The sequence below is a fragment of the Mercenaria mercenaria genome, chromosome 7 (genome assembly GCF_021730395.1).
Source record: "Mercenaria mercenaria strain notata chromosome 7, MADL_Memer_1, whole genome shotgun sequence".
Taxonomy (NCBI): Eukaryota; Metazoa; Mollusca; class Bivalvia; order Venerida; family Veneridae; genus Mercenaria; species Mercenaria mercenaria.
This window is the reverse complement of record NC_069367.1, coordinates 64,696,366-64,984,723: the sequence shown is the minus strand read 5'-3', so window position 1 is coordinate 64,984,723 and position 288,358 is coordinate 64,696,366. Positions and strand designations below refer to the sequence as shown.

General features: G+C 34.8%; 5 protein-coding genes and 1 long non-coding RNA gene across 8 annotated transcripts; 1 reads left to right on the top strand and 5 right to left on the bottom strand.

The window, feature by feature from the left end:
* Positions 1 to 40,473: 40,473 nt before the first annotated feature.
* Positions 40,474 to 77,248, bottom strand: LOC123555773 (glutamate carboxypeptidase 2-like). The gene is made up of 12 exons (XM_053548557.1): positions 76,888 to 77,248; positions 68,776 to 69,088; positions 67,603 to 67,725; positions 64,142 to 64,259; positions 54,049 to 54,192; positions 49,989 to 50,087; positions 48,983 to 49,191; positions 48,534 to 48,665; positions 47,591 to 47,770; positions 46,431 to 46,620; positions 44,786 to 44,918; positions 40,474 to 43,329 (listed from the first exon to the last, which is right to left on the bottom strand). Exons 1-12 carry the CDS (start codon positions 77,229 to 77,231, stop codon positions 43,152 to 43,154), a joined length of 2,163 nt encoding a protein of 720 aa, XP_053404532.1. The 5' UTR covers positions 77,232 to 77,248; the 3' UTR covers positions 40,474 to 43,151.
* Positions 77,249 to 109,971: 32,723 nt separating this feature from the next.
* On the bottom strand, positions 109,972 to 143,980 carry LOC123554038 (uncharacterized). Of its 3 annotated transcripts, XR_008371776.1 has the most exons (11): positions 143,372 to 143,980; positions 134,476 to 134,597; positions 134,027 to 134,184; positions 127,406 to 127,477; positions 120,964 to 122,397; positions 118,418 to 118,765; positions 114,715 to 114,859; positions 113,973 to 114,051; positions 112,302 to 112,455; positions 110,489 to 111,096; positions 109,972 to 110,415 (listed from the first exon to the last, which is right to left on the bottom strand). XR_008371776.1 is itself a non-coding variant. In XM_045343890.2 (10 exons), exons 1-10 carry the CDS (start codon positions 143,489 to 143,491, stop codon positions 110,945 to 110,947), a joined length of 2,784 nt encoding a protein of 927 aa, XP_045199825.2. In that variant the 5' UTR covers positions 143,492 to 143,980; the 3' UTR covers positions 109,972 to 110,944. The 3 variants fall into 3 exon arrangements, 2 of the variants coding, with proteins under 2 accessions (XP_045199825.2, XP_045199826.2); XM_045343890.2 differs by having other exon boundaries at positions 109,972 to 111,096; XM_045343891.2 differs by lacking the exon at positions 134,476 to 134,597 and having other exon boundaries at positions 109,972 to 111,096; positions 143,372 to 143,458.
* A 6,928-nt stretch (positions 143,981 to 150,908) lies between these two features.
* LOC123554039 (mucin-5AC-like) lies at positions 150,909 to 182,115 on the top strand. The gene is made up of 12 exons (XM_053548554.1): positions 150,909 to 151,525; positions 160,959 to 161,080; positions 164,469 to 164,626; positions 165,478 to 165,549; positions 165,957 to 166,193; positions 166,882 to 167,592; positions 172,145 to 173,182; positions 174,963 to 175,310; positions 175,555 to 175,699; positions 176,092 to 176,170; positions 181,074 to 181,227; positions 181,590 to 182,115. Exons 1-12 carry the CDS (start codon positions 151,403 to 151,405, stop codon positions 181,739 to 181,741), a joined length of 3,339 nt encoding a protein of 1,112 aa, XP_053404529.1. The 5' UTR covers positions 150,909 to 151,402; the 3' UTR covers positions 181,742 to 182,115.
* A 138-nt stretch (positions 182,116 to 182,253) lies between these two features.
* On the bottom strand, positions 182,254 to 185,525 carry LOC123554040 (uncharacterized). Its single transcript, XM_045343894.2, has 3 exons — positions 184,912 to 185,525; positions 183,884 to 184,057; positions 182,254 to 183,521 (listed from the first exon to the last, which is right to left on the bottom strand). The coding sequence occupies exons 1-3, from the start codon at positions 185,275 to 185,277 to the stop codon at positions 183,201 to 183,203; spliced, it is 861 nt and encodes a 286-aa protein (XP_045199829.2). The 5' UTR covers positions 185,278 to 185,525; the 3' UTR covers positions 182,254 to 183,200.
* A 7,668-nt stretch (positions 185,526 to 193,193) lies between these two features.
* Positions 193,194 to 244,107, bottom strand: LOC123554041 (extracellular matrix-binding protein ebh-like). Its single transcript, XM_053548553.1, has 13 exons — positions 243,310 to 244,107; positions 229,013 to 229,322; positions 223,978 to 224,090; positions 223,165 to 223,232; positions 222,089 to 222,345; positions 221,501 to 221,524; positions 202,479 to 216,974; positions 201,937 to 202,095; positions 201,233 to 201,406; positions 199,033 to 199,195; positions 198,384 to 198,535; positions 196,389 to 196,547; positions 193,194 to 195,489 (listed from the first exon to the last, which is right to left on the bottom strand). Exons 1-13 carry the CDS (start codon positions 243,466 to 243,468, stop codon positions 195,290 to 195,292), a joined length of 16,434 nt encoding a protein of 5,477 aa, XP_053404528.1. The 5' UTR covers positions 243,469 to 244,107; the 3' UTR covers positions 193,194 to 195,289.
* An 11,869-nt stretch (positions 244,108 to 255,976) lies between these two features.
* On the bottom strand, positions 255,977 to 256,563 carry LOC128558822 (uncharacterized). Its single transcript, XR_008371947.1, has 2 exons — positions 256,291 to 256,563; positions 255,977 to 256,017 (listed from the first exon to the last, which is right to left on the bottom strand). It is a non-coding gene; the product is annotated as an uncharacterized LOC128558822 (long non-coding RNA).
* Between the last annotated feature and the right edge of the window lie 31,795 nt (positions 256,564 to 288,358).

Below are 288,358 nucleotides of genomic sequence, written 5' to 3'. Positions count from 1 at the left end.
CCCAAACAAAATGTGAAGATTTATTCCACCATGATAATAAACGTTTTTGAACAAAATGAAACTACACTGTACACATGAAAATACATTTTTCTATCTTTTAGTACTAGTTTCTTTTTTACATACCTATGTTACAATATCTACCAAGGACAGTTAACCATATTCTGTCTGCTATTTATATTGACATAAAGAAGCAATCCATCGTATATGACATAAGCACTTACTGGTAACGTGTTGAAGCTTTTATTTCATTTAAAAACGTTGAAAAAAAATTATTGACTAAATCGGGGCGAGATATTTGTGCTATTTGAGCGCATCAAATACCCAGATTGTAAAGAGGTAAATATATAATACAGCGTTATATTAAAGTGTATAAGTAAGTATATCGGTAAAGGGCTGATAATTTGTTTATATTTTTCATTTAGATTAATTGCTTTTTTGAGTCGGCTAAAGGCTGAAAGCCTTTTGACGAGTCCTTGCTGTTCAGCGATTCTCTAAATGGACCGAATAACACGTGAAGGGATGTAGTTCCATTAGATTTCTCAAACTTCAAACAGTTCACTGCATGAATGAAGTTAAGTTGTGTCAATTCCCTTTGCTATGACCAATATACGATGTAATCTGTCATATTTATGACTTGTAATTGTGCAATACTCGAATGTAACTCATTAAGCATAAATGTGCATTTTAAGAATTGCGCAGGCTTACAAAGCTTGGGTAACATCCAGCGAAAGACAAAAAATAGTTCCACAGGGCTCCAGATAAGATGCGTATTAGCGTAAATTACGTATAGAAATAATGCAAATACGCATGTCTAATAATTTCTAAGCGTATAAAAACGTATATAAAATTAAAGAAACGCACACAATGCTTTTTTAAAAACAAAATCTGAATCGTCTGGATGCGTTAGGTAACATAGCCGATCAGCCTTAATTCTCCCACATTGAACGTAAACACGCATCGTATGATTTCTATAAACTTTACGTGGGTTGAATTTTGCAGTTAGTAAACGGATAAATTATCGGAAGAAGAAGCTCTTACTGGTTTGTTTAGTTACTACTGATATTAAAAATGATTTTAATTCCTATTTTTCGAGAAATAAACAAATCGGCGAAACATTAAATTGTATTTTCATGTAGTTTTTGAAATCGAAAGTAGATCGTCTATGTTTGGCTGCTTTCACGAAACGTAACAACTTTTTTATGAAAAGATTTAAATAAGAGGTAATTTAACCGTAAACTTCAATGTCAGATACTGCCAATTGCTGCTAAATGTCTTCGTATCATCACAATTTGTGAAATATATTGTTGAAACTGGAGAAAAGTGTAATCGTATCCGGATATAATATTTTGGGTAAATATCGAGCTGTGTTATGAAATTTTAAGAAAAAAACTAAAAATAAACTGAAACTGGTAGACTATACTGTCAGTACATCAATCATTAGCCGACTCGGGCCCTTCAGGCCTTTGATTACTCTTCTTCGCTTTTATATTGTAATTAAGAGTGATGTTCAAACCGAAATTAAGCTGCATACTAACTAGACGTATACATCCAATAAGTGATACCCAAGTATTTTTTATCGATGACCGCTTTTGCCAAAATTTAAGACTATCGGCAGCTAGAGTAGTTAATGGTATTTCACATTTTTTCCGTACGAAATAACATCGCAACTATAAAGTGTTGCTATAATAATTCAATTACGACCACCATTCCCAATGGTAGATCAGCTTTCTCTGCAGTACATTTTGACGTTATGTTTTATTCCTTGGTTAATTTCCTTTTATCAGGCTGAGCTGATGTAATTTCAGCTTGGGATTCCATTTATGAGGTAAAATCAGAGTAGGTCAGAATAATGTACTTTATTAAAAAATGTTGGATCTACAAAACGCCAGCTAAATGGCTTCCTCACATGAAATAACTCTATATCCCAGAGAGGCAGGTGACACAGCGACCTTAACCACTTGGCCGCGGCATCTTTAAAACCACAACTGTTATATAAACTGTCTGGTTGTTTAATGAATAATTGGTTACAACAGACAGCAAAAGGAGTTGCATTCCTAAGCACTAATGATAAGTTTCAGTACTTACCCTTCCTGTATAAAGGAGGGAACTCTTGTTCAAATTTTCCCTCGGACGAGGTGCTACTGCGAACGACGCAATCAATGATACATGCTGCATGAAAAGGTCAGAAAATGAAATCATTGAAGCTGTAGGTTTAGATAATAAAATATTTGCCATATTTAACCTTGTCTTTGTGCAAGCCAGTCCATTTTACAGAAATGTTTAATTAAACGATTTCAAATCATATTCTTTCTGCCACTCATTTTGACAATCTAATTGCAAACATAGTCGACAATTTTGAAATAGGGACAGACGGAACTAGATTTTTACAAGACAGATACGCTACACCCTCGAAAAGAATGATATAATTTAGCTGAAAAGGCAGATAATTTTATAATATTCAAATATTAGAATTTTAAAGATATGCAGGTGACTTTTCACAGATCAAATGAATATTTAAATGTCAGGGTGGAAAATTTGGACAATTTTGATCTGACATACATATATTAAATAGTGATAGCATTTTAGTAATGAGAATTGCGTCCTAGGTGTATGAACAAAGTTGCCAGATTGCTGTTATATTGAAACAGCGGAAAAGTCCGTAAACTTTTCATATTCATTTACTGGCATTCAAATTTTGTTTCAATCAGTAGATTGCTTATAGTAAAAAAATCCTTTTCTTCAGAAATATTAGAGTAATGGAATTTATAGAAAATTGATACCAGTGCAAATGACATATTATAGAATGACCGCTACATAATATAATTTTCTATTCGCAAGGATATATATTTCGATACATATCGCCTACATTACTTCATGCATTTCCAACTGTATATTTTGATCTAAGGTAGAACGTATACCCTTGTCAATATCCTTTATAATTAATATGTCTTGGTGGAAATACAGGTAAATATTATATTTTTAAGCGGGTAGGTACGCTTTAAGCCGGAATTAGACAAATTTTCATCAGACATCTGTATCTATGACTAGAATTAATGTATTTGAAATCACAAATTTATGTCAGTTTTATGGGATGCCACGTGCCTATCTTGAATAGTTTTTTGTTTCTTTTTATGTGTTTTCTGATGCACCGATTAATAAGGTGACAAAAAGGCCAAACTGTTAGGCAGTAACGGGGCGCAGATCCAAAGCGGGTTAAAAGAACAGAGCCTTTGCAATGTTTTGCAGTTGCTCGACAATATCGGGTGAATCAGCTTGTAAAGTAATTTCAGCCTGCTCGAATTGGTTTGTCTATTTATAACTACATAAAAAGAAATGTATCATAAATGTATCTTTGTTTTGGTTTAAGGTACACTACGTTGTACAAATAGAATCTTTGCAAGAAAATAATAGAAAGGTCAGTGAACAACGATTAGAATGACAGACTACGATTTTGTTTGTAATGTTAATTCAACGTTTTTTGTTTCTAATATTAATTCAACATTAAATTTTGTACAATGACTAATTAAATTCTACATGCGTTTTTCGTGCGCTGTCGTAGCAGATGAACCTCGCTAAAAGGAATTAGATACCAGGATAGGTTTGCACTAGTTATTATAAAATTGTACTGATGAGGGAATGTTACTTTCTATTATGATTTTGTTGTAGTACTGCAAGTAATGAAAATAGTTCCAGTAAACCAGTTAAGATTGTTAACGAGTAACGTTAAATGAAAATTTGTGTTAAATGTTTGGCCAAAAAGTGTAACATTTAGTGTAGACTTTTATAATTCGTCGTTACTTTAATAAGTTGCAACCACATGTTAATAATCTGCAGCAGTAATATTGTAACAGTATTCTTTATATAGCTACCCTTTTCTTTTGCGAATATTGTGTAATATTAGTATCTTGTTAGCTCACCTGTCACAAAGTGACAAGGTGAGCTTTTGTGATCGCGCGGTGTCCGTCGTCCGTCTGTCAGTCCGTGCGTGCGTGAGTGCGTCCGTCCGTCCGTAAACTTTTCCTTGTGACCACTCTAGAGGTCACATTTTTCATGAGATCTTTATGAAAGTTAATCAGAATGTTCATTTTCGTGATATCTAGGTTAAGTTTGAAACTGAATCAAATGCCGTCAAAAACTAGGTCAGTAGGTCTAAAAATAGATAAACCTTGTGACCTCTCTAGAGGCCATATATTTCACAAGATCTTCATGAAAATTGGTCAGAATGTTCATCTTGATGATATTTAGGTCAAGTTTGAAACTGGGTCACGTGCCTCAAAAACTAGGTCAGTAGGTCTAAAAATAGAAAAACTTTGTGACCTCTCTAGAGGCCAAGTATTTCACAAGATCTTCATGAAAATTGGTCAGAACGTTCAACTTGATGATATCTAGGTCAAATTCGAAACTGGGACACATGCCATCAAAAACTAGGTCAGTAGGTCAAATAATAGAAAAACCTTTTGACCTCTCTCAAGGCCATATTTTTCATAGGATCTATATGAAAGTTGGTCTAAATGTTCATCTTGATGATATCTAGGTGAAGTTCGAAACTGGGCCACGGGCGATCAAAAACTAGGTCAGTAGGTCTAAAAATAGAAAAACCTTGTGACCTCTCTAGAGGCTATATATTTCATGAGATTTTCATGAAAATTGGTCAGAATGTTCATCTTGATGATATCTAGGTCAAGTTTGAAAGTGGGTCATGTGCCTTCAAAAACTAGGTCATTAGGTCAAATAATAGAAAAACCTTGTGACCTCTCTAGAGGCCATAATTTTCATGGGATCTGTATGAAAATTGGTCTGAATGTTCATCTTGATAATATCTAGGTCAAGTTTGAAACAGGGTCATGTGCAATCAAAAACTAGGTCAGTAGGTCTAAAAATAGAAAACACTTGTGACCTCTCTAGAGGCCAAACTTGTGAATGGATCTCCATACAAATTGGTCAGAATGTTCACCTTGATGATATCTAGGTCAAGTTTGAAACTGGGTCTCGTGCCTTCAAAAGCTAGGTCAGTAGGTCAAATAATAGAAAATCCTTGTGACCTCTCTAGAGGCCACAATTTTCATGGGATCTGTATGAAAATTGGTCTGAATGTTCATCTTGATAATATCTAGGTCAAGATTGAAACAGGTTCATGTGCGATCGAAAACTAGGTCAGTAGGTCTAAAAATAGAAAAAACTTTTGACCTCTCTAGAGGCCAAACTTGAGAATGGATCTCCATAAAAATTGGTCAGAATGTTCATCTTGATGATATCTAGATCAAGTTTGAAACTGGTTCTCGTGCCTTCAAAAACTAGGTCAGTAGGTCAAATAATAGAAAAACCTTTTGACCTCTCTAAAGGCCATATTTTTCATGGGATCTGTATGAAAGTTGGACTGAATGTTCATCATGATGATATCTAGGTCAAGTTCGAAACTGGGTTACGTGCAGTCAAAAACTAGGTCAGTAGGTCTAAAAGTAGAAAAACCTTGTGACCTCTCTAGAGGCCAAATATTTTATGAGATCTTCATGAAAATTAGTCAGAATGTTCACCTTGATGATACCTAGTGCATCTTCGAAATGGGTTATGTGCCATCCAAAATAGGTCAGTAGGTCAAATAATAAAAAACCTTGTGACCTCTCTAGAGGCCATAATTTCGTGGATCTGATAAAGTTGGTGAATGTTCATCTTGATGATATCTAGGTCAAGTTTGAAAGTGGATTATGTGCCATCAAAAACTAGGTCATAGGTCAAGTAATAGAAAAACCTTGTGACCTCTCTAAAGGCCATAATTTTCAATCGATCTTCATGAAAGTTGGTCGAATGTTCATCTTGATAATATCTAGGTCAAGTTGAAACAGGGTCATGTGCATAAAAACTAGGTCAGTAGGTCTAAAAATAGAAAAACCTTGTGATCTCTAGAGGCCAAACTTGTGAATGGATCTCCATACAAATTGGTCAGAATGGTTCACCTTGATGATATCTAGGTCAAGTTTGAAACTGGGTCTCGTGCTTCAAAAGCTAGGTCAGTAGGTCAAATAATAGAAAAACCTTGTGACCTCTCTAGAGGCCACAATTTTCATGGGATCTGTATGAAAATTGGTCTGAATGTTCATCTTGATAATATCTAGGTCAAGTTGAAACAGGTTCATGTGCGATCGAAAACTAGGTCAGTAGGTCTAAAAATAGAAAAAACTTTTGACCTCTCTAGAGGCCAAACTTGGAATGGATCTCCATAAAAATTGGTCAGAATGTTCACTTGATGATATCTAGATCAAGTTTGAAACTGGTCTCGTGCCTTCAAAACTAGGTCAGTAGGTCAAATAATAGAAAAACCTTTTGACCTCTCTAAAGGCCATATTTTTCATGGGATCTGTATGAAAGTTGGACTGAATGTTCATCATGATGATATCTAGGTCAAGTTCGAAACTGGGTTACGTGCAGTCAAAAACTAGGTCAGTAGGTCTAAAAGTAGAAAAACCTTGTGACCTCTCTAGAGGCCAAATATTTTATGAGATCTTCATGAAAATTAGTCAGAATGTTCACCTTGATGATACCTAGGTCATCTTCGAAAGTGGGTTATGTGCCATCCAAAAGTAGGTCAGTAGGTCAAATAATTAAAAAACCTTGTGACCTCTCTAGAGGCCATAATTTTCGTGGGATCTGTATGAAAGTTGGTGTGAATGTTCATCTTGATGATATCTAGGTCAAGTTTGAAAGTGGATTATGTGCCATCAAAAACTAGGTCAGCAGGTCAAGTAACAGAAAAACCTTGTGACCTCTCTAAAGGCCATATTTTTCAATCGATCTTCATGAAAGTTGGTCAGAATGTTCATCTTGATGATATCTAGGTCAAGTTCGAAACAGGGTCATGTGCGGTAAAAAACTAGGTCAGTAGGTCTAAAAATAGAAAAACCTTGTGATCTCTAGAGGCCATACTTGTGAATGGATCTCCATAAAAATTGGTCAGAAGGTTCACCTTGATGATATCTAGGTCAAGTTTGAAACTGGGTCTCGTGACTTCAAAAGCTAGGTCAGTAGGTCAAATAATAGAAAAACCTTGTGACCTCTCTAGAGGCCACAATTTTCATGGGATCTGTATGAAAGTTGGTCTGAATGTTCATCTTGATAATATCTAGGTCAAGTTAGAAACAGGTTCATGTGCGATCGAAAACTAGGTCAGTAGGTCTAAAAATAGAAAAAAACTTTTGACCTCTCTAGAGGCCAAACTTGTGAATGGATCTCCATAAAAATAGGTCAGAATGTTCACCTTGATGATATCTAGACCAGATTTGAAACTGGGTCTCGTGCCTTCAAAAACTAGGTCAGTAGGTCAAATAATAGAAAAACCTTTTGACCTCTCTAAAGGCCATATTTTTCATGGGATCTGTATGAAAGTTGGACTGAATGTTCATCTTGATGATATCTAGGTCAAGTTCGAAACTGGGTTACGTGCAACCAAAAACTAGGTCAGTAGGTCTAAAAGTAGAAAAACCTTGTGACCTCTCTAGAGGCCAAATATTTCATGAGATCTTCATGAAAATTGGTCAGAATGTTCACCTTGATGATTCCTAGGTCATCTTCGAAAGTGGGTTATGTGCCATCCAAAACTAGGTCAGTAGGTCAAATAATAGAAAAACCTTGTGACCTCTCTAGAGGCCATAATTTTCGTGGGATCTGTATGAAAGTTGGTGTGAATGTTCATCTTGATGATATCTAGGTCAAGTTTGAAAGTGGATTATGTGCCATCAAAAACTAGGTCAGTAGGTCAAGTAATAGAAAAACCTTGTGACCTCTCTAAAGGCCATATTTTTTAATCGATCTTCATGAAAGTTGGTCAGAATGTTCATCTTGATAATATCTAGGTCAAGTTCGAAACAGGGTCATGTGCGGTCAAAAACTAGGTCAGTAGGTCTAAAAATAGAAAAACCTTGTGACCTCTAGAGGCCATACTTGTGAATGGATCTCCATAAAAATTGGTCAGAAGGTTCACCTTGATGATATCTAGGTCAAGTTTGAAACTGGGTCACGTGCCACAAAAAACAAGGTCAGTAGGTCAAATAATATAAAAACCTTGTGACATCTTTAGAGGCCATACTTTTCATTCGATCTGTATGAAAGTTGGTCTGAATGTTCTTCTTGATGATATCTAGGTGAAGTTCGAAACTGGGTCAACTGCGGTCAAAAACTAGGTCAGTAGGTCTAAAATTATTAAAATCTTTTGACCTCTCCAGAGGCCATACTTTTCAATGGATCTTCATGAAAATTGATCTGAATTTTCACCTTGATGATATCTAGGTGAAGTTCAAAATAGAGTCACGTACCTTCGAAAACTAGGTCAATAGGTCAAATAATAGAAAAACCTTGTGACCTCTTTAGACACCATATTTTCAATGGATCTTCATGAAAATTGGTTAGAATTTTTATCTTGATAATATCTAATTCAAGTTCAAAACTGGGTCACATGAGCTCAAAAACTAGGTCACTATGTCAAATAATAGAAAAAACGACGTCATACTCAAAACTGGGTCATGTGGGGAGAGGTGAGCGATTCAGGACCATCATGGTCCTCTTGTTGATTTACAGAGAGGTTACATATATGTCAGAGTATGAAAATTTCCAGTGATGGCATTATGCTCGTCTTCTTTCATTTATCATAGTTCAACACAAATATCTGACCTTAAAGAAATATTTAATAATGTCAATGTTGTGACCAAATATATTTCTAAAAAGAGATGTATTTAGAGAGGCCGTCTCATTTTTGGCAAACATTAAGACATTAAAATCCTTAAATGGGATTAAAGGAAAAAAGAGTGCTGTATATTTTGTTATTTTACCTCATTACAATGCCCAATGCAAATTTCCCAATAGTTTAACTTGAATAATATATCATATTCCTGAGTGATTTCATATCTAATGCGCAAAATCATTATTTTCTTTTTTGTGCATGTGATATTATCCGTAATTTAATATCTCATGCGCAACAGCGCTATTTTGGTTTTCTGCGCATGTGATATTATTTTTCATATTTCCCGTTGGGTGAAATGATAGTTTCGTATTGATTAAAAGGCTACAACGATCAGTTTTGACAAGGCGCTTAAATATATTTAAGAAATGCTATATATCTCATTTAGTGATTTGTCGCTGAATAAAATCATTGTTTAGAGTTCAGATGCAAGGAATTGTATCACGAGGGCGCATCTTAACGACAAACAATGAATTTATTCAAGATCAAATTACTAAATGAGATATATTATTTCGATTCTAACATGTTACCAAGGATTTTAGAGTACATCCTTGACACCCATTTAATATTCGCCTGTTTACGCTATGACGAAATAATTGTGACGTCAGAAAAATGAATTGTTGTTTAATAACACACCGTTTTCAGCCTTCTTTGTTTAATAGGAAAATGAAACGGATCGTGTTAGAATACAGAATAAAGTTATTTGTTCTTGTGTTCATGCATGCGTGAACCCTGTCGATGTTTCCTTTATTGTTTTGTGATTTACTCTACGTGCCAAGGATTTCAAAACTAACGTTTCATCAAAATTTTTATCGAAACTATGATCATCGGATAGGAAGTGATTTAACTAAAATGTTACTGCTGTCGGTTTTCGCGTTGACGCAACGCCGAAAAACGCGCACAAAGATACCAGACGTATCGGCTAAACTAGTAAAATTGTTTAAAATGTCTAACAGAAAGTTCGCCACAATTTCGGAGTGCGCTACATTAAAGACTTTTAGGAATGTAATATCTATATAATACCGCCGTTTCACCTTGATCTTAAACCGGCATAACTGAAATCATCGATATGCACATCGTCTAGTTATGAAAAACGCTCTTCCCAAACTATTTCAAAATCCTTCAGTCGATAACCAGATCGATTGAATACAATTTTGTGACAGACGGACAGACAAACGAACAGACAAAATTCCGTACATGCCCTCCCCGGCGAAACATAAGAAAGCTGTCGATCATTAAAAAAGGAGGAATTTGCTCAAATCAATGCTTGGCAGATCATCAACTATATAAAGATGTAATCCAGCAATGTCATAAATGACTGACTATTCCTCTAGATGGAAGTCGATACATGTTTCCTTGATTAATTTCCGTTTATCACGAATATGCAGACAATGGCAAATGGATGTTTTTTTTGCTATAATGACAGATAGAGTAATTCAATACAGGCAGATCAGAAGTAGGTCACGTCAGGAATATATTAATAAAACCAAAGTCCAACATTTCTTTAGAAAGCATCTTTCTTATAGACCATATATGCTGAATGGTGAGATAAACTATAAAACAGTGCTCTTACAATCCGGAACGTCATAAAAAAACATTAATATATATATATATATATATATATATATATATATATATATATATATATATATATATATATAGTCCTCCATTATTCTAACAGCGTTATTAAAAGCAAAATTGTAGAAGTGTTCACACTTATAGGTTTGTGTTCTAAATAGTAAGGCTTTGAGGACGTAATATGCAGTAACACCGGCACATGTTAGTTCATATTGCAACATTATAGCTTTTAACTGTGGCAGAAGTACCCAAGTGACTCACCGGGAAATATTTCAGGCACAGCGGACACTTGAATAGAACCATTTAGCTTCCATGTAGTAAGCCAGCTACGTAGCTTGCATACAGGAAATATTCTGTATCTTTTGCGTGGTTTCGAGTCCACAACATGCGGGTGCGGGGCGCAAGTAACACGACCTTAAACACTCGGTCTTGGAGGCTTGTCAGTTTTATATGATATGATATATGATATAGACCTTGAAACAAAGCCGTATACATTCTTACAACAGAACTTCAAATAGCTTCCTCCAACTAGATAAACAGCTCGTGAGATTCCGGGTCATGACATTTTTCCAATCATATTTGGTGAAAATTTAAACGGTTATGGCCGCGCAACTAGTATTTTGACACACACCGCATGTTTGATGTAAATCTTTTTACAGATTAACGTTATGTATTCCTCTTTGATTTCGTCTGACAGAACCGGTGGAAGACTTCATGACTGGCAATTCTAAATGCCCATTATAAGCTGCTTTGATATTTGTCTTCTGGTCTGTTACATTGGGCTTGTTGTTCAGCTTTCTGCAAAGGAATTGAGTTTATGCGTTTCTTGCATACCAGACCGGGGTCTGATTTCACCGGTGCTAGAAAACTCCATCTTACACCTCGGGGTGACTCTCATGCTTTAAATCTTTAAATGACGTATTAAGAGCTACATTATTATAGAAGATTTATACGACTATTTATATTTTATTACATAAAACGTGATGAAAAACAATACCTTGATAGTTCCTCTTTATTCCGTATAGTATATTTCTCGATTCAAAATACGCTATTTTATAAATATACATAACGTTACGCTGCAAGTGATAAAACAAAACGGGAACTAAACGTCGGTATTTGTCTTTGAAACGTCATGACGTCTTTCCTGTTTAAAGATGTTGATTTCCCGCGCTTAGTTTAACATACTAGCCTACTGTAAGAAAATAAAAGTGATATAAAGAAAGTCATCCGTTTGATTTTTGTTGAATATTGCATGTAAGAAAAAGATTCTATCACTGACCGTAGTTGCGGATGGGAATGTCTGGCTCTCGGGTTACTATTTACGCGCTGACACGGCAGAGTCTCGTTACCGCCTAAACAGTTTCTTTTATTAACTCTTTATAATAAAAAAAAATGTGTGGTTTTTACGTAATGCTTTTAGGTACCTTTGCACGAGTAACGATTTCAATCGGCGGAGATTACTATTACCTACACTGTCGTGCTCTTTGGAGCATAGTGTGATACAATTTATCCACAATAAGCCGTTTTACCTCCCCAATGTTTACCCCAGTGATTGTTACAAGTCTGTGATCAACTGTGCGCGTTCTTTTTTCGTTTTAATAAACGGGATTCATTTTTAATTATATGTATTTTATATATGTATTTATCACATACACAGCAATACATACACTGTATAAGGGGTTAAGATTTGAGGGGCTGCGTTCCTGCTTTGATGCGTTTTTACCGTCCGTCCTGAAACTTTGCTTTTCCTAAAATATATTAAATTTATTCTAGTTGAATTATTAGATACCATCAACCATAAAGTTAATTTTTATAAGGTTCAAAGATTTTGAAGCGGCTATTATAGACATTGGGACAACTATTTGTTAGCCTGAATAATGCTTTGATAAATACGAGCTGATAATGACGATCTCTTTTACGCATGGGACTGTCAAGATGAACTGAAATAGACAAATGGCAGTAATCATCATTAGCTATTAATGCAAATGGATTATAATGGTCATGCTAGCTGAGTAAGAACGGCTCAGTTTACTACATGAAATAAGGCTCTTGATCACAACATGTTCGGCTATTTTTTACAACTTCAACGCCCAACGAGCTCATTTCTGCGAGAAAACATGTGTGACGGCCTATCCGTGCATTAATAATTAAACTACTAGTATGATGCATTTTGAATGGTCAGTATTCATCTACACCCTGTGTCAAAATCACTTTACCTTGAAATGCGTTTTAGTTGTAGTTTTTCATTGAAACTGCAAAATATGTCCCTAACAAATCTTGTCACCAGATCATTCTCTTTAGCATTTTTGTTGAAAGTAATGCAATATTTTTAGGATTTTCACGAAACTTGATACATTAATAGATGCATACTTTTTTGATCATATGATTATATTACTAATAAAATATTTTTTTCATAAAACTTAGTTAATAAAGAGGAGAAAATGTGGATAATTTGCATGTTGATTTGTTGCCTCTGTTTGTCTATCCTTATGTCCAACTGTCTGCCCGTCCATTAGTCACTAATCGGGAAATTGTGCCAAAACTTAAAAATACATTTTTTTCATGAAACCGTGAACAATGATAGGAGACAAGTGGTAGAATATGCAAGCTTTTGTCTTTCATACTTTAAGCCACATAAGAACGATCCTGCATTAAGTACAAGAAATACTTTTATGAAACCTGGTTTATACAAATGTAGATGGTTGGTTACATGGAGCATATACAGGTCCTTCCATTTATTTTCAATGTGTAAGTGTGGTACCTATGACAGTAAATATGACAATTATGTTCCTTTTGGTAGGGGACATGTATTGCAGGCCAGTGTTCATGTTTAAAACGTATCTTTCTATCCAAAAAGCGGCAAATGTTACCAATATGCCAAACTTCAAATCTGGACTGATATTCTTCATTCATTATGTCTCCCACCACATAGTGGCGTGGGAGATATCTTGATTTACTGCTGTCTGTGTGTGTCTGTCACAAATCTTGTCCGCGCTCTAAGTTGAACAGTTCTCATCTGATCTTCACCAAACTTGAACAAAATGTGTTTACCAGTACGTCCTCGGCCAAGTTCGATAACCAGCCAAATCGTCCCAGGCACTTCAGAATTATGGCCCTTGAATTACCGAAAATTGACCTTTTTACTCTTGTCTGCGCTCTAAGTTGAACAGTTCTCATCCGATCTTCACCAAAGTTTAACAAAATGTGTTTATAAATAAGTCCTCGACCAAGTTTGATAACGAGCCAAAGTTCTCCAGGCACTTCAGAATTATGTCCCTTGAATTACCAAACATCGCCCTGTACACACTTGTCCGCACTCTAAATCGAACATTTCTCATCCGATCTTCCCCAAACTTTAATAAAATGTGTTTGCCAATTAGTCCTCGGCCAAGTTCGATAACTAGCCAAATCGGCACTGGTACTTCAGAATTATGGCCCTTGAATTACCGGAAATCGCTTCGTATACACTTGTCCGCACTCTAAGTCAAACATTTCTCATCCGATCTTCACCAAACTTGAAAAAAATGTGTTTGCCAATAAGTCCTCGGCCAAGTTCGATATCTATCCAAATCGACCCAGGACTTGAGAATTATGGCCCTTGAATTACCGAAAATCGCTCTGTACACACTTGTTCGGACTCTAAGTCGAACATTTCTCATCCGATCTTCACCAAACTTAAACAAAATGTGTCTGCCAATAAGTCCTCGGCCAAGTTCGATAACTAGGCAAATCGACCCAGGCACTTCAGAATTATGGCCCTTGAATTACCGAAAATCACTCTGTATACAGATGCCAGTAATACATGTAAAAAATGTATTGGTGCATGGTTGACTCAGATACATAACTATTCAGAATAGGAGACATGCGCTTTTATCAAAAGCAGCTCTAGTTTTTATTTAGTTTTATTATGAATTTATCAAGCCAAGTCGATGCGGGAGGTGTTGAATACATTTCATTATCTCCCATCAACAGAGCCAATCACAGCATATTTAAGTGCCGTGGAGCGCCCGTAAGAAACTTACACCGTCTATTGGAAGTTTCTACATACTATAGTTCCGCCTTTGGCCGATGCTCAAGGACGACAGGCATGCTTGGCATTTCAGATTTTCCCGTGAATAGACTCAATGGATCACACATGTATTAAAAGGTGTGCTAACAGCGTATGGTAACATTACCTGACCATAAAACCAGGGGACGTGAGTTCGAGACCCTGCTCCTCCTCCAACTGAAGTTACAAATATTGGAGTAAGAGTCCTACGTAAAGATGATTTACAGTAACTTGCTATGCTAAAGAACCAGGGAAACTTCTGGAAATATTAAAATATTCTGATATTGTTAACACGCTTATACTCTCCTGCTCAAACTCCACTTGAAAAGTTTGATGCTAGAATGCATAACCTGATACTGCAGGTAGCTGAAAGAGTCTGGTTAATATTTTCATATCTTTTTTTCAATACACGAGAAACTGATAATTTTCAGAATTTTCCACTCATTAAACTAGGCGGGAGAGGTCTTATTCAATTTTGCCATGAACGCAAATACTCTAGCTGATGACTCAACCTATAATCGGCGAAATACATATTATAAAAAGACAAAAAAAATAATTTGATTGAATGAGGATTTGTAGATTCAATAATAAATTGTACGCTACATTAAATCGGGTCGTATGCAAATGGATGTGAATCAATTTTACATAATAAATGCAATGTCGTGTAAAAAATATTCTGAGTGCGGCTTATATAACGTCAGAAGAGTGAGATAATTAAACGTATGATAGACAATGCCCTCGAGTTAGAACATTGAATATAAACTGACATTATGTAAGACTAGTTTACATAATCGCGGAAGACACGTGTCATCGACAAGAAAAATGCAAAGGTAAAGTTGTTGGTTTATTATTATTGATCTGTTACACATGCTAAAGGCTGAAGGACGAAAACAGATCCATATTCAAGATTAGGTTATAACTGAGAAGCAATCCATCGTATATGACACAAGCACTTACTGGTAACTGTTGAAGAATCTGCAAATATTGACTAAATCAAGACGAGTTTTCTGTGATATTTTAGTGCATCCAAATCGAAAGCGGAAACATTCAGAGTGGGCCAGGTAAATATACAACATAACGTTATATTATCAGTAAGTATATCGGTATAGGACTGAATATATTTTTCATTTAGTTTGGCTGCTTTTTACTTTTCTTCGCCTTTATATTGTAATTAAGAGCGATCTTCAAACCGAAAGTAATCTGCATATTAACTAGACGTATACTTCCGATAAGTGATCCCGTTGATTAACAATGTTTTTTCCCTTTATATACAATGTATCGACCCCTTTCGTCAAACTGAAATGTACGGTATTTCACATTATTTCTATACGAAATACCACCGCAACTTTGAGTTTGTAGCTTTAACAATTCAATGACTACCACCATTCCCTATGGTAGATCAGCTTTCTCTGCAGAACATTCTGACTTTTTCTTTGTTAATCCGCTTGAATAATCCTCTTTAGATTAAAGCCTTTTTTCCTTTATTAATTTCCTTTTATCAGGCTGAGCTGATGTATTTTCAATTAAAGATAAAGATATTTAGAGTACATAGAACATAATACATGAGGTAAGTCCATATTGGTCAGATCAAGTGCACTTCATTCAAAAAATAATGGTGCTTCTTTCATATGGACTTATAAAACTATAACTGTATGAGCTATAAAATAGTTTCCAGTAATCGTGGAAGCTATTTGACAATATCAAATCAGCTGTTAGGCTACAGCGTAATAAATCAACAAATAATTCAAATGACAGTTTACATTTTTTTCTTTTTATAATAAATTTATTTTAAGATGTTGTTCTACCGAAATATCTGGACAATTCATATAGCAACATAAAACATCATCACGTTATCAAAATGGAACTAGATATAAAACACATAAGACAGCATAGGAAGTCAACAGATAGTCCATATGGTCGTTTATTCATTTCTTGGTTTTATATAAAATTGATTTCATATGTTGTCCGGCCAAAATATCTTGTACAACTACTTTTCTCTACACCAAAATGCACCATCACCACAATATCAAAAAGGTGGAGCTAGAAAAAAACATCAACCCGTATAATTATGACTGGCAGTGAGCGCATTGCTGTAAATATTTCTAGCGGTGTTGACAGTGGGAAAAAAAAACAATGCTTGCTCTTTTTCACACCAGGTAAATATTTAAGTCTATGACTAATATTTTGAAATTATTGTATATTACTGTAGAGCTTTATCAATGCCATGAATATACAAGAAAAGCAATGACGTAAACATCAAAGGGCGCCACATAATTAAAGGAGAAACAAGTTAAGTTTAATATTTTAACAACAGTAAAAAATTCACAAAATATGTATTGAATCAACGCAATCAATACAGAAAAACAGAGAAAAACATTGTAAAGAAATGTAATATTATGCAGTTTTAAAGAATTGTGAAAAATTCAAAACTTGTTTTTTAAGTTTACTGTGACTAAGAAAAATGTTGCTATGAAAGAGAATTGAAGGTGAAAGTGAAAAAAAGTTTGACCTTCAACGTAACAACTAAAAATATATACACTTACATATAATAAATGAAGTATTTATTTGAAAGACTTAATAAATCAATAAAATAAACAGTATCTTCCTTAAAACATAATCATGTATCAATTCAGCATGAAATAGAGAGACTGTCCCAAAACATGCATTAAAATGAAAAACACAGCAATACGTACGCTGCCCGATAAATACCACGCGCTAAAAATAGATCAATGAAGTGTACGCTGTTATTTTTAGCGATAGATTAGTCCATTTTACGAAAACAACGCAATAGTTTTAACTTACATTTTGCGAAGTAATGACAAAATATTATCTGATGGTACATTATAATCGTTCAATATGGTGGAAATGAATATATTTATGCTGACAGTCTAGTTTAAACACTCATCCAAGTTACTACCTTCTGCTGAGAAATAGACCATTCCTTTTGAAGGACGAGTCGTTTATTGTTTCTAAATATTGCATAACATCATCAGAACTGCGACACCGAAACTATATTTTAGCATCTATATATTATCATTTCTTAAAGAGCCTTTCGAAGGAGCTATTAATACGTACTAACGAAATAGTTTCGACAACCAGCATATGTAAAATGACCGCTCACTCCCTTTAGCAAAACAATTCCCAACTCCATTAGAGACGCCGGTCTCGAGGCCGGCGCCAATAATTAAACTTAAACGCACAATAATAGCAGACTCGACTGGCGAAAGGTGATAAAAAGTGCAATACCACTCACGCCTCATAGCACCGGCGTAAGCAGAATTTGGCTATCAATCATCCAGAAGAACTAGAACATATAAACACACTGAATCTTAGTACGGGGACATTTTTACAGCCGCTATACGACATTTCAAGACACTTAATAATCTAATGGTAATTAACATATGAAAAGTTCTACAAATTGCCCGATACCACAGAAGTACTGCATTAAGCCATTCGAAATAACAATGATCATTTAGTTTCAAATGCAGAGAAGGGACAAGGCTTATATATTGCTACCAGCGTTCCTTGTGTTTGTAAAGTTAGTGCTGTGTTGGAAAATTTTAACAGACATAAAGACCAACGCTCTACAACTACACAAATAATACAAATAATTTCAAATATGAATCATCTAAGAGCTAGTATTTTTCTATATGATGTGATAAAAGTAATTTGCCTACTAGATATTGTCACTTAGCTATATTATCAAAATGTTCATTAAATGTTTACGTGAAGCATGCAGATTTTATGTCATGCAAGAATGTAAAATCTTTTTAAATTATGGTTCTCAATGGTAGCAAATGAAATATTTAACTTATCATCTGTACTGCGTCATTCATTTGAAACAGTGTTCAAAATAAGTTGTGGCACAAATAAGCTTAAAGTTATCATCATAATCGAGTTTAAAATAAATCACTAATACTTAAACTTAGCAGTATAATTATTTGAAGTTGTGTTTGGAATATTTAGTCTAGATTATATTTATCAGCACAGGACAATATGAGATGTGTGTTGGGATGTCGCAAAGACACAATCACAGGTCATATGACAACGTGCATGAAGACCCCAGGTGCTTCTCCAAGATCTTAAAAACGCCAGATGGATGGCTTCCGCACGAAGAACTCTACAACCCAACAGAGGTTTGGGTGAGGAGAAAGTAAGTCGATGTCAGTGACATTTACCACTCGGCCATGGAATATTTTAAACCACACTTGTTACATAAACTGACTAGTTGTTTAACCCTTATCATGCTGAACACGATTTATTCTGCCTTTGCGACCAGTGTAGATCATGATCAGCCTGATCTGCACTGTTCGCCATTCAATCACTATATTTTTGGTATGCACCCCTTTTAACAGTTAATGGTACTGTCCAAACTGAAAGATGGACAAGTTCATTATAGAAAATTAGCAGGGTAAGGGTTAATGTATAATTAGTTACAACAAGCTAAAATAGTTACATTAGAACTTTCCTTTTTCTAATAAAGGTGGGAAACTAGCGAACTCTGGTTCATATTTTCCACCAAACGAATTTCACTTGCAAACGACGCAGTCAATGACGGTTGAAATTACATTGCATGAAATGCCAGAAAATGAAATGATTGAATGAGTAGCAGAGAAGTCTTCGGTTTGATAAAAAGATACTTGCCACATTAAATTTTGTCTTTGCACAAGCAATAACACTTCACAGACGGTTTTATTTCAGCGATTTTAAATCTTATTCTGTTTGTCATTTAATTGCAAAAAGTCGACATCTTTGAATAATAGACTAACAAAGCTAGATTATTATAAGACAGATAAGCTACGCCCTCGAAAAGAATAACATAAATTGGATGTGGAGGCAGATAATTTCAAAATATTCAAATATTAGATTTTTACATACACGCAGGCGACTTGACATAGACGAAATGGAATACCTAAATGTCAGGGTGGATAATTTTGACATTTGTGGTCTGACATATAAATATTAAATAGTGAGAGCATTTAAGATAATGCTAATTGCGTCCTAGACAAACGGTATTAATATATTGAAACAGCGGGAAAGTCTTACGTTTAGCATGTTAATTACTTATAGTCACTGTAAACAAATAGCATAAAGCATACCAACGTTGTATCAATCAGTAGATGGCTTATGATATCTAAGCCTTTTCTCCAGAATTGTGTTTATAGAATACTGATACTAGTGTGCATGGTATATAATAGAATGACCGCTCCATATAATACTAAAATGTGCTACATCATTTTAAAATGAAAGTTCCTAACTTCGAAAAATTTAGATTCGCAAGGATATATATGAGCCGTGCCATGAGAAAACCAACATAGTGGGTTTGCGACCAGCATGGATCCAGACCAGCCTGCGCATCCGCGCAGTCTGGTCAGGATCCATGCTGTTCGCTAACAGTTTCTCCAATTCCAATAGGCTTTAAAAGCGAACAGCATGGAGCCTGACCAGACTGCGCGGATGCGCAGGCTGGTCTGGATCCATGCTGGTCGCACACCCACTATGTTGGTTTTCCCATGGCACGGCTCATATATATTTCTATATACCCCTATCAATGTCCTTCAGTGTATAAATCCGTGTTGTATTTCAAGCACCAATAAATGAGGTGGAGACAGGGCCAAACTGGAAATACCTTAAATCTTTAAGAGCTTGTGGTGTAACAGTTACTAAGGTTCGCTCTACTAAATATTAGCAACAACAACTACTGTTCACTATAATAACTATTATCTAATATTGTACTAAGTTCTGAGTTAATAATACATGAATGTCATTCTTCACAATTTTCTAACATAATCTCTATTATTTCAAATATGTCTAACTTTAACAATAATATTTCATCATTAATTGCCTCGGTCCTAAACTAACTTATATCGTATGGAGTATCAGCATACGTAACAACATTCGGACGAGCAAGTTTGATACTGAAGTTCTACCAAGAAATTAGCGGTATTTAAGGAAAACTTCATAGGAATGACTAAATTGTTTTTCTCAAAAAAGGCACGCATTTTGACCATAATAATAAAAACATGTCATTATTTCATTTAGTCATCTGTCAAAGCAATTAGTTAGAAACAAAACAACAATCATAACGCGGCCAATAACGTGGCCAGAGGGTAATTAACCTGGGCGAGATATCTTGACCCGTCACTTTTCAGATATGACCAAGCGCTGAAGTTATTTTAAATAGCATTCCGAAATTCTTTTTTGTGTGATTTATGACTGACCGAAAAACAAGATGAATAATGCTTATCTAATAAGTATAATGAATTCTTAAAGTCATTATACGACAAGCCGCAGGTTCCAAGTGGTGTAAACAGACAGAGCCCGAACAAAGCTTTTGATAGTTTCTTACTGTTTACTTTTCCCAGTTTCTCATATATCAGTCTGAATCAGCAATATCTGCTCACATTGCTTTGTTTAACTTGCAAAACGAACTATTTCTGAAAATATATGTTTGATTTGGCTTAAAAGACACTATATTATATAAATAAAATCTTTGCAAAAGCAACAAGATAAAAATGGTCAAATAACAGTTGTCGGGAAGAAGGACTAAAATTCTGTTTGTAATGGTTATTCAACATCATTATTTAAAATATTATTTCAACCTAACCATTTATAAACGAAATGTGTTTTCCGTATACTACCGCAGCAGATGAAACAAGCTAAAGAGAAATAAATATTGAACAATGAGATATTCGAGAATGTGCCGATGTGGGAAGGTATTCCTTCTATTAGGATGGCTTTGATTGTAGTATAGTAAGGGAGCGATGCAAATAATGGAAGTTATCCTAATAACTCAGCTCAGATAGCTACTGTTTCTTTCATGACACAAAGGAGGTACATTTAGAGATATGGAAATTTGTGTTTACTTAATAGCCGACCGAGTTATATTTAGTGTAGACTTTTATGACCTGGCATTATTTATATTACTTGCAACATAAACAGTATAATTCACATGTTAATCATTTGCAACCGTTAATTGTTACTGTATTCTTTAGAAAGTTGCGCTTTTACTTTTTTGCGAATCACACGCAATATAAGTACATGTTGCATAAATGACGGAGTATGTAGGATTCCAGTGTAAACATTATGCTAGTCTTTGAACATAAATCAACGTTCAAGCTCTATTTATTATCGAAGGCTACTTCGAAACAAAACCTGTTGTTTTAAGACATGCAGGAAGTCAAAGTTTGTTATCTGAATCTATCAGCAAATGAACAGCAGAGATTGAAATATACATGTCAACTATTTATTTGCATTAACGGTATCAGTTTAGATTGAATAATACCATTTGAATATCAGTACAGTTTTCTTTACATCACAAAGTTTGGAAAACAAAGATGGTATCCATGTTGATTTGACAAACAAGGTTTTACAAAATGCTATGGCGAGCATGTGGACATGACAATTGCATAAAACGAGCAGCAAGAAATGTTTAATAACTGCTTGATCCACCAAATTGTAGAATTTCGACTTTGTTCTGCCAGATCCAAACACACTGAATGTCTCTAGATGTGCAAGTAGGAACTTTCTGAGTTTTTAATAAATATCTAATGATGTCAATATCATGGCCAAAATTTGTTTCTACAAAGAGATGTGTTTAGAGGGTCCGTCTCAGTTTGGCAAACATTAAAAAATTTCAAGAGTACATTTGTATTAAAGAAAATAGAGTGGACACAAAGAGCTTTCTATTTTATATCACTTTTTGAACTTGATCTTGAACCCACATTACCAAATCTGCAATCTGCACGCCGTCTAGACAAACGTTTGTCCTATGCTATTTAAAATAACTTTCAATGGATAAACTGATTGATGGGATACGATGTTATGACGGATAGACAGACATACGAACGGACAAAAACCCGTTTGTGTCCTCCCTGGCGAGACATAATAAGAAGATGTGATTCATTAAAAACGAACCCATTTCCTGAAATAATAGAAATAATTGATACAGCTCCAAAGGGCATATCATCAACTTACTGTCCAAAGATGTTATCGAGCAATGTCATAAACGACTGAATAGTCCTTTAGATGGACATTACTACATCCTTGATTTATCAATGTCCTTTTGTCACGAACATGCAGATACTGGCAAATTGTTACTTTTATTCATATAATTATTCATATAATGACATTTAGGGTAATTCAATACAGGCAAATTAAGAGTAGGTCACATCAAAAATATATTATTAAAATAAAATTGACACGTTTTCCTTTAGGAAGCATCTTTCACATGGATGATTAGATAAACTATTAAACAGAGTTCGCCTATAATCCGGTACATCAAAAAGCCATTTAAAGATAAACATATTCCTTTACAGCTCTGTTTAATTGTGTTTTTGTGATTCTCTTGTTGTTCAGCTTTCTGCAAAGAGATTGAGTTTATGCATATGTTGGTTTCTATGGTGTTCGGCTTTCTGCAAGAGATTGAGTTTGTGCGTATGTTGGTTTCTCTTGGTGTTCAGCTTTCTGTAAAGGAATTGAGTTTATGCAAATATTGGTCGTTATGGTTTTAACACAAACAGTTTTGTGTTTAATACGTCGTGCATTTAATAAACATTGAACTAGTAACCACAATGTTGACAATTATAAAGTGTTAAGCTTTCGAAGCGGCAATAATTAACATTCGGACAATTGTTAAAGTAAATTGGATGTTAGCCTGTATAATGCTTTGATAAATACAGGCTGTATAATGACGATCTCTTTTACACATGGGACTGTCATAATGAATTATAACAGACAAATGGCAATAAATATATATCATTAGTTATTAATGATGGATTTATAATGGTCATGCTAGCTGATTAAAAACGAGTCAATTTACATTTTAAGGCTCAATAATGGAATTTAGTTAAAGTTGAAGTATTTTTGTTTTATATGTTTGCAGCGGACTTGTTTTGTTAAAACTTCTTGGTAGCATCCGTACCATAAAGCAACTTTCGAGGCCAAAATGATCAACGCTCTTGCATGGAAGGGGTTCGAGTAAACATGTATAATGGCCTACGCCAGCTTCTTATTTATTAGATAAGAGTGTGGTGCATTCTAACCGGTCGGTATTCATCTACATCCTATGTCAAAATCATTTTACTTTGAAAAGTATTTTAGTTGTAATCTTTCAAACTATCAGTGAAACTACAAAATATGTGTCAGCAAATTACTGTTCCAGATCATTCTGTTTGATGTAATGCAGTATATTCTAGGACCCATTAATGTAAATCGATACATTAAATAAATCAATGCGATGTGCATGAATTTGTTTCAAATTAATTTTACAACGGTATAATCAATATCCTATGTATCTTTTAAAACAAGTATAGAAATAGCGCGTTATGTGTCTGATGTTGAATAAAGACTAACACCTAAAGGCGCTGACCTCAAAATTTTGGCTGAAAATGATCTTTCTTTAAAACTGAAGTTTGGTCATATAACGAGCATTAGAATATGAGTTTTTATTTCTAAAAAAAGATGCCCGAGTCGAGAATCGAACACGGGCAGCGCGACAATAAAAACTTTCCGGCAGTGTTCACCAATACACCGCGGAGGAATATGTATTTACCTACCGTAATATATAGATATTTATAACTAAGGTAGTTTACCTCGAGTTACAAACGCTTTTCAATTTTAAATGTAAAAATGAGTAAAACCAACCAATTCTCATGTGTTTCCATAAAATATAGTAACTAATTTTCAAAGCTGTCTAAATTTCCTGATACCTTAAAATTATCTCTCTTTTTTTGTTGTCGTACGATCTGGAGGTCAGTGTCTTTAACAATAATCTATTTATTTCGTCGGATGGTACTTTGGTTCCCCGCCGCTACTGTCTGTCCGTTCGTTACTCAAATTGCTTCTTACTTTTATACCGCTTTCAGATTATGTAATTAATAGTGATAATTTGACAACGACAAGACATATTTTCATGACACTTCATACGTTAACAGATGCCTGCGATTACATTAACAACACAAGATATTTTCAAGAAACTTGGTACATAGGAGAAAATGTGGAGAATATACACGTTATTTCATTGCCTCCGTTTGTCTATCTGTATGCCCAACTGTCCGCCCGTCCATTGGTCAAAACTCTGGAGATTCTGCCAAAATCTCATGAAATCTTGGACACAGATAGAAGGCAATACGTAGAATATGTAAGCTTTTGCATTTCATAAGTCACAAAACAAAGATTAAGTACAAGAAATATATTCATGTCACCTAGTTCGCAAATGGTTGGTTATTTGGAGAAAGTCCTGGTCGCATTTATTTTCAAAAGCTTGGTTCTTTTGGCAGCAAATATGACAGTACTGTCCCTTTCGGTAGAGGACATATATCGCAGGGCGGTGCTTATGTTTAAAACGTTTCAAAAAGTGGCAAATGTTACACATATATGCCAAACTTCAAATCTGGACTGACACTCTCCTTCATTCGATTGTGAATGTATCAGTCCTAGTCGGATTGTAAACTTTGGAGCAATGGTGCGGGAGGGGTTGAATGCATTTTATTACCTCTCATTAACAGACTGCATTCCAACAGCATATTTAAGTGCCATGTGGTGCCTGTAAGAAACATATCCTGTTTCATTCGCAGTGTTGTAATATTTTTTTCTTTAAGGTTATGATATGCATTCATAATGCTGTATAACAGAGTTCCACCTGAGCTGGGGTTATGGTTTGGTTAAGGTGTAAATAAATTGCATTATCTTCATGAACACTCTTAAATTCAAATCATATCTGCTATTATTTGCTTTGCTTTTTTTCCCTTCCAAATGGTCTTCTTATAGATCAGCATTTGTCAGCGCTGTCTTTGGAATATACTGATATGTCCCAGTTCATTGGGGTCATATGGTCCATTTTAAGTTTATGTATACTACATAGTTCCCCGTAGGTCGATGCGCCTTTGGCATCTCACTGCTTCCCATGTATAGACTCAGCTATAGTCTTCCTCTGATAAAATCTGCCGTCCTGTGAAATCATGCAGAATGGTGCATGATGACTCTAAAACACGGTAGCAGAAAAGATGCATTAAAAGCCATTGGACTTGCGTTATTTAAAATTGATGATACTTACTGGCGATAAGAGACCAGGGGTCTGTTTCATAAAACTTTTTCGTACGAAGTTCGCAATATTTTTCGTATACAAAACGTAAGTTTCACATAACTGTCGTACGAAGTCAGTGCGAATATTGGTAAAATTATTTCCAACAAACATTTTACAGTGATATATATAATTTCCTGAGTACATGATGAAATTTGTTATCAAGTCCAAAGTAAACGTAGGACACAAGATATACTTTGCAGCAGATGTGGAATAAATGGAAGAAACTGAAATTCATGAGCTCTTAGTTAAATGATTGTAATGTGGTCAAAGTTCTTATTTCATTGAAGACAAAAGTATAACAAGCGCATCCGTGGCGATTTATGAATGTAAAAAGATTTCTAAAAAGACACGTCTCGAGATGAGTCCTATTTTAGAAAGTAAAAATAGATTGATGTATAATACGCTTAAGTCACGTAGGAAAACTCTCAAAAACGTTTATCACACAGTAGCGATATTCAATAAATTAATACAGAAATTTATTGCGTATTATTGAAATATCAACGATACCGTTGTAAAAATGTTGTTGTTTTTTCTTACATCTCGAAACTTGTATAATTTATGAAATCTTAAATTTGACATTGTGGCACCGTTAAATGTAGCAACACCGCTAAATGTCGCAACCACCGTTAAATGTCGCAAGGTTGACGCTAAATTTCGCAAAATCATATGCCGCTAAATGTCGCACCTTTAACGTTAAATGTCGCAAAAAGGTTTCATGTGGAGAAGTTGGCAATTACTTGTGGAGAACAGGTTTGTACTGGTACAGAATCCAGGAACACTGCCTGCCGTTACATGACTGAAATACTGTTTAAAAACGGCGTTAAACCCGAAACAAACAAAAAATTACTGCATTAAAGTACTTACTAAATTTCGGGGGAAAAACACAACAAATAATGAAGATTTAAAGACCGATTCACAAACCTGATGCTTGCTGAATTTTGACCATAGCTGCGAGGGATATGTGCATTAGGGATTCCTCACAGTCTATAATACTGATAGTCTGATAACGAATAAATATGATGTTTTCTATAATTCAAAGAATTTTGCAAAACGTAAAAACAATACAAACAATGTAAACGGACTCATTGTGAATTATACAATTATACACAGCAGACAACTAACAGTCATAGTCCTAAATCTTTAATTTGTACAGGCGTCTCTTACAATTTTAGCTAATCTCCTAAACATACAAATAATACACTGCAAAAATCTAAAGTAGATTTGGTAATTACATGTCTGCTACATTGTTTACATTAATGGCAGACAACTGCACTGAATAAATGTTTTGGCTGAGCCAGTTTAGAATGCAGAAGCTTCTGTGGCCGAGTTGTTAATGTCACCTGCTTCCAATCACTTGCCCCTGACCGCTGTGGGTTTGAAACCTCGTGGCGCAAAGTTCATTCATGGCGAGAAGCTATTCAGCTTGCTTTCGGAAGGTCTTTGGTTCTACCAAAGTACCTGCTATCAAAGTACAATGTACCTGCCTGTGCATGAAATAATGCACTAGGAGGCACCTAGGGTCTTCGTCACAATCCTCCAACAAAAGCTTAAAAATGCAAAAACCTATAATTGTGTAGGTATGAAGTTTACCCACTAAAAGAAAGAATACTAGATGTGTGTCCATAGGACAAGGGTGTCCCTCCTCACACTTTTGTCATTGTAAATGGTTTCACGACTTTATGTGAAATATTTCTAAGGACCGTTACTCTGACCTAGCTGAGTGAAATCCCAAAGAGAACACATGGTACACAACTTTACATGCTATATTACTATCCTCCAATGTTTAATTATATCATTATTAATATACCACACTTATATTGCACTCTTTTCATGCACATGTACATGTTCAAAAGTGCTTTACACAATAAATTGCAAACGATGCAAATAATTACAAATTGAACTCAAACAAAAAATGCATTTTCACATTAACAAAATTCATGAATGTAAGACATATAGATAAAACAAGACAAACATATATACATATTTAAAAGTATTTAAGTGACCTTTGGATAAAATACTGTTCTACTATGTGATATGAAAAGAAAAAAATGTACTGGTCAGTTTATGAAATGCTGTACAAAGAAATGGGTTTTTAGCAGACTTTTGAAAGCAGCCAGAATATCAGCTTCCCTGATCTTGCGGGGACGGGAGTTCCAAAGCTTAGGAGCAGTGAACGAAAAGCTCCTATTGCCATACATCACGGTTTTAGTCTTTGGCATAACCAGTGACAGCGTGTCTTATGCTCTTAGGTTTCTGACCGGTTTATACACTTCTATCATATCCCTTATAAAGGCATGGGACTAGTCGTTTAGAGCTTTAAAGATGTGGAACAGGACCTTACACTGCACTCTGTATTTCACTGGAGCTCCTACAGAACCAGTGTTATATGACTGCGACGGGGCGTCCTAGTAGTAACGCGATCAACATCAACGCACACAGTTTGATAGCGGTCACTTAGATATGATAACATCAATACATGTCTTTTGTATGTGACTACAAAATGAGGTTCGAGTTGGTGTAACAGTGTTTGGTGGCCAATCGTGACGAAAGCTGCAGACAGGTAGAATAGCACCAGAGCTGTTACAGAATTGTAGTCGAGAGATGTGGGGATGCCATTTTGTACCTTTATCAAAGCCGACTCAGTTGAGTGAAACTTTCTGTATGCACACTGCAGCCTACATGTAGCTAATGTTCACTCATTGCCGCTCAAGACGTGCATCTACAACCTTTTCTAAGACTTTTTCAATGAAAGGGAGATTAAACACAGGCTTGTAGCATTCGAAAATATTTGGTTCAATACCTGGTTTCTTAAGCGACGGTCTTATTCTCGCAGTCATTTGGTACATAACCTAATTCCGTTGATGTATTTATGATGCTTATTATCAACGGCAAGAGCTCATCAAGACCTTTTTCAAAAGCCATGTTGGTAAAGTGTCAACTTCACAGGATTTATTTGGAAATTTTGTATGATTTGCTTTATTTCTTCTGCTTTTGCAGGAGCAAAATCAACAAGGCAGTCTGCTTCTTCCTGATGCTCTGAACAATTCAGGTCTGCTGAATCACAATCAGTTTAGCTATGTGAAATAATGTTAATGTTTTTAATTTTATCGATGAAAAAGTCACTGAACTTCTGTGCAAATTTCTTTGAGGATAAGTTGGACGGGCAGCAGCTTGACTGTCTCCTAGCAGATTATATGTCATATTATTACTTTGGTGACAGGAAACTCCAAGTGCTTCACTCAAGACTTCACACTAAATATAGTTCACTTAATTATCACCTCTTTCTAAAGAAAAACATTTCTCCTACTCCATTATGCCGATGTGGAAGACTCGAATCTAATTTTGACTACTTCTTTGAGTGTCCACTTCTTTCTGCCTGTCGATCTATTAAATAGTCTACAGGAATTTGACACTGACTTGAACACGATTTTGTTTGGTAACCATAACCTTAACACAACCATATTTTCACATGTACTAACCTACATATCCGATAGCAAGAGATTCCTTAAGTTTTATAAGACAGCTCCATTGAGACATTTTCTTAGTCCTTCTTTCTCGCCTTTCTTCTATTTTTGTCTTATTGTCAAATCTCGTGAATCAGATTCGTCTTTACAATTATATTCAATTAAATTGTTTCTTAAGACTACATTCATTATCCCTGCTCAAGTATTTGCACAAATTATTTTGTCTGCAAAGGAGAAGAATTCTATAAGGCTATGTGTCGTTCATTCTTATCCTTTCCTACTTATCTTGTTCACACTATGATGTATGTATTTAATTTGTACATATATTACTGGGGATAAAATAAGTTTAAACTAAATTTAGTTAGTGCAAGGGACGCTGAGATGTCTTGTTTGAAAGCGAAATTTCCGAAAAAAAAAACCGTCTTCCGCACCGGAGCTATTTTTGTGGCACTGGCGTTAGAGTGAATTGCATAATGGTCTTATGACATACTACCAGTATTGTCACAAAGACCTGGATCGATGACCTCGACACCTGATACTAGTACATGTATTATTCTGCTGTCGTCCCTGGTTATAACAACATCTAATATATGACTGCGGGCATGGGTAGCTCCATTCACATATATGTTGATACATACTAGTACCACATGACTGAAGTACACTGGTAAACCTTACAGCATCTCGATCTGATGGAATATCGAGACGGAAATTCATGTCCCCCACAATGATTATGTCTTTATCAGCTGTAGCATATCTGCCTAGTAAAGCAGGCCATTCTTCCTCTAGAAACATATTAGTCCTTAAACCGTTTTCTTTTGTTGCTGGTGGTCTATATATCACTGTCACTCGTGCAGAAAATCCATTGATACTGAAATTACAATCCATGTATTCATATTGTTTAAATTTTTTGTCATGACTAGATGCAATAATATGCAGAGTAAATGCAGATTTATGTATGAGAGTCACACCTTTTCCACGGCTGCCGCTGAACCATGCAACATTTGGTACGAGTTCGCCAATACACGTTTAATCTTGGCTAGTTCCGATCCAAGTCTCAGTGAGCGCTACTAAATCAAAATCGTTTGACACTATATAATCACACAGAGAAATTGTCTTATTTTTGACAGATCTTGGATTGAAACTACATATATGAATTGTCTTCTCAACTCTTCCTATTGTAATGGATTCATATTTAATTTTGGTAACATTTTTTTGGTGAATTTCAAGCTTTTGTAAAAATTCCATTTCATGATCGAACTTCAATGATGATAGTGATTGCTTCACGCAGTACTTGTAAAGCATTCCAATGGACCCCTTCATTGACATCCCATATTGACATAACTCTATATTTCCCCCCTCTTGCACCTCTGTATTTTAAAAGGTTTCAAATGTATAGGCATATCGACAATATAATTGCCTTTGGCCATTTACACCCATACAAAAATATGGCAAAGACACACTGTAATATAGTCATACAACAGACTATAAAACAGACACAGAATACAATAAAATTACAAGATTATACAACACAAATAACACAAGTGCATGATATTAAGATACAAACTTTCAATGTAGTATTTCCTTAAACACAGACTCTTTGACAAATTTTGCTATTTTCAGCATTTTCTTTTTACTTCTCGTTGACATAAAATTATATTAGATTTCTGTATACTAGGCCAGGTAATAGTTCCCAAATATTTCTTTCTTAATCTGTATGCCCTTTATACATATTTTTGACAATCAAGGGTCATAACTCTGATCTGACTACAGAAATCCCACGCGCACAACTTTATACGCTGAATAATATTCTTGTAATGTTTCATAATCCTGAGATACATGCGACAAAAACTAAGAAATATTTTTGACTAATTCAAGAGCCGTAACTCTAGTCTGGCTGTGTCAGATCCAAATTAAACCCCCTGGAGGACAACTTCCCGTGCTAAAAAAACTTGACTCTGGGTCAAATAGTTTTTGAGACATGCACGACACAAACTCGGACGGACGCACGGATTGACAGACAAGGGTAACTCTAAGAGCCCCCCGCCCCCACCACCAAAATATGGGGAGAGCACAGAAACATTGGATGGTAATTAGTTGGCATCCCTGAATTACAAACAGACGATAATTACGTAATGAAAGAAAGGATAAACTACGACCTTGAGTTATAGATAAACAGACTTCAAAGGTAGAAAATTCACAGCTATCAAATTATGACATTTCGCATGATAGGCGATGTATTTCATCAGCACGGAACAAGATGTGCGCCTAATGAGGCATACAAAATGTGTCGCTCGCATGAATAATGAGACTCAAAGCAGAAAATAGGCATTACTTTTCGTGTTTGTGTGTGTGTGTGGGGGGGGGGGGGGGGTGGAGGTTTCTAGAAATTTAAAGAAACACGAGAAAATGCATGTTAAAGAGCAGAGGGTAGGGTAGAGGCGGAGGGAAGAGTATACTTAGGAACAAGTAACTGAATTATTGAGTAAACTAAAACATGAGCTAAGATAACTGCTCGACTATTCGACCATTTAAAAGCTGAACAAGGGTCACAACTTGAGAAAATTGATGTACATTTCACTACAAATTGATTTTTTGTCATTGCAATGATAACAGCTTGCTTTAACCAAATTTCGTAAGTCAGGTAAGGTCCAAAATTTGAATTAATTTCAACTAAGAATTATGTAAATTATGAAAGTGAAGTTACAATCGTTACCGAGATACAGTTTGATACTTAGCTGTATGCAAAACTTTAACCAAATTTTCGAAGTTAATTGCTCCAAATAAAAGCAAGATTGTCCTGAAAGAACACCTCATGATGCTGAAAACGTGTGAAGGCGTAGTATTTTCTGGGAAACCTGCTTACATGCAGAACATTAACCAGAAATTCTAAGTTGATTAAAATTTGTTCTTATGAGCTTCAGCACCGTGTTTTAACAATATTCAGTTATATAACGGCTAGAACTAACCTGTTCTCAACAAGTAACTGCCAACGTCACCACATGAATCAGAGGTAGAATATGAAATGACTTCAGACACAATGTCTTTTATCAAATTGTAATGGAGAACATAAGCGTCTCGCGGGACTCGATCTCGCAACCCCGTTATCTATAGATTTACGCTGTTCCTACTGAACTAGGCAGATGGGCATTCTAAGCTGACGATGACATAATTTTGGCAAAAGTCCAAAAGGGTGCATAATCGGGCCAACATACATGTCAGAGTTATGGAACTTGACCCAGTGAGGTTGGTAGTTGACCTAGAAAAAGAGAAAAAAAGTTTCAAAGCTATATGCCTTTAAATGATAGCTATATGTACTTGAATGCAAACCTTTAACCAAGGTGACGCCGACGTCATGGTGTGTAGAATAGCTAGACTATTCTTTGAATAGTCCAGCTATATATGTCCACAAAAAAGGTATCTACCAAACAAAAATTAGAGTGATCATGCAAATCAAAGTTAAAGCCCAAGATCTTATATGACCTTTGACCCCTAACCTGACGTGTGACGCTCTGTCTCATTAAGGTAAACATTTAGGCCAAATAAAATTAAGATTGTTCAATGCATGTCAACGTTATAGCACGGACAAGCTCTAAAATGACCTTTGAGCCCTAAGTGTGACATTGACCTTTAAGACAGGTACCTAGGGTTTACGCGCTACACTCCGTCTCATGGAGGGCAACATTCATGCAAAATAGAAATAAAATTCCTTGATGCATGACAAAGGCATGGCCCGGACAAGATCTGACTTGACCTTTGACCTCCAAGTGTAACATTGACCTTTGAGAGAGGAACCTGGGGTTTACGCAAGACACCCCGTTTTATTGAGTTAAACATTCATGCTAAATATAAACGAGATTGTTCCATGCATGTCAAAGTTATTGTCCGAACAAAAAAATCCGGACAGACGCACGCAAGCACCAACTCACTAAATGCGCCTACATCGAAGCCATTTGGATGACTATGACTTCGCCTTCTGCCAGCAGGCTCGACAATAAACACTAGTTAAGTAATTTGTCCTGTAAGCTCAACTCGCAATGCTGAGGCTTTATTTGAAATCTGAAAGCTTTTGGCTTAGTAGTTTCTGGGAAACATGCTTACACGCAAAACTGCCATGATGTGGATGTGGACACGAAGAATATAGAGATTACAAAAGCTTTAATTACAATTTGAAAAAAAAAAATACAGTCAAGCTAAAAATTATTTTGAAGGAGGTGGGTGTGGGTGCAGAACTGAAGAAGTTCAGAAACTTGCCATAAAACGTTAACTTGAACGCATTGCTGAAGCCAGCACAAGAGTGAGTACAATAGTTCTTCAAATACTTGATTGCAAATCTTGGTACTTTGGCATCTGTACAATATTATAACATGCCGAAGATTAAAATTGAACATGATGACCTTTATTTTTTCAATAAGAAAAATTTCTTCAATAATATGCCTTCTAGGAAAAGTGTAGGATGTATACTGGTAACAAGATTTTGAGAGCCCTAGACGTACACTTCTAGCCAGTTTGCATAAATCCTAGATATATACTTCTAACCAGACTGTGTCAGTCTTAACCAAGTGTGCGATAACAAAGGTTCACAAATTGTTCGCATATAGAAACAGGGGAAAGCTGTTTCTTCTAATTTTCTGTGCACTATACACAACATACAAATAGCTGAATAGCATGACAATATTGTATCAGACAGTGAATGGCTAATAATTAAAAAGCATTTTCTGCTAGAATTTCTAGGATAATTGAATATGAGGGAAATCAATTATAATCAAAATGACATAATGTAATTAACGTTTGAAGAAAAATCTCTAATGTATTGCATCATGTGAAAATGAATATTTTTAACATATTAAACTAAAGAACAAAAGTTTCCCATCATTAGGATGAATATTTATATATGTTGCAAATATTGTTGACAGTTGACCATGTATACAGGGGCATGTATCCCATGTATAGCCTATTTTATTACCCTGTGTGTTAACCTGGGTATGTATTAAACTACCGCAAACTAAAACTCCAAGTAAGCATCTATATTTAGTCCAAAAAGGGTCATTATTCAGTCAAAATAGTTGACAGAGTAATGTATACTTGCCTACAGATGGAAATCATGTTGATATACTAGTGTTAACAGTTTCAAAGCCACAGTTCAAATATTTTGACAAAAATTTCAAAGTCCAAAAAGGGCCATAATTCAGCCAAAATAGTTGTCAAGAGTTATGTACTCTTGCCTACAGATGGAAATCATAATGATAAACAAGTGTTTAAAGTTTAAAAGCCATATGTCAAATAGTCTTGACAAAACATGGACATATACGAAAACAGAACCAATTTCCAAGTTCAAAAAGGGCCATAATTCAGCCAAAAAAGATGACAGAGTTATGTACTCTTGCCTATTGATAGACACTATAATACTGAAAAAGATATAAAAGTTTCAAAGCCATATGTCAAACACTTTACACAAAATATAACTGGTACGAAAAACTTAAACAAGATTTCTAAGTCAGAAGGGGCCATAATTCAGCCAAAATGCTTGATGGAGTTATGTACTCTTGCCTACAACTGGACATGGTGATGGTAAACAAGTTTTGAAAGTTTCAAAGCTTTATCTCAAAAGACTTTGCCAAAATATGAACTGGTACGAAAAACATAACCAAGATTTCTAAGTCAAAAGAGGCCATAATTCAGTCAAAATGCTTGACAGAGTTATGTACTCTTGCCCATAACTGGACATGGTGATGGTAAACAAGTATTGAAAGTTTCAAAGCTTTATCTCAAAAGACTTTGTCAAAATGTGGACTGGTACGAAAAACTTAACCAGGGTGTGACGCCGACGCCGACGCCGTGGTGAGTACGATAGCTCTGCTTATTCTTCGAACAGTCGAGCTAAAAATCCATGATGTATTTATCACTGACTGCTCATTATCTATCAGTCTCAACTGTCTATTTCTGTTCGAACACTCTATGGCCTCAACTCCGCTAATCAAAAGCAACAAATGAAATTTTAATTGCTATCATAGAGCGTCAACTGTTCTGTTTTATGCAATTTTAGAAAGTACTTGACTTTGCATTATTCAGATTAGAAAAACAATACAGTAGTAGCAGTCATGTATACTTGACAAATGTTTTAAACATGATGTTATTGCTAACATGTTCACATGGTTGAAACATAAAGTTAGTGATCAGTAATATTCAAATAAATATTATCTTTCCATCTGAAGGTAACATAGCTCCAGTGTTAGGGTAAGATCATCGACTAGCAGCTTGCTATAAGAACTCTACATGGTTCATACAAATTATCCCCCTCCTCCTCTCCCCCACCCCCCACCAAAAAAAAAATCAAGCAATTTTCAAGCTCTGTTTAAGTTTCAAAAACTTAAATTAAAGATTTTTTTTCATGCAATGTAAGTATAATATTTTATCAAAAATTGGTATAAGCCGATCAGATGACATGCCCCTGAATATTCTTCATAGGCAGTTTCATACTCAAAGAGAATCGTTCTCAGGTGAAAATGGGATAACTTTACTTGGAAACAGGACTGAGTGATATTTTCTGTTTTCTGTTGGGTTTTTTTTTTGCAAGTTCTTTAGACTTATATGATGAATGAAATAAACACTTCTGTGTACACAAGAGGGTCATACTGGCCCTAAGTCACTTACCTGACCTTGATTACTTGACCTTGAATAAGCAGATGGCACACTGAATAATGAATGGTAATAACTTATTCAGCATATAAAAACAAAACAGATCAAGTGCACTCATTTGAACAAATCAGAGGGAAGACCTTACTATGATTCTTCATACCAAGTTTGATGAAAATCCATCTATTGTTTCATGAGCAGAAGTTGTTGAAACGTTATTCTATTTGTAGCTCTAGCGGCCCTTAAAAGGGGCAAATTGCCCCCCATTAATACAAAACTGATAGAGACCTTACACTGACACTACAGACCAAGTTTGAGGAAGACCCCTCATCTGATATAGTTCTTATTTCAACAAACTTTAGAGATAACCTTACATTGATGTCACAGACCAGGTTTGATGAAGGTCCATCAAGCGGTTCATGAGAAGAAGTTGTTTGAAGGTATTTATATTTTACAATACAAGAGGCAAAGCGCTCCTATTTGAACAAATTTTAGAGTGAACCTGACCATGATGCTACAGACCGAGTTAGTGTGTTTAATTCTGACTAGTAGTTTTACAGGAGAAGATGTTTTAAGTACAAGAGGGGCTTGAAGGCCCTGTATCGCTCATCTGACCTGTTCTTACCTCAGATATCCTTGTATGTAACTTCGCCTTGATTTCATAGAGACATACATTTTGACTATGTTTTACATAATTCAGCTAGATCATTATCCTTTCAATGATTTGACCTAGTGACATAGTTTTTTACCTCTAGTACCCCGCTTTTGAACATGTCCTATATTTCATACAGGCAAACATCCTGACAAAGATATTTGATGATGAAGTTGAAAAAGTGGCCCATAAAGTGTTAACAAAGTTTTTCTATGATTTGACCTAATTACCTAATTTTTGCCCAAGTGACCCAGTTACAAACTTATTCTAGAATTTAAACAGATAAACATTCTGACGAAGTCACATGAAGATCCGGTAAAAATTGGGCTTTTTGACTGTTAACATTGACGTTCTATGACTTGAGCTAATGACCTAGCTTTTTACCAGTAGATTTCATAGACATGAAAGTTTTATGAAGTTTAAGTAGAAAATGTGGCCTCCAACCTTTTAACAACTTTTTTGACCAAGTGACCTATTTCAAGAGACCGAGCCCAGTTTTGAACTTGACTTATATTTCATAAAGACAAACATTCTGACAACAAAGTTTTATGAAGATCCAATCAACAATGTTGTCTCTATAGAGTGAAAACAATGTTTTTCTATGATTTTACCTAGTGACCTAGTTTAAGATGTCAGATAACCCTATTCCAAACTTAGCTTAAGTGTCACAGAGACAAACATTCTGACAAAGTTTTATGAAGATCAAGTAGAAAACGTGACCTCTAGAGTGTTAACAAGATTTTTGTATGATTTGATCTAATGACCTTCTTTAAAACCTCAGGCAACCCAGATTTATTCTTGACCTATATTTCATGGAGAAAAACATTCTATTTGTTATGAAGATCAAACATAAAATGTGGCCTCTACAGTATTAAGGTTTTTCTATTATTTAACCTAGTTTTTGACCTCGTGTAAACCAGTTTTGGAATTAACCTAAAATTCATAGAGACAAACATTCTAACACAGATCCATGATAATCAAGTAGAAAATGTGGGCTCTAGTTTAAGACCTCAGGTATCCCAGATTTAATCTTGACATGAATTTCATCAAGACAAACATTCAGACAAAGTTTGATGAAGATGGGGTAGAAAATGTGGCCTCTAGACTGTAAACAAGGTTTTCCTATTAATTGACCTAGTGATCTAGTTTTTTACCCAAGATGACCCAGTAACAAAGTCATCCGAGATTTTATTGACCAAGTTTCATTAAGAACTGGCAAAATTGTGACCTCTAGTGATTACAGTTAAATTGTTGACGATACATGGCACAGAGCGGTGATGACAAACACCAGACAAGGGCGATCACAAAGTGTTCAAGGTGAGCTTAAAAATTTTGACAATAAATGCAGGACTGCAGACACTGGACTATCCACCTATGCTAACAACTCACATTGAATCTTCGCTTCCGGTGGGGTAAAAATGAAGCACTTTCAAGACCTTTTCAAGGTTACAAACACAAATAAGCACTTTTTCAAGGACTCAGACATATCTTTAAGGTCTTTTCAAGGATCTGTCTGAAATTCATGCCCTTTTAAAGGTACGTGTGTATGTGCAAACCTGGCTTCACTTAGTTGTTTTTCCAAATGATTTAAAAATGCCCCATCCTTTAATCCATAACTGAAAATTGAAGGCTTGCTACATTTTATCTTCAGTGTATTTGCCGTAAAAACAAACATCAAATTGGCAAGATTTATTTTGCAATGACTACCATGAATTCATGTGTTTAAGAACAAATTTGAAACTACATATACAGACGTTATTGTCATCTTTCAGCACCAGTTTCTTAATTTACATAGTTACATATCTTACTATTGGATAGATCACATTTGAAAACTATTTACAAAAACAGCCATCACAGCCTCTGTAGAAACAAGTAAACTGGAAAATGAAAATCAAACATAGAGATACTGAGTACAAGTATACATTTCAAACTATAACTGGTCTGCAAGTTACATAGAGATTATGTATATCTGAGTAAAGCTATTAATTTTGAACATCTGTCTGAGTAAAGCTATTTGAACATCTGTTTGAGTAAAGCTATTTGAATGTTTGTCTGAGTAAAGCTATTTGAACATCTGTTTGAGTAAAGCTATTTGAACAGCTGTTTGAGTAAAGCTATCTGAACATCTTTTTGAGTAAAGCTATTTGGACATCTTTTGAGTAAAGCTATTTGAACATCTTTCATGGGCACTGAATGATATGGAGGCAGACAAAAAACAAGAGGACCATGATGGTCCTGAATCGCTCACCTGTCCCCACATGACCCACTTTTAAACCGAGTATGACATCGTTTTTTCTATTATTTGACATTGTGACCTAGTTTTTGAGCTCATGTGACCCAGTGTTGAATCTGACCTAGATATCATCAAGATAAAAATTCTAACCAATTTTCATGAAGATCCATTGAAAAATATGGCCTCTAGAGAGGTCACAATTTTTTTTATTATTTGAGCTACTGACCTAGTTATTGAAGGCACGGGACCCAGTTTCGAACTTGACCTAGATATCATCAAAATGAACATTCTGACCAATTTTCATGAAGATCCATTCAAAAGTATGGCCTCTAGAGAGGTCACAAGGTTTTCCTATTTTTAGACCTACTGACCTAGTTTTTGACCGCAGTTGACCCAGATTCGATCTTGACCTAGATATCATCAAGATGAACATTCAGACTAACTTTCATCTAGATCCCATGAAAAATATGGCCTCTAGAGGTCACAAGGTTTTTTTATTATTTGACCTACTGACCTAGTTTTTAAAGGCACGTAACCCAGTTTCGAACTTGACCTAGATATCATCAAGATGAACATTCTGACCAATTTTCATGAAGATCTATTGAAAAGTATGGCCTCTAGAGAGGTCACAAGGTTTTCCTATTTTTAGACCTACTGACCTAGTTTTTGACTGCAGTTGAACCAGTTTCAAACTTGACCTAGATATCATCAAGACGAACATTCTGACCAACATTCATAAAGATCCCACGAAAAATGTGACCTCTAGAGTGGTCACAAGCAAAAGTTTACGCACGTACGACGGACGCTGCGCGATCACAAAAGCTCACCTTGTCACTATGTGACAGGTCAGCTACAAAAACAGAATTAAAAGTCCCTGAAATGCCATAACTGATATAAATCACACAGGCAGGTCAACATTTTCTACATCAGATGTAATCCTATCTATGTTTTAGTCAATCCAACAGAATAATCTTATTTGGATGAAAGCTTTTATTCCTTGATAAAGTTCCTTTGATCAACGAAGTAAATAGAAGCTTAAACATCTTGTTTTTATTCTGAGTAATTGAAAGTACAAAAAAATCTTTGGCAAATAATGTGTACGTCTGGTTAATAGTGTTTTGATCAAAAGTTTATTTAGAAGCATTTCTAGCAGAAAGCTTTTTCATACGGATTAATTATACTTATGATGGCAAACCTAATGCACTATTATTCTGTGATCTGATTAGGAACATTAAGAAGTCATTTAAAGATAATGGTACTCCTACATTATTGTAATGGTTTTATCACTAGAAAATATTGTAATACCTTAACACTTACAGCTTTGCATTCTTTACCTCCAGATAAACAACTGAGGCCAAGTAGGACATTTTGAAATTTTGCATAAAAAATGGCTCTTTAGAAATTGCATTACATCACGGTCACCCACACAATTTGCATCATGTCCACACACATTTCTGCATATCCACACATTTTATGTCTTGTTCCAACATTTAAGGTCATGCTCGTACTCTCTGCATCACACCCAAATTGTGTCATGTCTACATCCACACATTACATCATATCCACATGTTACATCATGCCTGCATACTTATGTCGCGCAAGCACACACTGTTATGCAAACAGACATTATATCATACCCAAACACCTTATGCCATACCTTTACACTTCAAATCATGCCAGCATACTTCATGTCATGTCCACACACTTCACATTGCAACTCTCCAACACTTAATGGCTAAGGGGCTTCTCAGGGCAGTATTTCAAGCACAGGGAAGTACTGGGCCTGATAGCTTCCTCGCATGTAAGAACTCTACCTCACTTGTGGAGTTTCCATTCCACAGCAGTGAAGGGCATGTGATTCAGTGTCAGAGACCTAACCACTCAGCTACACATGCCACTGTCAGGCATTCTCCTCATACAATATACAAAACTCCTCATATCGTATCTGCCAGTTTCACTGAATTTAGTATTGTACTGGAAAATATTAAGTGACAGTAATATTTCCCACTTTCTCAATCAACTTAACTGCCAAAACAAGAAAAACAAGAACATTATCTGACATGCCATTTAATATTCAACTGTATAAATAATTACAAAAGTACAAACAATGTATAAGGAAAGATAATTTATGACCGATCCAATGTCACAGATGAAAATTCTTTACACAACCTCATGAAACATAGCAAGTTATTTACTTCACAATACTCAAATGTGTTCCAACAACAATAATATGTCAGTTAACAAATATTAAATGATTCAAGTACACAAGTCATGTAAGTTATAATAATAATTCATATGGCTGGTTAGGCTTACAAATTTGCTAATGGTAAAATCTCCCAAAATATTTTGGTAGGTAGGTAGGTTTTTCTTTTTTTTAAAACTGCTTCTTGGTAGGACATCAGAAATACCAATGTAACATAGGTCAGAAATTCAGACTTCATAATTTGAAAACATAACACCTGAAATTTCCATTTGTATAATTATATTCTCCTTTAAAATATTGATTTTACTAATTTTTGAAAATTTGCTACAGAACTCAGAAAAAAGCTCTATGATGACAGTTTTAAGCTAGCCAGGATGTTCTTAACCTAAACAAACAATTGTATGCCTCACATATCTGTAAAAATCTAAAATGGTATAGGTAAAGCATTTAGAACTTACAAGACTTAGTATAGTTGAACTGGAAATTAGAGCATCTCATCTAAATACCACAGTTCTTAGTAACAAGTTCAAGATGAAAGACATAGAAACCAAAACTAAGCACACCACATTTTAACTTCAAGTGAATTCACATACAAAGTCTGGTACATGTATAGATAGTCAATAACCACCACTGTATGACAAAAAAGAAAGTGACAATAATATTAAACTGTGTTAAAATTAATTTACTTTACACAATCATTATTTCTAACATGACATAAAGGGGAATATTCAACATTTGACAATGTATATATTTAGAAGAATTTAATGAATACTATAAACTGGTGAAAAATTATGAAAATCAGACTACAAACAAAGAAGATATGGCAATTTAAATATTATCATTTAATTAAACAGCAGCCATTTTAGGCACAGTGACATCATTGTCCTTTCCTTATATGGGCATTACCAAATATTATATTTATGGCAAAATTATGTTAAATACAATTAAACATGGAGCTCATATTGTATTATGGCCCACAAAATATGTTTCTCTTAGTTGTTATTCACTAAACTTCCATATATGGTAATGCCCATATAAGGAAAGAATGATGATGTCACTGTGCCCAAAATGGCTGCCATTTGAGTACATAGATGGTATTCAAATGGCTACATCTTTTTTGTATGTAGTCCAATTTTGATACTTTTTTCGTTAGTGTTAATGGTTTACCTAGTTCTTTCAGTAAGAAATGTTGCCAAATGTTGCATATTTCCTCTAATGCATGCACCTTGCTAAAATTCAGTTTTAAAGAAATATTGTGAAAATTTATTTACAAAGGTACCCAATGTAATGTATATGTACACAAATGACTAGAAAGTTACAGCAACCTCATACATCATCCTAGAGGCACCATAGGCTGTCAACCTAAGGAATCTGTTAAAAATCATACATGTTTTATGCTGTATCAAATAAAGGAAAACATCAATGAACAATCTTTATTCTTAACCCTTATCATGCTAAATTTCTATAATGGACTGGTCCATCTTCCAATATGGGCAGTACCATTTATCATTTGAAGGGGTGTTTACTAAAAATTTACTGACTGAATAGCGAACAGTGCAGACCATGATCAGACTGCACTGGTCGCAAAGGCAGAATCACTTGCCGCCAGCAGGCTGAGGGTTAAGTACAAAATGTATTTTTTCAATGAAACAGCTCAAAACCTTAAATATAAAAATGTAGTTTCTGCCTTTATGAAGGTCCTTGAGACTGGTTATCAAGTTATTAGATTTTCAGAAAAAGTCTAAACTGTTAAAAAGATGACACAGACATCTTATACTTCATTCCATGTATATCCTTCTGTTACAATAATGTCAAAAAAATGTCCAGTCTTCTCAAAAATACAAAAGTAACTTTATGGTCTCAATTTGATAAAACATTTTCTTGAAATCAATTTGGTATCAAAGTTAAGTTTTTTTCCTGGTCCTAGCACATAGTGCCAAATCCAATCATGTGTTTTGCGTGATTCAAATCTGAAGCAAAATATAATTGGAATTATCAAAAAATGCTGTAATTGCTTCCTTATATTATGCAGATACAAAGTCTACTGCGCAAATCTCTACATAATAATCTACATAATAATAAAGAACACTTCTATCTTCCAGAAAACGGTTTTCTGTCCAAGTAGACAACTGCACATCCTTCATTTTGCTGGTTGGCAGGAGATAACCTAAGCACTGACCTTTTCAGAGAAAATTATTTACACAGAATTTTAAAAACATGCAATTTCTGTGCCTCAGTAAGCAACAGCATTTAACTTGACCTTTGTTCAAAATGTCTTTAGCATTTAATGCATATTCAATGTCTAATGGCATGGCTGGATCTAACATATCTAATAACATTACTGGTGTAAAACAACACTGTTGATGTTTTCAATGGCTGTTTCTGAATGTTAAACACTCCTAATGTTAAGAAAATATTAAACATCATTGTCATCTATCTACTAAATAGTAATACTGTATAAATTGCACCAACATTTATTTGCACTTTCAGACATGAAGTACCTCTCGTGTCCTACTTAAATATCAGCTATCTCTCCTTCAAAGCTTCAATTTCTTTTATGACATCCTGAAGGACTTTGACAATTTTCTTGGAAAATTTGTTGATTGTGTCTCTATTTTTTGTAATTAAATATCTATCCATGACATCATTAAACACGATCAGAGTACCAGTCTGTCTATCTAGAGATAATAAATTTTCACTGAAACTGAAACAAGATACAGTCATATTATCAAAGGAAGCCATAATAATTCTTTTCTTATAGGAGTGCTAAGAGATCATGGCATAAGCAATTTCAAAAATGGAACTGGGAGTTATGTACGAAACAGAACATGTAATATATTAAGCATTAATGTAGGATATTGGACAAAGTGAAAACCTCTTTCCCAAAGAGTAATTTTCTGCACTTGTCTGGCTGTGTGAAATCCCAGTTGGAACACTGGATACACAACTTAACATGCTGAATGACAACCCTATGAGGTCTGATGACTCTTCTGGGTTAAATACTTTTTGAGATATGCACAAAACAAATTCAGACAAACAGACATGGGTTAATCAAAGTGCCCCCCTCCCCCCGCCACAAACCCTCCAAAACATGGGGGGAGGGGGGGGGGGGATAAAAATAATAAAATAATAGTACCTGAATGTTTCATTTCATTGTTTATTAAAAGATTGTTATTAATCAGTTCTAATTAAACTGAAAACCTAATGCAACATTTTCAATAACATGTTTCTGAGTAGGCCAGCTGTGTATTATTTCTTACTTGAATAACCTTGCTTGAATTAATATGATATAACAATGCAAGCTAAATATTCATGATAAATGCTTTAAAAGCATTTTATGGATGAATAATTACATTAGGATCATAGTTATTCATTACTTCCTGAATATCAAACAAATGTTGTTAAGTTTATTACCAGTATTATTATGTAACTGAAAGAATATATTTTGTGGTATCATGGAGAAAATGGCTGTTTTGGACAAAATTCCAATGACCAAATGGTAGAAAACAGAAATATGCTCCAGAGACAATGGGCTTTCAGAAATTATAATGTACAAAATTCTCTACAGAGGAAGGAGTTATTGGTGGCACATGTTCCTTGACACTACAAGAATGTCAATGTAACATCATTGCCACATACTATTAAAAAGATGCATGGTTTGTCATAATGGTTAACAATGGTTGTAACATTTCAAAACCACAATGCTATTTAAAAAAAACTTGACTTTTATCTGTGTAGTAAAGTTAAAATTTCCTACTTTTTAATGCTTAAAAATCTCCGGTAAGTGTAATTTCACTACAAAAGTAAAATTTGGAAGAAAAATGTTGATTTTCTATTTTATTTTAAGAGTAACATTACACAACAATGAAAATTTTACTTTCTTTGCAATACAAAATACAACTAGATTACTCCTTCCTGAAAATGAAAAGCAATTTACCTTTGAAAAGTTCTATAATCTACAAATCATTAAATAAAGTTTCACTTAAACAAGACTGTCCTTATTTTCAAACATCCCTAATTAGGACTGAAGTCTAACCCTTGCTTATCTTTTTTATTCCCTTCCCTCAAGAATTAAATCATTAATATATAAAAACTCTCTTTAATGACACTTATATTCTAAACCGTAATGCATTAGAGAAATAACCAAATAACTGAATTACCTTTCATCCATGAATACACTTTCAAACCTCATGAGAATGTCATTCAGCCGTCCGGAATTTAAGCAACTGTGAAGATCTAGTACATTATTTAGTGCAAGATGAGATAGCTCATTGGATACTCGTAACATACTTTCTGAAAAACAAATAATTCAGAAATTCATAAAAGTTATTAATTTACAAAACAAGAGGGCCATGATGGCTCTAGATCGCTCACCTGAGTTACGCTGCTTGCATGAACAGTTTTGGTAGATGGTTATGCAAGGAAAATGTCTGTGAAATTATACTGGAATAGTACCAGTGTTTTCCGACAAGAATATTTTAAAAGTTTCTACAAAATAAATATGGGCAGGTACTGTGTATTTGTGTGTTGGGGGTGGGGGTAAGAAGTTTGGGGAATGATGTGATATGAATGACAATATCAAACAAGATTTTTCCACTACATATCAAACAAGAATTTCCCCTACATACATACAGGGAAAAGTGACAAAACATCCCAGAGGCCAATTTTTGACGAAACAAAATAATTTGTACAATCTTCATACAAGGTCACCCATTTGTGTAAAACTGCTTTAGAACTGGGTCTGCTGTTTCTGACAAGAACATTTTTAAAGTTTCCAATACATACATACAGGGAAAAAGTGACAACTCCCTCTGGCAGTCATGTTTTATGACAAATCAAAATATTTTGAACAATATTGGTAGGTCACACAAGGACCATTTATAAGAATTTTTTTAAAAAATAGGATCAGCAGTTTCATACAAGAATTTTTTTTAAGTTTCAACTATATATATTACAGGGAAAAGTGACCACGCCCTCTGGCGGCCATGTTTTTTTACCAATCAGAATAATTTGTACAATCTTTGTGGAAGGTCTCGCAAGGACAAATTGTGTTAAATTTTTTCAAGATCAGGCCAGCAGTTTCATACAAGTAGAATTTTTAAGTTTCTACTATATACATATAGGGAAAAGTGAAAAGGCCCTCTGGCAGCCATGTTTTTAAATAAATTGGAATAATATGAACAATCTTGATAGAAGGTTACAATAGGACCATTTGCATGAAATTATTTCAAAATCGGACCTGCGGTTTAGGAAAAGATGTTGTTTAAAGATTTTTCTATTTTAGCTCTGGCGGCCCCTATGTGCAATCAAGCTGAACTGTTTGAACACTTCTTATAGAGGACAAACCAAGAAACATCCATGCCAAGTTTCACTAAAATCCATTCTGTGGTTCTGCAGGAGATGTCGTAAAAAGAAATGGTTGACGGACGGACATGATGGAAGGTGGACACAGTGTGATCACAATGGCTCACCATTAGCACTTTGTGCTCTGGTTAGCTAAAAACAAGTATAATTACAACAGCCTGCTGGTGGCAAGTGATTCTTTGTGACCAGTGCAGGCCAAGATCAGCCTGCACATCTGTGCAGTCTGATCATGGTCTGCACTGGTCGCTATTCGGTCAGTAAATTTTCAGTGAACATCCCTTCAGATAATAAATGGTACTGTCCAAATTGTAAGATGGACAAGTTCATTTTAGAAATTCAGCAGTGTACGGGTTAAACAAAATATTCAACAAAAGTAAATTAAAAGCAGTTTCATAATGGTGGGGTTTAGCTAGTTTCAAAAACTTGCAAGAAAGAAGTTACCTGTATCATCACCAGAAATATGCTGTCTGAGAACTTCAACTGAGTGATTGATTGAACTGTTCATGAACTGCAGTAAAAAACTTAAGTTGAATGGAATTATAAAATCATCCAGCAGCTTCAATGTAGTAAGGGAAACAACTCTTGCTGATGCTAGATGATAATTCAATTGCTGAGTGATGTCCCCTAGAGCCTGAAATGTAAATCATCGAAAACATTAGAGCAGTAAATATTCTTTACAAACATTAAAAGTTTCCTCCGTTTATGTCTTTGTACTAGATCATTATTTCATTTCATTGGTAACCTGTTTATGGTAATACCATAAAATGGAAAAAATAATTTATTTTGTTTACAGATTTCTGACTGAGACTGTTCCTTAGTAATATTGCTTGTTTATTTCAAACAGTGAATATTATATCAAGCTGACATTATTTCAGCAATTATATGTATGTGGTATGTTTTTTTACAATCATTAATAATAAAGTTTGTTATAATAACTTTATTATGGACCTCCTACTATATAATTTTTGTATCCAACAGCACAAAATATGCAATTTTATCAAGGTTGAAAGTGGCAGATACAACCTTTTCCTTCAAACGATATTTCTAAGACTGACCAAGACAGGGTCATGACTAGTAGATACAAACTTTTATCTTCAACAAAATGTCATTTGTGCTTTCATAAACTGGGTCATACTCCTACAAGTTTATGTTAAGATTATCATCATTTGAATGCAGTTTGTGAAAAGTTTATGTTGAGGTCAAAAGACCAGTATAATTTGACTTCTACTGAAAGCAATTGACAACAAATGTCAATCTGAAAAGAAATCTTTGCTCAACGTGACATTCAAAATTACCCTTCATCAGGATTTAACACAGCAAAGTCCCTAATAATGATTAATGATTTCATAGCAACTTGTTTCAATGAACATTAAAACATGGCCACAGTGGATTTAACCACCAAACTGAGTCTGCTATTATTCTTTTTTGGTTGCATTCTATGCTTCCAAGGGATCTTTTTACAGATTTTATTAACTTTCATGCATATTTATATTCTCATTTCAAAGAGTAATTACAGCCATTATAGATCTCCACAATTGGCGAAACTTAAAACTTGGACACAAAAGCAAATAAAATATGCTTCATTTTAATACAAGACTTACCTTTGTATCCCTTGCCAGCAGGGAATGTAAGGAAATAGATGGAATCCCAAATTGATGTGGTAATGGGAACTCCCCAGAGCTGTACATATAAACTGCACTCTCATTGGACAAATACCAGTCATGTGGCACTTTAGGCCAACTCTCAACCAACGAGAGTTCTTGATTTAAAGGATCTGGAATCTGACAAAAAAAAATAAAATATATTTAACTTTTTTATTATGGCATTTTTTTCAAAAACAAGTATAAAATCTCAAAACGTTACAGTAAGAAAAGACAACAATAAAATATAATGGTAAAACCAATGGATGTTCCCTTAGGTACGATTATTGCAGATAAAGGGCACAAAAGGGGAATTCACTGAGTGGGCATAGACCACGTCATAGCAGTGAAGCCTTTGAATTTCATCAAGTAGTTGTTGGAAAAAAGCATGCACAAGTTATACGCTTCTCCTCTTGAGAGTGAAGCTTCCTATTGAACTCCAGCTAGAGGTTGCTGAGAAATACTCCGGACCAGGATGGCACTATAGTTCACTAATGTTGAATAATCAAAAGACAATAACTCAGTGAAAAATAACGCTACCAAAACACGAAGATAATAAGTGCATCTCCTGTTGGAGGTGAAGCTTCCCAAGAAGTTTCACTGAAATCCAGCCAGTGATTGCTGAGGAATACCCTAGTCTAAGACAAGAAATGGTACAATTATACTATATAAAGCTGTTCAATAATCAAAGGGAAATAACTCTGAGAAAAATCATCCGACATAAAAAACATCTTTTCAAGTGTTGATGGATTTTTAACTATGGATCAAACACTTTATGTGTGAATTATCCCCATTGACCTGTTGCTCCAAAGCAATGACAGCTCACAATTATGAAGCAGACCTCTGTAATGTAACTGCATTTCAATTATATGTATAAAAGACCTGTCTTACAAGAAATACATACCATATCTGCAGTCTTCCACAAGAGACTTGCTACAGATGGACTTGACTTGAACTCCATGACCTTTGACCCTCGACTTCTAGCATCAAGGTCAATGAAAGTTACTGCTTCTTGTGTAAGTATATGTCTGTGATACTGAAACAGTGTCAAAGCTTCACACGAATTCAAACCTTCTAGCCTTTGAATGTTCAAATGCAAAACAATTTACTCAACAGTTTAACAGACTAACAGTTTCCACTTAAAACAATCATTATTACTTTTAAAAGCGGCAAACTAAGGCAGTATAAACATTAAGGGCTTGAAACAGTATCATTATTTGATATAAAAAACAGGATAAAGTCTGTTAGAAACTAAAGAAGTCTTTGACCCAAACCTAAAATAATCAAACATAAATTTATCATTGAGGTAGACTTTGTACAATACAACTTAGATGACAGAACACCAGGTATTACCTTTAAGTAATAATACATTCCAATATCTTTTCTAAGCCCTCCAAATGACACAAACTTTACTGTTCTCCTTGGTTTCCATAGTTCCCTGTTTCTAATATATGACATACTTCTTCCCAGTTCAAGCAAGGTACCAGTGTTGGTTGCAGAGTCAAGGTCATTTTCAACCAGTTGTTCTCTATACCGTCTGGCACCAAGCAATACTTCACGATCTAGTAAAAATATCACAAAAAACACACAAAATGCTATAATAAGAAATATTACAAGGCACAACTAATAACTGGTTACAATGGAATTCAATCTGACTAAAGTACATCTCCTATTACGCTACGCATAGGATCTGAAAACGACCTATTCATTGCCTCGTTCTGACGGCCCTTTCACTAGCCAATCAGAGCCTAGCTTACAACATCTTGCAAATCTACCTCTAGCATTGACTTTTGATATTTACAATTCTTATGTCGTAATGTATCAGATAGCCGGTTAGCTCAGTCGGTAGGCTACTTGCTTTGTAAGTGAGGGGTCCCGGGTTCGAGTCCTGGAATAACTGAATATTTTTCTTACTCTTTGACAATCGAACAAGTCGCCTGATTGGATAACATAAAAATAGCAATAATGGAAATCCAAAATATACAGAAGACGAATGTGAATGGGTCGTTCTCAGATCTTCGTTTAGAAGATCAAGTACTTTAGTCAGATTGCAATGGAATTAAAATGACAAAGAAAGGACAGTTTTAGATAGAACTAAAGCTGTTAGCCTTCTTGCAAAATAATATAATACACCATTCAGTGTGAAATAAAGACCTGTTTTACTGCTGTAAAATGTCTGTAAAGCACCAAATTTTCAGAAATTTATGACTGTGTAAAAAGTTTACAGGGTACACTAAATTAAATTCATTCATTTGTTAAAGAGTTATCGATTCTATTTAACTTATTCCAGTTTAGACTCACTAAATACCGAGTATTTATCTTTCAAATACAGAGATCAAAGTTGGGAAAAGAACATTACCAGATTCCATGCTTCCATATACTGTAGCAATAACATTGTAAATTGTTTGAGAACTTTTCTTGTTGTTCACTTGAAGGTACACCCTGGCTGAAGCTTCAGCTGTTTGAACAAAATATGTAACAACAGTTAGATCTAAAAGTTTTTACACAAAATATAATCAAGCAATATACACAATGCTTTGATTATGTGTTTTTAAATCTCAATGTGAAGAGTCAGACTCGAAATGCATCCAATATGTTACAACCCTAGTGAAAAAATCAATGGAATTCCAGTGGAATGCTACATAAATTCCACTGGAATCTGCTATGTTACTGGAATACCAGTGGAATAACCAAATATACCACTGGAACTGGAATTTGAAATACCAGTAGAGGTGAAACTCCACTGGAATTTGAATTTGAAATACCAGTACAGGTGGAATTCCACTGGAATTTGAATTTGGAATACCAGTACAAGTGGAATTCCACTTAACTGAATTTCATGATTTGTGAATAAAATATAGCACCAGTTTTGGCGGAAAAATGATGGTTTTTATACAGTTTGAAATTCTGGACCAGATTTATGTGAATAGCATGGTATCAGCTACAGTAAGTGCCTTATATATGTTGAAAACAAAAGAAGTTTAAATCAATTATAAAATGTGATGTTTTTTCTGTTTCTTTTATTCATATAATTCTAGTCAGATGCAGTCATATTTTTGTCATTGGTTTTCATGACTTTTATTCTTATACATGTAAATATTTTGATCAGTTCTTGATTTCCATGCTTCTTACTTTGTCAAGATATGTGTTTTTGTGCCCCCACTATGAGTGGTGGGGGCATATAATTTTAGTCTAGTGTCGTCCATGCATCTGTACGTCCATCCGTTTGTGTGTATGTGTGTAGGGAAAAAAAGATGTGACGCGCCTAGCTCAAAAAGTATTTAATAAAAATTGATGAAATATTGCATAAGTCTTTAACATGATATGAACGTGTGCACCTCCTATTTTTCGTCTGTCTCTGCTCCCTATTTCTAGAGTTATGGCCCCTGAAATAGTCAAAAAAGCACATTTTCACCTTGTGACGCACCAAGCTCAAAAAGTATTTGATATAAATTGATGTCTAAATTATTATGATATGACCTTGTGCACCTCCTATTTCTATTTTCCAGCTGGCAATGCGCCACACTCCCAAATTCCAGAGTTATGGCCCCTGAAATAGTGAAAAATGCAAATTTTCATCTTGTGATGATGCACCTACCTCAAAAAGAATTTCATATAGATTAATGAAACCTTGCATGAGTCTATAACATGATATGAACTTCCGGGCACCTCCTACGTTTCGTGGCCATCGCCTATTTCTAGAGCTATGGCCCCTAAAATAGTGACAAAATGTACATTTTCACCTAGTGACTCACCTGGCTCATAATGTATTTGATATAAATTGATAAAAACTAGCATGAGTCTTTATCATGATGTAAACTTGCACATCTACTTTTTTACACATGATGATGACACCAACATCCAATTAAAAGCAACATTCCAAGATATATATTTACCTAACGCAAGGATTTAAGTCACATGATAAATGAATATCCACTGACAGACAGGGCCATCTGTCAGAATCGTCATCTGTCCAGTGTCCCTTGAATGCCCGCCAGCTGCAGTGGGAAAAATGCTGTCCATGCAGTGCATTTTTTACCATTGAATTTCATTAGATATCATAAGTATTATTTATATTCATTGATTTACCATTGACTTTCATTAGATATCATTAAAGTACCATTTTTTTCATTGACTTACCATTGAAATACCATTTATTTTCCATTAGAATTCTTCCAGGTGAGAGTTATGGATGTATTTTAACTAGAACAAAAAGGATTTCCACTGCCTTTAGGGGTGGGAGTCATCAACATTTCACTGGTATTGAGATGATATTCTTCTTGTATTCAGATGGAATTCCACTGGAAACTTGATGGAATTCTACTGGAGTCTTGATGGTATACCACTGGTATTTTAAGTGGAATTCGACTGGAAACCTGATGGAATTCTACTGGAATCTTGATGGTATACCACTAGTATTTCAAATGGAATTCCACTGGAAACTTGATGGAATTCCACTGGAATCTTAATGGTATACCCCTGGTATTTTAAGTGGAATTCCACTGGAATCTTGATGGTATACCCCTGGTATTTTAAGTGGAATTCCACTGGAATCTTGATGGTATACCACTGGTATTCTAAGTGGAATTCCACTGGTATTCTGGTGGAATTCCACTGGTATGCTGGTGGAATTCCACTGGTATTTTTCAACGGTATTTTGTTGGGATTCCACTGGTATTCCAATTGAATTCCACTGGAAAATAATCGCTATTCCAGTGGAATACCAACACTATTCCGTTGAAAAATACCAGTGGAACTGAGATGGAATTCCAGTTGATGTTCCAGTGGTATTCCAGATGTCCATTTTCACTAGGGAAATAATGAATAAAATGATGTACAGACACAGAGAAGTGCGTCTTGTGAATAACGGCACTTTGAGAATAGGACATTTAGCACTTTGATCCAGACAATGAACTTTGATGTCTTGGGCAGGACAAGAACAACTTTTTCTTCCAACCTAGCCTGAAAAGACAAGGTTACCCTTGTAGAATACATTTCCAATGTGTTATCAAGGATTATTATCTACATCTTTGAAGATATTCACCAAATATTTGCCGGTTCTGTGTGGTTTTCTTTTACAGCATGCTGCTGACGTTTGATACTATGACATAATAATTGTGAGGCACAAACTGTGTGTTGCATAATAACACACAGTTTCAGACTTCTTTGTTTAATAGTGAAATATGATTAGAACGAACCACTGGCTACAATTTGGATTTTACGTCACAGAGATAACATGGCAACTTTCCAGATAACAGCCCAGGTCTCCCTCTAAACAGGCCAGGTCTTACTTCAAACAGGCCAGGTCTCCCTCCAATAAGCCCAGGTGTCCCTTCATATAGGCCAGGTCTCCCTTCATACAGGCCAGGCCTCTCTACAAACAGCCCAGGTCTCCCTTCAAACAGTTCTGGTCTCCCTCTGAACAGGCCAAGTCTCCCTACAAACAGACCTGTTCTCCCTCCAAACAGGCCAGGACTCTCTCGGTCAACCTCCAACAACCCAGGTCTCCCTTCAAACAGCCCAGGTCTCCCTCCAAACAGCCCAGGTCCCCTTTCATACAGGCCAGATTTCCCTCCAAACACCCTAGGTCTCCCTCAAAACAGCCCAGATCTCCCTCCAAACAGGAAAGCCCCCCACCCCCCTCCAAGAAATATTTCAGACATATGTGCAACCAACAACCTTCCATTTAACAAACTGAATGGCCTCTTCACAGAAAAGAATCAGACACTACCTAGAATTCAACCCTTCACATGAAAGAATTAGACTCTACCTAGAATCCAACCCTTTACATGAAAGAATTAGACCCTATGTAGAATCCAACCCTTTACATGAATGAATTAGACCCTATGTAGAATCCAACCCTTTACATGAAAGAATTAGACCCTATGTAGAATCCAACCCTCTACATGAAAGAATTAGACCCTACCTAGAATCCAACCCTTTACATGAAAGAATTAGTCCCTACCTAGATTCCTTTTCTTTACATGAAAGAATTAGACCCTGCCTAGAATTCAACCCTTCACATGAAAGAATTAGACTCTACCTAGAATCCAACCCTTTACATGAAAGAATTAGACCCTACCTAGAATCCAACCCTTTACATGAATGAATTAGACCCTACCTAGAATCCAACCATTTACATGAAAAAATTAGACCCTACCTAGAATCCAACCCTTTACATGAAAGAATTAGACCCTACCTAGAATCCAACCTTGACCACAGGCTAAGGAAAAGAGCAACCTAAAGATACCTGGCCACAAAAGTCCTATGTTAATGTCACTGCTTATAGATGAATGTATAATCTTGTAAGGAAGGGTTTTCAACAACTGTAGTAAGAAGGAAGTTTTTCTATGTAAAACTTACAAAACTATTCATGTAAGCAATATTTGCCTTAAATTTATTTGTTTCAGTTAATATACCTCGACTTCCATTCTGTTTTTGTGGTACATGTTGTTGCCATGGCAATGGTAGACTAGTACCAGAAATACTCTCGATGATATCCTTAGCAACATTGTGAGACACAGTCTGTACTGGAATTGTAGGTAAATCATCACTGTCCCAATCTATAATGCAAAGTAGATATAATTTACAAAATAAAATTTACATAAGCTCTTCATTAATACACAGTCATGTTTTCTAAATATTTTTTCTTTGTCAATATACACAGGCTGATTACAGTGGATTTTTATTAGATGACATTGTCCTAACTCTGAACAAGAGCAATTCTTAGAAATATAATGTCAAAATCAATGAAATATAACATATTATCATAATTTTTATTAAAATCCACTTTTTTGTGTGTGTGTACGTGCTATTACAGTTATATCAATTCCTAACAAGAGCACCGCCTGCAGGTGCCATCGCTCATCTGGAAGTGCTGGACAATATTGAGAAAAGAGTTATAGTTCTGATTTTCTAAGTACAAAAAGGGCCATAATTCTGACAAAATGCAAGTTAGAGTTATGGTTCTTGGCATACACAGTCCCCTAATGATGATAAATAAGTGTGCAAATTTTCAAAGCTGTAGCTTTTATAGTTGCTGAGAAAAGGCGGACCTAAACAAAAATTTTAACCAACACCAACGATCAAGTGATGAGTCAATACCTCGTTGATTTTTTTCAAAAATCAGACGGGGTAAAAAATAAAACAAATCAACTACAGGAAAAAGAGAAAAGCTTCAATAATGGTATATAAAGAAATTATATTAAAGTCAAGAAATTTTGGACAGAACCTTTAATGAAAACAATCACAGGTTATTAAAGCTTCCACTCTGCCCTCACTTTATCAACTGTTACAATTGTTTGATTTTCAAATACCATTAAAGTAATATAATTGTCTATGACTTGTTCTACAATTCCCTTGATCTCAGTCTGTTATCTGTGATTTAATAGCCAGGATTAGTCAATTAAGATTTCAGCACAAGATTGCATTTTTCTGTTGTCAGGTCATCAGGTCACCGAGCTTAGGTTTGTGTATGATTAAATGTCACCTAATAATACATAGATTTATGTTTAAGACAGATAAATATTTCTCAATAAAGTAGCCTAGTTTTCTATGTGTTTCTTATTTTAATTAATAACAGCAATTCTTCCTCATTACATTTTTATTTTTAAAAAAAAAACAGCATTCTTTTATCTACAAACACCTGGAAATTTATTTTATTGCCCTTTATTAGTGAAAAGCAAAACAAAATTCTGAAGAAACAGCGACATTTTTAGAAATCATGTAACTGGTAATATTGTTGCAAAACTTAATAGTATAGCAATGTTGTTTTCTGCAACAGCACCTGCATAAACCCCTCTGGTAACAGCATTCACAGAATCCCGAGTTCTGCAGAATCTGATGTTATAACGTGAAACAAGAGGCTTGAAAATTCCACAAAAACAAAGTTTTTCAAACATTTTCTATTTTTAACAATTTTCCTAGCCAAAGACCCTATCGATCACCATCACCCGTCCCTAGATTTGCCGCCTAATGCCACTCTTTGCCACTTATTTCCATGGTAAAAGGGTGGCAACTGGTGGAAATAGCTGGCATTAGCTGGCGTTTGGTGTAATTCAACTCTTTTTTCCAATAAGTGGTAAATTTGCCACCAAAAGCCACTTTATTTTGGTGGCATTTAGGTGGCATTAGGTGTAAATTTTAACATAGTTTTTCTTTATGGTGGCAGAAAGGTGGATACTGGTGGAAAGTAGAACTTAGTTTTTTTTCATGGTGTAAACTGAGCGTCGTTTAGTGGAAAATAGGGACTTAGAAAATTTTCTTGGTGGCGAATAGGTGGAAAAAAAACTTAGAAATTTTTGTGATGTTTGATTCAGAAGCAAACTGTAAGACACTGGATTACCCTTGACAAAAATCTTCACTTGGACTCGGGTTGGAATCAAGGTGTAATGGACACTAAATGTCAAACTTCAGGCCTAACTGACACGGACCCTGACTTTGCTAAAACTCCACATTGACAACAGCTCATAGAACACAAGAATGCCCCCCTTGATTCAGTAACTGTACCAGAAACAAAAATCATTTGGTCACTGTGCACTGGACGTCTGATGTACTGACCTCAAATCAATAATTATGGGTCATTTACCAGTCATAAGTGACTTCTGTATCCAGTGTGATCTTAGACCAAAGCATTCTCTAGTTATTGGGCAAACAAAGTTCTAGTGTTCTGGGTCAATGTGACCTAGACCTTTGATCAACTGACCTCAAAATCAATAGGGGTCGTCTGCTGGTCATGATCAACGTCCCTATTTAGTTTCATGATCATAGGTCTAAGAGTTCTCAAATTAACATCCGGAAACAGCTTAACTGTTTCAGCTCACTGTGACCTTGAGCTTTGACCTACCGAACTCATAATCTATAGAGGTTATCTGCTAGTTATGATCAACCTTCCCATTCACTTTCATGATCCTAAGCCCAAGAGCACTAGAGTTATCATCTGGAGTTGGGTTTAACGGCGAATCGACACAAAATGGTCATATATCATCTGGAAACTGTTTAACTGTTCCAGGTCACTGTGATCTTGACCTTTGACCTACTGGCCTCCAAGTCAATAGGGGTCAATGCTGGTCATGACCAACTTCCATATAAAGTTTAGTTTCATGATCTTACCATCCGGAAAACCGATTGCTCTACATACCGAACGACCAACAGACTGACAGACGGATTGACCGACATCAGCAAAACAGTATCACGTACCCAGGCTCCTTCAAAGAGTTTTGTTAAAATGAGATTAAGTCTATGCTGACTCCAGCTGAACGAAAAATAATATTCAGAGTGGTGTATTATACAGAAAATTTGAATTTTGGTTATTTTGTGAGACAGAATATTTATTAATTATTATATCTTTGTATTATATTCAATGTAAATATTAATAAGTCACTTTTTCAATCAACAATTTTGAAATACAGAAAATGGTGGAATATAGGTGGCAACTAGTGGAAACTGGCTGTACTGGCTGACTCTGAAAAGATCATTTTTGAATGTGTCTGCAGTGTATTATTTCTGCATGAGTGAAAGTTGGTTAAAGATAAGATTAATGATAGATCAAGTTACAAACTCCCACACTAATGTATAGAAACAACCCCAGGTGGAATTTGGGTCAGTTAAGATTTATATATGCAGGCAAACATCAGGTCAGATGCAAAGAAATAGTTCTTGCCTTTTCTCTTCATTGATTGAAAAAAAAAGAAGTGTATACAAAAAGGATGTTTTTACAACAGTTTTCAACTTAAGTATTTGACACGTTCTTTAGCTGACCAAAAAAAGTGTATGTGTGGAATCAATTTATCTGTGTAGTAATACCAAAATTTGAAATCTGGCATTTGATGAGTCAATCAGGGAGAAAATGGAAACACATTGTGAGAGGCAACAATATTATACCGTTTTTTTTTTTTTTTAATTATTACTGTCTTTAACATTGTCTTATTTACTTACTCTTAACAAATACTTGAATTTGAAACAACATTTACAAAACTGCTTGAAATTAAAATCAACTAATCTCCTTTTAGGAAGTTTGGCAGATGGATTATTAATCCAAAATATATTTTCTGGAATATAGCTCAATTATGTTTATAACACTGCTGGTAAAATTGTATCATTGTAATTATTTACACTGTTGATTAGCACTTAGGATACAATATGCATTTTAAACTTTTCATACCAGGAACCTTCTGTGAAAAAATGCAACTTTGTGACATGATCTGCCTGCCTGGCTGTATATACCTGAGCAGAATACAGCTTATTACTGCATAAAAGAAACATATCAAGATACTTCTGAATCAGGTAAATATTTTGTTTTTACAAAAGCTAATGTTTAAATAACCCTTAATTTTTAAAGAAATACACAAATTAATAGAATTTCCTGGCATATTTTATGATAAATATTAATTATAAATGTGATGAAAAACCCAAGTGCCATTATTATCTTTTGCCAAAGGTAGAGGGATATTATTTTTGGCGTTGTCCTTTCTGTTTCATCTGTCCATCTGATTAATTGAAAATGCTTGTAATTGGAAAAATATAGCAGCTTTGTCTATAGAATCACTAAACCTCATGTAATTATTATAAGCGTTATTAACACTGCTCAGTTATTTACCTTAATTGATTTGGTAAAAAATAGGGATTTTTCCTGTATTAATTGAATAGAAATTTTTCTACAATGTAGATTTTGATGAAACTTCTCACAGTTTTAATAAAGATTTGGCATATCATTTGACATAGATTAAGTTTGTAGAGTTGTTGTTATGTCAGTAAGTTAGTTCAGTCTTTTGATTTCATATTTCCTAGAGGAAATTTACAATTTTCTGCAAAATTATTCAGAATGTTAGAAAAATATATCTATTAATAGATATATGGTTTGCTGTTACAGATTGTGTGCTGGAAAAAATGGCCTTACATCCAAAGGAGTGAAATTTGGAGAGTCATTCGCCATCTACTTTTAAAAGCCATCCTGGAATATGAAAAAATAAGACTGCATTGACAGCATCCTGATCCTCCTGTTCAGATCTTTTGTGATTTCTTGTGAAGGGTCTTTGATTTTTGCATAAAAATAAAAAATATATTAATATAATTTGATTTTTGCTTACTACTGATTTTTTTTCAGATTCAGCAGGTGCAGCCGATTTCCACTAGTTGCCACCTATTGCCAGCTATTTGGTGGCATTTAGTGGAAAACTAAGCAGTGAACACAATGCTGCCTCACTGGAATATCACGCCGTAGACACGTGACATGATACCCCACCCAGTCACATTATACTGACACCGGGCTGACCAGTCCTAGCACTACCCTCTTAATGCTGAGCGCCAAGCGAGGAAGCTACTAGTACCATTTTTTACGTCTTTGGTATGACACGGCCGAGGATCGAACCCACGACCTCCCGCACTCGAAGCGGACGCTCTACCACTAAGCTACCGAGGCGGTGCTGATGTTTTAAATCAAACAGTTGAAGTAAATTCCGGTATGTAAAGGGATCGAGTATTCATCACTGCAATATTTTTTTTAAAAGTGACTGTTCCGTGGTTGAAGCTTATTTTATAATTGGAACTCTTTACAAGCTAGGTGCGTATGATAAAATCCAGACATCGCGAAAGTTGCCAAAAATGGCCGGACATTCGGTCCTGCATTACCGAACATTAAATATGAAACAAACAGGAAAACTTGTGACCCCCTGGGGAAGGGCCTCTTTTCACCCAAGGGGCACAATTTGTATAATCTTCGTAAAGGACCATCAGATGATGTCACACGCTAAATATCAAGGCTCTACGCCTTGCAGTTTTGGACAAGAAGATTTATAAAGTTTTTACTTTTGGTTGCCATAGCAACCAAAGTTCTGCAAGGAATTCAATTCTTTGAACAATTTTGAAAGGGGACCATCCAAGCTATTCATTCCTGTGAAGTTTGGTGTAATTCTACCCAGTGGTTTTCAAGAAGAAGATTGTTTTAGAAAATGTTGACGGATGCACGACGGATGACACAACACACTACAGACATTGAGTGGTCACAAAAGCTAGTTCTTCATATATTACTTAATTGCTATAAACCAATTAAGTGAGAGTATGTCCACCCTAACTACTTATAAACTAGAAAGCACCAGCAAAAAAGTGTGTCTTTGTCACTGCAATCTTAACCAGGCTCTTCTTCATTACAAAAAAAACAAAAAACAAGATGGTCATTATGACCCCATACTGCTCACATGACCCAAATGGGTACAGGATTTCTTGGCAGCCAACCTCTACAAAATGCTATATGACAAATATAGGTAACGTACAAGTGACCCCCATTCTGACATTGGGTAAGACCTGCATAAGTAATTAAGTGGACATTGCCAAATTTCGCAATGATAAGCAATTCAAGGCTCATAACTTAACAGGCTTGTTATCAAGGTAATTATCAAACTCGGCCGTACATAGTGTAACAAAGTTTGGTGAACACTGGATAAAAACTGCCTCAGTATACCACAAAGTTTGTGGATGCCATGAGCCGCCACAGATGGTCCCATATTCAAACATCCTGTTACACCAGCATGCATATAAAACCTAGGTCAGCATTAATTTTCGCGCATTGAGTGTACACAAACATTGAATGTACAGCAATAAACCTATGTAAAAGCTACCCCTAACCTAGTGGCGATTTAATGTTGGCGATAAAAATTTCATGTTCAGGGGTTTTTTTTACCAGGAGGGGAAGGGGCCCAGGCCTCTGATTTGGGGGAAAAAAACAACTCGGTATTTGGGCAAAGGGGAATAAAAAACCTGATGTAAAGTCATATTTTGGGGAAAACTGCAGGAATTTAAAGAAATTTTCTGAGGGGAAGGGGCCTATAAACAGCCCCTATTATAAAGGAAAAAAAAACCCTGATGTTGAACAACTTCAAATATTTTGAGATGGCCCCTAAGTGCGTGTTTTAATGGAACACCTAAGGTACTGCAATAAAAGCTGTATGTGACCTAATGAGCCATAAAACATTTGAACAAACAGAATAATGCATTCTGTAATCTCAAAACATGCATGCATGAACATATTTTATATGGATCTCCTTAAATCATTTCCATTTCTAAAGTTTTATATTCAGACTTAAATAATTTTGCATATTAACAATTCAACTAGCTTTAGATCTTTTGTATATCTATTCAACACATAAATTGTACATTATAAATACGGTACATATATTATAGTTTGTCTTGTGATTTAAACAAACAACGCATAAATCAATTCTAAGAATGCACTAATTTAAACTTCTCAAAATTAAGGTACTGGATAGTAATCAGTCAGGTAGAAAACTTAAGACAGTTATATATGAGCCGTGCCATGAGAAAACCAACATAGTGGGTATGCGACCAGCATGGATCCAGACCAGCCTGCGCATCCGCGCAGTCTGGTCAGGATCCATGCTGTTCGCTAACAGTTTCTCCAATTCCAATAGGCTTTAAAAGCGAACAACATGGAGCCTGACCAGACTGCGCGGATGCGCAGGCTGGTCTGGATCCATGCTGGTCGCAAACCCACTATGTTGGTTTTCTCATGGCACGGCTCATTATAATTATATCTAAAAAAACTAAAAAAGAATAATCTTCAGCAAGTTCATTTTGCTAATAAATAATTTATCTTGTCAACATGATGAAAGGAACATACATGAGTAGTCATACCTCTTTCAAGCTAGAAACATTCACTTCATAAATTCATCATATCCATTTTTTATGGACAATAAACGCTTTTATTACAACTTTATGCAAACAAGTCACAATAACTTAAGTGTTCATAAATTTCTTTATGTGTCCTGGTTAAACCTACTTTTATGGTGTTTAAATCCCCAGGCCTGCCAAATCACAGATGTCCATGCTTGTGTGAAATTATTTTGGCAGTGTTGCCGTTAAAGGGCCTTTTAAATCTTTATTCAACTGTTTATCTCATGCTCATTAGGTCAAAGGTTTGAGTTTAACCCTTATCATGCTGGACACGATTGATTCTGCCTTTGCGACCAGTGTAGACCAAGATCAGCCTGCACATCCGTGCAGTCTGATCATGGTCTACACTGTTCGCTATTCAGTCAGTAAATTTCCAGTAAACACCCCTTCAAATGATAAATGGTACTTGAAAAATTGGAAGATGGACCAGTCCATTACAGAAATTTAGCATGGTAAGGGTTAACATAGGTCAGGAACTTTTATGTGCATATTTATGACAGTATTAAACTGCTCCAGAACCAACCGACTCCATATAGCAGTCTTTGACCATTAACTAAGTCATGTGTCATAATAACAGCACTCTCTCATGTTCTATAAACAGGGCATGCCACAGATATACCATAATGCAATGCGTAAATTAACTTGAGCCTTTCACTAGACCAGGATCATTCAAAACAGGGCAGACAAATAGAAACATGAGCTGTCCGAAAATATAGCCAATGCTTGACTATTTGAATTGTTGTCCAAGAAGCAGGAATATTACCCTAAATGTTAAAATACCTAAAATGTTTCATTCCAATATCTGCATTAGCTCTGGAGATGGTAACTTGAATGCAAAACTTTAACCAGAAGTTTTTAAGTCCAAAAGGGGGCATAATTTGGCCAAAATAAATGACGTCGGCACCAGGGTGAGTAGAATAGCTCGGACTATCAAGCTTAAAAGTGCTAAAAAGTACGGTGTATGTAAATTACGTAATTTTCTGCATAAAATATTTAAGAAATCTAGCATTAGTAGAAATGTTTTAAAGTCTTGATAAAAAAGTAAAATATAATAAGTTTTAGATTTGAAACGCCAATGAAAAGCACTTGTGGTCAAAACATTTAGTACAAAATAATTTTGAAAGCATGTATCAGCAAAATCATTACTACATGTATTTCATTTTATAAAACTGACTCACATGTGCAGTCCGAAATTTAAAGAATTTTGCAAAATGCATTGCTTTGCAATTGAAAAGAGCCGTGCCATGGGAAAACCAACATAGTGGGTTTGCGACCAGCATGGATCCAGACCAGCCTGCGCATCCGCGCAGTCTGGTCAGGCTCCATGCTGTTCGCTTTTAAAGCCTATTGGAATTGGAGAAACTGTTAGCGAACAGCATGGATCCTGACCAGACTGCGCGGATGCGCAGGCTGGTCTGGATCCATGCTGGTCGCAAAGCCACTATGTTGGTTTTCCCATGGCACGGCTCGAAAGTTGTTCAGTTTATATAAAAAGTTTCTCGGTCTAGTATAATTACCAGTATATAGAAATTAAAAACTAATTAAGGAAAACGTTCATTTGTGATGTGCAGCGACTTGAACTAAATAGGAAATAGATGCCAAATCTGAGAGTTACTTATGCTTTAGTACAATTAAAGCACAGATTGTCTGTCCGTACATTCATCCTTATGCTAATTTTAGATAGCAGACCTTGTTGATGACGTCGCAGATCCTTACATATGGGAGAGTGCTATTTCAGCAACTTCTACATATATTATATCTTTTCAAGCAATTTCAAATGTTAATATTACATGTATATTTAGAGCATAACTTTCTAAAATTTCTCTTTTCATTATATGTCATGTTAAATTATCTCAAAACTGCATTAATTCATAGGTTTGAATTATTCACCATTCAGTTAAAAGATTATAGAGATGAAATTACACACTTTTTGTCCTATCTGAGTTTATCCTATTCCCTTTATGAACATACAAATACTGTACAATTGGAGACATTTTTATTGCAAAGTAATTATGCCTTTTTCCACAGCAGTTCAGAAATTTATTATTGCCAGTGAAATAATTTATGAGGGTCATAAAATCCTCTGTGTGTCAGGTGGTGGGCAACAAAAAACATAAGATAAAGGATTTCAGTAGCTTCCTTAAAACTGAGGGTTGTCCACCAAATTCCCTTCACATAAAGCATAAACAGGGCTGTTGTTAACTGAACTTTTTATAGATAATCTTACAAATTCTAATTATGCATTAATGTTTTGAAAAAAATCTTAATATGTGGAAGAAAGCCATGGGGAAACAAATGATCAAAATAAATCCAAGATTAGATCTTTACAAAAGCAAGCACAGTGTAATTTTAAATAAAAGAATGTTAAGTTTATAGTTATATTTATTCTCTTTTCATTTTTTACGAAGTATTTAATTATTGTATCTATTTTTCCTAAATTCTGTTTCAAATATCAGTGTGTGTATATATATATATATCACTGATTTCACTGATTTAACCATCTAACACAAGGGTATTGCAATAAATAAGGACAGTGTTAAGTGTAAATGCTGTATAAAACCACCCAACACCCATTATACATCCTTTCAGAGCAGATTTATATTAAGTTTCAAATTCCAATAAATCAACTTCTCCGGAGCAACCACCCCTGTATTACGAATATATTTCCGTCTTCCTAGTGATGTTGGTAACTAGAGTTCTTGTACTGTATACATATTATCTATCAATGGTCCTATCCAGGGATCTTTAACAGTTTTTCATTATCATGTCTTTTGTAATATTCCCAAGGAAACCAAGAATTTGTTTGTGACATACATGTTTTGTTACCTGTAAAATCTCTAGCACTTGTCACAGTGTGTTCGCTACTGTTGCTATGGTAACAAGGATCACCATGGTGACAGAACAACAACACACCAACACAACCATACCTCACTGCCAACTTCACCTTCAATAAAAAAAAACATATACATGTACCGGTATTATTTATAAATAAAGTTCAAAAAGAACAAATTCATCTCATATTCTCAAGTTTGATACAAAACCAAACACCTGCTTTTCCATTTATCACAACGTCATAATGAAATTACTGAAAAGAGGAAAATGAAATCAAAATCAGCAACAAATACTTCACAAAACCATGGACGGCTATGAAGTAACAGCTTCTGCGAAATAGCGAAATCTAACAGGAATTTCTGGAGGATAATTGTTGTTTTACAAATAGGACTAAACCCTTAACCTGCCCTCCACTGACTCTGTCTACGAACATGCATTCTGACAACTATCATGATTTTTTTTTAATTTATCAAGTCATATACACAATACATGAGAGAACTTATCAAGTACATTGTACTAAATATCAAAGGATGTACCTTGTTATCTGTCAAAATAAATTGCAACTGTATTTTACTACCACCCCCCAGGCTTGTTGAACGTGTTAAAATCAGTAACATTAATCGGCTAGAAAAAAAATGATCAAGTTAGATATAAAACATTTTGTATCTATTTTAGTCCGAAGAAAAATCTAAATCTTGGTTGACCAAAAAATGACATTGTACAGAAACTTTACTATAAATTTTTACATCCAGCCAACAGTTTTGATTTATACTCATTTTTACACTATGTTATATTATGAAGAAATCTTTACAGTCGGTACCTTCTTAATTTGACCTGTAAAATTCATACTTATAACAATTTCATTTGTGACATTATTCCAGTAATGTGTTGGTTGTCCAGGACATAAGGGCGCTATACAAATCTGGTATTATAATAATAATAATAATTTATTATGTTGATACTTCTCTGACTAAGCAACCAATTCAAATCTTCGAAAGTGTAAATCCCAATGCAGAGGGTATGCATATTTCTAGATACAAAACTAGTAGCGGATAATATATAGTCACTAAAGATATTTCTTGAATAATTTTTACTTTATTATAGAAAAATTTTCAATACAAAACTAAGCTAACAGTATTGTGTTTTTGAATAATATGATAAGTTTAGCTCATATAATTAGATTTTTTTGCAGTTGATCATTTCTCCTGTTCAAATTCTAGTCTCATTGCCTTTTTCCCATTTTAAGACATGCAGACCAGAGAGAACATAGTTCCTAAGAAAATGTCAAAGAACTGACAACTAAAATTCTTCTTTTCAAATAGTTAATTAAAGGCACCGACAGGAAATGAAGGTAAACTGCCTTAATTATAAAGATTTAAGTTTAGCGACTGTTAAATACGTATTCCATTGTGTTGTTTTGGTCACGACCGCAGGAAAATATTTATTGCCATGGCGATCCGTTTAATTCCCAACTTAGGCATGTTTTTCTTTTTCTTGATTTGGCATTTTAAGATAGTGTTATATAATATAGACATAAAGCTCATGTTCTAATGATAATATATGACCAAACTTCAATTTTAAAGAAAGATAAATTTTTAAGCCAAAATCTGGAGGTCAGCTCCTTCAATTAATTGTGTAGATGTGAATTTCTGAAGTCATTCTTGCGGATCATCAATAACATTGCCAGCTATAAATATTTTATGTCCAGCCCACCAACTTACAACCAAATGAAATATGAAGTAGCAATAAATTCAATGATAAATATGGGAATATTTCCTGCTATAAATAAAGCAATTCCTGGGTTGATATGATATTTATTTAATTCATCCAGTCAACTTTATGACAATGTAACATTATAATGATTGTATACAGTCACTTCTTCACAAAGACATAAAATCGGTGAACTTATGATTATGCAGAAAAAGTCATTTGAACTTCTGAAAGCTTTTTTGATACTTTTCAAAAACAACCTGTGTCAGTTTGGTTCACTGTACAATCAAATCTTAAATCCGAATCTTAATACCCATTGAAAATCAGCTGAGTAAAAACTTTCTGTTAAATTTGAAATCAAAATCGAAATCATCTTCTATATCATTTCTATTGAAGAGTTAAGTTGTACTTCTTTGTTGATATTCTAAAAGCTTATCACTCATCATGACAAGATTATAAGTGTCAAAATTGATATTGGAAATTTATAAATTTATCATTACAGTCTATTCTCCACACTTCTGATTCAATGTTTTCTTAAATGAAAACTGAACACTCAAATAATTTTCTATTCATTTTAAACAAGAGTAATTTTTGATGCCAATTTAAGTTTTGCAAACTTCTAATGTTTTTGTGTGTGGTGATGGAAACTGTATAATCGTGAGGGTTATGTCTTTATAAAATAAATCTTGAAAAAAAAAGTTATTGTTGAAATCCATGAGAATTACATTTCCATTGTTCACATAGGCTACTCTCTCTCGTAGACTATAATTATGGTAACTTAATACAATAATAAATTGTTCCACTTATTTACTAACAGCACACTTCCTGACTAAGCTCAAAAAACATTAATCATGTTAATTTATTCCATAATTTCAGTTCAATTTTTTAAACATTCCTTGGTGTGGACAAAGGCCTAAGATATTTTTCCCCTAAAGATAAAAGTACACCTGGTACATCTTGTGCAAACCTATAATTTTTCATTATTGTTAAAAATCATATTAAATTTTGTCAAATTGCTTGTGATTTATTTTTGCATACTTTGACTATCATTTTAAATGTATTTATTTCATGAAAATTAGAAGACATTTTAATTGTAAGATTAGAAGCCATTTGATACCAATTATCTGATTATGCTGTCATCAGATACTTTCTTGCTCACAAAATAGATAATACCTTGTCAAGTAGGAAATTGGCGTCTTTGAACATATAAATTTGTATGATTTAAATGTAATAACCAATGTCTTTCAATAGAAAAAAGAATTTATATTGGTTAAAGAAAAGCGGTGTCCACAGAATTATCTTAAACATTTGAAATATATAAATAAAACTTGTAGACAATAATGTAGACAATAAAAAATGAATGATAATTAAATTATATAAAATTTTCTTATTTTGTACTGTACTTATATTTTTGTTAAATTATAATAAATCTTGAGAAAGATAGTAATTCTGCCTGTTCTTCAACTTCACATTGCTATATACTTCTGTGTGATGATGATCCAGGTGGCCAAACTACTGTGACGCCTTTGTGAAATATCCAAAATATAAACTTTAAAGTTTTTTTCATTAATGGTGCCATTCATCATTAGTGATGATCATGAGGTTTTCTTGTAAAATGTTGAGAAATTTGCCTGCTCATAAACAAAGACGTAGACCTCCAAAAACAAATTTTCCTGTACATTTTTTTCTATTTGACTAATTGTCTATTGAAGAATAATCTGCAAATATAATATATATGTTGTTACCTTCTCAGCTACGGAGCTCAGACCTATCTTGAGAAGTAAAACAGAACCTTGCACAATCACATGACTGGTCTCAAGCTGTATAAAGTCTACATATCTTCCATAGTTTCCATACATCAAGGGACCCTAAACATACAAAGAAAATAAATCATTCAAAAACAGATCAGGTTTTGCTTTGAAGTTGGCCAGAAAAAAATGACAAAAAATTAAACCTTATTAAAGATTCATAAAAATGCAGTATAGTTTGTTAATCTAGTTACCCTATCTACCTACACATATGACGTCAACAACTAAATGGTGATTGATGACTTCATTTTAGTACTGTGGACCTTCAGGATCAGATTATTATATAGATTCCATCAGATTGTTATAGAGATTATGAAAAAATGATTTATGTTCTCATCAGAAACAGCTGCTACTGAGAAAACTACTAAATGGTGTTCAAAATATATGGCAGCCTCATAAACTCTGATATCATACCCTGTGCATATTAAAACAAAGCCCTAAAAACAATGGTGAAAGTAATATTTTCAATGACAAGGATAAAAATGCCTCTTAAAATCTGGGATGTGCGTATACAAAACTACTCTGCATTATTAAGTATTGTTTCTAAGACAATTTTCAGTTATCTCGAAGTAAAATGCTCGGTCCCTTGGTCGAAGTACCATTGTTTCAACTGTATCTACAAAACTACACTGCTTGCCATCAATACAAATAATATATATGCCAGTAAGCTTCCATTTCATTTAAAGAATCTAAATATTACGTCATGATTTCTTGATAAAGCCACAAATATATGCAGCTTTAAAGGGATTTTTACAAGTTGTGTTATCCATAGTCATTTTAGTTTATACTAATTTTATTTTAGGTTGATTGTGAAACAAGTTCTACAACTTATATTAATCACTCTTGACACCTCATTCCTGATGGAATCCATCGCCACAAGGGTAGGAGAAAAGAGGCCAGTTTCCCTTTCAATGCTGAGCGCCAAGCAAGGGAGCTACTGATACCATTCTTCACGTCTTTGGTATGATGTGGCCGGTTATCCAGCCCACCACCTCCAACACTCGAAGCAGACATTCTACCACTAGGCTATCGAGTCATTTTAACCATTGGTAATGATAAACTTGTTTTTTCTACACATTATATTTGTAATTTATATTCAACTTGAATTACCTCTGCATTCCCTGATGGTGAAAAATCCATGAATGTTGCTGGAATATCAGCTATGCCAGGATCTGAATTAACTCCCTTGGTATCAGAAACTTCATGGAAAGTATAATTTCTTCTTGTGCTGCCATCTGTAGACAGAATTTCAAGTCTGTTTGGATGAAGTGGATCAGGGGAGGTAACTACAATATTGTGTTCCTCAATTTCAACTTTGTCAAAGCCAAACTGCTTGAATTTTTTCTCCACATATTGTGCTGTAACTTTGTCGATTCTCTCTGATGATGTGGAAACATCAACTGATGCCAGTAAAGATAACTCTCTGAAAAATATCAATACATCAATAGACATCAGGGAAGATAACTCTCTGAGAAATTATATGAATACATCAATGGACATAAGGGAAGATAACTCTCTGAGAAAATATATGAATAAACAATAGATGTCAGGGAAGATAACTTTTTGAAAAATATATATACATCAATAGACATCAAGGAAGATAACTCTCTGAGAAATTATATGAATACATCAATGGACATCAGGGAAGATAACTCTCTGAGAAAATATATGAATACATCAATGGACATCAGGGAAGATAACTCTCTGAGAAATTATATGAATATATCAATGGTCATCTTGGAAGATAACTCCCTGAAAATTATAAGTACATCAATGGACCTCAGGGAAGAAAGTTCTCTTGGAAATACATCAATAGATGCCAATATCAATAGATGTCAGAAAGATAACTCTCTGAAAAAACAGAAATACATCAAGACACAATAATAAATGTCAGAAAGATAACTCTATCCAAAAAAAAAAATAAGTATATAAATGGATGTCAGGGAAGACAGAAAACTGTAAATACATCAGTGGATGTCCGTGAAGACAGAACAACAGCTGTCACTAATGGTGACAAATGCCCCCACAGCGCCTTGACCTCTGACCTGGTGACCTTTGACCTGGTGACCCCAGAGTCAATAGGGGTCGTGTACTCAGTAAATACTATCAGCATGTGAAGTTTGAAGGTCCTGGGTGCAGTGGTTCGCGAGTAAAGTGCCTTCATGCAAAAAGTTAACATTGGCCCCTGTGACCTTGACCTTTGACCTGATGACCTCAAAGCCAGTAGGGGTCGTGTACTCAATAAGTACTATCAGCAAGTGAAGTTTGAAGGTCCTGGGTGCAGTGGTTCGCGAGTCAAGTGCCTTCATGCAAAAAGTTAACATTGGCCCCTGTGACCTTGACCTTTGATCTTGTGACCCCAATGTAAGTAGGGGTCTTGTACTCAATAAGTACTATCAGCATGTGAAGTTTGAAAGTCCTGGGTGCAGTGGTTTGCGAGTAAAGTGCCTTCATGCAAAAAGTTAACGTTGAGACGAATGAACATTGTGACGCACGAACTATTGAGTTAACATTGGCCCCCGTGCCCTTGACCTTTGACCGGGTGACCCCAAAGTCAGTAGGGATCGTGTACTTAATAAGTACTATCAGCATGTGAAGTTTGAAGGTCCTGGGTGCAGTGGTTCGCGAGTAAAGTGCCTTCATGCAAAAAGTTAACATTGGCCCCTGTGACCTTGACCTTTGATCTTGTGACCCCAATTTAAGTAGGGGTCGTGTACTCAATAAGTACTATCAGCATGTGAAGTTTGAAGGTTCTGGGTGCAGTGGTGTGCGAGTAAAGTGCCTTCATGCAAAAAGTTAACATTTTGACGAATGAACATTGTGACGAACAAACTAATGAGTTAACATTGGCCCCCTGTGACCTTGACCTTTGACCCCAAAGTCATTAGGGGTCATGTTCTCAATAAGTACTAATAGCATGTGAAGTTTGAAGGTCCTGGGTGCAGTGGTTCGCGAGTAAAGTGCCTTCATGCAAAAAGTTAACGTTGTGACGAACGAACATTGTGACGAACTAAGTAACGATTTAACATTGGCCCCTGTGACCTTGACCTTTGACCTGGTGACCCCAAAGTCAGCAGGGGTCATGTACTCAATAAGTACTATCAGCATGTGAAGTTTGAAGGTCCTGGGTGCAGTGGTTCGTGAGTAAAGTGCCTTCATGTAAAAAGTTAACGTTGTGACGAACAAATGAACGGATGGACAGTTGAAAAGTAACTAAAAATATAAAATCAGCAATACAGATATCAGGAGAGAAAACTCTCTGAAAAAATACACATCTGTTTTTACATGGTTCAATCAGTACATTTAAACAAACGATTATCAAACGTTTTATATACCCTGAGATAAACAAAGACTGACTGGACGCAGACCATTGAGAGAACATTATGACGTCAATAATGCACCATGACATACAGTTTATTGCTACTCTGATGAGTAAAGTTCAGCTTAATTTTTATCATGTTTCAGTGAGAATGTAAGAATGAAATGAAAAAAGACTTCTTGCTTTTTATCACAGGAAGTAGAAAGAAGTAACACTGTCACCATAACATTCACACTTTTATACAAAGAAAAAGTCTATTTAGTTTCTTAATACCGTCTTGTATTATATATAGTACAAAACTAGGGAAGTTGGAGGGGTGTACCTAACTACAGTGTATGATTTAAATGCTTTACTGAAATACCAGGATAAAGTCAATATGTTAATCATCTTTTCATGCAATAATTATAGGGTACCACTTTCTCTGGGTTATAAAGAGATTATTACTGCACTGTGATTGCCAATGAAAGAAGTGCATTATGGGGAGCGAAACACAATAACCTTCTCTATATAGCATGTAAATGGGGAAATAATTGGTGTGAACTAACACATAATTATCACTTTGTTGTGTGGTTTTCAAGCAATTACACAGCTGTAAACAAACTATAAAAGGAGTTAATTATAGGTACTAGAAGCTAATGAATATGTAATAGATTGTAATGTCCCGCCTTCTGAATAGATAAAGTACTAAGATAAAATTAGAGTGAAATAAGACCTGGTAACTGGGGACCTGGTAACAATACTATGGTATGCATTGCAAAAAGCTAACTGAAAGTATGAGATCTACATTTATAAGAAAGGCAGAAAATATGAGGTTTTCAGTATTATCCTAGTTTCAACCAAGAAAAAAAATTGCCCCGAAAAATTGTAAATCCCAGATAAATAAATAACTAAAATTACTTAGTCAAACAAGGTCCATAACTTGAATTTCATCAACACAGTGTTCTCTAACTTGGTTACGAACAGACACTAGATAAGAAGGATGTCTTGTTTGAAGTTTCAGCATTATGTATGTAGTTGTTACTGCATAACAGCTGGATAGTTGGTAACTGTCTCATTAGTCAAAATAGGCCATAAAAATTTACATTGTAAACTAGATGCCCACAGGCAACATGTCGAGCCTGCCTTTTGACCCCTAACTGTGTCCTTGACCTTTGAGAAAGGAACCTGGGGTTTGCACATGACACTCCGTGTCACTAAGTTATGGGCCGGACAAGATCTGACATGACTTTTGACCTCAAACTGTGACCTTGACCTTTGAGATAGGAACCTGAGGTTTGCGAATGACACTCCGTCGGTCTCACTAAGGTTAACATTCCTGCCAAATATAAACAAGATTTCTCCATGCATGTCAAAGTTATGGTTCGGACAAACAAATCCAGACAGACGCACGAATATACATTTGGACGACTGGATGCCTTCACTTCCGCAAGCGGGCTCGACAAAAAAATCAACCAAAAGTTATCTTACTTGGTAATTCAGTAGGTTTGATAAATCTGAAGTTTTAATCCAATATCTGCAATGGTTATTGAAATACATGTATGATCTTGCAAAATAACAATTAGCAATGTGCTGGTGAGTAGAATAATGCTCACTATTCTTAAATTATAAAACAGTCAAGCTAAAAATATGACTATTCAATTACCACTAAAGCTTAATTTGTTAAAAAATTAATAAATATAAGAAAACATAAGGGTAACTTGGGCAAGTTGGGGTTATAGCCTATAAATGTCTTCATTGATTCTGCCCTTTAAAGATATCAACCACCTGTAATTTGAACATCTTCAGTTGATAATGGTTAGAAGATGGGAATCTTGTATTGTAGACTGTGCCCTTTAAAGCTTTAACACTTCAATCATCACTGACCAAATGAAAATCTCCAATTTCAAAAGGAAGTTTTTATCCCAGTGTTAGATGTTCAATTTGTTTATATCAACAAAGACAAAATCAAACAAACCAGTGTGCCAGCAATTTGTAACCATGAAAATGGAGAAGTCAGATTATATCTGATCATCTTTAAGCAGAACAGTGAAGATGATCAGATATAAAAAAGGTCACACCAATTGAGTGGTTTAAAAACATTCTTTAAATAATGGATAGAAAGATGAAGTACAGTACAACCTCTCTAGGCCAGCCCTCTAAGCAAAAACCTAACAACACCATCAAAATTTCCCAAAGCTGAAATATACTATCAAATTTACCTTCTCCAAAACAACAACCACTACATAACAGTCTATATTTGTATCTCCCAAAGGATGTTGCTCTACAGACGTTGCACTGTATGTATTAAAGTTTATTATATACCTATATAAATTCTGTAAAAAATCGGCTTGCATTTCACAATTAAATATGAACAGAGAGACAAAAATTCCGTATTGTACCTTTTAAATTCCGTATTGTACCTTCCATATTGTATGCTGCCGGACTATTTTCATTAATATGCATGATCCAACACATTACTATAAATAGCGCACATAAAAACTTCACTAAGTTCCATTTAATATCGATAAACATTGAAGATTTCGTTCAAGAACAAAACAAGAATTAAAATGTTAAAGGTATATAATAAAAGGGTCATTATAACAGTAGCTAGATCTGGGACTTTGTATTCGGCTCTCGTGGATTTTGCAAGGTCGGATCACACTCGGCGCTTGCGCGCCTCGTGAGATCCGATCTGGCAAAATCCACTCGAGCCAAATACTGCATCCCAGATCAAGCTACTGTTACAATAACCCTATTGTATTAACCCTTATCATGCTGGACATGACTGATTCTGCCTTTGCAGCTAGTATAGATCATGATCAGCTTTCACATCTGTGCAATCTGATCAAAATCTGCACTGTCCCCCATTCACTGATTTGAAGTCAGTATCTTTTTGGTAAACATCCTTTTAACAGATAATGGCACTATCCAGATTGAAAGATGGACAAGCTCATAATATAAATTTAGCAGGGTAAGGGTTAAACATAATGTAATTACACACTGTATCTGTTTCTCCACCAGCATTCTGACATTCATGATAATGTAACGGATCTTTTCTTCAGACTCTGATGTGACACTTACTAAGAATTCTGGCATTCTAATATGCTAACAATGCTGATATTCACTTGATATTGTGACACTAACATTCTGACATTCCCTATAAATGTGTCATTAGAAATTTGTTGGAAATACTTAAGATTCTGACATTCACTCTAAGAAATAGGACACCATTTATGCTGCTTTAATGGGTTATCCCAGGTCGCAAGAGTCAAACCATATTTTTTTCTTTAAATTATTGTAACTATGTTTCTAAGTGTTATTCTTATGATCTGTGGATGTGTTTTTGATAAATTACAAGAAATCTTTATACACTAAAAAAATTTGAATCGAGTTGAAATAAACTGAATGTGACACCAGCATTCAAAAATTGAGAATTTTGTTTTATCAATCCTGCATGGTTGTCTTGAAAAAACAGACAAGGTTGTAAAGTATTTTAAAAACTGCAGGGACAGTTTTAATATCACATGTCTCTAGTTCATAAAATCTGGACATTTAAAAATTGCAACAATAGATCCCAGATCTGAAAATGAATACCATTTTGTTATGAAAATGAAATATATACATATTTATTATCCACTTAAAAAATGTGTATGCTTATATAAACTTTTAACTGCCTATGGCCATCAAATTCAATTATGTTAGTAAAGACATTAAATTTAACTTTACAATTTCAAGGCACCATTGACTAGTGTCCCTTTAGTGTTTATTATCACAGTATGAAAGGTCAAACTTGACATCCAAATTATATGGGGAAGCTCCTTTTTCCCACCAAGTCTTGACCCCTATAAAAACCAAACTGGTATTTAAAGGATAAAGAAACTCTCAAATCACAATGTGTGATGAAAGGACATTTTTCATTTAAGGAACAGGTGGTCCCTTTTTCATTCATTAGTACTGAAATTACATTTTAATGCTTCAATGACAAAACATCTGTACCTTAAGTCATGTTGCTTAGGAATAATAAAATATAGTAAAACACCAATATTTCAAAGTCAGAGGGGTGCTCAGAATTCTCGGAAAGATATCCAGGGTTTGTAGAGATGTAACTTCAAGGAAAAATCAGGGACCACAACATGAACTGCCCGAGCTATCAATGATCCAGTCAGCAGTGTTTTACTGCTTTGGTATAAAACTAGCAAAACTTGTAGTCCCATGCATTACTAAACTCAGACATCAAAAATGGCAAAATATTATACCCACAAGCATGTAGTTATGCAGGGAAGATTTATTAGAGGCTTTAAACATGATACCTTTACTGAAAGTGTTGAACATTTAAGTTAATTTTGTATTTTATCAGGAGCATTAAATAGAATATGAATGGTTTGTCTCAACAAATACCATAACCTAACACTGTCAAAAATCAATTTTAAATTCCTGACAGGTAAAACATTAAATTAAATCCTTATTTTTGTTGAAAGATTACTTAAAAAGATAAGATCTTAAGTGTAAAATAATCCTTTCTTCTGTCAGTCATATGCAAGTCAAATATTTAATGCATTGTTTTTGACATTTAATCAATATTTCTATCTATCTAGACTTAACTTCTAAAAAGAATACTTTTTATTTATCATGTTCTGGTTGATCAAATGGTGAAAAACATAATTTGCTGAAAAATAATTGACTTTAACCAAGCTTTCACAATCATTATAATAGGAGTCAGTTTGAAAATCACAAGTTTGATGACATTTCCTTTTGTAGATATGAAATAATTTCTCACATACTTCCTGTCTATATCATGGATGTAATGTCCAAACTGTAATGTAGACTGTAAGAAGTGTTGCCTTTAAGGCAATTTTATGACAAAAGATACAATTTTAATACAAATAATTTGTAATGCATTTTCATACATGCATTTTTGTGTGAAGTTGTGAAAATTTTAATCACAGTACTTGAGTGACATGATTGCTAACACTGATTTAATGGCAAAAAGAGAAATGTTTCAGAATAACAAATTTGCTTTTGTGCCCGTTTTTTTTTTTTTGTAACAAACAATATGCCATGTCATGAGCACTTGCTAAAGATTATTTTTGTTCATGAGATAAATTTGTAACCTACATGTACAGCAAATTTAGATATCTATTAATTTCTTATACAATCATCATGTTATACCCATAAAATTTATGTTATAATGTGAATCAGTAATGTTTACCCTCGTTTTAAGGTAGGACCAAGTTTAGACTAGCTCCTATACTATGGTATATATTTCTTTATTTTTAAAACTGTGAATATAGCCAGTCTATATCCTATGTCCAATATCAGAACATCTCTAAAACAGACTTGCATTTGTCACTATCAGATAAACTAAAAAAATTACAAAAGCTGAATGTTGTTACAAATTCTTTATTATCAGTCTAGTGGCTAGTCTAGACCAAGTTTATCAGACTGAAATGAAATGGAAAGTTCATACTAGATCTACCCCAAAGCCTCTTAATGCAACATTTCAACTTTGTCATCATTCTGACATCTATGAAACTTCTGTCTCAGCAAAAACAGTACAACAACAACAATGATTCTACACAATATAAAAACACCCAAAAATAAATCCTATGCCCATTATTCACTAGGACTGTCTATGGATGTTTATTTATCATATAATATTATATTTAATTTATATAAAACCATTTTTGACCAAACGAATGTGCCTAATGCCTAGATGGGTTAGTGTACTGTTTTAAATTATAATACTATATGCTCATTAAAACATACTTAACAATTAGAATCTACAAAGAGGTCAGGATTAGACAATCAGTTACTTGATGGCTAGACACTTCCCAATTTTGAAAGTCAGGTTCAAGGCAGATGATCAGTGTACATATTATTATTATATTGTGGCTGACAATTATAATTCATATTTTGATACCCACCGAGCATATGTGGCAATGTTTTCTCCAGACATTAAATAAACAATGTTATTGTGCACTGCTTGTAGTTTTTCTCTGTCAAACCCATCAGCCCTTTTCTCCCCGACAGGGCAACTATTGTCTACTTTTGAATCAACCCTCAATAAAAATCCAATCAGAATTCCGAGCAAAAATAAAGCGAAAAATCCAACCAGTGTACAATAAATCGTCCAGTACTTCCAACAATTCACAGATTTTGTTGTTTTAACTTGTTCCGGGTCAAATAATCTAACAACATCACTCTGTTCGAAAGAATCTTCATCTTTCCACGAGCGAAACTGTTTTGATGTTTTCAAAGTAGCCGCCATGTTTCAAGTGATCTAACAGAGACCGAAAGTAGGGAGCGTCTCAAAAGGAAGAGTTTTAAAGGTTCATACCCAGATGACATCTATTTTAATTTGTAAGAAGTAATGAACAGCTAATTTTCAATTGTTTATTAAATAATTGAACACTCCTTTGCACCAGACTAGTAGGACCACTGCGTAATATGGTTTAAATAATAGACACTTGAGGTTCTGATAATCGGAGTTACTTCCCTTTGTTTTTAAAACGCCTTTTGCCTGTTCGTGTAAACATGCTGCAAACATGCATTAAACAAAGTTACTAGCATTTAGGAGTGACCTGTCGCTTTTATTAATAGATTTGAAAGGTTACTGGAATAAGCCACTTCAGTAAAGGGGTACCCTACCTTTATATAACTTATTTTTATAATAAATATTTAAATGACTGCCTCTTCGCCAATTAGACGCCGTGGTGCAGTGGTAAGCGCGACACCTGTAGAATCTAACTTTTGTGAGTTCGAATTCCAGCGGAGATCAATATATATATATATATTTTACATTTAATTTTTTTTTGTTTCATTTTATATTTTGGTAACATACATTTAAAATGATAATGATAATTAAAGATGTATTTGAATTGCATTACTTGTATCATTTTGCTATTTTCGCATATAACATAGGTTTTTCAAATATCTTTATGATTGTGAATTATTCAACATGGTTGACATAGCTCTTGACGATTTAGTCATTCAACTAGCTGATGACACTTATAAGGAGGAAACCGACGCCGCCAGCGAGTGTGAGGATGCTCCATTGGGCGCGTGTGTTTGAAATGAATGTATTTAAATTGTATGAATGAAATTAAAAATGAAATTGAAATGATGAAATAAAATGAAATAAAAAAAAATTGAAAAATAAAATAAAACAAATTCAGTCATAAAAAAGTCGCCTTGTGTGGGTTTCGAACCCACAGCCTCTTAATCGCAAAAGTTAAATCACTATCAAGATTCCTCAATTCTACCAACTAAACTATCAGTGCAATGTCAATCTGCTCGGTATTTGAAATATATTTATAGTTTTAAATAAGTCAAATATCTTTCAAACCCTTTTTTAATAAATGGAACAGTCTGGAAAATCCAAATCTAAAAATAAAAGCGACAGGTCACTCCTAATTGCTAATACTCTTAACTCTAAATAAAATTTGATGAAACAGTAGATCTACCTAAGACCTTTAATTTTAGTTCAAAACAGATTATTTGCCGATAGAAATTATGAATATTACTAAATTTAGTATTTTTACATTTTTCACCCCAAAACACCCAAAGACATCCCAAGACACATAAAACAATAATTATCCTGTTGTTTAGTATAAGATGTCAAAATAATAACATATTTTGAAGTTATTGGTGATAATTTTCTTTTTTTAATCGTAGAAAACGAAACTATATTATAGTCTATAAAACATAATAATTCAAGGGGAACAATCCAAAAAGCTTAACTGTAATAAAGCCTAAAGGAGTTCCAGTTCAGAAGTTCCTGTGTTTGTAAAATTATTTCATTAAAGAATGTATGTCAAATTTTATTTCGACAATACCAGTGTCCAATATTAGTTTTCTGCATTTACTAAATTTACTATTTTCAGAGTTGTACAAATCTTATTTTACATTTCCTGTGTAAGAAACAATAACCGAGGGTCCAATATTGGAAATGAGGTCCCTGAACAGATCAGCACCATCTTACTATCAAGGTCTTGCAGAAGCTTGCCGCCAGTGTAGAAGTCAACTTCAGTCTCTATACCAGGTACACGGGTACCCCTGTAGTAATGTAATTATTATTGCTGATTTTGAAGCACTTGTATATATTGGCTTGAACTGTGTCATGATTTATTTCTTACAGATGAGAAGGACACCCAACAGTTCCTGATTCTACCTTTGTAAGTGAGCATTCATATGTCCATCCACCAGAAATTGTTTGTATTGGGTTTAACGCTGTTTTTCAACAGTATTTTAGTTATGTAACGGCGAGCAGTTAACCTAACTGGTGTTCTTGGATTCTGTACCAGTACAAACCTGTGCTCGCAAGTAACTGTCAACTTCCCTACATGAATCAGAGGTGGAAGACGAATGATGTCAGACACAATGTCTTTTATCAAATTGTCACGGAGAACATACACCCAGCCCAGAGATCGAACTTGCGACCCCGTGGTTCAAAGATATGCACTCTCCCTGTTGGGCCAAGTGGGCAGGTTACCATCCACCAGAAAAACTGAAAAAATAGTATTGCCATCATTTAAGTGGTATAGCATGTAAACATGTCATGTGTTTTTACTAACAATTGATTCAAACCTTTTTATTTCTTTTTCAATTTCATCAGTAGTCACTCAGAAAAATAAGCAATTACACAATTCTGTGACTTCCTGTGTCTGTAGGAAGCAATATGTCATCCACTGGAGATTTGGGTTGACACGTGTCAGAGGTCACACGCTGTACAGAAACAAGTGGAGACAGTCTTAACAGTACTGGACATGAAAAATCTTAAGGTAATTAAAGGTACGATGAGTCTAGCTGGTGTAGGTATCTCATTCTAGGGTCGGTTTTAATATATGGTTGCTAGTGAAATGTGACATCATCCTCTTACAGGGAACAAAAATGTGTGTTTGATATATTTATGTTAAACAGCAAATAAGAGTACATTTTGTAATTGTATCCATATTAAATTTTCTGAAATTATCAATTTATAGTAACATTTAATATTAGCTGTAGTCACCTTACTAATGCTAATAGTATGCGTATAGATGTATTAACTGTTAACGAATTCTCTTAGCAAGAAAAAAAGGGGATGTAGCATTAAAGTTATCAATATCAAAAATTCAGTATGAAGCAACATTGATTGACAATTTATCTGTTTTCTGCAGTACATGTGTATCTAAAATGTTCTTTCAGAGAACCCAGATACTGTGTATATGACATAATTGTTAAAAAATAACTCGGACTAAATTTGCTGTCAAATGAGCCTTGTTGTATGTCATCCAATGTAAAATATATCATTGTTGTTTGCAATGTTCGTGTAATATGGTGAAATAATGTGCTTTTCATTAATGTCAGTAGTGCAAACACAGTTTTACTGACCATGGTTAAGCATACCTGGCACAGGCCTATTATGTGCATTGAACTGGTAATATAATTACTGTCAGTGACTCAGTGACACAACATTGTCGATCTTGGATAGACAACTCATGTTTTGTATCTTGTGTAAGTGATGTTTGGAATTGGTATTGCATGGGACAGCTTACAGTATATTCACTAAACAACTGATGGTATCTGTAGCGTAAAGTTAAAATGAAATATTATGTCTCAATTACTTCAAAATAATAACAGGATGTGAGATCTTTTCTCAAAATAGTGATCATATCATTGATAAGATCAGATTCTGATCTTGTTTTTAATTTGTTTGTATATACAACTAAATTTAAAAATAAATGAATTAAAAAAAAGGGAAATTACTATATCATTGTAATCTTTAACACTCGTCTTCTTAATACACCATTACAGTTTGCTTTACTCTAGACATTCAGAACACAGCTTCCGAAATACATATCTCTGCAAGCAACAACATATTGTTTCACACCTATAAATTTGACCAGTTGATAGCTTTTTGTTTCCATCACGTTGATACATTAGAAACCAGTATTGTTCTGTGTGATTTTAAATTCATCTACGTTTCTTATGTATATATATATAACATCATCCCAATCTTACAGTCCGCAGTATCCATATTCTTTTTGTATATTGGAAAGATGTGATAACTCTTCAGATTCCTGACCAAAAGTAATTTGGAATTACTTCCCTTATATATAGATAGCAGTAAAATTAAAGAAAATCAGTGATGAATTTCTTATTTATGGATGAAACATGTAAGTGTGAGCTCTCAGTTGCTTACTTCGAACATTTCCTAATAGGTTAATATGGTTTTGGTTGTTTTTCGTGGGAGTAAATTTTGAAAAATCATGGCGGAAATAGATTATTTTGGTAAGAATTACATTTAAATTTTTTCAGGTGTTCATGTGTGAATTTTTGTTATTTCTGTCATTTCATTTTATTATTTTATGGCATGAATTAAATAGATCATTTAACAATGTGGAATACAATACTGAATTCAACTGGGCTAGTACACAGCAGCAATAACCCATATTTGGACTCGGCATGTGCTGCTTATACTTGTCCAATAGAGCTCAGTATTGTGCTCAACGCTGTGAAATAACCTCATATCATTATGACCAACAATGATACCACATTCTTTACTTTAAATTATACAGATGTAATAAATATGGCCTATGTTGTTTTTGAACATTCCTCCTGTATCTTTCAGAGATTCCAGATATTGTGTATACAATATTTCTTGTTTCAGAGAATTCAGAGATTTAAAACTTCTTGCATCACTTCTATTTGGCAATGTGACATTAGACATATTCAGTCATTTTTAGCTTGACTATTCGAAGAATAAGTAGAGCTATCCTACTCACCATGGCGTCAGCATCACACTTTGGTTAAGTTTTTCGTACCAGTCCACATTTTGACAAAACCTTTTAAGATAAAGCTTTAAAACTTTAAACACTTGTGTACCATAACCATGTTCAGTTTTAGGCAATAGTACATAACTACATCAAGGATTTTGGCTGAATTATGGCCGCTTTTAACTTAAAAATCTTGGTTAAGTTTTTCCAACCAGTTCATATTTTGTGTAAACTGTTTGACATATGGCTTTGGAACTTTTAGAACTTGTTTATTATAACAGTCCCTATCTGTAGGCAAGAGTACATAACTCTGTCAACTATTTTGGCTGAATTATGGCCCTTTTTGGACTTGGAAATTGGTACAATTTTTGTACAAGTCCATATTTTGTCAAAACTATTTGACATGTGGCTTTGAAACTTTGAATACTTGTTTATCAACATGATTTCCATCTGTAGGCAAGAGTACATAACTATATCAACTATTTTGGCTGAATTATGGCCCTTTTTGGACTTGGAAATTGGTTCAGTTTTCGTACAAGTCCATGTTTGTCAAAACTATTTGACGTGTGGCTTTGAAACTTTGAACACTTGCTTATCATCATGATTTCCATCTGTAGGCAAGAGTACATAACTCTGTCAACTATTTTGGCTGAATTATGGCCCTTTTTGGACTTTGAAATTGGTTAATTTTTCATACCAGTCCATATTTTGCCTAACCTGTTTGTCATATGGCTTTGAAACTTTGACCACTTGTTAACCATCATAGTCTACATATGTAGGCAAGACTACATAACTAGGACAAGGACTTTAGCTCAGTCATGGCCCTTTTTTGACATAGTAAGTTTCGCATACCATTCCATATTTTGTCAAAACTGTTTGATATATGGCTTTGAATCTTTGAACACTTGCTTACCATCATGGTCACACATTACCATATAGTGCAAGACTTATCCAAATCCACAAATACAGGTACATTGTTTGTCTTATCTACTTTCCTTCCTTTGTTTGAAAATTTCTGGTAATATTTTGACCCCATACTTCCATCAGTTCTTTGAATAGTCGAGCACGCTGTCAACAGACAGCTCTTGTTTATTATAACCATTCTACAGTACACATTATATCTTCTTTCAGAGAATCCAGATACTGTATATATCAGCTATGAGAATTCTGAACCTAGAAGATGATAACAACAGCTCAGTCCAGACCCTCATCTGAAAACTTCAGTAACAACAGTTTAACCACCACTGACCTTGTGGATGTTACAAACCTGGAGCCAGTTTTACCATGATCACTGAGATAGGTGAACCAGGTAAAATTAGTTCTACCACGATCATTGAGATAGGTGATCCAGGCTATCATCTGTTCTGCCATGATCACTGAGATAGGTGAACCAGGTTAACATTAGTTCTATCACGATCATTGAGATAGGTGAACCAGGCTATCATCAGTTCTACCATGATCACTGAGATAGGTGAACCAGGTAAACATTAGTTCTACCACGATCAATGAGATAGGTGAACCAGGCTATCATCAGTTCTACCATGATCACTGAGATGGGTGAACCTGGTAAACATTAGTTATACCACGATCATTGAGATAGGTGATCCAGGCTATCATCTGTTCTACCATGATCACTGAGATAGGTGAACCAAGTAAACATTAGTTCTACCACGATCATTGAGAAAGGTGATCCAGGCTATCATCTGTTCTACCATGATCACTGAGATAGGTGAACCAAGTAAACATTAGTTCTACCACGATCATTGAGATAGGTGAACCAGGCTATCATCAGTTCTACCATGATCACTGAGATAGGTGAACCAGGTAAACATTAGTTCTACCACGATCATTGAGATGGGTGATCCAGGCTATCATCTGTTCTACCATGATCACTGAGATAGGTGAACCTGGTAAACATTAGTTCTACCATGATCACTGAGATAGGTGAACCAAGTAAACATTAGTTCTACCACGATCATTGAGAAAGGTGATCCAGGCTATCATCTGTTCTACCATGATCACTGAGATAGGTGAACCAGGTAAACATTAGTTCTACCACGATCATTGAGATAGGTGAACCAGGCTATCATCAGTTCTACCATGATCACTGAGATAGGTGAACCAGGTAAACATTAGTTCTATCACGATCACTGAGATAGGTGAACCAGACTAACAATCAGTTCTACTATGATCACTGATTAAGTGAACCAGGTAAACATTAGTTCTACCACAACCACTGATATAGTGAACGCAGAAAGCAATAGTTCTACCATGATCATTGAGATAGGTGAACCAGGTAAACAATATGTCTACCATGATCACTGATATAGAGAACCAGGTTAACAATACTTCTACTATGATCATTGAGATAGTGAACCAGGTAAACAATAGGTCTACTATGATCATTGGTATACTATGATCACTGATAAAGTGAACCAGGTAAACAATAGTTCTACCATGATCATTGAGCTAGGTGAACCAGGCTAACATTAGTTCTACTATGACCACTGATTAAGTGAACCAGGTAAGCAATAGTTCTACCATGACCACTGATATAGTGAATGCAGTAAGCAATAGTTCTACCATAATCATTGATAAAGTTAACCAGGTAAACAGTAGGTTGACAATGATCATTGATATAGTGAACTAGGTAAACAATAGTTCTACCATGATCATTGATATAGTGAAACAGGTAAACAATAGTTCTACCATGTTCATTGAGATAGTGATCCAGGTAAACAGTAGTTCTACCATGATCATTGATATAGTGAACCAGGTAAACAATAGTTCTACCATGATCATTGATATAGTGAACCAGGTAAACAGTAGTTCTAATATGATCATTGATATAGTGAACCAGGTGAACAATAGTTCTACCATGACCATTGATGTAGTGAACCAGGTATACAATACCTCTTTCATGATCATTGATATAGTGAACCAGGTAAACTATAGGTCTATCACTATCACTGAGAGAGAAAAGGAGGTACACACTAATTCTACCATGAACATTGAGTCAGTGAACTAAGTAAACATTTCTGCCATGATCACAAAGATAGTTGAACCAGGTTAATGTCAGTTCTAGCATTATCACTAAGATAGTGAACCAGGTTAATATCAATTCTACCATGATCAATGAGAATGTGAACCAGGTAAATATTAGTTCTACCATGACCACTGAAATAGTGAAACCAGAAAAACGTTAGATCTACCACAATTACTGACATAGTGAACCAGGTTAACATTAGTTCTACCACGTCCACTGAGATTGTGTAACCAGGAAAATATTAGTTCTGCCATGACCACAGATAATGAGTAAGGTAAACATTAGTTCTACCATGACCATTGAGATTGTATAACCAGAAAAATATTAGTTCTGCCATGATCACAGATAGTGAGTAAGGTAATCATTAGTTCTGCCATGATTGCCAAGATGGGCCTCAGGGGTGCCCTTCATTGATAAAGGTTTGAAAGCTCACTTTGGATGTAGAACTCTTCATGTGAGGAAGTCACCTAGCTGGCTTATGGAAGGTCAGTTGCTTTTCTCAGGGCAAGCCCATCCCAAAAACATTGCCCACTGGGGCCCCTGTGATCTTCCTCCATCATAAAAAGCTTGAAAGTTTGCCATATGACCTCAGTTGTGTTGGTGTACCTCCAACCACAGTGAAAACACAAAAGAATGAAACATGATTACTGAGAGAATGGAACCAGGTAAGCCTAAGTTCTACCAGGATGACTAAGATACTGAAATCTGGTAAACATAAGTTCCTCTATTGATCAATTTTCATTGGAACTGTAGAAAGCTAGAAGCCCAGTACTGTAAATAAATTAATTTTCATATTTTTACAGTTATTTCGAAAATATGTCACTTTATATATGAAGAATAATTATGCTCTATTTAACTTGATATTTTTGACTCTAACCAGTATATTTATTTTGGTCCTGTTATATTTCAGATGTTCTATAGAACATTTTGTCACTTTGACTATGTTAAGTAAATGAATTTGTGAGATAGTGTATTTAAATGTCACTGGTTTAGTTGGTTACTTCAGATATCCTGGCCTAATTCCATTCACCTGAGAATTGATGGTTGACAGTTGTAGCAATAGATGTGCTTGTGCTTGACACTGCCCAAAGTGTGACTAGCTTTTGCTTGTTCCTAGTGTAAATGTGTGCAAAAAGCAGAACAAGATTCACTAGTTTATGTTGATGGATTTCATCAATGAGTAGTAAGACAAGGAGGACTGCCAGTTCTTCAGCAGCAACCACAGTAGCGGTGGTCAGACAGTTACTCAAAGATGGCTGCAATATTTACAGCATATTTTACATTGTTTTTTATTTCAGATAGTTTCAGACTATTTTCCATGTTTTTAGCTCACCTGAGCACAAAGTGCTCTATGGTGAGCTTTTGTGATCGCCCTGTGTCCGTCGTCCATCGTCTGTCGTCCGTCGTCCGTTGCCAACAATTTGACTGTTAACACTCTAGAGGTCACAATTTTGGCCCAATCTTAATGAAACTTGGTCAGAATGTTACCCTCAATAAAATCTTGAACGAGTTCGATATTGGGTCATCAGGGGTCAAAACTAGGTCACCAGGTCAGATCAAAGGAAAAGCTTGTTAACACACTAGAGGTCACATTTTTGGCCCAACTTAATGAAACTTGGTCAGAATGTTACCCTCAATAAAGTCTTGGACGAGTTCAATATTGGGACATCTGGGCAAAACTAGGTCCCAGTCAATCAAAGAAAGCTGTACACTCTAGAGGACATTTGCCATCTAGAACTGGTCAGAAGTTACTCATAAAATCTGACGAGTCAATATGGGTCTCTGGTCAAAAACAGGCACAGTCATCGAGAAAAGCTTGTACACTCTAATCACAGTTTGGGCCCAATCTTAATGAAACTTGGTCAGAATGTTACTCTGAATAAAGTCTTAGATGAGTTTGATATTGGATCATTTGGGGTCAAAAACTAGGTCACGAAGTCAAATCAAAGAAAAAGCTTGTTAGCACTGTAGAGGTCACATTTTTGACTGTATCTTCATGAAACTTGGTCGGAATGTTAGTCTTTATGACCTCCAGGTCCAGTTTGAATCTGGGTCATGTAAGATTAAAAACTAGGTCACCAGGTCAAATCAAAGGAAAAGCTAGTTTACACTGTAGAGGCCACATTTATGACCATATCTTAATGAAACTTAGTCAGAATGTTAATCTTAATGATCTACAGGTCAGTTCAAAGGAAAAGCTTGTTAACCCTCTAGAGGCCACATTTATGACTATCTTCATGAAACTTAGTCAGAATGTTAATCTGGATGATCTTTAGGTCAAGTTTGAATCTGGTTCATGTCGGGTCAAAAACTAGGTCACCGGGTCAAATCAAAAGAAAACCTATTCAACACTTTTGAGGCCACATTTATGACCATATCTTAATGAAACTTGGTCAGAATGTTAATCTTGATAATCTTTAGGTCAATAGGTCAGGTGGGCGATACAGGGCCTTCATGACCCTCTTGTTTCATTAGCTCTGACACCTGAACCAAGGGTTTAGGTTGACCTTTTAGTATAGGTGGATTGTCCCGCATCAGTCGTTTGTCGTCTTGCTTCCATTGATAACATTTTTACTTAAAAATCTTTTCCTCTGAAACTACTGGTCAGAAGCACACCAGACTTGGTCTGTAGCATCCTGGTAAGGTCCCCTTTCAGTTTTATTCAAAATGGGGCACTTAGCCCATTTTTGATGCCACTGGAGCTAAAAATAGAAAAAAACCTTTAAACAGCATCTATTTGTGAACTGTATGTTGACCCCTTATCAAACGTGGTCAGTTGCATCATTGTATTGTCCTCTGTCAATTTTGTTCAAACAGAGGCACTTTTCCTTTTAGGGGCTGCTAGATGTTTACCAAAAAACCTTTAAACAGATTCTTCTCATGAACTCTTGATTGATCCTCATACAACTTGGTCTGTTGCATCATTCTTAGGTTCCCTCTCTGTCAGTTTTGTTTAAATTGGGGCACTTGACCCCTTTTTGGAACTGCTAGAGTTAAATATGAAAAACAGAAAAAGCCCTAAATAACTTCTTCTCATGAACCACTTGATAGATCTTCATCAAGCTTGGTCTGTAGCATCCTTGTAATGCATTCTCCTATTTTTTTTAGCTCACCTGTAACAAAGTGACAAGATCAGCTTTTGTGATCGCGTGGCGTCCGTCGTCCGTGCGTAAACTTTTGCTTGTGACCACTCTAGAGGTCACATTTTTCATGGGATCTTTATGAAAGTTGGTCAGAATATTCATCTTGATGATATCTAGGTCAAGTTTAAAACTGGGTCACGTGCGGTCAAAAACTAGGTCAGTAGATCTAAAAATAGAAAAACCTTGTGACCTCTCTAGAGGCCATATTTTTCATGAGATCTTCATGAAAATTGGTCAGAATGTTCATCTTGATGATATCTAGATCAAGTTCGAAACTGGGTCACGTGGGGTCAAAAACTAGGTCAGTAGGTCTAAAAATAGAAAAACTTTGTGACCTCTCTAGAGGCCATATTTCTCAATAGATCTTCATGAAAATTGGTCAGAATGTTCATCTTGATGATATCTAAGTCAAGTTCGAAACTGGGTTATGTGGGGTCAAAAACTAGGTCAGTAGATCTAAAAATAGAAAAACATTGTGACCTCTCTAGAGGCCATATTTATCATGAGATCTTCATGAAAATTGGTGAGAATGTTCACCTTGATGATATCTAGGTCGAGTTTGATACTGGGTCACATGGGGTCAAAAACTAGGTCAGTAGGTCTAAAAATAGAAAAACCTTGTGACCTCTCTAGAGGTCATATTTTTCAATGGATCTTCATGAAAATTGGTCAGAATGTTCACCTTGATGATATCTAGTTCAAGTTCGAAACTGGGTCACGTGCGGTCAAAAACTAGGTCAGTAGGTCAAAAAATAGAAAAAATTTGTGACCTCTCTAGAGGCCATATTTTTCATGGGATCTTTATGAAAATTGGTCAGCATGTTCACCTTGATGATATCTAGGTCAAGTTTGAAACTGGGTCACGTGCAGTCAGTAACTAGGTCAGTAGGTCTAAAAATAGAAAAACATTGTGACCTCTCTAGAGGCCATATTTTTCAAGAGATCTTCATGAAAATTGGTCAGAATGTTTGTCTTGATGATATCTAGCTCAGGTTCGAAACTTGGTCACGTGCGGTCAAAAACTAGGTCAGTAGGTCTAGAAATAGTAAAACCTTGTGATGTCTCTAGAGGCCATATTTCTCAATGGATCTTCATGAAAATTTGGTGAGAATGTTCAGCTTGATGATATCTAGGTCAAGTGCATAACTGGGTCATGTGAGATCAAAAACTAGGTCAGTAGGTCGAAAAATAGAAAAATCTTGTGACCTCTCTAGAGGCCATATTTTTCACGAGATCTTCATGAAAATTGGTGAGAATGTTCATCTTGATGATATCTAGGTCAAGTTTAAATGTGGGTCACGTGCTTTCTAAAACTAGGTCATTAGGTCAAATAATAGAAAAACCTTGTGACCTCTCTAGAGGTCATATTTTTCAATGGATCTTCATGAAAATTGGTTAGAATTTTTTATCTTGATGATATCTAGGTCACATGTGCGCAAAAACTAGGTCACTATATCAAATAATAGAAATAACGACGTCATACTCAGTTCAACACTGGGTCATGTGGGGATAGGTGAGCGATTCAGGACCATCATGGTCCTCTTGTTTCAATTGTGGGTACTTGGCCCCTTTATTGGGGGCCATTACAGATATTAGAGCTAAATACAGATATTACCACTCATGATTCAATGTGTCCTATGTATATTCAAGTTCAAATAGCAAAGGTCAGGTGAATGACTTTGGGCCACTTTGGCCCTCTTGTTTCAGATATGCTGTATTTGCAAAATATTTTCCCTTATTTTTTATTTTGGATGTTATATGTTTACAAGATCTATTGGTCAATGTTGTAAGTCTGAAATTTAGGCTCGGACAATTTTTGCTCACCTGAGTATGAAGTGCTCAGGGTGAGCTTTTAGGATCTTTGGATCTCCTCTTGATCCTCCAAGCCAGTCCAACCAAACTTCACAGGAATGTTCTTTGGGTGGTCCCCTTTCAGACTCCTTCAGATGGTCATCCGTGCAGAAGTCTGGTAGGAAAATCTTTAGAAAAAAACTAAAAAACCATTGGCCCAAGTTTAAAATAATTTCACAGAAATGTTTCTTAGGTGACTATATAACATATTTCTTCAAATCATTCTGATTCATTAAATACATGCCTGCCAGGTGGCTAGTTCTCCTTGTATGACTCTTTCCAAAACTTTTAAAATCATCATCGCACCACTGGCCTGATTTTACAATTTATGCAAGCATTTGACAAAAAGTAATTTTGGTATTTCTAAATATGAGTTTCGGACTTAATATATTAGTTTAAACATATTTTATTTCAGTAATACATGAAACATTTACAGAACAATTAATTAAGGAATTGGACAGAAAGCTATATCAGCTTACAGTTGTCCTCTCCTTAATATATTGATGGATATGCATCCAGAATATTTTCCATGGTTGCTTGTTAATATGTCCTGTGTTTACAGAAAAATGTCCTTTTTATACGCCCGTTTGAAAAACGGGACGTATTATGGGAACGCCCCTGGCGGGCGGATGGCCTGGCAGGTGGGCAGCATCCACAGACTTTGTCCGGAGCATATCTTCTACATGCATGGAGGGATTTTGATGAAACTTGGCACAGTTGTTCACCATCATAAGACAGAGTGTCTTGCGCAAGAACCAGTCCCTAGGTCTAAGGTCAAGGACACACTTAGAGGTCAAAGGTCAAATTCAAGAATGACTTTGTCCGGAGCATATCTTCTTTATGCATGGAGGGATTTTGATGAAAGTTGGCACAATTGTTCATCATCATGAGACGGAGTGTCATGCGCAAGAACCAGGTCCCTAGGTCTAAGGTCAAGGTCACACTTAGAGGTCAAAGGATACAAGAATGAAAACTTTGTCCGGAGCATTTCTTCTTCATGTATAGAGGGATTTTGATATAACTTGGCACAAATGTTCACCCCCACGAGGCGGAGTGTCATGCACAAGAACCAGGTCCCTAGATCTAAGGTCAAGGTCACACTTAGAGGTCAAAGGATACAAGAATGAAAACCTTGTCCAGCGCTTTTCTTCTTCATGCATAGAGGGATTTTGATATAATTTGGCACAAATGTTCAACACCATGAGACGGAGTGTCATGCGCAAGAACCAGGTCCCTAGGTCTAAGGTCAAGGTCACACTTAGAGGCCAAAGGTCACATACAAGAATGACTTTGTCCGAAGCATTTCTTCTTCATGCATAGAGGGATTTTGATGTAATTTGACACAATTATACACTATCATGAGACGAAGTGTCATGCGCAGTTCCCTTCTTTAGAATTACTTCCCTTTGTTGTTACTATAAATAGCTTATATTGTAACTTTTTCATTACTAGTCATAGGGAAAAATCGAGACCACTTTTCTGTAGTACAACATGCATGCTACATCCAATTTTGAGGTGTATTTTGACCAATCTCTACCTGGTAAAGATTTTTGTGTGGACTTACAATTTTTTGGGGGATTTATTTATGTATTTTTTTTTTTTTTTAAGATTAACTTCCCTTAGTTGTTACTTTAAATAACTTGTATTGTAACTTTTTTATAATTGACTGTAGGGAAAAAGCAAGACCACTTTTCTGTGGTACAACATAGATGTTACTTTCCAATTTTAGGTGTATTTTAAGGTATCTCTACCTGGTAAGGAGCTTAGAAAAACAAAAGACTTACAATGATTACTAAACAACCACAAAATTAAAATTCCATTTGCAAATACAGGTGCTAGAGTAAAGAAATTTGCTGTGACGGGCGTATATTGTGACATTCTGGCACTCTTGTTCATGATGCCCAATACCAATAGTAACATATCATTTTGTCAAACTTCATAGGGTGGCAGGGCTTATGGAGTAGACGATCCCTATTGTTTTTGGGATCACCTCATCAAAGGTCAAGGTCTCAGGGGCCTAAACATGGAAAACCATTTCCGATCAATAATTTGAGAACCAGTGGACCCAGAATGTTGAAACTTAATAGGATGATTGGTCATACAGATTAGATGACCCCTATTGATTTTAGGGTCACTCCACCAAAGGTCAAGGTCACAGGGGCCTGAACATGGAAAACCATTTCAGATCAATAACTTGAGAACCGCTTGACCCAGAATGTTGAAACTTCATAGAATGATTGGACATGCAGAGTAGATGACCTCTATTGATTTTGGGGTCACTCTAACTGTTAAAAGTCAAGGTCACAGGGGCCTAAACAAGGAAAACCATTTTCGATCAATAACTTGAGAACCACTTGACCCAGAATGTTGAAACTTCATAGGGTGATTAGACATGCCAAGTAGATGACCCCTATTGACTTAGGTATCACTCTATTAAAGGTCAAGGTCACAGCGGTCAGAACATGGAAATCCATTTCCGGCCAGTAACTTGAGAACCATTTGACCTAGAACCTTCAAACTTGATAAGATGATAGGACTTACAGAGTAGATGACCCCTCTTGTTTTTGGGGTCACTCCATCAAAGGTCAAGGTCACAGGGGCCATCCGTCCGTCACACTTCATTTTCGATCAATAACTGGGGAACCATTTGGCCTAGAACCTTCAAACTTCATAGGATGATAGGGCTTACAGAGTAGATGTCCCCTATAATATTTGGGGTTACTAGATTTAAGGTCAAGGTCACAGGGGCCTGAACATGGAAAACCATTTTTGATCAATAACTTGAGAACCACTGGACCCAGAATGTTGAAACTTCATAGGATGATTGGACATATAGAGTAGATGACCCTATTGATTTTTGGGTCACTTGATCAAAGGTCAATGTCACAGGGACCAGAACATGGAAAACGGTTTCTGATCAATAACTTGAGAACCATTTGACCCAGAACCTTCAAACTTCATAGGATGATAGGACTTACAGAGTAGATGACTCTTATCGCTTTTAGGGTCACTTCAGCTAAGGTCAAGGTCACAGGGGCCTGAACATGGAAAACCATTTACGATCAATAATTTGAGAACCACTTGACCCAGAATGTTGAAACTTCATAGGATGATTTGACATGCAGAGTAGATGACCCCTATAGATTTTTGTGTCACTTGATTAAAGGTCAAGGTCACAGGGGCCTGAACATAGAAAACTGTTTTCAGTCATAGTCTACATATGTAGGCAAGACTACATAACTAGGAGTTTAGCTCTGTTATGGCCCTTTTTGGCATAGAAATCAGTTAAGTTTCGCATACCATTCCATATTTTGTCTAAACTGTTTGACATATGGCTTTGAAACTTTGAACACTTGCTTACCATCATGGTCACACATTGCCATATAGTGCAAGACTTATCTAAATCTACAAATACAGGTACATTGTTTGTCTTATCTATTTTTCTTCTTTTGGCTGAAAATCTCTGGTAATATTTTGACGCCATACTTTCATCAGTTCTTCAAATAGTCGAGCGTGCTGTCAACAGACAGCTCTTGTTAAAACTTGTCCTAGTTTTCAGATAATTAGGTTTAAAAAGAGATAATTACATATATTACCTTAAAAAGGGTTAGTTCTTAATTTGTTAAGTTTTTATGTTAACAGGGGCCTGAACATGGAAAACCATTTCCAATCAATAACTTGAGAACCACTTGACCCAGAATGTTGAAACTTCATAGGATGATTGGTCATGCAGATTAGATGACCCCTATTGATTTTAGGGTCACTCTTTTAAAGGTCAAGGTCACAGGGTCCTGAACATGGAAAACCATTTTCGATCAATAACTTGAGAACCGCTTGACCCAGAATGTTGAAACTTTATCTATTAGGATGATTGGAAATGCAGAGTAGATGACCCCTATTGATTTTTGGGTGACTCTGTTTAAGGACAAGGTCACAGGGACCTGAACATGGAAAACCATTTCTGGTCAGTAACTTGAGAACCACTTGACCCAGAATGTTGTAACTTCATAGGATGATTTGACATGCAGAGCAGATGACCCCTATTGATTTTGGGATAACTCTATTAAAGGTCAAGGTCGCAGTGGACAGAACATGGAAATCCATTTCCGGTCAATAACTTGAGAACCATTTGACCTAGAACCTTCAAACTTCAGGGTGGTAGGACGTACAGAGTAGATGACCCCTATTGTTTTTTGGGTCACTTCAGCTAAGGTCAAGGTCACAGGGGGCTGAACATAGAAAACTCTTTCCAATCAATAACTTGAGAACCACTTGACCCAGAATGTTGAAACTTATGCATGTAGGATGATTGGACATGCAGAGTAGATGACCCCAACTGATTTTGGGGTCACTCGATCAAAGGTCAAGGTCACAGGGGCCTGAACATGGAAAACAGTTTCCAATTCATAACTTGAGAACCTCTAGGCCCAGAATGTTGAAACTTAGTGGGATGATTGGACATGCCAAGTAGATGATCCCTATTGCAGCCAACCATCAGTGTCTCTTTGACTTTTGCTCCTGTCCCATATTGACTTCTTGCCTATACGACTATGCATTGGGGGAGACGTGCTTTTCTACAAAAGCATCTAGTTAATTCTTGAGTTTATTACACTTAAATCAAGGTGGATATTTTGTCTCTCTCTCTCTCTCTCTCTCTTGGTCAAATTTAGCAGGAGAGATTTTGTCTTGAAGGGGTGGGAAAGGTTCTGTAACAGTTTCGTTCTTTCTCTTTTTTTCAGAAGAAAACATTGTGATTCATCAGCAAAGAAAATTATATTTCCAAGTTAAGGGATGGAAATATCTGTACCACCATACAATCTACAAGTTACTGAATTTGTACCACTAGTGACCATATTTGACTGACTTGTTTTTAGAATGGTAAGTTTGTAGTTTGACAGTACAAATCTATCTGTACCAGTTCACAAGCCACAAGTTACTGGTTTTGTACCACATGACAGTATATGACTCACTTGTCTTTGGAATGGTATGGCTGTAGTTTGTATGTCTATATAAAATGTCTGCACCAGTCTACAAGTTTCCACTCAAAGCAGTATGCTTGTTGTTTACACAAAGTCAGTCCATCGCACAAAGTGGAATGGATGATAATTTGAGAAATACAAAGTTTTTTCATGAGACTTGATAGAGGGTCAGTGGACAATGCATAAAAGATCTTTCAACATAGGTATTGAGGCAATATGAAGAATATGCACACTATTTTATTTTGTCCATTTGTCACACATCTGTACCAACCTGCAATCTACAAGTTACAAGATGTGGATTGTGCCATAACCAATTCTTTTTATGAAACCTGGTTCATAGATACATAGGCAACACAGAGAATATGCACATTCTTAATGTTTCTTCTGCCTTGAAATTACTTTGAATTTGCTTTACAGAATTTTAACCTGTATACAGATGAAGACAAAGGACATGAATATGCTTTGCTATAATTCTGTCACATTAACTAAAGGCGGGACAAACTCAATACTTTCTCAAGTTTGATCTGCTTTGATTAGTGTTTTAGCTGATCTAAGTCTGCACTGGTTGCAAAGGCAAAATCACATGCCACCAGCAGTCTAAAGGTTAACACAATTGAAATCTGACTTTGATTATGGGCTGACAAGCTCATCTCATAAGAGAGGTCAACACAAAAAATAGATCACTGAAAATTCATTGGAGAGCTCTTTTCATGTCAAGACTTTGTAAGTAAGGTGACTGGTGCTTTTTGTATGCAGTAACTCTGTAATCAGTTACACTAGCTTAAATTAGCAACTTAGTTATGGCCTGAAGTGTAAGCAGGGTGTGAATTGTGGAAATAAGATTTCATGACAGGCACTCGGAAGGAAACTAACGGTAGGTATTGTTATTAGTAGATTTTGTTTATTTTTCAGGCTGTGGGAAGACACCATTGGGGATGTATATACAGCATCCCACAACAAATTTCTTCTAGATGATACTGTGGCAGCAGAACAAAGTGTAAATGTACAAAGATTACGAACTGGGAGAACCATGAAAAACAAAACACCAGCAGTCTTTTCCTACATCTTTGTAATCGTTTTAAGTAGCAGCAAAGTGAATCACATAAATACATGTTTGCCACAATTTTCGGTTCGTTGAAAGAGAACTTTCTAATCTGAAGAAATGAAATATCAGAGGTTGAGATTTCATGGTTTTGCTGTATATATGTTGGATTTTTCTAAAATTAATATTCAACAAGTGTCTCAGGTGTCAAACTCTAGCACTATAATTGTCTCTTAGCTCTGTCATATATGCAACATGTTACCTTTTCCACATGTATTCCTCTCAATATTAAGCAGAAAATTACAGTTAACGAAAGCCATAATTTAAGTGTATTATTATACCAATGTGTGTGTGTACATATGTTCTGTATATTTTTCTTCGTTCATTGATGGTGTAGGTTTTGCTGCATATAATGGTACTCGGTATTAGAAATCATGTTTATCACAAAAGGCTTCAAAGATGTAAAATGTGCGATGACAGTTTTTTTATTTTTATTTATTTGTTGAATTTGACGTCGCACTGACACATGATAGGTTATATGGCCAGCTTTAATGGCGGAGGAAGACCCCAGGTGCCCCTCCGTGCATTATTTCATCACGAGCGGGCACCTGGGTAGAACCACCGACCTTCCGTAAGCCAGCTGGATGGCTTCCTCACATGAAGAATTCAATGCCCCGAGTGAGGCTCGAACCCACATCGATGAGGGGCAAGTAATTTGAAGTCAACGACCTTAACCACTCGGCCACGGTCGATGTCAGATGCTAGATTTAATTCTTCTCATAAATTTTAACACGGCTTCTTTTTCAGCAACAAATGTATACAGTAGTATTGCAAACTTGTTTATCCTGTCAAAATTCCTTCTGAATAAATGTATTTTCACTCCCTTTAAGTCAAGTTCAACATCTGTGTTTTGGTTGTGTCAGAGTGAATTTGAAAAACTGCTGCCAACACATACTAAATACTTGGTCGCTGGGATTTCCGGCTACCAAGTTTCAGCTGTAGCCTGTTGCTGAACAGATGGGGAATGACGTCCAGGATTTGCTATTTGTTAGACTTGACTGTTATGAATTATTTACTTACGATGCCGGTTTGCATATCAAATGAACAACTTGTTATATATGAGGCTTGTTAAAAACAAGTTATTGTTTCGGCTGAAAAATAAATGTAAAAAGAACTTTCAACACATTCTAACTCTTGTCCCTGTTAAATGCTGATTTGATTATTTATTTGCTCAGAGGGGCCATTGCTATCACTGCATGTCATTTGTTAACTGTCGAACGACCTCGTCTGAAATCACCTGAATTGATGGAAGTTGATGAAACTTATCCTGGACGGTCACCCTATAAAGTTGCTCAAACATGTCCATGTGGTTACACATAGGGGACGCCAGAGATAAAGATAGAAAATCTTCAAACATCATCTCCAAATCCGCTCTATCAAGGCAACCAAAATCATTACAATTTGTCGTAAAACATGGCTGCCATCTGTAGGGTAAGGTGATTTCCCAGTATATGTATAGAGTTGAAACTTCCAGAAATTCTGTCCCAATTTTAACATGTTTTCACAAGAATGATTCTTGGGTGACTCTACCAAGATTACTAAGATTACTTCAATTTGTCAAGAAAACATGGCCGTCATAGGGTGAGGTACTGTAACTTTTTGTTTAAAGCAGAAACTTGTAAAATCATGCCAGAAACTGCTTGTTTAACTTGGAAACAGTTTCACAGAAACTGCTCGTCCAAGTAACTGCTCGTCCATTATATCTCAGAAGCTCTCGCCCATTATATCGTCAGAAGCTGCTCGGCCATTATATCGTCAGAAGCTGCTCGTCCAGTTCTACCAAAGTTATTCAAACTTAAAATAGTCCAAAGAAATATAAAATACATTATATTTATTTAGCTCTTTGATTCGTCTTAAAAAATTGCAACCAGTTTCCGGATATGTATGCAATGGGAATTTTTAAAAAAAAACATCTAGTAAAACACTGCTGGTACAATTTCATACAAATGTTTCTTGGGTGGTACTTTACTAAGAAGATTTCATGAAAACACATGGTTGTCAGAGTGTATGGTCACTTTCCCTGTATGTATATAGTGGAAATTTTAAAACGCTTCTTGTCTCATTTTAAAATAATTTGCGAAAACTTTTTGAGGTTGCTCAATTATTCTCATTCGTCATGATATATGGCAACCAGAGCTAAAAGTAGAAAAAATCTCTAAACAACGTCGTCTCCACAGCCGTTGAGTTGACCTTAAAATAGTTGCATGCAAAAGTTCCTTTATATAAACAATTTACTAAGAATCTTCTCAATATTCTGATTTATTGAAACGCATCCCCACCTGAAAACTCTTCAAATGCCATTGTCTGATTTTGAAAACAAAAACAATACAGAAATGTTCCTAAGGCGATCCTCTGCTAAAATCTTTAATAGTTGATTTGTTAAAAAACACTACCAGGGTCGAGTCTAAGTTTTAGCTCTCCTGTCACGTAGTAATAAGGGGAGCTTTTGTGATCGCCCTTCGTCCGTCGTCCATCCACAATTTCTTGTGAACACGATAAGAGACCACATTTTGCAATTGATTTTGATCAAACTTGTACACAACTTTTATTGGCATAATATCTCTGTTCAGATCCCATCATGGGTTCCAGAGTTATGGCCCCTTAAAGGGCCAAAATTTGCTATTTTGGCTTTTGCAGTCATATAGAGACTTCATTTATGGTTTGATTCGATACAAACCTGCAAAATATCTTAAACAACAATAGATCTTGGATTCCATGATGAATCCGTCAGATTCAATCATAGGTTCCGGAGTTACGGCCCCTGAATGACACCTGAAAGAGCCAACATGTTAATTTTTACCTTGTGAACACGATAGAAGTGACATTTTACATTCGATTTTAACCAAATTTACACACATCTTATGTCACAATAAGATGTTGGTTCCTTTCGAAAACCGGTTAGATTCCATCATGGGTTCTAGAGTTACTGCTCCTGAATGGGGCAAACTTTTCTATATTGGCCCTTTCAGCCATAAAGAGGTTTCATTTATGCTTTAATTTGATACAGACTTGCACAGAATGTTTATCTTGATGATCTCTAGGCCAAGCTCCAAACCAGGTCAAATCAAAGGAAAAGCTTGTTAACACCCTAGAGGCCACACTTATGACCCTGTCTTCATGAAACTTTGTCAGAATGTTTATCTTGATAATTCTATGCCAAGTTCAAAACTAGGTCATATGGGGTCAAAAACTAGGTCGCCCGATCAAATCAAAGGAAAAGCTTGTTAACACCCTTGATGCCACAATTATGACCCTATATTCATGAAACTTGGTCAGAATGTTTATCTTGATGATTCCAAGGCCAAGTTTAACAGGTGAGCAACATAGGTCATCATGACCCTCTTGTTTCTTTATGGCTCCATGGTAAGTTTTGAAAATCTTCTGCTCTGAACCTGCGGAGCAGTTTTCAAATGGATGGTAAATACGAGGGCTGTTTCGTAAGTTCGCGGAATTGCTTTATTACTTCAAACTGAAACAAAATATTAAAAAAAACAAAATACATCATGAGAAACGTTTACTTAAGGCTGACTTACAGACCAAAAATCGTAGTGATACATGGAATAGTTAATTTTACATGGAACATTGAACAATAGTATCGAGTAGTACTTGAAGCACGCGGACGGCAACTTTAACGTCACCTAAACGTCAAATTGTAGTGTGCGATTGACTTTCTAGACGTGCCCACACACTTTCTATGTCTATGTACCCACAGATCAAATATAATCTTGAACCAATTCTGATTGAATGACGATATTATTATGCCCCCCTTCGAAGAAGGAGGGGTATATTGTATGGCAGATGTCGGTCGGTCTGTATGTAGACCAATCCGTTTCCGGATGATAACTCAAAAACGCTTGGGCCTAGAATCATGAAAGTTGATAAGAAGATTGGTCATCACCAGCAGATGACCCCTATTGATTTTGAGAGCAGTATGTCAAAGGTCAAGGTCACAGTGACCCGGAACAGTTAAACGGTTTCCGGATGATAACTCAAGAACGCTTGGGCCTAGGATCATGAAAGTTGATAGGGAGGTTGGTCATGACCAGCAGATGACCCCTATTGATTTTGAGATCAGTAGGTCAAAGATCAAGGTCACTGATCCGGAACAGGAAAACGGTTTCCGGATGATAACTCAAGAATGCTTAGGCATATGATCGTGAAAGTTAAAAGGGAGGTTGGTCATGACCAGCAGGTGACCCCTATTGATTTTGAGATCAGTATGACAAAGGTCAAGGTCACAGGGACCAGGAACAGTAGTTTCTGGACGATATTTCAAGAACGCTTGGGCCTAGGATCCGGAAAATTCATAGGGAGGTTGGTCAGGATGAGCAGATGACCCCTATTGATTTTGAGGTCATTAGGTCAAAGTTCAAGGTCACATTGGCCAGGAACAGTTGAACGGTTTCCGGACAACTCAAGAACCCTAGGGCCAAGGATCATGAAAGTTGATAGAGAGGTTAATCATGACCAGCAGATGAGCCCTATTGATTTTGAGGTCAGTAGGTCAAAGGTCAAGGGTACAGTGACCCGGAACAGTTAAACCGTTTCCAGACGATTACTTGAGAATGCTTGGGCCTAGGATCACGAAACTTGATAGGGAGATTAGTCATGACCAGTAGATGACCCTTTAGATTTTGAGGTCAGTAGGCCAAAGGGCAAGATCACATTGACTCGGAACAGTTAAACACTTTCTGGACAATAACTTTAGAACGCTTGGACCTAGGATCATGAAATTTAATAGGGAGGTTGATCATGACCAGCAGATGACCCCAGTTGATTTTGAGGTCAATAGGTCAAAGGTCACATTGAACCAGAACAGTAGAACTTTTGTTTACAGTGAGCAAATAATGTTTGTTTCTTGTGCAATTACTGAATGCTTCAAGGGTGGCATTTCGTGTTCTACGAGCTCTTGTTTCTCTTGCTTTGTTACGTAATTCTAACGATGTTTCAAACCTCTTTTATCATCAAACACTGAAGTTCTTCCGTCTCTACTGTTCCATGTAGATCTACTCGTCAATCTGAAAGAAAAAACAATTTCAGTCATTACTTCATGACTAGGTCACTGTTACTTGTACTAAGTCTCTCGTGCCACTTGTATACAAATGTCTTTCCCCACAGAGTTTTTAATTGTTTTAGTTTTTAATTTGTTTAAGTGTTTCCGTCTGAGATAGTTTGAGTCCCACACAGAATTTCACTACGGAACTCAATTTCATCCGTTTTGTGAAGTCATGGCGATAAAACGCTGCTGGGAAGTAACCGTTTAATTAACTCAACGTCTTCAAATTTTCAGGAAATGACGTCGAGACGTAACGCTAACGTCAGTTGCTTTCATGCCAAAATTGCTTAAAGTTTGACTACTCTACGGCACTTTGGGTAAGTTTGAAATAACTTTCAGTAAATATATTTTCTACCTCTATTTGATTTTGTAGTCTGTTCTCCATTCAAAGGTACTTGTAAAAAGGCTAGCACTTGTAGGATGGGCGACCCTTTGAAACTCGGGAATCGGAGAAAGTGTTAAAAAGAACCGCATAGCAGAAGAAAAGCTAAAATCTGTTTGTCTACATATGATGCTCAAATTTTATTGCTTATATCCAAAACATTTACTTTCAAGATTGAAGTATTTACAAATGACGTTTAAGAACACATCTGTATATTAAACATTGGTAATATATTTTGAAATGTGGTCGACGCCATGAAATATTATGACTAAACAAAATGAGATAGCACAACCTTGTATAAGATACTGTATAAACACTGATGAAAATAAATAAAGCTTTTATATACAAAGTAGTGCCTTTTATAACCTTTCTCAAGGGTCTTAAAACTTATTTTTGAGAACATTCTCAGATTGCATGGCCGTAGCGACTGTTTAGTCAACCGAGGCACTTCCCTTGGTCAGCCTTTCTGTCCCGTTTGCCACGGTCAATTTTTCTGCCTCAGATCACTTGTTTTTTCTTTCTCAAAAACATTTTAGTAGTACTTTTATGCAAATTCTAGCATAAAACTGCTGTTATTGTCACTTTTCGGGGGTGTTTGCACAGGAGAGAAAACGTGTGTTAACAGAGAGATTCTCGTGCTGTTATGACGCCTTTTTGTATATGCGCGTTCCGTGGCAAAGCGTAAACGGATAATTCAAAAGGAAATGACGTCAACGTGAAAAAACAACGTAGATTTTACCGCGCATTTCATGGAAATTTAATGACGTTGAGGGACAATATATTCATTTACTTGGTTTTTACGCGTTTTATGCAAGAATAGCGTTAGCGCATGTTCTTTTCGTGTTATAACATCTCCAGAATCTCTCGGGAATTGTTGGTACCCTCGCACTACTGGGCTCGGGTACCAACGAATCCCTGGGGATTCTGCAGATGTTGTAACACGAAAAAACATGCGTTATCCCTACATTCTAACATAAAACTGCTGTTCTTGTCACTTTTCTGGGGTGTTTTAACAGGAGAGAAAACGTGTGTTAACAGAGAGATTCTCGCGCGCGCGTGCTGTTATAACACCTTTTTATGTATGCGCGTTCCGTGGCAACGCGTAAACGTCATTCGGCCCCAAAACAGATAATTCAAAACGAAATGACGTCAACGTAAAAAAAACGACTCAGACATTCCCGCGCATTTCATGGAAATTTTTGACGTTGAGTGACATTGTATTCTTTTATCAGTTTTTACGCGTTTTATGCTAGAATAGCGTTAGCGCATGTTCATTTCGTGTTAAAACATTTGCAGAATCCCTCGGGATACGTTTGTACCCTCGCCTATGTTATAACACGAAAAAAACATGCGTTATCCCTACATATAACACATCAGAACGCGTTATTTCATGTCGTATTCTAATTTTTTTTTTCAGAAAGTCCCCGAAACCACACTAGCGGGACCCCATTCCATGCTTACCTTCTGCTAGCACAAAGCGCCGAAATAGATACCCTCGGTATACAAAATAACTCTATAACCATAAAAGAATACCATTTCTCATTTGCCTTGGTCAAATTAAGCCTCTCACTAGGACCCAGCTGATTTTGTGACATAACTTGAAATTGACCAGTGTCAATGCAATGTTCTTAGATTAGTCTCCTAGCTAAAATTTTATTACATGCCATGAACATACTCTATCAAACCCAGTCTGCTGTCATTGCTTGTTCGATGCTTCAAAATGATTTTCTTACAGATTTTACCGTGTGGCGACTGTAAAAAGACTCCCCGTACTTTGATATAGTGCTGTTATATTTTCTGGTCCTTTGTGATCGTGAATTACGTTTAATATCTATAATGTAGTGGATAAAAAACCAAACACGCAGTCAATTTACAATTTACTTATATTCCAACGTTTCGATTACATGCCTTCTTAGGGAATAATAATGATAAACCACGGATATAACGTCATAGTACGTTACGTGAAAATTGCGGGAAACAGACAGCAGTATAGTAGACGCAACGTTAAGTTGATATATAGAAGTATCTATGCAATATTAACATGATATATAAACGAGGGCAGATGTTACCAGTGCGAATCACAATGTACATTCTTTTTCACAGTTGCTCGGAATTACATGCCTTCTTAGGGAATAATAATGATAAACCACGGATATAACGTCAAGTACGTTACGTGAAAATTGCGGGAAACAGACAGCAGTATAGTAGACGCAACGTTAAAGTTGATATATAGAAGATATTACATGAGTGTCTAATTTATTAAACGAGTTGAATAAAATAAGAAAATGCGAGGCTCTGTCGAGCATTTTATAAGTTTAATAAATTCAATGTGGAAAGTCACAAATTTAATATTCTTTTTATCACAAGTTAGCTTTTCTTGCCGAAACATCTAAAATTCTACTAAATCAGCAATAACGTGACGTATAATGTAAAGAACCATTGGATCAAAATGATACAAAAGTTCCTTTTAAAATTAAGAAAAAGACGAATAGGAACAAAAGATCCTAATAAAATGAATGATTTGAGAATTACATGTCATATAATAATTTTGAATTTTACAGACGACCCTTTAAATGGTGAGTGCAAAGCAACGGAGCTACCAGTACCATTTTTTTTTAAGTCTTTGGACGCGGTCAGAGATCGAACCCCAGACCTCCTGCACTCAAAGTGGACACTACCACTAGGCTATTGAGGCGGTAATTATATTCTGAGTCGTAGTAAGGTGTTCATTATATACCAAATAGTAAGTTGTCTATGGTGGATGCACAAGGTAAGTCATTTGTATACAGTTGGCGCTTGAGATACCCTCTATAAGATTTAGGGGTCTTCGGAAAGAGATTTTGGAATAGGACTTATAATTCTCTTTGACCATATATTTTGCACTTGTACGGATTAAAAACAGGCATTAAAATATGTAAAACTAATAAAGAAGAACCAATTTTAAAACTTCTGATGAAATAAAGTTTGTGGCCTTGGAAACAGATATCAGTATATATCCCAGAAAATATCTATATTAGTATCTAGATCAGTAACATGTGTAACATCACTAGATACGCTACTGTCATCAATAAATATACAATGTATTTATAAAAAATACATTTATAAAGATGCGAACCAATAATATTTTTATCAATAGTTGTGTGTCATTATCCTTTAAATCAGAAGAAATTATCATTTCAGACTTTAGAAACATGAGCACGCTTACATTACCATTTGTGTCAATTAAAAGATGTACGTATTAAGTATATTCATTGTAGCTCTGATGTTACATCTCAACCACCTGCGCTCTGCTGCATGCAGGCTTTTTCAGGTATCTGTTAACACTGGTTTCACAATATACATCTTTTATAAGATCAATTATAGATCGCTAGGATATGTAGAATTAAAACTTTGTTAACCGTACAGTTCAGTTACATATGTTGTTCCTATGGCTTCCTGATCTGTCGTGGTATTTGGACGGTGCTGAAAAAAATACATGTAAGAACTACTGTCACCATATGAAAAAGACGATTTTCTTTCACATATATAATTTTTGAGAACAATTATTAAGCGAGAATTGCGTCTGATAATGAGCATCTTGGCTAACATCGAATTTCCACTCTAGTAACCTTGGGCAGATCTATGGCTCTCCTCAACAACTATTGGACTTTCTACACCAAATATGAATGGTCAGAAAAAAAATAATAGAATAATAGTGACATGGAAATAGTTTAACTGGATAAAAGTAAAGCTAGAGGGTAAACAAAATAAGTAAACAAGTTATTGAGACAACAATATATGACAAAGTTTAAGAAATGTGTTTTTCTTCGAAAGATAAACATGGGGAAACGAAACATAAAGCATCACAGAAACCACTGGTTTGTGAAACGTATATAAAGTACACGGTAGAAGTCGATAAGAGGCATGCTTAAAGGTCAATCACATTTAAGCAACAGTTTACGACATTTTTCGCTTTTCGTGTATATACTATTAAAGATTTATTTAAGGAACAAAAAGACCCATCACATAGTGTTAGATCCCTATTACAAATGTATATTTTATTGGCTTTTATAAAATTATGTTACTATCCTCCTTTAATAAGAAATTATTAAAAAATCTGATTATTTCCTTTTATTTCGAAGTAATTTCTAGTTTTGCATTTGCATGTGATAGATGTTGGAATATTTCAATTATCTGAACCAACCCACAAATTTTGATACTGTGTCTGGCTTCTGAAATCATTTGTATTCAACCTAATTTGGTTGCACAACCAAGATAGGAAAAGGGAGGTAATTATAATTTTTCAAACTTTCATTTTTAATGAATTTCAACTTAAACATGTATATGGCTGTTAATGCAAATAATCATAATGAACAAGTATACTGCAATAGGTCTTATGTTTATCAAATTTATACTGATGCTTAAGTAATTATATCTTGGTTGGGGAACCAGGATAGGAAAACACCATCAGTGAACTTCTATCATGCATAAAGTGTCCAGTGAGCAACAATAAGTGTTAAAGATTATGGTCCAAACGTACCCAAACTAAAATGTACCCACATGGTAAAGTCAAAATGTACTCCCAAAAAGACCAAAATTTACACACTAGGTTAGGTCAAAATGTACCTAAAAAGTCAAAATGTCCCGTCTTTTAAAATATTAAATGTACCCATAAAGTCTACGTAATATGTGTAAGGTTTTAAATATCTTAGGTTTTAATTCAATGATAGTGAGTTGAACTTTAGTTTCACCACAGTCAATGATTAATTTTCACACCTTCAGCAGCTGAGCAGAGTACTTTCACACCTGAACTCAATTTGTGTTTAGCAATTAGTCACCACTAAAACTTACTTGTCCCTCTACTGTACAGGACATGTTTGACTCAGATCAAATGTCACTACCTGAGAAAAGACAAATCTTTCCTAGAATGCCTAACATTACCATCAGTTCAAAAGGCATAGAAAACACGGTCAAACTCAAACTCCATAAGGCAGGTGGCCCAGATAAGATAAAGCCAATAATATCAAAAAAAAAAAAAAAAAAAAAAAAATAGCACACACACTCTCGCCTATATTAGAAATCTTCTTTCAGAAGCCCATTGATGAGAGAGTCATACTTCAACAACGAAACTCTGCAAATATAACGCCAATTTACTAAAGGGCGACAGGTCATATCCAGCAAATCATAGACATGTGTTCTGTGCAAAACCCTTGAGAACATTGTCTCCTCATCAATCATGAAGCACATTACCAAACAATGCATTCTGTTTACGTGAGAAAAGATCCTGTATGACCCAACTTCTAATGTTAGTTAATGATCTCCTCTTAAGTTTCTACAACAAGACACAAAGAGACCTTATTCTTTTAGACTTCAGTAAAGCCATTGATAAGGCTTTGAGCTTTGATAAAATTCTTAACTCTGCCATACGTGGTCAAACATGTTTAAAATGGGTAAAAAACTTCCCAGATAATATGCTCCAGTCAGTAGTGTTAGATTGCTATAAGTCCGATCCAATACTGGTTTCCTCTGGAGTCCCGCAGGGGTCTGTGCTTGGTCCACTGATCTTCCTAGCCTACATATAAATGACCTGCCACAAGATGTCCAATCAAAAGTTTGTCTTTTTGCAGATGACGCTGCCATCTATATGACCCTTACATCCATAAATCAATCAAATATAAAAATGGAATATCGCCCAGCAGGTCGCCCAACGCGACATAAACGAAAATGTTGCAGGCTCGGTTTGATTGAGGTAGTGGAAATGCAAGCTACCGTCCATGCCCTATAGCCCCGGGTTGAGCAGAACTAAACATTTAGCGTAATATTGATTGTAAACGCAGTCTTTCTTAAGATACAAACACTATCAAAATTAATCTGATGAATAAGCATTTTATCGGAAATGGAATAATGAGTGAGGATTTTATTGAATACGAAATAATACATTAACTTGCATATTAATCCTCATTTATTCCTTCGGTTCCAGGGTTGGTTTTATGAAATCTTTTCATTTTAAGATATCTTAAATAATGCAATGTTTTTCTCTCGTTTAAAATCCCATGCAATTTTTCAAATAGAATCTAAAAATATGTGACAATTTTAAATAGTAATGGTCATGTAGCTTCACTTTCTTCAGCTTTAGTCTATCTGATTTAAAAGTTATGATTCCACATTGACATTTTCACATATGTATGAATAGTCAAGCAAAAAGTGGTAAAAAACTTGAAAAAACAATGTCATATTACAAAGAATAAAAAAAAAATGACACCAGAAGCAAAAAGAAATGGCACTGACATGTGCCCAAATGATTAAGTTAGAAACTGTCACTGAAAGATGAAAGATTAGTTTGACCTACTTATTTCTTCTTTTAAAAGTGATAATAATATCTAACCGTAATTTTGGTGCAACTTGATAAATATTTTGCAAGTGTTCACGGTAAAGCAGTAAAGAGATAAATCTGCTATTAGAAAGGAATGTGCAAATAAAACCAATGTTTGTTATAAGGTAAAAGTCTTGTGTAATAAAACCTGTAAAAAGATCCTTTGGAAGCATAGAATGCAATCAAGCAAAAAAAAAAAAAAAAAAATAGCAGACTCGGTTTGATTAAGTCTATTCATAAGAGGTAGTGAAATGTGCAACACCTCTCCCGCCTCCTAGCATCGGCTTAAGCGGAACTTTATTACACAGGTATTGAATGGACTCGATGATCCCAAAGGACCAGAAAATATCACAACACTGAATCCAAGTACGGGGAGACTTTAAAAAGTAGAAAAGAGCGTTTTAAACAGCTTCTTCTAAGAGCACCTTGTTGGGTCTCCTCCAAAGCGTCCCTTATGAACCTTTCTCACATTTGTTCAAATTGGTGCGCCTGGCCTCTTCTAGAAGTCACCATTTTAGCCACGTTGGCTAAGGTTTTCAATAGGAGAGTTCCCACTAGGAATATTGTATTAAATTATTTTTAAAATCACGCCACCAGTTCCTGACCTGCACTGCCCCCTGGAGTTTAACGAATCGTAATCTTGATCTGAAGGGTTTGGCAGAGTGTTATCCAAAGAAAATTATTTCTATGAAGTTATTGTGAAAATGGGCAAGCAGTTTCTGAGGTGAAGATATTTAAAAAAAAATCCTTTTGGTTGCCATGGCATCCAGAATTCTAAATAGATGTGTCGTGTGTTTTCTTTCTCTGTGGTTGGGGCGTTTTGGCTTGTAAAGGCACAAAAAACAAAACCTTGATAAATGAAATTATCAGAGTGAAAAACTTCAGGCGTAAGCCATCAAGAATACGAAGACAAAATACTGATATTCAGTTGTTTTGGACCTCGTGACAGATGGAATCTGAAAGGGGGGACAAACCAAAGAATATTCCGGTGAAATTTGGTTGTAATTGACTTGTAGTTTAATGAGATATTCTGTAAAGAAATTGTGGACGGACGTCGGGCATCCAGCGATCCTAAAAACTCATCTTGAGCAATTCGTGTTCAGTTTATCTAAAACCTTTAAACAACTTCTCATGAGCCGCCTGATGAATCTTCACCCAACGGGTTATGTAGCATCCTTGTGTGGATCTCTGTCAGGTTTGTACTTGTAAATGGTTTTACGTGGACGCATAGAAAAATCTTAAAATGACTTCATGAAGTGCTTGATGGATTGTCATCAAACTTTGCCTGAAGCATCCTTAAACTGACCTGTCTCCGGTCCTTTCAAATTGTTCCACTTGTTCCCTCTTAGGAGCTGCCAGAGCCACAAAAGAAAAATATTTTAACAGTGTGGCGATATTGACATACAACCTGTTTATTTGTGGTTGTTGGATGAAACACACTGATATTTTTTAATACGAGGAGCATTTGTCTTTATCACACATTGTATATTACTTAAAAACGAAAGAATAAAGCGTCATCGTGAATGCATACAATGACACAAGTTTAAATAATTATATAATCATTTTGAAGTCAACGGAAAATAGTAATTACATTCAGATAAAATTCATATCTATCTTGATGAAACACTGTACATTTGTTTTCTAGAAACGCCAATTAATAAACACTCCAGGTTCATTAGCTAAATACATAGCGTGTTGTCTTTAAGGTAAATATTCTATGTTATTCTTTATCATATTGACATTACAGGTGCTAAGTAGAGCTATTGCTGTAACTCTTACATTGGTGTCTGCGTACGCGTAACAACAGTTTGCGTGTAAGCAGGTTTCTCTAGAGCTACAATGCCTAATACTTTCTTACGTCACACATATATTCGACATCATGAGATGACCTCAAGGGACACATTAGATAAGTGTTGCTTTTATGCAGTCATTTTGGGATTTATGTTTAGAATTACAGGTTAAAGTTTTGCATATAGGCAGGTTTCTAAAAAGCTACTAATTTAAATGCTTTACAACTTCACATGTCTTTGGCACCATACTCACCGGACAAGTAGCTTAACTAAGGCTATGGGGGCCTCCGTGGCCGAGTGGTTAAGGTCGCTGACGTTCAGTTACTTGCCTCTCACCGATGTGGGTTCGAGCCTCACTCGGGGTGTTGAAGTCTTCATGTGAGGAAGCCATCCAACCGGCTTGCGGAAGGTCGGTGGTTCTACCCAGGTGCCCGCTCGTGATGTAGTTCACGGACGGGCATCTGGGGTCTTCCTCCGACCTTAAAGCTGGAAAGTCGCCACCATATGACCTATACTTGTGTAGGCGCGACGTTAAACCCAACAAAACAAAACAAACAATAACTAAGGATTTTATTTTGTAATACATTATGTCCTTTTTAATGTAGAAAATATGTCAGTTTTGCATGTATGCATGTTTTTCGCGAATGTCCTGACTAAATGTTCTTAGATTTTCCACTTCTCTTTAGCCTCATTAGATGACCTCAAGACTTTAGCTTACATTTTAGCAAAATTATACCCCATATTCACTTTCAACAAAATTTTACTAAAAAGTTCAAATTAGAGAAGAACACTTGTAACTTTCAAAGACAATGTGTGAGGCTTTCCAGCTATAATAGGTAAGGTCAAGTTCAAGTGTGTGACATAGAACAATATATGTGGACATGCGAGCAATCTGTGACCAAAATATGTCGTGATTTACTTTCATCAACCGCATTGAAAGCATCTTATCTCTACATGATACCGCTCCAAAGAGTGAATATAGCGGTCCTGTAAGTACCTCTTTCTGCTTTAACTTTGAAGTATATTTGACATGTACGCAAGAATTACAGAGATATCCGTCCTGAAAGTACCCCTTTCTGCTTTAACTTTGAAGTATTTTTGACATGTACACAAGAATTACAGAGATAGCCATCCTGAAAGTACCCCTTTCTGCTTTAATTTTGAAGTATATTTGACATCTACACAAGAATTACAGAGACAGCCGTCCTGAAAGTAAGTACCCCTTTCTGCCTTAAATTTGAAGTATATTTGACATGTACACGAGAATTACAGAGATAACATTTAGCTAATGCTTCTGAGTATGCCATAATTGCCTGGGTGATATCAGCTTGTTACGTAGAATTCATCACTGATTAGCATAATTATATTGAATATCATAATTGTCCTGGAGCAATGTCAGTAGGATTGCACGACCAGAAGCACAAAAGATTACTACGTTACTACGTGGGACACTTGTGCTTGTGTCGTCACACGTGTGACGCTGAGATGTAAAACATACTTTCAAACACTGGCCAAGCAGCATTTCTTTATGCGCACTGCTGTTTCTCCTTATTGAAACACGTTCCGATAGGACATTCCTGGACGATTATATCTCCTGACAGACAGCGCAGAAACTTTGTACAGGGTGTGTAAGGATGTGGAACGCTCATGTCTTTTTTCCCGTTCTTACAATAGTTCACTGAAAAACAAGCAGGAAGCATATCTGATAATAATTTTTGTTTTACTGTGGTGGAACTAGCCTACACTTTACGCTTACTGCTTTTGCATACATGTACTTACTAGTCCTGGCACAACATTCCAAAACTATTTTGATAGCAGAGTAGTCTATAAGTCCTAGCAGTGAATAAGTGTGCTCATTCTCCTTATCTCTAAAGTCAGTCTCTGCTTTTTCATTTATGCAAAATGCTCAAAAACTCTTGTAACCTGCATATAGAAATGCTTTAGAACTTCAGAAAAAAGATACAGTGTGAATTTGTGACATACACTGTAAGTCATAGGAACTAATAATTCAAGCTTAGATATCCACAACCCCCTTTGATGTGTATTAAAAATATAAACATTGCGTTCCTTAGTAAATTCGCAATATAAGGTAGCTTTGTTCAACTCTCCCCATTGCCTTACGTTTTTACAACAATGATGACGAAAACATATAGCAACAAGAGTGCCAGACTGTCACAAAATACGCCCGTCATCGAACTTGACATAATTCAAGGGGCATAATCCAAGAGTGCCTGAATTCGGGTGGTTATCGTACTTGGCCGAGATATTATGCCCACAAACATTTTCAGCAAGTTTGGTGAAGATCGGATGAAAACTGTTTGACTTCAGAGTGCAGACAAGGCTAAATTTGCAGTTTTTTGAGTAATTCAAGGGCCATAATCCAAGAGTGACTGGGGCGATTTGGCTGGTTATCGAATCTGGCCGAGATATTAAGTCCACAGACATTGGCAGCAAGTTTGGTGAAGATCGGATGAAAAATGTTCGACTTAGAAAGCGGACAAGGCTAAATTCGCGGTTTTTCGAGTAATTCAATGGCCATAATCCAAGAGTGCCTGGGACGATTTGGCTGGTTATCGAACTTGGCCAAGATATTATGCCCACAAACATTGTCAGCAAGTTTGGTGAAGACCGGATGAAAACTGTTTGACTTAGAGAGCGGACATGCTTTGGACGCCGACCGCCCGCCCGCCGCTATGGGTGTTCACAAAAACGCCCCGCTCTTTCAGAGACGGGCGTATAAAAAAATAACACTATCGTAATTATTATCAAATCTGCTTATTAAAAAGAATCAGAATTATTTGATCATACTGAAATCACCATACATAGACACGATAACTAGACGCTACATTTCGTTTACGAGTTGAAAAAAGCACAGATGCTTACGTGGTATGACCAGAATCTTCTCTACACCTGGTTTAACCTGTCTTAAATATGTTTCCATTGATTTGTCTACAAAGTATTTCTTTCTTTCAAGATTCGGTCTTACTATCACCGTTGTGTCATTGAGATGTATCCTAGGAAACACGACTATGGAATGCTGAAATAGTAAATAGAATTATATCATCTATGTGGGTCAAGACACCTTGTGTATACTGGTTGGGACCTAGTTTCCGGACAGGCCCAGTTTCCGGACACACATAATATCCGCTTTATTCCGTTGTTATTCATGTTATTGTTTCATCTAGATCATTAAAGTGTTTTTTCTTCATGTTTACAACAAACCAATACATTACAAAGCTGCTTTATGTTAGTTTTATGATGATAACTCACCTGTGTTTTCAAAACAACTTTCTGTCTTAACGGGGCATGAAGATAGCATTGCGCATGCGCAGTAGTTCACATTTGCCGGGGTATCAAGTGGGAAAGAAATAATTAAACTACATATTGATTGTCTGCTGATGACATGTGCTACTTATAATTTCACGGTAATAGTTACATAAAATGCAGGGCTGTCGATTTTTGCACTAATTTAATTCTATATCCATTGGAATAATTAAAAATTCGCGTTAGACGAAATTCGAGATTTTTATTGTCAACTTTGGTTTGCTTTCGTAGCATCTGTTGAACGTCAGGTTATGTTTCATGTGCGTTTTTGAACAGATGAATGATGAAGAAATGTGTAAAAATAGTTTAATTACTTATTTCGATATCAGATTAACAGCAAAAAACCGTCAAAATATTTGTCCGGATACTGGTTTACCTTACAGGGAAAATAACTTCTTTTTGTGACCCCATTTGAGGCCCCATGAGAACAAATGTTTTACGTCACAACGCGATGCTAATAACAACATCGGATGCGGAAGGAGCTGAAGTTTGTGCAGTGTGGGCTTCATTTATGTCAAATATTTTTTAAGGAAATAATGGAGCCAAAATATGAAAATGTGTCCGGAAAATGGTTCCCAACCAGTATACGTCAAACCTCGTATGGTTCATGATACCTGGGGTATATACGTTGAGATTCATATATGTATTATTCATAATTCCTGAGGAATATATGTCAAATATAATATGTATTGTTCATAATTCCTGAGGAATATATGTCAAATATAATATGTATGGGTCATAATTCCTGAGGTATTTATGTTAAACCTGTTATGTATGTGTCATAATTCCTGAGGTATATATGTCAGTCCTAATATATAAGGTTCATAGTTCCTGAGGTATATATGTCAAACCTAATATATAAGGGTCATAATTCCTGAGGTATATATGTCAAATCTAATATGTATGGATCATAATTCCTGAGGTATATACGTCAAATCTAATATGTAAGGATCGCAATTCCTGAGGTATATACGTCAAATCTAATATGTAAGGATCATAATTCCTGAGGTATATACGTCAAATCTAATATGTAAGGATCATAATTCCTGAGGTTTATACGTCAAACCTAATATGTATGGATCATATGTATGGATCATAATTCCTAAGGTATATACGTCAAATCTAATATGTATGGATCATAATAACTGAGGTATATACGTCAAAACTAATATGTATGGATCATTATTCCTGAGGTATATACGTCAACCTGATATGTATGGATCATGCTACCTGTAGCGTAGTTTGACAGAACTGGTGATCCTCATGTAGCGCATAGTCTCTGTATTCACCATAGTTTGCCAAGTTGTAACTGTAAAATTGAAATAGAGTTTTGTCTAAATGAACATAATGCTGCTGTTACACTATTTTCAGCCGATTGAATTCTGTAAAGTTTTTGTTTTGTTTCGAGCTTATTATTTGCCTTGCCTGAGAGTCGGAATTGTGAAAAAGCACTTTGTACACGCAATAAGTGACTTTGCATTAATGAATTACTGTCTGGAGGATACATCGGTATTCTATTATTATTAATTGTTGTACGAATACATATCAAACAATGTTAACATGAGTAACGTTTTGATCATTATTATAATAAATGCAGAACAAGGGACACAGGCCTAAAAAAGTTGTTTGACCCTATCTAGTTAAAACCCTCTACCCTGGAGATTTTTTATGGTTTTGTAGAAAAATTTCAAGTGCGTGTTAGTTAAAACTACATTAAAGGGGAATAAATGCAAATAGACATTTAATTTGACATAGTATAAAGTCAGTATCTATTAAATATAATGCTAACAATTTTAGTTTCTGACTTTTTCAAAAGTGTCATTTCTGATGCTTTATCAAACAAAACAACACGTTAAATAAGTAAAAAAAATCTATACCTACCAAAGTGCTAATTTTGGGGGCGGTCCCCTAAACAAACAAATTTTAGATATTTGTAACCCTTCAAACATTGTTTATATAATAATCATCCCACCTTTTATTATTACTGTCAAAAGCCGTCCAGGACATATTTGCCCAGGGGATGGGATATCCTCCCTGCCAAGTTGCAGTTAACCGGAATGCTTTGTCTTCTATAATTGAAGGTCCGGGTGTGAGCGTAATTTTCTGGCTAGGTTTTGCTGTTGTGAGAAGATGTAGAATAAGTAATGAGACATTAATATTTAACAATTAATCTGTTATTGTAATAGATGAATAGTTTACTTCATGCAGAGTACCAATTTCAAATGTCAGAATGGAAAAAATAACGGTAGTGTAGTTGGGTGGCCTATAAGGGTGCATTTGCCTTTTAGCTAGCTTTTGTAGTGACTAGGGAGTGCCCGCCTAAGGTGTGAGCGGGTCCGGGTTCGAATCCCAGTCAGAGCTTATGTATTTTCTATCTGTTGCATTCATTGGTTCCTATCGTGGAGCCCTAGCATGCAGCAAAAAGCACACGTCGCATATTGCACAAATTTAGGCGTTTATGCGTATACATATAGCACAAACAAAATGGAGTTTTATGCGGCATATCGCTTACAGTATAAATGGACCGCATCTTCCCACCTCATCAGGGTGTTTGAAATTATCCTATAATAACTTTATATTATAATCATGACACGCCCCACTGTGATATATTTGGCTTGACCCTCTACGGAAATATGTGAGTTTACTATTTATTATACTGATCCCAAACATATCTCTACAGGGTTACTTACAAACCCAATAACTGATTTGTTTTATCGACCACTTATTTGTAGCCTTAAACAACAAGCAAATTTACTGACACTTCGGCCTTTAAACTAATGGAAATGCTAGAATCTTGATTCTCGAGAAAGGTAATACAAAATAGAATGTACCCTTTCAGTCCTCTATGATCAGCATGGGTCATACCAGTCACACTATGTCCGCTGCTTAAAATAATCAGGTTTAAGTTACAGACCGTCGTAATAAGATGCCTGGAAGAGTGTCGAATGGCATCTTTGTTGTAGTAACATTCTTATATATTAATTCAGATTACAAAATCGAATACAAGACTTTCTTCACCCAAAACATTGTTTTTAAAATTCTGTAGTAATCTTCCAATGGCTGTCAAAGAAATAAAATTGTACACTGTTCTGTTTTGGTACCCAGCACTATTGACATTATCCATAGTTGACAGGAACCAAGACCTGCCTTCCAGTGTCGTATATATTTATCTCATAATTGTCCTGTCTTCAGCAGTTCGTACACGCTCTTAACATTCCGGAATACTATTGACTTTCGCTCCATGGACATGAAGTGTGTGCAGAATGTTCGGAGTGGTCACAGGAATGTGTCGCAACTTCCTTGAACTTCTTCAATTCTATATGCAAAGTTTATTGTATATCTTAATTACATACCTTTCAAACAAAAGCATGGGTACGCAGTGATTTGGCATAGCGCTTTTCATGTGACAAGTCAACTTTCTATTAACTAAATATATCTGGTAACCACGCCATGATAGGTCAAATGAAACACACCACGAGCACGACGGCCCCCATCTGGCATGCATTTTGCCTCTACCGATGTTGGTCACAGAGGACTAAAAACATGTATCTCAACCCGGTTATTTAATTAGTCTAAAATTGTTCCTGTTCAAAAGACTATCCTCAAGAGTCATTCTGTCATTTCCTTCCCGAGTTATATTCCATGACCAAATGAAAGTAAGCGCAAAATTCTTGGAATTCTATGCCCAGAATGAATATACTAGTATTGAGGTGTTGGCTAATGTCACGGAACTTTATAAACGTGCATGAATGTTGATAAGAATGTTGAACATGATTTTTTGATAATGAAACCTGAAAGATAAAAGTTGTACTAAGGTTTACACAATACAGATAGGTCACAGTTTGATATCCTGGTTCAAATTCCTCATGCCCAAAGAAAGTACAATTGTCCACCATGATCAGATGGCATGTTGCATGCAAGATTAAGTCCGTAGCTCCAAGGTTAATGTCACACAAAGAGGTCAGATGTAAAAATTACTGGCGGTAATTATTTTATCTACTGAAGGATTAAGTTGTTTGTACATGTTTTTTATGTTCTGTCTGACTAAGATCTAACATTATATATATTGCATGATGCTGTCATTCAGGTATGTCAGGTATGTCATTGATTCCTTTAGTTCGCGGGCTCGACATGCTGCCCTGGGCTATAAAGTCAATGTTCCATTTTTGTTGCCATGGTGCGCTTCATTTTAGCTAATTTAATATCGGATTGTCGATTTATCATTCCTTTAGTTTCTTTATCAAAATCGGCCGAGCGGTGAAGGATGAGCTGTCATTTGAAACAGTTGTGTCACGACGACACATGATTGACACTGACTGGCAGCAAAAGCCCACAACGATTCCTTCAAGCTCAGACTGAATGCATTCTTTTCGCTTACGTTCTCAAAATGGTAGGTATGAAAAATTTGTTGAAACAAGTTTCCGTGGTTAGAGTCAAACCGTAAACAAAACTGTTTTAAAAGTTCAATAAATCTGTTTGTATATAGTTATGAACCAATGATATCTAAATGAAAACATACCCGTAGCTATAGGGATACGATGGGTTCGTACGCAACCCCATTTGTCTGGCAAGCAGCAAATGTTTATAACCGGACCTCGATTTAGGGGCGGAAAATTAGGCAATAGACCAAAGATTCGCCGAGAACTCCTCGGTTGCTTGGTCTGAAGCCTAACTTTCGAACTGTTAATGGCGAAGATTTTCATCGGCATGAGGGTAGTACCACTGTACTCACCCCGTCCATGCTTACTTCCGTCTCCATTAGGTTAAAGAAACAACTCCCTTCGTCATTTTATTACGCATCCTCTTATCACAATCGCGTCTACGGTCCTGGAAGATGTCATTTGTCAAATGAATCATGATACGTTATTTAATGAAAACACGTTTCATCATCCATTTTCTGAAAATATGTAGTGTATGGGTAACAACTTTGGGTATAATAGTAGTAGTGACAGTGGCACCAGTAACATCAGCTGTAACAGGAGGGGAGCAGCAGCAGCAATATCAGCTGTGAAAAATTAAAAAAAAAAACAAAAAAAAAAAACGTCTCCAATGTTCATCCATTCTTTTAGCTCTACGTATGTATTCTATTTCGGGTTATCAGACATCAGTTTACTTCTGTCGTTTCATCTCTATCAATACATGTTTATGTATTTCAAACAAACTGTCAAGGCACATGTCTGTATGCCCCATACAGCTCATCGTGTGCTTTGTGGTTGAACATCGCTGCATAACGCAAAATGTGTGCTATATGAGGCGTGTGCTTTTTACGGTGTTAACGAACCCTACTGAATTAGGTTGGAACAATATAACAATAAAACTATTGGCAATAAATGACAAGGTCACAACTCGTTAAAATTCAGTTTTTAGAATATGCAAATTGATCGTCTTTTTATTTTGCCCGATTAATGTCGTCCCCAGTGGGTGTCTTTTCTATGTATGGACCGTTCGAAACCCTTGAACTACGAGCGATCTGTGTTTTAATATTTTTGTTAGGGAAATGTATAAAGCATACACTTGGACTACGTCCCCAGCTCCTTATAAAAGAACAAAGCTGGTTTTCCCAATTGACGGGTTCGAAAAACTTAAGCTTTTTAGTAAGCTTTTTCCATTAAAAAAATAAAATGATCGCTTCTTGTATCTAGATGTATGAGATTTAGTCAAAATATATAACTTACCAACCACAGTGAGCTGACTTTTTGCAACACCGTCCTCTGTGTCAGACTTAAGTGTGCAAATATATGTGTTTTTGTCTCGACATTGGACGTCATTTATTATCAAACTAATTGTCATGTTACTTCCGGTTCCATCTGTGCTGTTAGTGATGTCATATGTGACGTCATGTCTCTTTGTCTTCCTTCTAGACCATTTAATCTCCCCGGAAGGGAATAAGGTCACCTCTAGCGGCCGCCATTTCTGGTTGATTTTCACCGAAAGAGATTTCCATTTTATGGCGTGTTTTACGATGCAGTTTATTTTGGCATTTTCAAAGGTATATGATGTAACGTCTGTCATTTGAACTATATCTAAAATAGTTGGAACAGGATGCTATTTTTGTACGAATTGTAGCTTTACTAGTCTAGATCTAGATCTATAAATTGATCAGACATGATGCTGCTTTAATTTTAACAAACAGCTGCCATTAGAGATTTAGCTGTTATAGGGTTTCTGCTCGTTAAAATTCTAATTGCACTGTACAAAAAGGTTAAAATCACGATGTCATTAAATCTATTTGCCCATAGCCAGTGTTAATTTTTTCAGTAGATCTCTATTACTTTCCACCAATTAATACTACCACAATTTATCCGTTCTGCATAATATTATCTGTTATTTATCAAGCTATACTAAAAAAATCATATCTTAATGGGTCTCTACCACTGGTAAAAACTCATATGTTAATGAGTTTCTACCACTGGTCGCTTTCAAAACAGAAAAGAAATTCACCTAAATGTTTGAATGAGTCGCTTTAATATACTGCAAAATATTGCATGTTCTTTACATTTTAATACTGAAGTATGCCTTACTGGTGTATGATAAAGAACGAGTTAAACTGTTCAACTGGGATCCATAAATCCCATTCACAATACAATAATAAACGTAATTGCTTATAATAACAAGTAGAAAAAAACGCATCACTTTATATAAAAGTTATACAAATTGGATTAGCATAAACCCATAAACCAGGTGAGCTGTCTTCTATTCAAAAAACAATTTTACACGCAAATTTTAAAGTAGCAAAAAATAATCTCAAAGCGGTATAGTTTTGGTTGAGAAATATTAAAGGACGATGCATAGGAAAAGTCTCGAGTTACTAGGATGCAAACATTGTATATGCTGGACATGAAGATACTGAGCGGATCATTTCAAAGCATGAGTAAATACGAAGCTAAGCACAATTTTCGTGTTTAAATGCTTTGTTAATTTTCTTGTATTTAAAATGACACTGACACACATAATATCACATGATGACTTTCCACATTGCTTGTATATGTTACGAAATCCATGTGTGCCCCTCGGGTCACTATTTTAAGTATGGGGATGGGACACCTCGGTGGAGCCACTGACCTTTCATAGAAGCTTTTGCTGTGTATTATAGTAAAGTATATATTGTCATTTTTGTAATATATTACGAAATGAGTTGGACTCCCATATTTGTCTAACTGTACAATACTAGTAATATAAACACTTTAAACTTTTTGAAGGTTTGTACATGAAACAATTACATTAACATATATCGACTCTTGAATGAGTTAAATTCAGCATCACATGATTCTCCAGTAACAGTGTTCTCGTGAACTCAGATTTTGTTATTGTAAGGAGAAATGATTACAGCTTGCTATAAAATTTCCATATCAATATGTACGAAAGAGGAGAGTTATATTTACGTTTTAACTTGAAATGCAAGCGCCCTGTTACACATGTAAGGTCTTCAGTTAAATCAAATATCTCTTCCAATGATGTGAACGTTCAAATAATCACGGAGCCTAAGCAAAAAGACAGGTAGCTTTTAGTAAAACGGTAAATTAAGTACATGTGCGTATATTTTTGTACATGATGTCAAGTGATATACATTTATTGTTGATGTGCAGTATATTATTGTACATGTTGTCAAATAAATAACATACATGTGCGGTTTATTGTTGCACATGGTGTCAAATTATGAAGTGCACGTGCAGTATAGTGCAATACCTGGTGCCAAATTGTGCGGTACTAGTAAAATATATTATTGTTGAAGGTTTAAAACCGATTACATGTATATGTGGTATATTACAATACATGATGTCAACTAACGAAATGCATGTGCAGTTTATTATTATACACGGTGTAAATTAATGTACAGTAAAGCGTTTTACGCGATGTCAAATTAACTAACTGCATGTTCAGTTAATATATTTGCAATACATTGCTTTACATGATGTTATGTATGAATTGTTATACATGGTGTAAAATAATGAAGTGCATGTTTAGTACAGCGTTATACACGATCTCCATTCACAAGGAAGCTGGGTTAAGAAAGGTAATGAACTGCACGGAAAAACTTGCGAAAACTTTCAGAAAATACAAATTTAGAAAAGATTACTGGCAAACGAATGCTACGATGTAACAAATAGGATTCACGTGCAAATCTTCCATATTAGTTGTCCGTTGTGCACCATGAAAAAGCTGATTTATGTGATTATGTACCTCCGTCTTACAACTCCCTTTACCCATCAACATCACTTACTGTAGTTTTCAGGAAGCATTGTTGTTTCTTGCAACGTCGTGGTTGTTTCCAGTAAAGTTGTTGTTGTTTTCGGCAGCGTTGTAGTTGTTTCCTGTAAAGTTGTTGTTGTTTCAGGCAGCGTCGTAGTTGTTTCCTGTAAAGTTGTTGTTGTTTCCGGCAGTGTCGTAGTTGTTTCCTGTAAAGTTGTTGTTGTTTCAGGCAGCGTCGTAGTTGTTTCCTGTAAAGTTGTTGTTGTTTTCGGCAGTGTCGTAGTTGTTTCATGTACAGTTGTTGTTGTTTCAGGCGTCGTCGTAGTTGTTTCCTGTAAAGTTGTTGTTGTTTTCGGCAATGTCAAAGTTGTTTCATGTAAAATTGTTGTTGTTTCCGACAGTGTTGTAGTTGTTCCCTGTATAGATGTTGTTGTTTTCGGCAGCGTTGAAGTTGTTTCCTGTAAAGTTGTTGTTGTTATCGGCAGCGGCGTAGTTGTTTCCTGTAAAGTTGTTGTTGTTTCAGGCAGCGTCGTAGTTGTTTCATGTAAAGTTGTTGTTGTTTCAGGCGTCGTCGTAGTTGTTTCCTGTAAAGTTGTTGTTGTTTTTGGCAACTTCGAAGTTGTTTCCTGTAAAGTTGTTGTTGTTTTCGGCAGCGTTGTAGTTGTTTCCTGTAAAGTTGTTGTTGTTTTTGGCAACTTCGAAGTTGTTCCCTGTAAAGTTGTTGTTGTTTTCGGCAGCGTTGTAGTTGTTTCATGTAAAGTTGTTGTTGTTTCAGGCGTCGTCGTAGTTGTTTCCTGTAAAGTTGTTGTTGTTTTCGGCAACATCGAAGTTGTTTCCTGTAAAGATGTTGTTGTTTTCGGCAACGTCGTAGTTGTTTTCTGTAAAATTGTTGTTGTTTTCGGCAACGTCGAAGTTGTTTCCTGTAAAGGTGTTGTTGTTTTCGGCAACGTCGTAGTGGTTTCCTGCAAACGTGTTGTTGTTTTCTGCGGCGTTGTAGTTGTTTCCTGTAATGTTATTGTTGTTTCAGGCATCATCGTAGTTGTTTCCAGTAAAGTTGTTGTTGTTTTCGGCAGCGTTGTAGTTGTTTCATGTAAAGTTGTTGTTGTTTTCGGCAGCGTCGAAGTTGTTTCCTGTAAAGTTGTTGTTGTTTTCGGCAGCGTCGTAGTTGTTTCCTGTAAAGTTGTTGTTGTTTTCGGCAACGTCGAAGTTATTTCCTGTGACGTTGTTGTTGTTTTCGGCGGCGTTGTAGTTGTTTCCTGTAAAGTTATTGTTGTTTCAGGCATCGTCGAAGTTGTTTCCTGTAAAGTTGTTGTTGTTTTCGGCAACGTCGAAGTTGTTTCGTGTAAAGCTGTTGTTGTGTTCGGCACTGTTGTTGTAGATTCTGGCAGTACTGCAGTTGTTTTCGAAAATACCGGTATTGTAGTTGTTTCCGTTGACGCAGATGATGACGTTCCTTGAAAGATCCCTGTAAAAGATGTTGTTAGCTCTGTTTTCATAGCATAACCACTTTTAGACATTAGTCATTGCTATTTATAGGGCTCGGAATCAATTAGACATGAAACTTCAAGTAATATCTCTGTATACATGGACTGTCCCAATAAACTGTAGGGTCTTGAAATAAATCATTTTGGTATGCTTTGCCTACTTCAAAGAAACCAGAAAGGTCTATTATCAAAACATAACTTCAAACAAATGTTTTTGAGTTTTAATTGAGGTATAACACATGTGTGCGGTGCATTCCACACAGTGCAACAAGATACAATTAGTGATCTTTCTTCAAACAGCTGTAACAAAGCAAAGGTCAGTATTTCAGCTGAATTGCATTATACGTCAGCGTTAATCATGCTACTGTCACTGTGTCCAATTTCAAGTCAGTGACATCATAATATATTGAAAAATAATTGCTCTATGTACATCAGTGATCAAACGCATCTTGTAAAGTGACAATGCCGAAAGATGCCGCGGCGCACTGGCACCAGACAAGAAGGAAAATTCCACTTTACATATAATTATATCCCTACTCCTAGGTATTCTAGTGGTAGGGTATAATATGTACAATGTTTCTTTTTTTCTTTTTTCTTTCTGGTCTGGTTCTAGCGCTGCGGCGCACTGGAAAGTCATCAGATTCTGTGTAGAATACTGAGTAACTCCTAAGTGTATTCTAAGAGGCTGCAACAAGTTTAAATGGTCCAGAATACCTCGCAGGCAGCATCACCGATTTTCTATGGGAAATTTAGTAATCGCGCCCCTAGGTCGGCCAAAAACCTGCCCTGACAGCAATATGTTTAAGATACAAAACGACGTAAACATCGCCAGGAGGCACGTAAAAGGTATGGTATTCTGAACTTACAGGAAGTTGCTACTATACAACTATAAAGCAACTACATAAAACGAATAATCAATATCAAGTATATCTATGCGGTGAGTTCGCCAACCATCGAAATTGAGGGAGTAGAACAGTTGACGGCAAAGGCGTTACAACGAGGGCTGGTTCACGCTACGTGTTCCACTTAAACTTGGTGTAGGAACATAATTCCAATAAATGTTTTAAAGAGTGGAATTTACTGACTAGGCACATATAGTTTACTGATGCTGAACGATCAAAGGGCAAAATCTCATTGAAAAATCATTCCAACGGATAATGAAGAAAATATGCGCACCTCCTCTCGAGAGTGAAGCGTCCTATGGATTTTTTTCTGAATTCCAGGCAGTGTTTGCTGAGAAATATTCCTGACTATGATGGTGCTATAGTTTACTAATGTTGAATAATCAAAGGGCAATAAGTCAGTGAAAAATCATCCAACCGAAACATGAAGATAATATGTGCATCTCCTCTTAAGGGTGAACCTTCTTATGAAGTATGGCTGAATTCCAACCAGTGGTTACGGACAAGAATTGTACTATAGTATACTATTGTTGAATTATCAAAGGGCAATAACTTAGTGAAAAATAATCCGACCAAAACATGAAGATAATATGCGCATCTCCTCTTAAGGGCGAAGCTTTCTATGAAGATTCATTAAATTCCAACCAGTGGTTGCTGAGAAATACTCCGGACCAGAATTGTACTATAGTATACTATTGTTGAATAATCAAAGTGCAGTTACTCTGTGAAATATAATCCGACTCAAACGTGAAGAGAATATGCGCATCTCCTCTTGATAGTAAAGCCTCCTATGAAGTTTTTCTTAATTCCAACCAGACCCACCGGAACACGAAGACAATTTGTACATTTCCTCTTCGTAGTAAAGCTTCCTATGAAGTATGGCTAAATTCCAACCAGTGGTTGCTGAGAAATACTCTGGACAAGAAATGCGAGACAGACGGACTAACGGACGGACGGATGAAGCGGCGACTATATGCTTTCCCTTCGGGGAGCATAACAAAACGGAGAATACCAAAATCGCAAACAGAAAATAAGAAATTTGCAGAGCCTCATTACAGATCCACCTTCTTAAATACTACTTGTATAATAAGCCATAGCAAAGCTATTAATATTTATCAAGAGCTGTCGGAGGACAGTAACGCTCGACTATTCAACAGCCTTGTCAATTCAATGAAAACAAAAGATGGAAATTGGTCATAATTTTGTAAAAATACAAAACAGAGTTATGGAACCTCTACAATGGATGTCAGCTTATCACGTTGAACAAGTGTGTAACGTTTCGATCCATTCCTATTACGTGGGTACGGAGATACAAAACTTTGATTAGTCGAAACAGAGGCGTCATTTTGTAAAATAAAAAGAACATGAAAACCTGTGCAATGTAAGTCAGTTCATCACAGTGAATAAGTGTGTGAATTTTCAACCCATTCCCATTACGTTGGTACTTACATATCCGCTTACATAAAAAACATTTGCCAAAAGTTGCCAAGTCGAAATACCTTCAATCCCAAATCGGGACGCCGATGCCGTCGCTTACGCCAACGCCAAGTGGGTGAGTCCAAAAGCTGTACCTATTCTTCGAATAACAGCATGTTGCTCCTTCTGAGCGACATACATTTAATATTACTTTGACTTGATAATGGAATATTTCTTACAAATTTAAAAAAAAGTAAATCTTACTAATGCGGAAACGAATGCAATAATGTTTTCAAAATAGTCAACTGCATACAGGACACAAATTATTATCATTATTGATCAACATGACCCGTCGTTATTGTTGCCAGTCACACAAATGATTAATTCATTTGGATGTAACAAAAAAGTGTAAATATATTGTGCAGTAAAGCTATATATTTTTACACATTTTTCTTTGCAATGTTCGAATAATTGCCGGCAGATCAGTAATGCACAGATCTCTTACCGGCAGGAGAACCATGTATCGAGACAAACATTAGAAAATACAAATTAAAGGCATAACATTTAAGAGGATTCCTGTTTAATATCTACTTCTTTAAACTTGCAAACATCAATAAATTCTACAATAAAGCATACAATATGTACACAAAGAAGAACAAAAAGTATACAATAGTGTTCAAATTAAGGCTAAACTATAGGTATTATATATAATTCTAATATGAAAAATGACATGCACATTTCCGTTAAAACACAGAATCTCACGTCACATCGACATATTATTTGGCGCCGTACAGGCGCCAAGAAAGTGCTACTACATTGATCTACTATTGCATACAAAAGATGTTTCAGAATTGAAATCATATAACAAAAATGGTATTACACTGAATTAACACACACTGTATAGATTATAAGGCGCGAGACGTCTACGCACTCCTAAGTTATTTCGCAGGACGTGTTGCTTCCCGTTAAAACACAGTTACGCATTGACGTCTGATGTATTGACTGCCGAAACTAAGTAAAGTTCAAGACCATCTCCTAGATTCCATACAATTAATTTACTTTCACTTATATTTACAATCATATTTGATATTTCAGATACCGTGCGAGATTCAAGAACTGTTGCTCCAGCGGACCCTGTAGCAGTTTCATACCAGAAACAGTTGCAAGTAGTTATTTCGTTGTTGGTATTTCTTCCGTGGTACCTTTCTTTATGATTGCGGCCTCTGGTTTCGTCTTCGGGCAATGTCGAAAAAGCTTAACCAGAAGTGTTTACGTTTTCGTCAGAGTTGCAGTTGGATCTGAATCTGCTTTTTGTCGACTGGTTATATCGTCCATAGCAAAGAAATCATTGTCGGGAAGAGTTGACGTCAAATAATTGGCGGTGGTGTGAGACTCGTCAATACCAAAAAAGTCCATATGATTAAGATCAATAGTAGAGGTGTGTTGTTTTGACTTTATGTGGGCTTTAGATTCTGGTGTTGTTGCAGAAACTTTGCGTAATTTTGTACCTTGTAATTCTTCCTGTTGTATTTTGGGTCTGAGATTTAATATAAACATTGCTGTTTTGGTGGTTGTTGGTGAAGGTGTTGAAGTTGTTAGGGTTGTTGTTTCTGTATCACCTATGGGGTTAAACGATAAAATATTACGGACAACACAATGGTAATTAATCATTCTAGTATACATGACTTCAGCAAAACTTTTCCAATTCATGTTCATATCTCTTGCATATCTTTACACATTTTCCCTCTGTCGATTTTATTAAACTATGTCAATGGAACATTAACAACTTTTTCTATGAGACAAGCATGAAAAGATAATTTCATTCCAAAGTTTGACGTCTTTGCAACTGACATAAACAGTTATCTCGCTTGCGAAATTATGAACTTAAATTACATAAACTACATGCAAACTCGTTATTGAAAAACGAATTTCTTAAATGCATCCGCACGAAAATAGCATTAGGTCAAATTATTAGTAACTACTTATTACAAGTATAGCAGCCTTTGAGAATACCTAATGTAACGACGAATGTAATACAGCGGAATTGACGATAGAAGTAAGTGATAACATTTTAACAATTTCTTTTATCTCGCATGAGAGTTGTTCTTTTAAAAGCAACGAGAACTAACTAATTTGCAAAACAAAAAACAGCGGATGCAAGAACTGAAGCAATTACTTGCCTGCAGTGGCTTCCAGTGAAGTGGTTTCTTGTGTAGTTGTTTCCTGTGTAGTTGTTATAAAGTGGTCATCGAATATTTTGCCATCTGGGTTTAGAATATGCTCATGATCGTGGTCATGTGAATGATGATGGGCACCCTTCAAAAGTTCATTCAGCATTCTGGACATCTCGGCCTCGTGTTCATCTACCGGGGTTGTGTGGGTAATTTCTGCATCACATTTGTTTGTGAATACATGTACTATATTTGATTTCATGTCTCATTTCTTGACTTTGTTACATCTAAGGACATTATTGCATGGACAGTAATGATAAAACAGTACAATGTATGGAGCATAGTTCCTATCAGTACGTATTCATTTATTTTTCTAAGCATGATATGATATGCAGCTATGTGTTGTCTCTGTTTATATTATTGCATTAGATTCATTTATTTCTTTTTAACATGTATTATAATACCAGTTCCATGATGTAAGCAGAATGACAGAGTCTTACCTGGTGTAACAGGGGCAGTGGTGTTCGCAGAGAAAGATACGTTGACAAAGTTTTTGGGATTTCTCTCCTCCACTGAAGTAAAAATGTAACTGGTCAGACAAGAAGACAAAAGTAGAAGTCTGATGCTATGCATCAACATCACCGTAAACAGCTTAATATAGAATATAGAGTCACAGAATTTTTCTCTTTGAAAATTTAATCATATTTCAGATTGAAGGAGCAAACATGACATTCGTAAGGAGGTAAAACAAGTCTAAATCAAATTCAATCATTAAACAAACGCGTTCTTATTCGCCATATACACTTTAATAGCTAAATAGGCATTACACCTCAGTCAATAGTTTTAAATATGTTTTGGTAAGTAGACATATTATATTAACTGGCTGTATATGGTTTTCTTATCACTGAAACGTTCCTAAGTACTGAACATGATGTCCCCGTATGTAATCATTTAATATGTGGAATAAAGAAGGATATGAATTGGTATCATGCAACCTATGTGAAGTTGTTGTTTCTTTTTTCAAATAGTATTAAAGCTAAAGAGCTACAGCATCGCCTACACTCAATCGAATTAACTTTTGTTGTAGTGCGAAGAAAACTAGATTGATGTGAACTCCCGAAAATACTACATGTACTTTTAAATATATCAATAGTTGTTCACTCGTTAAAGCTGATGCTCTAGTGTAAGTGTGCTTGATAGATGCCGAGCACTTATCACATAAAATAGTTAAAGTGCTTAGAGCTCAAAATTGGACGAATCGTTCAGATAATTCTACAAGCAAACCGCTTTGCATGATTATAGTTTGACATATTGCCTTTAATATTTGATCGAGACCCCAACCTCAAAATCAATATGGCGGACAAAATTCAAGATGGCCGCCGCATGGCTACCAAGCTTTATGACAATTGCATAAATTTTGTTAAAAGTGTGTTAAAATATGGTAAGTAAGGTTATTTCTTATTTCTTTATCGATTTGTATTGCAGACATGTTCGACTATTTACCCAAATAAGGTTTTTGCCGGAAATATCAATTTTTGCTTAAAATATGTGCATTTATAATTGTAAAATGGGCGGAAAATTGTCTTTGTTTTTTTTATCAACACATTGAATCTATTTTTTCCAGAAGATTAAGCATCCAAGTATTACCAAAATGGTTTTATAGTCTAATTTGAATTATATTTTAATGGTTTTACCTGTAATACAAACATTTTTGGCATTATTATCGAATAAAGGCGAGGCTAGGCGGGTGGGGTAAATTGACCCTCTGTAAATTCATTCAACCTGTACATTACTTGTATATCATTTTAAACATAATACGAATGAATTTGTGATTATGTGAACTGCATTATATGACAGTATTTCTTAAACACATTATTTAAGAAAAACTCAATATGTAGCATACTTTACTCAAGTTACGTTACCTTTTCAATAAACTTGTTTTATTATTTCAAATTATTTGAAAGATTTTAAATTCAAGTAGGCAGATTTTAAATATGAATCACTATGAATTTTGCTGCAAAACATGAAAAAAACACTTTTTAATAGCATAATCATATTTTGGTTAGTTTGAGGAAAGACTATATGCAACTTATTTTACATATTTTACGTTACCATTTCACTAAACTTATTCTACTGTAGCATTATATTTATTATAATAAGATATTTCAAAAATAAGTTACTGTGCATTTAGTTAAAATTAATGCTGTAGGTATGAAATATACAAACGTACTTGTCAAGTATTGCTGTTTTTTCTTATCTAACAACACTTTTAAATACGTTACCTTTATATCTGGTTTTATTTTGGAAACATATTTGGGGAAAATACTGATTTACTGATATCAAAATATTGAGGAATGACAAAATAGTGAGACGAAATGTATAATTCGACAGCCTGAATGCAAACGTTTCTTATAGTCATATAATTATGTACAAAGGGTGATCCAAAATTGCATGGCCTTTTTCATAAAATTTTATTTAGAAATATACCACACTGAAAATTGTTAAGAATATACTTTTACTTTTTATCTATTGTCTGCATGAGAATAGAATTTAAAAGTTCCGTCAGATTAAATTTTCTTGCAAGAGTAACAAGTAAAATATTAGGTGGGGCAACCATAAACGGTGTAGTTCCAATGGAATTCAAATACACAAATATATTAAGTATCTGCTGGGGCACATTTGTGTAAGTAAGTCCGCTGACTGGTTATGTCAATATGTTATACATACAGAATTTCTACATTATATCGTTGTCTTCACAGAAATTGTATAACGATACATACTTTTGTACAAAACCTTTCAAAACTTTAAAAAATAAGATGTGAAAAACACATAACATGGCAGAAACTAAAATGGCACTAAGACACTTTTTCCCTGTGTTTCCAAGCCTTACCTATTTCTGATGTAAATATTAGGTACACACGATTTAAATTTTGTAAATAAATGAAATAAATTTTAAAGGAGAGATTTTCATATATTTTTTCGTTTTGGAGTTATGACGAAAGTTAACATAATTCTTTGTCAAAATATTTGTCAAGCACACATCACTATCATTAATCATGTCGTGATATCAGAAATTATGTAGTCATTCATGCATTAAATTTAAATAAAACATATAATGTAAAGAATCATATAATTATATCATGGTCCAAATTGGAAGAGTAGAAATATCTGTATGTCAATTATTTATTCTAATCGTCCAGAATACAAAGACTATTGACAATTTCAAGGGATTCCAAGAAATCTTACCAAAGCCTTAAGCATAATGATAGATTAGATCATTTATTATAGTCTCATCCATTTACATTTTATACAAACATACAAATATAAAATACACATATCATACAGGTAAATGGCCATTCTATATAGAATTACAAGAGACTACATATGTCTCATACCATACAATGTTACACACGTTCTATGTTTGGATAAAAGTATTGATAAATCACAGTAAAACTACTATAAAAAACCTTTGGCAAATAATATATTTTTATGATGTAAGACTGAGAGTGTTTCATGTCCGTGCACGTGTGTTTGTGTGTACATGTATGTTGTATGGGTGTGGTATGGTGTGATGTATTGTGGTGTGGTGTGGTGTGGTGTGTGTATGTTGTGAATGTAGTGTGGTATGATGTGATGTATTGTGGTGTGGTGGTGGTGGTGTGTGTGTGTGGTATGGTGTGTGAGTTGTGGATGTAGTATAGTATAGTGTTATGTATTGTGGTGTGTTGTGGATGTAATGTGTTGTGGTGTGATGTATTGTGGAGTAGTGTGGTGTGTGTGCGGTATGGTGTGTGTGTTGTGGATTTAGTGTAGCATGGTATGATGTATTGTGGTGGTGTTGTGATATAGTGTGTGTGTATGCATAGTATGTACGTACAATAAAGTATTACCTCTGAAATGAATGACACAGTTTGTACTTATACAGTATAAATCAATATCACTATAGGTAAAGTAACATTTAAAAAGCTAAAATACATTTTCGTCACTAACCCTTATCTTATTAACAGCATTAACCATATACTTCTGTTAATCCAAGATTAAAACCTCTGACTACAACACATTTAAACTTGGAATCAATAAAAGAGCACATAAGTGCCATATAAAACCAAAGTTAGAAACAATAAGATATTTAACTCCCCCTAAACTAATGAAAAAAAGGTTAACATTTGTCTTTTTTTGGTGTAGTTATGACAGGGTAACTAAAAAGAGGTATATATACACTACTTAAAAATAAAAAAGTTTCTGCGTTGCAGTATATTAAAACAGGTTTTGGCAGAATACCTAACCATATTAACATTAGATAAAATAACAATCATTTTGTCTTCAGCCGAAAGAGTATCAAAGGTGCTAACAACCTCCCTAGCTTTATTAAATAGCTCAAAATGCAAGTCCTCATATAGTTTACAACTTGTTAATACATGAACCTCATTCTCAACCTCATTGCAAAATGGGCACAAACGGTCATTCACTGGGATATTTTCATATCGGCCTGTTTCAATCCGCAAAGGTGCCAGACCACATCTAAATTTACTGAACGCAGCTCTATGTTGTAAAGGGAGAATTAATTTACAGTACCTTTCTGTTTGAAATTCTCTTTTAAACGAACAGTAGGTTCGAAGCTTATTCCTGCCATTACGGGAAGGACCAATATTGCTGTTCAGTTTAGTTCTCCATTCTACCTTATAACTATTAAATAAACTCGTCTGTATGTCTGACACAAACTGATACGTACTGTGCTTCAAGATCAATGCCATAGGTGAGAACACTATACCTTAATAACCCTAATACATTGGCAAAAGTACTTTTCAAAACTTACTACTGAATATCTTTTTGGTTTAAACTGTCATCGAATTCCATTAATCTTTCAAGAAGTAAAAGAAATCATGGTGCCAGAAATATATATTTGCTTGATCAAATAAAATACCGAAGATAAATGCATTATTTTGAAACATCTAATAAAGTCTATAAGAGTAACCGAGGCCCGGATACAGGGCCAGGCCGAGGGGGCCCGTGCCGCACGCTACCTCCGAGTTTCTAACAAGTTACCTATAATACTCATCAAAGTTGCACCTGACTGTTTTGGCAAAGAAATATTTCTCACAATTAAGACCCAATTTAGACCCAAAATATGATTCAGAGGCCATCATTTAATACCAATATTTTAACATTTTCCAGGGGAAGAGCCTCTTTACTCCCTTAAAGTGATGGAACACCCCCAACAGTACCGCAAAATTTAGACAAAAAATGCATCAGAGGCTGTCATTTCATACCTGTATTTCAAATATTTCCATGGGGAGTCCCCTGAACCGGTTAAAATGAGGAGGCTACTCTATCCTAGGGGAGATCCCTCTGACCCAACTCTCTCTACAAGGAAGGTGGGTCCAAATTCGACGCCTAAACCATCTCGGCGCTAAGCATATCGCCGATGACGACTTTATACTTAACTGGTGCCCCCCCCCCCCCCCCCCCCCCCCCCCACGCGCACACACACACCGCATAGTGTATACCGCAATATTTTTGCATCCGTGACACGGCACTTTAAGACTATTGTTTTGACAGTTTATAAAACCTAGCTTAAAGAGAAAGCGTAGATCAAAGGACCAGAAAATATAACAACACTGCATGAGAATGCATTCAATACTGACACAACATGATAATGGTTTAAGAAATTTGGTCCACATATCAACATGCCTTTTCTCTGTAAATCAGCTTTGATATTCAGTCTTAGTGAATATTATGTTTACATTGTGTTTAATATTGTCATTATATAAAGAAATAGAAAACAGTGGAACAATATTATATTTACATGTAAAATTGGGAGAATATATAAATGGTCATTTTCAATGCATTTCTTGAACTTAAAGGGCTATTGCCAATATCTTGTTGATTTGCATTGTGATACACATTTCGTAATGTAGGAGTTCATAATGTCACATTAACTAAAAAGCCAAAATGCAACCAGCTTGGTTCTATGTGTGAACGGGAAATTTTTTTCCGTCTCTTTTTCTTCATTTGAGGACTCTTTTCATTTTTGACGACAGTGGATTATGAAAATATACCAACTGAATAACCATTTCTTATTGGTCACTTTTCAATAAGCAAATTTCCTATTAATTATGTGTTTCGTTGCCAGCTGCAAATTTGTAGTTAAAGGAGAAGCTGGAAGTCAATCACTTTGAATTGTTTAGAGTTGGAGATAGTTTTAACTGTAAAATTTAATAATTATACCATCTCACCAATTCAAATGGGCATAAAATATCAACGAAATCAATGGATGTTCAGTTAGTAAAACATCTGACGGAGAATCTTGGCAGCCATTTTGAATTTGGAAAACTGTCAGTCAAGTTATATCTAGTGTTCAAGTGAAATAAGGGAACTATATCTCATGTTTATGAACTTTATTCAATAAGATTTTCAATGAAATATGAAATGTGGGCAAACTATTTTAGATATTTTGAAAATCTAAATTTTTGGCCATATTATGTCGGCCATCTTGAATTATGTCGGCCATTTTGAATATAGGCTTTCAAAATCTTAAATTTTCAAAATGTAGATATAAATATTTCATTATCAAAACCCATTCTGCTTACTGCCAACATAAAATATTACTTAATAATCATTTTAATGAAGTCTAAGAAAATTGGCGGCCATCTTGGCGGCCATTTTGAATTTCAGACGCCATGTTGATTTTGACGCTGGGGTCTCGATCAATAATTCAGCGTATGGTTTCAAACAATCAACATGCAAAGTGATTTGCTTGTAAAATAATCTGAACGATTTTTTGTATTATCACCCTAACTAAAAGCTTTTTCTTTGTGATGAAACTAAATATACTTAGCGGTATAATCTTGTGAAGTGTTTAGTAAAATCTCTTCCTTAAATATCTACAACATTCTTGTTTGGGATTATTCTATCATGTGCAAAATATAGACTTTATCAAAGACTTGCTGTGACTTATAATGAAGAGATTTGCAACCTAACGTCAAAGTACCTTGAACTGTAAGTACAGATTAGAATTTTGTAAACTTATAAATTGCTCCTTGTATAAAGCTCAAGAACTGAAACTCAAATACCGCATTATTCATTTCTTTGTTCTTATGGACCACATAAAGACAGCTTACATGGTGGAATGAAGAGATAGTGGATAACCAACGCTGTGCCAAAAGCAAGAGCAGCCATGATGACGAAGCCGATAATAATGAATGCACGTGTCCTTCGTGTACGGCGTTTCTCATCTTCTTTAATTCTTTGAAAATAGTCTTCCGACACATACTGATATCTGCAAGTGCATAAGACGAATGGGGTTTGTCATATTAATTGTAATGAATCTGCATATTGTTTATATTTCCGTTCATAAGGTCAACATAGGCATAAATCGTTTCTCTTCAAATGTGCACTTGTATGTCAGTCAATTCATAAACAATAGGTTTATATTTATTTGACAGGAATGTCAAGTAAACATAGGTTAGCTGAAACAGACATGTATCTTGGAAATCATTATTCAGTTTGTAAATCTTTTCCTATATAGAGTGTAATTTGCTGTTCAGACAAAATTTAAGTACAAACTCACGTGTTTCCGGTTGGATCTACTTCCTGTTCTTTATCCCAACTGTCTACCTCTACACTATGTGCTGGACTGACAACTTCCGAACCGTGAAAGTTTGCCAGTCTCAGTTTTGTGTTTAACAAAATCTGAAAATCGAAGATTTTGAGCATAAACAATAGCTCTGTGTTTATACACATTTCGATTATCTGTCTGGGCAGCATCTTGAATGTAGTTTTACCTAATCACATTAGTTTAATTTTGAGTCAGGGTTGTCCTTAGAATATTTATAATGGAATAAGAAGAACCAGACGTATTAAAGGCTATCAAATATATTCCTTTAAGACTAGAAGGTTTGAGGAACGTGAATAAGTTTCCTTTTTGATACACTGGATGCGTCATGTTTATCAAAAGATTTCAATTGGATGGTACGAGAACGTCCCGAACTTTTAAGAATTATTTGTTTACCATTCATTTTATATTCTTTTTTGAGTCTATTTTAGACGGTATGTGAGAGTAAAACATTTATCATTTCGTTTCAGAAACTTTTAAAACTTAATTGCATTTCACTAAAATTTTATATTAGTATTCTACATTTATCACCCGATGTTATCTCGACTTTTCATTTAACAAACAATATATAAAAGAAACTTTTCTATAAGATGCGATGTGATGATTATTTATTTAGGTACAAAAGAAACAGATAAATTTTGACTGTCTGCATTACATTCATAAATCGGTTAGAAATACAGCTGTCTTTAAACTTTATTGTGATGTTTGCGTGAAAAACTGAATGACTGGTGACGTTAACTGCTTTTCAATGTCTAAAATTAATCATAAAATATTGTTATGATTATTATTTCCAAATCAAACAAGGAGCAGAGAAGAAAGTTCTTTTGGGACAAACTTTAATGTCATGAACCTGACATTGCAAAGATAAGAAGAGTCTATGACTGTTTAAGGTTTAGTATTTTACCGTGTCTCTTCTAGAAAACAAGCAAAGACGACAACTGAGACATAAGAAATCAATATATAAAATAGCGTTGGCAGAGAGTTCAACAACTGAGAGAGTTTCGAAAAAAGCTTATAGCTTCCTACTCAGTCATCTATCTTTGTACATTTAACAATTTATTATAACAATTGTAATTATATCAATAGAATACTGTTTAAACCAACTGCTTTAGCCCTACAAATATTTAAAACAATCCCTGCTAAATAAATGTATCGCCAAAATATGATAACAGTGTTAAACATCTCTCTCTATAATTATATGCAAAATTTTCTAACAACGAAAATAACTGGACATGTCTTCATGCCGTCATATATAGGACTTTTTCAAGACTTTAAGCCATATAAAAATAAATACATGGTAATGAAATTACGCAATACAATTTATCAGCCTGACAAAAATGACAGTGTTAAGACGAAATTTAAACATTTAACATAATTTTCACATTTAAATTTTATTTTGATAAACAAAAACCGTAAGAACAAATATATCTTCTGGACTGTGTTGTTAAAACGCCCTGTCATTATCTGAATATGTTTAAAAGTATCTAGCCTTCTTTTTATTGTACTGTCTCTCTTTCCAGAAACAGCGTGTATATGTTGGTGAACCGGTTGATAGATCATCACCAAACATAGTCTGTACCATCATTGTTATGTTCCCTCTCAGATTTATGTAAATGGTTCAGTTTGAATGATTTAAGGGGCCGCAAGAGCGTAAAATAGAAAAAAACTTCTTAAACAACCTCTTCTCATGCTCCACCTGATTGATCACAAGACTTGGTCTGTAATATCCTTGTAAGGTCCTCTCTCAGATTTGTTCAAATGGTTCCTTTTGATTGATTTTAGGGCCAAAAGAAGTAAAATAGAAAACCCTTCAAACACGTTTCCCCATTGAATCACTGGAAGGATCACCACACCAAACTTGGTCTGTAGCATCCTAGTTAGGTCCTCTCAATTTTGTTTTAATTTGAAAATAATGTATGTAACTGTATAATTATGATTGATAATATAACAATCTGGTTAATAAAGAAATAGCTATAAATTGATATCTGATAAAAATAGCCTCCACAATTTAATTCGTTTTTTTTTCATATGATTCTACTTTTGCCTAATTTTATGTTTGTTTTCATTTTTTCCCTATTCAAATGTTTTGATTTCTCTTTAGATGCAGGAATGTTACATGTATTACTCTGTATGTAGACAATCTTTATAGTGCATTGTATTGAAAACTGATTGAGGGCAGGGGCTAGTTGAATGCTGATGACAATAAAACAATTAACCTGACCTGACTTAAATTACCCTTCCACTAAAAAATATATGCAAGTTTCCTGGTTAAGTGAAAGTTCTGAATTAAAAGGTAATTTGCTCAATGATTAATGACAATCTAATAAAGGTTATTGGCGACAGCCATTTATTTGTTCATAGTGATGTTGATAGATCATTTTGCCAGAAATTAACTACGAAATAATAATCATGCATCATAGTAAGGATGAATTTTGCAATGTGAAATTCGGACTAGTTATTGTACATTTTATACAATATGTGTACAAGATAAAACGATTATTATTTGAAGTGTGGAATTGTAACTTTTGGATATTTTGGGAACTGATATTTTGAGAACTTTATTATCAAAACATCAAAACATAACATTTTTTCATGTAATGTTTTTTTTTTAAATTTTCAGATAGTTTTAATTATCAAGATTAAATAACATGTTTGATTCTAGAGTCAAGCCTGTTTTAAAAAGTTTTTTCCCCAGAAAACTGTTCATAAAATAAACTGCTTTTATTAACAGTGAACGTGCAGGCAAAATCATGTTAATTGATATGAGGATGCCTACAGATTATCAAGGATGAGATGTGTAGAGTATAAGGTCAAAATTAATTAGATAAGAAATCCATTTTCTGTAGAGTATAAGATCAAAGTCGAACAGTTTTCATCCGATCTTCACCAAACTTGCTGACAATGTTTGTTGGCATAATATCTCGGCCAGTTCGATAACCGGTCAAATCGCTCCAGACACTCTTGGATTATGGCCCTTGAATTAGTCGAAAAACTGCGAATTTAGCCTTGTCCGCTCTCTAAGTCGAACAGTTTTCATCCGATCTTCACTAAACTAGCTAACAGTGTTTGTGGGCATAACATCTCGGCCAACAAGCCAAATCGCTCCAGGCACTCTTGGATTATGGCCCTTGAATTACTAAAAATTCTGCGAATTTAGCCTTGTCCGCTCTCTAAGTCGAACAGTTTCATCCGATCTTCACTAAACTTGCTGACAATGTTTGTGGGCATAATATCTCGGCCAAGTTTGATAACAAGCCAAATCGCTCCAGGCACTCTTGGATTATGGCCCTTGAATTACTAAAAACTCTGGGAATTTAGCCTTGTCCGCTCTCTAAGTCGAACAGTTTTCATCCGATCTTCACCAAACTTGCTGACAATGTTTGTGGGCATAATATCTCAGCCAAGTTCGATAACCACCCAAATCGCCCCAGACACTCTTGGATTATGGTCCTTGAATTAGGCCAAGTTCGATGACGGGCGTATTTTGTGACAGTCTGGCACTCTTGTTTTCTTTAATATGTTCTAATGTCCCTTTAGTGAAGATCTACCAATAATATCGATAATTAAAAATATGTTGCACCAAAAGTTGTCAATCAAAAGCGATCGACTGCATTTAGAAATATGCATGCCCTGATACAAACACGAAAAAGATCGCATCTATCACATTGTTAATTCAAGGTGATATGGAAGCTGTTCCAAGTTATGCATTCAGGCACTTGTTTGATATTTTGCAACATAAGTTATATTAATCAGCATCATAACGATGAGCCTTGAAAAGGCATTTTACTTAGCATTTACTGTAGCATTACTTAGCATTATTTCATTATTTTATAAGAGCTTTGTACGACACGAGTATACCTGTTCATTGTAATATGTGTAGGGGTTTGCATTTAGAGCGCAATATTGTTCCGCATAAGAACGAGTGCATAAATTCTTGATACAAAGTTAATATTATTTTTATTACATACGCGTACTCTCGTAATTATAATTTAAAATATACCAATTTGTTCTTTAGCCTGAGTAAATGATCTTTTAACGCGCGGCAGTCATGAAAATGACCTCACAACTGCACGTCAGTATGGAAAAATATTGAAATCTGAAGTTCTATTGTAACCACAGGTGCCCGTCCATTCTTGGTGCCCATATGGGTGCTGCCCCCTAAAAATATATATAAAAATATAAAAACACTGTTTTAAGCCTAAAGCGAAAAAAAGAAGAAAACAAAATTCACTATATAGTACTCTTACATGGAAAAGATGCTTGTGTTGCCGTAACGCTATGGAGGTTTACTAGGACACGCTGTGGAACAACCAAACTGTCCAGTTCAGTACCAGTGCAAGGTACCCTGCTGCCATTTACACATTGGACATTTAGAAAACAGTAAACAATCCTATTCTACATAGTATACAACCTTAAATAACTTACATTTAAATTCTAAGACGCCAACAACGGAATAGGTTTTCTACTTTCGTTTTGAAGCAAAATGGCCGATCGCCACTGTTATTTTGCAAGTGTCTAGACAATTTGGCTTGTTTGAATTTAAATGAAAGTTATTTCAGGCTGTTTACTAGGCAGAACAAGATTGTTTACTATTCTATAAATGCGTGAGGTGTAAATTGCAGCAAGGTAGCCTCAACTGTTACTGAACTGGACATTTTGTTTGTTCCACAGTGTGTCCTAGTAAACCTCTATAGCGTTAAGGCAATACAAGCACCTTTTCCATGTAAGAGTATATAGGGAAAAAATCAATTTTTTTTTCGTTTTAGGATTAAAACAGTGGTTTTTAACTCTTTTTTGAAAGGGTGGGGGAAGGGGGGCGGCACCCATATGGGCACCAAGACTGGACGGGCACCTGTGATTGTAACATGAGGATTTAATTAAACTGCATAACACTAAAGGACCATGTTTGATGTGTGAAACTTAGGGGAACGATCTAGGGCCATCATGGACCTCTTGTTCAAAGTCAGAAACTATGATGTTACAGACGATACCAGACGGTGCAGGACTAGAATAAGTAAAGCGATGATATAGATATGTAGCCTTTCTACTACCTACAAACATTTTATAATTAAATATTTAAAAAGAGACCACTTGTCAGTATAATAGCGCAATCAGACATGAAGGCAACTGACTAGAACAGTATGTTGAAGACTTCAGAAATGATATGAAATTACATAGTATACTACATCCGCTTCAAAAATGACATCTCCCTGACAAATCACATTTTGACGCTGTAATTTTGTCTCCCTGGGATCTTGCAGAGACCAGTAAGTGGCAAAAACAAACTTGCTAAACCACAATGATGAAATAAAATGACATTAAAATAACGGGCGTTAAGAATTATAATTTCTTAATTGTTTTTCTCAAAATAAGTTAAATTTTATTTCAGGCGATATTAAGATACACGTATGATACATACGAATCTTTCTTGCTTCTTGAAAATACAACTCACAAAGATATAAGACCTGCTACTCATTTTCCTGTTTTGACTGACTGACAAGGTATACTCACTAGACCCATATTTGTCTGTGAATGATAAAAAGTAAAATGAGAACCGTAAAGCCAAATGCCGAGGAAATTTTACCTCCAGACCGAAAACTTAGATATGCTTAACATGACCAATACCAGGGTAACCATAGCTCTACACCGAAAACTTGGATGCACTTTACAGGAACAAAGCCGACGAAACCATACCTCAACACCGAAGACAATGATATACTTAACATGATGAAAGCTGCGGAAACATTTCATCCACACCGAGACCTTGACATACTTAATATGGACAAAGCTACGGAAACCATACTTCCATACCAAGACCTTGATACACTTAACGCAGACAAAGCCGAGGAAACTATATGTTCATTTTCAGACACATGATCAAAGTTGTTGTTTGTGTATTAGCTCATTATTTGATTCAGGTCCGGTTCCAGATATTTTTATTGGGATATTGGGCATCAATTTAGAGAGACATCCTCACCGGCGAGGCCCGCACAGCCGCGTGTCTGTGTGTGTGTGTGTGTGTGTGTGTGGTGGATGAGAGGGTGAGGTTCAAGTGGGGTGTCTTCCCCTGGAAATTGTAGGAATATAGATATGAAATGGTGGCCTCTTTTGTGTCTTAATTTTGAGTAACCGAATACCATTAATCTGAAGGCAGTAAGAGACGAGGCGTATATCAACCACACTGCAAACATCATTTTGGTAGAACTCTAATGCTGTTTAACCTCTGTAGGTAGATATTAAATAGGGTACAGCCCTATATAAAGATCTGGGTAGAGAAATGTTTTGAATATAAGACTTGGTGGCCTGTGGTGCATTTTTGGGTTTTTTTCATGTTCAATAGGGGTATAATCTTTCGGTAACAGGAAATTCTCCATAGCTGCCGGTCTCCGTACCTAAATGGTGTGACAACCACACCTAATTTTAGCCAAAGCGGACGGGATAATATAGTTTTACAGTAATGTTCTGGTTCATATTCTTCTTAAAACAATGTATAGGTACGTAATTTATTGCCACTTTGCTTACTTATTCCAGTTGAGAAATCTTCAGTACATTTCCAGTTGTGTAATTCTATCACGACGCTGAAATGAATGTGACGTTTGATTTTAATTCAGCATGATGGTAAAAGTCACCAGTCCTACATTAAGGTACATTGTAATTACTTAGTAAATGATAGAATGTTTTACCAGTTATCTGTCTAGATCTTAACATAAACTCTTTTGTTATTTACATTTATACAACGTTTGTCCGTATGTCCAGAAACCTTGTATGCCCAACATCTCCCTGATTAGCCTGATTTGCTTTAAACTCTCAGATGAACAAACTTGATGAGTAGATGACTGTAAAGGAAGGAACTTTTGTTGTGACTATTTTTACCGCAGTTACGGCCCTTTCATAGTTTTGCTTAGCCTGGGAAGCCGTTGATAATATTTGTGCTTTGTCAGAAGAAATAATACATAATATCTATGCATTAAAGATCCGAATTAATCTGCTCTAATTAGTGTTAATTGGCATTCATCGAGTTTCTGATATTATCATTTTCAATTTGCAGGTAGAAAAAAAGTTAGAAATTGTCAGACTGGATTCCCAGGCTAAGTTTCGCTATATAAAATATAGCGAAACATCTTGTGTGTCCTACACTATTGAAAGGATATGCTCGCAAGTTTCACAGATAAAGGACCTTGATGTGAAGACGACTATAAATAATGGACTTTTTTTTCTATTCCTGTTCAACTCCTCATACACTTTTTGAAGGAATGGATTCAAAAGTGTTTGGATGCACAAAGTTATCTGAATACAATTTGCTTCAAACTTTTAGTCGAACATCCTTCATATGAAGATGGTCCGTACTAAAGACTTTGCTGTTTAGAAGATGGTGCAGTATGTGAGAGCATCCATGTCCTATGGACACAAATCTAGTTTTATTAAATACTCATGTTACAATATAACTTCAAATTTCAATATTTTCCATAACGGGTCATTTTTATGAGTGTCGCGCATTAAAAGTTCATTTACTCAGGCTAAATAACAATTGATTATCTTTTATGTTAATTACGAATGTATACGCGTATTTGATAAAAATAGTGTTAGCTTTGCATCAAGAATTTACGCACTCGTTCTTATGCGGAACAATACTGCTCTCTAAGTGTAATACCCCTACAAATGTTATTAATACACCCATGCCGTACAAAGCTCTTATAAAAAGATGAAAAGAGCTGCAATACATGCTAATTAAATGTATTTTCATTCAAGGCTGTTAAATCTAGTGTTCCGTTATTCATAACAAAAATGCAAAAACCAGGAACAGATTTTATTTCCTTGAATACTGTTAGTGTTATCTGCGATCTTTGTCCTTTTTTGTATTAAAGTATGCATACTTCTAAATGAAATCGCTCGCTTTTGATTGGCAGCTTTTGGTGCAACATATTTTTAATTACCAAAATTTTGATAGGCATGTAAATGTGAACGTTGTTCGTTAATGAATAAGATATAACGTTTCCATTTTCTTTCTTTAGCTGATGAAAGAGATTATGACTACAAAACAATAGATATTATAGGTCACTAAAGATAATTAAATATTTTTACCAGTCATCAATGTTTAACGAAGGCTAACAGTTTTACTGCATTTTATACACTTTTCCCTGCATGATGATCTTTAATACTTGTCTTCAAATTCATTTTACGTCTTTATATGCACAGTGACAGGCGGTAATATCCTATTAACATTACAAAAAGGTCATACAATCTGTTACACGGTTACCTTACCATTGTAACTATTTGATGAGCATTATACTAATTTGACGTAAAGTATTCGTTTCTTTTTTCAAAGTAGCAATGCTTAATAAATCTTCACCAGCTCATTTTATAGGTCGTACGAACAAATGACTTTTATTGTTTAATGATATTTCCGACGTCTGCCGTGAAATAAACTGAACAGACTGAATGTTTTATGCTGATAGTGTGACATTAACTATACTTTGATAAGATAATGGTTACAAAAACAGCAACTCAGTTCTGTAGTAACATCTTGTATTGCACCAATAGCAATTATCATGACACTGAGTATAGCTACAGGAACTATCCCTCGTGTTTAACATATAAGTGCCATAATTACTTTTCAAAAATAGCTTTTTCGTTCGTTTGGTAACGCTTACAATTTTTATTAATGATACATGTACAAATATTATTGGTCAACCTCAACGCTTTTTTTATTTTGTGGCAGATATACTCTGAAAAAAAAAACGAGGACTAAATCAAAATTATTTTATACAATAATATTCTGTTATGTTGTACAAATAATACTAATGATAGATCACACAAACTGATAGCGTACTATAGATATTCTTATGTTTACCTTTGAAAAGTCTTTAGTTTTCATGAACTCGTCGTATTTCTGATACAATGGACCGTCGAAAAACATTGTCCATGGTGGGTTCTCCGGAAATTCCTCTATTTTTCCTGCGACTTCCTTCATTTTCCGACTTAGGTTTCTGACATGGAAAGTTTGTTGTGTCTTAAACTTAAATATCCATGAAACAAATCAGTCAGTATCATTGACGCTTTGGTTTCTTTTAATTTGTCAATTTACCACAGGTTAGAAAGAAGACCAGTTATTTCCATCTTCTTAACACTCTCAACATTAATAACAGTGACAGTTTTAAATATCAGTTGCTATTGATATTCTAGAAAAGGTTTGCCATTGATTTATTATTGTTGTCATTAATTGAATCTGCTACACATAACACTTGCACAAAAAAAAACAAGATATTATTGACACGCATAAAACGTAGTGTCTAATTCTGCATTATTCAAAACCAACAACTCACACTGTAACAATGTACTGAATACTTTAAACAGTCGAAAACTGTCTCATTACTATACCTCTACTACACTTAATTACGGTCATCATAAATTTCATTTGGAGCTAAATTATATACTAACTCTTGTCAACTGATGTCACGTAAATGACGAGATCTTGACGGTATTTCGTCACGCGCGGTTGACGTTTCCTTTTCCAGCATTACAAGTAAATTAAACATATCCCAAAGCGCATATCCCAAAGCGGGGGTATGTCTTTAATCTGAGTTTGAATGCTTCAATACTTTAATTTCCACATGTATTAAAAAGTAAACAATCTTGTAACTCGTAATTACGCGTCGATTTGACTTCTCAGTCAGTCCTTTGTTGTTGAGCCATTTAACCTAGCTAAATTTGCAATCACAAATCAACAAAAACAATACCGCTGTTATGTGAGCCCTTATGCCGTTGTACAGCTAGAGCTGCTTTCATATTATAAATGAAAGGTTTGGTATGATATTTTGAATGAATTTTATATGATATATTGCTTTGATATTTTAACATTTTGCCGATTTGCATTTTCACGGTTTCAGTGATACAAATGCTACTCGTGATAAAGTCCAGGATTCAGATAATATATTGTGACAATGATAATAATTTGGCGCAGTTTGATGAGAACAGGTTGGCCTTTCATTAATTTCGTAAAATAAGCAGCAGTGAACTTTGAAGTTGTATTTTTTCCGTGAATATGCACATGTCCTTAACAATATAGCAATATATTTTAGCTAATACATTTGTTAATATATAATATGCTAAGGCAATCTCTAATACAGGTATAAAGTGAACAGGGACTTGAATTTTGTGTGAAATATATATGTATGAAAGAAGAACTACACAGCTAATTTGCTAATAACATCTCAAACTGTTTATAATTTTTGTAATCAACAGTTCTAGGAACAATCGCAAAGCGACAAGCAATATAAGCAAATAGGGATGTAGACACTTCTATATTTCTTTGCAAGTGGGCTGACAGGAAAACAACAGGTATATTAATTCTACGATAAATTGTACTTAACCCTTCTTCTACTAATTTCCATTATATGCCGTTTTATACGTCATTGTGCTTAGCGGTAGCAATACGACATGTAAAATCGTAGTCACATATTTAATGATATCTAACGTCGTATCTGGTAAAGGATTTAGCCGTAAACAACGTTTTGACATGTGCGAAAATCTTAAATAGCGAACTTGCTCGGTTACTATTTAACAGTGACGCCCTAACAATAGGACATCAAAACAATATGATAACATACACAAGTTAAGATCATGAGGCCGGTTATGTTTTGACAAGCTGTTCTTGAAGAGAAAATATACTGCACCAGATTCCTAAGAGTATACATGAAAATGTACGTGAAACTGAATTTTACACCACCTTCCACCGACTGACAAGAGCCGACAATGGTGCATTGTTGAACGCAGCTAGTAAGTTTCAGCCTTTGACAATTATAAGCCGCGCTGATATCATTCATATAAGCCAGTTTTTGAGAAGTTAAATATATTTCTTAATTACCATAATTTACGTGATGTTACTTGATGTTCTTGTTGTTTATGCGGGATCACGAATGCACCTACTGTAATCAAATAATAGTGCAGTTGACATGAAGACGTCTAAGGAGTCAAATTGCAAAAACCTATAACCTGTGCGTTTTCTTGAACAAGTAACTTGAAAGTTGCTATATTTAGTTTATAAATACACAATATAATTCTGTTATGAAATGATGTCCAGTCGAATGGCTTATGGATGGAATAGGAGGTTTTGTATGTCGTTATAGACCATACTGAAATAAAAGACAATTTTGACCTATATATGCCATTTATCTGAATCTTTACGGCCGCCTTGCAGTTAATGCAGAACTGCCGATAGCACCTATGTAAGACTACGTTTGCTATACAAATAATTTGTATACCCAGGGATGCAGGTCCTTAGCTCTTTTTGACATTTTAAGGAAACAAGTGGCTACCCAACTATTATGGGTGATCAAGCCTTAATTAGATAGTCAGTATTTTGCCGTTCTTGAAATATTGCTAAAATAATTGCACATCTTCGTCAATTTTATTTTTATGCACAATTGTTATCAGTTGATGTTTACTGTCTGTGTTAGACCTAAGCGTTTCTAACGTGCTTTCTGTACAGATAGTTGTGTTACATTTCTGTCATGGTTGTACACGTGTTTGAGACCCAGTCAAAAAGATGCCGTATTACTTCCATTCATCTCGAGATCGGCCTCTAATCAAGTCAACGTAATCAACACAATTCAACGAAAAAGGTTTAATTTATAACTTAACATCACTGTCAAAAGACATATTGATTATATAACTCATCTTGACTTCCATGGGCTTCTCTGCCTTTGATATCCAATACATTGAACTATTGTTTCAGATACACCAAATGCAGTATATTTCTCAGAATGCCAACAACTTTATCAAGTAAAACTTCAAAGCTTTAAGAATGAGACATTTTACAAGTGCCGATATATTGAGCATCCAGTTTATGAATAATCATTTTACGCGTAGTGATTAATTAAAAAAAATGTGTATGTATCATTGAATATACATTTTTACACGTAATATAAAAACAATCTGTCAGCTGATTGCACATGTATTTAATTGCAACTGACATAGATATCGCTTGTTTTCGATGGCATATTGTTTTTGAAATAAAGTTCTCGTATAACTTTACTTTTAAAGGAAAGCGCTTTTAAACAGCAATGTACTTTTCGTTTCGTTACCTGTATAATACAATGTATGCATACTGTTTAGATTAGTTTCGTTGCAATGATGAAGATATTGTATTCATGATATTTACATATTAAATTTCTCTTCTTATTGATAAACAATTTTAACGTTTGCAATGATGTTTCTGCCTATGTCAAATATGTTCATAAGGATTTGCGACACAACCGCGTAGACTGTTGACATATTGCATTCAGTTTCAATTTACGGTCGGTATAAAGAACGTTTAAAACATTTACAGTACTCCCTGAAACAAATCAAAGACCTTTAAATAACATAAAACGTTCGAAAATAAAAAGATAATAATCTACCTTTTTATACTTAAGACCCAACGTTAATGTCACAATTACCATGAACATCGTATGAACACGTTTGTGGATGTCTCTAAATTGTTTTTGTACTTGTAGCATTTGTAATGTTGAGTTTTGCACAACCCGGGGCTAGAAGGTGTGGACGGTAGCGTGCATTTCCACTACCGTCCATGAACAGGCTCAGTCAAACCGAGCATGTAACATTTTCATTTTTGTTGTGTTGAGCGAGAGTTTCCACTTCAAATTTTCTATTTTAACAATCAAATCGAGCTTGATACATCTACAATGAAAAAGAACGTTCTCATAAATCATACAAGCATGTATGAAGTACGTTTACAGAAGGCTACGCAATAAGAGGCACACTATTACGGGCCTGGTGAAACAGAACAGAAGACAAAAAATACAAAACTTCTCAGGCCGAGTGGTTAAGAATCGTTTATTATTGAGTCAGACACATCAAAATGGAAAGTGTAGCGTTCAACTGCAAATATGGATGCACACCAAACATACGAATTCAAAATAGTCGGGTCGTAACCCTTTTAACGAACCTTCACCTGAGTGAATTACACGATCTATTTGAGGTCAGATCTGATGACTAGACATTCAAGTTCATCTTCTTGAAAAACTGGATTTCCAATATCGTTATTTTCATTTTAACAAGTCAGAGTACTCCTTTTTTAAAGTCAAGGCTCAGTAGCTTCCTTACAAGACCAGTACTGATCTTTTTAGATACTGAAATTAATAATTAAAGTATCTGGATCACTTCATTAACTGTAATACCCTTTTAAGCTTTGACTGTATTCAAAAAACTTTGATTTTTGAAACTTACTTCTTCATGACTTTGTGTCTGTTTGTATCTGTGAATATTGGGTTTTATGTTGCATTTTGTGCATAATAAACCTGTTTATTTTTCATGGACCCCTGTTCCAGTTAGGAGGCCGCGACGGTATTTAGTTAATTTGGTCGAGGATTGAGTACCAAGTCAGTCGGTGCATTAACTTTTAACTTGGTAAGAATCTTCTTTTAACAAAGTTAAGAATGTCAATTGTGTAGAATACTGTTTAAATATGGCATTTCATCATAGTCGTTTGTGCTATCTAAGTCACTATTCTGTGTCTTTACCTGACGTCGAAGGTTGACCTCAATTTATGTCATTAGATGACTCATAGGTTGAAGGTATTGCCAAGTTGTATGATTCTGTAGTGTGGCGGCTCGACTTGATATCAGTTTTCAATGGAGGGTCTGCTATAGACGTCCGGATCGCATGTTTTGCTCGCCCCCATGATACGTGAAGTTCTTATTTGACTGCACATGCCTTCGTTTCACAGTGCAGACATATCTTCGGGACCTTAGTTACATAAATGGCCAGTGACAGGAGTAAAGTGTACGAATAATAACTGTATGTCTCTGTCCCCTGCACTATGCATTTGATTATGATGAGAGCGTTATTTCAAATTAATTCATAAACACTGTTATATAAAATGTATATAAAATGCATTTACATGTATTTTGGTGTTCTTCTGCTCCCACATTTTGCAGTTAGGCATGGCAATCATACGAAATAGTTACAGAAAAATGATACATGTAGTCATAGAATATTGATATATTTTAGCATGCTTGAATTTCTTCCGTTTTTAAGTGCTTCGAGGAATAGTCCGAGCTTTTCAATGTGTTATACATTGGCTACGGAAACACGTTTCCTCCTGTCCTAGTTAAAAGCGGGGAGTTTTTTATTTTGTGGGCGGCTCGTACTTTGTTTGAGAAATATACGATCGAATTTGTTCTACGTAACAAAACGTAGCGGCTTTAACTGTATTATTTAATATACAGATTCGATTGTGACATGCATCTTAATTGATATGACGGCATCTCGTATAACATTTGTACATATTTGAACAAGATTTACATTTCGATGCCGTATGCTTGTTTTTCTATTATCAGAATGTTAATTTGTTAATTACTGTTTTATGTTATAAGAAAGGTACTTTTGTACTCTCTAATAACTTATGTGTATATTTAGTAATTTCCCCCCTTTGCAGCCATCGCTGGGGATAATTGTTCTTTCGCTGGATTCAAATTTTATCATATCTATTTAATGTATTTTGTTTGTACCTTTGCAGGTTTCGCTGGGGCAAATGAAATTAGGTTATTTTCAATATACATGTTTAGCTGTTTGTATAGTATGTGCATTTTAAACCTCATCTCACCTTGCCAATTGCCATGTGAAATCTTTAAATAAAGTCGCGGCCTTTTCCCACTACTGTGTTGTAGTTTTCATTTATACTGATGAATTAGTTGTAATGGGTATGACAGACGTATATGGTCGGACGTTAACTCATCTGCCAACGAAATGATGATATTATCAGTCATTAATAACTTTAACTATTGTTTTCTTTAAGTAATGGCTGATGATTTTGCGTCCGGCTTATGGCTTCTGTCATTCCTTGTTATATACGGTCCATTGATAAAATAAGGTAGTTATTCTATTCTATTGCTTTTGTTCCCAGGTTAATATAGAAATTTTAGCTTAAATATTTACAAAACCGTACAAGCAAGGCACTGATAGCTGGAGGAAAGGTCGTGTGGACGTGGCTGTCTTTCGGCTGTCATGAGATCCTATGCATAGCGTTTTAGGAGTTAATTTTAAAGATTTTATACTATTAAATACAAAGGAAAAATTGCGTTGACTCTGAAATTTACGAAGATTGTAAATCACATCCCACCAAAGGTAGCTTTAGATGTTTATTACTTTTAAAACGAGATATGAATTGCTATTTGTAGTTTCTCAAAAAAAAACGCCTTTGTCACACTTGTCTACTAGGACGTTTCTCTCCCGCTTTTATCACTCACTTATTTCTCGTTGTTTCCCCGTTAAGTTATGATGCAAAGTTCACAAAATAATTCATGACTTCATTTACAGCTCATTTTTTCATAACTGGGGATAAGCGAGAGGTTACAGTGAAAGCCAGAACGTTTTTCCTTCTCTAACAGGGTCCGTATACTGGTCACTTTCCCTCAGAGAATATCTTTCAAATCATGTATTTCCCCTCTAAAACTGCCTTTACATCAAAATTTTCTTCATCCGTTGTCAAAATGCAACGCTATTCTCTTTCCCAGATAAACGCACATACCCTTCCTTTTCTTAGGATATGAAACACAAGTTTCAAATCGAAAGGCCGGTACAATATCATTTTTCTATAACTATTAAGCTTGACGAAATCTTACGTACAACAATTTCGATGTATTGTTAAAAGGTAACAGCAGTGTATAAAACATATTTCCCGTAACATTCAAATATACGTTCTTTCATTTTTTTGCCATGGCACATTATATATAACAAAAGTATAATCAGAAGTCCAAACGCTCTTGTCTGCAACATGTCTAGTCTGCTTAAAATGTTTTCATTTGGACACGCGATCCATTGTATTCGTATACAACATCTCTAAGACATTTCTAAACACAGTAGAACCGTAAGTAAATATGTCGTCACAATAACACTGCAATAACTATTACTTAACTAATGCTTTCTATAAGTTATTATGTCATTATGTATTCTATAATATAAATAATTATGTAAAACCTATCACGCGTATGTACCAAAGAAAAACGTACATCGCTAAGATGTTAAAATATGTAATATTCCACAGCCGTTTCAATTAAAATACCGTATAAAATCATTTTGTGGTGTGGAAGCGATTTATCATACAATGGCAATATTGTTTTTCTTCTTTGTTGTTTATCATATTTACCCACTCTGTATGTTAAATCAATACGTAGTTACGGATTACAAGGTGCTTTTGTTTTTAAAGCATTAAAATTCAGCGCGCTTTCGGCTACGTTTAATTCAATCATTGTGAGATATGGCATACTTTACTGGTACTGATGCAAAAAGAACACCAACTGGCGTGACGAAATCCCGTCAAGATCTCATCATTTACATGACACCAGTTGACAAGAGTTCGTATATAATTTAGCTCGATCCAATTGAATTGTCGATGACCGTAATTAAATGTAGTAAAGTTATAGTACCGAAACGGCTTTCCATTGTTTAAAATATTTAGTACATTGTTAGTGTATAAGTAGGTATTGAATAAGACAAAGTTAGAAGCTGCATGTTTATCTTAATAATACTTTATTTTCTTTTCCAAAAAGTGTTATGTGTATCAGAAACATTCAGTTTATTGTAATGGAAACATGACATAAATCAATAAAGAAGAATTTATTTTGAAGATCAATCATGGAAACTTAATAATGATGAATATTTCAAAGTGATATGGCTATCATTGTTGTGTGTGTATAGATGATGGATAATTTGTCTAGTTTCTTTGAAGTGGTAAACTGAAGGCAAATGTGCAAACGTAATATACATAGTTAACAAAACAAACAAAACGATGTCAGGCAAAAACATTAACTAATTTGTTGTACGGATACATTAAGTTTAAGAAATAAGTATATTTTTGCATGTCAGAAAACTGAGTTGAAAAATGAAGGAAAAGGTTGCACGAAAAATGGATGAAATCCCAGAGAACCCTCCGTGGACTATGTTTTTTGACGGTCCATTGTATCAGAAATATGACGAGTTCATGAAAACTAAGGACTTTTCAAAGGTAATCTATAACGTTACTGCTCATCAATCAGTAAAGAACAATTTCATCGTGTGCTATCTATCATATATGTATTTAATTGCTGGAAAGAAACATTGTTACATCATGATAATAATTAATTATTCTTTCTCATGCCATAGTATACAGCATATATCATGCCCTACGCCCTTCTTTACATAATACATCATAAATAAACAGTTATACATCTTTGCTTTGTAATAAACTGAAAAATATGCAATGAATACTTGCAATACCCGAGTAATTCTCGTAAATTTAAACGTTAATTTAGCATTTTATATTCTACAAAGAATGTATCCTTTACAATAGCATGTATCAGTAAATTATAATATGTTACACAGTAATGTTTATAAAATATATTTACCATTTAACATAACAGTTAATAATGTTACGAATCTTTTTTTTTACCAGTCGACAATAACATTTTTTAAGCTCTGTGACAATTTTGCCGTTTTATATCATGATCTTGAAAGAAGATTTAAATCTACTATTTTCAAATGTTGCTTCCCGGGAAACCCACTTTGACCATAAAATTGCTCTGAACGTAGTCCCACTTTTGGAGCAATTATTACTTTCACTTTTGTTTAACATTACGTCCAACTCAGCCAAATCCCAAAACCGTCGAGATCTTTAGTTATCCTCGGCCGAACATGCATTGTGAACTCCAGTATATGAGGAACACACAAAATCCTGTAATTTGGTGTACATCATCTAGTTGATATATTTATCTTGTGAGCAGAAATGTTCTTTAACCTGATAAGAACAAGGATAATAAGATATAAATCTAAATATCTCGCAAAAAATGTTTTCTGTATTTAAATGTTAATTATTAAGCTAGTTTCCCATCAAATGCTTTCAAGTAATTGCTATCCAGCATCGGTACCCGACGATAAATAAACAGCGCTAAAGTTGACATAATAAAGCTATGACGTCATCAGTGATCATAGGTGGCTTTATTCGGTTAATGACTTGACATGTCATGGGTAACACGAAACCATGCACAAGAAAAAAGAATGTATTCATAAATACTTTTCGATGGCCTGTAGATCTAAATCTTAATTGTGGTGAAGGATTGAAGAGTATCCCGATTACACCGATTTTTATAGCCATTTTTTGTGACTCTGTGGACGGACTGTCGGGGGAGTGGAGGGAGGGGGGGGGGGGGTAACTATAGGCACGGACTGGGGCTATTCTGAATCCCATTTGACGTGACACTTCCAGAATCGATAAGTGTAAAAGATACACATTAGCTCTAAGGAGAAAATGACAGGCACACGTTTGAAAATCATTGATTGTTACTACTGTACTAAATGTCACAGCATCAGCATAAAACCTTCAGTTTCTTCAGTTTAATGCAAGGTGAAAAAGTCGGAAATATCAGTAAACAATGAAAGTCGTTTGTATAAAATGGGCTGATAAAAATTTACGAAGCGTAACTGTTTTGAAAAAAGAAATTGATACTTTGTCAAATTAGTATTGGTCTACAGGTTATAGCTCATTCATTGACCTTATTAGTTTAAGATGATAACTGCTTGGAAGCTGTATTTGGAACATGCAGTCGTAAATAAATTCTGTTGAGGTAAAGCTATAAAACATGTGATTTCGTATGTTTTGTTAAGATGACGGCATCTTCTAGGTATTGTTTGTGCTTTATTTTTAAATATATTAATTATGAATAACTAATGAATGATATTATGATCTGTGAGCAATAAATTTATAAAGTTGATGTGTTTATTGCATTAAAATATGTACGCTTTTACGACAAAGGAATCAACAACTATAACTTTTTGCAGCACAGACAGACTTGTTTATGTTGCCATAACGCTAAGAGCTTTGACCTTCTGTTGTAGTTGCCAATACATGTTGCGGAAACTGTAACTTGCAGACGTAGTAGCCGGGATTTTCCAAAGAAATCATCTGTACCCTGGCTCCGTGTTCACAAACACTTTTCGGTCTCAGCTGAGTTTGAGTTTGAAATTTTAATATCAATTTTACTAAAACTTCAAGGTTAAATTCCAAATAAGACTAACTATCAATACTGAATAGTCACTTGAAAATAGTTATTAATGTAAAATTTACTTTTAAACATGCTGTTTAGATATAAATGACAAATACCGTTTCATTATCAAACTCAGCTGAGACTGAAAATGTTTTGTGAACACGGGGCCAGATAATTTTAAAATACTCTCCTTATACTTACTTAAAAAATTCGTCAATCTGGTAAATAGTTTTATTTTTGTTTCAAGAAGGTTAAACAAGTTATAGGGAATTGATGAAATTAGAATAAAAAAAACTTGATTACTTACATCTTATGAAATACGTATAGAATTCAACATTTAAATCAGTTATCCGCTAGGCTGGCTTCAACCAAGAGAGATGTCATAAGAGTTGATATATTATAGAATGAAGGATGTTTTTTTTTTTAACTTCAGACTAAACTGAAATAAAAAATAACCTTCATTTCCCGGACAGTGGGATTGCTATAGTCGTTGTTTTTATTTCCAATCTGATCTTTCTTTGTACATTGTTGTTTATGTATAGCTCTATATCTTTTTCGGTATTTTTTATGTAGTCAGTCTGAGTGCATCTAGTATTTCTATGTGGAGGTATAGTTGCCTATGTTTTGGTTAAGTTGAATATATTGAGATTTCCTATGTGGAGATGTGGTTGCTTTAGTTTTTGGCCAGGTTGGATGGATGGCTGCTGCAGGTTGATCAACTACAGTGTGCCAAGGCTGCCGGTGCGGAGGTACGCTTGCCTTGGATGACTTTATGCTTCTCATTTCGCTTTTTATCGTTCACAAGAACAGACCAACGAACAAATATGAGTTTAGTGAATGTACATGAACAATCAGTCAAAATCAGGAGAACCGATGTTATGTATATGCTACTACTTTGTGGGTTGCATTTTCATATCAGTTTTATATCATGATCTTGAAAGAAGATTTAAATCTACTATTTTCAAATGTTGCTTCCGGGAAACCCACTTTGACCATAAAATTGCTCTGAACGTAGTCCCACTTTTGGAGCAATTATTACTTTCACTTTTGTTTAACATTACGTCCAACTCAGCCAAATCCCAAAACCGTCGAGATCTTTAGTTATCCTCGGCCGAACATGCATTGTGAACTCCAGTATATGAGGAACACACAAAATCCTGTAATTTGGTGTACATCATCTAGTTGATATATTTATCTTGTGAGCAGAAATGTTCTTTAACCTGATAAGAACAAGGATAATAAGATATAAATCTAAATATCTCGCAAAAAATGTTTTCTGTATTTAAATGTTAATTATTAAGCTAGTTTCCCATCAAATGCTTTCAAGTAATTGCTATCCAGCATCGGTACCCGACGATAAATAAACAGCGCTAAAGTTGACATAATAAAGCTATGACGTCATCAGTGATCATAGGTGGCTTTATTCGGTTAATGACTTGACATGTCATGGGTAACACGAAACCATGCACAAGAAAAAAGAATGTATTCATAAATACTTTTCGATGGCCTGTAGATCTAAATCTTAATTGTGGTGAAGGATTGAAGAGTATCCCGATTACACCGATTTTTATAGCCATTTTTTGTGACTCTGTGGACGGACTGTCGGGGGAGTGGAGGGAGGGGGGGGGGTAACTATAGGCACGGACTGGGGCTATTCTGAATCCCATTTGACGTGACACTTCCAGAATCGATAAGTGTAAAAGATACACATTAGCTCTAAGGAGAAAATGACAGGCACACGTTTGAAAATCATTGATTGTTACTACTGTACTAAATGTCACAGCATCAGCATAAAACCTTCAGTTTCTTCAGTTTAATGCAAGGTGAAAAAGTCGGAAATATCAGTAAACAATGAAAGTCGTTTGTATAAAATGGGCTGATAAAAATTTACGAAGCGTAACTGTTTTGAAAAAAGAAATTGATACTTTGTCAAATTAGTATTGGTCTACAGGTTATAGCTCATTCATTGACCTTATTAGTTTAAGATGATAACTGCTTGGAAGCTGTATTTGGAACATGCAGTCGTAAATAAATTCTGTTGAGGTAAAGCTATAAAACATGTGATTTCGTATGTTTTGTTAAGATGACGGCATCTTCTAGGTATTGTTTGTGCTTTATTTTTAAATATATTAATTATGAATAACTAATGAATGATATTATGATCTGTGAGCAATAAATTTATAAAGTTGATGTGTTTATTGCATTAAAATATGTACGCTTTTACGACAAAGGAATCAACAACTATAACTTTTTGCAGCACAGACAGACTTGTTTATGTTGCCATAACGCTAAGAGCTTTGACCTTCTGTTGTAGTTGCCAATACATGTTGCGGAAACTGTAACTTGCAGACGTAGTAGCCGGGATTTTCCAAAGAAATCATCTGTACCCTGGCTCCGTGTTCACAAACACTTTTCGGTCTCAGCTGAGTTTGAGTTTGAAATTTTAATATCAATTTTACTAAAACTTCAAGGTTAAATTCCAAATAAGACTAACTATCAATACTGAATAGTCACTTGAAAATAGTTATTAATGTAAAATTTACTTTTAAACATGCTGTTTAGATATAAATGACAAATACCGTTTCATTATCAAACTCAGCTGAGACTGAAAATGTTTTGTGAACACGGGGCCAGATAATTTTAAAATACTCTCCTTATACTTACTTAAAAAATTCGTCAATCTGGTAAATAGTTTTATTTTTGTTTCAAGAAGGTTAAACAAGTTATAGGGAATTGATGAAATTAGAATAAAAAAACTTGATTACTTACATCTTATGAAATACGTATAGAATTCAACATTTAAATCAGTTATCCGCTAGGCTGGCTTCAACCAAGAGAGATGTCATAAGAGTTGATATATTATAGAATGAAGGATGTTTTTTTTTTTAACTTCAGACTAAACTGAAATAAAAAATAACCTTCATTTCCCGGACAGTGGGATTGCTATAGTCGTTGTTTTTATTTCCAATCTGATCTTTCTTTGTACATTGTTGTTTATGTATAGCTCTATATCTTTTTCGGTATTTTTTATGTAGTCAGTCTGAGTGCATCTAGTATTTCTATGTGGAGGTATAGTTGCCTATGTTTTGGTTAAGTTGAATATATTGAGATTTCCTATGTGGAGATGTGGTTGCTTTAGTTTTTGGCCAGGTTGGATGGATGGCTGCTGCAGGTTGATCAACTACAGTGTGCCAAGGCTGCCGGTGCGGAGGTACGCTTGCCTTGGATGACTTTATGCTTCTCATTTCGCTTTTTATCGTTCACAAGAACAGACCAACGAACAAATATGAGTTTAGTGAATGTACATGAACAATCAGTCAAAATCAGGAGAACCGATGTTATGTATATGCTACTACTTTGTGGGTTGCATTTTCATATCAGTTTTATATCATGATCTTGAAAGAAGATTTAAATCTACTATTTTCAAATGTTGCTTCCCGGGAAACCCACTTTGACCATAAAATTGCTCTGAACGTAGTCCCACTTTTGGAGCAATTATTACTTTCACTTTGTTTAACATTACGTCCAACTCAGCCAAATCCCAAAACCGTCGAGATCTTTAGTTATCCTCGGCCGAACATGCATTGTGAACTCCAGTATATGAGGAACACACAAAATCCTGTAATTTGGTGTACATCATCTAGTTGATATATTTATCTTGTGAGCAGAAATGTTCTTTAACCTGATAAGAACAAGGATAATAAGATATAAATCTAAATATCTCGCAAAAAATGTTTTCTGTATTTAAATGTTAATTATTAAGCTAGTTTCCCATCAAATGCTTTCAAGTAATTGCTATCCAGCATCGGTACCCGACGATAAATAAACAGCGCTAAAGTTGACATAATAAAGCTATGACGTCATCAGTGATCATAGGTGGCTTTATTCGGTTAATGACTTGACATGTCATGGGTAACACGAAACCATGCACAAGAAAAAAGAATGTATTCATAAATACTTTTCGATGGCCTGTAGATCTAAATCTTAATTGTGGTGAAGGATTGAAGAGTATCCCGATTACACCGATTTTTATAGCCATTTTTTGTGACTCTGTGGACGGACTGTCGGGGGAGTGGAGGGAGGGGGGGGTAACTATAGGCACGGACTGGGGCTATTCTGAATCCCATTTGACGTGACACTTCCAGAATCGATAAGTGTAAAAGATACACATTAGCTCTAAGGAGAAAATGACAGGCACACGTTTGAAAATCATTGATTGTTACTACTGTACTAAATGTCACAGCATCAGCATAAAACCTTCAGTTTCTTCAGTTTAATGCAAGGTGAAAAAGTCGGAAATATCAGTAAACAATGAAAGTCGTTTGTATAAAATGGGCTGATAAAAATTTACGAAGCGTAACTGTTTTGAAAAAAGAAATTGATACTTTGTCAAATTAGTATTGGTCTACAGGTTATAGCTCATTCATTGACCTTATTAGTTTAAGATGATAACTGCTTGGAAGCTGTATTTGGAACATGCAGTCGTAAATAAATTCTGTTGAGGTAAAGCTATAAAACATGTGATTTCGTATGTTTTGTTAAGATGACGGCATCTTCTAGGTATTGTTTGTGCTTTATTTTTAAATATATTAATTATGAATAACTAATGAATGATATTATGATCTGTGAGCAATAAATTTATAAAGTTGATGTGTTTATTGCATTAAAATATGTACGCTTTTACGACAAAGGAATCAACAACTATAACTTTTTGCAGCACAGACAGACTTGTTTATGTTGCCATAACGCTAAGAGCTTTGACCTTCTGTTGTAGTTGCCAATACATGTTGCGGAAACTGTAACTTGCAGACGTAGTAGCCGGGATTTTCCAAAGAAATCATCTGTACCCTGGCTCCGTGTTCACAAACACTTTTCGGTCTCAGCTGAGTTTGAGTTTGAAATTTTAATATCAATTTTACTAAAACTTCAAGGTTAAATTCCAAATAAGACTAACTATCAATACTGAATAGTCACTTGAAAATAGTTATTAATGTAAAATTTACTTTTAAACATGCTGTTTAGATATAAATGACAAATACCGTTTCATTATCAAACTCAGCTGAGACTGAAAATGTTTTGTGAACACGGGGCCAGATAATTTTAAAATACTCTCCTTATACTTACTTAAAAATTCGTCAATCTGGTAAATAGTTTTATTTTTGTTTCAAGAAGGTTAAACAAGTTATAGGGAATTGATGAAATTAGAATAAAAAAAACTTGATTACTTACATCTTATGAAATACGTATAGAATTCAACATTTAAATCAGTTATCCGCTAGGCTGGCTTCAACCAAGAGAGATGTCATAAGAGTTGATATATTATAGAATGAAGGATGTTTTTTTTTTTAACTTCAGACTAAACTGAAATAAAAAATAACCTTCATTTCCCGGACAGTGGGATTGCTATAGTCGTTGTTTTTATTTCCAATCTGATCTTTCTTTGTACATTGTTGTTTATGTATAGCTCTATATCTTTTTCGGTATTTTTTATGTAGTCAGTCTGAGTGCATCTAGTATTTCTATGTGGAGGTATAGTTGCCTATGTTTTGGTTAAGTTGAATATATTGAGATTTCCTATGTGGAGATGTGGTTGCTTTAGTTTTTGGCCAGGTTGGATGGATGGCTGCTGCAGGTTGATCAACTACAGTGTGTCAAGGCTGCCGGTGCGGAGGTACGCTTGCCTTGGATGACTTTATGCTTCTCATTTCGCTTTTTATCGTTCACAAGAACAGACCAACGAACAAATATGAGTTTAGTGAATGTACATGAACAATCAGTCAAAATCAGGAGAACCGATGTTATGTATATGCTACTACTTTGTGGGTTGCATTTTCAAACTGTAGATACCTATGTTTCATACGTGCACTACGGTATTTCATGAAGTCCTGAGAATGACGAAACTCTTATTGCTTTACGCACACTTACATTTAGTCAATAGAATGATTGCATTCTTCGGATGGCCTCTAGTATCAGTTTTTCGACACCAAACCCAGAATATATCTACAATACGATGAAGACGCTATTCAGATAATATCAAGGGATTTTGATAAGGTAGTCTCAAGAAATCTTGTGGAAATAATGTTAAAGTTTTGTATTTTTTTTATTTCGCAGCTATGGTTTTATCGTTATGTTGCTTAGAATCTTTACATCAATACATATATTTAGTAGAAGAAGTTTGCATGGCACAAAACTGGCATTAAAGCAGCTGTTCACAACTACTTCATAAGCTGTGTCTCTGTTTTTGCTGTTATAACAGAAATATGCTCTATTAAGTGTCAACAATATTCCAAACCTAGTCACGTCTAGACCTTAGAATAATAGATCTTCCACAAAATGATTTTTTGTCAGTGGTAATATTGCGTACAATTAATTTCGTATAATTGATATTGAACGTTGCTACACGTTGAACGTCACCAATCAGTCAATTTGTCATGTAGTTGTCACAATAAAGTTTGTAGACAATTGAATTTTTAACTGATTTATGAATGTAACAGTCACCTTTTATCTGTTAATTTGCTCGTCACATCTCATCTTGTAAAAATGTATTTGAGCCGTGCCATGGGAAAACCAACATAGTGGGTGTGCGACCAGCATGGATCCAGACCAGCCTGCGCATCCGCGGAGAAACTGTTAGCGAACAGCATGGATCCTGACCAGACTGCGCGGATGCGCAGTCTGGTCTGGATCCATGCTGGTCGCACACCCACTATGTTGGTTTTCCCATGGCACGGCTCATTTCATATTGTTATTTGGTAAAGGAATATATAAGTCTTAACATTAGCATAAATGTTATCATGAAGTGATAAATATCAGTTGGTAAAATGAACGTTTATGTAACTGATCAAGAGTTTCGGAAACGAAATAATAATTTTGCATTCTGACATATCATCTAACATGGGTTCATATAAACATGCAAGTGATTGCAAGCAAAATATCTTAAAAGTGAAATCATATTAACAGAGTGCATTTAGTGTAGACACATTCTTCAGACCTTCTAGACTTGAAAATAGAATTCAGTATGTGTTTTTATTCATATTTCATCGTACAAATTCCTAAGGCAAATGTCAATCAAGGTGAATTGATAATTTTGTGTTTATGCTAAATACTACGGTGGTATGTTAAGGACATGCATAGACTTAACATCTTATCTCGTGCCCACGACATCTTATCTACTTATTATCTACTTGTCCGTCCGTTTTACTGATGACCTAAATACACACAAGAAGCCCTAATATATATAGATAGGATGTCGTGCGCTCGAGATAAGATGTCATGCGCACTAGATAAAATGCCGAGCGCTCGAAATAAGATGCCGTGCGCTCGAGATAAGATGTCGTGCGCTCGAGATAAGATAATTCAGTCTTGAAAAAATAAATGCATGTCCTAAACATACCACCGTAAAATCCGTTCCAATTTCAGATTTTATTAAACACAAAATTGAGACTGGCAAACGACAAGAGCCAAGAAGTTGTCAATCATGTAAACAGTGTAGTTGAGGATCATTGGGAGAAAGACCACGAAGCTGATCCAACCGGAAACGCGTGAGTTTACATACATTGTTTGGTCAAACATTTTACTTAAGTTCGTTATTTAACTAATCGGCTGAGACAAGATCAGGTAGGGATTTTCAGTGAGTGTCATGTTATGCCTCATTTACTGAAATATGCTTTAAAATACTGTTACACTGATGATGGTGTATTAAAGTTCTAATGAAGAACTTTCCGTAGATGTATACATGATTAAGAAAATCAATAGAGAAAGGTTAAAATGGCCACTTTCTAAGCGTTATGTTGATGCAAAATAAAATTCAGTATTTTGTAATGGAGAAAATATACTTATAACAATAAAAAGTAAACATTTAAAGTATCTGATTTAGTGTGTATGATACTAAATAGCTCAAAACTCGAAATCAAGTTTGGCTACTTAATACTGAAGATGTAGTGGAAAATATGAGTATATACCCGCGTTAGGTTTTTATCTTTTTTTCAGGGTTATGTTACATATGTCATTTAATTTTCAACTAAAATTTTGCAAATCATACTTTAATTACTGTAGTGATTATGTACACATGTTATTGTTGAGTGTTTCAAAGTCGGCATATGAACTCTATATGTTGAATACCTGCCGTGTTGGAAGCAAAATTTTTGTAGTCCTTATTTACAACACATCTAGCATAACATAATCACACGTTTACTATCTACTGTGGGTATGACGTATCAGAACGTTTTCACAAAAATGACTGTAGTTTAAAAGTTATGGGCCATTTTTGCTAAATAAGGAACTACAGTATCGGCAACAATGTAGCATAAACACAGATTTTTTTCTGTTTCATATCAACAGAAGCTATTAAATATCAGAAATTTTGCTTTAAAATGATACTCATTAAATAGTTATGGGCTAACATTTGCTGTCCATAGCCCTGTAATGTCCGTAGCCTCTGAATATGACCCCTTTTAAAACGGATTTTCTCATCCAAATTAACTGCTGTATAGAAATTGTTTTCAGTTTCTTAAGTGAAATTGTGATACTGTAATTGAATATTAAAACCGATGATAACTTTACTCATTTGAAATTGTTGTATTCTAAAATTTCCAAAAGCAAAAAATCAAAATTAGGATCTCATCAACATTGTATCGAAATGAAGTTATATCTCTGTACAAAAGTAAAAGTCACAACTAATATGCATCTCTGATTATTTAAGAATACAAACCATGAGTGTTTATGGCCTTGAGTAAGAGTAAATTGCATGCACTTTGAATGGGGCTATGGACACTACAGTATTTTGTGCAAATTTCATATACTACAATATAATTGTTTTTTTAACTTAAGCCCTGGAAACCATTACATATACCACTGGACATTAATGTAATATAGTCTGTACTGGTACGAGAGTGAAGAAACTGATATGAGCCGCACCATGAGAAAACCAATATAGTGCATTTGCGACCAGCATGGATCCAGACCAGTTTGGTCAGGATCCATACTGTTCGCTAACGGTTTCTCTAATTGCAATAGGCTCTAAAAGCGAACAGCATGGATCCTTACCAGATGCGCAGGCTGATCTGGATCCATGCTGGTCGCAAATGCACTATGTTGGTTTTCTCATGGTGCGGCTCATATATAAATATGTTGACCAAAAACAATCCAAATTCAGAATTATATCATGCATAATTTTACAATTTCAAAACATGATTAGTAAACATTCATGATGATATTGGTTCTTTCCTGTTCTATGTCAAATTATTTATACATATAATATCTAAAATGTTGAATGGATCTGGTTACTATGTAGCTCTAAAACACAGTTATGACCTTGCCTTTTCTATAATTTTCTATTTATACAGAGATGCAAGTATCTATAGATATTTACTATATATTCAAAGTCCAAATGTGTTTCCTATAATACAACTACATGATTTCAAATGCTGGTTATGTTTAAAGTAATAAATCTATTTAACAATAATATCCCCAACTAACAGCGACTGTTTAAAAAGAAAATGTTTCACATTGGCAAATTATGTCATAACGCAGCTATCTTGAATACTGTGTCGTTCTGGTCAACCAATTTTTATGAGACTTGAAATGCAATTGAATAAAAGTTCAGTTCCAATAAATCATTGTAAATGTTGGGAAAACACATACTGTAATATAAGCTTTAAGCACAGTGTTAGTAATTTCCATTTAGGTATGAAATACATAGTCGTATTCGATTTTAGTGTAACATGCCCATGTATTATACACTTTAAACATGCACATGTTTTTTCATACTCAAATTGATATATTCTAAAATAGAGAGATCATAGAAAAGATATTCCACAATCTGGCATCTATAAATGATGATATTTCTCTTAGGCTCAATCTACATTAATTACACTTTATTGTTAAAGTCTTGTCAAAAACATACTAAACACAATATTAAACTACATGATTTGAGAATCAAAACGTAAAAATATAAACAGCAGATACTCTATAATGATTAGTAAAAAAATGAGTAGTGTCTGTAGTCCCTCTGATGTAGATATTTGCATTAAACACCATTACTCCTTGTCCATTTTTGAAACAAATTTTTGAAAGGCATTGAGATTTAGTGAATATGTTATGCTGAAATGATGTTTTATATAAATGTAAGCCTTGACATGAGGTTAGGGTTAAAACAATCGTCATTCTCTCAGTGATTATTCATTATATGGCAATGCATATATTTTGCCAAAAACATTTCTAGAACTGTTTGTTTGATCAAATAGGTTAAATATACAGTATTGTTACGATTTATAGCGATTTTCTGTCAAGAAGTGTTTTATTCTGTCAAATAAGCTTATAAGAAACATAATCGAGTCCTTCCTAGTCCTTTTGTCATATATCGGTCCTATGCTACAGAGCAATACTATGGTAAGAGATGTAGTGTCCGTAGCCCTTTCTGCCTGGGATAGAAAGGTAATCAATATGTCTATGACCATTAAAAGCAGCCTTAAATCACTTTAAATGTGATGGTGGGATGGTAAATGAAGTAAATTAAACATCCTTCATTTGTTTTCTTGGACTTCAAAAATTGGATATCGTGCCCACTCTCGTTCACCCTGATTTTGTCTCAGTCGTAATGTGTGTGATCGTCAAGTTGTGATGAAAGATGAAAATGTTAAGCTTATAAGAAACATGATCGAGTCCTTACTAGTACTTGTGTCATACATCGGTCCTGTGGGGAAGAATCTACAAAGATACGATAGTAGTAATCTGTATCTCTGGAACTAATAAATTGCATTTGCGTAACATTCTGTCAATGACTATTCATCAACCTTTTTATGAACTTAATGATTTATCGTATCTTTAATTTAAAGAGAAACAATTTATGGATATTTTGATTCTACGAATTAAAATCTAAACTAACCATATATTCGGATGACAAACTCCATTCGCCTTTTTCACTTGCAGATATCAGTATGTGTCGCAGGACTATTTTCAAAGAAATAAAGAAGATGAGAAACGCCGTACACGAAGGACACGTGCATTCATTGTTATCGGCTTCGTCATCATGGCTGCTCTTGCTTTTGGAACAGCGTTGGTCATTCATTATTTCTTCATTCCACCATGTAAGACTGTAACTTTTGACTTTAATACCAGTGCGTGTGTAAGGGATTCGCCTGGCAGGAATAATTTTTATTTATCTGTCCTATGAGGGTTTTACTCCGGTTCAGCACCCATAATGTGTTTTATGCAATTGACAGTTCTATGACGGCCCCCCATTGTGTCCCTTTATGTATTTGCTATATTTTAGGTGTCTGTTTGTTACTTTTGTTTATATGTCTATTTTACACATTATCACATACTCTGTTGTACGTTGTTTCTTTTTTTTTTTGGATGGATGGGTCGGGGTAAGGGCTGGGGTGGATTCTAAGAAATGATTTTTTTTTCGGAGTTCATGCGATAGGATCGGCAAACCAAAAGCCGCGGTCCATTATCACTAAATATTGTTGGCGTAACTTTTGCGCCTTATTCAAAATGAATGTCATAATGTTCAATTGAAAGAATAGGACGAATGTAAATATTAATATTAAATACAAAGAGCGATTTAAAATATGGGGAAAATATAATATGTATGTCCAAATGTTCTTCTCAACTTCTACCTTTGGGGTCTGTTGCAAATCTTTCATTTCTGTCTTTAAATGTATGTAAGACCCAGATAATAGCAGTTACTGCACTTTGTTTAATTTAACAAAAATAACAAATTTGTGTACACTAAATTCATATATAGCTAAACACAGTATAAATGTATAAATGTGCTTTACCACTGAAAAGAACTGACAGTTTAACACACAATACTTTATACATTAAAAAATAAATTCGTCTGTTGGGGACTTCCTACATTTGAAGTAAATATGTAAAAAAAAATATTCTAATGAATTATCGCCATTGGTTTGATCAAAACATGTTTTCATTTCAGTGGATGAAAGAAACCCCAAAACCTTTGTAAACGTATCTTTCTCTGTGAATTCCACTGCCTCTGCTACAACAGGTAAGACTGTGGCATATTCAGTTCGACTGTTCGAAGAATAGGTGGACCTATTGGCCTCACCCGTACTTCGGTTACGGTTACGTTTATATTCATTTAGTTGACAAGGCTGTTGAGTAGTCGTTGATCGTTGCTGTCCTTCGACAGCTCTTGTTATTAACGTAATAGGTGCATGTCAATGCAACATTTTACAGTGTTGAATACTAAGTCCCTAAGACTTTGTTTTGAAAACCACATAAACTCTATATATCGGAACAGCTTTCTTGACCTAATAGATAAACACTGATTAAACATATTTTTATCATTAACAATGTCATTAAAATGAATTGACTATAATTATGTTGTAAATTGTGGCAAAGTACAGAAACAATACACTTGAAATAGTGTGTTCTCAAACATTTATGATGCAGAAATTACCCAAACAACTCCAATAGATGAACACGAAGATGAGATGAACAGAATGTTTGATGAACTGTTGAAGGGTGCCAATCATCATTCACATGACCACGGTCATGAGCATATTCTATACCCAGATGGCAAAATATTCGATGAACACTTTACAACAACTACACAGGAAATTACTTCACAGAAAACAACTACACAGGAAATCACTACACAGGCAAGCACAACCCAGGAAACAACTATAGGCAAGTATTTACTTCAAATATTACACCCACTGCTTTTTGTTGCACACTTCAGAAGTTTTAACCGCTTCTAGAATAACTGTCAATCTGTTATAACAATCAGTTTGTGAAAGAGTTGTTGGCATAGATTATTTATTTTTTTGTTATTTGTGCTGAACAATTTGTTTAACATTGATCTAAAGACTACGTTATTGGAAATCATCAAAGCCTGCTATGTACTAAGTTAGCAAACTCATCATAGGAGCTAATGCTAAACGAATGTGAAGCATGTGTGATAGTGAAGTTACTTTTGATCAAAAATAACAGATTGCATATAGTACAATCCCTAAAACGTCCAAGATTTGACAAAGGGGAATTCTATATTCCGCTAATTGCAAAGACGTATAAAGTTTTCATTTGAACAAAATGTTCATGATATTTTGTCATAATGAAAAAAAAAACATTTACCTGTTTTTTTCCTGTTGTATTGTGATAGTGTCGGTAAATGTCAAAAGTTTTACATGTACATGGTTTGTCTGTGATCAAACGACAAGCGCTTGTGTGTGAAGATATCAAGAGCTTAGTGCTAGAAGGTAGTAAGTGCCTTTTTATTAATATGTACTTAGGACCTTCTAAAATCTTTCAAACACTGAGTCAAATCATACATGGCGGAATGATTCATTCCCTTAAAATTAAATGTTTAACCTCACAGGTGCTCCGAAAACTTCATCCCTAGCCAGATCAACACAGTCACTGCCAACCACAACAGCGATGCATGCGTTAAATCTAAAACCCAAGGCAAAACATGAAGAAGTACAAAAAGCAAAAATAGATATGACGTCAGTGACAACACCAGAATCGAAAGCAGATAAAAGTCTAAAACAATATACCTCTACTATGAACCTTAATCATATGGACTTTTTTAGTATGGACGAGTTTATCACTACAACTCATGATTTGACGTCAACTGTTGCTGATGGTGACATCTTTGCTGTGGATGATTTAAATAAGACACCAACGACTGACACTCCCAGAAAAGTGACAATAGATTCAGCTCTAAACTCATTGCAAACGACCGCAGAAAAACATGTTACTGTTGCTGGTTCTACTTTTTTGGCGTTACCTGAAGGCGAACCAAGTGCAATGGCGACAGAGTCAGCAGTCGTTAAGAAAACCAATAAAGAAATAACAGAAACAGCGCGATCATTTGGAACTACTGCTCATCGTGTTACAACTGTTACTACTGTACCGAGATCACCTGTTACGAGATCCACTGCCATAATGGTTCCTGAAACAAGCACAGTATCTGAATTACCAGCAAACGTACAAGCGTCATCAACAACTTCTTTCACTTCAACATCAGAGGTAATACCAACAACATCCGATGTTTTGTCAGATAATATGACTGCAAATACTAGTGAAAGTAAGTGAACTGCATGGAAAGCGAGAAGCTAAGCCTGAACATTACTTATTTTCAGCAGTTAATATATGTGAATGAAATGCTTTCACACATTGTAACCTACAATAAATCTGTGCACCTGCATGCACTGTAAAAATACATAGTTATCTAGCTGCATATAAACCATTCATGCTACATAAGTTTTTATATTATATTGTTTTTGCCATGTACGTCCGTCCGTCACACTTTTTTTCCGATCAATAACTAGAGAACCATTTGACCTATAACCTTGAAACTTCATAGGATGATAGAGCTTGTAGAGTAGACAACCCCTACTGTTTTCGGGATCAATTCATTAAAGGTCAAGGTCAAATGGGCCTAAGCATGGAAAACCGTTTCCGATCAATAACCTGAAAACCACTTGATCCAGAATGTTGAAACTTCATAGGATGACTGGACAAGTAAAGTAGATGATCCCTATAGATTTTGAGATTACTCGATCAAAGTTCAAGGTCACAGTAGCCATAACATTGAAAAGTGTTCCTGATCAGTAACTTGACAACCATTTGACCCAGAACCTTCAAACTTCATAGTGAGATAGGACTAGGATAGAGTAGATGACTTGTAAAGAGTTTGAGTTTATTCGTCAAAGGTCAAGGTCACAGAGGCCTGAACATGGAAAACCATTTTTGATCAATAACTTGAGAACCACTTGCCCTAGAATATTGAAACTTTGTAGTATGATTGGACATACAGAGTAGATGACCCCTATTGATTTTGGGGACACTCTATTAAAGGTCAAGGTCACAGGGGTCAGAACATGGAAAACTGTTTTCAATCTATAACTAGCAAACCACATGACCCAGAACATTGAAACGTCATATGATTATTGGACATGCTGGGTAGATGATCCTTATTGCATTTCAGTCACTAAGCCAACCATCAGTGTTTTTGATTTTCGCTCCTGTCCCCGATAGATTTCTTTCCTATTACTGCTATGCTTTTTGGGAGACATGCGCTTTTCTACAAAAGCATCTTCTAGTTTTAATAAAGTGAATAATAGCGTTGCAACAAACCATAACATAGAATAGAATAAACTGTTGCTTTACAACTTTGAACACTAACGGGTGTTAAGACTTTGACATTCCTTGATCAAAATGTAAATTGTTGAATATCACTGTTTGGATAAACGAAAACTATAACTACTTTGCAACTAGTTTATATAATAGAAAGAAAGTTATAATAATTATCATTTACACATACTTGACTTAAATATTACATTGATAAAACAAGGAAATTCGACAGGGTTTTTTATTTACCAGTAATAGTTATTTATAGTGTTAAAATTAGGTACGTTGAAAAAGTGATCAGAACATTTATAAATAGCATTTTTTTATTCTTCAGATATACCACTTATTATATGCACCAATAACAATGCACACTGCCAAGTTCATATACGAGTGTACATCATATTGTCGGCGGGCGTGAGACGGTTGCTTAAAATTGTATCATATCTGAAAGTTGTAAAAATAAACATTTTATACTACAGCTAGTAGAGAACGTGATTGCCGTGCAAACGCAACGATGGAGCCTAATAAAGCAACTATTTTGGGAAAAAACACGTTTTTTGTTTATTACCGTCTGCATATGTCCGAGGGATTATTTGTGACCGAGAGGATCACCAACATATCTCGAGGGCTTCTGTACAGGTTAATACTTCAAACCAACGTGTAAAGTCGCTATTTTTACATACAAAAATATCATAAGGTTGAACTGCATCATTTTGAGTAAGTGATGGCCGTATGCTTCCGGTACTATTCTATTTATATTCTGGTTGTTCTTGGAAATGGTCAACACAAAAGCGGTATGCATAAATCAACGACGCTGCAAATGTATTCCATACTTCAGATGGATAACGCATGTTTTTAATATTATAAAATAAGCATCCTTAGGAATTTGTTGGTGCCCGAGGCCATTAGTTTCAGGGTACAAACGTACCCTAGGATGCTCTGCAAATGTTATAAAGCACGAAATAACCATGTGCTAAAAGACATGTTAACAGCACGTGAGCGCTAGTATCACACATTTTACACACACGTTTACTCTCCTGCTAAAACACCCCCTGAAAACGACAAAAACCAGCAGTTTCATACTATTGCAAACATGGCAATAACGATATCTTTGCAAATCTCTTAAACGTTCGGTTGACTTGGACATCATTTAGCAAAACAATTTTTACGAATTGTAGTATAGAACGATGCATCCAGGCATAATAATAGCAGCCTCGGTTTGATTAAGTCTGTTCAGAAGAGGTGTAACACCCCTCGAGCCCCTAGCGCTGGCTTAGACAGAAGTTTATCACAAAGTAGAATTCTGTTACACAGATATTGAATGGGCTCCATGACCCCATAACAGCACTGAATCAAAGTTCTGGGAGACTTTACAGCCGCAACACAGCACTTAATGACTGATGTTGTGGCGGTTAATAGAATCTTTCAGAAGATCCTTCGAAAACATAGAATGCATCAAAGCAAAGTTAAAGCAGACTTTGTTTAATAAAATCTGTTCATGATAGGCAATGTTTATATTTTCCAGCACCTTTGGTATGATTCCTAAAAATAGCACTATTTACGTGCGATTCAATATATTTATGGTTATTGACAAAACATCTGATCTTTTTCGTCTTTTTCTAACGAATTGAAAACAAGAGAGTAAACAAGGGGTTAGGGTCGTGGAGGTGAATGTGTGGTGCTAGAAAGATAATAAGAGCATCGTAGGGAGTCTCTAGAGAGATGGTATTGCGTTTAAGTTGGTTACATACTTTGGATTTGACTGCATTTTACGCTACAAAAGGGGATTTTTTATGGACAAGACATGGGTACCAGATGTATATTACACAAGAATAAATATCAGGTCTTGGCACAGCATTTGAAAAAAAAACATGTATGAGCAGCACGTGATTTGACTATACATGATTTTCTTCCAATAATTGCTGCCCGGATCCGTTGAAAAAAATAGTTTTTATGCAAATATTTCCATTAGACGATAAAGCCTTACACCGGAACTTATTGAAGAAATGTTTAGTCTTAGAAAGTAACAAATATGATGAATTCTCTATGTTGTGCATTGATATTTGTAAATATCGCATGGTCGTTGGGGAATAGTATAAACCGTTCAGATTTTATTCTTTGTACATCTATGCTGTAAACTTCATTGTTGAATGTATTGATGTTTGTTAAATGAAGGTGGTTGATATAAAACTGGTCACCTCTATTAATGTTTGTCATGGTACATTTTCTTGCTGTCTGGAAATCTATTATTTGCCTTAGTTTCAGCAAGTAGTAACTAGCATTTTGATTTGTGAATTTTACAAAAAGAAATGAAAGTATAATTACAGTACAACCTCTCCAGAGCGGCCCTTTCTTAAGCAAAAACCTCTCTATAACAACATCATCAAAGTTTCCCTAAGCTGAAATATACTATCAACTTTACCTCTCCAGAACAAGAACCTCTACATAGCAGCCAATATTTGTATCTCTCAACGGGTGTTGCTCTACAGAGGTTGCACTGTATATAAATTGTGTAAATATATACAGCTTTTACTGTACAATCTTTCTCACAATTTTGAAGCATTTGGAATAATTTAATATTGGTGAGAATGACACCAATAGCACAAGTCTATGTGTCTGATATCGTAAAGTAAATAGACAGTGAGTCTTTTTTTTGTTGTTGAAAACTTTTGACATATAATTGCTTTCATTTCCTTTTGTATATATATTCCATACAGTGTCATGTTAACATACAATGACTGTTCCCAAGAATGTAAAATACGAAATATCTAGTAAAATTTTGTAAATATCTAATTGCTTTGCTTTAATCTATTGTACAAGTAATATTTACAGTTACATTAAAATGGAAGATACTCATCTTCTTTAGATATCTTACTTTTGTTTGTTTAATTTCTCAAATAAACATAGTTTGTACACTGTGTGCAAATGTATGAAGCCGTTTTCCATATTGAAAAGTTTTGCTACATATAGGTTAATGTATATATAATATATTGAATTAGAGTTATAGATAACTGATATTTCTATATTTGCTTTTCAGCTAAATGAGCCGTACCATGAGAAAACCAACATAGTGGGTATGCGACCAGCATGGATCCAGACCAGCCTGCGCATCCGCGCAGTCTGGTCAGGCTCCATGCTGTTCGCTTTTAAAGCCTATTGGAATTGGAGAAACTGTTAGCGAACAGCATGGAGCCTGACCAGACTGCGCGGATGCGCAGGCTGGTCTGGATCCATGCTGGTCGCATACCCACTATGTTGGTTTTCCCATGGCACGGCTCAAATAGTTTGTACCACTCTGCTAGATTTGGCATTTCCTTCACAAACATCTTATGACAAACTTTTAATAGAAAATGTATAATTGTAATAATGTTTGTTTTGGTTAGGTAAACAAGTACATATCTATTTTTAGCTGAAGCTTTGAGTAGTACTGATATGTAGCCCTATAAATAGACCAAAATTTGTAGGTTGTAATGCTTCGAAAATAGAGCAAACGGCATCTTTTACAGGCACATCCTTGCCAGTAATAACTACAGCGATGTTTCAAACAACTTCAACGACAAAGGAAGCAACTGAATATATAACAAGAACAACCAATGCGTTGAGAAAAATAACAAGTATTTCTGACAGAAAAACAATTGCACACGTATTTACCAGTACAACGTCTGGAGTAACGACTTCATATTTGGAAAAAGGTACATCTGAAAATTTAACATTACCTTTTTCTCAATCAAAAGCAATTGTACCTGAAACAACAACAACTTCTCCTGAATCAACATCAAATTTGTATAAATCAACAGCTGTTTCCGGTACAACTTTACCTTTCTTTGAAACGACAACACTAATACTGCCAGAAACAAGTACACTTTCTTCGGAAACCACAGCAATATTGCCAAACACAACAATTAGTTTTCCGGAAACCACAGCAACGATGGCAAGACCCACAACGACTTCGTCGATAACAACAGCACCATTGGCGGAAACAACTTCAGCATTATCGATAACAACTACAACAGTGCCCAAAACATCTGCAACGTTAATGAAAGCAACTACAACATTGCAGGAAAGAACGGCATCGTTGACATCTACATCTTTGTCGGATACAACTACGTCGTTGTTGGAATCAGCTTCACCATTACCAGAAACAACGACAACATTACCAAAAGCATTTACACCACTGCAGGAAACCAATGCAACTTTTCAAGCAGAAAATACATCTTTGTCCAAATCAACAACACTGTTATCGGAAACAACACCATCATTACGAGATACAAATTCAAGATTGCCAAAAACAACAGCAACATTAAAGGAAACAACTACAACTTTACCAGAAATAACTTCAGCATTGCCGAAAACAATAGCAATACCTCAGGACACTATTGTAAATGTAGCAGAAACAACTTCAGTATTGGCAGAAACATCCACAACATTGACGGAAGCAACTTCATCTTTGCCAGAAACTACAACATTGGCAGAGACAACTACAACAACACCGGAAACAACAACAACAACATTGCCGGAAATAACAACGCTGCCTGAAAACTATAGTAAGTGATGTAGATGGACAAAGGGAGTCGTAGTTTTAGCTACATAATCACATTAAAGCATCTTTTTATCTTGTATCACATTTGGTGTTTTACGTTGGTGTAAAGCGGACAGCTGATTTAGGAATAGACGGTTTTAAAAAATCTTTTACTGCATGTTCTTTGTTTGTCATTGTTTATTGAATCGGTATATAGAGTGAAGTTCAAAGCACGTGATTTTAAATTAATGCGTTTTCGCAAAGTCTTAAATGTCAAACAAGTATTTTTGTTTTTGTTGTATTTTGTCTATGTTTGTTCTATTGATATTTTCCTAAATCAGCTTCGTTATGAATAAAACCTACTGTGCACGACTTGTATCAACTTGACACAAAGTATAAAAATATCCTGCATATTCTTGTAAATTATTTGGCACCGTAAACAAGAATATATTGCACTTGCATTTCATTAGTTGACGCCATATACAGCAGTATATTGCACAAGCTTGCTTTTCTTTGTTTTGCTGAAAGTAGCCACTAACAACTACCACTAGGGTTAAGGTTAGGTTAGATGATTATTAAGCGTTGTTCAGTATGAGTTACCACAGTCCACAGTATTAGCCCAACTGAAAATTCTCTCTATGGTTAACTGAATCTTTTGCTTTGAGTTTTTTATTATATGAAATATCAATTATGCAAGATACTGTAAATAGTCACCGACGCCATATGTAGTGAAGATTTTTTTAAGTAACAAAACTCACACTACTGAATTTATTACACGTGAAAGGGGACACATTTTCATTTCATAATCATGTTCCATATGATATATAAGCACACTACTCATCTAGAACAAAATACAAAACATCATAAAGTTCCGGTGATGCTTGCTTCGCAACATGCGTTCTATATATTCATTAAAGAAGCGATTTACTAACGAAACTGTTTCATACACTGAATCGAAATCTTCTTCTAATACAAAAAGTACTAGTAACTGTTAATTTTAAAAGCTTAGATTATTTGCCCCGTTATGACTATATGACACTCTCTCATTTCACTATTCAACGAGATAGTATAATAATGAGATATGTTGATGTTTTACAAGTACAACATTATTTTGCTTTGGTATGAAAGGCATAAAACTCTCTACAGAGATACTGTTTTTTGCTTACAAGCGCTATTTGCAACTGGCACAAGGTCTTTGCAATGATTCATTTAACATTTAATCTCTAACATGTGGCATGATTTAAATTTAATTGACACGGAAATGTTTACTGCAGCTATAAAATCTGTCGAGCTGCATATTTTGGCATTTAATAATTTACGTCTTAAACACAAGGTAGATATCTAAAACTTGTCTTGTGAATTGAAAATGATTCGTCAGGTTTATGTGTTTAAAATGATATTATTATACCACAAAATGTTTTGGTTGCACGATATTTATAAGCAAAATTGCATTTCACTACTGCGATTTATGTTTGCATCTTGAACCTTTTAAAACCGTCGTCATCGATACATCATTTGATCAAAGAAGATGTAAATTTAAATGAGGTGTAAAATTTGAATATTACCGTTTTTTGAAAATTTTATGTGTTGTGTAGATTCTAATTAGCATTTTAAAGAACTTAAATTTAATAGTCAGTGGTAGCTGTTTGTAGAGTATCAGTTTATAAAATACAAAATATAAAAGCATCCTGTTCGAATTATTTGTAGATAGATCTAGGCTTTTTATTTTAAAAAAATAACATCCTGTAATCTAGATGCAATTTAAATAACAATTTAAAAAACAACATCCTGTTTAATTATTTTAGATACAATTCAAATGCGAGACATTACATCATATACCTTTGAAAATGTCAAACTAAACTGCAGTGTAAAACGCGCCATAAAGTGGAAATCACTTTCGGTGAAAAACAACAAGAAATGGCGGCCACTAGAGGTGACCTTATTCCCTTCTGGAGAGATTAAATGGTCTAGAGCAAAAACAAAGAGACATGACGTCACATATGACATCACTAACAGCACGGACGGAACCGGAAGTAACATAACAATTAGGTTAATAATAAATGACGTCCAGTGTCGAGATGGAAACACATATTTTTGCAGTCTAAAGTCTGACATAAAGGACCGTGTTGTAAAAAGTCAACTTACTACAGTTGGTAAGTTATATTTTAAATTTATTAAGTCGTACACTACTATCAAAATAACTCAACTTTAAATCGAATATTTATGAGGAAAACTAGTCACTTTGTCTTAGTAGAAGCTGTTGATTTACCAGTACTTGTATCAATTTTCCTTGCAAGCAATGAATAAAGTTTATAACGTTTTCTTGTCAAAAGTAGTTGTCGAGCTCTTTTTATAAATTTTTTTATGTCTCCTTATTTATTTTACAACTCACAACAGGAAAGCCTAGCCAGAAAATTATGCTTACACTCGGGCCTTCAATTATAGAAGATAGAGCATTCCGGATAACTGCATCTTGGCAGGGGGGATATCCTATCCCCTGGGCAAATATGTCCTGGACGGCCTTAGACGCAAACAATAAAAGGTGGGATAATCATTTCATAGGCAACGTTAAAGGCTGATGTCAGTTGCCAATGCATTGAAATGATAATGAGAGTAGATACAACAATGGCATCTACACATCTAAATACTTACATATTAATCTTACATATTATAATTTATGATATAGAAAAAGATAATGAGCAATAGTTTTCCGCCGAGATTAAACACTTTTTTTGTGTTACACAAATTTATTTCGAATTGTGTGTCTACAATGGCTGCACGTGTAGACAATGAATAGAAAAGACGGTAAAAATAAAACAACAAAAATGTTCTCAAAAATCTTAACCTTAGAGAAATTACACGATTGAAATAAGTTACCAAGTATAACTGCATCGTAACGTGACATTTAGACAAAATCTATTTTTAATTTTACAGTTACAATTTGACTGACTATGGCGAGTACAGAGACTATGAACTACATGTGGATCACAAATTCTGTCAAACTACGCTTCAGGTATCATGGTTCATACATATTAGGTTGACATATATACCCCAAGTATCCTGACAAATACAATTTAAGTTGAGGTATATTCTTCAGATATCTTGATAATACATATTAGTTTTGACGTATCTACCTCAGATGTTATGACCCATACTCACTAGGTTTGACGTATTTGCCCCATTTATCATAACCCACACACTACCAGTTTTGGCGAATATTCCTTTGGTATAATACACATTCTAACATGGCTCAATATGATTGCCAGTTAAACAAAGAAGAATTTCAAGCTTTGTATATTCTGCGCTAAACAACGGTTGAAGCGCAGAGCGGTAAGATAGCATTATGACGTCAGTTGTGACGTCAAATTGCCGCATGACGTCCGGTTCTTTTCTACTTGGAAAAATGAAGCCCAGCATGGTTTTTATCAAAATCTTTCAGTGAACATGTAAGAATGAAAACAATCAAGGTTTTGTTGTGGTTTGTCGTTTAATTTATCACAGTTCATTGTTCTGATGCAACAAACCACACGAAGACCTTGAATATTTGTTAAATAACAATAAATATTTTGTTATGCGTATATACCTCAGGTATATGGGGTGCCGTTTTACTATTTTATAGGCATTTTTTGATATCAAAAAATCATTTCTTGATATCAAAAATTCGATTTCTTGATATCAAAAATTCCATTTCTTGATATCAGAAAATCATTTCTTGATATCAAAAAATCAGTCACATTTTTTGATATCAGAAAATCGATTTCTTGATATCAAGAATTCATTTTCTGATATCAAGAAATCGATTTTTCTGATATCAAAAATTCGATTTTTGATATCAGGAATTCATTTTCTGATATCAGGAAATGTTGTCCATTTTGTGATATCAAAAAATATAATTTTTGTTATCAGAAAATCGATTTCTTGATATCAAGAAATCGATTTTCTGATATCAAAATTTCGATTTTTGATATCAGGAATTCATTTTCTGATATCAGGAAATGCTGTCCATTTTGTGATATCAAAAAATGTAATTTTTGATATCAGGAGATGAGTTTTTGATACCAAAAAAGTCGTGTTATTTCTTGATATCAAAAAATCGAATTCTTGATATCAATCAATGATTTTCTGATATCAAAAAATCGACTTCTTGATATCAAGAAATCATTTTTTTATATAAAAGATCAAGCCTATTTTTTATATAAAAAATTCGGCATTTCCCGATCTAAATATAGATGGATTGAACAGGATCATATAGAATTGTATAATCCCCGTTATGGAACGCCTAGACTGTCTTAACATGATGATTATTACTTCATCATGTGCATTTCCAAATATGTTCGGTACAAATTATAATCTTTCTTGCAGTTAAAACAGTTTGTTATGTTCATTTACTAGTTTGTCCAGTACATTTCTTAGTTAATGTTGTACATTCACCAGTTTGTGCTGTACAACTGACAGTTCGTCATGTGCATTTTCCAATATATTCGGTACAAATTATAATTTGCCTTGTAGATTAAAAATTCGTTTCTTAGTTTGTGTTGTGCATTCACTAGTTTGTGCTGTCTAATAGATAGTTCGTCATGTGCTGTTCTTAAAATGTTCGGTACTAATCATAATTTGTTGTGTAGATAAAACAGTTTGTTATGTACATTAACTAATTTGTACGGTACATTTCTTAGTTTGTGTTGTGCATTTGCTAGTTTGTGCTGTCCAATCAATAGTTCGTTATGTGCTTTTCCCAGTATTTTCGGTACAAATCATAACTTGTCTTGTAGATAAAGCAGTTTGTTATGTTTCAATAAACAGATATATATTAATTATCTTTTCAAAAGTTTCTGAAAATAGATAATTGCCGAAAAGAAATTATTTAACATAAGTAGTATATTTGTTGTATGTATGAGAATCCACTTGTAAAGACAAAAATTGTAAGGGTACACGTTGTGTAATTTCACATGAAAACGGATATTTTTAAGCAATCAATTGGACAGCACAAACTGGCGAATGCACAACACAAATTAAGAAATGTACCGGACAAACTAGTAAATATACATAACAAACTGTTTTATCTACATAACAAATTATGATTTGTACCGAACATATTGGGAAAAGCACATAACGAACTATTAATTGGACATCACAAACTAATAAATGTACCGGACAAACTAGTAAATGCACATAACAAACAGTTTTGTCTACAAGACAAATAATATCTACCAAATATATTGGAAAATGCTCACGACGAACTATCAATAGTACAGCACAAACTAGTGAATGCACAACATAAACTAAGAAATGTACCGGACAAACTAGTAAATGTAAATAACAAACTGCTTTATATACAAGAAAGATTATAAATTGTACCAAATATATCGGCAAAAACACATGACAAACTGATAATCATTATGTCAAGACAGTCTAGACGTTCCATACTCCGCACTGAATAAATTAATTAGGGGTTATCCCTGATCGCATGTCTATTTTTAGAAAGGCGGGAATTTTTGATATCAAGAAATACTGGCCATTTTTTGATATCAAGAAATCGAATTTTTGATATCAAGAAATCGAATTCTTGCTATCAAAAATGATTTCTTGATATCCAGAAATCGAATTCTTGATATCAAAAAATAGTCCGTATCTCTAGATATCAAGAAATGATTTCTTGATATCAAGAATTCGATTTCCTGATAACAAAAAATATAACTATTTTTTTTTATATCAAGAAATAATTTTCTGATAACAAGAAATCGAATTCCTGATATCAAGAAATCGATTTTTTGATATCAGGAGTTCATTTTTTGATATCAAGAAATGCTGTCAGAAATTCGATTTCTTGATATCAAGAATCATTTCTTGATATCAAGAAATAATTCTTGATATCAAGAAATAGAATTTTTGATATCAAGAAATCATTTCTTGATATCAAAAAATGCCTAGAAGATAGTAAAACGGCGCCCCATACAGGTATCGTAATTTTTTGGCGTGTAGGCCTATATGATTTACCTGATCAGTTTAGAATGTTCTGAATTGAATACATGTCAATAAAATAATGGCACATTGAAAACGTTCACTAACATCTATGTTACAACACGTAGTTGCGAAAACGGGGCTGTTTTAGCAGAATAACGAACCACGTTCAGCGATAACGCATTTTTGGTATTATTTTGTCCCGTCCGCAGAAGTATTTAACGCGACATTAGAGACAACATGACTACGTAGCCGCCATGTTGAGCATCAGTATTGTTGTTCTTTGTTTTGCTTTTGACCATTTGCTAAGAAATATAACACTCATTAACAATAAAACGGCTTCTTCCTAACATATCTATCACTAGATTAGCACAAGTTTCCTTTCAATTGATTTCCTTGGGTTTATGTTCAAATAGCAAGTTTTTCAATCTTTGTGCCAGAATGTCTATAGAAAGTCTAATGATATCTAAAGCACATGACGGAAAGTAACCCATATTTAATTTACAAGAATCTTTCCCTGGTGCGGATAGAATATCTGGCTCGAGGGTAACAGTTAACTGTATAAAAATTAACCGACAGCCAGATATTTCCATTCTCATCTTCAATTAGTGATAGACTCTTTTTCTTGCATGCCGTATTCTTCAATCACAATGTAATAGAAGAAATACATTTTTGTAAAATAAGACGAACACTTTTCTTTTAGGCACTTTTTATTATAACAATTGGATTTACGCATTCATTCATCAATTACATCACGTAAGTCGTCTTACACCCCGGGGCAAAAACACGGGAAAATCCTGTCTGGCATACAAGAATATCAATGTTTGCAACAAACACACACTATGTCTATACACTGTATATATTGAGGACGTAGTTTATAAATATGACGACATCTGTTAACTAACCGGTTCACTGTCAAAATGGGTGAGATGAAATTCCGTCAGTTTCTGTTGCTTGCTGATAAGTTCAGACGCAGGTATAACAGACATTAATGCTTCATTGCCCTGCACGGTCATAGGTTAATTGCCCGAAGAACTGCAAAATGAACTTGATGGCTAAACCTCTAATTTATAGCAAGTGACTTTCTAACTGACATTTCTGCCAACGTCTCTGGAATAACCTGTGCCTCTTTATTGTAATCATGTAATAATATACCATTCTGTAATGTATATGATACTACATCCAAAATAGTCGTTTGTTAAAAGACTTGCAGTCGGTTGTGTAAAAAGTTGATTGTTAAGTGGTAATACAAATTAACACTGAGTTTAGCTTTGTTCAAGTGTGTACTGTTTAAAATACAATTCACAACACTGTTAATACACATAAAGTTTTTGATTTTATGTTGACATATTAAACTATATCATATGTAGTAGTTGTTCATATTTTCAAATATAAAATTTGAGTCTAGCATACCTTTAACAGGTCTTTATTTCATGACTACAATAACGAGACACGGTCCTTCCAACCCATGCATTAACATATTAGCACGTACATTCTTTGACAGCCCATTAATGACTGGGCCCTACGAAATTCTTCCGGATGTTACGCAAATCAACGTTTTATTTCTCATGTAATTTGTTCAGCACCACCACAAATATCAGTAACAATATAAACGCAGTATAAGACATAATTCCAGGCAGTTATACTTTTTTATTGACAAATATCTAGTTCAAGCCATTTTAATGTGACCATGTGAAATGTTTAGAGATATCCAATATCTTTCACTAAAATATTTTATCTTTAGATATTTACTTCAAATGTATAAACTCCTCATCTGTTGTATTTAACTTTACTAAAAATATAAATTAAGTTTGCATATAGAGCTACATCCATAATTAAATGTCACCCAATAACAGCTAATCGTTAATTCTATACACCCTTGCATCTTTTATATGGCAATTATTGAAGCATAATTATATACTCGTACAGTTATTTAAGTGTATATATTATTTCAGCATTCCATAGTCGTGTTTCCTAGGATACATCTCAATGACACAACGGTGATAGTGAAACCGAATCTTGAAACAAAGAAATACTTTGTAGACAAATCAATGGAAACATATTTAAGACAGGTTCAGCCAGGTGTAGAGAAGATCCTGGTCATACCACGTACGTACATGTGCTTTACTATTACTGCTTCAAATTATTGTATTTATATAAAGAGATTCCGCTTTTATAAAAGTACAAACATGTTGCTACTTTGAGGACCATGCGACATGCGTAGTAAAATACATTTAAAATGTATTATTTATTAAGCATTCTTCGGAAATAATAGAGGTGAAAGGAGAGACAAACGACAGATTGTATTAGTAGACGGAATGATTAAACGTACTACTTCACTGCTATATTCTAATGCCTCGGACTAATCTGCTATTGAAACAAAGTTTTGTACTTGTAAATCGCTTAAATGTATGAAAACAAAGTATGCCTGAGTGTTGTCTTGTTTGAAGTATTGCTTCATTGTTTTCCAGTGAACTATTGTAATAACGGGAAAAAGGAGATGAGTGTTCCACATCCCCACACATCCTGTACAAAGTTTCTGCGCTGTCTACCAGGAGATTTGGTTGTCCAGCAATGTCCTACGGGAACCTGTTTCTATGAAAAGGGACAACAATGCGCATAAATAACTCTGTTTGACCAAATGTTTAACCTGACAAGCAAGTGCTGACGTAAAAAGTATTGACGTCATAAGAATAGTATCGCGCTTCTTGTTGTACAATCCAAATGACAATGCTGAAAAGCATTCAGAAATTGTATGAATGCGTAGAGTATTGGCCTTTCACAAATTCTACGTAATCAGCAGATATTATGGCGACAATCAAGCTGTTTGCATGTTGCTTGTTGACAGACCCTGTAGACGTTAGACGTTGTTTGTTACAACAGTGACTCAGTGACTCTGTGTCATGCAATACTTGAAGTTTGACTGATCACCGGTTCAACGAGGAATGTTACATAAACTCTATTCGGTCTGGTCTCGGGGATAATTATTCCTTATATGGTGAGGTTGGCGCAAATGTGAATTGAATAAACACATGATATTTGATTTGCAGGCGGCACTACACGAAGAATATATAGTGCAGTGTCGTCTTTAAGATGGATATGAATTTTATCAAAGAAATTGCAAGAAGACATACAAGTATTATACATGTATGTATTTATTCATGATGATGTTTTGTTAATTAGCTCACAAATAATATGTGATAAAGACAATGCTCATCGTATTACAAAACACAAACAATCAACAGTATTTATTGCTTTAAGATTCAACCATAAATAACCAGGTTTGTATATCAGTAAACTGAAAGCTGAAATTTATATATAATGTTATTTGTACCACATCACACATCATACATAAAAACAAGAAAAAACTTCAGTATTTACCATATAAATTGACGTTACAATGAAATTGTTTAACCATACAGTCAGTTCATTGTTCCTTTCCACTTGTGTCATACAGTTGTATAGGTAAAAGAAAGATGTGATTATTTTATGTGTCACTGATTGACCTCTAGTGTTATATCACTTAACTGGGGCACTTTTACGATTAATCCACCACTTTTTTCCTTGTTGTTGTTTTAGCCCTAATCCAAAACTTAATATTATTCAATTTAGAAGAAAGTAAATCTTGTCAAAGTCAAAACGAAGGAAAATGTAAATATAGCAATTCAGGCGGGGGATTTAATTGTACACTAGCCATCACAGTTAACCGATTATTTATGTATTAGACTGTGCGTTTCTCCCTTTCTGGATGACATTTCTCAACTGACATCATATCACAGCACCATACTCTTTTTTTCTTCAATATCATGTATAGGGTTGTCATCCTTGCTTCTGCATTAGAGTCCTAAGACTGAGATCAGGTACGGCAACTGAAGGAGATTGACACCGTTGCATCTGTTTCCTAACATGATGACCCTGTAACTGCTTAGAGGCATATTCGAAACATATTTCATAATTCTGAGACTTGGTGAATTTCACGCAATGTGTATATACTTTAAAGTAGTTTAAAAGTTTTGAATTAGATTATAACTGAATTTGCCATTTAATGACTCTTTTAATGCGTTTGTCCTCAACTGTTACAGTCATGATTTAAATTGTTTGTTTAGAAATACCATATCTGACTTCCCGTATATGTGATTTGTCATAAATTGAACACTTTCAAACTGAGTTTTCAACTTCTGTACAAGTTGTACTGGATATCTATTCATTCCATGAATTTCGACATTTATCATGCTAACGTCAATATCTTTAAACGGAAATGACGTCAGCAATTGTACCTCCTGTCCAGTAACGTCTAACACAAGTAAATCGATTTTATTTCGCTTAATAGCCTTCAAAATATCTACTAGTCTGAGGCAAGGTTCTTCACTGGATCCCTCTGCAGGCCAAACTTCGCTTGTCGCCTGGAAAGGAATTCGTTAACTTGAAGCAAATGTCTGGTAAAACAGAATTATAATTATAATTAGTGAAATATTCCTGTGTCATTGTGTTGACAGATATTTAATGTTTCTAGTATGAAATCTTAATAATTTAACCGACTGTCACTAAATATAATACAAAAAAAAATGTTATCAAAATAAGTAAAGCGTAAGTCTGTAAAAGAATAAGAAAACTATAATTGTAACAGTGTATATCAGGATTAAACAAGACTGAATTTGCTGTAAGCAGATTAATCTATTTGCGGTCAGTAGTTGCTTTGATAAAGTGATGATTCAAAATAAACATTAGTACAATTCGGTTGAACAGATTTAAGATAAATACATACATTTATGCAAGATTGTAGAAATTTAGAATTCCTCTTCATGTGCATAAGTGACTGGAATTTCTCAGCTTCCGGTTCAATCACGAGTCCAGTCCAACCCCTACTTTTCTCTAGCAAAAATGTTAGGGAAGCAGGCTCGTTTCCTTCACTACCAAGTTCCACGAAAAACCCGTGCTCCTATTTTAATTATAGATAAGAAAACACCGTAAAGATAATAATTATTAAAAATGAAGTATAACATCTAAGATTTATCTTATTCCGGTATGTAAGTTAAAACGCCCAAATATTGTCCAATTAAATAAATGTTTTCCTAGTGTATACTGAAATTTCAATACAAAAAAAAACACGTCATTTTCAAAATAATTATTGTATGCAATATTGAACGAGCAAATTTGTATTTAATAGAAGTGAATTGTAACGAAAACAGTTATAGATTGTAATCTATATTACAATCATTTTAAACTTGCATTCCGTTCTTACTTGACAGAAGTACAACTTGAGTTCGAAAGATGATAGGTAGACGCTTTTGTAGTTTATTTCTGTTGTAAAACGTTTTCCTAATAGACTTAAATATGATGTTTAACTACACATAGAAGATGTCAAACCTTGTCTTGCAAGTCAATTAATTTATGATATATAGGCGAGCGGTTAAAACTTTTAAGACGCTTGCAAATATTAAATGCATTATAATGAACCAATTTTATAAACGGAAAAATAAAGCTGCTGCTAAAGATATTTCATCCGTAACCTGGGGAATTGCTCGCATCTGACTTTTTGCGTTCATTGACTTGAACATGGATAACGCCCGACATTTCATAGGGTGAATTTGCATCCGTGGGAAAACTTTGATAAACCTACACATAACGTGTCTAATTTATTTCTGCATTTGGACCGCGGATCATTTATAATATCTACCATACAGAATACCTGGCTTAAAGGCCAATGGGTAACATTTTAAAACTGAAATTCATTAAGCACTAAACTTTCAACAGAAACAATGCAGTCTGAGGTCAAACAGAACGGAATCTTACCATTTTCTTTAAATATCTATCTATCACACGAAACTGTCCTCTGGATGAGTCAAATATTGAACTATTGCCCCTTGAAACATAAGTGAAATTTCCAGCGCGTGAGTTAACAACACGTTTTCGAATTTCTCTTTCTGTATTATCAGCCTCATTTTCTGCAACATGTTCACCACCCTGCAATAATTGACCATAAAGTACACCATTTTCTTGTGCTGCCCTTCTGTCCCCTAATCGTCCTAACGTTGCCGAATCCCTTGCAAGTGACACATTTCCAACGGTTAATGAATAAACTGAAAATCCAAATATCCAAATTACGACAAATATATAGCTCTTTCTTAAACACCTACAAGTATTTAACATTAACCGCATCTTTAACGAAACGTTTTCCCTTATTGAAAGGAAGATATGCTTTTCGGACCGTTTAGTAAATTCCGAAAGAAGCGAACTTCTTAAATTGAATGAGAAGCTACTGAATGGAAAGTAATTTGAATACACCTTCTATGTAAATACATCGTACTTCATAAATATATTATTCCATCTTTTATTAGCATTCTCTGTTCCCTTTTTTCGCTCATCATTAAGTATAGATTATGATATCCACGAGTGCTTTACGTTATACAAACGGTACATTTCACTGAACCTATTATCAATCTTGAGATAATACAGCCAGCTGTACAACTGTCTACATAAGTTCAAGTGCGGATTAGACGGGGATTGAAGTCTATACGCGACAGTGCACTTTTGCATTTATGTCGTAGAGTATCAATTAAGATAAACTTTTGATAATCTATCGGTAATTTCTATTCATCATATTAGCTGAACGGGAAATTCTGTCGTCTGAATGTAATTTTGTCGTCAGCTACGCCCCTTTGAGAGGTAAAGAAAATATTACAGTGTTGTTATATTGCATTCGTCCATGTATAATATAATACCGACGCAGTAAAAGATTAAGTCCTGCGGTGATTTATTTTGTTATCAAAAGGATAAATATGAAAGACCTAAGACTTGAAACCGGAACAGTGTAACATGTTAATATACATGTTTCGGCGGCCTGGGTCCATTACTTGTAAATGAAGCCAGCAGCTCTAAAGATTATTCTTTGATATACGGAATTAAAAGAAGAGAGCAATAAAAGAATCTTTCTTGAAATTCACCACTATGTTGAAAAATCTAATCCGATTAGCCATCCATCCCAGTGTCGCTCCTCGTCCGCTTTCTTGTACATGTCAACATATATTTCATTTCTTTTTGTATTACTTTAAACATATTTTATTTCTTTCAATCAAATAACATAGTAATTGTGCAAACTACATTAAATTAATGAAATGTCGGATCAGAAAACAAGCAAATAAATGCTTATATTGATTCCTTTCCATGATGGAGTTGAACTAATTATCATTGCATTTTTTTCGACCGGAAAGTATAAGTACATGTAAATGTAAATTAGTGAGTGTAGTAATTAATTGAAACTTTGCAAATTGAGATAATTACAGTGTTGTAACGAGTTAACTGTAAATCGTTTACGGTAGATCACCCTGTATGAGAGTGGCAGAGTCGAACTCTGCCTCAAGGGATTCAAGTTTATGACGTTTTACAAGCTATTTCCACTGGAGCCTTACAACGGATTATACTGTCTACAACACAGCAGAGAAGAAACTATTATCTATTCCATTCGGAAACCAGTGGAATTTTTCATCCACCAATCAAAACATACAGTTACGGGGAAAATGCTATCTGCCATTAAGTCATTGTATGCATCTGTTTCAGCTTCTGTACGAGTCAATGCCTTTTCTACAGATTGGTTTGAGGTACATTGTGGTTTACGTCAAGGCTGTATTCTTTCGCCAATATTATTTAACCTGTTTATCAATGATTTGGCTGTCTACCTTAAATCATTCAATGTTGGTATAGATATCGGTAACGAAAATGTTTGTATTTTGTTATTTGCCGATGACATTGTTTTATTGGCAGAAAATGCCAGAGATCTCCAAATACTTCTAGATGCCTTAAATACTTGGTGTATCTCAAATGATATGAATATTAATTTTACCAAAAGTAATGTTGTTCATTTTAGACCAGCTCATAAGCATAGAACAGATTTTGTTTTTAGATGTGGTAATGATACAATTGCATTAACTGACAATTATACTTACCTTGGCATTGTATTAAATGAATATTTAGATATCAATGTTACTGTTAGAGCAGTTGCTCAAAGTGCAAGTCGCGCACTGGGCCTTGTCATTGCTAAATGTAAGCTTATTGGCGGAGTACCATATGATGTATTCACTAAGTTGTATGATGCTATTGTTTGGCCCGTCATCAACTATGGGGCGGCCATATGGGGGCACAGGTCATTTTCATGCGTAGATGCGGTTCATAATCGTGCTATGCGCTTTTTCCTAGGAGTTGGAAGATATACCCCTAATTTGGCTCTTGCCGGGGAGATGGCCTGGACTCCTACTATGGTACGTGAATGGAAAACTGTTTCTAGCTTTGTGTCTCGTATCTGTAACACTGCAATGACCAGGCTCAATAAACGAATAGCAGTCTGGGCTAGCTCTAAGTTGGGTACTTCTTGTAGAAATTGGTTTTTCCATGTCAAGAAAAAGTTTGAGGAATGTCAAATTGATTACAATATTTCTGAATATGTACCTAAGAAATATGTCATTGACAAGATCACTAAAAATGTTGAAGAAAATTACCTAAGAGCTTGGTTTACTGGTATAAATAGAATAGAAAGTGCTAGTGGTAGAGGCCGAAATAAGCTCAGAACTTATTGTACACTGAAACCTGAATACAAAGTTGAAGAATATTGTCAACTTATTATGCCTATTTCACATAGATCTGCATTGTGTAAATTCAGGTGTGGGGTAGCTCCCATCCGTCTTGAGACGGGCAGATATGAAGGGTTACAAGTTGAAAATAGAACCTGTCCTTTTCTTTGTAATACGGTTGAGGATGAAATACATGTCTTACTGAATTGTAACTTATATGAAGATTTAAGGAAACCCTTAATTTTGAAGGCAATTTCCAGTAACTCAAATTTTGAATCTTTGTCTGATCTTGAAAAGCTTAAATTTGTGTTAACAAACCCAGCATTATTGAGATTAAGTGCAAAAACCTGCTGTGCAATACTTGATAGAAGATGTCAATTTCTTAATAAATGACATGTATATAGTAAAATTACTAAGTAATTTTTAAATGTCAAACTATTTTAGGCCAGTGTAAATTTATCCATTGTTTAAAAGTATTGATGATATTTATCTATCACTCAAAATGCTCTCGTTAATCTAACATATGTTTGGTCTGACCAAACATGTTCCATTATTTTATACCATTTTGTAATGTTGAGCTTATTGCCATAGTATTAATAATTCAGTGTTTTAAGTAAATAGATTTTAAGGCAGCTTTTAAACTAAGATTAACAAGGGTATTTTGAATTTGATCTGTTTGATATGTATATATCAAGTAGTTTCATATTGCAGCTGAAACTCTATAACTCGAAGTCGGTTGGACCAATGTAAACACTTTGACTTTAAATAGTCGTGGTTCTATTTAAACATTTTCAATTTAAACAAAGTCAGATTGGAATAAATTTAGATGGAGACTGAAAGATATGTTCGACTTAAGCGGGAGTTCAACTTAAGCGAGTTCGGGTTATCGAGTTTGGACTGTATTTGTGTGCTATTCATTGTACTATGTAAAATGTTTTAATAATTGTCTGTTACAAATCTTTAATAGATTGGCTATGCATGTATGTTCCATGTATAATGATTGTTTTATGTATGTAAACATGTATAGAACGGACAATAAACTTTGAAAACCTACAGTTTTAATCAGCTGTTAAATGACCTTCGCCCCAGATATAAACAAAAGTAAAGATGAAATCATTAATAAAATAATAATAATAACGACTTTATTTTACGTGGATAATATATTTGGTGTTGAACCAATTTTCAGTATGGTCCACAATACCGCGCAGGCCGGAAAAAAGAAATAAACTGTGATCTGGTATGGGTCATGATGTCACGCAAGGGGTAAAGGGAGTGCAGAAAAATGGGAGCTCAGATAGGTATCGTTGTCGTGCGAGGTGAAACGGTGTTTCGACTGCACACATTCGCAGAGAGGAGATTCAACAATATTTCTACTATGAAGAACTGCATCCGAGTCGTAAGCGAGTATTTCGTACCCCGACGTTAAAGAGTGGTTTGGAGTTATTCTTACAAATTATTACTTCAAAAAGTTCGGACCGCCTAAGTAGCCTAGTGGTAGAGTGCCAGCTTGGAATGCAGTAGGTCGTGGGTTCGCTGCCTGGCCGCTTCATATCAAGACATAAACATGGTACTATAGTAGCTACCTCGCTTGGCGCTCAGCATTAAGAGGATAGTACTAGAACTGGTCAGCCTGATGTCGGTATATTGTGACTAGGTTCAGTATAATGTCACGTGTCTACGGCGTAATATTCCAGTGAGGCATCAATATGAAGTTAAGCATTTCGCTCACTGCTACAAGTAGACACAGACGCTCTTATATAACTGAAAAATTAATTGTTTAAAGAGACCCTAAACCCGAACATGCACATAAAATTTATAAAGTTCTAAATGACCAAAAATATTTCCGTCGCAGCCTTACTTTGTGAAATCAGTCAGATATCTAATATTATTTTTTATAATGCACAGTGGTATAACTTTGATATTAAGCTCTAGTACAATTGAAAATATCGCCGTTAACCATGCGCTCGATATTGTACTCAAGCATGTCCAAATATGCGTATATTTACCTCTACCTTTTATATATTTACGTGTGTACTCATACATATATTTTGAAAAATGTGCGTCCGCAAGGTAGTATTTAAACTATGATGGTACCCGCAAGCGCATGTTTGTATACACAGAACAAACACTATTGAATGAAAGTCCATTACAAGATCAAACTCAACGTTAGATACACAGCTGTTGAAGAGAGATAAGTTTTTTATGTAAATTTAAAATTTTGTAAATTTATGTAAAGCGAAGCTTAAATAGGGCACAGATATAAGTTAGGCGCAGTCTAATTACGGGCAAGTTTGTAACGGGAATAGTGGCTGGTAGGGTTCGCACAAGTTTTGGAAGTCACAAAGTAGTGCAGTGCCAAGAACGTGTTGGAAAAAGGGTATTAATGATAGTCTTATTCATACCAAAATGTCGTTTTCGTATAGATAGTATTATTTTGACATGTCTTGGCTTTAACATATCTACTAAAAGAAAAGAAAACAACAGTGATGTTGTTAATAATGATAGAATACTAATAAAGATTATTGAAAATGGTATGACGAAGAAGTGATGACTATTACGATGTTTTGCTTTTACCGCGTAAACATCTAGGTAACTTTTCCTTATGAAATCTTTGATATTTGAGATCAGTCAAATTTCTCATCAAAGACAACAATATCAGGAAAAAAGACATAAAAAAGTTCCTGATTCTTGTATATACTTATACGATTGCAAGAGAATTCGCACCATGGGAATTACAATTTATTAATTTAGCTCAAATAGTTCAATGTAGGATCCCCGTTCGGGAGGACTTGAGTTCGAATCCGAGAGCAGGAATACTTCTTTTTTATCAGGAATCGATCCAACCGATTATCTTCGTGATCCCTCGACGGTAACATGCGATATACCGAATGAGATATATACTATCGAATTAAAAAATGTGTACTTCCGGCATGTGCACAGAGCGCCTGACTTAGGATTTTTTGGAAGAATACGCTTTTTCCTTGTGCCCAATAAGCGTCCACATAACTTATCCGAATCGCAACGTCTTGCACATCAGTACAAATATGGGCAGTGTTGTTTTTATTCCAAAATCTACCTTTAAATTGATAGGGAATAGATCCTGCGCGAAGCGACGAAAATCGGGATCGATTCCTCTACGGTAACATGCGATATACCGAATGAGATATTTACTATCGACTTGAAAAATGTGTCCTTCGGTCCGTGCCGTCATTAGACAGTTGTTTTCAAATGTTTAGTTTAATCAGTTTAATCATATTTTATTGTATATATATACATATTCTATACACACACATACAACAAGCATACATAAATACATCAATGTAAATATACAAAAGGGTTTGGCCAGAAGTTATAACAACATTATAGGGGGCCCTCAAATGTTTTCAAATGTTATGGGATGAGTTGAAGAAAGTCGGATCGATTCCCGATTGAGGCAGTGCCTTATTTCATATTATCTTTCATTGTTCCTATACCTTGTGCAAATGTTTTAGCATTCTTTGATATTTTCTTTTTAAATCAACAGGGCTTATATATTTATAACAACATGAGAACATTTAAACAGATGTATAAAATCTTTAACACACAAATTGAAATACTAAAATGTGATTTTAAGGGTAGGTTTTATTAAAACGGTTTCACTTTCGTTAAACTTTTAATTCTGCTCAAATGTAGTCTGCCAAGATCAGTTGTGCATACGAGGGCTGTTCAAAAATAACGTAGTCTTTGACTCTAGCTTTTAGATACTTTCATGACGCAAAACTAGGAATACATCATCACAATTCGCAATCTTTCTACTAAATTCTCTGCACATTTGAAATGATTATGATCATACAGTTAGAGGTTATGATTTTTCTAAAACAGACACTTACACGAAATCGGCACACGGTAATAACATTATATCGACGTTAACGACTTTTCGGCTTCAACGAGATGCTTTCATTAAGTTTGCATTAATTTCTGTTTTAGGTCAGAATACTGAAAAATGTATGAACAATTATGCCAAACATCTTAGACAGAGTGTGCACGATGAGTAGTCTTAATCCAAGACGTCATACATTTACGTTAACGTCGAATCTTAGACTTTTCGGTTTTTCCCCTCAACCTTCGTTGATTTTAGCGAGTCTGGTCCATTTGCGAATCGTTTGTATATCTTGAAGATCAAGCCACAGGCGACCGAACATTTCTGTGGCCTTTGTTTCATTAATCTACAACTTCCAAATTGCGTTTGACAAAACATCTACATAAAAACTGTCCTATTATCTCTGTGAGTCGATGACGACATTACCTGCGTTATAATCAGCAATACTCACTTAGTTTAAACGTGGTTTTTCTTCCGCCTCCCACGTCCGAATGGCGCCATACTTTCGGTACATGTCGCCTTGACGTGTTGCTGTACTTTGACTTATTTTATGGTAAGCAAGCAAGTGGACTATCAGTGCAATCATTCGCGGTCGAATTCAAATCATGACAAATAAAAGAAGCGACTTCTCCGGTTATGCGTAACTATTGTAAATTAAAACGTTGTACGCTCTTCGACTATCAGCAAAACTGTTACAAAAAATATATGACCAAATTAAATGAAGGTTGCGACTTACAATGATATATTTCACATTTCACTATACACAAGAGACGCGGTTTGACAGCAACAGTCTACATTATTTCTGAACAGCCCTCATAGACCAAAATTTGTCTACAGACTATAGTGTAAAGAGGCCATGTCTAATGGTATTGTTTTCAAAGGGATCATCAAGCTTTCATCCTCCGCAGCTGTCGTTACTTAATATATGTTCATATTTCTAACCCTCAGATATTGTTTACTGTTTTTCAAAAAGAAACTAGCTATAATATTCATTTAATGAGCAAATAAGGCATGGAAATGACGACTGGAAAGCTACGGAAACCGAAAAACAAAGACTTTGAGTTAGGAAAATAAATTCTCATATGCCTAAATACCGCGCATTATTGTTTGTCAGCTTGCAAAGCGAATTGACCTATGACCGTGTGTTATTAGCCAACTACATGTAGTTTTTACTTATTCATTTTATATCGACTGTGAAACAACTTCTTAACCTGACAACTTATGCTTGTTGGTATCCGCCGACGCGAAGGTGGGAAACAGGAGATGACATTTTCCCGTTTAAAGCTGAGATTCTGCACAAGTACTGACTTCTAAAAACTTCTCTGCATGACTCATAGAGCTAATGACTTCAGAAACACAGTCTCCTGGTCAGTGGAAGACCATGTCACGTAATGGGACCCCTCGAGACATTTTTGTACTCTAACTACTGAGCAAACCGTATGGAAACGGTTGCTAATGTTATACTATTATTTGAATTTCAAAAAGTTATCTGAGCATACCATTATCAGGTTTGCATTGCAGAAAACAAAGTTTCTAAAATGTTGAACTGACTGAGGAGTTTATGTGAAAGCACTGTAGGTCCTTGACAATTTATTCACACTAATTCATAGGACTGATCTGAATTGAGTGCTATAAAAATAAACCAAAAATAATACCTTAAATCAATGTATTTAAATTATGGCACAAAATATGACTTCAAAATAAAACAAAACATGATTGTGAAAAAAGTGAAAATCAAAATAACGCTGACTAAACTAATGTTATATATACATAAAACATATTAGCAACCAGTCTAAAATGTACAGAAATATGTCACAAGAAAACATTTACGTTAACTTTTGGTATAATATATAGTTATCAATATCTCAGTTGTTATTTCATGTAGGTAAAGTTAAAAAAGTTTTTGTAGTTTTGACTACTTATAATACATATATATATGTAGGTAAAGTATCATCATTCGGCATTGCATTTCTGTAAGTTCACGTGAACAGGTATGGCATTCAGCTGGTATCAACATTCGACATGACATACTGGTATTCGGGCTTTAGTGGGTTAAGCCTGTAGATAGTCTCATCACTGACCTCATGTCACACAGACACGTTGACTTTAATGGATATGACATCCACTTTTGATGTCTCATTATTCGGCATGTCATTAAAACACATTCACAAGACCATAACTTATTGACAGTATGTTCGCAAAGTTTAGCAAGTGATGGAATTAAGTTTTTCTGACCACGTCTTGCTTTTGTAGTTTTACTTTTACTTGACATTAAAATATAAACATTTGACTGCACGGGTACATATCAGAGTGAAAGTAAGTTTTAAAACGTACATGTACTTATCAATAAACAGAAAGTTACTGGCTGTCAATTAAGCATTGTATATAAATGTACTTTAACAGCATACGGAATGCTAAAGACAGTAATGTAGTGATCAATTTATGTACAAAGACAAAATAAATAAACATATATACACATTCTCGATATACAGATTCTCGTATTCTGCATCGAACAGTGAAGTCGGAATTCCAGCCACACTATACAAGACACAGGTATTTGCATCTGGATGAAGCACGTAGCTTGATGAAACCGCAGACTTGTATGCAGGTATGGAAGTCTGCACAGCTGTATATGAACTTTGTTACATCGTTATCTACAGTGTCGATTTTCAGGATAGCACAAGTCAATGCTTGCACGAATTTTCATGGGTAAATGTCAATGACAGTTGTACACTAAGGCATATATTGCCAAAACGACCTTTCTGGTCCACACAGTCACGTGCGTAAAGGTTTGAAGTACCTTTCACAATGTAAGTGTGAAGTATTCACAATACTAAATGCAAGAAACACATAGTGAGTATGTCATGCATTGATCACATTCTAGTATAAACTTTCCCAAGCGTCATTGTATGGCAACGTATAGTTTGTCGCAATGAGATAATATAACACGAGCTGACAGGGTGTGTAATCGACCATAATTCAGCGTTTATACGAAATAGTCATGACGTTGTATGAGAACATGCAAAAGTAACAAATTCTAATAACTAGAATACACTTTGTGATCGGTGTACATTACTCACAAGAACGATGTACATTATTCACAAGTATACATTTTGTGACTGATATATATTACTCACAAGAACAGTTTTTGTATTCGATGTACATTACTCACAAGAATATATGAGCCGTGCCATGAGAAAACCAACATAGTGGGTATGCGACCAGCATGGATCCAGACCAGCCTGCGCATCCGCGCAGTCTGGTCAGGCTCCATGCTGTTCGCTTTTAAAGCCTATTGGAATTGGAGAAACTGTTAGCGAACAGCATGGATCCTGACCAGACTGCGCGGATGCGCAGGCTGGTCTGGATCCATGCTGGTCGCATACCCACTATGTTGGTTTTCCCATGGCACGGCTCAATTATTTTGTGATCGATGTATATTATTCACTTGAATACACTATGTGGTTGATGTACATTGCTTTTTATCTCATAAAAGAATCTTAGAAAAGTTTGCAAACTCTATATAGAGTTTGTACATTACTTTTTTCCATTGAACTGTTGAAAGAATAGAAATCATGACAGCAGCTGATGCTCACTGTGTGAAAGATTTTTCGATATTATACTGAAACGATCAAAAATTCTCCATAGATATAGCCTAGATTAAAAATGTACATCACTTAAATAAATAGATTTTAAAATTAATTTCTTTGGGATTTCTTCTCGATCAACTAATTTTGTCCGATACTATTCAGCCAGCTTTACGTCCACAGAGGGACTGCGCATACGACATCACGCAGTTTCCGGGAATATTTGGCGCGAAGTAGCCTTTGGTACACTTCTTCGTTGTCTTTGTCGGTCCCATACAAATATAGTATTTCTTGCAGTCCGTTTCGTGGGCGACATAAGAGAACAAGGGCTGACCGATACAGGGATCCCCTCCACCTGCATCTGTTAAAAACAATTATAGAACATGATTTTTTTTTCTAGATATAAAATGTCAGCCGAAGTTATCTTAATGATATTTAAACACATGTTGATAAAACAGGCTTCTTTGGCAATGATCCTGCAATATCAGGTAACTGTAGCTTGCTTACCCTGGCATATCTTTTAAACAAAGTTAAACATAACAAAATGATAGCAGTAGCAGGGTATCATTATCAAAAAAAGATAGATTACAAAGATATTATAGATTACAAAGATGTGCAAGCAAGGTTAAAGGTCCATTACTAAGGGAAAGTGAGTTGGCAATTTTTTTCATAGCCAGTGCACAGACTTCTGCAAGACACTAAATAATGAAGATTGGCAGGTCAAAATTTACAGAAGGTCTTTGGAACTCAAAGAAATGTATGTGTATTATGTTGAAATTTCAATGAATCGACAGAATGACCCCCCAGGTCTTTTTAACTTTCTTCATACTTCATAGAAAAATAATTGTACATATACTGCGATTTATTTCGAATTTCTACATACCAACTTTCATTTTCCAATAAAATGAAATAGTTTCTGTGCTTTTTAAAAGAAATTAAAATGTTCACTTTCCTTAGTATTGGACCTTTAACAATAAGATAAAACTTAAATCATTTAGAGGACAATAACTGCGACCTTTCGTTGCTCCAGTGCATATACAAGCTGGTCTATATAATAATATTATGATTAGTTTTGTAACTGACATAAGTGTGTTAGTGTTACAACAGAATATATTGTTGTCATCTCCTTCAGTTTGAAAATATGTCTTTTGTCAGTTTTTGACAGGTTGTGGATTATTTTCGATAACTCTTCTATGTATTCACTAATATTGACATTTGAGTAATCTCCCTTAAATAAGTTAGATATTAATGAAAACTTACGACCAGCTTTGCATCGTACACAATTTTCTGCTTTTTGATCATAGCACGTGTTTCCAGGACATTGCATGATATTTAGCTCCTTGCCGCAGACGATGTATTTGTGTGGTGTGTAGGGATGGCTTATTGTTCCAAGGTAACGTACTTTATTACATATGTCGTCTGAAAATATACCAGGTGATATAAATTATCGTTCGGAAAATTGAAAAACTTTTCATTTCGTTTATTTAAAATGACTGTCATTCTGATTACGTGACAACTCCGCCAAGTCGTGGACCGGGAGGGTCGTGACCCAACGCGTCATTCTACAGGTTGATATAGGCGGCTATGTGGTACCCCAGTTTTTGCTGACCACTGTGGGCGCAGTATAATTTACATGCATGTATATACGATAGATATTTGCTATCATTTATTATCATTTTGTACCAGAACCATGTAAGGACATATACATCCCTTTGTACATTACCTGCGCAAAGAATGCAATGTAAAAAAAAATGTATCGTTTAAGGACATTTAAGGAGTTGTTACTGTGCAACCTTTTGCACAGTTCGAGGGCTCAGAGCTAAACTAGTCTAAGTGTATATAGAAATAGAAGCAGATAGACTAGTTTCACTCTGAGCTCTAGAGTTGCAGTTGGTAACAAGGTACAGTTACCTGCGCTTCGTTACCCAACTAAAGGAAGTGTATCCGAGAGAAAGGAGGTCCCTCATTTCATGATGGATTTGATTGTAAAAAGATATTCTGAGCTTCTGAAAGTAGCCAAATTTTATAGATCTGATGTAAATGAAGAGAAAGGGGTAAAAAAATTCTGGAAAATCATGGTTTCTTGTGCAAATGACTGTCTGCGGATTTGTACAAAAAGTAGGCTGGACTGCTTCACTTTGTAAAAATGCAATATACTATTCATTCTGACAGATCTAAGGAGAAAAGTAGCAGGTCAACAGGTCACTTCAAAGTGATTTTTGTGTTTCTCTTGGATAGATTTCTAAAGAGAAGGTATTTGCATTTGTCTTCAGAACATTGTGTCAAAGCCTTGCATTGATATATTTGTATGTAACCCTATGGGAAATTAATTGTACTTTGGGGTCAGTTCTGTTATTTACCAATTCTCTTTTACGGTGCGAAGTATGAAGTTAAATATATAGTTGCGGGCGGTGTCTGACTATACAAGGAAATCGAATGAAAAATGTTTCAGCACATAAAAGAAATGAATATGATTGATATATATGTAAGAAATTATATTTAACAATAAAAGCTGAAAGAAAACGTATTTTTTTAAATATCTTATGTGGACATGAGTTATTTTTGTGAAAATCAGTCCAAGTAACTAGGTAAAAAAAGCACGGATATCCGTGATTTTTATGTTTTCCTTCTGTTGTGTATAAGCCACTTATGCAGTAAAAAGAGAAAGAAAAATTGTCTGCTGAAGAAAATGTTATGATTAAAAATGTGCACTTTTTGTTACATTTTAGTGTATTATTCGAGCAATGTCCTCGAAAATAAAAATTAAAACAATATTCTGTCACAGTGTTAATTTTGGCATTTTCGTAATGTTTGTATAAATTATGTAATATCATAGGTACAGAAGTAAAATGTTTTTTAAAATATGTAAATAAATTTAATTTTTTACGAAATATATTTCTTCTTCGTTTTCATATTTGAAAACCTATTTTAAGTTGGTCATACATTTATCCTATCTGTACCTTAAAAACGGGCATGGTGACAAACCCTAATGATCGCTGAATTTGATAGAGTAAGTTTTGAAGTTTTGAATTTATGTAACAATTCAAAAACATCTGTCCGTAACGAAAATTCTAGGAAATGTCCTTAAGAAAATTATGCAGCCTGTAGGAACAAAAGACAAACCTTGCAACTATGGTACCAAACAATGAGTTAAGCTGAAACTCGATACGAATGTGTCATAACCTACAGCATGTAGCAGATTGATTTGTTAAATGTCAGAAGCATTTTTCAAACAAGCAAAAGTGTGAAACTTACATGGTAGAAGTCGAATGATCCCCTCAGCGTAGAAGTCCGTATTCTCAATATAGCAACGGACTTTAGTGTTATTCCATTGTAAATCAAACTGGTATTCTACGGTGTTAGTTTCTACGCGCACACAGCTAGCGTCTGATACCTTGGCCTTAGAACTGAAATTATATAGAGTGTGTTTGCCCGTCTCATTCCATTCAAAAAGCTTTTGACGCAACTGACGGGGAACTATTCAATGGTTTATAATTTACACGATGCTGTCTGTATTTCAAGAAAAAATCAAGTAAACTCCTCGTAAAGCAAAAAAGGTGCACCAATCAACAGGTCAAAATGCATTGCTAGTTGCCGTTTCATTCTGTAAATGTTTTGAAAATCAAAAGTTATTCAACATTTTAAAAGTAAAAATATGGTAGCAGGATATTTTAAACATATCTTTTTTTTTAATTTCACGAAAAATATAAATGTATCTTTATGACTATATGCCTATGTGAATACTTGGCATAGTATTTAGAAAAAATCAAAATTTTTCTTTATGCTAACATAGCCATACTCTATTCATTATTCAACAAACGAAATCAAACTTTAAAAGTAAGAAAAAAAACTGATTGCAACTTAGAATGTAAGTTTGAATCCCACACATAGGTTTATACAATACCTGTAAAAATCGAATTTGCGAAACTCTACTTCTTTTTCACGTTTAATTTTCCATGTGATTCGACCATTTGGATAACCTGGATGACCGGTGCATGAGAAGTTAGCCACCTTGTCTTCAAATACTTCTGTTGGAAAGTCCGGCTTTAGATCGTCCTCAGGCGGCGCTGAAAAGATATAAGAAAGATTTTGAAAAAAAACTTGTCCACCTGTCCTGATATTGTATAAAGTTTATTTTCGAACAAAAATGTATTTAAAAACGTATAGTAACATATTCAACATAATTATCTCTGTTCTCAGGTCATGAAATAACTAAAATAAAAACATTTTTACATTTACGAGACAAAGTTTAGTTGTGCCCGCTACGGCAGACATTTTCCGCATTCCCTGTAATATGGTAAGCAACACTGTGAAACAACACGGAGGTATATGATGGTACAAAAAATATTCTTTTCACAAAGTTTGAACCTTTCTATACGTAAAGGGTGGAACGAAGGTTTGTTCCTGTTGGCAGTGATACTATTTTACTACTGTATGCTCGCAACGTTGTTGACAATGGTAATTTTCTCTTTATTTCTGTGGATAAGGCACTTACATGCAACACAAATATGTTGTGAAATACCTAAACAAAATAGTTGTTTTGTTGTAGAGTACATTAACAATTATTACACATACAGTTATGAAGGATCTCATAAAAATATGCATGTTATGAAAGAAGCATACTTATTAGTTATTATTCACAATCAATGGCTGACTTGTCCTGAATTTGGTGTACCAGAATTAAGATTGTATTTTCTGCAACGAAAAATCTACTAGAGGAAGTTCTTAACATACCAGTACTTTACATGACTAAAAAACTAAACATGGTTTACTTTCAATGTCTTTTCTGCGCTGGTTTACATTCCTATCAGGAACGAACTTTCTTAACACCTTTTACACCACGGGCTCTAAAAGGATGAAGGGGTTGCAAAGGTGAGCCAAATAGTCAAATTTCCAAATAATGAGATATGGAAAAATAGGAACTGTTTACAGAAATAAAACGGCGAGTTGATCGGAAATACAGTAATTTCCTCACAGATTCACTGGAGTGGTTTTATTGACTGCATATCTCGGCTAAGTAGTTTACATGGATGTTTTTAAAATGTGCACGCGTACTTCAAACACATCCATATAATTTCATACACTAGTGAACATTACAAAACCGCAATTAATATTTTATGTTTACAGTTTAGTTTTCCCCATCAACTGCCGGCGATATAAGATCTTATTGTCTCGATTCGCAGTAGAAACTAACTAAGTAAATCTCACTCACTCATTCATTCATTCATTCATTCATTCATTCGTCGCTTGAACTAATCGTATGTTGCATACTTTTGAAAATATCCATTTCCGAAACAATACATTTGTTTAACAACTTGTCGGACTACGTTCTAACGTTGCGGCACAGCGCACGTTTTCCATGGTTCTTATGGATCTTACATGACGATGTAACGTATGAAAACAGTCATAGCCAGTCGGGCGGTTCAAGGTCTGGAATGCTCCGTGTTTACGTGACGTCATAGAAATATAAGGTTATCGGACATTGTAAACACAAATGTCATATATGCGAATAGTTTCTATTGCTTGCGTATTACTTAAGGAATGATATAAAGCAAAGACATCTTTAATTTATTCAAACGCGACGAGGTCTTTATAATAATTTATGGATTTTATTTTCATACGTTTTACACTGTCGCTCCGGAAAAGGCCAGAGAAATTATTTATTCCGATCATTATCGCAAGTTATTGCTGTTTTTAACACATGTTTAAATTTTGAAGGGAGTAAACGTGTATCTACGAAGGATAGGCGTACCATGTATTAAAATACCCTTTTTATGTAATCGCGCTTTACCATGGCCACATCGTAAACGTATCACGGTCATACAATGTATAACCAAAACAAGTTTTTGAGGAAATGGACGTTTATTGAGATAGTATTCTTTTAATTTAGAATTTACTCGTGTTACGGTACTAACGCCTGTCTCCAATAACAGCATCTCCCTCAGAATTCTGCAGACGTCAAAATATGCGTTATCCCTATATAAACATAGGTCTAGTGATTGTAAAAAAAAGAGAAGAAAATCAATTCTGCTATACTATTAATATACACACGTTATTCTGGCACAGGCTATTTTAAACTAAAGTGAAACAATTAAATGACTTACAGACAACACCGATCGTTGTTTCTAGCGGCCACATACTGTAGGAATTTATAGAACAATAGTACGTTCCTTCATCCTCACACTGCAGAGTTTTAATACCGACCGTCATCTTTCCTCCTGTGGCAGTTTTGGTACGTTTAACCCTTATCCTGCGATCTCTGACGGCCTTTCGTGCACCTAAAAAACAATGGAAGTTTAAGTATTACTATCACAACAGTCCAGTCACTAAAACATCAAAAATTCATTTTCTTGTAGTTAGACATTTTCAGCTGTAAAATGGTCACGTGACCATCTGTTTCCAAATACTCATAATGCAGATACGAGTTCGAAACAGAAGTGAAAGAAGAATGGACCAAAAGTCATTTATTTCATTCAATTACCATAAAAGCAGCAATTATATTGATATCAATTTGTACCCAATATAAAGTCCTCAGTGGAACTTGAGTTGTTTACAAAGTAGTTTCCTTAAATGATTTTATAACGCGTGATATATTACTGCAGTATATATATTGAAATGAAACGTTATACTTGATTTATTGAGGAAATAAGTTAACAATAACCGTGTCTGGCAATCAATGTTGCTGTAAAGATATTAAAACATAAATGTGAAGTATTAATATCATTTGAGTAAAGTTAAATGTAACAAAGTAAACACAATATTTACTTGATTTTTCAGTTAGTTATTACGAGGTAATTTTTTGACTTACCGACTCCAAGCTTCCATGCAGCAATAGCATCTTCCCTACCATCTTTATTTACTCTAGTTATTTTCATCATTTCCCATTGAGTCAAGTCTTCTACAGCACACGTGGCAAAGCCCGGATCCTTCCCTATCACTCCGGTATTTGTACTTTGGAATGTCAACCCTGCAAATAAAGTATACGTGCTATTTATGAAAACTTCAACATTTCTCTGGTATTTGTACCTTGGACAGCTAACAATACAAGCAAGATATACTTATTATTTCACTATCATTCTGGTAATTGTGCTTTTGAAAGTTATTCTTGCAAATATGATAAGCTAAATTCCTAACATATATGTAGGGGAACACATACTGGAGTAATATCTAAATTTCAGGTATGTCGGGTATGTAACCAAGTTAATTTAATACTAGTCAATAGAAACTTATTGTTGCACTCGAAAGTCGTTAAAATTGCCCACAAATCTTAAAAGTGTGTATGACTTCCATGTATGTGTATATCAGGTTTTACACCACTATAACGTTACTTTGTATTTGCTAAGTACTTACATTCCGGGGGTCCAGACGGTGTAGTGGTAGCGGGCGTGGTCGTGAGAATGGCATCACGTTCCAGTAACTGGCCTATCACACCGGAAGCTTCAGAATCCAGATCTGCTAGCTTGATGTTGATTGTATGTGAAGCTGCACTTATTTCATCTAAGGTTTTATTGTAACTCTTTATGCGTGCAATCACATCTGTGAGCGATTCCTTACTTGTATACATGGTATCATTTGCCCAAAGTTTGGCTTTAAGGCCAATGAGCTTAACCCCCGCTTCCTTATTTTTTTTCAGAACGGATGTGACCGTAGAGTTGAGACTCTGTATAGCTTGGTCCCACTTTTTTAAAGAATTGTCTGTGTCCTTGACACCAAACTGGCGCATCTTATCCTTTATTCTCTCTATAATTGAAACCAGCTGTGTTATCTGGTCCTGCATATTTTCCACATTTGGAATGTTTTGAATGTAAGATGTGTTAACCTTTAAATATTTTTCTTTTAAAGATGGTAGGTGCTGCTGAACATAATTATGTTTAAGTAGCTCATCATGCAGTGTTGCATTCAACCTATTCACTTGGTTCTGAGTTTTATTCGTTGCTGTTGTTAATTCAGTTAGTTTTCTACCGTTTTCTGTTAACGGTTTGTCCAGTTGTGAGAGTTGTCGTGATGTTGAATTTAGTCTCTTCTTCAAGTTCGAGATAGACGAATCTACGTCTTTCCTTGTTAGATACTTGGTGCTTATTTCCAATGTTATGTCATCAAAGACTTTCGCAGTGGCATTTAACTTTTTCTGTTGAATGTTAACACTTTTATTGACTTGATTCAAGTTGTTTAAATGAGAAGTCAGTTCCTTGTTAAGTCTTGGTTGCATTTTATTCCAGTTTGTATTATTTAATGGAGCATACGTTGTTACCATATTTTCAATTGTGTCTTTTATAGTGGTACCCAGCTTAGCTATATGATTGGTGTTGTCTTCTAAATTTTGCACTGTTGAAAGCATATCTTTTACCTTTTGTTTAGTTCTAGTAGCTTCCGTTTGCAATGTTTTGAAAGTATCCATTGATGTCTGTAGACCATTCATTGTTTTCTCCGTCACTGTAACTTCTTTTTCAGTTTCACTTAGTTTCATATTTATATTTTGCAGCTTTTCTGCAACATCATCCAATGAAGCATTCATATCACTGAATTTCTTTTTCATTTCCTCGATACTCACATTCCTGTCATCCATCGTCTTCAATAAGTTTTGCAATTTCTGATATTTCTCACTGAGCTTAGTAAAAGACCTGGAAACATTCTTTACTGTATGATTCATGGTATTCCACTGTTGCAGTTCCGGTTCAGTTGTAATATTTAAAGTCCTAAATTTGTCTAACCTTGAACCGACAGTTTTAATGTCGTATTTTAAATCAGCTAATTTCACATCTGTTAAGGAAATATGACTGTTTGTTTTTTCTAGTGGTTCCAGTAAATTCTTAAATTTGTTTTCTATAAACGGTTTGTACGCTGCAATAAAATCTATTTTTTCTTGTTCTTTCACTAGTGTGTCATTCAGCTGAACGATTTTATCAAGAACCTTTTTCAGATTTGGTGCCAAATTTTCCGCGGATTTGTTAATACCTGCATGAGTCTTGCCAATGTCACTTAAACTTGCACTTATATTACTGGATGTGTTCTTCACATTTGCAATATGTTGTTTCAGTTCGGTTAGTAGCTTCTTTGTGGACATATGTGTGTGATTCATTTGTTTTATAACTAAATGTGTGTTTTCATTCTTGACATCAAGGGCTTTTATTTCTTTTTCAAGGTTCTTAATGCTTTCATTCGATGATTTTAGCAAATTCTGTATGTTGCCTTCAGCTTTAATAATGGCCGGATCTTTTATATGACTATAGTTATGAAGCAAACTATTTAAAGTATTATGTAATACTTGAACTTCATCTGCTATTTTTATAATCGAATCATTAGTATGTTCAATATTTGTAGACAAAATGTTTCCAGATTTAGCAACATCAGTTATCATCTCTCCTGACTCAATGTATTCATCGACAGTGGAGTTGATATCATGAACCGATTCTCGTATAACAGACGCCGTTTTGTTTATATCGTTTATCGCGTCATTCATTTTCTCGATGCTATTCTTGATGTCTTGCATTTTTCGGTCGAAACCAACGTAAGTATTTTTAAGTTTATTAAATCCTACGCTTACGTTACTTAATTGTTCAATTTTGAGGCCGTAATATACATTAGACACATTTTCAAAGTCTTTCACAACATCATCAACCGCCTTTTGAATTCTAAGCACTTCATTATTCTCTGAATCTAATGGAATAGTTATAGCGGTTATATTATTTAATCTGTCTTTAACAGCTGATAAACTTTCAGCTACCATATTAGCTTGCTGGCTTGTGTTACTTATATTTTGTTTAGAACTGTCCAAGACTTTGTTTAAATTATTATATCGATTTTCCATTTCTGGAAAGTTTTTTGCTATGAATTCTTTTTTCTTCTTTTCTTCTGCTAAAGTGTCATTCAACCTTAAAATTTCCATTGTCAAAAGGTCTATGGTGTCTTGTAATTCATTTGCCTCTGTCGCTATCACATTTTGTGAATTCTTTAATACTGCCGTGTCATTCTCTAGACCTCTTAGCGTATCCTGAGATTGTCTAATGATATCGTCAAACGTATTCTGCTCATTTATGTCATCATGCAATAGTTTGTCCGCTTTTTTCAATGATTTGATTGTGCCAGAAGCTTCATTAATCAGATCATGTTGTGAGGACTGAACCTTTTGCATGGCGGTAGCTGTTTCATTTAATTTCTCCATCAATTCTGTGAGATTTCCTAACAGTACATTTTTGCCTAAAGACGAGTAAAGTTGTTCCATATCTTTTAGAGTTGTCTTTAAGTCATTTACATCCGACTCTGATTCATTAATTATTGCGCTGGTGGTTTCTACATTTCCTTCAAAATCGGATACAGTTTTGTTAAGCAATGCTACAGATTTATTTAGCGTATCTAGTTTATCAAGAGCAGAATCTAATTTTTCAGTCCTGTTTGAAATGATTTCAGTATCTTTGTTTATACCTTCTAGAGCAGTTAACATGTCCGTTAGATTTTTCTGCAAATTATCAAGAGTTTCGTTGATCGTACCATATTTTCCTTCAATGTCCGTCATATTTCCCGTGCGATCATCTAGCTTGGTTATATTATGACGCAGATTTTCATATTGCGCATCGATGTCTTGAAGCATGCCATTCACACGAGCGACATTACTTTCCATTTCTGCCAATTTCTGTGTATCATCTCTTAGTGATATATGAACATTCGAGAAATCCTTTAATTTGTCAGCTACTTCTTTAACAAAAGAACTGGCGTTAGAAATATTTTCCGTTACTTCAAGTAATGTTTTATTTGTTGTTTGCAATGGAGATCTAATGGCGTTAAATTTGTCTCCTAAGTTTCCAATATTGTTTTTAATAAAGTCAAATTTTTCTTGCTCTCTGTAAAGGGTATCATTTAGGAAGTCCAGTAATTTCGAAATCTCTGATAATGTTGCATTTTTACCATGTGCTTCTCGCTTAGCATCATCTATGCCCTTTTCAAGTTTGTTCAAAGATTTAAATAATTTAAGATATTTGTTTTTAACATCATCTAGTGTATTGTTGAGACCGGAATAAGAATTTACGTTTTCAAACAATGTCTCATTCATATCCACGAAATCTTTGTTAACTTTTTCATAGAGATCATTAAGTTTTGTCATCGAACTATGCAAATCTGTAAGTGACTGGTTCGTATTTTCTAACAATTTATTAACTACAGTATTGTTTTCAGCCGTAGACTGCATGACATCCTCATACAAGACATGCATTTCGTCAAATCTTTTACTGAAATCTTTCATAACGTTCTGTATGTCGCTTATGCTTTCGTTAGTGCCGGAAAGATCTTTTCCAATATTATCCATTTCTTTTTCCATTATCATTGTATTCATTTGCTTTGTCTCAAATCTGTCTAAAGCATGGTCTATTCCATACATTGTGTCGTTAAGAACTTCAAAGTGTTCATCCATTTTATATGCTTCGTTGTCAATTTTTTCTAGAACTCCATTTATCATATCTAAGCTGTCATTAAATGTTTTATATTGATCCTCCACATCCGACAACGAAATGTTTCTTCCAAAAATATTATTTATACGTAAATCCTTCCTGAAATTGTTTACTATACCTTTTACGTTATTGTAATGGTCTTGCATAATTACAAGTCTATCCTCAAGATGTGTTATATTAGCATCAATATCCGAGAGAGAAATGTTAATCGTAGAAAAATCATTCATTCTTAATTTGAGTGTTTCTATAAATTCATTCAACATATCTATTTCATCGGCCATCCTTTGAAGTGTCTTATTTGTCATTTCAAATGTCCTGTTTATAATTTCGTATTTTTCTTTTAATAAAGGCAATGCTCTGTCAGCAAAATTGGATTTCAAATCTTCATTTTTTAACGACATATTCATTTCATGAAGCATGTCCTTAAGATCTTCTATTACAATGTTTAAATCTGGAATAGCATTGGTTATATTGTCCAAAGCACGGTTTACGCCATTGACTTTCAGAACTGTTGTCGGGATCACGGAATTCACCTGCTTCAATGATTTGTTTAACACTACAATGTCATCCGTTACATTATACAAACTGGCATTCATTTCACTATATTCTCCTTTTGATTCAGATAAAACTGCATCTGAATCGGAAAGTGCATCCTTAAGTGTTGCTATATTTTCATCTGTAACGTTTAAAAGCAATTCCATGTCACTGTTATCATATTTGTATCCCTCATATTTTTGTTTCAGAGTTTTAAGGGATTTTTTATAGTTATCTATTTCGTCGGCTCTTGTCTGGAGTTTGGATTCAGTATCATTCAACCTAATAGATGTTTGGTTTAGTGTTTGATTCAAAATCTTTACTTCTGCTTCTACATCTTTAAATTGGGATAGTGTGTCGTTAAGCTCAATGATATTTTGTTTTGTAGCCGAGACATTAATTTTCAGTTCTCCCAAGCTGTTTTGCAAGTCTTCCTTGTTATGAGAAAGATTTCGTAATGTGTTGTTTAAACGTGATATTTTTTCTTGGATGTCACTCACGCTTATTGTTTTGTTCTCTGCTAATGCGTTTAAATCAATGTCAAATATAGGAATCTCATCAAGTTTTATTTTCAACTTGTTCGCATTTTCACTGATATTCTCGAGATTTGCAGTTTCAATGGCAATATCATTATAAAAACTATTTGTAGGAATATTTACTGTCTTGATATTGCCTAGCACTTCATCCACATTCCCAACATATAATTTTGCATCGTCAATATTACTAGATGTGGAATTTAAGTCTACAGACAATTTACGAAGACTATCATTTACACTGTTCCAAGATTTTGTGAGATATGGCAGATTTGCTTGGAGCAGATCATATTTTAACTGAATTTCATACATTTCTTCAAGTTTGTTCAGCAGTGTATTTGACTGGTTTAGCAGTTCGGATAAACGATTAGCATCTTCACGGTGAAATTTTTCACTGCTAACCATATACTCAGTTTCTAGTGTGATATTCATCAGAGTGTCGTCTGTTTCTCCCAAAATGTTTTCTAATTCATCTTTTGTTGTAAAATTGCCATTTAGAATATATAACACATCATCAAATCTTTCACTTACAACATTGTAATTATCCATAATACGGTTGGAAAAAAGTTTGTTTGCCAGAGGAATACGCAATGCGACAGTTTCTTCAAGAATTGTCCGGGTCTTTTCTATCAGGCTCTCAATTTCACTATTTGTTACATCATGATACTGTCTAGTCAGATTAAATAGCCTGTCGCCATCATAGTAAAAGCGTTGCTTGACATTGCCGAGAAGAGCGTGCGTTTGGTTTAATTTGACGGATAACTGTTCTAAACCTTTTTCATTCACTGTGGATGCGTTTAAAGAGTTAACGTATCTGTCTAATACAAAACTTGTTTCATTTAGCTTGTCGAAGCTTTTGTTTTGCGTCGCATCAATGATATCAAGATCATTATTCATCACGATCAATGTATTATTCATTGTAGATAAACTGTTTGTGAATTCATCAAATATCTTGCTTATATTTTCAATCGGTACTTTTGACCAACTTGTTCTTTTAAAAATAGAAGTATCTAAATTGTCAAATAAGGAAAACGTTTCGTTTAATTGTTTACTTTCTTCAGCAATGTTGTTTTGTAGTGACTGATGTTGTTGTTGATCAATTTCTGTTGTTATTTTGATATTGTTTAAGGTGTCAGTTCTGTTTCTAAGATCCGCAATTGTTTGATTTAGCAGATCGTTTTTAGTCCTCTTTTCGGACAAATCTGTTCTCGTTTCAATCAACGATTTGTTTACGTTTTCATACTGTGTTAATAAATGTGGCAGATGGAACAATATATAATCACTCTTTTCTTTTTCTAAAAATTTTCTTTCTAACTCTTTAATATCCCTTTCGATTTTATTCACCGTGTCATTATGTGATGTCAGTTTAGGCATAATATTTTCCATATCAGATTGCATAACCTGTGTTCTGAAAGACAAGTCCTTAAGTTTATTTGAAGCATCAGTCGAAATTGCTTTAAGTTGTTCAAAGCTTGTGATAGTTTGGTTCATGTGACTTTTGACTTTTTCAAAATTTTTAGATAATGTTTGTAAATTGCTGTTCTCTTTACTAAATTTATTTCGTGTATTTCCAATTTTATCCGTGAAATTACGCATTTTTTTACTCAGCCTTTCCCTTTCTTGCATTAAAATTGAGCTATTTACGTTTTCAAATCTTACCCCTAACGCATCAAGTCGTGATGATTGTGATTCAGATGTTGTTTCTATTAATGTAAGGTCATTTTCAATTGTATTTACACTGGTACGTAAACTTTGGAGTGACAGATCTGTTTCGTTTGCAACGCCTTGTACTCTGAGAAAACTATGTAAGATTCCTTTGGACATTTCAACAGTATTATTTGTCTTATTTATATAAAGGTCAATGCTGTCTAGAGTTTTGCCTAGTTCTGAAATATTACGATTCATATTGTTTAAGGTTGTTTCATATCCTGCAAATCTCTTTTTTATATCTTGCAATGTTTCATTGGAGTCAAAACTGTTCGAAATCACACTTTCCAAATCATTAAAGATGTCTTCGAGTTTCTTCTGTTCTTTCACCACATTTGTCAAAGAGTCATTTTGGCGTTCAATGTCATTTATTATATCACCAACAGGTATTTGAATGGATTCAAAGTCATCAATCGCTTTTACTAAATCAACACTGTGATTTCTTACGTCTTGCATGTTTGCTGTTACGTCTGGAATTCTTTTATGTACATCTTTTAACATTCTGTTGACATTATCATATTCCCCAAGCAAGCTCGGAAAGTTTTCTTCAATGTATTCAAATATTTCCTGCCTTTTAAATCTTTCCAGCAGGTCCGCGATATTTTTATTCATTTCAGGAATTTTCTCAAGGTTTCGTTTTAATGTATCCGTTATGTTTATTATATTACTGTCCATTGATACCAGACTTGCATTTATTTGATCATACACTGGTTCTGCTTTTTCTACTTTTGCTTTTAACTCACTGAGATTATAAGATACATTATTCATTATATTGTCCATACCTTTCGATTCATGATATGTTTTCGTAAAGTTCATGCTTGTAGTATTTACAAAATTATCAAGGGAGCTGTATTCATTTTTCAGTTGTTTAATATCTTCAAAGAGCATATTAGCATCATGATGCAAAGAGTGTTTCTTCACATCCTTGAAAGTATTAACAACGTCTGCTAGACTTTTTCCAATATATGTGATATTATCAGCTAAATGCCTCTCATTTTGCTTGGTTTGTTCCAAGAGTTTTCCCAAATCTTGCAGTTCTCTTTTTGATAACTGTTGTACTAAGTTTAGTTTTTGAAGTTTCACTGACTCTTCCTTAACATTTTCAAGATAGATGTGCTCTTTGTTTATATCCTCTAGCAAATCATTCTTCTTTTGTAGTATGTCAGTCATATTGTCGCTTACAGCTTGCAAAGTTTGGTTCAATTCTTCAAATACGTGTTTGATATCTGTAAGAGTACCATTGGGACTAAAATATGTCCTATTTCCATTAAAAATAGTCTCATTTATGTCTTCAATGACAAGTAATCCTTTATTCAATATGTCTTGAAACCCTAATGTACTTTCTTTTGCCGAATGTATAACGCTTTTACTAGAAGTTAAGGAAATGTTTAGAGAAGAATCATTAGCCATTATATCTTTAGTAGCTTCGTACAGTTCCTCAAACATGTTTGTTCTTTTATTAAGATTTCCTATCTCTAAATGCGTACGATTGATATACATCTTTGCTTTTTGTAACTGATGCACAAGCTCAGGAATAGTATTTTTGATGTAATCCTCCTTTTCTTGTGTAGTTAGCATATGTCGAAGATTATCTACATCACTATTCAAAGCATCAATAGCATTATCTATCTCAACACCGCCCTCTTTGAGAGATTCATTTGTTTTGTGTAAGAAGTAAGTTATATCGTTGACAGAGTTATTCACTTCTGGAAACTTAAGCAGTATACGTTTAAGTTGTTCTGAGTTGATATGGGTAGCTGATAACACATCGGAGTAGCTATAGGCAATTTCTTCAGCAACGGAAACGTTAGTAAGAGCATTCTTACCAGATTCATTCTGTGAGTTAAATTTCTCTGATAAAGCCTTAATACTGTTATTTATTTTTATTTTGAGTTGCTGAATTGAATCATTTGTTGTCTCATTAAAAGCATCACAAAGTGTAGTGTACCTGTCGCTTAAAACATCAAAGAAGTCATTTCGTTCAAAATGTAATTTTTTCATTGCATTTGCAGTTCTGTTCCAATTTTCATTAGATTTTTTCATGTCAAACAAATCTTCAGTGACATTTTTGTACAAACCTATCAACGACTTGTACTCTTCTATTTTGTCAGTATCTTGCGCTAACACAATATTGCGTTTCCTAATGTGGTCTTTCATATTTGAGAGTTCTGATGTCATATCATCCATTTGTCTACCAATCGCTTCATATCTCTTCTTCATTTCGTCAATAGTTTCATTATCACTTACAACTGACCCGTCGTTTGCATATAGATCTTTTTCCATCTTCATATAATCTTCCGAAATATCTTTAAGTGACCTTGAGTTATTGACGACTAAGGCATCAGTAAAAGATAAAGTGGCTTCTGTAGAGGACATGTTAAATTTAATATTTCCATGACCACTCAGATTTGATTTTAGTATATCCAACTGTTGAACCACATCTTTCAATTCTTTTCCCAAATCGACATTTAATTTTATGACATTTGTTATTGTATCATTCAGACTATCATATGCATTTTTTGGGAAAAAATTATCAAAAAAATCTGTTTTCTCTTGCCGTAAAAACACTTTTTCTATTTGAGTCAAATTTGTATTTAGATCATGTATCAGTGGTTCAACCTGCGATGCGTTGTTCTGTATGCTATATACACTGTTCTTCACATCGTCTAGCAGTCCTGATATATTCCTGATAAGCTTTTCCTTATTGTTTATATTATTGTCCAAGGCTTCGTGTGAATAGGATAATTCTTTACTAAGATTTTTCACTAAATCAAGCATAGTATTAATTGTTGTCAGATCATCTGTAGTTAATTCCGTTTCATTTATTAAAATGTTAATACTATTGTTGACCTGTAATTCATCATTCTGAAACAGCATAACGTGTTTATTGTAAACACTTTCGTTTATACCTGCAAATCTGTCTTTTATTTTGCTAAATAATTTAGAAATATCGGAAATATTACGTCCAAGACCATAAATATTTGTTCTAATTTCTGTGAAATTCGTCTCTACAGGTACGAATTCCTTCAATAAATCATCAAGCATGTTATTGGTATCATCTAGAGTATCTAGAGATATGTTCAGTGACGATAACTTTTTAGTAATCTCATCTGTTCCATTGTTCACTGATGCAATGACGGATTTAATGTCTTCCATATCAGTAAATATGTTGTTCAGCATCTCATCGGCATATTGGTATCGTTTCTTCATATCATTGACCGTTTCGTTGTTTGAATATCGTCTTCCATCTTCTACCCAAATTGTTTCATTTATTTCATTCAACAGGTCAATATTTCCATTCAGTCTCTCTAAAGTTGTAAAGATAGTTTGATTAAAATTTTGCAATCTTTCGCCAAAAGCATTTAAAGATATATTTATATTAGGATAATGTTTAAGTCTTGCATTTAAATCTTCATATGCGCTAATAACGTTTTCCAACTCAGTCTGAGTTCCATCTAAATCTTCTAGGCTTTCTAAAAGTGAATTGTTTGCTTGTTTAGTAGAAAGATCCAATTCTGGAAATTTAGTATCAGCTAAAAGTTGCTTTTGGCGATCAATGAAGAGTTGTTTGTTTGTTATATGTATAGTTTCGTTGACACCTTTGATAGACAACTCTAGTCTACGGATATCTGAATTAATCTTGTCTAAATCTCTATTTGTCTTCTTACTCTGCTCTGCAATCTCTTTCAGGGTTGGGACTATGATATCTGTTATTGCCGGATCTATATTTGTCCTGTCGTAGGTTTCTCGTGTATAGATGTTCTCAATAGTGTCAAACATATCTTGAAGGTTGACTACACTGATGTTTGCTTGCTGAAGGTCGGATGTTAGATTGACTAAATGCTCATCTACCTCTTTCATTGCTTCTATCGCATATGAATCTGTTAAATCGATTTCTGTCGCTGTAAAATTGGTGTAATTATGCTTAATTCGATCAAATTCTTCTTTCAGCCACAGCAGATGAGAATCTGCTTCATCTAAATTTTCCGATGTGATATTCAGTTTTGATTTGACTTCAGTTACAGATAGGCTGGCGTTACTGACTGGTCCTTTCAAGTCAAGAAATTCTAATACCTGGCGTAAAAGATCATCAACTGTTGCAGATACGTTTGTTGCTTTTAAAGATATATTTGCCTGAACTGAAGAAATATCCCGAACTGTTGCTCCTAAATGTTCAATGGCATGGGTATATTTATCATATTCCTTTTTTACATCATCAAATGCAAATTTTGACTCTTCAAATTTCAAATAACGTTGATAGAAAGTGTCCAGATAATTCTTCGCCGTATTTAGCTGCCGATTGAAATCATTAACTTCTGCCATAAATTCATCTATAAGTGTCTTCTCCACATCAACGGATATATTAACGTTTGGTATTTCATTGATGCGTTCGTCTAACACTTCTGATTTATTTCTTATTTTTTCTAAATAATGCATCAAAGTGTTTTGCATATTGTAAGTGTGATTTAACTTTTCAAATGATCTGTTAAAAGCAAGCTCCAATAAAGGACGATTTTTCATGATAAAATTATTTTTTGTTTTCTGATAAAGAAGACTCTTTTCTAAGTTTTCAATCCCATCGTCCGCTTTTTCTAATTTTTTATCAATATCGTCTGTTATATTTTTGATCTTATCCAGGTTAAGTTTAACAATGTCCGCTTGTACTTTTGTGCCCTCCATCACCAACAAGGTATTATTTAAGATAAGCTCACTATCTTGCGCCAGGTCGTAAACGTTCCTTTGATATGTGTTATTCACCGCCGTGTAATCATCGACGGCTTTCTGGAAATCATTGTTTGACTTTTTTAAGGACTCAATGACAGTGTTCAATTCAGATACCGCAGATTTAAGTGCTCCTTCAAGATTTGTGAACGCATTAGAAGAGTTGTAAGTTCCATTAATGTTACCGAACTTATCCTTCAAGTTTTGTAATTCATCCAGTTTGTAAAGTAAAGCATCCATAAGTTTTGTTAAGTTATCACTTTTGATTTCTAGAAGTTGCTTAGTATCAGCAACCTGATGATTTAACTTCGTCTCTGTATTTTCAATAACATCGATTTTGTTTCGAAGTTTGTACATATTTTTCAATTTTGACAGCATATCATTGCTGAAATTAATCATGTCTTCTATTGCTTTGTCTGTATCGTTTACAACTGACTCAAAACCATTTTCAGTTTCATTTACCATTTCTGTTTTATTAATTAGTATCTCGAACTCGTTATGGACGTTTGAAGGATTTTCATACTTATTCCAAATGACATTGTCAACATTTTTCAAGTTTTCTGTCCAGTTATGAAAGTTTTGTTTGACTTTGTCATATTCCTGGGCTTTATTTTTAAGTACTGACGATACTTGGTCCATTTCTACGTCAATATTTGAATAATTTGTCAAGATATTACGAAAATCTTTAAAGTCTTCACTCAACGAATCCAGTTTCTTTTGAGCAGTTTGTAAACTTATATTTGTAACGATACCACGTTCTTGCAAACTATCATAACGCTGTTTTATTTTATCATGTGTTTCGTTAATAAACCTGATATTTTTTTCTGTCTTATTGAAGGTATCTACTGCGTCATGCACAGAATTATTGAGAACGATGATCTCAGTATCTATGGCACGCGATCGATTTTTCACATTATCTATCAATATTTGTATGAGGTCCATCCTCCTTGACATTGACTCTAATATATCCTGTAAATGAGCTTGCTTCTTTACCAATAAATCTCTCTTTAGTTGGTTACTATTCAATTCATCGTCAACTTGGGTTATTTCAGCTTGCAGTTGTAGCATTGCTTCCTGTGTATTCTGAACTGAAGTTTGTATATTAGGAAAAGCAGCTCCAAAATCGTTCATACTTGCATTCATTTTCGTAAATGAATCTTGTATTTCAGACAGTTTTGTGCCTAACAGTTTGAAGGAAGTTTGCATTGCTAGTAAAGAATTATTAACAAATGTTAATGATGCCTTTGTGTTCCAGAGAGTTCCGTTCGTCTCGTCTAACTTTGTCCGTAGTTCCGATACTGTCTCACCCACTTGATTGAGTGTTCTGTTTAGCATTCGGTATGATTCAGTTGCAATGTCTGCTTTGCTCTTAGTTATTCTCATGGATTCATTAGCATTGTATAATTGCGAATTCAATTCCCGTACGGACCCTTTGAAGTCAGAAATGTTTTCTTTCAGTTTTTGTGCTGATCCTGTTGTTTTGTTGACAGTACTTGTTAAACCAATAAATGTTTTGTTTACATTGAAAATAGTTGATTTGATATCTTCTGCTGTATTATTTATCATTGTTAAAGTTTTATTAACGGTGTCCAGTGTGTCATTTATATTACCAAAAGAGACATTAACGTCCTTAAAAGTTGTTTCCATGGCGTTTAGTGTTGCATTAATACCTTTTAAAGAATTCTTAGTGTCTTTCACTGTAACGTTTACTGTTTGCAATGTTTTGTCTAGCAATTTGAATTTGGCATCGATATCATCTAACGTTTTGTCTATGTTTGATAACTGGTTTTCAAGAGTTTCCAATTTCAAGTCCACCTTATCAAGCCGAACATTGATATCATCAACTTCATGTCCGATATCAGATAGTGTTCCATTCATATTAAGTAGCATGCCGACTGTGTCAATCATATCTTTATTTCGGAGATTAATCTTTATTGTATCATCGTTATTGCCCACCCACAAGTTGAATCTGGTAAGAGTTTGAACCATTGCATCCATCCAGTCCATCGATTCCAGAAGCGACCCATTCATCAAAGTAATGTTACCTTGAACAACATCCATATTCTTGCGTAAATGCAATAACCTTGCATCCATAGTCGACAGTTTTTCAATAACTTCAAGAACAGTTCCGTTTATAAACATATATGGTTCATCCATATTTTGTAACGTTTTATTTATTTTATGGTATGTTTCATTAAGTCTTTGTGCCTGGCTCACTACCCTGGTCATACTAGAGTTAAAATTTTGCAATTTGCCGTGCAGCTTGTTGAGTTTTCTATGTGTATTCTTCACTGTATCGTTTATATTTTGCAATGAAATGTCAAATACGTCAGCATCATTATTGATGATATCAATTTTAAGAGCTAGACCATCAATTGCATTTTCCAAACTGACCAGTGTATTTTGCATACTATCCAGTGTCTCGTTAGAATATGCTGCTGTGTAGTTCACATCTGAAACACTTCTATTTACATATGTTAGTGTTTTGTTCATGTCCCCAACATTATCAGAAATACCTTTAACTGTACCGTTAAGATCGTCCATAGAATACTCTATAAAACTTACAGCATTTCCTAAGTTCCCAATAGTTTTATCAATATTCTTAATTACGTCATCAATATTGAAAACTGTATTTCCAAATTGTTTCAGAAATTCTTTAAATCCATTCATTGTTGCGTTAATACTGTTTAGATTTTCATTTAAATTTCCCAAAGATACTGTCATATTTCCCAGCGTTTCTTCCAAGTTGAACAAGGGCCTGTGTGTTTCGTGAAACGTTTTGTTAATAAAGTTGATAGCGTCTTGCATGTTATCTATCTTTGCTGTCATATTGTACATATTATTAACAAGTTGACGTAAAATCTCTTTCATGTCTGCAATATCGCTAAAGTCTGGGGATTTCGGTAAACCTGAAAATATAACAATATATAGAGATACAGGGTACGGAATGGATATTTATGACACTGACATTGTTATATTTGAAAGAGCTTTGATATATTTGTAACATGTTAGAACAAGTATTGTTCGCATTTTTTTCTCTTCAAATCAGCTATTCGTAATTGCACTACGTAACCGTCGAAATTATTTCCGATTTTTGATACATTCCATATTTGACGACGCAACAAAAATGGTTCGATTGTCCAAGCAGACTGAACGATAAAAGCCGCTGACCGATAATATTATCCACGTGAAATTTGTCATCAATTAACGCTTGACGCGATCGTGTCCGTCTATTTTTTCATCTTTTTCTTTTAACTGAAAAAAAAAAATAGAATGAAAAAATTGTTCAACGTATCGGCTCTTCTAATAGCATTGTTTTTAGAATGGATACTCGTCCAAATATATCGCTCGCCGTATATTACAGAGCAATGTTGTTACTTACATGTAGTAACACCATGACACCAGTGATTAAAAAGGTTGTACAAAATGTATCATCTCAAAAGATTAAGCTTCAAAGTGATGAGAGATTGTTACTAGTATTTGAATACATTTCGTATATCCATAAGCACCAATTTAAAAGAAACTGAAGCACTGTACAAATGTATCATAATTTCAAAGACATATTAATATATTTAGTTGCATAAAAACCTCGAGGGTTTTCTATTACATATAAATACCTCACCATATGTATATACACAAAAAGCTGAACAGTCATTTATAGGACCTGAACTTGTTTCTGCGAGCAGCAGCGGGTGACGTTCTCAGGGTATTAAGTCCTGCTGAAATGGCAACAACATACACATGTCATAGAGTTAGTGGCAACATTAAGCTAAATGTCTGTTTGATAAATATTTAAGCAACACTTCTGCATTGTGTACACATTTATACTATGTACGTATCAGAAGATTGACTTCAAGCACAAAGTAAACAAAAGCACATAAACGCCAGACTTTACAACAGTGGTATAGACTCATGAGATGACTTTATCCACCATCTTCATTCTTATTTCAGTCCTTTTCCTTGACCATATGTCGAATTTTCTGTTACACTGTGTTTTATATAACACAAATATTTGCTCAAATTTGCGATTATTGATATATTCAGATTAATGTGTTTATTTTCTTCAGACAATTGTTGAAATGACAGAAACATTTCTTTAGTTTGGGCGCATATAAGTTGAATCAATATCAAAAATTGAAAAAATAAGAAAAAACTCTCTCAATAAATTTTACTGTCTAGGTGTTAGTCATGAACTTTAATAAAAATACAAGAACTGGTAAAATACAGTCTTATTCCATGCTATATTTGACAATACATTTTGAATTAGTGGGTGTGTTGTCTATTAAGAAATGAATTTAGTAAATTCATTTCAGTTATGCTAGTTCAACGATTAATTTTAAAAATGACAGTTATAAACTCAACTATTGGCCTCACTTAAAACTGTGCAGACTTGTAAGTTTACTTGCATCAAATCAAGAAAAATATGCAGAATCCTGCAATTCGGACGTTTACATATTAAATTCGAATAAAAAAGTAACAAGAATAAGATATCAAGATATTACTTTTGTAAAATGTGCATGACTCCTCCTCACGCACTACCCCCCCCCCCCCCCCCAACACACACACACTACTGCTTTATTTGAATGGAAGTGGTAACTGATATGTGGATAAATGTTTTGTCAAGTTCTTTTTTTATAATCTATATGCTATGGACCGCACAGAAAAAATAAATATTGAACTTTGACCTCCAAGTGTTATCTTTACCTATGAGTTAGTGATCTGGGTATTGTGCCTGACACACCTTCTTATTATGGGGTACATGTGTGTCAAAAAGTAATAAAATTTTCTTGATGGATGACAGAATTGTGGGCCGGACAGGAAAAAAGAAACTTTCACATTTGACCTCTGAGTGTGACCTTGACCTTTGAGTTAGGGATCTGATAGTTAAGCATGACACATCATCTCACTATGGGAAACATTTGTGTCAAGTAATATCCAATCCCTTGATGGTTGACAAAGTAATAGGCCAGACAGGAAAAAAAAAACATATTGACCTTTGACCTCTGAGTGTGACCTTGACCTTTGTGCTAAGGGTCTGGCGCATGGCCCATCATGCCACATGAACAATTCAACCTAGGAGCATAATATATATAATTATTTTAAAGAGTTTACACAGCAAACTGCAGCTGTTTTTTTCTCAAACATTGTATGTAGCAACATATTTAAGACATACCCCAGTTCAAACTCATTTGTAGACCTGGATAAAATCGGTTCCTGTTTATGTTCGTTGATACACTCTGCTGAAAGCCGCCTCCAATAATATTTGTTTTACTCCATCCACTTGGTATTGGGCCTCTGACACCCGGTCTTGCGAAATTTCTAAATCCGTTGTTAATAAACTTTGGTATTTGTTGTCTTTTTAGGCTCTGCTTCATACTCTGGTGCGATTTAACGAATGCGTGTACATCTGTACTGCCCGTATCAAAGAATGCTTCATTTACTCCAATTCTATTAAGAAATGTCCAAGGCTGTTTCCTAACATTTTGTTGCCTGTTTCTTTGAATGTGGACAAACTTTTCGCGAACCATTTTATTTGTTTGTGTCAAAATGAATGCATTTCTTCCATTAAACATCCCATTGCGGACATTAAATCGGAGGGGTGGAATACCAATAGACGTATCTATACCTTGTGTAGTTTGAGTATTTGAAATTGCTGGAAGATTACTGTTTATACTTTGTCTGTTTGTTGAAGACGCCTTTCTACTAAAAGCTGTGCCAGAGCTTTTTCGGCCATTGACACGATTCTGTGGATATGTGAAGTCGGGTATTTCTTTATTTGTCAAAAGACCGTCTTTGTTAATATTTCTAGCAAATTTTCTTAAATTGTTCCAAGAAAAATCAGTATTTTCAAAATTGTTTTTTGTATCTAACTTATTTACAAATGCTGGATAATACCCATCTCTATTCGTTTGAATGGTGCTTGAATGACGAGTTATTACATTTGGCATAGGTGTGTCTTGATTATTATTCATGGCAACTTTTGTATTCAAATCCATTTGCTTTGCGTGTTTATTAATTGATGTACTGTTAGTATTAGGCTGTAACTGGAAATAACTGTTAACAAAATTCTGAAAATCATGTTGATGTGGACGGCCCTGAGCTATGTTTCTTGTTATATTGTCAAGTACAGAAGCATCTTGAGTTCGAATGCCTTCAGCTTTATTAGACATATTTGCGTCTGTGCCTTTGCTCATGCCAATGTTGTTACTGTTTTGTACAGGCCCTTGAAAATGCTTATTATTAATTGGAACTGTCCCACTGTTGTCAATTAAATTACCAACGTGAACTTTTACAGTTCTTTGTGGTGTATTAAATAGATTTATCCATTCAACATCATCAGTTATAGGCATGGCTACTTCTTGCACTGGTAAATCTACAACAACTTCGTTCATTTGCATATTATCAACTACTGAGGTAGGCTTTTGTTGGGTCACAGCTCCTCCTCCTTGACCTTTATTGATCTCGTTATGTTTAACTGATTTTAAACTGCGTTCCGGAGCCTCTGTCAAATGCAAGTCCACTGGAATTGCTGTCATCATTAAGCGAGGTGGAATGTTAAAGAAAATACTTTCAGAATGAAGAGGGGCAAGCTTAGATGAAGGGTATAAAAGTGTTTTTTTCTCTACTTGAACTTCATTTTCAATAAATTCATTTAACAGAGTTGGCATCTTAATACTTGTTGGACTCGGTATTGATGATGTGCTTTCTAATATGAATTTGTCTGTGATGTCGCTGTTACTTCCCATGATAAGAAAAACATCAGTAAATATTGTAAATACCTTTTGATTTAGATCAGGACTTGCCGCGTGTTCTGTTTGTTTGTAAGTATTCTCACCTCGCAACACTTCTGTTTGTTTAATATAATTATTAAAATTATCACTTATATCATGAAATGATGTTTCTATTTGATGAACTATATCGTCATGTATATGAATGCGCTGCTCATCGCTAATAGTATCAGTGGGTCTGATCTTTTGTGCAATGATTCCATTCTTTACATTTACTTCTTGCATAGCAGGAAAATGTTCAACAAAATGGACAGCATTTGATTTGAGGACAGACGAATACACTGAAGCTCTTGACGGGTTAATTAAAGCTCCATCACCATGTAAAATAGTTCCCGTTTTATAAGCATTAACCAACTGTGACACAGACACATTTTGAAACACATAAGACAAAACAGGCATTTGTATAGCAACACTTGATAAATGCAAAGCATGAGTGTGCTGGTGTGGAGTCGCGCTGTGGTGAAACGGTGAAGGTGTAAGAATTGGCAGATCATGAATTTCACCTCCAGGTAACACCATCTTCGGTATATCAATTGACATGTTGACAAATTTACGCTCAAGGTTATCTGTTACATTTTGTGTTAGTTGCTTAAGGTCAATTAATACAGTCTCATTAGCGCCGCTAGCGTTAACTTCGCTTGACTTACGAGCTATGAAGTCTATGTCATCATCTGAAATCAAAATTTTAAAAAATGCATCATTAACATGTATAACATGACAGATCATTATTAATGTTATTTGAAAGGTGACCAGAAAAGCAAAAGCATTTGAATACAAACAAGAGACATGGTGGACATGAACACATATGTAAATGTGTCATTACATGGTGTGTTAAACAGGAAATTGAGGAATAATTCTGAATGACAGATGAAAGAGTATGGATTCCCGAAAAATACATTTTCTCTCAATGTCCTCTACCATTGTATAAAATGTTTACCAAATAGACCAGAGTAGTTTTTTGGAGTTGTGTTTCCTGCAAGATTTATAAAATAAAATATTTCAATCTTACACTGAAACAAACACATATCCTCTATGTCATTTAGACTGTTTCATAGAGTCCGCGATACAAATGATATGCTTGCAAGGCATTATGTGGTAAAACGGCAAGTGTTTTGACTTAAGCAGGAGATGAAATATCTTTGAGTGGAGGTAAAAAACGAATTTTTTATTTAGAAAATGATGGTATGCATATCATTCTAAATTTCACACTGTAATATTTATATGTAGCTACTTACCCCATGGTATTCTAGGACGATGCTTTCTGCCTGGGTGGTCGTCTGGTAACGGAAGTACTTCCACACCAACCTTAAGACTCCTAAGGTGTATGAGGAAGTCCCTGATTGCTAGATACAGCGTATCCTCTGTCTTTTGTCGTCCTGATTTCCGCATGATTATTTTCTTTATTCTTTCCCCGTCGTTGGTTACTTTGTTTTCTATGAAGTCTAACGTGTAATGCACATTTGTGCCGTTTTTAGTTTTAGAATTTTCTTTTCTGTAAGCAAAAATGGTATACAATGTTACAGGTTTCTGACTCCTTAGGGTTAAAATAAAAATTCTCTGAAAGACATATCATGCAAACTCCGCCAATTTGGAACAGTACACAGTATACGTATTGTTTTACAGGAATTCCACAAGTTTTATACGTCGGACTGAGATGGTATTCAAGTTGAACTGAATTTTGCAATCATGATGTTTTTCGTTTCGAATAAATCACATGTGTAACATTCACATTCATCATCTTCTCTCAAGACAAACTGTTACATTCACTACAAGTCACTTGTGGAACATGCATCTCCTTCCAGACAGAACTGTTACATTCACTACAAGTCACTTGTGGAACATGCATCTCCTTCCAGACAGAACTGTTACATTCACTACAAGTCACTTGTGGAACATGCATCTCCTTCCAGACAGAACTGTTACATTCACTACAAGTCACTTGTGGAACATGCATCTCCTTCCAGACATAACTGTTACATTCACTACAAGTCACTTGTGGAACATGCATCTCCTTCCAGACAGAAATGTTACATTTACTACAAGTCATCGATTAATGTTACCTTCGACTTCAGACAGAAATGTTACATTCAGTACAAGCCACTGATGTAACATTCATCTAAAGAGAAAAGTAACATTTAGTGCAAGTCACTGAAGTTACATTCATCTTCTTATATGTTATGTTATATTAAGTAAATGTAACTTTCATATGCCAGCTTGACTTGCACTCCAAAGCAAATAACATGGTATAGCATATATTTTTTCTATGAACTCATTAAAGTAAAATACAACTTTTCTGATAAAAATCACGCACCTCATGGACTGGACATTACAACCCAGATAGAAATCTGCCAATTCGCTTGTCAAGAAATATACATCCATCTGTAATACAAGAAAGTAGAAACGACCCATATAACAACACCGTCGCAATAATTATCTTTTCATCTTCAAACTTTATAATGTACAAATTCCTTCTTTCTGCTAATGGTAAATACGTTTGTTTGCTTCTTCATTTGTTTAGGGTTTCAACAGTATTTCAGTTAGGTAACGGCGGGGACTTCACCTGACCAGTGTTCCCGGAAACTGTACCAGTTCAAACCTATTCTCCGCAAGTAACTGTTAACTTCCCAGCATGAATCAGAAGTGGAGGACGAATGATTTCATACACAATGGCCTTTATCAAATCATTGCGGAGAACATACGCCACGGCCGGGGTTCGAACTCACGACCCTGCAATCCGTACATGTGCCCTCTCCTTATTGAGCTATGTGGGCGAACTGATAATTCCCCCGATTGTATAAAACAACCATTACTGTAAACGTTACCTGGTGACATAATGACATAATGACATAACTTATCTCTTTGTATAATCGTCTATTTTACCTCTTTACATAGTGACATAATTTATCTCTTAACATAATGATATAATTTACCTCTTGACATAATGACATAATCTACGTCTTGACATAATTGCATACCTTACCTCTTGACATAATGGTCTAGCAATGTCATAGTGACATAATTTGCCTCTTGACATAACGACATAATTTATCTCTTAACATAATAATATAATTTACCTCTTGACATAATGACATAATCTACGTCTTGACATAATTGGATACTTTACCTCTTGACATAATGGTCTAGCGATGTCATGAAAGTCCAAGCTTGAGCTGTTTTTCATATCGTCTGTGAAGTTCCTGTTGGCTATAGTGAAACGAACGTTTGCTCGCAGCATTGCTGGAAGGAAATATACAGATTCAAAAGTTTTGTCCTATTAATAAAAGTGGCAATACCGCAGCCATGTCATATAGAAAGTACACCAGAGCTGCTGTCAAACCAGAAATGAGCATAGCATTAGCATCTAAAGTGTAACTTATACCGTTTGCTTTATTATCATATATCGTAGATAAATATGAGGAAGGTGGGGCGGGGTGGGGGTAGAGGTAGGGAAGGCTCTATGCTACCAAAAGTATAATATGTTCTCTAATAGGTTATTTTCTGTGTCTTTAAAAAGTGGTAAAAAGGTTACTTTTATAAAGTTGATTAACAAAAATACGTTGTTTGTTTATACGTGCCGCTTCACATATATACAGTGAAAACATAATAATACGTAGCAGACAATTGTTTGTCGGTTTTATGGTAGCGTCAATATTAAAGGATTTCTCAGTATATATGCCGCAACAGTAAATATAGGCGTTTTAATAAGTTTATTTTTAGAAGCCGGTAAAAGCTGAATGAATCATCGTTAACATGCAAAAACACTAACAGAATATGTCCACCCAATGTATTATTTGTAAACAGTACGTTTATATTATTCTATAATAATTTCGTAATTTATCTTTTGAAAAACGAGTTTTCAAGTACAACAAAATCTCACATTTGAAAGACATAAACAATTCCATCTGTCATAATCAGACATAAGAAAAAAATAAGAAAAATGTAAAATGCATATCATTAAGTTTACACATCTCTTCTCGTTTCAGACATGCGAATACAAAACTCTTCCCTTTGTGTCAAACGTAAAAAAAAATATTTTCCTCAAAAAGTTAAACAAGAGTGTTTTAGACAGGTGTTTTACATGCACATATATAACTTATATATTGAGAGAAAAACTGCTGATAAGTTCTTAGATGAGTTCACAAGTGTCTTGAGATATACACCAACCCGTTAGACTGTCTCGATGAAAGCATGATTCCTGTTCGGACTTACTTGCAAATTCTAGCTATTATTCTGCGTTTAACTCGTTTTCTGTTTCTTATAAATATAACGCAAATGACAGTGGTATACTAATGTTAGGTAACAATTGTACTTTGTTTGTTTCATATTTGCATATAATATGTATTTGTTATAAACAGTCAGACAGTTAATAACTCTAAAGTCATTAAATTTGTTGTCGTTATATTGACCTGTATTTTAACAGAATTTATGCCGCAAATGAATATAATTACTGTTACATGTACTTTCACATGGCCTGTCTCATAAAGTATAATAGCTTTTGATAGGACATGACATTTGAATTTAACTTACAAGCTCTAACTTGACGACTATTCAACATTTTTGAATATTCCTGCGCGCAGATGTGTCAATCAAAAAACGTTCTAGTATCTGAGTAATAGTTCCCGAATATATGCGACCTGCCCATTACATCAAAATGACAATAAAGCTACCAAGGTTTGTAAAAGTGCAGTATTTTCTCACGTATTTAGTTATAGCAAGACCCGGAGATTTTATTAGCAAGGCCTCAACTCGAAGTAAGTATGGCTTGGAGAAATTGCAGCGTAGTCTGGAGGAATTATAGCACGCCGTGAGGGAATTAAAGCACGACCTGGAGAATTTGATTTGATTTGGGTTTTACGGCGCACCAACACAGTATAGGTTAGATTGCGCCAAACAGGACTACAAATTTTGATTCCACATCTCATTTACATCGAAATAAAAACATGAGGTATGGAATCAAAACCTTCATACCTGCTGGAATCACAGAGTTACAGCAAAACCAAGTGTTATGACCCTATTAGTCGCCTCTTACGACCATGCAAGGGTAAGACAGTGGTTCCAATTCTTTTCATACACAGATCGCCCCAGAACCACATGGAGAAATTATGGCAAGTCCTGGAGAAGTTATAGCAGGAACATTGAGAAATGTTCTTCTGGTGTTTCAGAGTTTTGCCTTCAGGTAGAATCCAGGCATTTAATTTGTTTAAATACTCTAAAACACATGTAAACAAGTTAATAGAAATTGCAACAGAAAATAGAATTGTATATAATTGAGCCGTGCCATGGGAAAACCAACATAGTGGCTTTGCGACCAGCATGGATCCAGACCAGCCTGCGCATCCGCGCAGTCTGGTCAGGATCCATGCTGTTCGCTTTCAAAGCCTATTGGAATTAGAGAAACTGTTAGCGAACAGTATGGATCCTGACCAGACTGCGCGGATGCGCAGGCTGGTCTGGATCCATAATGGTCGTAAAGCCACTATGTTGGTTTTCTCATGGCACGGCTCATATAAAGAAAACTGTTACCATCCAAATCACCATATGATGACTTTGAGAATGAAAATATAGAGAAAAGAATTTACAAGGAAAGACTCTCAAATATATAAGGTGTCGTATTACACTTTATGAAATATTATTCACCAAAATATTCAAGGGTTTTACAGTATTCCATTTGTCGTCAGGATGTTCATTTTTGTAAAGGTCCTTGTAAGATTTTAGCGAATAAAATTTCATACAGCGTTATAAGCCACTGTAGCTGCATTCGGATGAGTCAGACGTGTAATAAATGACAATGTAGGATGTTGGCGCTGTAATTCTGTAACAAATATTTGATATTTCCTTGATACTTTTATGTCCTGTTTTTACAACGCCCAACATGCTACTGTCAATAAACTATCTACATCAAGGAATGTTACATCGCAGTTAAATGAACATTTTATACCTGTCCTATACCCTCTGATATTTTGGCGATTTTTAAATCACATCCCAGCTTTTACTGACTTCCTTTTTTTGTGACATTTTTTTCTTCTGACAGGTTTTCGTAATTTGTTCCAGGAAACATTTTTTTTGTAAAGTTTTTTGTAAAGTTTGATTAAGCTGTTTTAGGTCGAGCGGATATCATGGTAACGCACAAATTGTGATATTTCTACATCTCCGCGTTTTAATAATGTTACGGTTACATGCACTAGGCTTTTTATAATTAATATAGTTTTAGAAGAGATTTGATTCATTTAGTGTATTTTCTAAAATGAAACGGTATTTATTTTATAAAGATGATGAATTTTATTATATTTTATCTAAAGGCGAGCGCGAAATGCCACAACTGCCTCTGTCCTGTACTTATCATAATTATAAAATGTTACTGGATCGTATTCTTAAAATTACAAAATTCAACATTATTAGAATATATTCTAATTCTAGTCAAAGGAATATAGCCAGTGTGCATGTAAACAACGACGTGCATGGAAAAGCATGCGGAATAATTTTAGGAAGTTTTTCTTCTGTTGTATTAAAATCATCAAATGTAAGATTTGTTTTTGTATTTTTTATCATAAAAATCGACTAACGAGTGTGTAGATAAACAACATCATGGAGTAAAAATATTTGAATGCTTTTAAGCTGCAGAATGTTTTGAAAATAACATATTTTCTTTGTTTGTTGAAATGAAAAACATCTACAGGTCTGTCTGCTTTGAAATGGAATGTGTAAAACAATCTAGCAATTAATCCTAAAGAACTGCAACAATTTTTTAATGTTAAACAGCGTATATAACATACAATATCTTGTCATTTCGAATAACAAGTACGTACTGATATAAAATTGATATACTAAGTGCTTACACGATGTAGAAAACATGTATACATATTATTACACGTAACTTGTCATGTTTTTACTTTTCTCCTATCAGTTTGGTATCTATACAACTATACGTCGTCAGGATGGCGTGCATATATCTAAAGCTATTTTTCAACTACACTGTATTCTTTTTGATAATAATTTCGCGATAAAACGTTGACTCAAGGACAAGTTTTGGAGAAGATTTGAGATTATCACGCGTAAAAAAACGTGCTGCAAACATGCATGCTTGGCATGAAGCTTACTAAATCTGAAAAAGACTCCTGTTCACTTACAATGTTTAAAAATGTGAATTAAGTAGTGTCTTAAGCAAACAACGTATTTGCCGTTATTACTTTGATACAAGGCTTAATGCATTTGTACATTAAGTTAAGGACAATATTATAGAAAACCGACACGTTTTTCTGAACTAAATTTATGTGAAGTTCTATGCACATATGCAGACAAATCAGACGAAACATTTAAATTAGTTGTCAAATTTTCATTTTTTATCAATCTTCAAACATACATGACAGATGATATAGCATTTACTGACATACTTATCATATTTCAATGTCAAACTATGATCATTTATTGTTGTATGTATCACGGTGATATATGTAATTAATTACATACAACTGTAAGAGTGATAGATTTAGTGCCAATATCATTCTCGTATAATAATCAATTATGCTACAAGTTTCTAAGATTTTTGAAAGCTATACTGAAACAAATCTTCTATTCATATTAGTATATATTGATATATTTTTGTCGTTTTTCAAGAAAGGTTTACTTTTCTTTGTATTTTGACTTCAAAATTCACCTAGACCATAATCTTCAGTTAATTTAACAATGATTATATGCAGACTCCACATGCCTTTAAAATTGAATGTGAAATTATGAATACCCAGGCCTTGCAAAATGCCTGAATATTTAATGTAATACAAATTCATTTTAACAAAATGAGATCAAAATTGACTATCATTAGACAATATTCGGTTACTGGATACGACCATTTAACAACAAAAATCACTTCATTTAAGTTTTTTCAACCTCGACTGATGATGACCTCAAACAAGCTAAACACACTGATTAACTGGGTTTTTTTTCTTCTATTTTTGTGCAGAAAACATTGGATTTAGAAATGCTCTCCAAAATTGGAATACACCGTTAAAGAAGTGCGTGTTTGCATTTGATATATATCAAGCAGCACTGGTTCTAAAATATATTATTTGAAAATAAGCAAATTGACAAGACTTTGATTGCTGTTTTGCACGAAGTTCACATTATTCAAAACCATGTGCTGATATGTAAGATAAGGAGCTTACCTTTTGGGTGTAGGAAGTGAAGTATAACTCCAGTCACGGCAGCCACGGCGGCGAGTAGACCAATCGCTACCAATATCACCGCGACGGTGTTCCGCCGCCGTAGCGTAAGTGGTGATCGTGCTGAAATGTTCGCGGTATTATAGAGCGTGTCCACGTCACAGGTACTGCACCCGTCACCACCATGTTGTCTTGATGCAAGAGACTCGACAAATCTGTAACTAGGTGGACGAGATTCTGACGTGACAGAGTTTGCGTCTGAAAGTCCTTGACCCCAAAGACCACCAGTAACGCCATGGAAACGTAAAGCTGGCTGGAAAAAAAAGAATAAAATCTAACTTAAAGTGTAAACGTCTCTGGCACTATCTCTTTTAACAATTACATAAACCTTAATTCGTGAAAATAAACTAAAGCGTTGTCGATATTAAAACCTGAAGGAAAAAGTGTCCGAGAAATTACAGAATGCTGTGCCAAAGGAGCCGGTATAAAACCTTTTGGGGGCGTGTGGTGTGGTGAAGGATGGCCAATAAATATTTTATTAAATAGCATATATAGGCCTTGTTTACAAAATATAGTATATACATGTGATTTCCCCCGAAAAGAGTTTGATACAATATAAAGGTTATATAAATAATACGCTTTTAAACATATTATATTTGACCATTCTGTCTAGACTGGTTGTATTCTCTAATAAATGATTTAAAATGAGAAACGGCATCGAAACTGTTTGCGGGATTGAATGATGAATTATTGTTAAAGGTAGCTTTCCACATGAACTACATGTATTCTGTTTATCATAGGCAATATATATACACGCATAAATTAGATTGCCTTGCTTATCATACGGCGCACTGTGCATGGGTCACTCTCCTGCATTAGATAGTTTATTTTTGCATGCTGTAAATTGTCCTGATGACGAGAAATGCTTATCTTCAAAGCATTTTGCTGTTAAATGCTCTCACGGTTCTGTTCTGTTCTGATAATACTAACAGCACCCAGCATATCAGTCATATGACAGGATGTCACAACGTACATTTCATTTCCCCTTCAATGCATTCTTGTCAGCGGAGTGTCTAATTGAAGTATTTGAAATATCGTTTCGTGGAAGAATTTTTTCATGACATAATTATGATATTCAGCTTAATTATCTATGACCAAATATGTTAAGTGCATACTAGCATGAACAAAGACAATCTAATTGCGGGCGTCGGTATTGTAAAAATGAACATAATGCTTGTTTGATTTTGTAACAAAAGTCTTATCATTCTGACAAGACGCTGAACATATATTAAAAATAGTACCAATATGGGCCCCCAGGCGGTCTTTTGGAGAGGTTTCCCGCGAGTATAGGTCGTTTGCGAATATGATGACAACACAACGCAATGGGGACAAACGTCTTTTAACGTAATAAAGTTTCTACCATCCGCTCCCGGTAAAATACAAAATATGAATGAATAAAATGACACGACCTATACAATTAAAGTGTCAAACTATTTACAATAGGAATATAGATGTATATTTTGAGAGGGAAATTCTGATTTTCGGATACTTATTTCATTGTTTTCTTTTTTTCATTATCATGTTTTATAAGTCGATAGTAACCGCTGTATATTTATTACAAGACATATATATTTTACACATTAGGGCAATCTGGTTGATTATTTTGAAACGGCCTTCGAAGGTTCGTAGTACCTTATTACTTTAATGATATTTTATCCCATATGCATGTAAATACAGTACGGAGAGAAATATATTCAAAAAATAAAAAGCATATGGGTTGTTCCCAAGATCCTTCAGCACGAGTAATTGACCCTCCCCAGGTAAAATGTTATTTTAACATTAATGACATATATAGAAAACAAGAGCTGTCGGAGGACAGCAACGCTCGACTATTTAACAGCCTTGTCGCTTGAATGAATAAGAAAGTCGAAAAAGGGGCATAATTTAGTAAAAAAGTAAACTAGGGTTATGGAACCTGCATAGTGCTTATCAGCTCATGACAGTGGACAAGTGTATGAAGTTTCAATCCATTCCCATTAGTGGGTACTGAGATACCAGCTTACATATAAGAATTTAACCCAAAAACTCCTAAGTTGAAAAAGGGGCATAATTTTGAAAATGTAAAGTTGAGTTATTGACCCTTTGCACTGCATGTCATATCATGACAGTGAACAAGTGTGTGAAGTTTCAATCCTTTCCCATTAGTGGATACTGAGAAACCAGCTTACATACAAAAACTTAACCAAAAATTTCTATGTTGAAAAAGGGGCATAATTTTGTAAAAAAGCAAAATAAAGTTATGGGACCTGCTTTGTGCATGTCAGATCATGACAGTGAACAAGTGTGTGAAGTTTCAATCCATTTCCATTAGTGAGTACTGAGATACCAGCTTACATACAAAAACCTTAACCAAAAATTTCTAAGTCAAAAAAGGGGCATAATTTTGTATAAAAGCAAAACAGAGTTATGGAACCTGTGCAATGTAAGTCAGTTTATCACAGTGAATAAGTGTGTGAAGTTTCAATCCATTCCCGCAAGTGGTTGCTGAGATACCAGCTTACGTACAAAAACTTAACCAAATCGGGACGCGGACGCGGACGCCGACGCATGGGCGAGTCCAATAGCTCTACTATTCTATGAATAGTCGAGCTAAAAATGAAGTGTATATATGTATGCAATATATATAATGCAACTTAAATTTAAAACAATGGTGTAACTGGTTACTTTAGCAGATAGGAATGACACTACAAAAACAGAAACATAGTGTCCACTATCATCTAAGGCAAGTCACGGGTAAGGTTAAGGCCGACATATACATTTTGGCGGCAAAGTAGAGTCAACCTGTTTGTTACTGTTGCTGTGTGCTCTCTAATTTTTATAAACTTTTGGAAAATTATTTCATTACCTTCTACCTCAAGCATATCCATACCAGATAATAGTTAGTATGTAGTCGGTGGATGAAAAGCTTTGGTCTCCGTTAAAATGCCTCATACAATATTTATGTACTGTATAATGGCAGGTGATCCAACTAGGCCGAAATGTATAGTCTTCCTTAATTTAAATTTTAATGCATGCATTGTATATGATATGTTCGAGCGTCATCGATATATTCGTGCAATTTTAAATCTGATGAAAATGTCAAACCTCAGTGTTTGTGTTGATCAATAAAATCAAGAGGATTGTTATTCACTTATGGTGATTGGTAATTTGATTGGTAAAACATGACCTGTATTATTATGCATTCGTCCATAATTATTATTTAGTGTTAGTACATATCACTATTACTAAGAAGATTTTCAACAATGCCATTTACGTCGACCAGAAATTAGCACAGGACCAAGAGCGAGGTCTTGCGGCAATTTTCAGTGATATATACACTTATGTATGTACCACAGAATTAATTTATTAACAGAAAGGCAGTCTTTTTTTTTTCGCTTTTTGTAGCACATTAACATATTATGAATTATGTTTTCATGCAATTAACTCGTGCACATATACTGCATGTGTTGTCTTATTAAATGTCTCTTTGATAAAACTGTATCTTTTTTTTTAATGTAAGTTTTTCAAAGAAATATGTTTGCACTATCAAAGTGGCTGAAATGTCTTGTTTAATGACTTTAATTATACAGTCGTTTGTAATACACATGACAGTAGGTATAACCAACAACGCTCTATACTATTAAATGAACAACGGATAATTATACGTATAACATCATAAATGCCACAAAATAGACAGATTTATTAATGACAAAATATTTAAAATCATCTCATTTTTCTATCACGCTGCTAAACGTTGAATGAACGTATGAATTATTCATCAATTTCTTAGAGCATCAAGAACAACAGAGAATTTTTATATTATTTTAGTAGTTTTATGGTGTCTACTTGGTTTGGATTTTATTATCCAAGATGCAGAATTAAGTAACGTTTGTTGACATTAATGAGGATCAAACATGTTTATTTTATCTAATACAGTCCTTGTCAAGGTTAGTCTAGTTTTGGACTTCAAAATTGAAATCATTTGAGCTGTGTTTCATTCTCCCAGTATGATACTAGTTTGTATGGGTATATTTTGAATATGTCGAATTATCAAAATTCTGATTCCATAATGTATTTTGACATAGAAAAATAAGCCAACGAAAGTACATCCAAACTGGAAATGCATTAATTATATACCTATATAAATTCTTTCAAAGATACAGCTTGTATTTGGCAAGTAAATATGAACAGGCATAAAAAATCCGTATTGTACATTTTGTATTGTATGTTGACGGACTAGTATCATTTAATATGCATAACCTGACACAGTTCTATAACAGCATATATAAAACATTCACTCATTTCTATTTTAACATCGACAAACCATTAAGATTTCGTTCGATAACAAAACAACAAACAAAAGTAGTAAAAGGGTCATTACAACTGTAGCTAGATCTTTGTATTCGGCTCTCGTTGATTTTGCAAGGACGGATCACACTCGCTGCTTGCGCGCCTCGTGAGACTAGCCGAATACAGCGTCCCAGATCGAGCTACTGTCATAATTTTATCAGGGTCTTGTACACACGGGGAAAATCGCTCGATTCAGGTAACATTTTTGCTTATAATTTAACAACGAGCGTCGAAGATGAGTGCTTTCCTTGCTATAAAGCCTCTGCCAGAAATTCATGAGACTTTTCTCAAACACTTCACAAACACACCCAAATGATTTCTAACGGACCACATGTGTAGATAACGTACACTCTGGAATTTGGGCGAAGTGTTTGGAGACAGTATTGAATAAGAGTAACATACGTTTTGTGCCGAGGAAAGCACTCATATTCCTGTCTTCGGCGCTTTTTATTTTATTAAGATCCATTAAGTAACAAGTAAATTACAAACAAAAATGATACATGAATCAAGCGATTTTCCCAGTGTGTTCGATATCAAAAAGTCACGTGGGTTGGCCAACCTGTTTACAATGAATCTTGAATGCTTTCAAAACCTGGAAGACATTGGGTAGTAGGGAAGGATTATATCTGTATGTTTAATGACCATTTAGTTTTCCTGACTGGCTGTACTTTCTATTTTCTTCTGTTCCATTAAAAAGAACGGCAAATATATGTTCCACGATCAATGTACGCAGACCAAAATTTCACCAACGTGTGACCGGAACAAAAATGGTGCCATGTTAAAAGAAGTCGGCAATAAATTTTCAAAACGACTACAGACATATGACTATCGTGCAATGAATGCCAACAAATACTTAATTTTATTTAAAATAGTACTTATGAAGTTAATTAAAGTCGAAATTAATGCAATGTATTTGATGTATTGTCTGACGGAATACAAGTTCGAATGCTCTTGTTGTTTCGTTTTCGCTCAAGGGCTGGTCATGTATTGAAACTTAAAATACACTTTTGCTAAGCATGATGACAGCATCAAAGCTATTCTTTCTGACTTTTTTGTTACTTTCACTTACCCATTCTTGTAGATATTATATTTACAGGCTGAAGGAAAAGATTTTGCAACCCAAAGGCCAGGTGAGAATGACACCCTGTTTAAAAACTTGATCTATCCGATATGAAATTTCACTCCTAAATTCTAAGCACTTTTCAAAAATAAAAATTATTAATCTCTGAATCTCAAACAAACAAAACAGAGTGAAAATGCAACAAAATGTCCGTCTCACTGGTTGTCCACGTGCAGTGGTTTAAAGCTTTCCTTGAAATTACATTTTCAATGATTATCGTATGTCTGTGGCATAGGTTCTTCACATATCTGATCTAGTAACATACATTATAAAATTTGAGGTGTGTATAAAAATTGACCAGTCAAAAAAAGATAGAAGATTGCTATTCGATACTCATTAAAAATTAAAAGACAAGGATAGATTTCTCGGACGCACAGAGCATCGCAAAAGCAGCCATAGAGCCATGCATCCCAAAGTAAGCCCGCAACAAAAAGGAACTGTGACGGAAAAACAGACGAGTTGCTTCAAAAACCAAAGAAGTGCATTTTAATTATATACAAAATACAAAAAAAGGGGCAAGGGGTAGATAAAAGGGTGGGGTGTTTTGGAAAGTGGAAAAAAAACAATAAATATGCAACAGGGAAAGCCACGTTCTGAAAACGTTTCTCCCTACACTGCAAACTAAAGCAGCGCAAACAAGCACCTACACAACACACGAACGGGCATGCACGCAAGTATGCACGCACGTATGCATACAGAGCAAAAAAGCAGGGAAAAAACAACAACAACACATTGGGGCAAAACGTATGGTGGGCATGTATCCTCACTCATAGTGGAGGGAGTGCGGGGAGCGTAAATGCAAGGGGGCGATTGGGGGGGGGGGGGGGGGGGGGGGGGGGGGGGGCGGGGGGGAGAGAGAAACACCAACAACAAACAAGACAATATACGCTACATAAAATATCAAATAGAGAAAAAATGTTGAAAATAGTGGCACCACTTTGGAACGATCAGTAATCTTTATAAAAGAAATAAACGCGTTTAGGGTATGCCAACCTCGCACTTACCCTAATTTTCATAAGGTAGGAAGACAAAACAGTGTAAATAATATAACTCCCCGCCGAGAAAGGCTCAAACATTAGTGACAAAATACTAGATCATATAAAGTAAAACATATAAATAGGATCAACCTTAAGTATAATTACACCAATTTACTCAACAACTTGTCTGAAGTCAGAGCACTAGGAACCGAAGTATTATAGGCACGACTAAGCAAGCTGCAAGACAAAACTCCACTCCCTGTGTCCGTTTTTTAGGATTTTTAGGATTTAGGAGAAAAGTACACTTTATTATCACTAAAGCATAGATCATTCACCGAGAACTTAACTGATAACGAAGTCATCCGCAATGTAACTGAGGCTGATAATGATTTAGATGTAGTAATTTTACATACTGGCTCTAATAGTCTTGTTTAAACAAAACTAATAGTCTTGTAATTCTGATTGGATTGACCAAGTACATAATGTACGTCCGTATGTAATATACTAATTTTGACTATAGTTATATGGATGAGATTACAATAAAAATAATTCCAAAATGTCTCGACTCGTATTTTATATCAAGTATTTAAAAGTGTTGCATGAGTAATGTGCACGGAGCAAAATTTCACAACATGCTAACAAATTCCTTATTCTATTTAAATCAGTAGTTACTAATGCAGTTAACTATTATCTGAATAAATGCTATGTTCTTATTATTGTTTAGGGCAGATTCACCTAGAACATGCTCGCACTGTCGTCATTAAAAGCAGTTAGCCCGCTTAATTCTGCAGTTGTACGGCATTTTATCCCGCTGGAAAATTCGCGACGTATTAAAAACTTACACTTCACAAGTAAAACATAAACAATTTTTTATAAGTATTTTTGTCACGATGTAATATAAAACATCATCAATCATCACATGCTTAAAAATCATTAAAAGTAATCATGGGTTGAATTGAATGAATGAAATTTTAATTGAAGTGTTCAATTTCTGTTGATTTGACAAGTTTTTTCTTATCTTACTGTACTGAACGGTAATGAAATTTTTCACAAAATATTTGTAACAAATGGTGTCAACTAAAATGAAACAACAAAAAGAATATTTCTTAACGCTAGGTAATTTCTGAAATGTTAAGCTGCAAACTTTTCATATGATATACACTTACTATATGGCTTGCTGGTCTATAGTCAAAGCTATTGAGATACGATGTTTTATAACAAGACATCGGAAATAATTTATCATGTTTTTTCTCAAAGTTCTGGTTTTAACCCAGAAAAACTTAGTTTTAAACTATAGGCCGGTCAACAACGCAAACTATGTACCGGCCATTTATATAAGGAGTAATGTAATATAATGAGTCATGTAATAACATAAATTCTAATATGCTTTTCTCTGTTAAGACACTCTTAAACTAGAATGACGTCACGTTAACGTGCGGTGACGTCAATGTTTTGTTGCGACCAAGAAAGCGCGATACTATATTTTATCTACTGTTTTAGATTAAGGCGATATTAGAATCGAAAAAAAATATAGCAAAACCGTGTTTTAACACTATTTATACGCTCGGGCAGTAATACGTCGTACAAAAAATCTCACTCGGGCTCCGTCCTCGTGAAATTATTACGCCCGACGTATAACCGCCCATCGGGCATAAATAGTGTTAAAACACTCTTTTGCTATAAATTATTTCTTAAATGTAATATAATGAGTCATGTAATAACATAAAATGATAATATTAAAGCTCGGCAATCTGTTGACATCTAAATTCCGCGACATTATCAAAGGTCGAGATATGTTTATAAAGTAAATGTCAGATATAGTTACTGCTTAAAAGTTCCAGCTGTGGTGTTATTAAACACCGGTGCTAGGCTTGTTGTATGTTATATCAATATTATTCAACAATGGAACATTTGACATGGTACAAGGTAAATTAAACAACAGATAATATAAAACAGATTGAGTTTATACCAAACTCAACTGAGCCAATATGAGAAAACAAGGGCCAATAAGAAAAAGCAGAGCCAACACTTGACTGGTTCTAACGACAGGACCAGTACGGAGAAGTAACTTCCATTAAAATTTTAGCTGACGCCATTTTGTTTTAAATAAAACGTGTACAGTTACAATAGTTACTACATTTATAACAAAAAGTCTTGTAATAATCAAGTACGACTTAGAGCTGACGTAACGATACTTCCAGTTGCTTTGATTGTGCAGTTCGTATTAAAACAAGTCACTGTCATACATTTTTCCTGGAAAATACTTGGTAAAATTGAAATTTGAACAAATTAAACGTATGACACTTATCTTAGACATTTTGATAGTTCGGCTTATTCTTTCAGTTACAATAACGATTCACATGCTAGGAAAAGGATAACTGGAATTATGCATGAAGGAGAGGACAAGTGCGATTCTAACACGACCTGATTTGTTTTCCTATCAAGCAAAGAAGGCTAAAAATTATGTATTATTATGCAACAATCGTATTTTTAGCGTCAAAACAGCAAAGCTGCGCGCTGGGAAAGACACCCAACAGAAAACAGGCAAATATTTGGTGGTTGTCGTCACGGATGTATATGACAATGTTTTGATAACGTTTTATCATCGGAAAAATACAATTATCACAAACAGTGATTTGCTCTTGAATAAAACCATTGTCGTTTACATGCGCATTAGCTGCGCCCTCGTGGTATAGTTGCATCGCATCTAAACTCCAAACAATGATTTAATTCAATGACAAATCACTGTTTGCATATTTTAATTCTTTAACAACTTTGGATGGTAATCAAACGAGGCATGGGGTGTATATTATGTGCTTGGTTGATTGTATTATCTTGATCAACACATAGCCTATGTGCATAATCGCTGTAAGGTAACTCTTATAATTATTGTGTTGTTCTAGCCAGTATCCGAAAGTTGAATAATAATATCATCATTAATCTAATTATCTCATATTGACCTAGTTATTTGTCCTCGGGGAGTCCTATAGGCCCTCAGCCTTTGGTCAACACGACAAACCTAGGACAAATAACAAGGCTTATATGAAATCAATTGATTAATAACATTACATCAACATTTGTCATATGAGCCGTGCCATGGGAAAACCAACATAGTGGGTATGCGACCAGCATGGATCCAGACCAGCCTGCGCATCCGCGCAGTCTGGTCAGGATCCATGCTGTTCGCTAACAGTTTCTCCAATTCCAATAGGCTTTAAAAGCGAACAGCATGGATCCTGACCAGACTGCGCGGATGCCACACCCACTATGTTGGTTTTCTCATGGCACGGCTCATATATCTACTTGTATATGCTTCATTTTTCAAATGTGTTTGGAGCCTTTAATCATAAACACGTGCGCAGCCTCATATATTCATTCTTTCGTTTACTGATGGCTGGCATTTTCATTATTTCGTAAGTTTCACTCTAGCATTTCCAATCACAGTAAGTCTTAAATTTGAAAATACTGTCACAGGCATAATCAAACAAAGAAGTACAGAAAAGATAGCCGATAGTCAAGTCAGTATGTTTTTCGGATGGGTACAGTCTAAATATATCACATGCTGCTACTTTTACAATAAGAAACAGTTATAAAATTATTTTAGACTTCTTTAAGTCTGTCGTTATTTTGGAACTCGTTTAAAATGACAAAACTATAATGAATAGAAATGATTATAATAATAAAAATAACAGAACAAAAGCTATTTTAGTTAATATCGAATAATTGGAAGTTCGTTAAGGTTGGAACAAATATTGAAATGATAAATAAACACAACAGTTAAAAATTTTATTTTTTGTTGTAGCAAATGCAATATTCATGTCGATTTTTCTTTACTTTCGCTTGCGAATTCAGGGGAACAATGTAATTCTAACACGGCCCGGTTTGTTTATCTATTAAACAAAGAAGACTGAAAACTGTGTGTTATTATTCAACAATTCATCTTCTGACGTCACAATTATTACGTCATGGCGTTAGACGGCATAGCGGCACGCTGGAAAATAAATCAGGCAAATATTTAATGGATATCAGCAAGGACGTATATAATAATCCTTGATAACGTGTTAGAATCGAAATAATATATCACAGACAGTGATTTGCGCGTGAATAAAATCATTTGTTGTCGTTTATATGCGTATTGTTATATCATTCGGGTTGCGCCCTCGTGATATAATTCCTCCACATCTAAACTCCAGACAATGATTTTATTCAACGACAATTCACTGTTTGGGATATATTATTTCTTAGTCGAACTAATGTTTCAACATAAATATGGACTTGTAATTAACCTCAATCGGGTTTACTTGAAATAATTAAAATTCTGAAAAGAAATATTAATATTGCAATTTAGTGTTTAACGCATAAACAGGAAACCAGTACTCGTAAATAGTCCAAGCAGAATTTGATGAACTGAATGAGTGACGCATATAAAAGATACACGACAGACGTAATAAAATTTATGCAAAACTAATTGATACTGCGTCATACTGATATATACAGGGATTGTATTTGTAAACAGCCATTCAGAACGATACAATAAACTATGGAATTATAAAATATTGATGCAAATTCGTAACATTTAGATTCTATGTTGTTATATGGCATCTCCTATGCCGTGAATGACGAAAGACACCAGTAAAATGGCACGTAAAGAAATGGGAAAGCAATTCATAAATTAAGTCTATGAAGAAGACTCCCGTGCAAGTGAAACAAAACGCAAACATACACACATTTCCTATAGTTTTTACTAAAATATGTACACCTATAACATTCCATGTGAATATATATTAAATAATATGAGAATGCGAACAAAAACGTTTAATCTCGTTTCTATTGTCATGTTTTACTCTGCAAGATTTGTACATGCCGTCAATTCATTGTCTTACTTAATATCTGAGGTATGTTTTTATTTCCGAAGTGAAACACATCGACAAATAGGAAATATGTGAATATGCAGTATGTAAACATAATGCCGTAATGATGTTCAGATTGAGCTTATTAGATGGTAAAATTATATTTTATGAAATGCGTTTAGTACCAAGATTACAAGACTTAAAGTAAATAAAGGCATAATCATTATACTGTGTCCATCGCCATAAATATATACAAATGAATATAATAAAATTCATGAAAAGATAAACTATGAAATTGTAGCCACAATGTCAGAACCTGCAGTGTTTGAACTTTCATGTAAGAAACATATGAGCCGTGCCATGGGAAAACCAACATAGTGGGTTTGCGACCAGCATGGATCCAGACCAGCCTGCGCATCCGCGCAGTCTGGTCAGGCTCCATGCTGTTCGCTTTTAAAGCCTATTGGAATTGGAGAAACTGTTAGCGAACAGCATGGATCCTGACCAGACTGCGCGGATGCGCAGGCTGGTCTGGATCCATGCTGGTCGCAAACCCACTATGTTGGTTTTCCCATGGCACGGCTCATATTATATCCGATTAGTAGACAGTTTGTAGCTCTACCTTATATGCTCTGAGAAGCACACTACTCTTTTTTGGCAGACTGTGGTTATATCTGTCCAAGGGATTCGGTAGCAGTAAGGAAGCTGATACGGGCATGTTTTTTTTTTGTTGTTTTTTTTAGTTTTTGTCCTGAATAATGATAATTAAGGAAAGACCTACATTTTCTGGCTATTTTAATCATAAAATGAAATAACAAAAATATATTCGTCAATGTGTCATAATGCATTATGTAAACAATCACACTGACAAGTCTTGCATACTTTTCAGTACTGAAAAATAAGACTTTTTTATATACTGTAAGAAAGAATTACGTAAAACTTTGCAGACAAGACTTGACATTTAAGATTCTAAAAGCATTAATAATAAGATTTAATTAAATCAAAATTCATATCTACAGCTGGCAACAGCACCATTATCTCGTGTAATTAAAACGTTAAAACCTTTATAACGGTAATTGTGTAAATTCTGGTTAATATGGTAATAATCTGTATTAATGAGCAAAATTTTAATTTTGCTCTAGTTGGTGTTCCATTTGTTTATTTTGGAAATAAACTGAATTTTTCCCTAACTATAAATGTGAATGAGTTTTGCTCGCTCTTTCCAATAACTTCATCATTTATAAAAAGCATGATTTGTAAGAATGTTCATTGTTTCACTTCAACTTAAAATAATCAAATACATTTGTAATGCTATCCGAGTCTAAATTATTTTTTCTGTTCTTGTTTGTACTCTTTCATATTTCGTCTTTCGGAGAATTTAATTTTTTTGAGTGTTGTATCAATAGTTTAATTGCTGTAAGAACAGTATATGATTGAACTACTGGGATACTCTGAACACTTCTGTGTTGTACTGGCAGGAAAGTAATTACATAATAGGACTGACATAAGAAAACGTGGAAAGATGCCTTTTTTTCGTACAAAAATACAAAACCATGAATGCATTATAAGAATATTTCACTAGTTGAAGGTGCGGATTGAAATATTTGGCTTGAGAGTAAATGTGGTTCTGCTGCGATAATTTTTTTACAGCCGATTTCCGTCCACATCTACAACCAGTAATAGAGTTAGTTCCTTGCATGCCGTATTCTTTATATAAAAGAAGAACTAGAATAAAACGAATGTTTTTCTGTTAAGCGCTATTCTGTTTTATTATGCCTCATATAAATGTCCAATGCAAATTTCCCGTTAGTTTAACTTGAATAATATATCATATTCCCCAGTATTTTATAACTCATGCGCAAAATCGTTATTTTCGATTTCTGCGCAGGTGATATGATCCATAATTTCATATCACATGCGCAACAGCGTTATTTTGCTTTTCTGCGCATGTGATATTATTTTTTCATATCACCGGTTGAGAGATTGATACTTTCGCATTGATTAAAAGACTGGGTCGATAAACTTTCAGACGAGGCGCTTATATAATTATATTTTAGGATTAAATAACCCTTTTCTGTTGCTCTTGCATGTGCGAACCCGGCTGAATTTGATTTTTTATGCTACGTGCAAAATATTTCGAAAACAACTTTTCATCAAATATTGAAACGAAACTACCACTAAGAGATTGGAAATGATCTAATTAAGAAATGAGTGCTCACACTTATATGTTTCGTTTAGAAAAAGAAAGTTATCGCCGTTTATCGAATGCTACTGATTGATACAATGTTGAAATATTAGAATAAGTACTCTATATATGGTAACGTCTCGGCTAAATATATCAAAAAGTCAGCAAAGTCGCCACAAATTATGAGTGCTAACAAGCAAGTAAAGACTCTTTAATTCTGTCTTCATTATTTGGTTAGTAATTAATTTTTAATGTTAAATAAATAAATGTGTTGATTTTCCAGTAAATGTTTTGACCCTTAAAATCTTTCGGTATAATAAAATAAATATTGCATTCCTGAAAGGGTGATATGAAAAATGTTCACCCCTCGAAATATGAATATAGACCTCGGCTGGCGCCTCGGCCGATATTCATATATCTCGCGGTGAACATTTTTCATATCACCCTCTCAGGAATGCAATATTTATATAATATATAGTATCGTACGAATTTACACATTCAATCACACGAGAGCCATCTTACACCCGCGATGCGAGTCCAGCATCTGCGAAAACACCGAAAAGGCCTGTCCGGCATGCAAGAAATAAACATCATATGTTTTGGATGAATTTTCCTTAGTTACAAATAATAAAACTTGACACTATTACACACGAAATATTCCTAAAATATCTAAAAACATACATTAAAGTTTAGATTTGCATTTATAATGCATGTGTTATCACACACAAAGCTTACGTTATTGACAGCTCAAATTTGCAATTGCAATATGAAAATAGTACCTTATAGAGAAATCTGTTTGTCAAAGAATCTTCTGAAGGACCATCCAGCTGGGCCAGATTCACCCAGTTTGGTTTCTTTTCTAATATTCCATTGTTCTGGAATTCTGTTCCTAAGTCCAGCACGTTCTTGTCAGTTGAACTTCCTTGCGTTTTTGCCATCGATAAGTGTTTAGATAAATGTAAATCCTTCCAAAAGAAAATCTTCAATAATATCACAACACCTGATTTATACAGTACTATTTATCATCTTACCACAAAACTAGTTTCTACGAACCTGAATAATGAACGCTTCTAAATAAATCGTGGTATTAGACAGAGAGATCCTTTCCGACCTGTTTATACTATAAATTTATCTCGAAATATTTTGTTAAACGATTTTGTATTTTAATAATTGAAAGAAAAAAACGAGTCGGCAATTTGCGAAAATACAAGAGTAAAATTAATGTAATCGTCAAATAAAATTTATTTTGAACACAGTATGATGATTATTAGACGGTCTTTTGGAATTCGTCATCGCCTTGTTCTCTATCGTCAATGTTAGCTACTTTTTCTTGCTTTGTCTTGTCGAAAGTTATCAAACATGGTTAGTACAAGTAATGTCCTCCTGTAGTTGATGTTTAAACACGAAACACTACCCCAGGGCACTTCAAAATGAACCAAGTGATCCCTTTAGGTTCAGAAAAAACGTTTGTTTCTACATCGACTAAATAGCGTAAAATCTTGTACCACTTCAGTAGAAACATGAAAGGCTAATGTTAAGATGCCCGGTTGTCAGTACGGACAGATATTTTAACATCGTTCGCGAGAATAACTTCAACAGCGTTATTACACAATCCGTTTCGTAGTTAATATAATACGTCGTAAATCAACGTCAGTAAATGGATTTTATTTCGCACTTAATTAATTAAATATTCAGTATTGTTTAACGGAGAACAGGGATGGCTTCGTCGTAGGTTCAGTTTAGGTCATCTGTTCACCTGTTCAGAATAATTATAGAGCAAAAGGTAGCAAATGAAGTATATGAGATGTTAAATACAAAGTCAACGAGCAAAATGAAAAATAAGAAAATATGGCAGTCCTGTATGATATATTTCGAATGAAGTGGATATATATATAAAATTAGTATAAACTGCATCATCAGCAGTTGAATTTAAAATTCATGGGTTAAAATAACGGACTTAATAACTGCTAAAAACTTTGGCAAGAAGTAAACACTATAAAAAGCGACAATAAGTACAACAACACTTTACATGATTGATTTCGTTGTTTTAAATGACTATTTGTTTTTATGGTGGCTAATTAAGATCGTGATTTCGTAATGTCATGTGGTGTTCGCGCGTTTATGCCTAACCATAAAGAATCTGGAGCCATCTGTATATCACATAATAGCGGACAGTATTGAACACTTTTTTTCACTGGGCGGCACAGAAGTCAAATAGGCTATTCTATTAATTTCATGTGAATGTAAGAGTGACATTTTTGTAGAAAAAAAAGTAGAGACGGTTGTATTTGAAAAATTAAATGTCATTTTTAGAATGGGTAGTAACATCAAATCACAGCAGTGTGATTTTGGTGCGATATTGAAGTAAGCAAATGCGACAGGAAAATATCTTTTTAAAGATACAGGACTCCCTCCCCTTCAAAGAAAATATTTTTATTTCGTTGTCAGTTTAAAATTATTTGTAAACAGGAGTAAGCTTGTACTCTGCAACGAGTCTACTAGTGTAGCACCTCTTTTTTGTCCCTTTTATATGAAATAAAGAGGAAATAAAACTTTAATTTAGACCTAACCCAAGTGAAAAAGAAGTGTTCAGTAATTTGTACGCCGTTAAGCCACAAGACCAGATGGCTCCCACGCTGGTTCCTTTAGTACTCCAAGGCCCATTCTACCGAGTGAAATCACATTGGAACTCTTAAAGTCTTTTGCTGAAAGTTGTCCGCGCTCAGTGTTTTTACAAGATACAAACTTTTGTGCCATGTCAATACAAAACATTAGCCAATGATCGACTCCAAAAACTGCGAAACCAAAAAATAAAAAAAAATAGTTTCGCTTGTTAATTATATTTTCACCTGCAGTCAAGTTCACATGCACTAGAGTGATTAAAAAACTGAAATAATTTACTCCCGGTCAATTTATATTAATCAGATATGCATAATAAATATACCAGGTAGGTTTCATAAGTAATTTCATTCATTTTTGTTTATAATGTACAGTTATAAGGGAAAAACATCCGTACTTGCTCCGCTACTATAAACAAGCAAAACATAAGATTAATTACTAATAAGGCAATTTGATAACGAGCTTAAAAAAATTTCTATTCCCAAAGCCATAAATAATAATATCTACACTGAAACCAGTCATTATGTATTTTTATAACAAGTAAATTTCATTTGACATCCAATCAGCAACCAGAAATACACATTTATTTTTTACGCAGTACATTCATTAAGTAGAACAATTTGTTATAAATATAAGTTCTACTTGTTGACTTATATATAATAATTAGGTTCACGTTCGCTGCGCTCCGTTACAATAAAAATTTCATTAGAAGATGAATAAATAGCCTGCAACCTATACTTACTGTACAACAGCATCTCTGCGAACAATCATTCTAATACGACACAACTTGGTTCCTTACTTAATGTGTAATAATACATCTCATTTAGTGATTTGTCGTTGAATGGAGTTCAATATCACATATGCGCAGCCTTTGTGATAACATAATACGCCTCTGAGCGACAAACAATGATTTTATTAGAGCAAGTTTATTGTTTGAACTATATCACGTTAATATCAAGGATTATTATCTAAATCTATGAAGATATTCACAAAATATTTGCCTGCTTTGATTTTTCTTCTTTTCCAGCGCGTAGCTATGACGTTTTAGTGTGTGTGTGTTGCATGATAACACACAGTTTCCGACTTCTTTGTTTAATATTAAAGGAAATATATCGGGCCGTGTTAGAAGATTAACAAAATCATAGTTTGTAACGTTATGTACAGTTATTGCGACAAACGTCATAAACCAAGAACTTACAGAACCTTTTTCCTTCCTCCTGTTTCTACTTATAGTATTTATGCTGGGTTAGATTGTCAACATATACAACATCAACATATGTTTTTTTTCAATAAAAGGATAAAACAAAAACATTTATCAGCGACTTTTGACGGAACTTTCGATTTTGTTGTTGACTGATGATAAATGATTCAAGACGCCTTAACATTTAAAAAAAAACAACATGCATTTATTTGTAATATCTGGAGGATATTACATGTGTATCTTGAATATGGTATGCAAGAAAAAAAATCGATCACTGGCAGATACAGATATCCGGCTCTCGAATAAAGGCTCGTTTACACCATTCAAGAAAACTTGCACAAGATCACAGCAACTTGTACTGTGTAGACAGTACATTGTGTCCCCCATTAGTGTCTTTTTGAGTGGCAGTTTCCAGATAATTTTCGGCTACAAGATCTTGTAGCGTTTAGAACTCATCCTATTTTTCTTGGATGGTAGTGCTGTCAAATGCTCTGATAAAGGATTTTTGATGAGAAGCACCTGTCCAGTATGGTATTTTGTTTACATTTTTTCATTAAATGTGTATTGAGATCTAATAAAACAATCATTGAATGTTTGGCTTTTATAATTTAACAATAAACATGGCAGTGTGGACAGCAGAAAAAAAGATGTTTTAATTGAATGACATGCTCAAAAGCCAAGTTTATATAATTCAGTAATAAAACAATATCAAGGTAATATATGACTGTTTTATCATATTTCCTGAAATAATATCTTTTAAGTAGCTTTGTTCTTCAACTGGATATGTATCACTTCAACTAGAGTTCACCAATGATTCATTTTTTAAATGTACAAATATTTGATCTTTATGAACACTTTGTACCGGTATCATTTCGGCCATCTTTTTTATTTACCTGTCATGATTTCCCTCCATTTAAAATTAATGTGTCTTCAAAGTTCAAGAAATATTGCAAAGCACTAATTGCTTGTACAAGATATAAATTATCTAGTGATTTATGGGCCCTACAAGATTTTCTTGAATAGTGTAGACGAGCCTTAAGTTACTCGGTAATTCGGAAAAGCTTCGTTACCAGAAGTCAAACATAAAAGTATTTAAAAATTAAGATTGTAACTGCATCACAGTAAACTAAATTATGAATTCTATGAAATACATGCTTAATCACAGCGAACTAGAGATAAGACAATTACTTACGAACAGTTTCAATATATAAAAACATATCACCAGCGTTTATAACAGTACAGTTTGCAGTGTTTCATAACGTTTGATGATTATAGCCATCTTTGATACATCTGTTAATTAAAAAAATCAAAAAGTTAACTGGTGTGTAACACCATCCCAAATCATCTGCAATAGCTGACGGGGCAAATTTCAGTATGCCGAGAAACAAACAGAGTGCTCTGCTCTATAATAATTTAATATAAGAAAATGATTGGGTTCCATAAACAGCTATTCCATATCCAATTACATATCTTACCATTGCGTCAAATAACCGTGAAAGCACATCAACAGGCACACCAACTTGTATATTTAACTTTGCAGCAATTATACTTCAGTCCAGAAAGTGATCCAAAGTGAGATCTAAATATACATATTTATCTACAATTGTAAGACTGTCGTTACAACATTTAAATATCAGTTTTGTAATAGGTACATAGGTCTAGCGTGGTCTAAACAAATTACACGTACCCTTTTATCAGATTAACATGACTACGATTTTCATTCGTCAAATGAAAAACTGCAACGATCGATTGTTTGCTCTACGTGTAAACATCAATAGGGAAATAGTACTAAAAATGTAGTCGGTTCACAGGTAATTTTGCCCCCCCCCCCCCACCATCTTGCCACCAGGCAGAAAATAAGCAATATTTTGGAAAAATAGTCCTTGTTTTCGCAGGTCGAGGTTCCTCTTTTAGCTGCATAGGACGATACAGTCTTGAATAACAAATATTATTGATAAATTGCAAGAAAACTGGTAAATGCATGTACTGAATCCGTAAGGAAGATTTCTTTGGCAAGATTACCAAAAAAAAAAAAAAAAAAAAACCAGCAAAAAACCAGCAAAAACAACAAAAATACGGCAACAATTACTTTAACAGCCCAAGTGGATTTTTAATTTGATTTTAAGGTCAACCATAATACAGGTTATATGGCAAGAAAAATGAAAGAAAAGAGAATGTTTCCTTATCTCATGTACAATGAAATGAAAATATCAAACATGCATGGAATGAAAACAGGTGGAATTATATAGATACAACAAAACTAAGTGTCTAGACCTTAAAAGTCGCCTATTATGTTCATACAAGGGTAAGAAACCGGTATATCTCTACTGGCACTTAAAATCACTGCACTATAGTATTCATTGTACAACGGTCATGGTTCTGTTTAATCATTGTTTACATCCATTTGTCAAGATGTCAAAATATGTCCCTTCTGCTTCGCAGCACAACTAGGCGTGTCTTGATTAAAAAACATGACAATACCACAGATTTCGGTACTTAATGAACTATCCAGATTTGCTCAGTTCTCATACATAAGATAGACGTAAATCAAATCGGACATAATACACGAAAACGCTTGCTGATATGACATGTGCAATGACCGTTTCAGGTTACGTAGACAAATAAAGTCACGCAATTTTGAAATTTTACGAAAGTTTCGAATTTTTCAACGTCTGCGTGATAATACATCATGCGTCAACATAATGAATGCATATTGTCATAATTACAAAGGTGTTCAAGCGTAATTAACTTTCCAAAAATTATGAGGCTATCTGACAGGTTTTAAATAACAGATGTTTTATGGATAACATAAGGTATAATACCACTTTTGTAAAATGTCAGAAGAGAAAAAGGAAAGAGTATATAAGGTTTTTAACTAGGTGGTGGAAGCTTTTTTAAGCATTTAATTCACAAATTTTACAAGAGTTTCAAACACCACCAAATAAATAAAAGGATGAAAATTGAACTTTATATATAAAGACGTAGATGGTTCTACCAAACGGATGCCAATTAATGGAAATATGCCTAGAATTTCGGAAAAGGTCTGTAAGAGAGAGTCACCCTTAAGAATAGCGCACTGCTTCTAAAAGTCTGAAACATTTTCGGAGAACTGTTACATATGTCCGATTTTAGGCATTTTAAATAATGCCGCAGTGCTGAAAGTTCACATAACTAGGTCATTTTCAGCAATATAACATAGTTTATTTTTATTTCTTTACAAATGACCATTTTGAAAGGGGGAGAAAGCTTTGAGAATATATTAAGTATACAATGGTACTGAATTGTAAGGGGCTGTATGATAAGCATAATTGTTCGTACAAATGCTATTCGTTACCAGCAATTGTGAGAACTTCATTTTACAATTTATACCTTCTATTTCATGGATTCCATAAAAGTCGTTTAATTGAGTAATTAGTTATTTCCCTTAGATTTAATTGCCAACTGCAATCTGTCAAAAAGATATGGCAGACTAATAGAAGAAAATAGCTTAATGAAAGAAAAACTTATTTACATAAATTTGTCAATTTCGGATTCGGACATTACTGCAAATACATAAAAATATACGGGTTTCCTGCATTTCAAGAAGCAAAAACTTTAGTTTTGAACTATCTGTTAGTGTTCCCTTCCTTGAGTCTTTTTCCGAATTCTGATGCATACTTCAATAAAATAACGCTTTAGTAGTATAATGAACATGACTTATTCGCTGTTCAATTTTCGTATAAGACACTGCCTTTTGCTATTTTTAAACCTGAACCTAAACCTTAATGTATGTTATGGATTCTAATTTTAGGTAACAAGTCAAGAGCTCGAGCCAGGAGTCAGACGCTCGAGTTGGTTGTTCTTTAACGTACAGATCAGATTAACTGATAACAAGAAATATCTTTAAAAATGATAAACGGCGTAGAGGAAATAATGTCTGGCGTCTGAAAAAATCAGAAATAAACACATGTACAGACAGAAAATATTTGGATATCCCGCATACGGTTAGTTGTACTACAGTTACAACCAGCCACCAGAAATGTTGTCTGGAGAGAAATACACCCTAGAATACATTTTAAATTCTGCGTACCTATCCTTCTACCAGTAAATTAATTAATATGTCGTGGTGATCTAGCTTCTGCTAAGCTACATAGTACATGTATTTATGATTCCCTTAGTTTTGATACATAAGCCTACGCGCCAAGGAGTATTTTGATTTACTAGTACGCTGCATTGCAGTTTGGAAACGTGAATGATGTTAAAGAGTGAGGTTTGACGCCAGTAAGCCAGTTTAAACTCCAAAGTGATGCTTTTACTAATTTAAAGGTGATACTTTTCATTATGTTTTTGTTTCTTCCTTTCTTTTATATTATTCATTTACCATCATTTCCATTTAAGTATGTATTTTCTAAGTGGATGTCAACGTGTATACTTTTACACGTGTTTCTCGGATGAACGGCTGTGTTCTTTAAATGTGGCATTTCCTGTTGGAATGTTGTTTTTCATTCTTTTTCACACCATCACCAGCCTTTTCTCCATCACAACCTTTCCACCATAGCGAGTTTTTCCACCATTTAGAGATAGACCCTAAAATTTTCAATGATAGTAATACATTAAATAAAGTCTGGAAATTGATTTCCCAAGTCCTTGAAATAACCAAAAATGATTTCACAAATGTAAAGTTTATAATAGTTTTGTTAATATCAATAACAGAAGTTTTAATTTTTAATTTAAAGTTGTCATCCACAAAGAATGACAACTCTTGCCTTGGGCTGGTACTTATAAGCAGAGATATCTATTAGTTTACTTCCCTTGCAATTACACAATTGAGTGGAAAATGAAAACGGTTTAAGACACAATATCATACTTTTTTTGCACAACAAAAACATTTAGGATTTTTTCATTTGTGTTTGATTTACCCCTCAAAACATGGTTCTATGATTCTGTCAACTTACACATGGTAAAACTTTTAACAAGCCAATAATAAAATGAAGTACCAGTATGTAAATAATAGTGCAGATAATACAGTTTTGCTTGTATCAAAATGTCACAATAGAAACACTTTTGTAATACAGAACACCTGGTAGGATTAGTAAAGATGCAATTATACTGACCTCTATTTCCTATGCTTACACCATTCCCAGCCTTTTAGGGCAATGTAAGTAGGATAATATGATACGAAGGGGAAGTAAATCCTAGAATTCACGAACTAGGTTGCACCAAGTCCCTGATGGGCTGGGCGTAACTCTGGAATTACCAAACTAGGCTGCACAAAATCGCTGGTGCGTGGGACATTTCTCTGGAACTATAAAACTATGTCGCATCAAGTCGCTGATGCGAGGGGCATTATTCTGGAATCATAAATCTATGTCGCACCAAGTCACTGATACGGGGGACATAATTCTGAAATTATAAAACCATATGTCGCACCAAGTCGCCGATGAGCTGGACATAATTCTTGAATTATAGAACTATGTTGCAACAAGTCGCGAATGAGCGGGACATTATTTTGGAACAACCAAATTTCGTTGCACCAAGTCACTAATAAACGGGGCATAATTCTGGAGTAACCGAACTATGCTACTCTAAGTCGCAGATTCGCAGATGAGCGGCGCATAATTCTGGAAATTAAGTTGCAACAAGTCACCGATGAACTATGCTCGGATCGTATGTATACGTGTTACAAATATAGCTCTATTGTCAAAAAAATGTTTTAAATACGGCGAATATAGATCCAAAGTGTCTCACGAGAGCTATAATTATACGCGTGTTCCGAATACAGCTCCCCATATGATATATTCGTAGGGAGTTGTAGCCTTAACAATGAAACCATAATAATTCGTTGGAAATCTCATTAATCTTGAATAAACCTGAAATTGTCATGGAGACTAATTACTTGTCTTACCTTTAATAATTATTAAATTCATTATTTCGCAATAAAATGATGAAACTGTAATTCTCTGTTATTTGTCATTTGTTCAGTAGACTATGGTGGAAAGGGTCTTAATTGTAGATTTTCCAGTTTAATATGCAAAGGATTAATGAAAAATTTGTATGCAACACGCATTTCTACTTATTTAATGCAACTACAGCAAAAGATATTTAAATTTTAAAATTAGTGCCGCAGCGTAAAATCTCTCTGTGCATATTTCCAACGTCATTTTCATCCAGTTTTCTTATCCAATAAAAACTGTATTGTTTTTTTTTTCTACCTCTTTGGTGTATTTCTCATGTATGTCTTTAGTTTTTTTTTTGTACATAAAAAGAGAGGAGGCGAAAGTTAAAAAGGAGTAAAGACTGTGTTGGTCTTAAATACGTTTTATTTAATAAGGGCATAATTTGCAATCAAATAGTTTTATCTGTTCTTGTTAAAACTCTGAAACTGGTTTTAAGTCGACTGTCGCCCGTTTTAAGGTCAAGCAATGGGACACTGGTGCGATTTTACAAAGTGTTTTGACAGACAATGGCACGACGGCTTATTACATAAACTCTTCAATACTGGAATAGATACTACATTTTTTTTTATCTTTTGGAAGCATGTATTGACTGATGTGTGCCAACAGTTGATTGATGTTATTTAATAATTTTGGACTCCTATAAACCATTTTTATTCAAAGTCGATATGAAATGCAATCCATCCAAATGCGCCGTAGAGACATTTAAAGAAACGAAATAAACATGGAAACCTACGGTGTTCCGTTTGGACCATCAATATTTTTATTTCTGAACCCCATATCTCGAAAGTAGAAAACACGATGGTGAAAGTCGGAATCACGATGGTAAAAACCTGAAACTACGATGGTGAAAGTCGAAATCACGTTACCAAGGTTAAGAAAACGCGATTTCATTTCGATATTCAAAATCGTGATTTCGTGTTTTCATCATCGTGCTTTCGACTTTCGTCATAGTAGTTTCGTCTTTCAGCATCGTAGTTTCGACTTTCATCATCGTGCTTTCGTGTTTTCACAAACGTAATTTCGACTTTCACTATCGAGGTTTCGACTTCCATCGTCGTACTTTCCTGATTTCGACTTTCAAGGTATGGGGTTTCGGAATAAAAGTCTCGATGGCAAAAACGGAACATCTGCTGAGACAGCTGAAAATTATAAAACACTTAGGAATTTATTTGATAAAAGCTACAGTATGCTGTCAGTCATAAAAGCGCTGAACAGCGGTGTACTTTCTTTAGTTTATTACACTCTGGTTTACATCTGAAAAAAAAAAATGAACGCAATAACCCTTTTAAAAATATACAAATCAGTTGTGATTCCTAAGGTACTTTACGGATGCGGATTTTGAAATTTTCCATCTGGTTCACCAATTTGTAACTGGAAAGATCACATTGCATGTGCGTTAAATCCATCCAGAACTTCGACGGATTGGGTTGTACCCAACAGAAGCAGACACTGATGTTGAAAAGCTATAGTTCTTTGGTCATCTATGTAACCTTCAAACTGATTACGTTTAAAAACAGTTCTTCGTTCATAGACAAATAACTTTTGTCACATTTTCACGATAGCCAAAACCAAGAACTTGTTTCTGACATAGATCTATACAGATTGCTAAGAAAAGATAAACTGGATGAAGCACTGTTATTGTTCATTTTTAAAAAAAAAGTATATTTCCGGGGAAGTATGCATGGAACGCTAAAGCTAAACATATCGCGTATAATACATGTACCAAATAAATAAATAAAAAATGCTCGCCGTATTTGGAATTTAACTCCAGTAACCGTATTATTCTATTTGGGGACATGGACTTTGATAGTGCAATCCTTAGGCGTGCAATCATATATCTGTTTAAGTCGTTTTAAGATTTCATAAAACCTGTGCTGATTCACGTTGGTCCCGTGTAGGGGCTCTAGACGTGTAACATGGTGTAAACGAGTAGTAGTTACTGTACATGCCAATAGCAAGGTTCTCAATATAATCCTGACTTCCCCTAACTCTTTGTAACTATGATTAACATACATTTTCTATGTTCAGTTCCACTCTTTAATAGTAACTTCTCTTTATAAACGTTGTGTTTTAAAAGAAAAATGATCATTGCACCTGTATAATCATTTGATATAAACATATTTTGTTATATAATGCCTGTGTAGATATGATATATGACTATATTATTTGCCAAGGTCTTGCTTAAATATGATTTGTATCTAATTTCTCATATATTGTCATGTTTGATTTGTGTGTGAATGTTTGTAATCAATGTTCTGCTCTTATACAGCTATCATTAAATACAGGAGATTTTCTCTCTGAAAGAGAATTTCGATAAACAGCGTTGTCATATGTTCTGGTTCTTTAGGATCATGGAGTTTATTCAATATTCCGCTCAAGCCGATGTTAGGGGGCGTAAGGGATGTTGCACTTTACATTTACATTACCTCTCGTGAGAGGACTTCAAATCACTTGCCCCTCATCGATGTGGGTTCGAGCCTCACTCGGGGCGTTGAATTCTTCATGTGAGGAAGCCATCTAGCTGGCTTTCGGAAGGTCGGTGGTTCTACCCAGGTGCCCGCTCGTGATGAAATAATGCACGACGTTAAATCCAAAAGAAAAACAAACAAAAAAAAAACAAGCAAATTCGATAAATTGGTATCCCCCGCCGAAAGGATTTGTGGTGAGGAATGGCAAAAGAATATATCCGGCAAAAAGTTAAGGATGTTAATAAGAAGCAAATAATTTCTTTAGTCAAAATCAATTTAAAAGAAAACAAATGTTTAATTAAAGAGTACATAATAAATGTATGATACTTTGATCCTGACTAAAGAATTTATTTTGAATGGGATATGCTTACTGTAATAAGCTTAGCTTTTAAAATTAAATGCAGTTAATTGAAATGTGAGCTTGAAGTTTAACTGGAATGAAATGTTGTCTTTGAGAGGTTTGGCACCGATTTGACTGCGTCCTTTTTTATCCCCCGACGAATATATTCTATGCTTCCAGAGGATCTTCTAATAGATTTTGTAACATGTTAACTCTCTAAAACCAGGTCTTACGAATTAAAACCATGTTCTGCTGTATTTATCGAGAAAGTATCTTACGTCTTTTACATAAAATGCGTACCCATTTCTAATAATCATCTACGTACACGGGAAATCTTGCGCAATTTTTCCGGTTTGCTTAGCTTTGTTCGGAACAAAAATAGAAGAAAAAATAGTATTAACTAGGTTTGTGCACAATATGCAACACACATAGAGAAACACTGATACTGTCATAAGGTTGGTCCTATTTGGTCAAGTATTTGATACAGACATTGGTGTGACAGGACTTCTATACATACTAAACAGCGAACGAGCATTAACATTTCAAGATGCATAAGGTTACATATAAATACTTCATATACTTGTTAACGAAAAATACCACAACTCCACTAAACGCTTCTTACTAGGAGTGGTTTGTATAAAGGGAAACAACTCGCAGATGTTATTGAACGTTTGCTGAGATAGTCTCATTTCCCACATTTTTCGGTAAGATCCGTTGCTTATATACTATATGATGGTCACCATCTTGGAAAAACGCCTCAAATTTGACTGCCGTCCTAAAAGTTAATGATTTCGGACAAAGCCGACTGAATGTCGACTTTTAAAGAATATTTATTGGAGGCAGTAAACAGTTTTCTGAGCTCCTCAGCCTAGAGTCGCCTACCTAACTTTCAAAACCTCACACAAAAGTCTGTAACCACACACCTGAAATAAAGATATTGCAACATTAACATCACTGTATGTCTATCGTTACAAACCATCTACAATACATCTCTAATATCTAGTTTTCTGTTTACAAGACCTGAATTTTGTGCTCTCCCGGTCGCGGAAACTGATGACGAAAAAAGCTAAATTTGCCAATTTTTAAATCGCTGCAGAAAATTTCCTGAAAATTATAGCCCCAACTGCTACACTCTTCCATACTCCAGTAACACTGTAAAATCTGAAAATAAGCTCAAATATATGTGCCATCCGTACCGTTTCTTCACTGTTCCAGTTTTCCTGAGGTCCCTGCTAAAATGACAACCCCACTTTAAGCTAGCTCAGAGGAAGCATGTATACGCTCCTGCAAGTCATTACGTCATACTATCAAGATCAAGGCTACTCAACTGATTTTTTTTAAATAAGTGAAACTCAATTCTAGCCGCTGAAACTTCAATTCTAGCAATTATTATAATTTAGAAGTTCAAATATGCACTTCATTCCGTAAATTGCCTCTTATTTGTAAATTTCACCCCGGCCAATTCGACACTAACGGCTCAAAACTGTTTACTGCCTCCTATTGCAAGAAACTGCCTCAACGCTGACTGCCGTCTTGCGAGTTATTTTACATACATGTTTAAGAACTTCAATAACTTAATAACCACTGACTGCGGTGTTAAAAGGTTATATCATGACACGAGATAAAAACTTGTAAGGGTCAAATTTTTACAAACACACTCCACCCAGCCTTCCCCCAACAGTCATGCGTTTTACAAATCAAGATGGCCTCAACAATTTCTGTGAATCTACTTCAATACCTAATCTCTGGCTCAGGAAGATATTTTATTTTTGGCACTCGTGTCTTTGAAAAATCAGAAAAAAATCAATATAATTTAGGTAGACAATAACCAAGGAACATTTCTTTTGAACAATTTCAAAACTTTCTCATACAGTTTAGAGAAAAGAATATTTTAATATGCCGAGTTTGGAAAAAATAGGACATGTTATGTAACGGCGCGTGCGTCTGTCTGTCTGTTTGTCCGTCTATCGTCATATTTTGAGTATAAAAACACATTCAGACCTTTAACTTAAGAACAACAATTTACAGTATATTCTGTGGACATCGGTACAATTCAAGTCATATGGCGATATTCCGCCTTTAACGGTATGTGATAAACGAAGTTGCCTATCAAAGCATTATTTGAGCCGTACCATGAGAAAACCAACATAGTGCATTTGCGCGGATGCGCAGGCTGGTCTGGATCGATGCTGGTCGCAAATGCACTGTGTTGGATTTCTCATGGTGCGGCTCATTTCATGAATAGGACATCGGTCATGCTAAATGACTTCCGCACATAACTAAGTGCGAACCCACCACTAAGTGGCATGTAATAAAAAGTCTGCAAAATTAAGCTGTAGGTCATGGAGACTACAAAGTTTAACAGACATACATGTTAGCTGTAATGTATGAAACTGGTACACATAATTTCAAAAGTTTATGTCATTTATGAAAATGAAATAAGTAACTTGAGAAACTAAGAGATATCTAAATTTATTGTGTGTTTGTTTGTCAAATATGATGTGGCATCTTTACCACACTCATTTTGGTCCCAGTTTTCATAGTCTAGAACATCACCTTCGTTCCTAGTATTATCACTGTTGTCAAATTCTTCAAATACCTTTTCTCAGGACGCACTCGATCATTCTCTTGTTTTTTCTCGCTCATGGGGTTCTAATATGACACAGTTCCGTGTTCCATCATCAATTCCAACATCAACTTCTGCAAAACTATCCGCGCTCCTTTTCGATGGTACATCATTTAAATCAATGGTACTGTACGAATGACTGGCAGCCCGTTTAGCATCGTCTTTCTCTGCTACAGCGTTCTTGTTTTCAGCAAGATCTGTCCGTGTGTCTGTTGATTCTAGCTCAATACAGATAGTAAATTCTCCCGACCCTCCTCGTATACTTTTATAATTGTGAAGATGTTCTGAAGTCTCATGTCACAAACTATTGTAACGCTTATCAGACAGAAGCTCTGAGTCCTGTAAATTCTGCTCATCGGGAAACCACATCAGAAGTGCTTTAAAACTTTTAGTCATTTCCAACTTTTCCTGTACAACATCACATCGATTAATTTAGAATTAAACTGATGACACCAAGGAATATTACTTATTATTCTAGTATATAGTATGTCCTACGTAGGAGATACTATTTCCTACGTAGGAGATACTAAGTTCTACGTAGGCGATACTATTTCCTACGTAAGACAACTTTAAATCTCTCTGCTGCCATAAATTTTTCGTCGTTGTCTACTTGTTTTTCCCTTTTCTAAGGGCTTTTGTGAAAATGTCTAATACACATCAATACATGCACTGATGTAGGGGTTCGTTTAGGGGAGACTGCTGGATCTTTTTCCTTATTTGTTAGTTATCTGGATGACAAAAACATGTTTATATGCTTACCTTTTCTTTGAACTTACAACAAACAGATAGCTATAGTTATTAACTTTATATATACAAGCATGGAACGAGGCATTTGTGTAAAGGCGTGTTATTATTCTGTGCAGATTTGAAGCAAGAGGGTCATAATGACCCTGTATCGCTCACCTGTTAAACTTGGCCTTGGAATCATCAAGATAAACATTCTGACCAACTTTCATGAAGACAAGGTCATAAATGTGGCCTCTACAGTGTTATCAAGCGTTACCTTTGATTTGAGTGGTGACCTAGTTTTTGACCCCATATGACCCAGTTTCTAAAATGACCTAGAAATCATCAGGATGAACATTCTGACCAGGTTTCAGGAAGATAGGGTCATAAATGTGGCCTCAGGAGTGTTAACAAGCTGTTCCTTTCATTTGACTGGGTGCCTTAGTTTTTGACCCCACATGACCCAGTTTCGAACTTGGCCTAGAAATCATCTAGATAAACTTTCTGACCAAGTTTCATGAAGATAGGGTCATAAATGTGGCCTCCAGGGTGTAACAAGCTTTTCCTTTGATTTGACCAGGTGGCCTAGTTTTTGACCCCACGTGACCCAGTTTCGAACTTGGCCTACAGATCATCTAGATAAACATTCTGTGCAAGTTTGTATCAAACCAAAGCATAAATGAAACCTATATATGTCTGAAAGGGCCAATATAGAAAAGTTTGCCCTTTCAGGGGCAGTAACTCTAGAACCCATGACCGAATCTAGCAGGTTTTTGAAAGGAACAGAGATATTATTGTGACTTAAGATGTGTGTAAGTGTGGTTAAACTCGAATGTAAAATGTCACTTCTATTGTGTTCACAAGGTAAAATCAACAAATTTTGGCTCTTTCAGGGGCCGTAACTCTGAAACCTATAATTGGATTTGCCGGATTCATCATGGAATCCAAGATCTATTGTCGTTAAAGATATTTTGCAAGTTTGTATCAAATCAAGCCATAAATGAAGTCTCTATATGGCTGCAAAAGCAAGAATAGCAAATTTTGGCCATTTAAGGGGCCATACCTTTTGAACTAATGAAGGGACCTGGTGAGTTTTCGAAAGGAACCGAAATATTATGCCAATAAAAGTTGTGTGCAAGTTTGATTAAAGTTGATTGTAAAATGTGGTCTCTATCGTGTTCACAAGCCAAAAAATAGCAAATTTTGGCCTTTTAAGGGGCCATAACTCTGGAGTCCATGATGGGATCTGTTACTGTTGCTCTAAAGAAACAAGAGATCACAGAGTGATCCTGGTGCCCACCACTGAGCCATTTTTGAATGTTCCAAATTTCAGGACCAGCAAGGTCAAAATCAAGGTCAAATTTCATTTCGGTACACAACACTGTGCATGTAGTTCATGCATGTGGTCCAAATTTGAAAGCTGCAGCTTGAGAAATGTGAAAGTAGGTCACTAGATCAAGGTCAAAGTTCATTTCGGTACACAAAACTATGCATGTGCTTCAAATCTGGCAGCTGTAGCTTGAGAAATGTGAAAGTAGGTCATTGTCAAATTTCAATTCAGAACACAAAAATATGCAAGTGGACCAAAATTGAAGCCTGTAGCTTGAGAAATGTGAAAGTAGGTCACTAGGACAATCTCAAGATCAAAGTTCATTTCGGTACACAAAACTATGCATGTGGTCCAAATATGAAGGCTGTAGCTTCAGAAATGTGAAAGTAGGTCACTAGGTCAAAATCACGGTCAAATTTCATTTTGGAACAAAAAGGTATGCTTGTGGTCCGAATTTGAAGCCTATGGCTTCAAAAATGTGAAAGTATGTCACTAGGTCAATCAAAAGGTCAGAGTTTTTTTCGGTACACAAAACTATGCATGTGGTCCAAATTTGAAGGCTGTAGCTACGGAAATGTGAAAGTAGATCACTAGGTCAAGATCAAGGTCAACTCATGTCAAGGTTCATCTAGATGATGCTACAGTACAAATATCAAAGCCCTAAGCTTTGTGGTTTGGACAAGAAGATTTTCAAAGTTTTTCCCTATATAATTCTATGAAAACCATGTGACCCCGAGGGCGGGGCCATAATTGACCCTAGAGGAATAATTTGAACAATCTTAGTAGATGACCAATAGATGATGTCACATACAAAATATCAAAGCCCTAGGTCCTGTGGTTTTGGACAAGAAGTTTTTCAAAGTTTTTACCTATATAAGTCTATATAAACCATGTGACCCCGGGTCGTGGCCATATTTGACCCCATGGAAATAATTTGAATAACCTTGGTAGAGGACCTCTAGATGATGCTACATACCAAATATCAAAGCCCTAGGCTCTGTGGTTTTGGACAAGAAGATTTTCAAGTTTTTCCCTATATAAATTATGTAAATTATAAAAATAAACAAAGGGCCACAACTCACTCAAAAATTGTTAAACCACTCTGATTGTCAGAGGGACACAACTAGGGTATCAATACATCATTCTGACAAAGTTTGGTCAAAATCTCCCAGTAGTTTGAGGAAATGCGATAACGAGAAATTGTTAACGGACGGAAGGATGGATGGACGGATGGATGGAAGGACAACGGACCACTGACGCAGACTGATTTGAATAGCCCACCATCTGATGATGGTGGGCTAATAACCCCCTAATATTCGTATTTTTGTACACAAAAAAAGTTTTAAACAAGAGCTGTCACTAATGAAGACAAATGCCCCCGCAGCGCCTTGACCTTTGACCTGGTGACCCCAAAGTCAATAGGGGTTGTGTACTCAATAAGTACTATCAGTATGTGAAGTTTGAAGGTCCTGGATGCAGTGGTTCGCGAGTAAAATGCCTTCATGCAAAAAGTTAACGTTGTGACGAATGAATGAACTAATGGACGGACAGTTGAAAACTAATATGCCTCCCTTCGGGGGCATAAAAAATTACTGACCTACCTACCTATTTTTCTTTAGGTTTAAACCTGTTGTTTTGATTTAAATTGTAATTAAAACAGATTTCAGATACACAGTCTTTAAATTTATAGACTGTAAAACCTTTACATTTATTAAATGTCTGTATATTAACAGAACGTCTGTCAGGTCTAGGATTTCTTCGTTTTAAAATACATACAGTACATATATGGACAATCCAAGATTTTTCAATTGATAATTTTACATACTACGTCGGATTAGTTCGACTATCTATCTCTTTATTCTGCCTTATATAGCTTCATTTAATAATTGGAAAAACCTTACACAGCGCCACCTGCCAAAAGTAGCATATGATACATGTATGTGTAGTAAATTAGAGCCAAAAGTCACGTGATCTATTGTTTACACTATTTTTTTTTTTTAACGTCGCACCAACACATGATAGGTCATATGGCGTATTTTACTTTCCAGCTTTAATGGTGGAGGAAGACCCCAGGTGCCCCTCCGTGCATTATTTCATCACGAGCGGGCACCTGGGTAGAACCACCGACCTTCCGTAAGCCGGCTGGATGGCTTCCTCACATGAAGAATTCAACGCCCCGAGTGAGGCTTGAACCCACATTGATGAGGGTGTTTACACTATTCCGTCTTCTGTCTTCAAAAACTTCACATTTATACTCATTAAAAAATGTTACTTTGGCTGCAGCTCACCTCTATAAACATATTAAAATGCGTAACTAAGCAAAAAGTCTTCTAAAGCATGCTGTTTATTTATGTTTCCTATTGATAGTGTATCTATTAAAATAGGTCATCACTTAGATGACTCGCTATGAGTTTGGTTTATTCTACAATTTAGATCAACGCATGTGAATTGGCACTCAAAATACATTGTTATCAAAAACAAAATTGTTGGTAACAAAAGACGTTACACTGACTATACACTTACATGTACAGCAAGAATGACATAATTTTCACTGCGCATGCGCTAATAACTTGAAGGGCTGAAAATGATCAAATCCGATTCAATATAATGCAAATTCTGCAAATGTTGCAAACTATAAACCAGAAGGAACAGAATCAATTAATATCGATTCAATTATTGTTGCGATTACACATTAGAATATTCACTTTCCGAGTGTCAAATGAAATTTAACAGACTAGATGTCCACGAGCAACATGTCGAGCCCGCCAGCTGTCAAAAGGACTGGGAGTTGTTTTGTCCACACAAAAATTGTCACCAATAGAGATAGGTCAAAATACAACTGAAAATTGGATGTAACATGCATGTTGTACTACAGAAAAGTGGTCTTGATTTTCCCTACGACCAGTAATAAAAAAGTTACAAATATAAGCTATTTATAGTAACAACAAAGGGAAGTAATTCTAGGATCTTGCGCATGACACTCCGTCTCATGATGATGTACATTTGTGCCAAGCTTCATCAAAATCCCTCTATGCATCAAAAAGAAATGCTCCAGACAAAGTCATTCTTGTATCTGACTTTTGACCTCTAAGTGTGACCTTGACCTTAGACCTAGGGACCTGGTTCTTGCGCATGACATTCCGTCTTATGGTGGTGAACATTTGTGCCAAGTAACATCAAAATCCCTCCATGCATGAAGAAGAAATGCTCCGGACAAAGTTGTCATTCTTGTATCCTTTGACCTCTAAGTGTGACCTTGACCTTAGACCTAGGGACCTGGTTCTTGCGCACGACACTCCGTCTTATGATGGTGAACTATTGTGCCAAGTTACAACAAAATCTCTCCATGCATGAAGATGAAATGCTGCGTACAGTCATTTTTGAATTTGACTTTTGACCTGTAAGTGTGACCTTGACCTTTGAGATAGGAACCCGGGGTTTGCGCATGACACTCCGTCTCACTGAGGTTAACATTCAAGCCAAATATAAACAAGATTGCTCCATGCATGTCAAAGTTATGGTCCGGACAAACAAATCCGGACGGACGCACGCACGCACGCACACACGCACATACACCGAACAGCCTTTTGGACAACTATGTCTTCGCTTCCGCAAGCGGGCTCGAAAATAAAACTAAGAAAATATTAATTTCTACCTTTTTCACCAGAGGGAATTATAGTTTTACTACTTCCATCCGTCTGTCTGTCCATGCTTTAATAGGAATTGGTTTATTATGTTGCTGCGTGAGACAATACAGAACATTAAATTCCCTAATTCTATTTATGTGACTAAAACTTCTGTTAAGGTGGCTTATAGTCCGTCTGTCTAATCATTTCAGTAAGTGTGCAAAAACTGGATTATGCAATATGCATTAGCTTGAAACTTGTTTGATGAAACTTTCTATATTTGATAAAAAAACATCAGGTGATAATTCATGCCATTTTGTTTTTGCAAATTTTGAGCCTAGTTATGTGAATGTAAGAAACTATATCCTGAAATGACTTAAAAAGTATATGGTCGGTTATTGTAACTTGCTATACTGATAGGAGGCACGTCATTTAATTTTTGCATTTTTCATCCGAGCATCAGCATTGCATCACTTATAATAATGTTTTGGTTAAGGTTTTGCGTGCAAGTTCATGTCTCAAATTTGCACACATATGAAACTTACAAGAATTATAAGCTTAAATATATTTCCAACTTTAAGACTTTTCTATCTCCTGCAGAAAAAATGTGCCTTCATGTATTTACATACAGATTTTTAAAGCTGAAAATTCCTCCAATGAATGTGACACCTGCATTAGATTCAGAAAAGCCACAGACATTGTAACTAAGTCTAACAGAATACAGGATAGGAAGAAATGAAAGCATTCTGTCCAAAGCAAAATGACACAATAATCAGAGCAAGATTGCAGATTTATATGCCTGTACTCGTGTTTCACTGTCCTTCAGATTCACAATTTTAATATGCATTTATTCAGCCCCTGAACCAAGACATTCATTAATGCACCAAGAGGTGATACCACTATTAATTATATGTACACTGTCATTTTACATTCAATGCTTTAAAACAAATAACGCAAAAACTAACTTTTTCCACTACAAGTTCAGGGAAAAACAAGAGCTGTCAGTGGACAGCCCGCTCGACTATTCTCAGTGCTTGATAGTATAATATAAGCTATGAGTAAAACTATAACATGACAATAAGCATATTCTAAGTCGAAAAGGGGCCATAATTCAATCAAAATGCTTGATAGAGTTGCCTCCTCCTTTTTACAGAGTGGGGTCATGATTGTAAACAAGTATGCAAAATATGAAAGCAATATCTCAATGGACTTCGAAAATATTTGGAGTGGTACACAAACTTTAACATTTATTCTAAGTCAAAAAGGGGCCATAATTCAGTCAAAATGCTTGATAGAGTTGCCTCCTCCTTTTTACAGACTGGGGTCATGATGGTAAACAAGTATGCAAAATATCAAAGCAACTTCTCAATGGAGTTTGAAAATATACTCAGCGTCACTGAAAAGTTACCACCCTAATGGCCCAATTATATTTTAAAAATCGCATTGGACTTTGTTAAAAGCATAACACGACTACATTTTAGACGCACCTGAGAGTTGTGTAAAGTTGTCAAATCGTTATCATTTGAGACAGGTGTACGTGTAAAATGACTTTTTCAGCAATCGAAATTCTACGAAATCAATCATCGCACTGAAGTTATTGACAGAAAAGAATACCGTTAAAAGCAGAATCCATTGCTAAGAATGCCTGTTAAGCACGATCAACGCCTCAGCATTGCATGGTGACGCGAACTTATGTTGTGAAATGACGTCGTTATGTGTTTCCCGACAGTCAGAATGGTTGAGACATGCTAACAGGGCTATGGTACTGTAGCTTATTATTTTAGCGGTATACTAATAACAGCGCTTTTAGCACTATCGCACGTGAACTAATTCATGTCCAGGCATTAATTTGTCCTTCATTTGATGATGTTTTCTTCGAATATTTGCAAATAAATACTCTTGAGAGTTTGCACTAGTTACACTGCTTTTTTTGCACTAGTTACACTGCTTGCTAATATTTTAAGGTTCGTATGATATTCCTGTTTATTGTTCATATTATTATTCTAAATATATGATCATACAAAATAAAATATGTAAGCTTGTAGTTTGTGTTTTTTCTCATTTGATCAAGTTGTTATCGATTTCCGTATCACCTTCGGGCATGTCCGTTGTTGCAGTCGTTCGTTTACGGAAAGGTGTGAACTTTTGTATTAAGACACAATGCATGTAGGACAAAGGGGATTCAATGATTAAAATGTGTGACAATCTTGTTTTATTTCAGCAATTATAACTAGTATACAGAATATAAAACACGCAGATTATTATAATTAAAGAAGAGATTTACGGTATAACACTTAAGTAAATAATTTCAAATAAATCGTACTTTCTTTAGCCCGCTAACAGTGAAAAAAGTTGATTTCATAATCAGTATGACGTATAATTACAGCAGAAACACATTACATAAAAACTGCCGAGGGTTAAGTTTATTTCCGAATATTTTCATGAATCACCGTTAATCATCCGTGAGCCTCATCTCAGACAGCACTAAAATTAGAAATTAGCGGTCTCGGGAGAGCGCTAATTCACGTCCACGCATTAATTAGATATTTCACCAAAAATTGCGTTTGCGCTAAATTTTTGCCGTGCTAATAAATGTACGCTTACAGTAATAGACCGCGCACAGACCATGAAAAAGTGGCATCGATATTGTATAAAAAAGTAAGGAGGTATATATTTAGTGGTAACTTTTCAATGACGCCCAGTATATTTGGGGTGGTACGCAAACTAACATTTATTCTAAGTCGAAAAAGGGCCAAAATTCAGTCAAAATGCTTGATAGAGTTACCTCCTCCTTTTTACAGACTGGGGTCATGATGTTAAACAAGTATGCAAAATATCAAAGCAAAATATCAATGGACTTTGAAAATATTTGGGGTGGTACGCAAATATTTGTGTGACGCTCACGCTAACGCTAACGCTCACGCTAACGCCGACGCCGGGGCGAGTAGGATAGCTCCCCTATTCGATGACTAGTCAAGCTATAAACGCATCTTTTCTACCAATTTATTGTTCAATTACAGTTTTATTCCTTATGTCCATTTTATGACAAGCCATAGAAAACGAGTATCTTTCAGATTCTCCATTCTAGGACAGAGAAATGAATATTCTATTTTTTTTATTTTGATTTTTGGATTTAACTCGCACTGACACATGACTAGGTAATGGCGCACTACTTCTCAAGCTTTAAGTGGTGTAGATTAGAGACCCAGTCCTCCGTGCATTATTTCATCACGAGCGGGCACCTGGGTAGAACCACCGACCTTCAGTTCTGACACAAATTTCAACTCAGCTGACTGATGACAAAATTTGATGTGAATTTTTGGATTGTACTAGACTATGATACTGGACATAGGATATAGACTGGCTTAGCTCACTACATTCAATCATAAAAATGTAAAAAGATATATCATAGTCTAGGAGCTAGTCTAGTATTTAGAGACCATTGCCATTTGTCTTAAGACCCGTTTTATCAATCAAAGTATTAAGAGACCACTTTTTAGTAAATCCGCTCCAAAATTGACTCCATTACAGAGACTCCGCTCAATTAACTCTAAAATTGACTCCAAAATTGACTCCAGACTCCACTCCACCAGTCCACTCCAAGACTCCACTCCATTTTACTCTATTTCACATGGTGCCTAATTAACAGATATATATGGTTGAATGTGAGATCGTATTAGTAATAAGACTTATCTCAGTCTACTTATCTCAGTATGTAAGTATAAAATTTTCACAGTATATAGGTGTACTTACCACAGTATATAGGTGTACTTACGTGTACTTACCACAGTATATAGGTGTACTTACCACAGTATATAGGTGTACTTATCTCAGTATGTAAGTATACTTACCTCGGTATATCGTAGTAATTATCTCAGTATGTAAGTATACTTACCTCAGTATATCGTAGTAATTATCTCAGTATGTAAGTATACTTACCTCAGTATATCGGTGTAATTTTCTCAGTATGTAAGTATACTTACCTCAGTATATCGTAGTAATTATCTCAGTATGTAAGTATACTTACCTCAGTATATCGGTGTAATTATCTCAGTATCTCAGTATATAAGTAACTGGTATATAGGTGTACTTACAGTACAGCCAGTGCGGAACCTTCATTTGAACACCCGTCACCGCGATTCAGATTTGTGTGTTCGTTTTTTCTGCCTCACACGACGGGTGTTCATTTACAATATTTCAGGTGTTCACTGTGTCCAAGTGCCAGCGGCACTGACCATCATGCGATGCGATGGTTGAACGCGAGGGTCCCTGGTGTGCGGCCGCGAGGGACCATGGTGTTCAATATTTTTGTTTAAAATAATTGATACACATATTTTTTTATTAAGAATTAATATTTATGAATTATTATGTAATTTAATGGCAGAAATTTGGGTTCCCTGTTTTAGCAATTGTTTTCTTATCTTAAAATTAAAGTTTATAATACCTAAATTTTTACTTTACTGTAAATCAAATTAAGATAATAATGTTTGCATGTTGGTTATCTGTTGATAATTAACTGTTTTGTTTCCTGAAGAAGTAAAGATAAATGAAAATTTCAAAAATTCTATCCTACCGTATAACCCCGTTTAAACGCCCCCGGGGGCGATGCATTTTACGAAAAATTTGATCCGAACAATGTCAGTAACTCGTATAAATGCCCCCCTATTCATCCCAATTCATGCACTGACATAACCCGATACATAATCGTACTGGGAATCTGTGTAAAGTCGCGCGCTGAGTGACATCATCCGAGTTAAATTCGATCAATACTGCAGCGTTTATAGCGTGGCATATTCAGTACTTTAATACACACAGTAGATTTATTTGTGCCATGCCTGTTGACGTGTTTAAAAGTTTGTGTTAATAAAGTGTGTTTTTTTTTTAAATTCATTTGTATTGTTATGGAATTGTTATTATCTGGATATTATTGTGTTGGATCTAGGACCAATTTTTGAAGGTAAGATTTTTTTATTTTCCCAAAAAAACGTGGGGAGGCGTTAATTAGAGGGGGGGCGTTAATACGGAGTTATACGGTATTTTGTTTCAGTCCTTTAACAAAGTCGAATCTAGATTAAATGTAGAACTTTATGATTGATCTTTTTTTAAAGACACTGACCTCCAGATTTTGACTATAAGATAAAATTGTAGTTTGTTCATAAGAAGTATGCACGTAAGAGTTTTTGTGTCTACAAAATTCAAAGTAGAAAAAGAACATCCCCAAATCTGGAATTGAACCTCAGCAGCAAAGCTGCTGCAATAAACATTTTCTTGCGGTCTTGACTGGTACACCACCGAACAATAAAATAAATCTTTGTAAGTAAAGCAGTTTAACTCCGGCACCCTGTTACAAACAATTTACAATTTTGAATAGGAAAATAATAACAAGAGATCACAGAGTGATCTTGGCGCCCACCAATGTGCCATTTTTGAGTGTTCCAAATTTCAAGACTTATTGACTAGCTCAAGGTCAAATTTCATTTCCGTACACAACACAAATCTATGCATGTGGTCCAAATTTGAAGCCTGTACCTTCAAAAATGTGAAAGTAGGTCACTAGGTCAATGTCATGGTCAAAGTTTGGTTTGGTACACAAAACTATGCATGTGGTCCTAAATTTGAAGCCTGTAGCTACAGAAATGTGAAAGTAGGTCACTAGGTCAATCTTAAGGTCAAAGTTCATTTCGGTACACAAAACTATGCACATGGTCCAAATTTGAAGGCTGTAGCTTGAGAAATGTAAAAGTAGGTCACTAGGTCAAAATTATGGTCAAATTTTACTTCGGAATACAAAACTATGCATGTGGTCCAAATTTGAAGCCTGTACCTTCAAAAATGTGAAAGTAGGTCACTAGGTCAATGTAAAGGTCAAAGTTTGTTTCGGTACACAAAACTATGCATGTGGTCCAAATTTGAAAGCTGTAGCTTGAGAAATGTAAAAGTAGGTCACTAGGTCAAAATCACGGTCAAATTTCATTTCGGAATACAAAACTATGCATGTGGTCCAAATTTGAAGCCTGTACCTTAAAAAATGTGAAAATAGGTCACTAGGTCATTGTCAAGGTCAAAGTTTTTTTCGGTACACAAAACTATGCATGTAGTCCAAATTTGAAGGCTGTAGCTTGAGAAATGTGAAAGTAGGTCACTAGGTCAAAATCAATGTCAAATTTCATTTTGAAACACTAAACTATGCATATGGTCCAAATTTGATGCCTGTACCTTCAAAAATGTGAAAGTAGGTCACTAGGTCAAAATAAAGGTCAAAGTTTTTCCAGTGCACAAAATTATGCATGTGGTCCAAATTTGAAGGCTGTAGCTACAGAAATGTGAAAGTAGGTCACTAGGTCAAAATCAAGGTCAACTCATGTCAAGGTTCATCTTGTCACTCAAAAATATACATGTGGTCCAAGTTTGAATGTTGTAGTTACTGACAAGAACATTTTAAAAGCTTTTCCCTATATAAGTCTATATGAACCATGTGACCCCCGGGGCGGGGCCATATTTATCCCTAGGAAGATAATTTGACAAACTTGGTAGAGAACCACTAGATGATGCTACATTACAAGTATCAAAGCCCTAGGCTTTGTGGTTTGGACAAGAAGATTTTCAAAGTTTTTCCCTATATAAGTCTATGTAAACCATATGACTCCCAGGGCGGGGCCATATTTGACCCTAGGGGTATAATTTGAACAATCTTAGTTGAAGACCACTAGATGATGTCACATACAAAATATCAAAGTCCTAGGCCCTGTGGTTTTGGACAAGAGGTTATTCAAAGTTTTTCCCTATATAAGTCTATATAAACCATGTGACCCCCAGGGCGGGGCCATATTTGACCCCAGAGATATAATTTGAATCATCTTGGTAGAGGACCACTAGATGATGCTTCATACCAAATATCAAAGCCCTAGGCTCTGTGGTTATGGACAAGAAGGTTTTCAAAGTTTTTCCCTATATAAATCTATATAAATTATAGAAATAACCAAAGGGCCATAACTCACTCATAAATTGTTGAACCAATCTGATTTTCAGAGGGACACAACTAGGGTACCAATACATCATTCTGACAAAGTTTGGTCAAAATCCCCCCAGTAGTTTCTGAGGAGATGCGATAACGAGAAATTGTTAACGGACGGATGGAATGACAGACGGACGGACCACGGATGCAGAGTGATTTTAATAGCCCACCATCTGATGATGGTGGGCTAAAAACAAGGAATTCTTATGTGTTTCCATAGGCCTAATATAATCAGTCCTACACTGAATTTCAAGGCCTAATTAGGATGTATATATAAGCCGTAATATAATAATAACAACAGATACATGTACATTATAAATATACTTTTTTAGGTTGTCTTGAGGTCATTATGCCTTTTACTCTTAACCCTACTCTGTATACTGTTGCACTTACAAATATATAAGAATACAACAAATAATGCCTAAAATGCTTACCTATTCTTTAAATTACAGGTAAACATCGATGAAGAATAAGTATTCAATGAAAGACGGTTTCAGAGCAAGAACATGAGAAAATTTAACGCATACAAAAGGAAGACTTTGTTTAAGAATATTTCATTTTATAATGTACTTCGTTGCTTGAAAAAGAAACAAGGAGTACGTTCAATAAACGCTTGATGTTTACAAAGCAGCCTAAGTCCAAAACCAGGTCAAGTTCAAGGTCAAGGTCAAACTGAGGTCAGGTAATGTCTGAAGATGAGGAATGGTCACAGGATACATCTGCATTAGTATCAAGTCATTCTATTTAGGAGTATTGATGATAGACGAAACGTGTCCAATTTGGTTAACCTCGTATGGACGGACGAACAGATGGACGGACGAACAGACGGACAGGACAATCACTATATGCCTCCCGCATCAGTAGATGCCGGGGGCATAAAAAGTTCATAATATTATAGTACTGGTGTAGACTACGTACATTGTACTTTTAAAAAAACAAGAGGGCCATGATGGCCCTATATCACTCACCTAAGTACCATTGCTTTTGATGACAAGATTAAGTTTAGATAGATCACATAGGCATACACATTAGATATCATCAGGATAAATATTTTCTTGTAATAGTCCCTTTTGACCTATGGGTCACTTGTCAGGGCCAATCTCCAAACCAAGTTTGAAGGTCCTAGGCTCAAAAGCTGCATTTTTGTACTAGCATGACTATTCCTTACCCTGGAAGACATAAATAACATGTAAAACCAATCTCATTAGATGATGCTGAGGTATATTCATCTACACAAAATAAAGGGAGGTAATCTGTCAAAAATTCAGTCAAAAGTTATCTACTCTGATTGTCCGAGTCCATCTGATGGCATAAATGAAATTTCAAATCAGTATCTTCATTGGTTACTGAGATACACCCATTGTAATTTGAAACGAAGGGAGGTAATCTGACATAAAATCAGTCCATAGTTATCTACCCTGATTGCCTCAGTCCAACTGATGACAATAATGAAATTTCATATGCTTACTGAGATAAACCAATATATTTAAATCAGGGGAGGTAATCATGTATTGGTATATGCATGTAGAAGATACAGAGTACAAGCCTTGTAGATATATTAGAAAAGTACTCGTATCGATAAGCGTTCAATTAAAGAGTTATTTAACATGACTATTTCTTACCATGGAAGCAATGAATAATGTTTCAATCAATCTCATTAGAAGCTGCTTAGGTACATTCAGTAACACAAAATAAAGGGAGATAATTTGTCATAAATACAGTCAATATGTATCTACACTGATTGTCCAAGTCCATCTGATAGCATAAATGAAATTTCAGATCAGTATCTTCATTAGTTACGGAGATATACCCATTTTAATTTTAAATAAAGGGAGGTAATTTGATATAACAAGAGGGCCATGATGGCCCTATATCGCTCACCTGAGTTAAATTGCTAGCTTGAACAAATTTCTTTGCTAAAGCTTAAAAAACAAGAAAGTTGGTCAGTAGGTCATATTCATGGTCACTGAAAGTCAGTTTTAAGATTGGTGTGCAAAACTGTACATGTCATCCAAATTTCAAGGCTGTACCTTAAAAAACAAGGAAGTAGGTCAGCAGGTCAAGGTCACAGTTGAGTGACACCTTATCACTTGGGGTCATCCGGTAAATATAATTAAACAGTCTAGGAAATATGATCTGATAATTTTTGAAATATTTTTCCTATACTGATATATCAAGTGACCCCTGAGGCGGGGCCTCTTTTCACCTCAGGGGCATACATCGAACAATCTTGTTAGAGATCAACCAGGCAATGATACATACAAAATATCAAAGGCATAGGCCTTGAAATTTCAGACAAGAAGATTTTCAAAGTTTTTCCTATGTAAGTCTATGTAAAGCTTTGGATCCCCAGGGCAGGGCCTCTTTCACCCCAGGGGCATAATTTGAACAATTTTGTAGTAGAACACTAGTCAATGCAACATACCAAATATCAAAAGCATAGGCCTTGCAGTTTCAGGTAAGAAGATTTTTAAGTTTTTTCCTATATATGTCTATGTAAAACTAGAGAACCCCGTGGCAGGGCCTCTTTTCAACCCAGGGGAATAATATGAACAATCTTAGTAGAAGCCCACTAGATAATACTACATACTAAATATCAAAGTCCTAGACCTTATGGTTTTGGACAAGAAGATTTTCAAAGTTTTTCCTTGTAAGTCTATATAAACCATGTGACCCCTGGGGCAGTGCCATATTTGACCCTTGGGGGATAATTTGAACAATCTTGGTAAAGGCCTACTAGATGATGCTACATACCAAATATCAAAGCCCTAGGCCTTGTGGTTTTGGACAAGAAGATTTTTTAAGTTTTTCATTTCGGTTGCCACGGCAACCAGAGTTCTGTACAGAATTCAATTATTTGAATATTTTTTAAAGAAGACCATCCAAGGATCATCCCTGTGAAGTTTCATCAAAATTGGCTTGGTAGTTTAAGAGGAGATGTTGTTTAAAGGAAAGTGTGGCCGGACGCCGGACGGTGAGTGATCACAATAGCTCACTCTAAGCCTCTGGCTCAGATGAGCTAAAAACAGTCCATAGTTATCTTCCCTGATTGTCTCAATCCTACTAATGACAATAATGAAATTTCAGTCCTTTAAGTACTTACTGATATAAATCCATTTTTACTAAAATCAGGGGAGGTAATCAGATACCCTGAAATCCCGAAAAAAAGCCGGTTTTGAAAATAAGCTGGGCTCGAAAATAAGCCACCATTTCACTACAGGCATAAAGGGCTCATAAATAAGCCGCACTCAAAAATAAGCCGTCCAGTTTTTGGGTCGGGGCTTTGCTCTGACTCAGTGGAATAACAGACGGTAAATGAAAACCACTACACTTTTTAGTGCAAAATGGCAAATAACAAAAATTAGTGCAGCTATAACAAAGCGCATGAATATCATCAGGACTATTTACGGCTATTTTTACATTAACGGCTATTTTTAGAATGCAGTCGCCACAGGCGTGATCGAAATATGTCATGTATACCGCTTGATTAAGTTGATATACACAACAAACACAATTGCTTCTGAGAAACTATTCCAAATAAAAACTTAACGGAAACCGTATTCCAAGGGCGAAGTTAAGAATCATTAAAATGATATAAATGAGCATTCAGTATCTGAGCTGAAACTCTGGCTTGAATGTGGATTACCTAACCGTGGAGATAAACCGAAAGTTATAGTAGAAAAGGCTCGTAAAGTATAACGTTCGCCGTTCAGCAAACACTTGTCGTGATTTGATTACACCTGAATCCGTAACTTATAATTGCAGATTCGAATGCTCGCTTTCATTTTTTAAACCTAGCTTTTGTTGCATGTACATCTTAAAGAGTTTTAAGACAGGAAAGTGCACAGACTGGAAATTATACACTGTTTTTCAAAGAGCCTATACTGACTATACTGTATTTGAATGGGACTAAAATTTCATTTTACATTTTTTTTTATTGAATGGCTGCATAATGTCTCTAAAGTAGCTATGGAAATCTTCCTTTTTTGTAGATTAACAAGTCATATTGAATTTAAAATTAATCAAATATATGTAGCAGAAAAAGTTTTGCACATGCGTTTTGTGCCAAAAGCTAGAACATGAATTTAACGCCCTATAAATCTTTATCACTACATTTTATGGTCAAACGAATTCATTAACAAATGTATAAGTTCTATTATCGGGTGTCGTAAGTAGCTCAGTTGGTAGAGCGTTGGCGCATTAAGTCGTAAGTCCGAGGTTCGGGTCTAGGCTGCTCAACTTTTCCTTAGCCTGTTACATTTGGATGTTCAACTGAGATGTTCACCCTTGGAGCCCATGCGGAACAAAGCAGTTTGACTGGGGTGTTCATCTGAATTCGGTTAATAGTCTGCGTCCGACATTAGCAAAGAGAGCCAATTTTCTTGCAATAAGTAGAAAGGTGTGTAGCGGTTCTTGTACTGGTCGGCCATTGTAGCTCAACTGGAAGAGCTTAGGCATGGTAAGCCCAAGGTTCGAGTCCCGGTCTATAAGGCTGCACATTTTTTCTGAGACCGTTTCATGATGATAAACATGACCTTCATCTGTTATCAAAACTGACTAAAAAAGTGGTGGTTGTATGTGTCCATATATCATGTATAATTTGTTTTTATACTGCAAACCAGTACTTAGTTTGCAAAATAATTAATTTATGTTTTAATCAACCACGTACTTTGTTTGTAAAATATGTTTTCATCTTATGAAAATAGAATTTATGTGCAGCTAGCATGTAAACTTACTTGTGAATTAGTTTCATTACATGTGGGCTAGGGGTCTGGTAATGACAAATGGACCCCTGGGGCCTCCATGGCTGAGTGGTTAAAAACTTTAAAAAATAAGATGTCAAAAACTCTTTGTAAAAACACATAACATGGCAGAAATTAAAATAGCACTAAATCTTACCTATTTCTGATTTTCAATAGCGCTGTCAATATTAGGTACACACGCTTTAAATTTTGTAAATAAATAAATGAAATAAATTTTAAAAGACAGATTTTCGTATATTTTTTTCGTTTTGGAGTTATGACGAAAGTCAACATAATTCTTTGTCAAAATATTTGTCAAGCACACATCACTATCATTAATCACGTCATGATACGAAATTTGTAGTCTTTTCATGCTTTTAAAATTTTAAAAAAAACAAAATTATGTAAAGAATATAAATTTTTTGTCTAGAAAAAGGGGGAAAGAGCAGAAAAAATCTGTATGTAAATTTTTAAATTGCAAAAAGCGGTCCCGAAACACAAATTTTAAGGACTTTTGACAATTTAAAGGGTTTCCAAAGGGAAACCCTTAAAAAAAACCCTTTAAACCCTAATGAAACGTACTGTGCTTCAAGATCAATGCCCTTTGGGTTTGAAAAACACAAAACCCTTAAAAAAACCCCTAATACTTCCCCCCCCCAATTTTTTTTCAAAAAAACTACGGAATTTTTTTGGGTTTTAAAAAACCTGCATAAAAATTCCCATTAATCAAACAAAAAATAAAAGAAATCAGGGGTAAAAAATTTTAAAATTTTTTGCTTGAAAAAATTTAAAATCCCGAAGAAAAAGGGCTTATTTTGAAACAAAAATAAAGTCTATAAGAGAACCGGGGCCCCCGGATCCCGGGCCCAAACCCGGGGGGCCTGATGCACGCCCCCCCTTTTTTCTAAAAGTTTTTTTGGCAAAGAAAAAAAATTTCCCCCAAAATTTTAAAGACCCAATTTAGCCCCAAAATGTATTAAAGAGATTTTTCCTTTTAAAACCCAAAAATTTCAACTTTTTCCCCGGGGAAGGGAAGCCTCTTTATCCCTTAAAGGGGAAAACCCCCCCAACCCGAAACCGAAAAATTTGGGAAAAAAAACCCATAGAGGCCCCGTCATTTAACCTTATTTCAAATTTTTTCCGGGGGGGAAACCCCCTGAAGGGCCCTAAAATGAGGGGGCTACTCTCCTGGGGGAGCCCCTCGGCCCCCCACTCTCTTAAAAAATTGGTGGGCCAAACCCCCACCCCAAAACCCAAACTCGCGCTCCCGCATATCCCCGATGAAGACTTCGTATTTAACTGGTGCACCGCCCCCCCCTTTTTACACACACACCCCGCTTATGTAGACCACAATCTTTCCCCTCAGTCCCAATCAAAGGCTTTATTTTTTTAGGTCTTTTTGGGAAAACCCCCCCAAAATTTAAAAAACTCCCTTGTTTATAAAATTTTCCTGTCTTCAGCACTTCAGGATTTTACATAAACACCCATTTTTGCGGGTTAAAAACTATATCAGGTACTGTTTTGTACATATAAAAAAAAACGCCATCCCTGCCCAAAAATAACAAAAAAAAGGCCCAAAAAATTCAGGTTAAAAATTTTTTTCACCTTAAAAAAGGTTTTTTTTTGGGTCTTTTTTTTTAAAAAAAAACCCCGAACCAGCAAGACCTTTTTGTGCTGTTTGTTTTAACGGGAAAATTCGCTTCTTTCAGCGGCAAGTTTTTTTCAACGGGTCTATGTTGGGCCACAACAGAATTTTTAAGAAACAAAAGATGACATCCCTTTTTTTTTGTTATAGATTTTCCCTTTTTGTTTTCCCTCATATAATAATTGATTTCATTATAAAATTATTCTTTTTTTCTGTTTTTTTGGTCCTTGTGAATTTCCCGCCCTACCTTTTTTGGGAAAAAAATAGCATTCTTTAGGGGGAAAGGGTTTCTTATCCCTAAAAATTTGCCTGAACAGAAAATGATAAATGCCCCAAATTTTTTTTTTGCCCTGTCCGTAGAAAACCTTTTTCTTTGGGGGAAAGGATACAATATTAGAGTTTAAAAAAACTTTTTTGGGTAAAAAAGCTGCTAGGGATAATGCCCTAATTGATAAAAAATTAGAGGGAAATTTTTAAACCGGGGTTATAAGATATAAATGTTGTTAAATTTGGAAAAAATTTCGGGCCCGTAGACAATGTCTTGCCCCGAACCAAAAGAAAGGGAATTTTTTTTTGCAATATCTTTTTAAAAAATCATACTGGGGCTTTTTACAATTTCAAAGGGTACACCACATTTAAATTTGTTTATACAAAATATAGAAAAAAATTATTTTAAAAGGGAAACCCTTACTTTTTTCCAAAAAGGCAAAATGTTCCCTATTTATTTTTGTGGTTACAATTGAAATCGGGAAAAATTTACAATGGATTTAAAAATTTTTTTTAAAATCTTAACATGATTTATAAATTTTTAAAAGCTACCCAAAAAAGGGAATAAAAAACATTTCTTTCAAACCCCCCCCTTGTTAGGGGCAAAAAAAAGGGCCATGCAAGGGAAAAGTTCTACGGAAAGGGACATTGCAAAAAAATTTAACTACCCAATATTTTTCTGTTTTCATAAAAACCAGCACTGGACCTTAAAAAATAACCCCAAATTTCTTTGAAAAAATCAAGAACCTAAAAATGCAAAAAAAAAACCCCCCAATCTTTAAAAAGTTATGGGTAAACGAAAAAAAGAGAAGATAAAAAGGCAAAAAAAAATTTTAATTTTTTTGGTCATTTTCCCTAGGGGTATGGATCTATTGTTAAACAGGGGGTTGGGTTTTGCCCAAATTTTTAAATTTAAAAACCAATTTTGTTATAACCCCCCCAAGATGGAATTTTTTTCCTGTGCTCTTTGGGGCCAAAGATATAAGGGTGTTTGGGGGGTTTCAAAAATTTCATTCTATTACTGCCTATCACTTTTATTCTGAAAACAAACTAAAATTTACATAAAAGGGGAAGCATTTTTAAATCATCTTAAAAAAAAAAAAAAAAATTAAAAGAAATTTTATACGTGAATTTACCTGGGCTCCGCGCTTTTCCCCTTTCAAAATGGGGCTATTTAGATTTTTTTTTTTTTGGGGGGTTTAATCCCTTTTTTTTTTAAAAACAAATTTTCCCATTAAGTAATTTAAAACAATTTTTAAATTTGGGATTCTGACTGTACAAACATTTCCGCGAAAGGTAACTCCCCAATTTCCCCCCCACATGCATCAGGGGAAAGAGGTCTAGAATTTTGAAATCATAGTTTGATTTTACGATTTGAGTTACTAACTTTTTTTCCCAAGTATTTTTCCAAGAAAATAATTTAAATATAGGTGAAAACATAAAAAAAAGAAGAAAATGTATAAAAAGTTTGTTTAAAAAAACTTTGTCTGGGTAGAAAACTATCTTATTAGTGGAAAAAGGCCCAAGATTAATAAAAAAATATTACTGGTAAAAAAAGAGAATGTTCGGGGGAAATTTTAAAAAAAAAAGCATAGTATGAAAAGTCATTAGCTGACTCAAAACTAAGTGTTTAAAAACTTATCCCAGTGAACATTTAATTTTTCGGTAAACGGGTTTTAAAATTTTTCACAAAAATTTTATTTTGCGGGAAACAAATTAAAATTTTAAAGTAATGATTTTTATGGTTCTCCAGAATAAATGTCATATGGTATTTTACAACATACAGCTATTTAAGAGTCAGAAAAGGGAGTTTTTTTTCTTTATTTTTTTCCTTTTTAAAGACACAGTTTTTTCTTTTTAAAAATGTTGTTCTGAGCTAAATTTTTAACAAGTTTTCCCTTTCTTTTTTTAATTTTCTATTTTTAATAAACATTTTTAAAATAAACCATAAAATTTCATCTTTTTTAAACTTTGTGTTTAAATTTTTTTAAAACCCATTTTTTGATTGTATGTTTGATAACACTGAAAATATCTTTGCCTCAACAAAGTTAGCCCAGGTGGTTTTTTCCCACCATCCAATTTCAGGAAGTTTTGGGGGTTTATTTTTTTTTAGTTGAGGTTAAAATTTAAACTACGATTTTTTGAAAATGGGAAATGGTGAAACTAACGGGCTGAAAGGGCCCATTTTTAAACCCCATTAAATGCTTGAGAAATTGATCAAAAAACATCATTACTCATCTGTTTTTTAGACAAAAAAATTAGGTCAAGTCCCCCCTTGCCCCGTATAACACCAAGCTGAAGGAAATTTTTAAAACCCCCCATTTCAGGGGAGGACCCTTTCCCAAGTATCTTTTTTTTTTAGTTTATAGGGGAAAAATATGAAAAATTAGCCCCAATTTTTTATGAAAGCAATAGCACAGAACTTGTCCCCATAATGACTTTTTTATTTAGTCACTTTGTTCAAACCTTCAATTATTCAAAGCACATATAAAATTTTCCAAAAGCCCGGAAATTTTATTTCCCTTTTCAAAAAATTTTGTTTGTTATTTACTTGTTTCTTGTTCTTTTTTAAACAAAAAAGATTAAACCCGAACAAAAAAGACTGTCTTCTAAAACCTATGTAAAAAAACATTTGGAAATGATGTCTTGTCCGAGATTTTTTGGGGAAATTTCAGTTTCTTTTTTAAAAAATTGCGTTTCCCTTTTAAACCAAAATAGTCTTTAATCCCCAAAAATGAGCCCCTTTATTTAAAGAGAAATAAATTTTTTTTTTAAAAAATTTAAACAATTTGAGGGGAATAAATCCCATTTCAAAAGGTAGGCAAAAACTAAAAAGAAAAGTAGTAAAAAAAAAAATTTTTCTAAAATTTTGAATTTCCCAAAAAAAGGGTTTAATAATACAAATTCTTTTGAAATTTTATTATTTTTGGGGGTTTTCACATTACTTTTTAGGTCCCTTATCATGTGGTAAAAAATTTTTTTGGGTTTTTAAAAGGGTTTTTTAAATTTGAATAAAGCAGCCCCTTTAAAAAAATGGCCCCCGCCCCTTTTTTAAATTTTTTCCCCTGAAATTATTTTAATCGAAAAAAAAATTTGGGGTGGGGCTATCAGACAGCGACAATTTACCATTTTTTGTAAAAACCAAGGTATTGGAAAAAATTAACATTTAAAAATAAAGAGTTTTAAAACTTTTTTTTTTTGGGCCCCCAAAGGGGAAAAAAAAAAAATGTTTTGGGGATTGTGATCTGTGACACGGCACTTAAGATGTTGTTTTGAAAATTGAAAAACCAAAAAAAGGGGAAATCAAAATTAAAAGGAAACCAAAAATATAAAAACCCCTGAATGAGAGTGCATTCAAAAATGACACAACATGTTTAATTAATATTTTAAAAAAAATTTTGGGTCCATTTTTCCAACATCCCTTTTCTTTGTAAATCAGCCTTGATATTCTTTAGTGAATTTTGTTTAATTGTTTTTTAATATTGTCATTAATAAAGAAAGGGAAAACGGGGAAAACAATATTATATAAACATGAAAAAATTTGTGAAAAATTTTTTGGTCATTTTCAATGAATTTTTTTGAACTAAAGGGCTATTCCCAAAAATTTTTGGTTAAATTTGAAATTGTAAATAAAACATTTAGTAATGAGGGTTCAAAATGCCCACTTTAACAAAAGCCAAAATACAACCAGCCTGGGTTTTTTTGTGTGAACGGAAATTTTTTTTTCCATCTCTTTTTTTCATTTGACCCACCCCTTTTTATTTCTGGGGGCAGAAAGATTATGAAAATAAAAAATTAAATAACCGTTCTCAAGCTGCCCAAAGGCCCCAAAAGGGCCCGAGTGTGATGGGGGTTTCAAAGGGAAAAGGGGGTTTGTCCCCCCCCATGGGGGTTGGAGGGCGATGACCCAAAACCCGGAAATCCCCTCAAAAGGGGGGGGAAAAATTTAAAAATTTTAAACAAAAAATAGATAGGGTTTTTTGAATTGCCCCCCCCTCCATTTTATTTTTTGTAAACCTTTTTAAATTTCTTGTGGTAAGAAAAAAAAATTTTGAAACCGGGGAAAAAAAAAAGCTTTTATAAACGGTATAAAACCCCGTGCCCAATGCCCCCTCCCCATTTTTGATTCAATAATTTTCTAAAAAAAAAACAATTGATTGCTTTTTTCCCTTTTAAAAGCGGGGTGACCTTGAAAAGAAGGCTTTGGGGAGCGTGATCTAAAACCCAAAATGCGTGTGGTCTTGACGGGGAAATAAAGTTCTTATTGGTCATTTTTAAATTAAGCATTTTCCCTTTAATTATGTGTTTTGTTCCACCCTGTAAATTTGTAGTTAAAGAAGAAGCGGAAAAGTCAATCACTTTGAATTGTTTGGGATTTTTGAGATATTTTTTTAAAACCCTTTTTAAAATTTAATAATTAAAACCATCTAAAAAAATTTCAAATGGGCAAAAAATTTTCAACGAAATCAAGGGAAAATGTTCAGTTAGTAAAACATATATAAAGGAAAAATTGGCACCATTTTGAATCGGAAAAACCCTTCAGCCCAAGCTTAATCTGGGTTTTCAAGTGAAAAAAGGGCTTTAGCAAATTTTTTATAATTTTATTCCATAAGTTTCAATGAAAGAAAAGGGGTGGGCAAAATATTTTAGATTTTTTTGGAAAATAAAAATTTTTGGGGCCAAAATTTTTATGGGCCCCAATCTTAAATTTGTTTTGGGGGCCCTTTTTTGAAAATAGGTTTTTCCAAAAATTTTAAATTTTTTCCAAAATTTTAAGATTTTAAATTTTTCCCTTATAAAAAAAAACCCATTCTGCAAACCCCAAACAATAATTTTAATTTTAAGGTATAGGTCCATTTTCCGGAAAAAAAAATTTTCGCGTCACCCAAAATCAAGAAAAAAAGATTTTTTTTTACTTGAAAATTTAACACCCTTTAAAAAACTTTTTTTTATTCTAAAAACCCATTGTAATTTTTACTGATATAGTATTAAAATTCCGGAAATGGAACTGCATAAAGGGGGCCACACTTTGGACATTTCCCACCCCCTTAAAAAAACCACCTTTTTAAAAAAAACTTTTAAATTGGGTTTTGGTTTTGATGCATTTGCAAACATGGCGAATTTTTTAAACTTTAAAAAACAAATTTAAAAAACTTTTTTTTACAATTGTTTACTTTTTATTTTTTTAAAAATGGCATTTTTTTTTTAAAGGGGGGAACAATTCTTTTAAGAATATTTTAAGAAAACCCAAAAACTCGTGGGATAGAACGGGAAAAAAAACATGTTTTGGGAAACAAAATAAGTTGTTGTTTCAAGATGCTGTTCTTTCGTTAAAAAAATATTTTGTTTTGTGATATATGTTTAAACCTTAATAATTTTTTAACCCCAAGTCTAAAAAAATTTGGCAGCCATCTTGGGGGCCCTTTTTTAAATTTTTAAAGACCCATGCAATTTTTGGGACCCCTCCCCTGGGGTTGATCAAATTTTTAGCGTAGGGTTTAAAACAATAAAACAGAAAATAAATTTTGTTTTGTAGAATAATCTGAACGATTTTTTTTTTTAAACCAACTCAAAACTGAAAGTAAAAAAGTTGGCCGGGACTCAAAAATAAGAGGTCCTCGTAAAACCCCCCAAATCCTTACAAAAATTTAAAAAAACCTTGGTTAAATTTCGGGTTTTCGGGGTATACATATAAAAAATTTAAGGAAATTGTTTTGACAAAAAAAAATTTAAAAACCCAAATATCATAAATATTTTTCGAGTAAAAACAATTTTTTTGGATAATCCTGACCTTGCCCTCAATGTGTGCCCCTTGACCTTCAAGCAATGGGAATGATACTTATTGTAAATTTAAGTTGTGGGCATGTTTTTTTAAAATTGATTGCAAAATGGGGTTCTAGATTTTCCCACAACCCAAAAAAGAAAATTTTTGGGGCCCCCCTAACTCCCGAACCCCATGAGGGGAATCTGGCCGTTTTAAAAAAGGAACGAGATTTATGCCAATAAAAATTTGGAGCACCCCAAAACTCTGGGGAACCCCTTTTGGGATTTGGCCATTTTTCCCAAAAGGGAAAACTGAAAATATTATGCCGATACAAATTGATTTGGGGCCAAAAATTGTGTCCCAATTTGATTAAAGTTGAATGCAAAATGGGGGTTTTCCCCGCACCGGCGGCAAAGGGGTTTGGGGCCCTAAGGGGTTTTTTTTCCCAAGGGTTTTTTTACCCCGTTAAGGGAAACCCAAAATTTTTTGCCCCAAAAGACTTTTTTTTTGAAAAATTTTTTTGAAAAACACCCACTGTTGCCCGAAAAATGCCCAGCAATTTTTCAACCTTTTCCCTAAATTTTCTTTTTTAAAAATACCAAAAAAAAATCTGCATCAAGGCAGCACAATAAGTTTTTCCTTTTTTCAGATTTTTTTAATACTTATTGAAAATCAACTAGTCCCCTATTTGTAATACTATTTCCTTAAAAATAATGGGTACAAATTTAAAAAAAACCCTCTTTTTATATTTACTTTTTGAACCCTTTTTTCAAGAAATAGATGCCCCCGGGCAAAAAGTTTGAGCCCCCCCACCCGTCCCAAAAGGAGGGGGGTTGCACATGAAAACCCCCTAAATTTTTTTCTCATTGAGGGAAACATTTATGCCAAAAAAAAATGAGATTTTCAAAAAAGTTACAAAAATCAAAATTTTTTTTAAAATAACAAACAAAGGGGCGTAAATCAAAAAAAAAAAAAAAAAAAAAAACAAATTCCCAACCCAAAAAAACCTCACCCGTAAAATAGGTCAAAAAAACACCTAAAATTGGATGTAACATGCCCTTTGTATACAGAAAGTGGTTTGTTTTTTTTTCCCCCACGAACCCGTAATAAAAAAATTTTCAAATAAACTATTTTTTAGTAACAACAAAGGGAAGTAATTCTGGGGTCCGTGCATTGGGCCCTAGTCTCATGATGTCAACCCGTGGGCCCAAATTACTCAAAAAAACCCCCTATGCATTAAAAAGGGAAAAGCTTTCCCGACAAAGTCTTTCCTTTTATCTGACTTTTTTAACCTCTTTAAATGTGCCCCTTTACCTTGACCAAAGGGAAAATGGGTTTTTGTGCCCAAGAACCCCCGCTCTTTATGGGGAAAAAATTTTCCAAGTGGGCATCCAAAAAAAACCCTCCTGCCCTGAAAAGAAAAAGCTTTTGGACCCAAAATTTTTTCCCTTCTTGATCCCTTTTGACCCAAATGTTACCTTTACCTTTGATTTAGGGGCCCCGGTTCATGGGCCCCGGAAAACTCCGTCCTGATGGTGAACAATTGGGGCCCAAAATTACACCAAAACCCTCCATGCATGAAGAAAAAATCCCCGGACAAAAATCTTTTTTAATTTGAAATTTTGACCTTTAAATGTGACCTTGACCTTTGAGATAAAACCGGGGGGTTTTCCCCATGACACTCGTCCCCCAATGAGGTTTTAAAATTATGGGCCAAAAAATAAACAAGATTGCTCCATGTGGGCAATGTTAGGTCCCACAAAACAAATGGGATGCCCCGCACGCACGCACACATGCACCAAAATTTCCCCCAAAAACCCTTTGGACAACTTGTCTTCACCTCCGCAAGCGGGTTCGACAAAATTCATACTAAACATTTTTTTTAATTTTTAAAAAAAAAAATGTTTCATAAAGTTTTTTTCCTGTTTTTTTTGTTTTTTAGATACTTGTATTGGGGAACATAAAAATGGCCCCAAAAAAATTTTGGGTCACCGGCCCAAATTTTTTTGTTAAGAAAAGGGTTGAAAACAACACCTGTACAGACGAAAAATTGGGGGCGGGAACCCGACCCCCTTTATTTTATCTGTAGAAATTTAAAAAAAAAATTTAAACAATTCTTAATCCTTTTTTAAACCCAATATAAATGAAACGAAAAGGGGATTTGTCCCCTTTTCAAAACAAAGTTAACTGTCTAACATGAAACCAGGTCCCAATTTTTAAAATTTGTTAAAAACACAGTATATTATCAAGTTTGGGCATGCAGGAGTGTAATTAAAACCATTCCCTTTAAAAAGAGTTGGCCCAAAAGTCCCCCAATATACGCCCTCACAGCAAATTTCTTTTAAAACTATTTGCAAATGGAAAAAATTTAATTTTGTGGGAGTAATTTTTGTAATTTTTTTTTGGTTTTTCCCAAATCCACATAAAAAACCCCTTTCCAGGTAAGATAAATTAAAATACACCTAAAAATTTTAAAGTAGCAAACATGTTTTTACCAAAAAAAGTGGGGGCCCTTGGGGTTTTCCCTACGGGTCATTTTAAAAAAAAAAAGTTACAAAATAAGTTTTTTATTTGTAACAACAAAGGGAAATTAAAAACTTTTAAATTTTTTTTAAAAAAAATCCCCCCCAAAAATTTTAAGTCCACACAAAAATCCTTACCCGGTAGAGGTTTGGCAAAAAAACCCCAGGGAATTTTGGGTGTTAAAATGGGATGTTTTTACTAAAAGAAAAGTGGTCTCGATTTTTCCCCACGACTAGTAATGAAAAAGTTACAATACAAGCATTTAAGTAAAAAAAAGGGAAAACAAATTTTAAAGAAGGGACCTGTGCCAAAGACACTTTGTTCATGATGGGGGGTACATTGTGCCCAAATAAAACCCCAAAAACCCTCCATGCATGAAGAAGAAATCTTTCGGGACAAATTTAATCTTGGTTACTGACCTTTTGGGCCCCGGGGACCCTTTTCTTTTTGGGCCAGGGACCCGGGTTTTTGCGCAAGGCACCTCCAACCCCGTTTTGGTGAAAATTTATGCCAATTTAAAATCAAAACCCTCCCTGCATGAAGAAGAAAAAGCCCCAGACAAAGTTTTCATTTTTTTACCTTTTACCTCTAAGTGGGGACCCTTTAAACCTTTGACCTAGGGACCAAAAGGTTTTGGCCCCAAAACCTCCGTCTCATGAGGTGGGAAAAATTGTGCCCCCAAATTAAAGCAAAAACTCTCCATGCATTAAGAAGCCCTGAGGGGGCAAAGCCCTTTTTAATTTGACCTTTGACCTCTAAGTGCACCTTTTTCCCTTTAAACCTTTGGGACCCCGGTTCTTTTTTGGGGTGGGGAAATTTGGGTCATGTTTTGGGGAAAAAACTGTGCCAAGGGTTTTATCAAAATCTCTCCATGCATGAAGAAGAATCTGGACAAAAAACCCCTTCTTTAATTTTTAAACCCTTTTACCTCTTGTACCTTTGGGCCCTTTGCCTAGGGCCTGGTTCTTGGGGCTTGGGCAACCTTTTCCCTTTCAAAGATGGTGAACAACTGTACCCAAATTTCATCAAAAACCCTCCATGATGAAAAGTTTTTCTTGGACAAAGTTATTTGGGCGCCGCCCCGAAACCCCCCGCCCGCCCATTTCCCCCCCTCCAAGGGGGTTCCCCTAAAAAACGTCCCGTTTTTCCCAAAGGGCGTAAAAAAAAATGATTTAGAATATTTTGGGTTTTTTTAAAAATATTTAAAAAAGCATAAAATGAAATGGGAAAATGTCAGTTTCAGTGCAAAAAAAGAAATTTATTTTACCGAGGGAACACGTCCCGGGTCTATATCATTTTTTTCGGTCCGTTTTAAAAAAACAATTTACCTCAACATTTAAATCCCAAAAATTTTTTATATTATAAACCTTTTTCAAATGCATTTTATTTGACTGGGCCTTTTTTATTTATAATAATATTATAAGAAAAAAAAAAATTGATGGTTTGTAAAAATTTGGAAAAATTTTTTTTTCATTTTTTTTACCTTTACTAAAAAATATTTTGCAAGGAAAAATTTTTTTCAATTTTATATTCATTTATTTCGCATTAGTAGTTTTTGTAGTAGTTCCCTACCAGTGAAAATAAAAAAAGAAAAGTTTTCCCATGTTTGAAAAAGGGGAAAACACTGATAAATTTTCCCGTAATTCATTGAAGAGGTTAGGGAAAAGTTTAAAAAAAAGCTTTGAAGTCGATTTTCAATTTTTTTAAAAATGTGAAGTTGGGCCCAAAATTTACCCTTTTTTATATAGTAAAAGAAAGTAGAATGTTTGATGTTTTTGACAGGAAAGAAATAAAAATGGGATAAAAAGAATATTTCATTTTGTGACTTTCCACATTGAATTTTTTAAACCCTTTTTGAATATAATTATATAAAAGCCCCGAGGGGCCTCACATTTTTTCCCTGGTTTTATAAAACCAGATTTTAATGACTAAAAGTGCTTTTTTTTGGTAACGTAGAATAAATTTTGCCAAGTTTTTTAAAAAAAGCACAACACAAAACCTGCCCCCATAGCAGCAACAAAATTCCAAACACACCTTCCCCCAACTGCATCAAGTCCCCCCTTTAAAATGAAAGGTTTAACCATCGAAACCAGTGTTGTCCCCGCTAAATGCCCTTGGAAGCGCAGTGGAACTTAAAAAGCGGGGCGTTGAGAAGTTGCATAGGGGAAGTTGAAGCAATAAAACGAAACAAAAAAACAATCCCTTTTAACCAGTGGAAAAAAACCCCCCAGCTGCCCTTGGGAAAGTATTTATTGGGTATTTAATCAAAAAAAAAATAAAACAAAGCAGACCTTACCCCCACAGAAATGGGGTTTAAAGATGAGTCGATTTTGGCCCGCCCGTACCAAATTGCATGAAAAGAAAATTCGCACGTTGAAGAACGATACATTTAAAGGGGCCCGGAAAATTTTCCCCGCGCCCTTTTAAATTCAAACATTGGTTTTTGGTGTTATTTGGAGAAAAAAATTCGTTTTCCAAAAAAAAATTGGACTTTGGAAAGGGGGTAACTTGAAAAAGAAGGAGTTAAAGTATTTAAAAAAATAATTAGGGTTATGTTATCCATTTCTACCCAGACCTGATCAATGATTCTCTCGGGGGACCGTTTGTCCCCCAAAGGGCAATTTAATACTTGGGGGGTTCCCTTTCACACAGAAAAGCTGGGGTGAAGGAATGGGGAGATCCAGGCCCTTTAATTATGCTAGCACTACTTTTTGTCAAGGGAATGCCCGAGGGGTTTTAAACCCGACACTTAGCAGAAACCCGGGCCCTTCCCCCAGTCTGGTTCAGTATTGAAATTTACCCTAACCTGCTATTTTTGATGAGCCCTGTTGCCCTTTTGCGGGTTTAAAACATTACGTTTGTGCAATGTATAATGTATTATACAATGGATCTTTTTTATAAGAAGATAAAATGTGATGAAAGCAGTCCATCCTCATGTTTCCTTTTTTTGTAAATAATTTTAGGGGTTGTTTTTTATTAGTTTTTTTCCCTGTTCCCCTT

Bases quoted from the DNA above. Each gene is read 5' to 3' on its own strand.
- LOC123554041 (XM_053548553.1), bottom strand. From the start codon at position 243,468: ATGGCAAAAACGCAAGGAAGTTCAACTGACAAGAACGTGCTGGACTTA. The intron at 222,346-223,164 runs GTGCGTGATTTT...TTTTGCTTACAG, and splicing joins TGTAATGTCCAGTCCATGAG to AAAAGAAAATTCTAAAACTA. The intron at 201,407-201,936 runs GTAAGTCAAAAA...ATTGTTTTTTAG, and splicing joins TGCATGGAAGCTTGGAGTCG to GTGCACGAAAGGCCGTCAGA.
- LOC123555773 (XM_053548557.1), bottom strand. From the start codon at position 77,231: ATGGCGGCTACTTTGAAAACATCAAAACAGTTTCGCTCGTGGAAAGAT. The intron at 50,088-54,048 runs GTATATTAACTG...TTGTTCAAACAG, and splicing joins AAAACAGAATGGAAGTCGAG to CTGAAGCTTCAGCCAGGGTG. The intron at 48,666-48,982 runs GTAATACCTGGT...ACACTGTTTCAG, and splicing joins GAATGTATTATTACTTAAAG to TATCACAGACATATACTTAC.
- LOC123554040 (XM_045343894.2), bottom strand. From the start codon at position 185,277: ATGCGGTTAATGTTAAATACTTGTAGGTGTTTAAGAAAGAGCTATATA. The intron at 184,058-184,911 runs GTAAGATTCCGT...TAATTAAAATAG, and splicing joins ATAGATATTTAAAGAAAATG to GAGCACGGGTTTTTCGTGGA. The intron at 183,522-183,883 runs GTATGTATTTAT...ATTCCTTTCCAG, and splicing joins TTCTACAATCTTGCATAAAT to GCGACAAGCGAAGTTTGGCC.
- LOC123554038 (XM_045343890.2), bottom strand. From the start codon at position 143,491: ATGAAGGAAGTCGCAGGAAAAATAGAGGAATTTCCGGAGAACCCACCA. The intron at 134,598-143,371 runs GTAAACATAAGA...TTCGATTTTCAG, and splicing joins AAACTAAAGACTTTTCAAAG to ATTTTGTTAAACACAAAACT. The intron at 118,766-120,963 runs GTAAGTGATGTT...CAACTATTTTAG, and splicing joins AATGCTTCCTGAAAACTACA to ATATAGTTCAAATGACAGAC.
- LOC123554039 (XM_053548554.1), top strand. From the start codon at position 151,403: ATGAAGGAAAAGGTTGCACGAAAAATGGATGAAATCCCAGAGAACCCT. The intron at 167,593-172,144 runs GTAAGTGAACTG...CATCTTTTACAG, and splicing joins GACTGCAAATACTAGTGAAA to GCACATCCTTGCCAGTAATA. The intron at 181,228-181,589 runs GTACGTACATGT...ATTGTTTTCCAG, and splicing joins GAAGATCCTGGTCATACCAC to TGAACTATTGTAATAACGGG.